This window comes from Callorhinchus milii, unplaced genomic scaffold (genome assembly GCF_018977255.1).
Source record: "Callorhinchus milii isolate IMCB2004 unplaced genomic scaffold, IMCB_Cmil_1.0 Scaffold19, whole genome shotgun sequence".
Classification (NCBI taxonomy): Eukaryota; Metazoa; Chordata; class Chondrichthyes; order Chimaeriformes; family Callorhinchidae; genus Callorhinchus; species Callorhinchus milii.
In genome coordinates this window covers 11,001,461-11,262,947 of record NW_024704760.1, presented here as the reverse complement: position 1 = coordinate 11,262,947, position 261,487 = coordinate 11,001,461, and the positions used below count along the sequence as shown (strand labels likewise).

At 45.9% G+C, this 261,487-nt stretch overlaps 6 protein-coding genes and 1 non-coding gene across 12 annotated transcripts; 6 read left to right on the top strand and 1 right to left on the bottom strand.

Moving 5' to 3' along the window:
* The first annotated feature begins 40,765 nt into the window (after window positions 1-40,765).
* LOC103189718 (transcriptional enhancer factor TEF-5) lies at window positions 40,766-105,015 on the top strand. 4 transcript variants are annotated; one of them, XM_007910215.2, is made up of 13 exons: window positions 40,766-41,010; window positions 69,225-69,289; window positions 73,161-73,223; window positions 73,310-73,372; window positions 87,448-87,459; window positions 90,590-90,724; window positions 92,357-92,400; window positions 93,273-93,334; window positions 94,629-94,759; window positions 96,956-97,129; window positions 101,052-101,192; window positions 102,790-102,942; window positions 103,549-105,015. In XM_007910215.2, exons 1-13 carry the CDS (start codon window positions 40,887-40,889, stop codon window positions 103,660-103,662), a joined length of 1,281 nt encoding a protein of 426 aa, XP_007908406.1. In that variant the 5' UTR covers window positions 40,766-40,886; the 3' UTR covers window positions 103,663-105,015. The 4 variants fall into 4 exon arrangements, with proteins under 4 accessions (XP_007908406.1, XP_007908408.1, XP_007908407.1 ...); XM_007910217.2 differs by lacking the exon at window positions 73,161-73,223; XM_007910216.2 differs by lacking the exon at window positions 73,310-73,372.
* A 7,969-nt stretch (window positions 105,016-112,984) lies between these two features.
* On the top strand, window positions 112,985-137,863 carry smpd2b (sphingomyelin phosphodiesterase 2b). Its single transcript, XM_007910218.2, has 11 exons — window positions 112,985-113,071; window positions 123,409-123,491; window positions 126,887-126,983; window positions 129,303-129,379; window positions 130,034-130,127; window positions 131,629-131,718; window positions 133,918-134,000; window positions 134,122-134,254; window positions 135,604-135,708; window positions 135,808-135,964; window positions 136,214-137,863. The coding sequence occupies exons 2-11, from the start codon at window positions 123,442-123,444 to the stop codon at window positions 136,558-136,560; spliced, it is 1,233 nt and encodes a 410-aa protein (XP_007908409.2). The 5' UTR covers window positions 112,985-113,071; window positions 123,409-123,441; the 3' UTR covers window positions 136,561-137,863.
* An 8,768-nt stretch (window positions 137,864-146,631) lies between these two features.
* Window positions 146,632-184,050, bottom strand: LOC103189720 (F-actin-monooxygenase MICAL2). Its single transcript, XM_007910219.2, has 25 exons — window positions 183,971-184,050; window positions 180,343-180,630; window positions 177,299-177,506; window positions 175,863-175,976; window positions 174,609-174,710; window positions 174,000-174,155; window positions 173,126-173,226; window positions 172,315-172,572; window positions 170,564-170,679; window positions 169,581-169,707; window positions 169,019-169,097; window positions 168,316-168,463; window positions 167,155-167,345; window positions 166,249-166,355; window positions 165,763-165,819; window positions 165,190-165,309; window positions 162,225-162,396; window positions 160,403-160,491; window positions 158,871-158,943; window positions 158,217-158,369; window positions 154,869-155,861; window positions 152,142-152,251; window positions 150,794-150,898; window positions 149,900-149,993; window positions 146,632-146,712 (listed from the first exon to the last, which is right to left on the bottom strand). Exons 2-25 carry the CDS (start codon window positions 180,601-180,603, stop codon window positions 146,696-146,698), a joined length of 3,951 nt encoding a protein of 1,316 aa, XP_007908410.2. The 5' UTR covers window positions 180,604-180,630; window positions 183,971-184,050; the 3' UTR covers window positions 146,632-146,695.
* Window positions 184,051-196,525: 12,475 nt separating this feature from the next.
* Window positions 196,526-201,411, top strand: rpl10a (ribosomal protein L10a). Its single transcript, NM_001292906.1, is given in 6 exon segments — window positions 196,526-196,555; window positions 198,078-198,149; window positions 199,410-199,490; window positions 199,846-199,994; window positions 200,517-200,689; window positions 201,208-201,411. Coding segments are annotated over 6 exon segments (651 nt in total). The 5' UTR covers window positions 196,526-196,550; the 3' UTR covers window positions 201,379-201,411.
* Window positions 201,412-205,749: 4,338 nt separating this feature from the next.
* trnas-cga lies at window positions 205,750-205,821 on the top strand. The gene has a single exon. It is a non-coding gene; the product is annotated as a tRNA-Ser (tRNA).
* A 5,616-nt stretch (window positions 205,822-211,437) lies between these two features.
* On the top strand, window positions 211,438-228,442 carry LOC103189722 (inositol 1,4,5-triphosphate receptor associated 2-like). 2 transcript variants are annotated; one of them, XM_007910224.2, is made up of 16 exons: window positions 211,438-211,654; window positions 214,229-214,375; window positions 215,265-215,320; window positions 215,983-216,044; window positions 216,594-216,643; window positions 218,723-218,816; window positions 220,047-220,119; window positions 221,099-221,126; window positions 221,673-221,813; window positions 222,179-222,310; window positions 222,651-222,798; window positions 224,115-224,164; window positions 225,398-225,448; window positions 226,676-226,776; window positions 227,294-227,428; window positions 228,239-228,442. In XM_007910224.2, the coding sequence occupies exons 2-16, from the start codon at window positions 214,241-214,243 to the stop codon at window positions 228,261-228,263; spliced, it is 1,281 nt and encodes a 426-aa protein (XP_007908415.2). In that variant the 5' UTR covers window positions 211,438-211,654; window positions 214,229-214,240; the 3' UTR covers window positions 228,264-228,442. The 2 variants fall into 2 exon arrangements, with proteins under 2 accessions (XP_007908415.2, XP_007908416.2); XM_007910225.2 differs by having other exon boundaries at window positions 211,625-211,654; window positions 214,218-214,375.
* A 7,581-nt stretch (window positions 228,443-236,023) lies between these two features.
* On the top strand, window positions 236,024-252,184 carry nras (NRAS proto-oncogene, GTPase). Of its 2 annotated transcripts, none has more exons than XM_007910226.2 (6): window positions 236,024-236,092; window positions 240,703-240,828; window positions 241,937-242,115; window positions 244,626-244,785; window positions 248,013-248,136; window positions 249,175-252,184. In XM_007910226.2, the coding sequence occupies exons 2-5, from the start codon at window positions 240,718-240,720 to the stop codon at window positions 248,130-248,132; spliced, it is 570 nt and encodes a 189-aa protein (XP_007908417.1). In that variant the 5' UTR covers window positions 236,024-236,092; window positions 240,703-240,717; the 3' UTR covers window positions 248,133-248,136; window positions 249,175-252,184. The 2 variants fall into 2 exon arrangements, with proteins under 2 accessions (XP_007908417.1, XP_007908418.1); XM_007910227.2 differs by having other exon boundaries at window positions 236,056-236,082.
* Window positions 252,185-261,487: the final 9,303 nt, after the last annotated feature.

Below are 261,487 nucleotides of genomic sequence, written 5' to 3'. Positions count from 1 at the left end.
CCCCTCCTCCCCCTCTACCCCCTCCCCACTCCCCCCTCCTCCCCCCTCCCCAACTCTCCCTCTCCCCTCTCCCCCTCCCCCTACCTCCCACCTCACCCCTCTCCCCACTCTCCTCTCCCCACTCTCCCTCTCCCCACTCTCCCTCTCCCCACTCTCTCCCTCTCCCCACTCTCCCTCTCTCCCTCTCCCCCTCTCTCCCTCTCCCCCCCCCCTCTTCTCCCCCTCTCTCCCTCTCTCCCCCCCTCCCCCCTCTCCCCCCCCTCCCCCCTCTCCCCCCCTCCCCCACTCTCCCCCCCTCTCCCCTCTCCTGGAGCAGTTCCCACAACTTTACTGTAGGAGAAAGTTTTTCCGAGTCCGAGAAAGTCTGTTCCCGTCTCTCTCTCTCCTGTTTGTAGAGAGAGAGAGAGAGAGAGAGAGGGATAAACGGGACGCACTGTCCTCGGGGATAGTTATAGGAGAATCGGAAACTTCTCTAAAAAGTTTTATAAAGTTTGAGCTGTGGTGAGTGACAAACTTTTGCCCTTCTGTCTGTGTATCTGTGTCTGTCTCTGTCTGTCTGTCTGTCTGTGTGTGAGTGTCTGTCTGTGTGTGTCTGTGTCTGTGTGTGAGTGTCTGTCTGTGTGTGAGTGTCTGTGTCTGTGTGTGAGTGTCTGTGTCTGTGTGTGAGTGTCTGTGTCTGTGTGTGAGTGTCTGTGTGTGTGAGTGTCTGTGTGTGAGTGTCTGTGTCTGTGTGTGAGTGTCTGTCTGTGTGTGAGTGTCTGTGTCTGTGTGTGAGTGTCTGTGTCTATGTGTGAGTGTCTGTGTCTATGTGTGAGTGTCTGTGTGTGTGAGTGTCTGTGTGTGTGAGTGTCTGTGTGTGTGAGTGTCTGTGTGTGTGAGTGTCTGTGTGTGTGAGTGTCTGTGTCTGTGTGTGAGTGTCTGTGTGTGTGTGAGTGTTGGTCTGTGTGTGAGTGTCTGTGTGTGTGAGTGTCTGTGTGTGTGAGTGTCTGTGTGTGTGAGTGTCTGTGTGTGTGAGTGTCTGTCTGTGTGTGAGTGTCTGTCTGTGTGAGTGTCTGTGTGTGAGTGTCTGTGTCTGTGTGTGAGTGTCTGTGTCTGTGTGTGAGTGTCTGTGTGTGGTGTGTGTAGTGTGTGTCTGTGTGTGAGTGTCTGTGTGTGAGTGTCTGTGTGTGAGTGTCTGTGTGTGTGAGTGTTTGTGTGTGTGAGTGTCTGTCTGTGTGTGAGTGTCTGTGTCTGTGTGTGAGTGTCTGTGTGTGAGTGTGAGTGTCTGTGTCTGTGTGTGAGTGTCTGTGTCTGTGTGTGAGTGTCTGTGTGTGTGAGTGTCTGTGTGTGTGTGTCTGTTGTGTGTGTGTCTGTCTGTGTGTGAGTGTCTGTCTGTGTGTGTGTCTGTGTCTGTGTGTCTGTATGTGAGTGTCTGTGTGTGAGTGTCTGTGTGTGAGTGTCTGTGTGTGAGTGTCTGTGTCTGTGTGTGAGTGTCTGTCTGTGTGTGAGTGTCTGTCTGTGTGTGAGTGTCTGTGTGTGTAGTGTCTGTGTCTGTGTGTGAGTGTCTGTGTGTGTGAGTGTCTGTGTGTGTGTGTGTGTGTCTGTGTGTGAGTGTCTGTGTGTGTGAGTGTCTGTGTGTGTGAGTGTCTGTGTGTGTGAGTGTCTGTCTGTCTGTGTGTGAGTGTCTGTCTGTGTCTGTGTGTGAGTGTCTGTGTGTGAGTGTCTGTCTGTGTGTGAGTGTCTGTGTGTGAGTGTCTGTGTGTGTCTGTGTGTGAGTGTCTGTGTGTGTGAGTGTCTGTGTGTGAGTGTCTGTCTGTCTGTCTGTGAGTGTCTGTGTGTGTGAGTGTCTGTGTGTGTGAGTGTCTGTGTGTGTGAGTGTGTGTGTGTGAGTGTCTGTGTGTGAGTGTCTGTGTGTGTGAGTTTCTGTGTGTGTGAGTGTTGTTGTGTGTGAGTGTCTGTGTGTGTGAGTGTTGTGTGTGTGTGTGAGTGTTGTGTGTGTGTGAGTGTCGTGTGTGTGTGAGTGTTGTGTGTGTGTGTGTGTGAGTGTGTGTGTGTGAGTGTCTGTGTGTGTGAGTGTCTGTGTGTGTGTGAGTGTCTGTGTGTGTGTGAGTGTGTGTGTGTGTGTGAGTGTGTGTGTGTGAGTGTCTGTGTGTGTGTGAGTGTCTGTGTGTGTGAGTGTCTGTGTGTGTGAGTGTCTGTGTGTGTGTGTGAGTGTCGTGTGTGTGTGAGTGTCTGTGTGTGTGAGTGTCTGTGTGTGTGAGTGTCTGTGTGTGTGTGAGTGTCTGTGTGAGTGAGTGTCTGTGTGTGGAGTGGTGTGTGTGTGAGTGTCTGTGTGTGTGAGTGTCTGTGTGTGTGAGTGTCTGTGTGTGTGAGTGTCTGTGTGTGTGCGAGTGTCTGTGTGTGTGCGAGTGTCTGTGTGTGTGAGTGTCTGTGTGTGTGAGTGTCTGTGTGTGTGAGTGTCTGTGTGTGTGTGAATGTCTGTGTGTGTGTGAGTGTCTGTGTGTGTGTGAATGTCTGTGTGTGTGAGTGAGTGTCTGTGTGTGTGAGTGAGTGTCTGTGTGTGTGAGTGAGTGTCTGTGTGTGTGAGTGAGTGTCGTGTGTGTGTGAGTGAGTGTCTGTGTGTGTGAGTGAGTGTCGTGTGTGTGAGTGAGTGTCTGTGTGTGTGAGTGAGTGTCTGTGTGTGTGAGTGAGTGTCTGTGTGTGTGAGTGTCTGTGTGTGAGTGTCTGTGTGTGTGTGAGTGTCTGTGTGTGTGTGAGTGTCTGTGTGTGTGTGTGTGAGTGTCTGTGTGTGTGTGTGTGTGAGTGTCTGTGTGTGTGTGTGTGAGTGTCTGTGTGTGTGAGTCGGTGATCAGATTGTCCCCATTGTGTTTTTTGAGATCTTATCCGCCTTTTTCTTTCTTTCTTTCCCTGTGTTTCTGTTTAATATAATATTGATATGCACTTTGTTTGTGTGTGTGTGTGGGTGTGTGTGTGTGGGTGTGTGTGTGGGGGGGGGAGGCTGTGGGAATGTTTTATGGATGACTGACCCTACAGGAGACAGGTGTCATTTGCCTCCCAACACTGGCTCCCAGGGCTCAGGTTTAGACGCAGGAACCTGGGAGGGAGTGGGGAGTAGATTATTATTATTATTAATAATCCTTGGATTTGATACAGCGCCTCATCACGTCTTCGAGACGCCTCAAAGCGCCTGACAGCATATACTGTGAAGTGAATTGACTATTTCGTAGGCGAAACAGGGCAGTCAGCGTTCCACACGCAGTCGTGGATTGAGTGATCAATTTTTTTTTGTGCCGCGGGAAAAGCAAAATTGCGGTTTCTTAAATTATTAATAATAACAAGGATTGTTATGATGTGAAAATCTGTTTTTTCATTTCTACTAAGAAATTGATGCCTGGTGTTGTAGGGTAGTGATCCTGGCTGTTTGGGAAATTTGCTATTTGCACAATTCTGATGAAGAAATCCCACAGATTAGGCCCTGATGTGGTCAGATTAACTTTTGTTTTCCTCGTTGCAATTCTACACGTGTGATAACCGTGTCTGGTCTCTATTTCTCTCGCTTCCCATTTCTAATCCAATTTTTGCCTAGAGTTGGCTCCCTCACACTTACAGAGACCAGCCATGGGGGGTGGGGGTGGGGGGGGGTGGGCGGGGGGGGTGGGGAGGATTGAATTTGGATTGAATCCTAAAGTTAACCCCGCAAGCCAAAGCCAAACCAGGGAGGCTGGTCCTCACTAGACAAGCAGCGGGAAGGCCGACCAGACACTGCTCTCCATGGCGAGCACTGTGGTTTTAATAATAATCTTTGCGTTTGACGCTGCGCCTTATCACGTTGTTGAGGCGTCTCAAAGCGCTTCACAGGATATATTGTAAAGTGGATTGATCGCGTATTTTGAGGGTGAAACGAAGCAGCCAATTGCGTACAGCAGTGTCCCACAAACGCTCGCGGATTCTGTGTCTCCTGACCTGGGTTTGACTTCCTTCTGCAGTGTGTGTGTGTGTGTGTGTGTATGTGTGTGCGTGGGGTGCGTGTGAGGGCAGTTGCAGGCGAGAGGGTGTGGTCAGAGGTGTGATGGGGGTGAGGGTGGAGGGCTGCAGTTCCCTCTTTGACACCTGGTCTGATTGCTCAGGTTTGGATGCTGAGAGACGGTCAGTGAGTGAGAGAGTCAGCAGATTGTTGTGTCAGGGCATCAAAGCCAAACCCAATCCTACTTAACCTTCAGCGGTGGGGAGGGATAATGTGTAATAATAACCCTTGTGTTTGATATAGCACCTTATCACATCGTTGAGACGTCTCAAAGTGCTTCACAGAATATATTGTAAAGATTATGGCCATTTTGTGGGCAAATCGCGGCAGCCAATTGTGCACAGCAGGGTCCCACAAACAGACGTGGATTGAGTGACCAATTTTTTTCTTTTGGAGGGATTATTACTCCTGGAAATATTAGGTTATTAGTCGATCCACCAATCGATTAATAACCAGGTTCCTACTTACTGCTGATCAACAGAGATGTGTGGAGTAAGGAAACGTGCTTAGGTTTCATCCCACAGGGGAATCGAATCCAGGTTCTCTCGCTTGCGAAGCAAATGCCCTAACCACTACCCTACAGGACTCCACAATCCCCGGCTAGTGATCAAGACACGGGTTCCTGGTCAAAGGAACTCCTTTCTGCTGCCCCGGCCGAGATCATCAACTCAGCCCAGGCTGGGATTGGAACCTATACCTCCCGTCTGTATTGTCTAACGCTGCTCTGAGCTGTGCCTTTATCCACTAACCATCGGAGGAGCGAAACACTAATAAATATACCCGTACTTAGGGCCCTACAAAGGCTGAATGTATCATTGGGGTTATATTCCCTCATATAAAATTGAGACATTCACTTCAGGCTGTTTGTATATTCAAATTGGCTGTTTCTTTCTCCTCCAAACTATACAGTCAGTGAAGTGCTATAAGATGTATTGACAGTGTGATTAGGTGCTATATCAAATACAAGGATATAATAATCCATTTGATATAGTGCTTCCCAGCATTTTCCTGTAAGTGCAGTGACTGTATTTTGTGGCCGAACGCAGCAGCCGAGTTGCAGACCTGAGCTGGGGGTCGGAGTGAGGGAGGGTGGAGGGAAGGGGGGGAAGCAGAGAGATCGAAAGCGGGAGGGGGCGAGGTGGAGGGACTGCGGGATGGAGTTCCAGAGGGTGGGTGCAAAGTGGCGAAAGGCCCGCCCTCCAATAGTGGGGCGAGTGAAGCAGGCCAGAGCCCACTGAGTGGAGGGAGCAAGCAGGATAGTAGGGGGTTAGGAGGTCGGCGAGCAAGACGGAGGGCTTTGAAGGTGATGGATGGAGGGCTTTGAAGGTGAGGACCGGGATCTTGAACTGTATCCTCTGTGTGATGGGAAGCCAGTGGCATCGAGTGAGGATGGGGGTGATAGGGTCACACGGAGCCTGGTGTGGGAGAGGACTGTATTGTTCTTGATGATCTGTAGTGTGTAGAGCGAGGAGTTGGAGAGGCCGAAAAGCAGTGACTTTGCTTAGTCGAGCCTCGATGTAATGAAGGTGTGTGTGAGGGTTTTGGTGGCCTGCGGTGTGAGACAGTGGCGGAGCCCGGCGACGTTGCGGAGGTGGGGAAGGCAGAGAGGGTCATGGCATGGATGTGGGATAGAAAGGATAGTTGAGGGTCAAACAAGACCCCAAGATTCTGGACTGGATCAGTGAGGGGGAGTGAGCCCCATGGATGGTGATGCTGTCAGCGCCTGAGGTGAGGAGATCTTGTTGATGTTCAACTGAAGAAAGTTAACTCTCATCCAGGACTTGATGTCTGACTGACATTCTGTCAGGACAGCAGTGGGTCCTGGAGTCGAGGGGGGAGGCAGAGAGAGAGAGTTGGGTGTCATCTGCACACATGTGGAAGTTGACCCCATGTCTGCGGATGATGTCACCGAGAGGGAGCAGATAGATGTTGAAGAGGAGGGGACCAAGGACAGAGCCCTGAGGAACGCAGTAATGAGACAGTCCGGGGGGTGGAGGAGAACCCGTTTGTGGAGCTGAATGTCCAAAGCCTCGCCTGGTGGAGCGCTGTGGAGTGCCGGGCTTGGAGAGGAGGGCGGACAAAGCGTTAGGTTTTCAGATGAGATTTCAAGACAGATAACGAGGGGCAAAAGCAGAATGATTGAGACAAGGAGGTCCTGAGATTAGGAGCATAGTTGGCCACTACTGGAGGGCTCAGGGGATGTGCAGGAAGTCTGTTAATGAAAGGGGTGGGCAGAGGAGTGGGGTATGAGCAGGGGACAATTCCAATAACAATAATAATAATCCTTGCATTTGAAATAGTGTCTTATCACATTGTTGAGACAACCAAGAGACACACATACACACACGGAGAGTTAGTGAGCGATATACACAGACAGGTAGAGAGGCAGAGAGAAAGACACACACACACGGACCCGTTTTCACATCTGCAATTATCAATTAGTGCAGATATTCAAAAAGAGAAGGGAGTTTCTCTCCCGATATGCTGGACAACAATCTCCCAAAATAAAATTGGCCACTCACTTCATGACTGTTTGTGGGGCACAGCTGTGAACTGCCAAGTTTCGCTGCCAAAAACGCAGTATATCCTGAGAAGCGCTTTGAGATGTCTCAACGACGCGACAAGGCGCTATATAAAATACAAGCATTATTATTAGATATCAGTCTCTCCACTGTACTAATCTGTGCTGCACTCTACAATCTATTAACATAAGATAATACTTTGTCACGACTTTCTCAGCTCGGTCACGTGGCACATGAAACGGGTCGTTCATGTGTGTGTAGAGCAAACATCAGACTATCATATCACAGATCAGATCTCAATCCTGACCAGGTCAAGTGTTCAATCGCGGGGAAATCAATAGCAAGTTGACTTTGATGACTATCACACTCGTTCTGCCCTCTTGTCTGTTATGATTGTGAGGGGTTGGGTTGGTGTTGAAACAGTGTGTCCGTCCTTGTGTGTTCAGTTATAAAGCTGTTCGGAATTGAATGCAACAATCTGTCAACCAGGAGTCAAGTTTGTACTGAATCACTGAGGACAGAGAATCCTCTCACTCAACTCCTATTTATCCTTCACCTTTATTTGCCCAGCCGGGCATCTGACACAAGTGGAAACCCATCACCGTTGCTTAAGAGTCTCCAAACCAAACTGAGAATTCCCCGCCTCCCACCTACACTTGGAAATCCCACAGATAGATTGTTGGAATGGAATGCGCTCTCTCCCTGGAGGGAGGCATCCTGCTTACCTAATTCCAGAAAGTATTAGGCGCAGGTTACCAAGACTTGGGGACACCAGAGTGTGCACCTAGCTTGACATTGATAGCACTATCTGGAAAGCTTTCCTGCTGATTGTCCAGCTAGGACCACCCTACCCATTAGGGCTTTGGCTTTCAAGTTAACAGGAGCTGAGTGACTGACCTACCCTTCCAAATCCTGCTGATGAGCCGGGCTGTGCTGTGAGGAGCAGTGCCCTGGAATACTGCGGACCCACCTGGCTCAGGAACCAGACTAGAGACCATTATAAAGGGCTCAATTCTCACATTCCATCGCCAAACATGTCAAATTGGAGCCAATTCAGCCTCCAAGGCAACCCCGCCCCGCCCCCCTCAACACAACAACAACAACAGTTGTCACAGGTAGAATCAAGTCTTTCAGGTCTACCTTCATTTTCAAGTTGTTAATAGAGGCTGAGAACGCCACAGTGACACACGGAGCTGGCGTTGTGGAGCTGGTTAGGAAGGGAAGGAGCCAATTGCATGTCAGGCTGAGTCAGGGTGTGACTTTGGAGTTATACAGAATGACCCAAAAGTCGTGATACCATTTTTTTAATAATGATTACTTTTGTTTCTTCAAAGTGGAATCCTGTAGCTCAGTGGTTAGACTTGCCTCGCCAGCGAGAGGACCTGGGTTCAATTCCCGGGCAGGGCGAAACGTTGGGCAGGTTTCCCCACGCCACACGCCTTTGTTTATAGGAGCCCGATTGTTAGTTGATTGGCAGATCTCTCGATTCTGGGGATAATAATCCCTTCAAAAAAATGTATATATAATAATTCAGTTACTCAATCCACGACTGTTTGTGGGACGCTGCTGTGCGCAATTGGCTGCTTCATTTCGCCCACAAATATACAGTCAATTCATTTTCTAGTATAAGCTGTGAAGCATTTGAGACGTCTCAAATATGTGATAAGGCGCTATGTCAAATGCAAGGATTATATATTATATATGTATTATGCTACTATTATAAGGAAAGGGTTCAGTGCATAAAAAAATCAAAAGTACAGACTTTTGACATAGATTAATTATCTAAAAGAGAATCATAATTTTGTAAGATTATTAGACATTGTAATGGTATTACAACCTTTTGGTCACTCTGCAATAATAACAACAATCCTTGCATTTGATATAGCGCCTTATCACGTCGTTGAGACGTCTCAAAGCCCTTCAATGGGACAGTGGGGGGGTGTCGAACACAGGGGGTTTGCAGGTGTAGTGACTGTTCTTGAAGCAGAACAATGAGGTGAGGACTGAACCAAGCTGACACTGTTGTAATGTGTTGAGCAATGAGCAAAATGCTGGCTGCTGCTTTGAGTCAGACCCTGAGGAGACCGAGCATTTCTCACTTTTATATTCCCTCCCCCACACCGGCTCCTGTAAGTGTTTGAGCTGCTAACTTGCCAGGTTAATGCTGCCCTGGAGGTTATGTGCTTAAATCTGTATGTGTGCACTGAAATTAATGGAGAGCTTTAGTTAATACCAGGTGTTTAAATGCACCTCGGTGTCAACATTCTGCCCGTGGCACAACACCTAAAACCTGGCTCTTCTCGAGATTCATGTCACCAACTAACCAACCACCTCCCTCCCTCCCTCCCTCTGTGCCTTCTTTTCTACAATAATAATTGTTAAATTTGATATAGTGCCTTATCACTTCGTTGAGATGTCTCAAAGCGCCGCACAAAATATGTTGTAAAATGGGTTGACTGGGTACGAAAATCTGCCGGCAGGTTAAAAATTGCTTACTGTCAGTGCCATCTTCACAGTTGTTTTAAGCCAAGACTGGAAAGTCGAAGTTTTTTATTTTCTCACATATTCGGAGTCCTGTAGCATGGTGGTTAGAGTGCTCGCCTCGCGAGTGAGAGGACCCAGGTTTGATTCCTGGCCAGAGCGAAACCTTAAGCAAGTTTCCTTACTCCACACACCTCTGTTTACCTCTCAGTTTACCTCTCAGTAAGGTTGTTAGTCGATTGAGACGTCTCAAAGCGCTTCACAGAACATACAACACAAAGTTAGGTAGGGTGGTAAACAGTGAGAAGGATAGCAGCCGACTGCAGGAAGACAGACAGAATGGTAAAATGGGCGACACATGGCAGATGAGTTTCAATGTGGAGTATTGCATTTCTGTAGAAAGAATGAGGGGCGGCAATATAGGCGGTAATACAATCTTAAGGGGGTAAAAGAACAGAGAGACCTGGGGGGGCAGGTAAATGAATCGTTGAAGGTGGCAGGACAGGTAGATAAGGCTGTAAAATGGGCATATGGGATTCTAGGCTTTATAAATAGGGGCATAGAGTACAAGAGTCAGGAGGTTATGATTAACCCATATAAACACTGGTTAGGCCTCAGTTAGAATACTGTGCCCAGTTCTGGGCACCGCACTATAGGAAGGATGTTAAGGCATTGGAAAGGGTACAGAGGAGATTTACGAGGATGGTACCAGGAATGAGGGACCGTGATGATGAGGAAAGGATAGAGAGGTTAGGATTATTCTCATTGGAGCAGAGAAGGTTACGAGGACCTAATAGAGGTCTTCAAAATCATGAGGGGATTTGAGAGGTTGGAAAGGGACAACTGTTTCCACTGGTGGTTGTGTCGGTGACTTGAGGTCACAGATTCAAAATAGTCTCTAAAAGAAGCCGAGGGGAGGTGAGTTTTTCGAATCTGGAAGGCATTACCTGAAAGGGCGGTCGAGGCCGATTCGAAAACTACTTTTAAAAACGCGGTGGACGGTATTTGAGGAGGACGGGTTTGCAGGTTATGGGGAAAGGGCCGGGGAGTGAGATTACATTGCTCTTTTCAAAGAGCCGTCACAGATTCGATGGGCCGAATGGCCTCTTTTTGTGCTGTACAATTCTATGATTCTATACTATAATGTGAGTTGATTGTATATTTTGTGGGTGAAACATGGCAAACGATTGCACACAGCAGCGTCCCACAAACCATCTTGGATTGAGTGAGCAAATTATTATTAATATTTTTTAAACATGGCTTTTTTTTTTCCTTCTCCCTGTGAAAGCAGAACCTCAGGTGTTTAATGTGACCAGGCTGCTGTTGTGATGCACAGGGTAGACCCTGTGCATTGCGTTGCTGTTGTTCGCAATGTGCTGCTGTTGTCTGCCACATCATGTGTCTGCCTGTCTGTGCCGGGCTCTGGGTTATCGAGTTCCTAATGCAGACGGCTCCAGGATTCCCCAGCGTTAGTTACCATAGTAAAAATCCTCAGCTCCTCTTCGGTTTGACACAAGAGGCTCGCGAAAGCGTCAGCAATGATCGCCGCTAATAATCTAGAATACTAATTGTTGCTTTGTTAAAGCCCTGTAACGTCAAAACATCTCAAAGTGCTTTGTCATAAGTGCTGGCCAGTGTAGTGACTGTGTGTTTGAACGCGGCAGCCAGTTTGATTGCAGCAAGGTATGCCACAATGACCGGTTTATCTGGAGGATTGTCAGCCAGGACACCGGGGAGAAACTCCCTTCTCCATTGGAATCAAGTCACAAGATCTTTAACGTTCATCTTAACACACGTCTTTAGCTTAATAATAATAATAATCCTTGCATTTGATATAGCGCCTTATCACGCCATCAAGACATCACAGGATATTCTGTATGCTGACAGTGCAGCAACCCCCCAGCACTGGGCTGGAGCATCACCTTAGACAAGCTCAAAGTCTCTGATGGGGACACGCTTCCTGGCGGGAATATTTTGGATATTCCACCCTTTGTTTTCGACCGTGCTTACGGTCACTTCCCCGCTCCCCCCGGCTTAGAGTCAGGTTCTGCCATTGTTAAGTACTCTGAGACACAGCCCAGTGTGGAGGGAGCTTTGTAAGTGCAAGTTTTTGTTGTTGATCCAGTTCCTGATCAGCTTAATTTCTGACCCTGATGCAAAACCCAGTGACTCTGACCTTATATCACCTCTTTTGCCAGTGTTCATCTCTTCTCTTGCCTCCTCCCACACCAACAAACACCCTCTCACTCACACACTCACACCACTTTTCAGAAGAAATGCCCACACAGGAATTGACCCTGTGGTCATTTGACTCTATGGAAAATAATCCCTTCTTTGGAAATTCAAACTGTTGGGGATCTGGTTACGTTTCCCCCGAGGGACAGTATGTTGAAGTGTTGGACAGTTAGTTCTTGCTGATTTTGGCAAGTGCAGTGTCTGAGCTGGGCCATGCCCCTAGGATCTCAGCACTTCCATTTAGTTTCCTCGCTTTCTCATAACATAGTGAGAGGACCCGGGTTCGATTCCCGGGCAGGGCAATACCTTAAACGAGTTTCCTTTCTCCAAACACCTCTGTTTATATAGCAGTAAGTAGGAACCCGCTTGTTAGTTGATTGGTGGATCCCTTTCTGGGTTAATAATCTGTCCCCCCACCAAAAATGAAATGTGGTCACTCAATTCATGATTGTTTGTGGGCATTGCTGTGTGCAGTTGAATACTATGTTTCACCCACAAAATACACAGTCGGTCCACTTGATAATACACCCTGTGAAGCGCTCTGAAACGTCTCTATCACGTAATAAGGCACTATATCAAATGCAAGGCTTATTATTATTAAGTGGCTGACTTTCATGGGAAAATTTACAGCAGAAGGAGATTATTTGGTCCATTGTTTTGGTGCTGGTTCTCTCGCCTCCAATCTTACTCTAAAGGATAAGCCAATGTGTAGATAGATGTTATATTCTGCTGCTTCTAGAGAAGGGCCTTCTGACCTTGGTGGGACTGTACAGTCTTCTCATTTCTCTTAATCCCCAGATAAAATTGGTCCTTCACTCATTGCTGTGCGCAAAATTGGCTGCCCTACATTTTACAGAAGATTCTGTGAAGCGCTTTGAGACATTCTCCCGATGCAAATGGTGTTAAATCGAATGCAAGGATTATTATTGATTAACTGGCAGCATTCAAAAGAGGCAAACACAGCAGGGACAAAACACAAAATACTGCAGATACTGGAATCTGAAACAAAAACAGAGAGAGCTGGGAAAACTCAGCAGGTCAGGCAGCATCTATGGAGAAAGGAAATTGAGTCAACGTTTCGGGTCCGTGCCCCTTCGTCAGAACTAAGGGTTGTGGACCCGAAACGTTGACTCACTGTCCTTTCTCCATAGATGCTGCCTGACCTGCTGAGTTTTCCCAGCTCTCTGTTTTTGTTTCAAACACAGCAGGGCTTTGGTTTGCAAAGTTAAAAGGAGCTATACATGGGCAGATTCTTGGTTTCCTGAAAACTCCCAGGACTCTTGAGTATGAAATCATTAACAACAACAAATTGCATTTAGATCGAGCCTTTCACATTGGGAGGGCATCCCAAGGTGTTAGACAATGAAGGGTTTGCACCAGGTTGGGTGTTGGAGTCATGAGGGGTGGAGGTGGGAGGATGACAAAGGTTCGGTCAAAGAGCAAGGTCTTGAGACAGGCCTTGAAGGAGATGAAGGAGGGGCTCTATGATCGAGTTCCAGAGGGTGGTGGCAGAAAGGTGGTTGTTGTTGTCGTGACTAATTTGTACTGACTAATAGTTGTTGTAGGCTAACAAAGCAGCCAATTTTGTGCACGGCAGTGAAGTGAATGACCAAATGTATCTGGGAATTAAGGAGCAGTGAAGTCACAAATTCTAGGCGATCTCATCCTTGAGGCAATTGTCTCAAAATATAAGGTTTTGCAGGATTTGGGGAAAATTGAAAACCCTGGCCTTTCTCTTCCAGGCTCGTCCATCCTTGTTGAGTTCAGATGGGTTTAGATTTCTGCTTCAAGAAGACCTGTAATTCCATTTCTTTCAGTGCTTTTGTTCAGTGTAGCTGCATAAAGGATATTGAGTTGTAATCTCTGCAATCTATAATAAAGAATAATCCTTGCATTTGATACAGCGCCTTTCACATTGGCAGGTTGTCTCAAAGTGCTTCACTGGATTTACTGTAATGTTTTGTGACTGTGTTTTGTAGGTGCATCTCCCTGATCACTCCTCTCTCTCCCTCTCTGTCGCCAAATTGACTAAGCTTTGACGGTACTGTGGAGTTCTGTATCTCAGTGGTTAGAGCACTCGCCTCGCGAAGACATGATAAGGTGCTCTGTCAAATGCAAGGATTATTATTATTAGTTGATGCAGGCTGCTACCTAACTTACACTAATTCTGTATAGATTTCTTAATAGGAAATGTGTGGTTATTACATTTCCAGGCAATAGGATATGCAGAATAAATCCTCACTGAATGTGTAAAACATTATTCAGTATATTTCTTCAGTCAATCCAAATTTCTAGAATTGTTTCCATTTGACACATTTCTTGTTGAGAGATAATACAAGTTAGACCTTGATCTCCCAGGTTACACATAAATAATTTCCAAATGTTACAATTAAATCTTATTAAATTCTTTTTTAAGGCGGGTGTCTGACACGTGCGGAAACACTTCACTATGCTTAAGGCTATTCTAAAGCAGTATTCCATGTATGACACATACACATGGAGATTTCCCAGTGTCTGGAATGGACTCTCTTCCCAGAGAGACGCACCTCCATAATTGCACACTACAATTCACCAAGCCGGTCAGGAACCCGGGTGTCTTGTTTGACTCTCAACTGTCTTTTCTCCCCCACATTCAAGCCATGACCCGCTCTGCCTTCCCTCACCTCCGAAACATCACTCGACTCCACCACTACCTCACCCCTCAGGCCACTGAAACTCCTGTTCATGCCTTCATCACCTCCGGCTCGACTGCAAACGCCCTGCATGTTGGCCTTCCCAACTCCTCCCCCCACAGGCTGCAGATAATCCAGAACTCTGCACCAAACTCCGTGACCCCATCTCCCACACTCTCACCCGACTTCACTGCCTCCCTATGCTTCAGAGGATCCAGTTCAGAATCTTAATCCTCACCTACAAAGCCCTCCATGGCCTCGCCCCACCCTACCTCTACGACCTCTGAACCCCCTACCAACCCGCCCGTTCCCTCCGCTCAGCCGGCTCTGGCCTGCTTCATGTACCCCGACTCACCCGCCCCACCACTGGCGGGAGAGCCTTAACTATTCTGCCCCCAACCTTTGGAATTCCATCCCCCAATCACTCCGCCTCGTCCCCTCCTTAGCCTCCTTCAAGTCCCGCCTCAAAACCCTCCTCTTCGACCATGCCATCGGCCACCCCCCTTCCCTTCCCCTCCCCTCCCAACCCCAGTTCGGGTCTGAAATGCTGTACTCTGTCCAGCGCCTTGGGACGTCCTCCTGATGTGAAAGGCGCTATAGAAATGTAATCTTGTTGTTGCTTACCTAATTTTTTGAGAGTATTGGCAAGAGGCAAGATTGGCAACTGCTGTTGTTTAACCAGCAAATACCATGCAGCTTGCCATTGAGAGCACTGTGTGGCAAGCTTCCTCATTGCTTGTCCAGCCAGGACCACATTACCTGTTAGAACTTGGGCTTGCAGGGTTAATAAGAGCTGAGTGGGAGATCAGTGACTGATCTGCCCTTCCAATTCCTGTGCTGTCATCAGCAGTGCCCCAGGAATACTGCAAACCTGCCTGGCTCAGTCACCGGACTATAGACCATCTCAGAGATTGTCTTGATTCTGACATTCTGATTCCACGCACGTCATCTTGGACCAGTTCAGCTCAGGGAGACCCGCTTACCCTGTACCCCCCCCTGAATAATTGGTAGGGTTTTCCACCTCCTTTAGGAAAGGATTGAGTTGCCAGCACAAGGAGAGGATTTTGTGAGTAAATTGATGGACCTCTAGGCCCCTTTTTTCTCCATCCCATCTATGTGGAGTCCTGTAGCTCAGTGTTTAGAGCACTCACCTTGCAAGCGAAAGGACTTGGGTTTGATTCCCAGGCAAGTGAAACGTTGGGCAATTTTTCTTACCTCTGTCAGTAAGTAGGAACCTGGTTGTTAGGTGATTGATGGATTGCTTTTCCGGAGGTAATAATCCCTTCAAAAGAATACTAATAATTTAGTCCACGGCTGTCTGTGGGACGCTGCTGTTCAAAATTAGCTGCCGCGTTTCTCCCACAAAATATACAGTCAATTCACTTTACAGTATATTCCGTGAAGCGTTTTGAGACATCTCGAATTGCAATTGCAAAGATTATTATTATTATGTCTATTGGCCACAAAGTCGCAGAGGCTGCCCAAATAGCCGTGTGCACAGCTCACCACCTTCAGAACAGGGAGAGAGAAAGAGGTGCCAACACGTGGGTGGATGTTGGCTGCTTTCTGTTGCCTGTGTGGCTGTTCATCCCCTGTTCCCTGTGGTTCATCCCCTCCTCCGTTCCCCCTCGCTGAGTCTCTGCCTCGGTGGTCTGTCTGTCCTTGCTGCGGGTGGAGGTAACACGGAGATCAAAGGTGTGTAAGGGAAGAATGTGGCAATACAGGATCCCATTACCACAGGTGTGCGAGCCTCTGCACACCCCACCTGCCCTGTCTGACAGTGTGTCTCAGCAAAGTTCTCTCCACCTGCCCTGTCTGACAGTACATCTCTGGAGAGCGTTGTGTGGAGACAGCTGTGGGCCTGTGATCACCAGAGCGAAGGGGAGCACACAGCCAGCTTTCCCTGTTGAGCGTTGTTGGAGTGAGACACCCTGTTCAAAGTGGCTTTTCGTGGAGATTGGATAAATATCTGAAATAGAACAGGGGGGTGGGTGTGAGGGGAAATTGAGAGTTAAACGAGTGAGATTTTCCAGAATCTTGGTGTCTTGTTTGTCCCTCAACTATCCTTTCTACCCCACATCCGTGCCCTGCCTTCCCAACCTCCACAACATCGCTCGGGTCAGCCACTGTCTCACACCACAGGCCGCCGAAACCCTCATACACACCTTCATTACATCCAGGCTCGTCTACGCAAACTCCCTACTTGTCGGCCTCCCCAACTCCTCCTTCCATAGACTGCAGATCATCCAGAACTCTACAGCCCATGTCCTCTCCCACACCAGGCTCCGCGACCCTAACACCACCATCCTCACCCGACTCCACTGGTTCCCCATCAGACAGAGGATACAGTTGAAGATCCTGGTCCCCACCTTCAAAGCCCTCCACGGTCTTGCTCCCCACTACCTCTGTGACCTCCTAGCCCATACCATCCTGCCTTTTCCCTCTGCTCAGCGGGCTCCGGCCTGCTTCACGTCCCCCGCCTCGCTCATCCCACTATCGGCGGGCCGGCCTTCTGTCACTCTGCCCCCACCCTCTGGAACTCGATCCCGCAGTCCTTCCGCCTCGCACCCTCCCTCGCCTCCTTCAAGACCCATCTCAAGACCCTCCTCTTTGACCGTGCCTTCGATCACCCTCCTTCCCCCCTGCCCTCCACCCTCCCCGAACCCGACCCCCAGCTCAGGTCCAAAACAATGACTGTCTAGCGGGTGGGGATGTCCTCCAGATGTGAAAGGCGCTGTGTAAATGTCATTTTGTTGTTGTTGTTGTAAATGGAGAACTCTCAGAGAGCCGGCACAAGAGCAACAACAACTTGCATTTATGTAGCACCCCTTCACGCAGGGTCGAGAGTGCTTCACTGAACGGCTTGCTTCAGTGCTGTAGATTCCCATGGTTTTCAGAGTACTGTACTTGCCTGTGAGGATTGACTCTATAAATGTTGACTGGACAAAGACAAATGTTGACTAGAGTCCACATGCGGCGCCTGTAGTTTTCAGAGTAACAGGTCTGTGGAGTCGAACTGGCTCCAAGCCTGGGGTCTGATTTCACAGATAACAAACGTGGGGGTGGGGATGGGGGTCTGCCTTTAGTTCCTGACTGTGCGTGATGTGGTAAATTGACTATCCAGAGGGACGAGTACAGACATTTGATACAGCTCCTTATCACATCTTCGAGACGTCTCAAAGAGCTTCAACAATATACTGTAAAGTGAATTGGCTGTGTATTTTGTGGACAAAACATGGCAGCCAATTGCACACAGCAGCGTCCCACAAACAGTCATGGATTGAGAGTTACGATGTACTTGTGTAAATCACACCCAGCGCCTGTGTTTTCTTTCACCCTTGTAACCAAATCATGGCCCAATTAGTTTGTCAAACACCCACTGCCCTCAGAGAGAGCATAAAAACCAGCCCAACCTGTTTGTCTGCAGATATCTCTGTCCCATTCAGGTCTGACCTCCTGCTCTCCTGGTTCCCTCCAGCGCTCACCCAGATGAGGGTGTTTTTTTGTGCCTATTTTCGTGGGTCGCAGAAAGATTCACAAGAACAATACCAGGGCACAGGGGGTTAACAACAACAATTTGCATTTGTATAGCGCCCTTCACTCTCAAGTGTCCTGGAGCTCTTGAGAGTGGTGGTGTTTGACCCTGAGCCAGGGGGAGAGGGAGGTGACTGTAAGCACGATCAATAAGGAAGGTCTTTAGGCGGGATTTGAAAGTGGGGAGGGAGAGGGAAGGTCAGAGAGATTAAGGGAGGGAGGTCCAGAGCTTCGGGGCGTAGTGGCCGCCGATGATGGAGCGGAGAAGGTCAGGGACGAGCAGGAGACAGAAGGTGGTGGACTGAGGGATAAGCAGGTCAGATAGGTAGGGAGGTGCGAGGCCATGAAGGGATTTGAAAATGAGTGAGAGGATCTTGAAGTCAATCTGTTTGATAATTGGGAGCCAGTGGAGCCTGGGGTGATGGGGCTCCAAGTTTTATGAGGCTTAGTATCCAGATGTCAGAGTTCTGAATTAATTGAATTTTGTAATAATAATAATCCTTGCATTTGATATAGCGCCTTATCACATTGTTGAGACGTCTCAAAGCGCTTCACAGGATATGCTGTGAAATGGAGGATTCTATTTCTGTGCGTGAAACATGGCAGCCAATTGCACACAGGAGTGTCTGTCCCTCAAACAGTTGTGTATTGAGTGACCAATTTTTCAAAATGATTTTTTTGGTGGGGGGGGAATGCTGTGGGGGAATTATTACCCCCAGAAAGCGATCTGCCAATGAACTAACAACCAGGTTCCTAATTACTGCTAGGTAAACAGAGATGTGTGGAGTAAGGAAACTTGCCCAAGGCTTTTGCCTCGCCCAGGAATTGAACCTGGATCCTCTCGCTTGCGAGGCGATCACGCTAACCACTACACTATGGGACTCCACATTTCTAGGTTTACAAATTTATATGATCGCTGCGTTCCGTCTGCCAAAACTTCTCCCCCTTTCCCACTTCATTATAAGATCAGAGGTTACTCTGAAAAAATGTCAGCCTGGCTCAGCTGGTAGCGCTCTCACCTCTGAGTCAGAAGACGAGGGGTTCAAACCCCTCATCAGGACTTTAAACGTACGGTCTAGGCTGAGACTCCAGTGTCGTGGTGGGGAGCGCTGCATTGTCAGAAATGCTGTCCTTTGGATGAGGGGTTAACCTGCCTTTTCAGATGGATGTTAAAGATTCCGTGGCGCTATTCAAAAAAGGAGAAAAGCGTTTCTCCTGGTTGGTTTGGCTGACAATCCGTACCCAGAAAATTATGATCATTCACTTTGTGACGCGTTGTGAGACATTACTGTGCACAAGGAACAGATCCGATAGGGAGATTAGGTGGAATTTCTTTACACACAGGATGGTAAGAATGTGGAACTCACTGCCAGAAAGTGTGGTTAAAACAAAATACATTGGTGTGGTTAAGAGGAAACTTGATGCATACATGAGGGAAAATGGTATATGGGTATAAAATAGGGATTTAGGAGCCCATGTGACATGTAAACACGAACAAAGAATATTTGGGCTGAATGACCTGTTTCCATGCAGTATCGCTCAATGTTTCACTCACAAAGTATATATACAGTCAATTCACTTTACACTAAATTCTGTGAAGCGCTTTGAGGCAACTTGAAGACGTGATAAGGTGCTATATCAAATGCAAGGATTATTATTACATAACTCTTGTTATTGCAAAGTCAGATTTAATGATTCAATGTAAAATAGACTCCCTTTTTTCTCACTTGTGAATTTCCACATATTGCCCACTGTCTGCAGACTTGAGAGGTTCAAAATCTCAAGCAGTTATCATCATTATAACATAAAAGTGTATCTTTGTTATTATCTATTTCCAGGTGATCGTCCCATTCTTTGATTGTTAGTTTAAGGTTCCATCTGCTTGTGATTCAGCTTGTGGACAGAAAGGGACTGTCCTGTTGTCCCTATTTCAAACAGTCTTGACACATGTGGAAACCCCATCACCATTTCGAACAGTGTGGAGTTGTGTATTATTATACTGGTCTCAAACCTTTGAACTGTAACTGCTAACTCACCCCCAACATATAGCGGTTATATTGGGATCTAAAGGGAAACATTGACAATTGGAGTCACAGATAGTGAGTGACTCCTGCTGGTAATCAGATGTATGTCATGTGAGAACGCCACTCTGGATATTCAGTGGAGCACTATTGTAAGACTTTAATTGGGGAGGGCCACAAAATCCCGACCCGGCCGGCCAGCATTCCTCATTGTTGCTGATGTCACCTCCTGTGCGTTGAGCGTGCGCAGAAGCGAGCTGTCTGGCTGCACGTGCACAGTATTTGGGGCCCACACTCTATTCACCCCTATGTATCAACACACATTATAACAAATGGCATTAGTGACTATCCTCCTCGAGGTGGGGGGGAAGCAGTGTCTGGCAATGGGATGTCGGAATCGAGCCAGCCCTCTGTGATGGTCTCTCGTCTGGTTCCTGAGCCAGGCAGGTCCACAGTATCCCAGGACACTGCCGCTCACAGCACAGCCCAGCCTGGCTCATTGCCAGGACCTGGAAGGGCAGACCAGTCATTGGGGTCAGGGAGTCATCCCACTCAGCTCCAGATGACCCTGTAAACCAAAGCCCTAACGGGTAAGTGGTCCTAGCTGGGCAAGTAGCGGGAAAGCTGGCCAGACAGTGATATCAAAGGAAAGCTATGTGGTTTTAGCTGGTTAGACTCCAGCAGTTACCCCAATGCTGGGGTCCCCAACCCTTGAGTCTTGATAACCTGCGCCTAATATTCTCCAGGATTAGGTAAACAGGATGGGTTCCTTCAGGGAGAGAGAGCGCATTCCATTCCAACAATCTATCTCTGGGATTTCCATGTGTAGGTGGGAGGTGGGGAATTCTCAGCTTGGTCTGGAGACTCTTAATCATGGTGATGGGTTTCCGCACGTGTCAGACACCCGGCTGTCCCAAAATATACAATAAATAACAAGTGGCTTATAACACTTTTATTCTAGATTACATCAAAATGTTATTGATCTTTCAGCTGTGGGTAAATCACTGACTGATTGCTCAGTACTATACGATTTACAGTTGTCCATAGTGGGAGGATGTCCCAAAGCATATTCTCAGTGTTGGCTGGGCCCCCAATCTGCGGGTGGGAGGTGAGGAGGGTGGGAGGGGAAGGATGATCAAAAGCACAGTCAAAGAGATACGTTCTGAGACGTGTCTTGAAAGAGGGGAAGGAGAGAGCGAGGCAGCGGGAATCCAGGACGGAGTTCCAGAGAGTGGGTGCAGAATGTCAGAATAGTAATAATAATCCTTGTATTCCATACCATGCCTCCATTGCATGATCAAAACATCTCAAAGTTGTTTAGCAGAGAATTACTATCAAGTGTAATGACTACAGCTTGCACAGCAAAGACCCACAAACAGCCACAAAGTAAGATTGTTGGCCAGAACTTGTGGAGTTTCTCCCTTATCTTGTCAAACAGTCTATATGTGATTAGGGGCTGACACATGGTCCCACTGCTTGACAGCTACCTAAGGCATCAGCCAACACGTTGAATGTTGCACTAATTGCCAGGGTGTGAGTCTCCGGCCTGCATTCATCTCTTTAGCATCCATCTGTACAGACAGTCGGGAGCTAAGTTAATGTCTCACCTGAAGGAGACAATGTAGCACTCCCTCAGCTCTGCGCTGGAACCTCAGCTGGTTAGCGAGTTAAGGGTATTCATTTTCCTACCCCCTTAAGTATTAGTGTCCTGGCCAACAAATCACACAAATAAAAATAGGTCACTCACTCCAATGGCTGGTTGTGGACATTGTTCTGCACAACACACAAAATACACAGTCAATTCACTTTACAGTATATTCTGTGAAGCACTTTGAGACGTCTCGAAGACGTGATAAGGTGCTATACCAAATGCAAGGATTGCTGTTAAACTGGAGTACGTCAAAGGGCTGGGGAAAGGGCTGCTGGTGAGAAAAGTCTCCGACATGAGAGTTTGATTACAATGCTGGAGACTGCAGGCCGGAGACTCACACCCTGGGCAATTAGTGCAACATTCAACGTGTTGACTGATGCCCTAGGTAGCTGTCAAGCAGTGGGACCACGTGTCAGCCCCTAACCACAGGGGCTCCTTGGGCAAAAGCTGCCTATATTTAGCATTGCCGAGCTTTGCAAAATTCCTTCTCAGGGCAGCTGGCTGATAGACTGTACATACAGTCCTGGAGGTCCTGTGGCCCCACTTAGTAAAATACATTGATAACGTGTTCAAAATGATGAGGGGCTTTGATAGAGTAGACAGAGAGAAACTTTCCTCTGGTGGGTGAGTTGGTAACCAGAGGACACAGACTTAAGATAATTGGCCAAAGAACCAGATGGGAGGCGAGGAGAATCTCTTTTACCCAGAGAGTTGTTACGGTCTGGAACGCACTGCCTGAAAGGGTGTGGGAAGCGGATTTAATAGTGGCTTTCAAAAGAGAATTAGATAGGTACTTTAAAAGGAGAAATTTGCAGGGTTATGGGATAAACGTGGGGGAGTGGGACTCGTTGGTAGCTTTCAAAGAGCCAGCACAGGCATGATGGGCCGAATGGCCTCCTTCTGTGGTGGAGTCCTGTAGCTCAGTGGTTAGAGCGCTCGCTTTGCAAGTGAGAGACCTGAGTTCAATTCCAGGCAGAGGGCGAAACCTCGGGCAAGTTTCCTTACTCCACACAGAGCCTAATAATAATCCCTCCAAAACCAAAAACAATAATAAATTGGTCATTTTCAATCTACGACTGTTTGTGGGACATTGCTGTGCGCAATTGGCTGCCGCGTTCGCCCACAAATATACAGTCAATTCACTTTACAGTCTATTCTGTGAAGCGCTTTGGGACGTCCTCCCGACGTGAAAAGCGCTATATCAAATGCAAGGATTATTATTATTATTGTTAAAGCTCTATGATTCTAACCTCCAAAATCTCAAAACACTTTACAGATAAAGCTTGTGTATTTATAGGCAAACGCGGCAACTAATTTGCATACAGCAACGTCCCACAACAAAAACAACAATTTGCATTTATACAGCACTCCTTATGTAGGGTAGCGTCCCAGAAAGAATGGTTAATTTACCTGGAGGTTTATTAGCTAGGACATTGGGAGAAATTCCCTTCTCTTTTCTAACAAAGTAATTGCATCTTTAACGACCATCTGAACATGCCATCTGGACCTTGGCTTGATTCAAAGACTTGATTGTCACTGTTGACGATGCAGCACTCCCCCAGCTCTGCATTGGAGTGTCAGACTAGAATGTGCTCAAAAGTCCACAGTGGGGCATCAACCCACAATCTTCTAACTTGCTTGCAGATTTATGGAGATTGTGGGGCAAAGGGGCTGAAAGCGAGCCTGCTGATGGTGTCGTAGGCTGGAGGTGAGGTCGTGAAGCAAGCCCGAGATAGCAGAACTGAGGGGAAGAGTGGGGAGGTGGCAAAAGGTGGGGAAATGGGTAGAACCGCAGAAGATCATTGGCTCCAACTGGGGGTATGGTGATGAATGGACGGCTGCCACCTCCCCTTCACTACATACATTTATATAGTGCCCCTCATGTAGGGTAGTGTCCCAGAGCACTTGACAGTCGCGCAACACAACGCTGAGCCAGAGCGAAAGGGAGGTGATTGTAAGCATGGTCGAAAAGGAAGCAACCTGAAGATGGTGAAGGAGGGGTTAAGGCTAAGGGATTGAGGAAGAGTGTTCCAGAGACAGTGGCTGAAAGTGACTGCCCCGAAATGTTCACCAGAGAAGCTGGGATGAAGCCTCCAGATTCAATGGCCTTCTGTTGCCATTTCACGTTGACCTGCAAGGCTGCTCAATCCTTCCCCCAGAGCCAATGTAGAACCTCAGTGTTCTCTTTGACCCCCCAACTATCCTTTAACCCCTAGATCCGGACTCTCACTTGCTCTGCCTTCAGTTACCCAGCTGCCTCTGCCACTATCTCTCTCCCCTGACACTCCACCCCCGCCCCCAGATCCCCAGGCTGCGGAGTCTCACATCTGTACCTTTCCCAACACCTTAGTTGTTGGATTCTCCATCTACTACCAGCGAAAGATGCAAACCAGCCAGAACTCTACAGCCTGTGACCTCCCACACACTGGGTCTTATCACTCCCGGTTCTGGTCGCTCCCTTTGCTCCCTTCGCTCAGTGAACACTGGCCTACTTCACGTCCACTGTCCAATCTGCCCCACCATTGGTGGGTGACCTTTCAAGCATTCTGTCTCTGCTATGTTGAACTCCATCCCTAAGTCCGTCTGCCTTACCCCCTCTCTCCCCACCTTTAACCCCCCTCCCCCACCCTTAAGGCCGTACTTTTGTCCATCTTTACACCCCCCTCCCCCAGCTTGGACTCTCAGTCAGCTTTGTGAAGTACTTTGAGATGTCCTTGCAGCATGAGAGGCGTTGTATAAACATAGTTTATTGTTGTTCCCGCTTTGCATCAGCTGTGGCTAAACCACTGGCCATGTGGTGAATGTCTAAATAAGGAGAATCATTGGGATTTTGCTAGGGATCTGGATTTTTGGAACTGGTTTTGATTGTCTTCATTCAGCCTTGATGATCGTTGCATGTTCCTCTCACACTCGCCTTTGCTTTTGGAAGATTCTGCCTTCATAACCGGCTTCCAAGTCAAGTCAGAGAGGAAGAATTTTTCACAATTCTGTGCCGTCTGAAATGTTAAGACCTTGATCTCAGAGCTAAGACCGTGAGAGATTTCAGGCCTTGGAGAAGATTACAGCACCCAGGCCAGACATGCCTTTCAATTTCTGATAACATTAATAATAATAATCCTTGCTTTTGATATAGCGCCCTATCACATCTTCGAGACGTCTCAAAACGTTTCACAGAATATACTGTAAAGTGATTTGACTGTGTATTTTGTGGGCGAAACAGGGCAGCCAATTGCGCACAACAGCGTGCCACAAACAGTCATGGGTTGAGTGATCAAATTATTTTTTTTGAAGGGATTATTACCCCCAGAAAAGCGATCCGCCAATCGACTAACAACTGGGTTCCTACTTACTGCTAGACAAACAGAGGCGCGTGGAGTAAGGAAACTTGCCTACAGTTTCGTCCCTGCCCGGGAATCGAACCTGGGTCCTCTCCCTTGTGATGTGAGATCTCTAACCAGTAAGCTACAGAATCATCTTAGAAATGCTCAAGATCCCAAAGTTATAACTGAAACAAACCCTTATGACACATTTAATATGGTCACGCACTAGGAGCTCGCTTGGGAGAAGGAGGTGGCCAGAGAGTTCGGACTAGTGACTTTACGGAGAGCGTGTGCACGTGTGTGGAGTCACTGTGTGGGTGGAATGTGAGTGTGTGTGTGATAGAAAGACACCACACTCAGAAAGTGTTATAGAAACAGCTGGAAGAAAAACAGCTGGGTGGAAGATTGATCTGATTCTGTCTGTGTCTGTCTGCCTGCCTGCCTGCCTGCCTGCCTGCCTGACTGTCTGTCTGTCTGTGAGCCCCTGTGTTATCACCTGTTTTGATATTATCTATTTCTCTTTCAGCGCCGTTCTCCCCGCCAGTGGGGTTGGTTTTGCCCCTGAGATTGCCGGCTGCTACTCTCTCCGAGGTAAGCTGCCCCTTGTGGGTGTCTGTCCGATAACATTCCCCGGCTGGTGAGAGCCAAGGCTTGGGAACTCCAGAGTGTGCTGGAGTCTAACCAGCTAGGCTTAAAGGGTTAACCGAAGCTGAGTGGGAAGAATCCCTGTCTCCAGTGACTGAGCACTTCCAGGGTGGGGAGAACGTGTCTTAGAAAGTGTTTAAGAGCAGGAGCTCTAATCCCACCCATAGCACAGGGGTGGTGTGGCCCAACAGGCTCCCCAGGGAGACGGTTGAAGGAGGAAGTGTTGATTCTTTCAAATACAGATTAGATAGTTTTCGTTTACAAAATACCATTATGGGAGACAGGACATAGGGAGTGTGGGACATATGTGCAGGCGATCACCAGGGAGGTGGAAGGTGAACTAGATGGACCTTGGTCTTTTTTTGTCCAGCATTTCTTATGCCCTACTTAGGGCATCAGTCTCTAATATCTATCTTAACACAATATTTTCTATGGTTGTCTTTGTGAACTCTAATGCTCTCTGTACACGCCTTTCATCCAGGAGATAGAGTGCAGTATGGGTAGACAGACTTTTTGTAGATTCATGATCTCTTATTTTTCGGGAGAGTAGGTAGCTGCCTCCGCTGGACTTGCTCTGACCTTCTACGTGCCCCTCGTGCCCTCCGTTCCACCATTAGTGGCCGCGCTTTCAGCCACTATGCCCTGAAACTCTGGAAAGCTCTGCCTTGCCCCTTTCTTCCCCATCTTCAGGTCGCGCCTGAAGACCTTCCTCTTCGACTATTCTTACGGTCACCTGCCCCTCCCTCCGGCTTGGCATTGTGCTCCGCCACAGTCAAGTGCTCTGGGGGGTGCTACCCTGCATGAGGGGTTCTGTGTAAATGCAAGTTGTTGTAGATTTCAGGGTGGGAGGGGAGATTCTCTCCCCTCCTTCACCTCTTCAAGGGGTGGGTGAATGTGTGTGTGTTCAGCCAACTTCCCAACAATGAGCATCATTCAGGAGATTGGGGCAACCTACACCCATAGAAGGGAAAAGGGAGTTGAGGGAGAAAGTTAGAGTGGGGAGAGGAGTCTAAGTAGGTCTTTAATAATAATCCTTGTATTTGAAATAGAGCAATATTGCGTCTTCTAGACGTCTCGATGCGCTTCACAGGACATACTGTAAATTGACTGTATATTTTGTGGGTGAAATGTTATCTCAATTTTTTTTAGTGCTTTTTGTGGACGAATAGAACTTTTTGTGGATGAAATGTTTTTAACAGGTCTTTCATCATAATAATAAGGCTTGTGTTTAACTCTGCCTATAACACTGAAATGTCTCAAAGCTCTTGATGGGACATTGCTGTCCAGTGTTATTATAGCCGTGTATCTTGGAGGCAAAATGTGGCAGTCAATCTGCACGAGTGACCATTGCTATCCTGGGGATTGTTGACCAGCGTTGTGCACCCTTCCCGGGAGAAACTCCCTTCTCTTTTCCAATCGTGGCCTAAAGTGAGAAGCACAGGCCATGCAGGGAGTAGGTCAGACACGTTCCCTGTTCACCCGCCTGCCCGCCCGCCCGCCTGCCCGCCCGCCCGCCCGCCTGCCCGCCTGTCCAGCTCTCAGTGCCATTCACAGTATGACGGAGCTGGCAAGCTGTGGCTTATTGGACTGCAGCAGCTACTTAAAACAGACCGCCAGCTACACCCCGTCTCTCTCCCCCTCCTCCTTTCCGAAGCACAGACTGTGTACAGCTGTTGTCCTTATATGGACAGCGCGGTTTCACCAGCGGAGCGCCGGGGGGTGAGATCAGAGCGCTTCAAGGCTGAAAGAAGGGGAAATAATCAGCCTGATCCCACTTCTTAAACTGGCACCGCCTGCCTTATGTGGGGCCCAGGCTTTGTTCTCCTACCCCGAGATTTAATGCCTCTGCTAAAGTTTAGGCTTAAGATGTTCAAAGGGGCTCAGGGTGTGTGTGTGTGTGTGTGTATGGGCTAAAGTGGTTTGACAAGTTTGTTTCTCTGCGTTTGTAAACCCAAACTAAAAGCAACTTGTGGATCCGCGCAACGTAACACAGTTTACAAATAAAGCAGTCGCTCCCACAGTGTGACCCTCCCACCCGCCTTGTGGTGTGTTAATCTGTTCAGGATGCCAGCCTCCAGTGGTAGTTTAGGAGTGGAGCGAAGGCACAGAAGAAAGGGGACAAATCCTCCCAGTTAGCCAAAGGCTCCAGCTTAAACGCTACAGATTTTAGCCACCTGTTTAATCACCCGCGGGAGCCCAAACCTCGTGTCACCAACTGCAAGACTACCCGTCATCAGCACTGAGGGTTTTCCTGGCTATCCTGTGGACTGAGCATGGAGGAACATAGGAACAGGAGGAGGCCATTCAGCCCCTCGAGCCTGTTCCACTATTCTATAAGATCATGGCTGATCTATACCTCAACTCCAATTACCTGGCCTTGCCCTGTATCTCTTGATTCCCTGACCTAACAAGGTTGATTTCTTGGTCAATTTAGGGTAAAAGAGAGAACTTTGCCAGCGCCTTCTAGCAGGAAATCTTCCCCAAGAGCCTTGCAGGTAATTACGGTCTAAAGTGTAGTGACTTGAGTTTTAGACAGGTGCAGCAGCCAATTTTGTGCACCAGGAAGATCCGATCTTAGATGCGACCGATTGTCGGCCAGGATATCAAGAGAAACTCCTTCTTCTTTACCAGTAGCATTGCGGGATTTTCAGGGTCCTCCTGCACAGGCACAGGCGAGACTATGGTTTAACATTTCATCTGAAGACGATGCCTCTGACCATGCCGTCCTTCGGATGAGAGGTTAAACCGAGGTCCCGTCTGCCTGTTCAGGTGGACGTTAAAGATCCCATGGCACGTTTTGAAAAGGAAGGGAATTTCTCTCCCCCTGTGTCCTGGCCCCCAAACCCCCGGATAAAATCAGTCACTCACTCAATGGCTGTTTGTTGGACACAGCTGTGCGCAAATTGGCTGCCATGTTTCGCCCATAACATACACAGTCACTACATTTTACATTATATCCTGTGAAGTGCTTTGCGACGTCTTAACCATATAATAAGGCGCTGTATCAAACGCAAGGATTATTATTAACTCTGCCAACTGCCCTGTGGGCAGGAAAGGCATTTGGATTTGCTGTAGTTGGAAGGTGGGCTGGGAGGCTCGGACATAGGAGAGTTGTGGAGTCCTGTAGCTCAGTGGTTAGAGCACTCGCTTTGCAAGCGAGAGACCTGAGTTGAATTCCAGGCAGAGGGCGAAACCTTGGGCAAGTTTCCTTACTCCACACAGAGCCTAATAATAATCCCTCCAAAACAAAACAATAATAAATTGGTCATTTTCAATCTACGACTGTTTGTGGGACATTGCTGTGCGCAATTGGCTGCCGCGTTCGCCCACAAATATACAGTCAATTCACTTTACAGTGTGTTCTGTGAAGCGCTTTGGGACGTCCTCCCAACATGAAAAGCGCTATATCAAATGCAAGGATTATTATTATTATTATTATTGTGTGTTGAAACCAGCTGGAGTTCACTCGAGACCCTCGAGGTCAGTTTTCTTTTGGTCCTGCTGCTACTCCAGTCGTATTAAATCAGCGACTGTCTGAAATGTAATAATAATAATCCTTGCATTTGATACAGCCCTTTATCACGTCTTCTAGACGTCTCAAAATGCCTCACAGAAAATATACTGTAAAGTGAATTGACTGTATATTTTGAGGACGAAACGCAGCAGTCAATTGCGCACAGCAGCGTCTCACAAACAGTGGTTTGAGTGACCAAATTATTATTGTATTCATTAATTTATTATTATTTTTGAAGGGTTTATTACCCCTAGAAAGAAATCCGCCAATCGACAAACAACTGGGTTCCTACTTACTGCTAAGTAACCAGAGGCGTGTGGAGTAAGGAAACTTGCCCAATGTTTCGCCCTAGCTGGGAATCAAACCCAGGTCCTCTAACTTGCCAGGTGAATGCTCTTAAGTTCTAAGCTACAATTTGTGTCAGTTAAACCAGCCAACAGTTCGCTTCCCAGTCACTGGATTAAGGGTTCAAGTCGCCTATCAGAACTTTGAACACAGAGTCCAGGCTGTACTGCAATGTCGGAGATACGGTCCTTCAGGTCAGGCATAAAACCGAGGATCTATCTGCGTGTATGAGCCGCGTTTGCCAACAAATACACAGTCACTACACTTGGCAGTAATTTTCTGTGAAGCACTTTGAGATCTGTCGCCATTATAGGCAGCATATCAAACACAAGGATTATTCTTCTTAAATTTAACCGATTGTAAACAGAGGAGGGTTGGGACAGTTAGGTTGGGCCTCCTCATCCCCAATAACCGAATTAGACTGAAACTCATTCCACTTGGGGAATGAGGGTTGTCCCCACAGAGAAGACCCAATCCTCCCCAAACTCTCCCAGCTCCAAATTATCAACGCTTGACAGTAGCGGAGCAAGACGCCGGGGAGGGGGGGAGGTGACCACAGGCACGGTCAAATAGGAAGGTCTTCAGTGGTGACCTGAAGATGGGGAATGAAGGGGTAAGGCGGAAGGATAGAGGAAGAGTGTTCCAGAGTTCAGGTCAGGTGACGGGATGACCTCTGTTTAAATGTAATTTTGTTGTTGTTGTTGTAAATGCCCCCAATCTTCTTGTTTTGGTCAGCGTGACCGAGACAGAAACCCATCACTGTTAAGTGTATCAAAACCAGACTGAGCTCCATTTATACATCCGACACATGCACATTTACAGGTGTCTGGAATGGAATGTGTGCTCTCTGCTCAGAGAGAAACACCCTGTTTACCTAATTCCAGGGAGTATTACAGGTTGGTAAGTGTGAAGGCTTTGGGGACCCCAGACTATGTGTTGAGGTAACCGTTGGACTTGAACCAGCTCAAATCGCATATCTTGCCATTGAGTACACTGTCTGGCAACTTCCTGCTGCTTGTCCAGTTTGGATCACCCTATCCTTTATGGGTTTGGTTTGGATAATAGAAGCTCAGGGGGAAAACTCCACCTCACTCTTTGGTCACGAACTTCACAAGTAGACTAGTTTGGAAACCAGGAAGGAGAACTGATTGGACACACGTCTTTTACTGCACAAGTTTCACTGAGATTGGAACCTTGTTGTCCATGAACAGGTGACAATGACCAGAGTGGCCTTCACTCCTGCTCAGCGTGCTCCCAAAGGCCCTCAGTAGCCGGTGTACCTCTGGTCTTATGTTCAGTGAGTTTTACACCGCGGAACAAGAGGGCCCCGGAGACTGACCGCTTCCCACGCTGAAACCTCTGTTTGCAGAGCCTTCACTGATCTCTGGGGGCTAGGGACACAGAATGTGCTCCCGATGCCAACCCTCCCCGGCGTATCTTGTGGTATCATCGCTCTGTGGGTTTTTCCCCCCTTTTTTTTGCTCTGTTCCCCAGGCCATACTAGATTGTGCCCCTGTTCAGCACCCAGACCCACCCGAGTCTGCCCAAGTGATGGGGACTCCGCTGTGGGAGTGGGAACCACTCAACAACAACAACTTGCATTTATATAGCACTCTTCTCGCAAGGCAGTGTGGTGGAGCACTTAACAGTGGCAGAGCCTGACCCTGAGCTAGGGGGAAGGAGAAGGTGACTGCAAGCACGGTCGAAGAGGAAGTGATCTAACAGAGAGGAGGTGGAGGGATTGAGGGAGAGAGTTCCAAAGCTTAGGGGTGCCGTGGCTGAAAGTGTGGCCACCGATGGTGGAGTGGAGGGGATGAGGAACAAGCAGGAGGCCAGAGACAGCCGAGCGGAGGCAGCAGACAGTGTGGGGGGAGAGAGGAGGTCAGAAAGGTAAGGAGGAGCCAGGGTGTAAAGGGGTTTGTAGGCGAGTGAGAGGAGGTGGGACCATCATGCTGAGTAAGTGGCTCACAGTGAAGGGTCCCAGCTGCCCGCCCGCTGCCTCCCACGAAACTCTTGAGATATGAAATCATTTAAAGAGACAGGATAGCTTTTGTTTAACCCGCACAGTCTGCTATTCAGTGGGCACACTGTGCCTCTAAATCCCGAGTCCTCACAGCTGTTCGGACACTCCCAAAGTGAAATTTAAGGACAATACATTTCTTAAATGGCGACTAGCTTGGTGCTGTGCCTCTGGTTCTGCGCTGGGCTGGGCTGGGCTGGACAGCATCCCTTGTGGGAGTGGATCTCACAGCTCTCGCCGCTGCAGTCAGAAAGTTTTAGGTTCAAGCCACAACTTCAGCACTTGGAGCTCACAGTCCAGGCTGACACTCAAATGCAGCGTTGGTGGTGGGGGCGGTGTTGCAATGTTGGAAGTGCCATCTTTTGGATGAGACATTGAACCGAGGTCCTGTCTGCCTGTTTGAGTGGATGTTAAAGATCCCACGGTTCTAGTCGAAAAAGGAAGGAAGTTCCTCTCTCCCGGTGTCCTGGCCAACAATCCCCTGAATAAAATTGGTCACTCACTCCATGACCTGTTTGTGGGACATTGCTGTGTGCAAATTAGCTGTTGTGATCGCCTACAAATACACAACTTTGATTCTGTGTGTGTGTGTGTGCGCGCGAGTGTGCGCAAGTGTATCAAATAAGAGCGTGTGAGTGTGAATATTATACATGAGTGTGTGCGAGCAAGTGGGTGCAAATATTCAAGCTGTCTTCTATTGAAGAAAAACACAGAGAATGAGACAGAGGGTGAGAGACACACAATTTGTAACGTTTACTTTTTACATTGAAGTGCTCCGAGACTCTACCCCTCGTGAAGGGCATGTTATCAACGTTGAGGTGTGGGGGGGCAGTGGGGATGTGAGGGAAGAAGGGAACTGGATGAGAGACCCTGATCTCTCCCTTCAACCCTCGCCGTTAACTGCAGAGGACCTACAGTTACTTCTGTTAACAATTGCTGAGTTGAGCCAGATTTCTGTTGGCTTAACTCCTTTATTGAGTTGCGGGGTAGCTTGGCTGCCTGTTTTGCACTATTCCCTAATATGTTCCCATACTGGTGGCTATTTTTAAACCCAGTCTCCTCCCCCCGCCTCGAGCCATGTACCGTTTAACCCTTTCACCACCAGCGGCCCTGTGCTGGGCAGGCCAGTTCCTGCGTTGCAGGCTACACGGTTTGGTGAAGGGCTATTCTCTGAAGCCATGTTTATGGTTGTTGCTTTAGCAACAATTTCACCAAAACAAATCCACCCAACTTTACAATGTCTCCAAACTAAATAGTAACACTTACGTTTGCAACAGAGGCTTATCATGTCAAAAGAGGTCAAAAAACACTTTGGGGGATTGCGGTAAAGTAAAGTATGTACTTTGTAGGAGACACACCAGCTGATTTACGTACAGCAATGTCCCCAAACTATGAGGTAAATAACTGACTGACTGACTAACTTACCTGGGAGATTGTTGGCCACAACATAAGGAGAAACTTCCTTCTCTCTTCTAATTTTTGTGGAAGCTTCAACTGCTCGGTTTCACGTCTTGTCTGAAGGACGGCACCTCTGGACAATGCAGTGCTCCCCTCAGCACTGCACCAGAGTGTCAACCTCGACTGTGAGCTCAAAGTCCTGAAGTGAAGCTTGAAATTTCAACATTTTGACTCGGAGGAGTGGATGCTGTTGCCCGAGTCAGATTGACACCTATTTAGATCTCTCAGAACCGTGTAGTGAATGGAACCTGTTATGATGCGATATATAGTTCTGTTATTACGCAATAGTTTGGGGACCCATAAAATCCCAACCCACCTAATAACTGGGCATAACTGGGCATAGTGACATAATGAATCACATGACGGTGCATGTGTATAGAAAGGTTTCCCATGGTTAAGGAAAGGCCAACTTCCGGGTCATTTTGTGGAGTCCTCTAGCAACAACAGCAGCAGCAACCAAATGACAATTGTAAAGTGCCTTTCACATCGGGAGGACGTCCCACGGTGCTGGACAGACAGAGTTTCGGACCCAAGATGGGGGTCTGGATCGAGGAGGGTGGAGGGGCAGTGGGGGAAGCAGGGAGATCGAAAGCACAGTCAAAGAGGAGGGTGTTGAGATGGGTCTTGAAGGAGGCAAGGGAGGGGGCGAGGCAGGATGGGTTTCCATAGGGTGGGGGCAGAGTGGCAGAAGGCCTGCCCGCCAATTCTGGGCCAAGTGAGGTGAGGGAACGTGAAGCAGGCTGGAGCCCGCTGAGCGGAGGGAACGGGCAGGATGTTAGGGGGTTAGGAGGTCGCAGAGGTAGCAGGGAGCAAGACCATGGAGGGCTTTGAAGGTGAGGACCAGGAACTTGAACTGTGTGATGGGAAGCCAGTGGAGTTGGGCAAGGATGGGGGTGATAGGGTCACGGAGCCTGGTGTGGGAGAGGACACGGGCTGCAGTGGGTCCTGGAATCAAGGGGAGAGGCAGAGAGGTAGAGTTGGGTCTCATCCGCAAACATGTGGAAGTTGGCCCCATGTCTGCGGATGATGTCACTAAGAGGGAACATGTAGATATTGAAGAGGAGGGGACCAAGAACAGCCCTGAGGAACGCCACACGAGACAGTGTGGGGCTATCGTAGTGGTTAGAGCACTCACAAGCGAGAGGACCTAGGTTCGATTCCCAGGCAGGTTGAAGAATTAGGCAAGTGTCCTTACTCCTCACACTTCTGTTTACTTAGCAGTAAATTGGAATCCAGTTGTTCGTCGATTGGCAGATGGTTTTTTGGGGTGTAATAATCCCAACAAAAATAATAATAATAAATTGGTCACTTAAATCCACAACTGTTTGTGGGACGCTGCTGTGTGCAATTGGCTGCCGTGTTTCGCCCACAACAAATAGTCAATTCACTTTATAGTATATTTTGTGAAGTGCTCTGGGAAGCGTCTTGAAGACGTGATACAACACTATATCAAATGCAAGGATTATTATTATTATTATCAGGTCACCGCTGACATCACTTCCCGAGTGCTGAGCATGTGCTCAGAAAGCCAGCGGCCTCTCAGTACACAACCTAACCAGGCTGTACATTGTCACGTCCAACAACAACAACAACAACAAGATTCCACTTATTGAGCGCCTTTCATGTCGGGAGGATGTCCCAAGGCGCTGTCCAGGGCAAGAAGCCAGCCGTGAGTCCACAGGACACCCACTGCCTTTGAAGTGAAGCCGTGTTTTAATGGGGCTCCACTGTATTTTGTGAATGGAGTGGCTGAAGTTGAGATGTTCATGAATGGGTCAAATAATTGCCTTCGAGCGGGATGATGGTGAGATAGGAACCTAGGAATAGGAGCAGGCCATTCAGCCCCTCGAGCCTGTTCCGCCATTTTATAAGATCATGGCTGATCTGTACCTCAAATCTAATTACCCGCCCTTGCCCCATTTCCCTTGAACTCCTGATCTAACAAATAGCTATCCACCTCAGTCTTGCTCGGGGCCAAGCGTGGACAGGAGACACGGTTGGCAGGTTGATGCCTAAACTAATCAAAAATGAAAGCACGCTCTCACTGGAGCAGGTGGCTAAAGCCAGCAATTAGACACTGATGGCCTGTGTTAATTCAGGTTGTCTGAAGCTTTATCCAGAGACACTGTAATGTGAACCGTACAGAGAACAGAACCATGACATCGAAACATTTCAAAGTGTGAGTTGACGTTTCCTCTGACCCGTAGTGACTGTCAAATACCAGCCAGAAAATGCTCACGAGCAACCATGAGGTGAATGACCAATTTTATTTGGGGCAATGTTGGTCAGGTCACTGAGAACTCTCTTCTCTTTTGAATGGATCTTTAACTCCACCTCAGATTAATGTCTCACCTGATGGTCGACACCTCCAACAGTGCAGTAGTCCGCAGCAGTGGAGTGTCAGCCTCGACAGTGAGTTCCAAGTCCTGATTTGAGACACAACCTTCTGACTCCAAGGCAAGAGAGCTTCCAGCTGAGCCAGACTAACAGCTATTGGTGTCTTATGCACTGTGAGCAAAATAACAACAACAAGATTACCGTGTGTAACTAAACACTGTTTACCCTTTAATTAATTCATTAATTAATATTAATTATCAATTATCACAAAAGATTGGCCATTTTTGAGTTTTGTCTCTCAGTGAGAGGGGACCTGATAGAGTTAGTTAAGAGTATCAAAGGATCCAATAAGGTAGACATTAATGTTGGTGGGCCACTTCCGGTCCGCGGGCCATGGGTTGGCCACCACCAAATTAGACCAATCCTTATCAGTGCTTGTTAATTCCAATAACTTGCACTTATGTGGTGAACCCTCGCATGTTGGATGGACCAAAGCGCTCTACAGAGAGCATAGCATGCAGGTCCCTGTGGAGGCACGGAGACAGAGGGTGGCGTGGGGTGAGCATATTGACCACAGGCACGGTCAAAAAGATAAATTTTGGAGAGAATATTGAGGGCTGGACCCAAGGCAAGAGAGGTTTGGGGAAAAAGTTCGGGAGGTGTAGCTTAGCTCAATTCGTAGCTTCTCTCGCCTCTAAGTCAGTAAGTTGTGGGTTCAAGCTCCACCTCGAGATTTTGAGCTCCAGTGCAGTCCTAGGGGTGCATTGTTGGAGACGTCATACTTAGAGATAAACTGAGGTCCTGTCTGCAGGCTCAGGATAGAGATTTTTGTTATCCTATTGGTAAGAGCAGGGAGCTTCTCCTGATGTCCTGGCCCATCAGCCAATATACACAAAAGTCACTACATGTGACAGTAATTACAGAGAAAAGCTTGTTATAAGATCCTTTGATGTTCTAAGATGCGATTAAAGAATGTAAGACCTTTCTCTCTATGAAAAGGTCAAGGACAAGTCTGCCCTTGAGGTGAGTCAGAAACCATGTGGTCCTTCAGGACACTGCCATCTTGTATGTTTCAGTATCTATTTACTTTCTTTTTGATGTTCAACAAGTTTGAGGCTTTGTTTAAACTGTGCACTGCAAACTCTAAGCTCTAAGACTAGCAACCTCAAAGATGCTAGCCAATGACTCCTTTTTAATTGGTAAAATCTGCACGGAAACTATGGGATTGCATTCACACTTTGAGGATTAGAGCCGGGCCATTTAGGAGTGAATTCAAGAGGCAGTTTTTCACCCAAAGGGTAGTGAAAATCTGTATCTCCCTACCCCAAAAGGCTGTGGGTGAAGAGAAAAATAATAACAGTAATTTGGTCACTCAATCCACAACTTGTTTGTGGGACGCTGCTGTGTGTAATTGGCTGCTGTGTTTTGCCCACAAAATATACAGTCAATTCACTTTTAATAGTGTATATTGTGAAATGCTTTGAGATGTCTCAACGATGTGGTAAGACGTTATATCAAATGCAAGGATTATTATTAACATTTTCAAAGCATGAGCTGTAAGTAGCATAACTTGCTTCAATGCACAATAACAACAACTACAACAAATTACATTTACACAGCACCTTTCAAGGCATGTGGACGTCCCAAGCCACTGGACAGTCAGGGATTTGAACCCGAGCAGGAAGTTGGGATCAGGAGGATAGGAACGGTAGGGTAGGAGGGTGACCAAAGGCATCGTCGAAGATGAGGGTCTTGAGATGTGCCTTGAAGGAGGGAGGAAGGCGACAACATGACCACTGGACACCTGATGATTATAGTGGAGTCCTGTAGCTCAGGGTTAAAGCATTTGCCTTGCAAGTGAGAGACCTGGGTTCAATTCTCGGTAGGGCAAAACCTTGGGCAAGTTTCCTTACTCCACACGTCTGATAATAATCCTTCAAGAAAAAAAATAATAATTTAGTCACTTCAATCCACGATTGTTTGCGCGCAATTGGCTGCTGCGTTTTGCCCACAAATATACAACCAATTCACTTTACAATATATTCTGTGAAGCGTTTTGAGACATCTAGAAGATGTGAAAAGCGCTATATCAAATGCAAGGATTATTGTCATTATAGTAGTAATTGTATATCACACAGAGGCAACCGTGCCGTCTTATAGGGAATTGCTGTCAAGTGTGGTTACTGTATACTTGTAGACAAAACGTGGCAGTCATTTTGCGCAAAGTCTCACAAACAGCCATGCAGTGAATGCCCAATATATCTGGCTGATTACCGGCCAGTATACAATGAGAAACTCCCTTCTCTTTTGCATCCCCTCGCGGGATTATTGGTATCCACATGAACAGGCAGATAGGATCTCAGGCTAACATCTCATTCAAAGCATGGCACCTCCAACAATACAGCACCACCCCCCCCACCCCAACACTACATTGGAGCATCAGCCTAGACTGTGAGCTCAAAGTCCTGGTGTTCAGCTTGAACCCACAACCTTCTGACCCGGGGTGAAGAAGGTGAGCAATTGAAGAACTGAGGCCTGGAGAGTGCTCTGTGCAGCCTCATTGGGTCCCTTTCTCTCTCCTGAAGCCTCTGACTCCCTAATGTTGGAGGATTAAATCTCCCCCTCTCCCTCCCCACATTCAAATCCCGCCTAAAGACCTTCCTTTTTGATTGTGCTTACGGTCACCTCCCCCCTCCCTCTCCCCCGGCTCAGGGTCAGACTGTCAAATTCTCTGGGATACTATTGTAGTGTTCTATTCCACTGTCACCGTCCTGACTGCACTGTAATAATAATAATCCTTGCCTTTCATACAGCACCTTATCATGTCTTCTAGACGTCTCAAAGTGCTTCACAGAATATACCGTAAAGTGATTTGTCTGTTTATTTTTGTGGGCGAAACTGTACTTTACCTACTGTTTGTAACTCGCTTTATAAGCTACTAACTCAACAGTCCCAAAGGACAGTGGTCACAGGATAGGCTGTCTACATCAGACCTGCCACAAAACCTTACTATAAATGTTTTATTTTAATACTGAAACAGAAAAAGAGAGGGAGTCTGCAGGACCCTGAAAATGGAAGCTCGATCTATATGTAAAGGCGGAAGACAGATAGCTGGACAGAGAGAATGACAATATCTAGTGACACTAAAGATTTCTGTCTGAGTGTTTTGGAGACTCGCAAGTTATAAGTGTCCAGGGCAGCCGACACCTGTAGCTCCCTGTCACCAGTCAGATTAGCCGGGAGTCAGTGCGGAGATAAAAGGCACCGAGCACTGGAGACGGACTTTCAGGCTCTTTTCCTCTCACTGGCTCAGTGGTTAAACACCTCATTATCTTCAACAACGGCAACTTGCACGTACACTGCAGCTTTCATTAGTTTACAGGGAAATGTAGTGGAAACCCAACCAGGAAACCCAACCATGCCAGGGCTTAGGGGGGAGACGTCCATAACCTTGTTTCAGAGAGAGGATTGGTAAGGAGCGGTTTAAGGGCAGAGAGGAAGTGGGAGGGAGGAAGAGTGTGAGACGAAGGAAGAGAAGGGAAGGAGATAAATTTGAGCGAAAATTCTAGAGAATGGGGGCAATGGAGCTGGAACACCAATAAATGGGGGTGGACCAGGGTGGGGGGGGGGGTGGGGGAGAGGGTCAGGCTTGAGCTTGCAGAGCGAAGGATGAGTGCGACTGGAGGGAATCGGGAGATTAGACATTTAAACCGAGGCCCCTTCTGCCTGATCAGGTGGACGTTAAAGGTCCCATGGCGCTATTCGAAAAGAGTTTCTCTCTCCCGGAGCAGCAGGACAGACAAGGCAGTGCCGTTTGTTGTCTATTTAGAGAATGCTAAGATGGACACAATATGTGTTGGAGCGGTGAGCGCTATTTATACACCATGAGGTCACCCCTGACCAATTCAGAGTGTGCTCTAAGTTCAGGAGATGACATTTTATAACAGTATGACTGTTCTGGCAGTCAACACGTTCAAATATACCCACAGACCGCATTCCCAGAGAGCGAGCGCAACTGGAGGCTGCAGCCACCGACCCCTTGGAAGCTTCCAAATATCACCGATTTGTGGGGGTGCGGCAAGGAGATATTTCATCTTTTTGTTGGCGTTTTTCATTACTTTTTTTGACCTTACCAATGCTCCGTGGAAATTATCTGCAGCTCTCTGCTTTTTTGGGGGGCCGTCCCGTCAAGGAGGTTTGTTTGGGGCCCTGTCCAGCTGGTGTCCTCTCTCTGACACCCCCTCTCCACACCCCTCCCCCCCAACCCTCCCCCCTCCCCGCTGCAGAGCTCCGCTGAGCTCTGGGTTGGGGGAGCGAAGTGAGAGTTTCGGGAAGAAGCATTGAACACCAGGGAGCAGACCCAGGGGAGAGCTCCCCAGAGGTGCAGTCTGAGCGTGTGGAAGCAGGCACCGTTTCCCCTTTAACTTTGACCCCCATTTTACATTTTGTGTTTGAAAACCGTAAGTGAACAGTAATTGCCTTCCCGGGAATGCCTTATCCGGCCAGCGTCTCCTTGCGGACTACAGCATCAGCTCAAGCGAGTGAGACTCCAGGCCTTCGCTCCCAAGGACATCGCTGACTAGTAGAGGTGCTTCTAACGTGTTTATATAATAATAATCCTTGCGTTTGATATAGTGTCTTAGCATGTGATTGAGACGTCTCAAAGCGCTTCACACGGAATATATTGTCAATTTAAGTACTCTGAGACGCTGTCTGGCGTGAAGGGCGCTATTTAAATGCAAGTTGTTGTTGTAAAGTGAATTGACTATATTTTGTGGGTGAAAGGCAGCCAATTGCACACATCAGTGTCCCACAAACTATGGATTGAATGACCACATTTTTTTAAAGGTTTTATTACCCCAGGAAAGTGATCTGCCAATCGACTAACAACCGGGTTCCTACTTACTGCTTGGTAAACAGAGGCGTGTGGAGTAAGGAAACTTGCCCAAAGTTTCGCCCTGCCCGGGAATCGAACCCAGGTCCTCTCGCTTGCAAGACGAGTGCTCTACAGGACTCCATAATTGTTGGCTTTTGTTGATCAATGTTGTTGCTTTGTTGTGTAATTCTCTCTGTTAGATAGTTTGATGTAACTGTTCAACGTGTAGGGAGAGCCTGGTCAGACAGAGGCAGCACCTCAGTGTCCACGCTTCCAATCCCAAGTTACATATCCAGATATCTAGTTACATGTGCAAATCTCATCTGCCCAATGAGATGCTTGAGATCCCATCTTGTGTTCATAGAAAGATGGAGCATTAGTTTATTAATCATAATAATAATCCTTGCATTCAATGTAATGCCTTGTCACATCATCGAGACGCCTCAAAGCGCTTCAAAGGATATTACTGTAAAATGTAGTGACCGTGTATTTTGTGGGCAGAATGTGGCAGCCAGTTTGGGGTTTGTTTCAGCGATCGGGTTCCCGCTGCTCCCAGCATTCCTGACATTCCCAGGATTCGATCCCACCATCTCGGGGCACAACATCCCGCCCCAGGGCCCAACAAGGACCCAGCTTCCTGGGGCCGGTTCCCGGTTCCTGATGCTGGTTTGGTGATGAGGCTTTGACCTACCAGATCTCTCACCACCAGCTGTGGCGAGGTTCCCACTGTCAATGGAACGTCAGCCGTGGGGTGGGGGGGAGATTGCAGAGCACTTTAGAGTTGGGGCACATACTGGTGAGCAATGGTGTATGGCTGTGTGTTTGTTGTAGTTGTGGGTGCATCTGTATTTGTAGGTGTGTGTCTCTGTATGTGTGTGTCTGTGTGTCTCTGTGTGTGTGTGTGTGTCTGTGTGTGTGTGTCTCTGTGTGTGTGTCTCTGTGTCTTTCTGTGTGTGTCTCTGTGTTTGTGTCTATTTGTGTGTGCAGCGAGTTCTCCCAATCGTGGCTGCCCTATTGGTTGTTGGAGTGGAGAAACGGTGAGACATCATGGGCAGCGATCCCTCCCTCCCTCCCTCCCTCCCTGTCCGCACGCTAACCTTCAGATACTCCCTCCACCTCCAGGTTTCTCCCGTGTGACCGCAGGCTCCTTCTCAGAGCCACGCCAGCCGCCACCATTGCGTCCAACGACTGGAACGGCAGCAGCAGCCCCGGCGATGGGAGAGATGACGGGGCTGAGTTGTTGGAGAAATCCATGGACAATGACGCGGAGGGAGTGTGGAGCCCTGACATCGAACAGAGCTTCCAGGAGGCCTTGGCCATTTACCCACCCTGCGGGAGACGGAAAATCATACTGTCCGATGAGGGGAAGATGTACGGTGAGTACCCAGGGTATCAACACCCACCCTGTGGCATCTGTTGCCACCCGACAGCCAACACCTCTCTCTCTCTGTCACCACAGAATGTTCCTCGAGGCCTCGACATTGTTATTTCAGGGGCAGTTGTGCTGAGGACGGCCTTGTGTTGAGGTGTGCGCATGAGCACAGTATCGAGCTCCCGGGATCTGCACCTGTGTCTTTGTTTAAGGTAGACACCCCGATATCCACACTGTGGGTATGGGAGCAGCGCTGACAAAGGATCATCACCAAAAACACAAATTGGCTACGGTACTAACCAAAAACCTTCCATTAGGAGTTATTCTGTCACTGTGACTTGTTCCCTCTCTCGCTCGCTCTCTCCCCCTCTCTCTCTCCCCCCCTCTCTCTCGCTCTCTCTGCTGCTGTCTCTGACTTCACTCTGCCTCTTTTTTTTCTTTCTCCCTCTCTGACGATCTCTCTCTCTTTGAGTTTTGTGTGTGTCTGTCTCTCTAGTTCTCTCTGCCTCTCTCTCTGTGTATCTCTTTTTCTCTGGATAGATAGGTGGATATCTATTTGTTACATCAGGGTATCAAGAGATATGGGGCAAGGGCGTGTAATTAGATATGAGGTACAGATCAGCCATGGTCTTATAGAATGGTGGAACAGGCTCGAGGGGCTGAATGGCCTGCTCCTGTTCCTATGTTCCTATCTCACCATCATCCGGCTTGAAGACAATTATTTAACCCATTCATGAACATCTCAACTGACGTGATCTTCAGCCACTCCATTCACAAATACAGTGGAGCCCCATTAAAACACGGCTTCACTTCAAAGGCAGTGGGTGTCCTGTGGACTCACGGCTGGCTTCCTGCCCTGGACCTGACAATGTACAGCCCGGTTAGGTTGTGTACTGAGAGGCCGCTGGCTTTCTGAGCACATGCACAGCACTCGGGAAGTGATGTCAGCGGTGACCTGATAATAATAATAATAATCCTTGCATTTGAAAACCTTTCACGGTCGAAAACGAAGTTCTTGACATGGGGGTTGAAGGTGGCAAGAGATGGAGCGTGGTGGAGGGGCTCTGGGATGGAGTTCCATAGGGTGGGGGCAGCAAGGCTGATGGCCTGACCACCGATAAGGGAGCAGGCAGGGGGGTGGCGTGGAGCAGGCCAGTGCCCGCAGAACGCAGGGAGTGGACAGGTTGGTGAAGAGTTTTATCATCTCCTCTTGACGTGAAAGGCGCTCTATCAAACACAAGGATGATTATTATTATACATACTTTGTATATTGGGCCTGGTCTGTGTTCTGGCTGAATTCCCAGTCACTTTCAATAGGTACAAGCACTAAGCAATGCGCATTCTTGCCTGTTTAACTTCAGTCAGTTTATTTACAGAGCGAGGCAGTCAATAACAGACAGACAGCAGTAACACACTCAATATAAATACTGCAAACCAGACGAGTCTTTCAGAATTCTTCCCAATAAAAATCCAAGTGTAGAAGACTTAGTGAAGCTGTTCTGTCTGAGCCGATCTCTTGGACCTGATCATCTGTGTGGAACTGACAGAACTGTGGAGTCCTGTAGCTCAGTGGTTAGAGCACTCGCTTTGCAAGCGAGAGACCTGGGCTCAATTCCAGGCAGAGGGCGAAACCTTGGGCAAGTTTCCTTACTCCACACAGAGCCTAATAATAATCCCTCCAAAACCAAAAACAATAATAAATTGGTCATTTTCAATCTACGACTGTTTGTGGGACATTGCTGTGCGCAATTGGCTGCCGCGTTCACCCACAAATATACAGTCAATTCACTTTACAGTGTGTTCTGTGAAGCGCTTTGGGACGTCTTCCCGATGTGAAAAGCTCTATATCAAAAATGCAAGGATTATTATTATTATATTATAACTCAGTGGATTCACAGTTCTAGCCATGCTCCACGGATCGATCTCACACTCGTTTTCAAATCCCTTCATGCCCTGGCACTTCCCTAATTCTCCGACCTGCTTACTCCCCAACCCACTACCTGCTGCCTCCGCTCGACTGGCTCCAGCCTCCTGCATGTCCCTTGTGCCCTCGTTCCACCATTGGTAGCTGTACTTTCAGCCACTACACCCCGAAACTCTGGAACTTTCTTCCTCCGTCCCTCCACCCTGCTCCTTCCTTCCCCATTTTCAGAGTCTCGCTTTTTCTTCGACCGTGCCTATGGTCACCTCCTCCCTCCTCCACTACTGACAAGCGCTCTGGGACGCTATCTGGCATGCTGGATACAACAACAGTGCACGTTGTTGTTGGACTTTAACTCAATTCAAGAGCACCACAGATGGGCCAACTAAACTTTAAACATCATCCTTTTCATCTTGAGCCACTACACTACATTGATATTTTGTGCCTTGGCACATTGCAATGTCTCCAAAAGTGCTTCACAGAGAAGTGCCAAGTGAAGGCAGACATGACAGCCAGTTTGGCTACTGCAGCATTCCACAAACAGCCATGAAGAGACTAACCAGCTTATTTGGGGGATTGTCAGCCGGGACACAGGAGAAACAAACTCCTTTGTCGTTTCCCAGAATGTCACAGAATCTTTAACGTTCCCCTAAACAGGCAAATGAGACCTTGGTTTGATGTCTCATTCTGAAGGCTGGATAGATTAGATTGTTATTAAAACTTGGTGAAGCTACTCTCTCCCAAGTCAATTGCCAGGACCTGTGATGCTGTGTGAGACTGGAGCTGACAGAGGTCTGGATACCAGCCCCTCACCCTCGAGAACACCACCCCGGACAATGCAGTGCTCTCCCAGGACTGTGCCGAAGTGTCCATGACCTCAAGTCCTGACATGGGGCTAGAACCCACAGCCTTCTGACCTGGACATGAGATTGCTACCAGCTGAGCCAGGCTGCCTGAAGAACCCATCAGCTGGTGTAGTTTAGGGCTCGAGATCTAAGGTTTTCTACTTTCTGACTGCAAATAACATCTGACAGACAAATACTCAGATGGCTGAGTCTTTGATCTTTGCGGAAAGAGTCAACAAGAGTAAAGGTTCAGACAAATCACCCCATCTGAACAGCTCTGAATTGTTGGCTTTCACTCGCTCAGTGTGACTGACTCAGTTATACTCAGTCTGACTCTCGGTGAGAGTCCGTGTGAGGCTATATTTGATAGACTGCACATGTGTGTGGCTGTGAGCAACAGCCTGCGAAGTTGCTGTGTTAAAATTATGGACTTGCGATTCTCTCTGAACATGACCTGTGACTTACCTAGAGCATGATAGCGCCTTATCATGTCTTCGAGATTATTCTGTAAAGTGAATTGACTATATTTTGTGGGCAAAATGTGGCAGCCAATTGTATACAGCAGTGTCCCACAAACAGTTGTGGATTGAGTGACCAAAATATTATTATTATTATTTTTTAAGGGATTATTAAAGTGATCCGACTGTCGACTAACAGTGGGTTCCATATTGTTAGGTAAACAGAAGCGGTGAAGTAAGGAAACTTGCCCAACGTGTCTCCCTGCCTGAGAATCAAACCCAGATCTTCTCGCTTGCGAGGCAAGTGTTCTAACCACTAAACTATACAGGAATTAATAAAGAAATTAACAACCAGAGAGCATGGTGCCTGTCTCTGCATATCAGAGTCAGAGGAGGAGTCAGTTATATGTGGGACGTTCCTGGAATATTGCCACAGGCCTGAACGATGGGGGGTGATGGTTGGTAGTGCAGGCAGAGACACTGTACAGTGTAGACAGGAGTGGGGTTGATGGACTGATTTCATCCTTGGGGTTTCTCTCAGTGTGTGGGTGCAAATTTTGGTGCGTTTGAAGCGCCTGATATTTCTAGAGCAGAAGAAGATTTGTAAACTGTGACATTTTTCTGTTTGAATCATCCCCACTCTGACACTCCCAGAGTGACCTGTCCAACAGCGCTGTGGTTACACCTGTTTCTTGTGTTGACAAAACACAACAGTTTCAGGTAATTGGTGGTGAGGACAATAGGTGCATCAGGAAGCGGACATCAGTGGTCAGGATTGGGTTAACAGGGCTTGGCGGAACCTAGAGCCTTGTGAACTTTGTCTGTGTGACTTGCCGTCACTTGCCATCTGACCTGAATCACTCCTGGGTCAGTCTGGGCTCCTCCATCATCATTATCCACAACGCCTGGTAAAAAGTAGGACAGGGTCATGATTGGCTTGGGCAGGGTATCTTCTCCCTCTTCCCCCAACAGATAGACTTTAACATCCTCGTCCTAACCATCAAACGCCTTGACACTGACCCTTTTGTGATTCCCTGTGATCCTATTGCATGATAATAATAATAATCTCTGCATTTGATACAGCGCCTTATCACGTTGTTTAGACGTCTCAAAGCGCTTCACAGGATATACTGTAAAGTGAACTGATTGTATATATTTTGTGGGCGAAACGCGGCAGCCAATTGCACAAACAGTTGTGGATTGAGTGACCGAATTATTGTGAAGTCAAATTGTCTGCCCTGTCTGCAGATAATTATCTCTATGCTGTATCGCATGTTGATTGTGACTCGATAGGAGGTTTCTAGGTGAAATAGATCATATAGCATTACTGATGGGTTTTACTCAGCATCTTTAGGGAAGCTTAAAGCAGTTTGTATTAAGAACCACAGTTACGTGGTAAGTTATTATCAAAGAGACGCTGGTGAAACCTTGTTGATGAGGTAAACTGAATTCAGTAATGATTCGGTACTTTAGAGGAAGCCTTTCACTTAGGATAAAAGCTTTGAAGACCTTCACAGATATGCTGGCAGCAATGAGTAAGGAGAATGAATAATAATAATTCTTGCATTTGATATAGCGCCTTATCACATCTTCATAAACGTTGCAAAGCGCTTCACAGAATATACTGTAAAGTGAATTGACTGTATATTTTGTGGGCAAAACGTCAGATACAAGGATTATGGCTGTTTGTGGGACATTGCTTTATACAATTTGCACTTCCTCCTTATCTAATTCTGGACAGTACTAGGCGCAGGTTGGCAAGAGCCAAGGCTTGACCCTAGAGTGTGCATTAGGGCACTGCTAGTGTCTAACTAACTAAAACTGTGTTGCTTGCCATTGAGAGCACTGTCAGGCAAGCTTTCCTGCTACTTGTCCAGCTAGAGACCCTACCCATTAGGACTTTGGCTGCAGGGTTAACAGGAAAAGTTTCTGTCCCCAGTGACTGGTCTGCCCTTCCAAATCTTGTTGATGAGCCAGGCTGGGCTGTGCTGTCATCAGCATTGCCCAGGAATACTGAGGACACACCCGGCTCAGATACTGGATTACTAAGATCTCCACAGATATTTTGTTGTCAAACACGTCACCTGAAGCCAGTTCAGCTCCAAGGAGACCCCACTTAACTGGACCCCAAGGAGGAGAATCAAGGCAGGTAGAAAGAAAGCAAAGCAGGAATTTGGGAAGAGTTGGAGTGGTGAGTCTCTTGGGGGCCTAACCCTGGTGATTGAGGATGAGGATGGTTGATGTGTGGAGATTGGAATAATAATAACAATCATCCTTGCTTTGATACAGCGCGTATAACATTGAAGTGTCTCAAAGCACTTCTCAGTTATTGTGTATTTTGTAGATGAATGCAGCAGTCAATTTGCACACAGCAATAATCTACAAACAACTTTGAAGTGAATTACTTAATTCATTTGGGGGATTGTTGGCCGGGACACCAGGAGAAACTGCCTTCTCTTTTTGAATAGTGTCATGGGATCTGAACAGACAGAGGAGACCTTGATTTAATGTCTTACCTGAAGCGTGGGCCTCCGACAATGTAGTAGTCAGCCTGGACTGTGAGCTCAAAGTACAGACATGACACTTGAACCAAAACTCTCTGGTCCAGAGGTGAGAGTGCTACCAACTGAGCCAGACTGGCCCTTACGACTAGGCTGAAGTGCTGTAATACCTTCATTCCAGCTCATCCCAGAACAGTGGAAGGTTCAGAGTGGCGAAGCTGAGAGCCAATTGGGTCTGTTGTGTGCAGTAAGAGATCACAGCCTCGGTTGGAGATGTTCTTTATGTAGAAATGTTTATCAGAAACTTGTAAATGGTGTTCGGGGCTGGTGCTTCACTGAAGCTGTTTGCCAGTTGACCAGTGGCGGGCACTGCACCTCCTCCATAAGAACATAGTAACATAAGAATTTGCTGGTGAATGAAGACCAAGGTCCATTGAGTTCGACTTCCACCATCCTGGCAGTCGGTTGACATGTTGTATCTCAAGCTATACACTGTATCCTGAGATATTATTTTTTAGCAGAAATCTATCTCATTTGTTCTCGAATCAAACCACACTTTTTGCTATCACCGTCTCCCTAGAGCTTGTTCCATAAGTTTCTTATTCGTTCACTGAAGTAATGTTTCCTCAGATTTGTTCTGAATTTACCCCCACAGGCCATGTCCTCTGGTTCTGCTGTTCAGTGCTACCTCAACCTAGTGGCGAGAACTTAATGTTCTCATAGCTGAGCTGAATTTCACCCTCGCCGAGGGCCCAGAATTCCCCTCAGTCTTAGCCTTTTAGTCTGTTTTTTTCCCTTCAAATTGAAGCTCATGTGGAATACTTGGGAAAATTCTTAAATTCAGTCTCAATTTGGAAGCTTTCAGCAGGAGCAGGCCTGCAGCTATAATAGTCTTTGCATTTGATCTCGAGCCTTTCATGTCAGAAAGATGTTTCAAAGAGCTTTATGGCATGTGCTGCAAATTGACTCTTGTGGTTGAAGATAGCAGCCAAATTGCATGAAGCAATGTCCCACAAACAGCCATAATCCTTGTATCTGATGTTTTGCCCACATAATATACACTTTACAGTATATTCTGTGAAACTCTTTGAGACATCTCAAAGACATGATAAGGCGCTGTATCAAATGCAAGGATTATTATTATTCTGAAGTTAATGACCAATTTTACTTGGGGATTGTTGGCCACGACATTGGGAGAAACTCCCTCCTCTTTTCAGATAATCCCATGGGATCTTTAACGTCACAGACAGGACATTGGTTTAATGTCTCAGCCAAAACATAGAATCCCCAACAATGCAGTGCTCCCCCACTCACTGCGCTGGAGTGTCAGGTTAGACTACATGAGTTCAAAGCCCCGACGTCAGGCTTGAACCTACAACTTCTGATGCAGGCGTAAGGACTACCATCTGAGCCAGATGACCTGTCTTAAGCCATGTTAAGTGTACTGGCCCAGTCTGCCTCCACCACTTGCTAAAATATAGCTCTTTAAATCTATGTTGCATACACTTGCATGTGTTCCACTATTATAACTGAACTGTCCATTCACCTTCCATCTTCACAATGGGAGCCTTTGACCCGCTGCCTCGTGTCTTGGCCTTCGTTATACTGTTTTGTGTTTTATTTTAATCGCCTCTTAAGCACGTCACAACATTTATCTTGTGAGTGAATGAGTTAGGTGGTGAATGTGAACTCGGGAGCGGAAACAGGTCAGGATCTCCCAGCGCGTGTCTCCGAGAGTGGTGGGAGGGGATGTGGGGGGCTGCCAGCGAACCCCACGACCCCCTCCCCTTCCCCTGCAGTGACGCTGTGATCAGCAGGGAGGGGGAGGCCGGCTGGTAACAGAAGCCACCCGGCATTGTACAGGCCGGCCAGCAGCAGTGAGAGCCTAAAAGGCCTGATCACGGCTGGGTTCCCAGCCCTTGTCTGATTCCATGGAATGTGGTTGGATGAGAGCCACGTTCCCTGGATTCTTTCCTTTAGTCTGTGAGAGACATTCCAGAAAAGCTGTGGCCTTTACCGCAGGGCAAAGTGACAGGAAATGCATTAATGCCGTGACAAACATGGAGATTGTTTCTGTGCTCCAGCCCTCGCTTGCTTTTATCCTTTTGAGGAGCTGCCTGGCTCGGCACGGTCTGTGACAAGTGGAGGCTTTGGGAGAAATTTGTGTTTTGGGGAGAGGGGGGGGAATTAATTTTGTGTCGCTCTTCATTCTTGTTTTGTTAATGGACTTAAAAGGCTATATTTTAGGCATGAAACAGAGTGAGTTCCCAAGACGTTTATATGTGTGTGTGTGTGTGTGAGAGAGCGAGAGCGAGAAAAGCCACTTGGCATACGTGTGTGTTTAAGCTGGTTTTGCATGTTGAACAGGGTTTCTGTTCTCACCCAAGTCAGAGGGCATTCCCTGGTGTTTAGTGCTGAGGTGTTTAAGATAATCAGAGCGTTTGAGAGTTCCAACTGGTGAGCAACTGCTTCCTTCTGCTGATAGGTGGTCAGGGACAGGAGGGTGTTCAAACCTGCAAATGTGAAAGGAAATGACAGGCAAGAATATTTTCTATAAAAACAAGCCTTGTATTCAAATACACCTGCTTCACAGGATTTACTGTAAAAGTGTAGTGACTATTTTTTGTGGGGAAGCCCTGCATTGTCGGATGTCTTTCGGATGAGACATTAACCCGAGATCCAATCTGTCTGGTTCAGGTGGACGTTATTAAAGATCCCATTCTCCTCACCAACAGAGAAGGCCTTGGCCAACCATCCTCCACAGAAATTGGTTGTTCACTTCATATCTGTTTGTGGGACATTACTGTTCATAAATTTGCCACTATACTAGTCAGCAATTGCCCTTAAATGCCTTCAGTCATTTAGGTGCATTATCAGATGTGCAGATCATTATTGAAACATTCTGTTTAACATTCATCTTAACGCGCCTCTTTAGCTAAATAATAATAATCCTGGCATTTGGTATAGCACCTTATCACGTTGTTGAGATGTCTCAAAGCGCTTCTCAGAATATAAACTGTGTATTTTGCTGATATTGAGCAGATATTTGGGATTTGGTGGGTGGGAATCTTTGACTACGAAGGGATAATGTTCAGCCATGACTGGTTTCTACCAATGAAAAATTGGGCTATGTTGAGGAGTGTGGTGATGATCCCGGGTCCCAGGACATGATGTGATGGGAGCTCAGCCGCAAACTCACGCAGGGCTACACTGTCTTCCTCCCTTAAAGCCATTGCCCCATTCTCACCATATCACCACCACTCCCTTACCTTACCACTCCTCTGCCTTGTCCCCTCATAACCCCATCTATTCTACCATCTGAATCTGTCTGATAACCTCCTTTCAGACACATTTGGCCTCCTTTTTGGTGTTAGAGGCGATATGTCAGAGGCAAAGGTTATTATTGTAATGCAGATTTTTCAGGAGATAATATCTGCTATCAGAGCAGAGTCGGTGATTCCTGGAAATGTTTGAAGTGTGACTTATCCCTGTTAAGTATCATCTGAAGGATGCAAGCGTTTTATTTTTTGTTTAAAAAAAACCTTGTAATATACTCCTGCCAGCTGAGCTTGGGTGAAACTGAACACAAGCCGAAACCAACCGGTTCCTCCAGTCTGTCGGAGCCAGATCCCATCACAATACCTGAGAAGCCGGGGGTGAATCGTGAAGAAACTTGACTTGAGATGTGTTTGCGAGAATGGTCTTAAAAGGGCAATTTATGATTTGCAAACTTGAAAATCCTGCGTGTAGGCAAATACCAAAGGTCAAGTTGGGAGAGCCACTGGGACCATGAAGATCCTTGTTGGTGTTGAGTTATCTGATCTCAGCCCAGGCAGCAGTTGGGCTATTATTGACCTCAGGGCTGGTTTGAAGACCAACAAAAAAAAACCTTGTAGTTACATTTCTCTGCTCCCTGGCTCAGTTGGTAGCACATGTGCCACTAGGTCAGAAGGTTATGAATTAGAGGTCCATGTCCTCACCTTTAAGGCCATCCATGGCCTTGCCCCCTCCTACCTCTCTCACCTGCTGACTCCCTACCAACCTGCCCGCTCCCTCTGTTCAGCGGGCTCCGGCCTGCTCCATGTCTCCCGCCCGACCAGCCCTACCATCGGTGGCTGGGCTTTCAGCCTCTCTGCCCCCACACTCTGAACGTTTCCTTCACCTCGCTTCCTCCCTTACCTCCTTCCAAGACCGGTCTCAAGACTCTTCTCTTTGATCTTGCCTTCGGTCGCCCTCCCACCTCTTCGCCTTCCCTCACCCCTACACCACCACCCCTCCCCCATGCTCAGGCCCCGACATCTGACTGTTCAGCGCTTTGGGACATCCTCCCGACATGAAAGGCGCTCTAAAATGTAATTTTGTTGTTGTTTGCTCACACCCCATGCTAATGCTGGTGTAATACTGGGGGGAGTGCTGTTTTTCTGGAGGAGCCTTCTGGAATTCCATCCCGGAGCCCCTCCACCTCACCTCCCAGTTGCCTCCTTGAAGCCGATCTGAACACCTTCCTCAAAGACTGTGCCTTCGGTCATTTTCCCACCCCCACCCCCCTTCCCCTTCTCTTGACCCCCAGATCCCACCTCGTGTGCAAACCCTTCACTGTCGAGCACCATGGGCACCGATTGAAAAGAAAAGGCAGTTTCTCTCCCTTGGCTTCCTGGCCGACAATCCCCCAGATAAAATTGGTCGCTCACTTCACGGCTGTTGGTGGGATATTGCAGCGTGCAAATTGGCTGCTGGGTTCCGCTCCAAAATAAGACACTTGACATCTGTGAAGAGCTGTAAAAATTAAATTTCTCTCATTACAGTCACATGCTTTGTTTGCCCCCATCTCATGAGTATTATACACCCCGGCTTGGCAATGCTTAGCCCCTTGTGACAGCACCCCGAACTTGCCAATGTATTGAGTTAGTGCATCTCCTGTATAAGGTTACAGCCCTTCTCCCCCCTACCCTCACCCCCGGCATTCAGACCCCGCTCCCTCCTTAGTTAAGCCATTCACAGGAAGAAGCTTGGGGATTCATTCCTGTATTTTTAATCCGGGTTGAAAGTGTATCTTACTAAATTAAAGTCAGGCTTATGTCTCTGCTATTTGTCAGAGCCAAATAATCAATTCAGTTGCTCTATATCACACTGTTATCTCCCTTTTCGCCTCCTCCTTTGCTCGGAGTTGACCGTGAATGAAATGCTGTCGTACAGGTTTGTCAGTCAGCCTTCACGGGTTCACAATCCACAAGGGGCCCAACCCTATCGACCATGAGAGGCAGATACAACCCTGACACTGCAGTTGAGGCAGTTACCAAAGGCTCAGTGACTAATGAAGAAGGGGATCGAGTTCCAATCTACACCCCCCCAAACTCCACAGTCAAGTCAAGGCTTTTGGTGAGGGGTGCTGCAATTCCAACTGGTACAAGCCTTAAGGGTCGTTTCATCCTCAAATTTAAGGTGCTCCAGAACTGCAGAAAACTTTTAACATTCACTCTAAACTTTACAAAACTTAAGGAAAGAGCTGCGGAAAATCAGCTTCCAAATTATAATGATAATAATAATTTGTGGGCGAAATGCAGCATCCATTTTGTGCACAGCAGTATCCCACAAACAGTCGTGGATTGAGTAACCCATTTTTTTAATGGTTTATTGCCCTTAATTAAAACTCAACAATTAACAGTGGATTTAAGAGCTTCATACATTTGGGCGCCATCTTATTGTTAAGTTGGAATGGTCTAGCAGGCCGAGAAGACAGTGTAAGAAATCATTTCTCCTAAACTTCTCCCATTTGCTCAATTACAATCTTCAAATGATGTCCCCAAACTACGCAGTAACTGCACTTTACAGTATATCCGCACTTTTAGACGTCTCAACAACATGTTGAGGCACTATACCAATGCAAGGATTACTATTCAGTCACAAGTTTCCTCCCCCCTCCACACCCACCCATCATCTGTCAACTGCCCCCTCTCCCATTCCATTCATCCACTCTAGTAATACCGTACTCTATCCAGCCTTCGGACATTGAACCGAGCTCCTGTCTGCCTGTTATAGCATCTTCCTGCATTGTGCTGTGAGATGTTTTGACATTGTAGGTGCTGTATCAAATGCAATGATTATCATTTATTTCTTCGCTGAGTGCCTGGGTCACCCTTTGAATATGGTAACAAAACCTTGGGTGTAGCTGCTCGGTACTGGGCTGCACTGTTCTGGACAGGGACGCCTGGCTGTGTGGGAGACACCACTTGAACACGATGAGGGGGTGACAGAACAGTTGTTTGAAGCTGGAAACACTTGTACTGTGGAACGGTGCCAGAGTAGAGCTTGATTTCACAGCTGCCTTGTGTCCTTATAAAGAAATCCTCACAATGCAATGCTTTCCCTGAACTCCACAGTGACCCTGAATGCAGATAAAATCTGTCTAGCCCCACTGACACGGTTGGTTGGGTACAACTGGACAGGAGGTTCAGTGGCTGTTCTGGGGCAGAATGGACACCACAGTTGGTTTCTTAGGGGGGAAATATTGTGCCGGGTTCCTTCTTGCTCACTCCCCAGTGACCTCCTGGTAATACAGATCAGCCATGATCTTATAGAATGGTGGAATAGGCTTGAGAGGCTGAATGGCCTACAATGTTCCTATGTTCCCCCCCCACCCCACAACCCCCACCACCCTGTCGCTGGAAGGTGCATAGTTTGGAAGTTGGGTGAGGATAGAATGGGGCTGAGTTGTGATTTCTCACCCGCTCTCCTCCCCTCCTCTCCCTCACATGATGAAACAGCTCATCAACTTTCACAGAGGCTTGCTCTCATCACTAAAAAAGGCAATGTCTGCAGTCTTTCTGTTTGTCTTGTTGCTGCCTTGCATTGTTTTGACACGGTGAGTGACAAGTCAACTAACACCAGGGCCTTGGGACATCCTCCCGACGTGAAATCTGCTATTTAAATGCAATTTGTTCTTGTTTTAAATCTGTTCCAACTTTCTGCTTGGCAACTTTTATCCTGTTTACTTTTATCATTGTTTATTTCCTCAAAGCGGTAGCTAGCACTTATCTGGATTGTTCATCGCCTCTCAATGTTCAGCCCATACTCTTGACAATCTCTCTTCGCTGGGTCTTCTGATTCCACAGTCCTCCCTCCTCTAACTTGGTGACATCTGCAGTGTAATTTGAGAAACACAATTAGGTTCCCAGGATAGACCCGTGATGCCCGGCTTAACATCTCCTCATTTTGACCTAGTTCCCCTGAGCACTTCACAGGGTTTATGTCACAGGAAGTGGAGTGAAAGTGTGTTTGGTAGGGAAAAGCAACAGCCCAATTGCGCATAGAAATGACCCACAAACAGCCATTAACAAATTACACATTTTATTTGGGGTATTGTTGGCCAGGCCACTGGGGAGAAATTCCTTTCTCTGTTCGAATAGTGCCACGGGATGTTTAACGTCCACCTGAACAGGCTGCCAAAACCTCAGTTTAATGTCTTATCTCTTCTCCAGCACACTAATCCCATAGAACATCTCCAGCCCTCCACTGGAATGTCAATTTAAGCTTTGAGTTCGAGTCCTGACGTGGGGCTTGAACCATAACCTTCTGCCTCAGAGGAAAGAGTGCTAACAACTGAGCCAGGCTGACACAAATGTCTACTGTCTACTTCCTTCTTTTCAGCTGGTCCCTAATCATCTAAGCTCAGTTTTCTTCTACGTGATGTTCCTCAGTTACTGACCTGTTACTGACTCTTTAATCAATGAAAAGAGTCAATACCATACCATCGTTTTCCGCCATCCTGGCATTCGCTTGCACATGTTATGTCCCAAACCATATCCTCCAGTGGAATTGGCTTCCCACCCACTGTGTCAATGATATCCTGGGTTCTTTGATATCTAATCCACTTGTTGGCTTCCAGTGTAACGTTTCTTTGACCTTCCTCTTCAATTGTGCCTACGGTCACCACCCCGTTGTGCTCTGCCACTGTCCACTCTGGGATATTACCCTGCATGAGGGGCACTATATAAATGCAAATTGTTGTTGGTTTTTACTCTGTGCCTCCCCTAGTCTGAGATGGTCCATGATCCTCCAATAAAGCCAGCCACATTCACCTGCCAACTCCCAGCTGCCAGAAGTAGAGACCCTCTCTGGTCCAATAGAAACCCCGATGCACTGCACCAGTAACTGAGGAGCATCACCAGAAGAAAACTGATCTTAGATGATATTAGGATTGTTTTAAGTACCTTATTGTTTTTTTTCAGGTGGGAGGAGGGGGTAGGTGAGGGATAATGGGGGTTAAGAAGTCCAATTTTCAAGGAGTGAATTGAAAAATCTAAAGCAAAATGATCACCCTATCCCACAATTCCAAGTAGCGAGTGCAGCTAAATATGTTTAGCACTTTGAACCCACACAGTGTAGGCTGGGGGTTGCTAAACCATCAGGAGTGCTGTCCTTCAGATGAGACGTTAAAAGATCCCAATGGCGCTATTCAAAAAGAGAGGGGAGTTTCCCTCTCTCTCGGTGTCCTGACCGACAATCTCCCAAATAAATTTGGTCAGTCACTTCGGATGTTGCTTACCTTGGCTCTTGCCAACGTGCGCCTAATACTTTCCAGGATTAGGTAGTCAGGCAATCTCCCTCCAGGGAGAGCGCGTGCATTCCATTCTAACAGTCTATCTCTGGAATACCCATGTGTGGGTGGGAGGCATGGTATTCTCAGTTTAGTTTGGATATTCTTAAGCGCGGTGATGGGTTTTTGCACGTGTCAGACGCCTGGCTGACCAAAAAAACTTTATGGATGTTTGTGGAACAATGCTGTGTTCAAATTGGTTTGCCCAGAAATACGACCCAGTCACTACACCTTACATTGAATCCCGTGAAGTGCTTTGAGATGCCCTTCTAACTTGAAAGACCCTGTATCAAATGTAAGGATTATTATGTTTGTAGTTATGGTCATAGGCTGGATTGGGGCTGTTGTCCCAGGATGTACTGCACAGTGAGCGAGAGAAAGAAAGAGAGAGAACATGTATTTTTAAAGCACTTAAAATCCAAAATATCTCAAAGATGTCACTGCAATACTAATAATAATCCTTTTACAGTATTCGAAGCAATGCCTATAATGCCAAGACTTCTTAAAGTGCTTCCCAGTTCTTACCTTCACAAGTGGTGAGTTTGTAGGTAAACACAGCAGCCATTTTGCTGTAGAGGCATCGGGGATTTGCTTCCCATGTCACAGTGTCACATGTGCCCAGCGACACACCCAGCAGCTTGAGGCGAGGAAACTGCGTGGCTTGGTTTGACTTCCACTTGGCTTGGCTCTGAGACGCCGTCTGGCATGGAGGGCGCTATATAAGTCCAAGTTGTTGTTGTTGTTCCAGGCCAAGCGCTATCTAAGGCCATTTTCAACACAAGGGGTTTTATTGTCCGGGTGGTAGGTGTGTGTTCTGCCTGTAGCTAAAGCATTTTGATTGCTAAACACTAGACGCCTGACAGATGGGCTGAGGATGGCTGTGAGCGTGGCCAAGTGAGGCGAGGCTTATGTGGTTAAATGCCTTGAATTGTGGCCTTCGGGGCAGAGTTTTGAATTAATGTGATATTTGCTGGTGTTTTGTCAGGTTCGAATTTCCACTAATAGCCCTCCTGTTGTACAAATGGATTCTTGATTTTGGAGGAGCTGTGTTGATGAAAGGCTATGGTGAAAGGAGATGGAGGTTAATGGTGGGATCAAGCTGATGTTATACACTGTGACTGAGATTATGTCTTGTTTGCTTTTCGTTCCTGGTGTGACAGATTGGCTGCTGTGTTCGCCTGCATAACAACCCTCACTATTAAGTACAAGTTTATCACCTATTTCCGGAACATCCCCTTGCATCATCGGGTTATTAATTTAGGTCCCGCCTGCCTGCCTTGTGTTTCGTGTGGCCTTGAAGGGAGTTTGCGTATTGAAGAGATTTGATATTTTTTGTTTGTTGAATGTTACATATAAAAAAAATCACTCAGGGATGTTAGTGGAGTAGAAAGAAGCCTGTTCTAAAGTGCTTCAATTATAAAGTTTGTTTATAATAATCATAAAAAGTCTTCAAAACCTTCAAAAACATCTCTCTTTGACCCTGCTTTTGGTTCATTCTACTTGCTCAGTCCTGCCTATAATAATAATCCTTGCATTTGATATAGCGCCTTATCACGTCATCTAGACCTCTCAATAATAATAATAATAATCCTTGCATTTGATATAGCGCTTTTCACGTCGGGAGGACGTCCCAAAGCGCTTCACAGAACACACTGTAAAGTGAATTGACTGTATATTTGTGGGCGAACGCGGCAGCCAATTGCGCACAGCAATGTCCCACAAACAGTCGTGGATTGAAAATGACCAATTTATTGTTTTTTTTTGAGGGATTATTATTAGGCTCTGTGTGGAGTAAGGAAACTTGCCCAAGGTTTCGCCCTCTGCCGGGGATTGAACTCAGGTCTCTCACTTGCAAAGCGAGTGCTCTAACCACTGAGCTACAGGACTCCACAATGCGCTTCATAGAATTTCCTGTAAAGTGGATTGACTGTATATTTTGTGGAAGAATATAGTTGATAAGATTTAGACCATGACATTTACTTCCCCCCAAATCCAAATTGACCGCGTTTCTTCTCCTCCATTCGAGAGAGATTCTGGAAGGTAAAATGGTCGACATCTGTGTCATCAGGTTGCTGTTGATGCCACAGGAAGACTAGCCAGACCCTCGAGAGCCAGCCGTGTACTGCAAATGTGGGAAACATAGGTCCACAGGGCACCTGTGTGATAAACAGACCTAAGCAAAGTGCGTGGTGAGGGGTGAGAAGGTGGGGGGGGCGGGGGAGTTGTGACCTGGAGGGGTGCACTCTTAATGGGGGCGCTGTAATAGCGGGGATGCATGCTAATGGGGATCACCTTGTATTTCCCACATGAGCTGCCAGTTCCGTCTTGAATTCGGGGCAGGTTTGTACCTCTGGGGAACTGGATTGAGCCTGTCCACTGGATCCTTCCAACAAACAGACAAAGAAGGCCTTCATCCCATGGTTTGTGAGCTGGATTCAAGCCCAGGTCCCAGAGGGTGAAAGGTCAGCTCGCTAACACCCCCTCACAGCATCGCAAGCTTTTCAACCACAACAGGGTTCTGACTGCTGCCAATATCGAGAGGCCCACACCCCCCCCTATCTCAGGCGTCTCAGTGTAAGATGGCTCAAGAGTTGGAAGTCCATGTCTGAATTCCGAAATTAATTACAAATTGAGACAGAATTTTAAAAATTCCCCCAATTTAAGAAGCTCCCACAATTAAATCAAATTGGCAGATTACTTTCCGGGGGTAATAATCCCTTTAAAAAATAATAAAAATAATAATTTGGTCACTCAATCCATGGCTGCTGTGCGCAATTGGCTACCGTGTTCTGCCCACATAATACAGTCAATTCACTTTACAGTATATTCTGAAAACATTTTGGGACATCTCAATGACACGATAAGGCGCTGTATCAAGGATAAAGGATGATGAATTCTTCCCGATCTTAAATATGAAGACAATCTAGTCTCGGAAACTAAGTGGAGACTCGGGTGCCTGAAATGTGCAGGCAGGAAAGGCTGCAGCTTTTCAGTTTCTCTGCAGATAGGACTAAAGAAAGAAAAGAGAAAGGCAGGCTGACACAAGCCAACGCAGCCAGTTTTATAGCCTGCAGTGGAGTTTGTTTACTGCCAGTTATGTGTGTCTGGGAGGGGGAGTGGGGTTTGGTGTTAAGTTTAGAAGCTTTCAGTGTAGGACCTTTTCCCTGAGCCTGTTTCCAATTAGCAGTGATGTACCAGAGATGACAGGGATGTGTCTGCTGACACAGCCTTCTGGGTTGAGGTTTATTGGTGTGTTTTTTTTCTGTCTGTCTCTCTCTCTCTCTCTCTCTTGCTTTCTCTCTTCCAGCACAGTGAGAGGAATTTTAGAATATTTGGCTGCGAATGTGGAATTTGTTCAGCGTTTGCGAACACGCAAACCAGGCCTCAGAACCTCACGTTCCTTTCAAGTCATCAATTGGACACGGGTTTGCTCTCCTACGCGCATTGTGACCGATAAACGGTGGCTGCACAGTCAATCTGATGTTCACACAGTACTCACAACAGGGAAACTTGCCACGTCAGAGAGACTGAGCAATCACAGGAGCTATAATCCCTTTCCATTATCTCTCTCCCCAAATTATCTCGGCTCCACTCGAAAGCCAAGTTATATAGGAATACTAATCACTATTTCAAAGAAACATGGAGTCTCTCTCTCTCTCTCCCAGCTTATAATAATAATAATCACTGCATTTCAATCAGTTCCTTATCACATCTTCGAGACGTCTCAAAGCACTTTACAGAATATAGTGTCAAGTGAATTGACTGTATATTTTATGGACCAAATGTGACAGCCATTTGCGTACAGCAGTGTCCCACAAACAGTCGTGGATTGAGTGACCAAACTTTTTTATTTTTATTTATTTTTTCAAAAGATTATTAAACCTGGAAAGCAAATTGCCATTTGACTAACACACCTCTGTTTACCTAGCAGCAAGTAGGAACCTGGTCAGATGCACGTGGAGTAAGGAAACTTGCCCAACTTTTCGCCCTGCCCGGGAATCGAACCCAAAACCTCTCGCTTGCAAGGCGAGTGCTCTAACCACTGAGCTCCAGGACTCCTCTCAAGAATTGTAGATACTGAACAGTGTTCCAGAGAAAATGACCAAATCTTCATTGTCCTGAGAGCTCTGTGTGCTCAGTACCACATCTTGCTATTATAATAATTATAAAAAATAATAATCCATACATTTCATATTCTGCTCGTAATATTAAAATGTCTTGGTCAGCTTTGGAGGGATTTGTGTAAAGTCCATTGACTGTGTTTAACAGCAGCCTATTTGTGCACAGAAATGTCCCACTAATAGCTATGAAGTGAGTGACCAACATTCTGAAGGATTGTTGGCCTGGACACCAAGAAAAACTCTTCTTGTTTCCAATATGTAACGGGATCTTTAACAGAGAGACAGGAGATAGGTTTAAAGTTTCCTTTGAAGGACATTGACACTACAGATCACGCAACCCCAGTACTGCGCTGTGGAAGGGTTAGCGCAGACCGTGACATCATCGTCCTGAGGGCTTAACCCACCACCTCCTGACCCAGAGGTGCATTTACACGTTGTTTCACATGGTAACTAAGCAGCTCAATGACCTTTTCTGACACAATGTCCTTATCACATCAGGTGCCACTAAGCCATTGTTAAACTATGTCAGAGACTTCCCAACAATCACAAAATCAATCTAGTGGAGTCCTGTAGCTCAGTGGTTAGAGTACTCACCTCGCAAGCGAGAGGACCTGGGTTCGATTCCTGGGCAGGGCAAAACGTTGGGCAGGTTTCCTTACTCCACACGCCTCTGTTTATCCAGCAGTCAATTGGTGGGTCACTTTCCTTCAAAAAAGAAATAAATAATAATTTGGTCACTTCAATCCATGACTGTTTTGTGGGACGCTGCTGTGCGCAATTGGCTGCCGCGTTTCGTCCACAAAACATACAGTCAAGTTGCTTCACAGTATATTCTGTGAAGCGCTTTGAGATGTCTCGAAGACATAATAAGGCTCTGTATCAAATAAGGATTATTATTATTACATAGACCGGTACAGCATGGAAACAGGCCATTCGGCCCCATCCATCCTTATCCCCTCACCTCTACCCCTCCATTCGTTTCTCCCTCACATATGCATCAAGTTTCTACTTTTTGCTTCAACCACTGCTTGTGACAGTGAGTTCCATAATCTCACATCCTGGGTGTGAAGCAATTCCTCCTAAACTCTCTTTCACATCACCTACTGGCTGACTTATATTTATGCCACATGTTTTGTACAGGGTGAGTTTTGAGTGAAACAGGTCGATATTTTCAGCGCAGAAAGAGACCATGCAGCCCATCATGTTTGCCATTGCTCAATTTTTCTGAATTTCCCCTTTTTTTCAATCCCACATTTTAGCTCTCTCCCCGCATCCCTTCACTGCTCAGCTGTTTATCCAGGCTGAATAGCAACTTGTGGAAATGGTTTAAGCGCTCTGGGGCGCTATCTTGCATGAGGGGTGCTATATAAATGCAAGTTGTTGTTGTTCCACAGCGTCACAAGCCTGTGAGTAAAGATATTTCCCTTTAGTGAAGAAAGTCACTTGATCTCGTCCTTACAGAAATAAATATAAACCCAAAAGATCAGGAGAGGTTTGGACTGTCTCAGGCTTTCCTTTCACTGCCCTTATAGCAAACGAAGAGGAAATAGATGTTCAAACAAAAAAAACTCCCCCTTTACATTAAACACCCATGTACATAACGGCCATTACCATTTCAAGTGGGCGATTGGAGCATGTGAGTGTGGCTCTGACCTCGGGCCCAGCCTGTGGTGTATGTTACACCCACTTGGTTGCTCAACTGCCCTAAAGATAAACAAGGATTGGTTGATAATAAACAAGACGTGTGCTGCTTAATTGCTTGACCTAACCCAGAAACTAGTGAACAGAAGAGAGCTTGTGTAGTAAGGCTTCGGCGGTGGAGCCATCGAGGTTATGACCTTCTGACTGCATTACTTTCAATACTCAGACTGAGCTGGGGTGGGATAACATAACATGTCGGAGCAGGAGTAGGCCATTCAGCCCTTGGAGCCTGCCCCGCCATTCAATCATGGCTGATCTTCTAATCTAACTTCAGCTAATAACCTGACCCTGATTTATCCCCATATCCCTTAATCCCTTTTGCAATAAGAAATCTATCTATCTCAGTCTTGAATATGTTCAAGGACTGAGCGTCAACAGCCCTTTGGGGTAGTGAGTTCCATACATTCACTGCCCTTTGAGTGAAGAAGTTCTTCCTCAACTCAGTGCGAAAGGGCTGTCCTCTGATTTTCAGGTTGTGACCCCTGGTTTTAGTTTCTCCAACCGGGGAAACAATCTCCCACTATCTACTCTATCATGCCCTTTGATGATCTTATAGGTTTCTATAAGATCCCCTCTAATTCTTCTATATTCTAGAGAATATAGGCCCAAATTGGTCAGCCTATCCTCGTAACTCATCCCCTTCATCCCTGGTACTAACCGAGTAAATCTACGCTGCACCCCCTCCAAGGCAAGTACATCCTTCCTTAAATAAGGAGACCAAAACTGCCCCCAGTATTCCAGGTGTGGTCTCACCAGGGCCCTATACAGTTGCAGCAAGACTTCCCTACTCTTATACTCTAATCCTTTCATAATGAATGCTAACATACCGTTCGCCTTCCTAATTGCTGCTGCACCTGCAGACTAACTTTCTGTGATTGGTGTACAAGGACACCCAAGTCCCTCTGGACACTAACACATTCCAATCTCTCCCCTTCTAAAAAATAACCCGCTCTACTGTTTTTGCTACGTAGGTGGATGACTTCGCACTTCCCTACATTATACTTCATCTGCCACCTACCTGCCCAATCACCTAACCTATCTATGTCTCGCTGCATTTTTTTAATGTCGTCCTCTGTGTTGACACTTCCTCCTAGTTTTGTGTCATCCGCGAATTTAGATATATTAACTTCGATGTCCTCATCTAGATCGTTGATGTAGATGGTAAATAGCTGAGGCCCAAGGACTGATCCTTGTGGCACTCCACTAGTCACATCCCGCCAATCTGAAAAGGACCCGTTTATCCCTACTCTTTGTTTCCTACCTGTTAACCATTCCCCAATCCACGTTAATATGCTCCCCCCAATTCCATGGGCCCTTATCTTTTGGACTAACCTTTTATGCGGCACCTTATCGAATGCCTTCTGGAAGTCCAAATAGACCACATCCACTGATTCACCCTTATAGTTTATTGGAAATATCCTCAAAAAACTATGAAATTTGTCAAACATGACTTCCCTTTTGTAAAGCCGTGTTGACTTGGCCTAATTATATTGTGCCCTAAATACCGCACTACCACATCCTTAATCAATGATTCTAAAATTTTCCTATCACTGATGTGAGACTAACTGCCTATAGTTCCCCATCTTTTCCTTTCCACCTTTTTTAAATAGTGGTGTGACATTTGCGATCTTCCAATCCATCAGTTTTATTCCGAATGCTTCGCGCATTCAGATATAACATTTTTAATTTCCTACCATTTCCTCTACTCTCTGATTCCTTATCTACTTTTCAAAGCTTCTTTCCCCGTAGTTAATATATATCTATTATCTGGCATGCTATTCTGTCATCTTTACTTTTTCTAGTGCTAACTTATGGTTTCTCTTACCTATATATTCTCCCCCCTTTACTAGTTTAAATTCCTATTTATTTCCCTGTTAATTCGTTTAGCTCGGACATTTGTCCCAGCACGATTTAAATGGGGCAGTTTTCTCTGAAAGAGCTCTCTTTTCCTCCAATACTTTATGGGCCAATGGCCCATAAAAAGAAACCCCTGAGTTCCGCATCACTCTTTTAGCCGTGCGTTCAAGTCCTTAATTTGTTTGTTCCTGTACCAATTGTCGTATGGTACGGGCAGTAGTCCCGATATTACCACCTTCGATGATCTCGACTTCGAATTCTCTTCTCAACTCATCTTGGCCTACTCTACCGATGTCATTGGTACTGATGTGAAGTACCACCAACGGATCCTTGCCCTCATATTTTAAATTATCCTCTAGCCCTGCCGAGACATCCTTCACCCCGGCCCCAGGGAGGCAGCAAAGCCTTCGGGTCTTCTGGTTGGTGTTGCAGATGATTGTGTCTGTCTGCCTCATAGTCTCATCCCCAATGACGACAACCATCCTCTCTTTTGCCCCAGTGTTAGAGATAGTTTTTCCTTCCACCTCACCGGCTTCCTTGTCGATACAAGTTCCAAGGATCTCATACCTGTTGTTCAAGGTTAATGCCGGATTTACTACCTCTCTTTCCGTTGTCCCCCCGACCTCCTGACTGTCCATCGACCTATCCTGACCATAATCAATATTGACTGTATATTCCCTCAGGGGAGTGACTGGCTCCAGGATGTCGCTATCCAGGAAGCACTCACTGTCTCTGATACTCCACAGTGTCTGCACCTCGGACTCCAGCTCCGCTACTCTGACACTCTGAGCCACTCTGACACTCTGAGCCACTCTGAGCCACTCTGACACTCTGAGCCACTCTGGAGCTGCCTCAGTTGCAGACATCTTCTGCAGATGTGGTCGCCCGGGGTCAGACTGCCCTCCATCAGCTCCCACATGTCACACTCCTCACATAACACCTGCCTCGGCATTGCCACCTCTGCCAACCTGAGTAAGTTAATTAGTTAAGTTAAGTTAATTAGGTTAAATTAATTAAGTTTTAATTTAATCAAGTTGATCCAATTAAGTTGATTAAGTTAAGTTAAACCAATCAAGGTAAGTTGATCAAGTTAAGTCTGTGGTGTGTGATGTGTTGATAGTTGTTAGTTTACTGTTGATCCGTTTTGGATGCTGTGCACAAAGAGCTTATCGTTCCAAGAAATTTAAGACCATGTCAGTGTTTGTCCTTCTCACACGTCCATTCCTGAGTTCGGAAAGAAATAACTATAAAGCCTTTGTCAGCCTGGCTCAGTGGTAGCGCTCTCGCCTCTAAGTCAGAAGGTTGTGGGTTCAAGACCCACTTGTAATCACATGGTCTAAATTGACCCTCCAATGCAGTACTGGGGGTATGTTGCGTTGTCGGAGGTGCCGTCCTTCGGATGAGATGTTAAAGCCTGTTCAGGTAAAGATGCCATGGGACTATTTGAAAAGAAGGTTTCTTCCGGCGTCCTGGCCAACAATCCCCCAAATAAAACTGGCTGCTGCGTTTCACCCACTTTACATTATATTCTATGAAACTGTTTTAGATGTCTCGAAAACATGATAAAGCATCCTTCAAATGCAAGGATTATTATTATTATTAATAAAGCCTTGTATCATTTTGAAAAGTCCCGGTTTGCATTGCGTATTGAGAGGAATTCAAAAAATAATTACTGAGGGACTCTTCCCTTAGATAGAGGGACCAGAAACATGGGGAATCACAAGACTTAAAACTAGAGATGAGAATTGGAAAGGTGTGTATACTGCTTTGGGAATGATGGTGTGGATAGATGAATTGGGATTAGGAGAGATTGGACATCTAATTGGAGGAGCAAACAACAATGCTAACACATTGAAGAGTGGCCTCCTGCTGTGTCGTGGATTTCTGTGGTTCATAAGTTTTCAAGCAGTTCCTAAGGACACGGTGTTTCCCTGTCTACCCTGTCGTGGTTTTCTAGTGTTTCAGAAGCTTTGGGTCAGATCCCTTCTCAGTCTGCTCTGCACCAGTGGAAAAAGCCCCAATTTAGCCAGAATAGAGTCTTGAACCAGGCACCAGAGATTGTACAACACCGATGGAACCTTGTGCCTTGTGCGCCAAGAGAGGAAGCTCCTGTAGACTGAGATGTTATTGTGGGTGAGGATTAAGAGCCGGCCGGTCATGGAGTTCACTGTGGTGTTGATTATATAATAATCCTTGTACTTGATATAGCGCCTTATCACATCGTTGAGACGTCTCAAAGCGCTTCACAGAATATATTGTAAAGTGGATTGATTGTGTATTTTGCGGGTGAAACGCGGCAGCCAGTTGCGCAGAGCGGTGTCCCACAAGCAGTCTTGGATTTAATATTGACTGTTTTTTTAATGAGATTATTACCTCAGGAAAGTGATCTGCCAATCGATTAACAACCGAGTTCCTACTCACTGCTAGTTAAACAGTGGCATGTCAAGTAAGGAAATTTGTCTAAGATTCTGGCCTGCTCGGGAATCGAACCCAGGTCCTCTCGTTTGCGAGTCGAGGACTCTAACCACTGAGTTACGGGACTCCACAAACGATGACTAGTAGAATGAAATTAATAGGAAAATCAGTGACTAGTTTCACTTGGGCAGCTCAGCCAGGGTTAAAGTGATGCACTTTTCACGGGAAAAAGTGGGTTTGATTGTGACCTTCGCGGTTATTTTGAACAAATTACATCAGACGTCTCACTGCAATTGTAAATCCTGAGGAATTTCAGGAATGTGATGAATAAGGGAAGGCTGATCTTTATTTGTCCAAGATTCTCTCAGTTTCAGGGCTGGGGGGTGTTGCAGACTTGTGTGACCTGAGGAACAGTACAGAAACAAGCTACTGTACAGAAACAACTTGCATTTATACAGCACCCCCTTCACACAGGAAAGCGTCTCAGAGCGCTTCACATTGGTGTAATCTGACTCCGAGCAGGGGGGAGGTGACTAAGAACTGTCAAAGAGGAAAGTCTTTGGGCATGATCTGAAAATGGGGCAGGAGGGGGCAAGGCGGAGCGATCGAGGGAGAGTTCCAAAGTTTTGGTCCGATGATGGAGCAGAGGAGATGAGGGACAAGCAGGAGGCTGGAGCCGACCGTGTGGAGGCGATGGATGGCGGAGTAAGTAGGAAACAGGTTGGAGAGGTACAGAGGTGCCGGGGAGTGAAGGGATTTGTAAACTAATATGAAGATTTTGAGCAAAACGCAAAATGGCAGATGCTGGAAATCTGAAACAAAAAGAGAAGTGGCTGGGAACACTCAGCAGGTCAGGCAGCATCCCTGGAGAAAGGAAAGTGAGTCAGTGTTTCGGGTCCATGCTGAGTGTTCCCAGAGACTTCTGTTTTTGTTGTTGTTGAAGATTTTGAGGTTGATCAGTTCTGTAATAGGGAGCCTGACTAGGACTGGTGGGATGGGGGTACGGGTTTTAGAGAGAGTGAGTATTAGAGACCTGAGCAGATCTTTACTGACGACAGCATGCCTGCGGCAGTCTCACCACCATTCACCACATTTACAATGTTCGGTTGCTGGAGTTGGTGCAGAGCTTACACCCCGTATACACTCCCCACACCTGAACATCAAGCCACTGATTACAGGTTGGTCTGGAAACAAAGACCTTGTGCCTGCTACCAAGTACACTGAAGTGTGGCCGGTTTGTCTCAGGCGTTAGCAGTGGGAGGAATGTGAGCATTGAGGGTTCAGCCTGCCTGAAAAGGTACTATTGATACACAGACTAGTTGTAACTTGGGAAAACTTGCAGAGAATTGGCTTGGATATTACTGAACTCCTCCCCTTCCAATACGATTCCTGACAGCTCAGTGCCAGATTGCACTCCCTCTCTTGCCACCCCCCGCCCTTCCGCCAACGTCCAGGACAGTTCCTCTGATCTGAATCCCTCCAACTCTAGGCCTGGCGAGAATCCCACAATGCAGTTTTGAACCACAACTTGGCTCTGTTTACCTATCAGTAAGTAGGAACCTGGTTGTTAGTCGATTGCTTTTTTGGGGGTAATAATCCCTTCAAAAAATTTTTTTTTTAAAAATTAATAATAATTTAGTCACTCAATCCACGACTGTTTGTGGGAACTTGCTGGGTGCAACTGACTGCTGCGTTTCATCCAAAAAATAATCAAAAAATATTCACGCTACGGTATATTCTGTGAAGTGAAGTGCTTTGAGATATCTCGGGAGACATGATAAGGCGCTACATCAAATGCAAGGATTATTATTATTAAAATAGCGCCCTTCATGCGGGGCAGTTTCTTGGAGGGCTTAACAGTGTCGGAGCCTGACGCAGTTTACAGCACAACAGAAGGGACTACAAACGCGGATTGCCTGTGTGAATGGAACATTTCTCAGCACAAAAGACCTTTGGCCTATCAAACCCGAGCCATCTAGTTCCACTCCACTGCCTTCTCCCCACATCCCAGAACCTTCTGCAGTTGCCTCTCATAGAGAGTGACCTGGACCTGTGTGAAGTGTAAACAGAGCAAGGAAACGATGAGCCAACGGAGACTGCTCAAACCTGGTTGGAGTCTGTGGAGTGGATACGCAGCAGAGAAGAACCGACTAAATAAAGGATTTATTTGGTTGCGAGGCTGAATCTGGGTAGGTTCTGGAAGAACCCTCAATCGAAATTCTTGGGACCCAAATAAGGATTATCGGGAAATCTTAAATTTGGCAAATCTTGGCTCTGGATGTAACATAGCTATAAATTATGTGCGTCTTAACAGTGAGTGCTAGCAGGTGTCCGCCTGTGGAGGGGGTGGGAGAGAATCATAACCAGGTTCCTTGTGTTCACATCCTACAATGTTTAGTGAATAGAAAACAGGAGAGGCAATGTTTGTGCATTTTAAAAAATCCCTCCCTTCCCCCCATCTTAAGCCCCTGAGGTTAATTGTAGCTACTTTAAAACCACTTAGCTGGCAATGAAAGCTTCCCACTCACTCCAGCCTCTATCTGTCTGATCACCAGCTCACTGGCCTCCTTCCTCCCCTCCAATTAACTCAGACCTGCTTCATGTCCACCACCTCCTAATAATAATAATCCTTGCATTTGATATAGCATTTACCTCGTCGTTGAGGAGTCTCAAAGAATATATTGTGAAGTGAATTGACTGTATATTTCATGGGAGAAACGCGGCAGCCAATTGCACACAGTAGTGTCCCACAAACAGCCATGAGAGACAATTTTTTTTTGGGGGGTGAGGGATTATTACCCCCGGAAAGAGATCCACCAATCGACTAAAAACTGGGTTCCTTCTCACTGCTGGGTAAACAGAGGTGTGTGGAGTAACCAAACTTGCCCAAAGTTTCTCCCTGGCAAAGAATTAAACCCAGGTCCTCTTGCTTGCGACTTTGAATTCATGTTCTAGACAGACATCCCAGTACAGTGCCATCTTCCACATGTCTACAAACTCTCCCCACTTCTCTTCTTCAAAGCTGAAGTGCTTCAAGTCACAGGGTTTAACCGAGGTTCCGTCTGCCTGTTCAAGTGGACGTTAAAGATCCCATGGCACTAATCGAAAAGAGAACAGAGTTTCTCTCTCCTGGTTTCCTGGGCAACAATCCCCAAATAAAATTGGTCACTCATTCATGTTTGCTTGTGGAACACTGCTGTGTGCGAATGGCTGCCACATTTCACCCACAAAATACACAGTGAATCCACTTTACAGTATACTTGTGAAGCGCTTTGAGACGTCTCAACGACGTGATATGGCGCTGTAGCAATGCAAGGATTATTCTTATGTGTCTGTCTAGGAGCCTGAAGGAGAACGGCGCTTATATAAGATACCTAACGCACTTACAGATCTCACAAATTTTACCCTCACTCGTATAGTCTATGCCAACACTCCAATGTAGTGTTGGGGGAGCACTAACTACATTGTTGAAGGTGATGTTCTTTGGATGAGCTGCTAAATTGAGAGCCTGTCTGTCTTCTTAGGTGGATTTAAGGATCTCATGTTAAAGAGAAGGGAGGGAGTTTCTCCCTGTGTCCTGGCCAACAATTCCTCAGATAAAATTGGTCTGTTTTTCACTTCTGTTTGTGGGATAAATACACAGTCCTGCTCTTCCTGTGAGGCATTTTCAGATGTCTCATGATGTGATAACCCTGTTTCAAATGCAAGGATTATTGTTAAAGATCGGAGGTCCCTGCTTTTTGCGGTTTCTCCTAACGTACATTTTCAAGTGTTCTTCATTCCTGTGTTTGTTTCATTGGCAGGCCGCAATGAGTTGATAGCCAGATACATCAAGCTACGGACTGGGAAAACACGAACGAGGAAGCAGGTAAAGCTGGGTGAGGAGGCTTTGCTTTGGGGGCAAGGGGTAAGGTGGCTTTTGGCTGTTGCTTGAAGGGCTTGAAAGCTGTCAAGGTGGTGGGGCAAAGAGAGTGAGCATGCCATGAGAAAGAAAGACACAGCTGTTCCAACAGAGGCTAAACAATTTAGCAATGTGTTTTTCCAAATTGAGGCAGTTCCATGTTTACTAGTCTTAGGGATTATCTTTTGGCCAGCCAGGTGCCTGGCACATGCCAAAACACATCACCACGCTTAGAGTATATGGATGGGAATTTCTGTGTGTCTAGAATGGAGTGCATAGCTTCTCCCTGGAGGGACGCACACTGGTTACATTAGTCTGGAACGTAGATTGGCGAGAGGCACGACTTGGGGGAACCCCAGAGTGTGCTTTGGAGTTTAACCAGCTAAACCACGTCGCTTGCCATTTCACACTTTCCTCTCCTGCTCACCGAACTCTCCAGACCTTCCTTTCACAAGCTTCAGATTATCCAGGACAATCTGCAACCCATGTTCCTCCCGCACCAGACGCCACAAGCCTATCCCCCGCCATCCTTTCTCGATTCTATTGGCTTCTCATCCCCCAGCAGATCAAGTTCAACTTCCTTGTTCAAACTCTCAAAATCCTCCACAGTCTCGCACCATCCGACCTCGATGAACTCCTTCAGCCCTACTGACCCGGTCACTGCCTTCACTCAGCAACCAAAACCCTGCTTCATGTTCCCTGCCCTACCCATCCCACCATTGGCGAGTGGACTTCCTGCCATTCTGCCCTCGCTCTCTGAAACTCCATCCTGGAGTCCTTCTTGGGCTCCCACCCACCAGCTTGGGTGCCCTGCCAGCAGGATTATGCTCTTTGAGACATTCCTCCCAACATGAAAGGCTCTATATAAATGTAAATTACATTGTATTGTGTACACTACAATGCAATTTACTGACATATTTCTCACTGCTTGTCCAGCTAGGACTACTGGGGTTAGGCTTCCAGGAGCCGAATGGGAAGAATTGTTACTCCAGTAACTGACCTGCTCCTCCACACCCTGCCAGCGGGCCAGGCTGACCGCTCCATTCAATAGACACACTTTAGAATTGCGAGTCGTGTCACCTACTCTATGAGATCACACTCCTGGGAGAATTCACGCAAAGTAACCTGCATTTAGAAGCTAACGAAGCTCTCTTCCTGTGTGATTTAATCTCAAGTCAATGACACGGGAGTATGCCAGTTGTGACCACTGATAGAAACACCTTCCTTGACCTGACTCCCTTGATGGCAACATCCCCCCCTCCCTATTACACCCTCCCCCCAACCCATTCCTTAATTAATCAAATTCCTTTTGATAATCTCCCTTCTCATACCTGCAGTTGGATCCAAGAGATCAGAAATGATGGGGTAAAGTTGTGATGTTGTTTTGAGCCTGTGGTTGTGTTAACAGGGACAGGACAACTGGTGTCAACACTGAGCTCCCGAGAGAGGCAGATATGCTTTCTAGGCCTCAAGCCTACACTGCTCACTCACTGAAAGTTCATTTCCTGGCTTGGAAAGTGTGGGTTTCATTTCTCGACTCTTCTCTTCCTCCCCCCTCACCACTCCCTCTGGCTGGTCAACAAATATTAAGCAAACAAAATGACTTGAAAGCTGCTCTCAGACCTACGATTACCCCTAACGCTCGATCAACACCACCACTTCAAGAGTAAGAAAATGGCAGGCAGCCTGCAGGTTTGAAGATTGAAGAGCAGCGTTCCACTTCTCAGAATGGGGGAGTGCTGCCACCATTAAATCTCACAAATTGTATTTATAGGCAAAGATGGCGGCCTACTTGGGCGTAGAAATGTCCCACAAACAGCCGTGATGTCAATGAGCCGTTTGATCTGGGGTGTTGTTGGCCAGGGCACTGGGCAAAACTCCATTCTCTTTTTGAGTAGCGCCATGGGATGTTTATCATCCACCTAAGCAGGCAGACAGGACCTTGGTTTAATGTCTCATCCAAAGGACCAATGAGTGTCAGCCTGGACTATATGAGTTGAAAGTACTGACGTGGGGTTAAAATTTGTAAGTGCGTTCAGTTCCTTATTTAAGCACACCATTCTCTTTTGGGGCTCCTGACAGTGCTCCTGTGTTGCCAGGCTCTTCAGCTGTGAAAAAGAAAAGACTAAGAGAGAACTTGTGGACATACATAAGAGCTTAATGGGATCAAGAGCCTATACTCAAGGTAGACAAAGGCAGCAGAACACAAGAGAATGTAGGAGTGCGTGACCAGAAAGGATGGATAAAACAAGATGGCAGAAGCATTTAAGAAATAGAGCGATGATTTAATTGGAAGAGGTTGGTAGGGTGGGTATTTTGGAAGGATGTGTTAGATGGGTCGAAGGGCCTTATTCATCCGAAACCTCTCTTGTGATCTCTAGGAAAGTAAAATTGGAAGAATCGTAGGAGCCACATAAATAACTCAAAGCTTAGAATTCGTAGAGCTTACTTCACACCTTGCAATGTGGCTTAATGGAAAATGCAAGAATTATTTTATTGAAAAATACATTCCAAATACTGTACATGCCTTTCACAATGACCATTCCAAGACTGATGACAGTCTGAACATAGGAATTGCTCAACAAAAAAAGCCAAAGTCCAACTAGTCTGCCTTCTACAATTCTGAGGTGCATGCTATAATAATGGAGATGTTGATAGCAATTATGGATTAGTCTACAACAGAGCGGAAAGCTTTGGGAATTCTAGATCCAAGTTATTAGGGAGGTTGAGAATCACTGATGTAGACAATGATGAGATTGTACTTCTGTCGGAATCCTGCTTCCACCGCTGATTGATCTCAGCCCCTCTTCAACCTTGGTGTTCCTATAGTCCTAAACTAAATCCTGTATCCAGGACCTATGTAAATCATTGAATTTTGATCTTTTTTAAAACAGTATTGTTCTCAGAAAGTAGGTTTAAAGGTGGAGAATAGTGGAGTCCAGTATCTATACAAGAGAGCCCAATATCCACACAAATTGGGACTCGCCCCATTGCAGATAGGAAAAGAGTGCGAATAACAGATTCGCACTCTGAGTGTTTGTGTGAGTGTCTGTCTAATCCTCTGCATCTCTAATGATCTGTGTGTGTGTGTGTCTCCCCCTCTATATATAATCTGGATATATAGCCAGAGCTTGTACTTAATTCCTGCTGCCGGTTCGGTCCAGATCCATTAAAATCCCGATCCTGAACCCCTCGCACGGTTGAACGGACCAAACATTCCAAACATTACAGCCCACATTGTTGACCCTCGATGTTCAGTACTAGAGTGTGAGTGAGATACAGAGAGTGCCCGAGCATCTGTACCCCAGCGAAAAGCCAGTGCCTCAGGGGAGGAGAAAGAGTAAGACGTTTCCCAAAGTAAATAAACACAATGAAGTACATTGAGCAAGGGCAGTGATCCCTGACGCCTTGTGGTATTACCAAGGGATTTGCTGACAAAGGACACCATTGATAAAACCTAAGGTGTGAATTTCAGGTGATCTAAGTAGACCCAGAGAGATTAGTGGAATGAAAGGAACAGTATGTTTCTTCTAATTAAAAAAAAATAAAGTGCCTTTTTTTGGCGGAACAATCGTACCCCGAGCTCAGAGGCCTAATTTGTGCCACAGCGACCGGCGTTGAAATGCATGCTGGGAATATTGGTAGCAATTGAAGTGATTGGCTGTTGGTGCATGGCTACGATCGCAGGGCATTATGGGACGGAATGGCTGAGGTGACGGAAGGCCAAGCTCGGCATGCCCATGGGTTACTAACACATTAATACCAGTGCGTGCAGCCACAGAAGAACCATTGCCTTTCATTGTGTTCTCTTTCTCTTCAAATCATCTCGTCGCCCTAGGTGTCTAGTCACATACAGGTGTTAGCAAGGAAGAAAGTGAGAGAATACCAAGCAAGCATCAAGGTACGTGCAGCCGGCATGAATCCGGGGGGAAGTTCATCTCCATGGTTACAGGCTCTCCTTTTCTTCCCCTTTGCTCTTTCCGGCAGGTGTCTAGTCATATGCAGGTTCTTGCCCGAAGAAAGGCTCGTGAGATTCAGTCCAAACTGAAGGTATGCGCTTCTCTGCTTTGGCCTTGTGGTTTGGCTGTTAGGCTGAGACCTAACGGCAGGATATATAGAAGGTTCTGATAACATTGCGGACATTTTCCTTCAGGGGCTTGAAATCCCACCCGGTTTTAGCCTCAAGACTATTTTCTTCAAATGGCGCAGAATTTTTTCCTCAATTTTGCCGTTCATCAGTAGAACGGAAGGAAACACAGCTCTTGTATTAAGATTGAATTTAAGAACTCGAACCAAAACATTCTGCGCTGACTGAAACGTTAAGGGAATCGGCCTTAAGGCTAATATCAGGTGGAATTTCGGGCTTCAGATTCCTCTTTTGTCAGCGCCCATGTGTTTTTTTTAATAACTCTTAAAAACTGAAACAAAACAGCAATATTCACACATATCCATACTTACTTGAAAAAGCTGGCACAGGCACTATTGGCCGAATGGCCTCCTGTGCTGTAGGATTCTATGATTCTATATATGTGAACAGCCGAGACCAGCATCATTCCAGAATTCAGGCATCAAAAGTTGGGGCTAATTCATTGCTCATCGTTGGTCTTCTGGGAATGAGCACTTTCCCCATTCCCCATTCTGCACCTCAAATTTATGGGGGCTGAGCCCTTTCCTCCACCGATCAGGTGTGTAACATAATTGGTTGTAATATTACATCACCTTTCTTCACCATTGTGGCAGTTCCATTTCCCACACCGGTCAGTCTGGTCTCTCTGAGATTGGCAACTGAGTGCTGGATTAAGGGTATTGTTGTGTTCTGAAGCAGCCCCTCTAGCAGATGGACTGTATCAACTGGTTCCAATCCTACCCTCCCCATGAGCAAGACATTTTTGCACTTTTCCGAATACAAAGCTTCCAGATTAATCAGAAAACCTGACCAGTGCAGGATAGCTGGAAATCCTTTTAACACACACGTGCTGAGAAACTGGCCGAGTTCTCCACCGGGCACCAACGTTCTTTCTGGAGGCAACACAAGTCAGGTTGAGCATTCCTATGGACTTCCATTAGGGTAGATGCTAAATCCAGAAATCCCCATGGCAGTCAATGGGAAGCGGTCAAGTGGAGTTTGAAAATCATCTTGGGGATTAAACTGATCCCGAGGGAAACTAACAGGCTTTGGAACAGCCACTAATGTAGGTCCTTCTACCCAGTTGTGGTCCTCAGCAGACCACACCACACCAGTATTCTCTCACAGCATTGACTTAGCCTGGAGTGGAGATCCATAGATCACCAGCGAACCTCCAACTCCTAACTCAAGTGGCCTTTGTTCATGTGTGAGTCTAAAAAGTGCTTCTTGGAAAACTGTTCAGCACTTTGAGGGGGTGTTGGGGATTGCATCCGAGCCATGTCTTGTCCCAGACATATGTTTCCCAAGCCAGGAGAGGGGAGGGGTTTGCGGATAGATTTCAGGCAATGGAACCTCCTAGGCTGATTGTAATGCACTTTTGGCCAGCCGACAGTTCCCTACACGCAACACCTCACCACCACCAAGTTACACTTGTAGAGCACCTTTCACGTCGGGAGGACGTCCCAAGGCGCTGGGCAGTAGCGTCAACGATCTGCGCCCGAGCTGGCAATAACTATAATACTATCATGATGGCTGCAGGAAATAACTGAACGGGAGATGGTTGAAGAGAACTCCTCTGGCCCGCTTCTCAATGGTGAAGTCGTGAGAAGCTGAGGGTCTGGATTTGGACTATCAGATCGTGACTTTCTGCTGCTGATTCCCACTAACTAGAAGGTCCAGCACTGTGGACCCACCCGTCCTTGACCTAAATGGCCTGGGGGTCATGCGGGGATTCTGGCTCTGGCTCATTTGATTCTGATAATAATCACATGGCCTATTACGACTGTTGTATCTGCACCAACGCAGGTTATTATTCTCTGTAGTTGTGAAGCGTCTCGAAGTGAAAGACTACATTGTATGTAAGGATTGTTTTTAGCATCAGTTTCAACTCCCCTTCCACTTAATAACCCGGCACATTGACAGAGAGCAGAGATACATAGACCTAAAATGAAGCTGCTACAGTCATTTCCTCCTTTGACCGGTGCACAGTGTTATCAGAACCTGCTATAGTTCAGTCTTAGGCCTCATCCTTTTCCTTTTGCTGAGTTGTGGGGTGAACCTTGTTTTTATTTTGATTTGTTTTGTTTTTTGGCTTTGTGGCAGTGCAGTGATATCGCAGACTAACCTGCTCGGCATGCTTCTCTATCCACTAATCCCAGCTCCTCCTTTCTTTCTTCCCATTTACCATCAGTTCCTTTTCACTCCCAGTTTCTTCCATGTAGGTCTTCCGTCCAGCCATCCGGCTCCTTGCTACAAGCAAGGGAACATGAGAAGATCTACACCAATCATTGCACCAGCACTTAACTCTACAGATATTGATTTTTTTCCAGAGACGCTAGCACTGATAGTTGAGAGTTGTTGGTAAAGCCACTGCCCTGACCTATAAATCATTTGGTGCCTTAACTCCACATCCACTGGGGACAAAGGCACAGACAGGAGGAAAGACTAACTAAACCAATAAATGATGTTGCTATGGCCACCACAATTCACCACCAAATACTTAATACTCCTGGAGAGGGTCACTTAGGTGTATGGCACTTTTTGTGTAGGACAGTTGAAAGGGACTCGATAATAAGGATCGTGGGTAGAAAGTTCAGACTAGTTCCTTGTTTAGTTTAACCCTGAATGATGCTACACGTTGATTGAGCGATAACAACATGCATTTATATAGCGACTTTCATGTAGGGTAACATGTCAGAGCTCCTTACAAAGTCAGGATTGGGTGTCGATCAAGGGGGAATGGGGAAAGGGACACCTGGCCTTAAGTGTGTTCAAAGAGTTTTAAGGTTGTGTAAAGACAAGGGGAGAGGGGCTGAGATGGAGCGGTAGAGGGTGCTCGAGGTTACTGGTATAGGAACCAATAGTGGCATGGACACACACAGCAAGCTTATGTTAGCCGAGCAGAGGAGTAGATTAGGAGCTGAGCACAAAGATAAGGAGATGCTAATGTGTGGCCAGATTTGTAATTGAGGGCAAAGTCCTTGAAATCGATAATGGGACGATTGAGGACCAATTCAACTGTGGAGTCCTGTAGTTTAGTGGTTAACGTACTCGCCTCGCAAGTGAGAGGACCTGGGTTTGATTCCCAGGCAGGGCGAAAGTTTGCTTACTCCACACGCCTCTGTTTACCCAGCAGTAAGTTGGAACCTGGTTGTTAGTCGATTGGCAGATCACTTTTCCGGTGGTAATAATCCCTTCAAAAAGAATTTTTAAAAATAATAATTCGGTAATTCAGTACATGACTGTTTGTGGGACACTGCTGTGCACAATTGGCTGCCGTGTTTTGCCCACAAAGTATACAGTCAATTAATTTTACAGTATATTCTGTGAAACTCTTTTGAGACATCTAGAAGACATGAAACAACGCTATATCAAATGCAAGGATTATTATTATTGCTGTGGTCTATGAGATTTTTAGTGGTTGGCCTTGGTATCACTTGGAGGTCAACTTCACTGGAAGCTTTTTGGGTGACGGATAGGAGGCCGGTATCATATGACAAACCCTTATTTTGTTCGACTTTTGGATGAGAACATTAAACCAAGGCCATGTGGATGTTAAAGAACACCTAACACAACTGGAGCATAGAACGGAGTTTTTTTTCTGGTGCCCTGGCCAGTAACCTCCCAGTTTAATTGGTCATTCACCCAGTGAATGTCTGTGGGTTCTTCCCGGGTCAAAAACAGTTATCTTTAAGAAAAAGTCAAACCACCTGAGTAATTACTTGTGTCTCGGTGTGTAGTTCACTGACTAGTGAGTGATTGTCAGAAGTCCATCTCGATTATTTTCAAAAGCAACAGATAATGGTTTTTGTTTGTGCTTTCTTAAATATCCCATGCTTCATTATCCCCCTAAAACAAAGTCTGGGATTTGTTGACTCTTGACGGGATCTTGATGTGTTCCACACACACACCAGGGCCTTTCTGGTACCAGTGACTACCCTTCCTGTAGATGATGACAATAAGAATAATCTTTGCATTTGATACAATGCCTACAATGTCAATGTCTCAAAGTGGTTCACTGGGCATTGCTGTCAAGTGTTGGGATTTTGTAGGCGAAAATGGTGGCCAGTTTGCACAGAGCAATGTCAAAACAGACAGCCTTGATCAATTTTTTGTCTGGAGGATTGGTGGCTAGAACAAGGGTAGTAATGTAATGTAATTCACCTTTCCAATGGGATCTTCAACATCCACCTGAGCAAGCAGCGTGTATCGGCAAGTTATTTGACTATGGGAAGCCTGATCCTATTAGTGCCTGAATGCATACCTTTCAGTAAGTTTCCCTGGACCAGGAGTGGGGATTTTAGCCTCTCTAGAGCCCAGGAATATTAAGGCTAATTGCAACACCCAAAACCTGTTACCCAAGTGAGATCAGCCCAAATCAGCAAAGACCACAAGTCAAGGCAGGAATCTCATGATCTCTTGACTGATCCTTTACCACTAGACTGTAATAGGTAGGTAGTTTGGAATATATGTGCATGCAACCACCAGGAAGGTGGGAGGTGAACTAAATGGCCCTGGTCTCTTTTCGTCCAGCATTTCTTATGTTCTTATGTTCTTACTGTTGGGAGTCCATTTTTATAAAAAAAGTAGCATTTCCTCCAACTTGTTCCCTCACTGAACACTGACTCAAACCAAGATATGGATCATGACAACCTCATCTTAGTTGTTGTCCCCTCCTTGGCCCGAGGCCAGTTGGGACATCTCCAGTTCCTCCCCAGATGAGATCAGTCAGATGGAGATTTGTTAGTTCCCCAAATGGACTGTTTGGCAAACACATTCTTATGATAGTCATAGGCTTCAGAGAGTTGGAAAGCTCGAAAATTATAATTTGTTTCGTCTGAATTGCCTTAGCAATGGTTCACTTATTCTCAAGCAGTGCGTTCAAACTGCCCAAATCATTCATTTTGAATTAATAATAATAATAATCCTTGCATTTGATATAGCGCCTTATGACATCATCAAGATGTCTCAAAGCGCTTCACAGAATATACTGTAAAGTGAATTGTTTGTATATTTTGTGGGCAAAACCTGGTAGCCAATTGAATCCCCAGTGAATTCCCCAGTGGCAGCCAGTAACTTCACACCCCAATGCTTTCCCCCTTTCCTCTGCTACCTCCCAGGCATGGGTATCACTTTGTTAACCTCGCTTCCAACTGCTGCCAATCCTTTTTCCTCATTTTACTAAAATGCTCCTATTCCTCTGGTGCATGACAGAAGGTGCTCCTGAACTTTGCTCTTTGACTCTATTTTCACTTCTGGACGTCTCAGTGTCATCCATTAACATCAAGGCTCAAGTATTGGAGGGAGAGGGGCAGATGGAGTGGGGGGAAATAAAAGTGTTGCAAAATATAATTTGCATAGAGTTGAGGTTTTTATTTGAGGTATGGGGTGAGAAGGGGAAAGGAGTTTAACAGACATGTGTGTGATCCAGATACTGAACATCGAAGGTGGTCAAATGTTTTGACCAATTGGCCAAGATCTGAAACTAGTGAGTTTGGATTAAACCAAGTTTCTGAATTAAAAGGATCACGATAGTGCCTCACTGGGGGCAGATAATGGCTGATATTGACGTGAACCCAGACACCTGGACTTTCAAGATGAACTTTCTCACCACTTAACGTTTGGTCTCCAGGAGTTTGGGCTGTCAGTGTGGCCTCCAGCGTGAGGCAAATGGAGAACACTAACTTGCAACGTGGCGTAAATTGGGGTTATGTCCAGAGCACTTGACAGTAGTACACGTTCCCCCCGGCTCGGCGTCATGCTCCACCACTGCCAAATGCTCTGGAGCGCTACCCTGCCTGAGGGGCACTGTTTAAATGCAATTCATGGTGATTTGTGGCCTCGCCCCCGAGTTGAACACAACATATTTGCTTCTCCAGGTTGTAGTGCATTCTGGGGAATGTGACGAGGACCATTAGGCTCCTCCAGGGCTTCGATTGGCTCCCAATAAAATGAAGGGGGAGGGGCCATAGGCTTGTCATCCTACCCAGAATCCACTGCCTGAGGGACAGGAAGAAGGTGCCCCCTGCTGGTGGAACCCAAACCAACACTAACGAGGCCGATTTATCTTTCAAATCCCTTTTTGCACTTCGGATCAAAGTGACAATTAAGGGTTGATGTGTTTCTGTTGTTGAAAGGTTCTGTTGCCAAATTCAGGCATCTGCACAGTGCAGGGAATGTGGGCGGCCTGGGGGAGAGGAGGGGGGCGCGGGGAGGACAGATGACGACAGAGCAGCTCCTATTCAATTGGACGCCTCTTTGCGTGATGGAATATTGTTAAGGTACAGGTTAAATCAGTGCAAAGAGAAGACACAGGTTTCATTGTGCGTTTCCCGCGTTGGGTTATTGAGTTCAATCAGTCAGTGTTATGGCCTCGGGGAACATGCAAGGAAATGGAGTTTCAGAGCCAACACCTGCACTATGGGGAGTGTCTCCCTCCACTCAACGGGCTCCGGCCTGCTCCACATCCCCCGCCCTGCCCACCCCACCATCGGCAGTCTGGCTTTCAGCCTCTCTGTCCCTACGCTTTGGAACACCATCCCACAGTCCTTTCACCTCGCTTCCTCACTTGCCTCCTTCAAGGCCCATTTCAAGACACTCCTCTGACTGCGCCTTCGGTTACCCTCCTACCCCACCGTCCCCACCCTCCACCCCCTCCTGATCCCGTCAGTTCACTTTACAGTATATTCTGTGAAGCGCTTTGAGACGTCTCAACCTGCCTATAACTGGTAAAGCTTCTCTGCAAATTATAACGGTTTTGTTCCTGAGATATCAATTTGATTCTGACGTGATGATGATTATTATTATTGGGTCCGTGCGCCCACTCTCCTCCCGCATACAACCAAGTGTGGAAACCGGGGCAGTGTGGTTTAAGCCCCAATGTGCAAACAGTGACTGATGCAAGTTTACTTGGGCTACTGTAGCACTATTATTACACACACACTTGATCAGAGAGACCCTGGATTTCCATTCCTGCCCTAACCCAGGGGATCAATTCTAGGCCATGATACCATTTTTGTCTTAATTGCACAAAAATGTGACATTGACTCAGAATTTAGAAGCCGTTTCTTCTTTAAGAACCGCGGGAAAATTGGCTTCCAGATTGAGGCTGAATTTAGTAATTTCCCCAATTCTGTGGTGTCTCACAGGCTGAGTCTAGGTGGAATTTTAGGCACTTCCAGTACTGTTTGTGTGAGATCAGGGGGCAACTTTTCACCCAAAAGGTAGTAGAATTGGAGTTGAGATACAGAGCAGCCACGATCTTATAGAATGGTGGAACAGGCTTAAGGGACTGAATGGCCTGCTCCTGTTCCTATGTTCCTAATTTCTCATGTTCCTATGCCAATCAGGGGCACGTTCTCCCACTGAGCCACTGGGGGTGACTTTCAGGATAGAATTGAATGAAAATACATTCATTATAGTCTACAGTTCAGTGCAGCTAATCTGCATGTTTCAGTTCCTCGTGCATTGACTGACAAGTACAAACAACAACAACTTGCATTGATATAGATTGCGCCCCTCACACAGGGCAGCGTCCCAGTGCGCTTGACAGTGGCGGAGCCCGTTGCGAGCAGGGGAAGGTGACTGTAGACCGTATACTGTGCATGACACAGGTGCAGGAAGCCCCCCCCCCCTTATCTTAGCATGTGGAGGACAGTACAATCATGTCAGCAGCGACCTGCTAACCTGGAAGTACTGAGTGGCGGGCGACCATTTTTATAAAGTGACCCATTATAACGTGTTATAGCAGCATGTGACTGCGCTTGCAAAGATGTCTTTATGAATTATAAAGTTTAACCTTACTCTGCGCTAAAAGTCTTGCTGGTTCCGTGTCAGCGGGTGAGTATGAGATTATCAGCAGGCACTGCGAACCCTTGGTTTCATTTCAAGGCAGGATTGATCGCAGGGCAGCCTGCACAGGGGCAGATAACCCACGGTATCCCAGCGAGGGTACAGCAAGAGCTAAACACAACGCTCCTATGGTGTAAAGTGTGAGCCAACAAATCTCAATTTATTTTTACAAGCTGTGTACATTTCCCCAGGATTTATTTTGCCAGTATAAACAACAGCGCTTGCACTTGTTGCAATAAATACACTGAGGCACTGTTTCCTTACAAGGAGCCCCACACGCTCACACATTGCTCGCCCTCTCAGATCAGTGACAGCCAGTGACTCACAAGAGATGGGAGAGAGGGAGGGAAGCCTGGAAGGTGGAAACTACAACATTTAAAATATCTAGGAGACACAGAAGATTAATTCGGTACTGCGCTGAGACCACAGTTTAGAGGGACCTCCTCATCCTGGGCACGTTAGTTTTTCCTTGGTTTATCTTATCCTTCCCTTGTTATCTTATTTCTCAATCAGAAACTACAACATTTTTTAAGAATAGGAACAGCCACCACTCAATCCAAGACTGGTTGCGGGACGCTGCTACGTGCAATTGGCTGCCGTGTTTCTTCCACAAACTACACAGTGAATTTATTTTACAGTATATTCTGTGAAGCACTTTGAGATGTCTCGAAGTCATGATAAGGCAGTGTATCAAATGCCAGGATCATTATTTATTACATCACGGGGGAACTTTTAATCCCGTGTCTGCCCTTTTCCTCCATTACTTCCTACGTGTCGTATCTGACTCGATCTTTCGCCTTTGCATTTCATGTTCTCATGATCTTCTTGGAGAAATATTTTCTGATCTGGCAGCTTTTCTGATTCTGCACTCTGATCTGTAGCTGAGGAGAGAATCTCATCATCGGGAGCCTGTCTGAAAACAAAACCGAGCATTCACTGCATTCCAGACTCAAATTGTTCAGTCACTTCACTGTGTTTTTAAAATTCCTTCTCCTTTCCAGCAATCAAACATCTACCACAGAGTTCAGTCATTTGCCCCCAAATTGAGGACCGTAACTGTGTTATTTCTTTTCATACAAAGTGAATTTTGTGCCCGTTCAGATGAGAGATAGCGTCAGGGTTGAGGAATGGAACACTTTTTCATTTTTTTGGGCAACCGAATCCTTCGGATGAGAATGTTATACCGAGTCCCAGCTGCCTGTTCAGGTGGATGTTGAAGATGCAAAGGCACTATTCAAAGAGAGGAGGGAGTTTTTCTCTCCTTCTCCGATGTCCTGGCTGAGAATTTCCCCAATTCAATTGCCAGCTGAACCTTGCGACTCGTCTCTTCATACAAACCGACACTATCAGAGTGGTTGTGTCTCAAGCCTTTAATCTCTCCAACCCAGATACAATAAGCATGTTAAGTGCTTGTTTGACCAGTCAGACAAAGTAGAGATGGATCTTGCCCCATCACTCTTACAGCATCATCTATCCACATGCTCTGCTCCCCCGCCACCCACTTTCCCCACTTCAGTGAGCAGTTCAATATGGTTATACTCCAAAACTAAGCAGTCATCAAACCCTGTGTTCCTTCAGTAATAGTGCGAGTGCATATAAAATGCCTAGATCCAATCCCCTGTTTCATTTTCCTCTTAATTACTGATACAGACAGACTCAACCTGCCCTGATCTAATTTCCCGGAGATCCACGGCTAAATAGATAGACTGATTCCGCTGATTGACGAGTCAGGAACACAAAGGCATCAATTGAGGGTTATCCCTGTAGAGGAGAAGGGGGAGTTTAGTAGAGGGTTTTTAGAATGTGGAAACATTTCTTACAAATAAAGCCTAATAACAGCTTTTAAAAATGGAATTGGATAACTGGAAGGAAAAGAATATTTAAGTTATGGGATAAAGAGCAGGCAAATTGGAGCTACACAACTACAAATTGGTATTTATGTTGAGACAAGATCATGTCCGACGACTGGACAAATGTAATGAGGGACACATCCGGCAGAGAAATAAAATTGAAAGATGTTGCCCACAGACCAGAGACATGGTTGAGGAGAACTATTTTTAGGAGGATTTTATAGCGAGGGTCAGTGGTTTTTGAAGAAAGGTTTAAAGAACAACAACAAAATGACATTTATATCTAGCGCCTTTCACGTTGGAAGGACGTCCGAAAGGCAAATGAAGAATGCAAAGACAATGAAGGGTTTGCACCTGAGCTGGGGGTGGAATCAAGAGGGGTGGAGGGTAAGGGAGATAGGAGGATGGCCGAAGCCACGATCAAAGAGGAAAGTCTTGAGACGGGCCTTGAAGGAGGTGAGGGAGGATGTGGGAAGCTTTATGCTGAACTCGAGTCCATGTAATTAGTAGAGACGCCACAACAAGACCTCTGTGGAGCAGGTTGTCATTGTTAGCCATTGTTACAGGCACTCACACTGTTTACAGCACACAGCAGTCAGAGCTACGTAATCATCTCAAATGTATACAGTACCCTTCACCCAGGATAGCGTTTTGGACAATTAAGATCAGCTTGTGCTTTAGCCTGGAATCTATACTAGTTTACAACAACAACAAGAAAATTATATTTGTAAAGCTCCTTTCAAGTCGGGAGGATGTCCCAAAGCGCTGAACAGTCAGGGATTAGGACCTGAGTGTGGGGTGGGGAGGGCGGCTAGAGGCACGGTCAAAAAAGGGGGTCTTGAGTCGTGTCTTGAAGGAGGCAAGAGAGGGAGTGAGGCGAAGGGATTGTGGGATGGAGTTCCAAAGAGTGGGGTCAGCGATTTACATTCATAAACTATATCTATATATAAACTAGCAGAACTAATACCAGTTTACACTAACTAGTCCAAAATTAAACTAATTTTAGGGCCCTGAGCCAACTGACTGAGCCAAAAATTTGACAATATTCTCACCTGCTTTCATTTTTCTACCTAGTTAGCACAGATACATTGGAAGCAATACTTTAACCTGGGTTACTGTGAGACGACCAGACTGTGCCACAGAGTGTAGGTCAGTCACCCACTGGCAGTAACTGACCTTTGTCCAAATGTAGTTCTATGGATTGGATACTCATCCGCACAAAACTCGGGACCCCCATCACACCAGTCCTTGTCAGGATCCACTGGCTCCCAATCACTGAACAGATCGATTTCAAGATCCTCTCACTTGTTTTCAAATCACTTCATTCCTTCTCACCTCGTTACCTATCTGACCTGCTTACCCCCCACTACACCACCCGCTGCCTCTGCTCGGCTGGCTCCAGCATCCTGTTTGTCTGTCATCCCCTTCGCTCCACCGTCGGTGGCCTTCAGCCACTACACTCCAAAACTCTGGAACTCTCTCCCTCAAACCCTCCACCTTTCCCACTCCCTCTCCACCTCAAATCCTGCCTAAAGAACTTCCTTTTCAATCGATCTTATGATCATCTCCCCCCTCCCTCTTCAACAACAACAGCTTGCACTTATATAGCGCCCTCCACGCCGGGGGGGGGTGTCTCAGAGTGCTTAAAGGGCGGCATCTTCTCCTGGCTCGGTGTCAGACTCCGTCACTGTCAAGTGCTCCGGGACGCTACTCCGTGTGAAGGGCGCTATATCAATGCAAGTTGTTGTTGTTAATGCCAAACACATTCTGATAGTGATGGTGGAGACCAGCCAGGGGTCTGTGGTACTCGGCATACACCAGCTCCCACATTCAAGGAAGCCCATTCTTTTAGGAGGAGGTCTGCCGTGCGATAGACGCAATGGATTTCATTCCTCAGAGGAGCAAGAGACATGAGACAGGAATAGCTTTACTTCCCAGCAGAATAATGGCTCCATCGCCATTCAGACCATGTCTTGGGTTGGGTGATCTGTGACAGTTCTCACCCCTTTGATCTACATGCAAATTTTATTAACACTTTTGTACTAAGTGTCCTCTGCTTCTCTCCTAACCCTGTTGGCGTGTGTCCCTATTTCAAAGGTGACTCAACCAACTCAGAATCAATCAACCAACTCAGAATCACACACAGACAGGTATTCCCAGTTAACCCCAATGTCTAATGTCTAATTGGAGTCTGCTCGCACTAGTAGAACTCCAATGTTGACAACTATTCTCCAAAGTGCTTACTCCTTTTCTTGTCTGGAATACTACAGAGACTCGAGGATACATCCGGTGGAAACAGCAGCTGTTTATTAAAACCCAGCAACCCGAGGCTCCCTTACATATAAGGAACACAACAATGGAAGATATACAACAATGGGATCAAACATAACAAGCGCACATAACGATAACAACTGGCAGCACAATACTACATCAGCTAAGAAATACGAAACCAACCTTGACTGGAGAGTAGTCCTGTACACATCAGTACATATCGGATGAATTTTCCCCCGTGCTCGCGCCCACGTGTTATTTGACGCTGCAGGCTGCGTGTTAGCTGACTGTCCATCAAGCAGCACTGGGCCTATACTGTTTTTGCAAACTCGTGTCGGCTGCTGCTAACTCTGTGCTGTAAACAGCTTTTGCAACTTGGAATCTTACAGAACCCATTGAAAGGGGCAGGCTTCCTCATTTCCCTTAAATAACATTATATAGTTATATATACATATTATTTACGCATTACAAAAGATTACCAATAGGGTAACTGTGACAGTTTGTTCCCCTTTTGGTGCAGGGAGTTGAATTGAGACATTCAAATTGAGTTGATGGGATTCCAAGAGATGTTACAACGCATGCAAAGCAGATTGGCACCAACGTTGACTGTATTTTGTCACAGTGAAACTTGCCCAAAGAGATCACCTTTAACACCGAGCCACTTTGAAATGGAAACCTTACCTGGTGTTTGGCGAAGGGGGTGGTGGTGGATCATTGGTTAATCCACAATCATGTTCCCTTGAACTGTTTGCTGTTACTCCACTCCAGTCATTTTTATTATGGAGTTGAGGTACAGATCAGCCATGATCTAATAGAATGGCGGAGCAGGCTCGAGGGGCTGAAGGCCTGCTCCTGTTCCTGAGTCTGCTCGTAAGTATAACCCAAGAGTTTTTCGTGAGCCAGGAAAGAAAACTGAATAATTCATTTAAAAAAAAAAGCCAAACTTTACCTAAATCGGAATGTACCCTGGAAGGTATCCCGGTGGGACCAGGGCTCAGGATATTTGCCAGAACATTGTGATCGATGCAACCCAGCCACATTAAAGTGGGATCCACGTTCCATCATTACTCTCCTTATTGAAGGAGCGTCTGCTCGACTATCCAGTCTGCCCCGTGCCTGGCCTTTTTTTAAAAAAATAATCCTTGCATTTGATTTAGTGCCTTATCATATCTTCCAGTCGTCTCAAAGCGCTTCACAGAATATACTGTAAAGTGAATTGACTATAAAGTTTTGAGGGTGAAACGCGGCAGCCAATTGCGCACAGCAGTGTCCCATAAACAGTCATGGATTGAGTGACCAGATTTCTTTTTAAGGGATTATTAAAGAAGAATAAACTCACCGAGTGGGTGGGTGGTGAGAGTAGAGTATGAGACAATTTAGTTCCCACCAGAAACTAGGTCAACACGGTCCAAAATATGGAAGCACAGAATCCTCTGGTCAGAATGGAGGAGTCCAGTGTTTAGGGGTTTAACAAGGAACATTTAACAGAGCAAAGGGACAACCAGTAATGAAATTAGTGATTTTACTGCCACATTTAGGCCCCATTTTAAAAAAAATAGTTTCTCTTTTAACCTAAATATTTCTTACGTCTGGATATTATCTCACAATTGAATCTGCGGTGGCTGGCCAGTTGATCCAATGGCAGCTAATACTAATAAAGAATAATAATCTTTGCATTTGATATGGCACCTCATCACATCTTCGAGACGTCTCAAAGCGCTTCTTAGGATATACTGTAAAGTGCAGTTTCTGTGTCATTTGAGGGCGAAACGCTGGATTCAACCCCGTTTAGTTGACCCATCGCCACTCCCAGCTGTTGTGGTCTTGGTCAGCTTGGGACTCCCTGGTGTAGGCGTAGGCCTATCAGTTTGTTGATGACTGTGAGGCCATTTGACTAGCGCGAGGCAAGGCGCTGTTTAATCAAGGTGATCCGGGAGGCTGGAGGGAGGGGGCAAGTTTCACTGTTGTGATTAACTGAATGACAATGGTTTTGAAACACATTAATGATGTGCTTTTCTTGACTGCAGGCCATGAATGTGGTGAGTATCCATCGAGCTTTATCGTCCCTCTCTGTGTGCATGCTCGTGCATGGTGCCGTCTTTAACCCTTTCCAGCCCAGGTCATTTCCCAGGACCTGTGCAGCAGTCACCTACCTGATTTAGTGATAGGCAGGTCATCGAATCATAGAATTTTACAGCACAGAAGGAGGCCATTCGGCCCATCGTGCCTATGCTGGCTCTTTGAAAGAGCTGCCAACTAGTCCCACTTCCCCGCTCTTACCCCGTAGCCCTGCAGTTTTTTTCCTTTTTAAGTACCTATCTAATTGCCTTTTGAAAGCTATTATCAAATCTGTTTCCATCACCCTTTCAGGCAGTGCATTCCAGACTAACAACTTTCTGAATAAAAAAAATTCTCCTCGTCTCCCCTCTGATTCTTTTGCCAATTATCTTAAATCTGTGTCCTCTGGTTACCAACCCACCCACTAGAAGAAACAGTTTCTCCCTATCTACTCTATCAAAACACCTCAAATGGTCAATCAATTTTTTTGGCCCAGTTAATTAGCTTCATATGGGAGGGGGTGGTGGGGAAACCTTGACTTTAACCAGACTAGTGTTTAGCCTCTTGTCTCAATCAGATGAACTGGCTGAGAAGTGTGTTGCTCTGAAACTGATGGACCTGGCTCATTGCCCTTCCTAGTTTTTGTGCTATTTACTCAATCGATCGTTAAGCACTGTAAATCAGCAGCCCAATTTGCATGATCAGTCAACCCAATGGGCTAAAGATCCATGCATGCCAGCCCCGATACTGACAGAGGGCTTAAAACATCTCCTCTCTGTATTGCTTCTCATTTCAGGCGGAGCAAACTAAGTTGCTTGTGAGCTGAAAGCACCTTCATAGCTTCAGTTTTGGTCAAACTCAGCCTAGAATGGGTAACCCCCATATTCTTCTGTTACTTTATTATACATGTATGGGTCAGTTACGTGTGCCCTATTCTCCTCTCTCCTTTACCCTCCCTCCACATTTCATTTTCGTTATGGTGTGTTCTGGTCCCAAGTTGCATTGGATACAACCCAGTCCAATACATTGGTGTAACAGCTCCAGCGAAGAGAGTCAGCCTCTCATTTTCAAGGCCGTTAACTTCAAGGAATGGAATTGTTGACTCTCTCTCATTCATTTTCACTGAAATGGATAGCCTCAATGAAATTCTGCAGGCAGATACTTTAGAGGAGTGCAATCTCTCTGTGAAAGATTAAGTAAGCAGCCAGCAAGGGGTTTAGGAGTAAACAGTGTGATGTAAAGCACTGAATTACTTTGGGTTGGCCTCTCATTGAAGATGGCCCTTGCAACCTGCTTAGACCTGCAGTTTTTAGCATTCAGGAGTGTAGGAGCAATATCTTAATAATAATCCTTGCATTTGATAAGTGCCTTATCACGTCGTTGAGACGTCTCAAAGCGCTTCACAGTATATACTGTAAAGTGAATTGCCTATTAAGATTTTCCCATTGAGAAACATGTTGATGGTGAATACCAATAAAATAAACTATTTGAAAGCCAGATGGAACCAGGCTAGTTCAGTGGTCACAACCCATTGTGATTCCCATTCTCTCCCCATTCCAGCTCCTGAGGTGACACGGTATGTTAGATACTGACATTTTATCTCTACTGGAATTTAATCTGGGGTTTAGATCAGATCTCCCAGCTCTGTTGGCATGCATCATCTAACTCCCCTTACCACTTCTATACCCCCAACCCCTACACAAACACACACACACATACAACAACAACAAAAATTGCATTTATACTGTGCCTTTCACAACGAGAGGACGTCCCAAGCTTACTCCTTTCTAACACAATAACCCCCTCACTGTGAAATGTTTTGGTGTCATTCCATATCACAGCCTCACAGAGTGCTCCCCATGTATATGTGGAACATAATAAAACTGGGATAAATAGACGCTATGGGATGTTAGCACAGCCTTTCATAGGATTACCTCTATAGGAACAGGAGTAGGTCATTCAGCCCTTCGAGCATGTTCCGACATTCTGTAAGATGGCTGATCTGTACCTCACTCCAATTACCCGGCTTGCCCCATATCCCTTGATACCCTAACAAATATCTATCCACCTTGAAATTGGCAATTGACCCAGCAGTCACAGCCTTTTGGGGGAGAGAGAGATTCCCACAAGCTTTTTCCACTACAACCAGTGAGTGGATTATCCCTGTAACCAGTGATGCCTGAGTATGTTAGAGGCTTCACTTGAGCACTGATCTCAGTTCTGCTTCCAACCAGTCGGTGCCCGAGTGGTGTGTCAGCTTGTGACACATCCATGTATCCCCCCTAACAAATACTTATAGATTTGTTCCCCTCCGCCTCCAGCTCTCCTTTGCCACTTATCACCTGTGTCTCAGGCAGATCCCGGGGTTTGTCATTTACCCCATTTTTGCCCCTGTTTTGCTGAGGGGGGTGAGGGTGAAGGACAGGGCTACTGAATGTTAGGAGGCTTATGAGCGGATGTTGAGCTTCCAGCAAGTGCTGGGCTGTGAGGTGTCGGACCCCAAACTGAGCGAGGAGTCAGTCAGTCAGTGCCCCTTTGAACGAGAACCAGTTGCAGTGTTTAAGGAGCGGTTAAGGAGGAGATGTCTAGCAGAAGATGGCGTGAATGGTTTCAGTTTCATCTTCGATTAGCAACAGTTGTTTTCCTGTGGCTGAGGATTGTGAGAGTGGAGCTAATCTGAATCGTAATGTTGTGCCCTCACATAGACCTCCTAGTGTCTGTGCCGCCCACAAGTGTTCCCCCGAGACTGGGGACCAGGGTGAGAGTGCCAAGCCCCTCACGTTCCCCAGGGGTATGTCCTGTCACACAATAGCCTTGTGACATTGTATCCTACCTCCCACCTGCCTGATCTGCCTGATTATTATTTATTTTGAATTGGAAAGATTGCAGTTTGGTGCCGTGGGGAATGGATCCTGTTGGGATCTGTGAAACGCAACGGATCATTCCATTTAAAGGCCAAAAAGATTGTTTGTGAGATAATGGTTTAGATGGAGGACCTTTACATAGCCTCAGCTTCTCTTCCATCTCTCTCTCTCTCTCTCTCTCTCCTTTCCTTTTCACTCACTCCCTCTCTCCACATGCGGTGCTCACCTTCTTCTGCTTCTTTTCAAGGATCAAGCCTCGAAAGACAAAGCCCTGCAGAACATGGCGGCTATGTCCTCAGCACAGATTGTCTCAGCGACCGCCATGCAGAGTAAACTGGGGATAACGCCACTCCCACAAGGCCCATATGTGGGGACACCCAGGGTAAGCCCACCTGATGAACCAACCCATTTCCCTCCACTGAAACCTGACAGTGGAGTTTAGACTTAATCGTAGATCTTACAGCACAGAAGGAGGCCATGTGGCCCATCGTGCCTTTGGAAGAGCTATCCAATCAGTCCCACTCCCCCGCTCTCTCCCCATATCCTTGCGATTTATTCCTTATCAACTCCCCCTCCAATTCCCTTTTAAAGTTGTTATTGAATCTGCTTCCACCACCCTTTCAGGCAGTGCATTCAAGAGCGTAACAACTTTCTGCCTAAATAAATATCTCCTAATCCCCCCTTTGGTTCTTTAGCCAATTATCTTCTCTATGTCCCCTGGTTACCGACCCACTTGCCAGTGGAAACAGTTTCTCCTCATCTACTCTATTATTTCAGCAACAAAAATAATCACATTCCATTCTTTCATCAATCAGCCACAACTGACACCTTTCACTCGCAATGCTACTCCCACTGCGATGAAATCTTGCCCGCATTCCCTTGACAATTGTTCCCCCCAGTGAAGTTGTCTCTCATTAGAGCACTGACTCACTCTCTGCCTCACCTGTGTCCCATCGCTTCATTCTAGGCTGGCTCAGAGGAGACTCATCTGACACAATAACCCAATGGCAATCGGACTTGGAGGCTATTGTCTTGAGAAGTCATCCACAGGATTCAGGCCATCTCTATGACTCCAAGTCTCATTGGCAATGGGTTACTGTGGACCCACCTGCTTTAAACCAACAATGGTTAGAGCCATTTCACGTGTGCTTTGTCATTACCTTTATTTTACTATGTAGCTACATCTATTGAATATGTTTGGAATCCTGTAGCGTAATGGTCAGCGTGCTCGCCTCACAAACGAGAGGACGTGGGTTCGTTTACCGGGCAGGGCGTTTCCTGACTCCACATGTCTAGGAACTGGTTGGTAGTCGATTAACGGATCGCGTCTCCGGGGTAATAATCTCTTCAATCCACGATGGTTTGTGGGACACTGCTGCGTGCAATTAGTTGCTGCGTTTCACCCACAAAAATGCACAATCAATCCACGATACAATATATCTTTGAAGCACTTTGAGACATCTCAACAACGTGATCAAGGGCTAAATCAAATGCAAGTATTATTATTATCTTAGAATATTCTGCGTGGCATTGACCCCGGGAGCCAGGGATACATGTCGGGCTGTGGGAGTTTGCTGCTGAAATCAATGTATCAATTGTATTTATCTGACACATGCGGAAACCCATCCAAACTAAGCTGAGAATTCCAGGCCTCCCACCTACACATGGAAATCCCAGAGATAGATTGTTGGAATGGAATGCGCTCTCTCTCTCTCTTCCTGGAGGGACACATCCTGCTTACATAATTCCGGAAAGTATTAGGCGCAGGTTGGTAAGAGCCAAGACCTCAGAGTATGCGTTGGGGTAGTTTCTGTAGTCTAACCAGCTAAAACAACGTAGCTTGACATTGCTTTGTCCAGCTGGGACCACCCTAACCATTAGGGGTTTGGCTGCAGGGTTAATAGGAGCAAGGTGGGATGACTCCCTGCCCCCAGTAACTGGTCTGCCCTTCCAGGTCCTGCCAATGAATTGTATTTGCTAATTGTGAAATATTATTTTGTTTTTATTGTTACAGTTTTGGTCAGGCCCTCTCCCAGGACAGCCTGGATCCTCACAGGAGTAAGTATCTCTCTGCTTTCCTAACAATCTAAAACAATTTGGCCCAAAATAATCTGAATTGTGGATCAGGCTTCAGTGAAATTCACAATGGGAGACCAAGCAAGACATGGTGACTGAAGGGTTGAAGGGATAAGCCTTGGGAGATGTTTGAGAGGAGGCAGAGAGGTGGTGACACCTCAGACTCAGGTGATGGGGAAGAGGGAGATGCAGAACCAGCGATACCAATCTGCAATGAGGAGAGTTGGGCAGGAAGGAGATTGGACATTGTTTTTTGGTTAGCCAGGTATCTTAACACAGGCAGAAATCCATCTCTATGCTTAAGAGTATCCAAACCAAACTGAGACTTCCGTGCATGCCAATGTGTTTGGGATGGATAAGGTGGGTCACACAATTGCTCCGTTAGCACTTACTGTATGAGGTCCCGTCTACCTGTTCACTACTCCAAACACTGTTAGAGAAGGGAGTTTCTCCCAGCGACCACATACGATTAATGAATCACTTCATGGCTTTTTGTGGGTTACTGCTGTGTGGATTAATAATAATAATAATAATCCTTGCATTTAATACAGCGCCTTATCACGTCTTCAAGACATCTCAAAGCACTTCACAGAATATACTATAAAGTGACTGTATATTTTGTGGACGAAACTGCAATCCTGTGAGGTGCTTTGAGTTGTTTCATCAATGTGATCAGGCGATGTATCCAATGCAAAAGGGGTAAAAGGTTCTTGGGGTTTAAACGTCCAGACATTTCAGCCAAGAAATGAAACAGCCTACACCTGCTCCCCCACCCTACATTGACCCTGTAAAGGGAATGGTTACTGTGGTACCTGTTGACTACCGGTAACTCTCGTTTCTTCTTCCTCCTGCAGCGTGAAGCCCTTCGGACAACCGACATATTCCATTCAGACAGCGGTGCCGCCCCCTGTAGCAAGTAAGTGCACTGCCGGGGGGAAGGATCCCAACAGCAACAACAATTGCCATTTATATCACGCCTTTCACATTGGGAGGAGGTCCCAAAATGCTGGACTGTTGAGGGTTTGCACCTGACCTGGGGGAGGTTGTTGACCACCTCACCCCTCCCACTACACCAACTATCTCCCACTCTCACCCAAATCATTCTCCAGCCCCCTTCCCTATCCTGACAGCAACAGATAGAGTGAGGGGCTCTTCTGAGCCGGATGGACTTGGTGATAAACTCCCAGCCCAGACCGCAGCTGAGACATTCAGATCCTGAGCTTTGCTGTGTTGCTGAGCTCAGTGGGACACCACTTAAGGCTTCAGATGGTATTTAATACCCTTGGATTATGGAGCAGGAAATCAGTCAAGGTCTCCACTTCTGATCACAATCCAAAGACCTCTCTCCGCTTCCCCACTATGTGTGCGTGTGCGTGTGTGCGCGTATGTGTGCGTGCGTGTATGTGTGCATGCATGCGCGTTTGTGTGTGCATGTGCGTGTATGTGTGTGTCTGCGTGTGTTTCTGTGCATGTGTGCGTGCATGTGTGTGCGCGCGAGTGTGTGCATAAGTGTACGTGTATGTGGACCTCAGTGACAATACTATGCTAACAGACCCCAGAAACTGTCCTCATTCACTGTGAAGGCTCACACATGAGCAATGGGCCATTGGACAAGAAACCTTGAGATGTTTTGATGAGGTGATAAGCCACTATATCAAATGAAAGGATGATTATTATCATTATTTATTATTGAATCAGGAGGCGTGCGTGTGGAACCAAACCTCAGGATGAGCTAGGCCTCTGGTTGGGTGGGGTGTGGTGGGAGTGTTCATTTCATAAACATTTTTTAAGTAACCTTTGAAACAAAGTGATTGTGGTGACCTGTAGCTCAGTGGTTAGAGCACTTGTCTCTCAAGCGAGAGGACCCGGGTTCGATTCCCGGGCAGGGTGAAACGTTGGGCAAGTTTCCTTACTCCACACACCTCTGTTTATGCAGCAATAAGTAGGAACCTGGTTGTTAGCCGATTGGCGGATTTCTTTTCTGGGGGTAATAATACCTTAAAAAAAACAATAATTTGTTTCTTTAATCCATGACTGTCTGTGGAACTCTGCTGTCCACAATTGGCTGCTGCCTTTCGCCAACAAAATATAGTCAATTCATTTTACAGTATGTTCTGTGAAGCGCTTTTAGATGTCTCGAAGACGTGATAAGCCACTATATCAAATGCGGGGATTATTATTATTGATTTTGTTCCTTGCTCACGCTGTAGGTTATGAGCCGCTGGGACCCCTCTCGCCGCCTGCAACAATCCCTGTATGGCAGGACCGCACCATCGCCTCCTCAAAGCTGCGGCTGCTGGAATATTCTGCCTTTGTGGAGATGCAGAGAGATCCCGACACGGTACCTCAGTGCAAGGATCCAAAACACAGAGAGAGCGAGAGAGAGATACATAGACACATGAAACATAGAAACCGGATTAGGCCTTTCAGCCCCTCGAGCCTGTTCCGCCATTCTATTAGATAATGACTGAACTGTACCTCAATTCCAATTACCTGCCCCTTGCCCCATATCCCTTGATCCCCTGACCTAACAAATGTCTATGCACCTCAGTCTTGAAAATGTGAATGGATCCAGCCATAATCCACAGCCTTTTGGGGGAGAGAGTTACGGATTTCCACTGCCCTTTCGGTGAAAAACTGCTCCTGATTTCACTCCTAAATGGCGAGAAAGGTAGAGAGATAAAAAGACAAGGACAGAGAGGCAAAGAGAGTTTGAGACAATAGATAGATTTTTTCAAAAAAAAACTTTGGTCACTCAATCCACGGCTGTTTTTATGAGACACTGCTGTGCACAATTGGATGCCGAGTTTTGCCCACAAAATGCAGTCAATCCGCTTTACAGTATATTCTGTGAAGTGCTTTAAGATGTCTCAACGCTATTTCAGATGCAAGGATTATTATTATAGATAGAGATGGAGTGAGAGAGAGACGTATAGAGGCACAGAGACACAAACACACAGAGGCACAGAATAGAGGGAGAATGAGAAAGATATAGAGAGAGGTAACGGAGAATGAAAGAGACACACGGAGATAGACACATAGATAAGCCTTTGAAATCTGTTCCGGTTTATTGTTCTGATTCTTTTTTGTAATTCATTCCTAGTGTCTAATAGATAATCTTCTGGGGGATGAGGAGCCAGTGGAGCCGGGCGAGGGTGGGGTTGATAGGGTTGCGGAGCCCGGTGCGGGAGAGGACATGAGTTCTGGATGATCTGCAGCTTGTGGAGGGAAGATTTGGGGAGGCCGACAAGCAGGGAGTTACCGTAGCCAAGGCTAGATGTAATAAATAATAATAATAATAATCCTTGCATTTGATATACCGCTTTTCACGTCTTCTAGACGTCTCAAAGCGATTCACAGAATATGCTGTAAAGTGAATTTACTGTATATTTGTGGGCAAAATGCTTGGATGAGGGTCTTGCCGGCCTGAGGGCAGTACGGAGCTGGGCAATGTTATAGAGGTGGGGAAAGGCAGAGCGGGTCATGGCATGGATGTGGGGTAGAAAAGCCAGTTGAGGTTCTGGACTGGCTCAGGGAGGTGGAGTGTGCATCCTTGGATGGTGATGCTGCCAGTGCCTGAGGTGTGCAGGCGCTCACGAGAACCAATCAGGAGGGCCTCGGTTTTGTTGATGTTCAACTGGGAAAAGAACTGGAGAGTCCTTGCTCTGTGCCCTCACTGTTACGGGGTATTGACTGCCCGAAAATACATGTGTGAGACCATTTTGTCTTGTTGGCTGCCATGCTTCACCCATAATACAGTTAATTCACTTTACAGTATATCCTGTGAAGTGCTTGGAGACGTCTCGAAGACGTGAGAAAGCACTCCATATAAAAAAAGCACGGATTATTATTGTTAGGTTTGGCAAAATATGAAAAATTCTTAAATCCTGCCTTAATTTTGATTCTCTGGTGGATGGGGAGTTGGGCGAGGGTGGGAGTGATGGGGTCGGGCGAGGGTGGGAGTGATGGGGTCGGGCGAGGGTGGGAGTGATGGGGTCGCGGAGTCTGGTGTGTGAGAGTACACGAGCTGCAGAGTTTTGGATGATCTGCAGTTTGTGAAGGGAAGAGTTGGGAAGGCCGATGAGGAGGGAGTTTCCATAATCGAACCCTGATGTGACAAATGCGTGGGTGAGGGTTTGGGCAGCCTGAGGGGTGAGGCAGTGGCGGAGTCTGGCAATGTTGCGGAGGCGGCTGTAGGCAGTGCCGGTCATGGCGCAGATGTGGGGGAGAAAGGACAGTTCAGGATCAAACAACTTGCAAATATAGCGCCTCTCACTCACACAGGATAACGTCCCAGAGCACTTGTGCAGTTACATCACCTGTCATGTCCCAAACTGTATACTATATACACTATAAAGTTTGGGCCTGACATGTGCATGTAACTGCAGGATGGTGTAAGCCGAACTGGATGGACCTTGGTCTTTTGTCTAGCAATTTCTATGTTCTAATGTAGCTCTCAGTCTCTCCTGTGCCCTGACAGTGGGGTGTGGGGGAAGCAATGAGATGTGGCCTAATGAAAGGCTTTCTTTCTTTACAGTACAACAAACACCTCTTTGTGCACATTGGTCAGACAAATCCATCCTACAGCGACCCGCTGCTGGAGGCTGTGGACATCCGTCAAATCTACGACAAGTTCCCCGAGAAGAAGGGTGGGCTGAAGGAATTGTTCGAGAAAGGACCACAGAATGCTTTCTTCCTCGTCAAGTTCTGGGTAAGAGCGCACACGTTCATACATGTTCACACACACACTCACATATGTTAAATTCCCACACTTACGCACATGTGTGCACATACTTACACTCACTTATGTGCGTATGTTTATACACATGCGTACGTGCACTTACACTCACGTGAGGATTTACGTACACATGGTGCACACACTTACGTGTATGCATACTTAGAGAGGTGTGCACAATTGAACAAATTCATGTGCACAGCTACACAAACATTATCACTCGCGTGGGCACTTGTGATGTGTGATAGCAAGTTGACAGGCTCCGCCATCATTGGTGTCCGGGGGGTGGATAAGAAATGGTGGATAAAATCCCCCCAAAGCCCATTCAATCAAACAACCAAACAAAACCCCTCAAAACTGGCACCAAAACAGAAGGCCATTTAAAAAAAAACTAGGCCGAAGGCTGCGGCTCAGCCCAGTGTGGCTTTCACTGTTATTACTGTTAAGACTTTTAGTTTGTAAAGAGTGTTGTGACACCTTAATCCCGAGTGGGGGGGAAAAAAACCTTTTGAGAATGGATGCAGGTGTTTGGAGCGGCGTCGCTATGGTTACCGAGTGTTGTTTTAAACGCTGCCTGAGGCCCGAGGCTCTTTCCCCAGCGCGGGCCTAGTTTGCATATCCTGACCTTTGCAACACTGCCTCCCTGTAGTTTGTCAGAGGCCCATAAATCACAGCTCACAACAATTAGTTCCGCCTTAACTCTCCTGCGCACTCAACCACTGACGGTGTTCTGAATCCTCACCAATTGAGAATATCAGTTCTGCTTCGTGGTAAAGGGCGTCCGCAGCTGACGTGAGGGAAGTTGGTACTGGGGAAAAGGCTCTGCTTCTCCCAGGTCTACTGCAGCGTGGGACGGGTGTAGAGCAACATCAACTTACGTTTATAGTGCCCCTCATGCAAGAGCGCTTGACAGTGTTGGAGTCTGACACTGAGCCTGGGGGAGGGGGAAGGTGACCGTAGGCACGGTTGAGGAGGAAGATCTTCAGGCGCGACCTGAAGTTGGGGAAGGAAGCGGCAAGGCCGAGGGATTGAGGGAGAGTGTTCCAGAGTTTCGAGGAGTATTGGCTGAAAGTGCAGCCGCTGATGGTGGAATGGAGGGCACGAGGGACAAGCAGTTCCTTTAAAGGACAGCTCCTGTAACATCACTTTGTTGAGTTGCAATCCCAATGTCTGCACCAACTTCCTGCGCTGGATGTTTTGTGTCAGTGGCTGTGTTGCACTAAATTTCCTCCTCCCCCACCATCCCACCCCACTGACTCACACACCTCCTCCTGGTGCTGGAGTGGGGGAGAGTCCCACACACTGGTTACCAATTACACCCCTTTAGTCCAGAGGAGAGAGCAGTTTCATCTCAGAGATCTGGAATGAATAAAGACAACAACAACAAATTACATTTGTAAAGACTCTTTCATGACGGGAGGACGTCCCAAGGCTTTGGCCAGTCAGGGATGTGGACCCAGAAGTGTAGGGAGGGTAGGGGTAGGAGGGTGGCGAAGGCGCGGTTGAAGAGAAGGGTCTTGAGACAGGCCTTGAAGGAGGCGAAGGAGGGGGCGAGGCAAAGGGGATGTGGAATCGAGTTCCAACGAGTGGGGGCAGAGAGGCTGAAGGCGAAGGTGGGGCGGGCTGGGAGGGGGATATGGAGCAGGCCGGAGCCTGCTCAGCGGAGGAAGTGGACAGATTGATATGGGGTTAGCAGGTCACAGAGGTAGGAGGGGGAAAAGCCGTAGAGGTCTTTGAAGGCGAGGACCAGGATTTTGAATTCTGTCTTCTGGGGGATGGGGAGCCAGCCTCGGGCGAGGATGGGGGTTGATAGGGTCACTGAGTCTGGTGCGGGAGAGGACATGAGCTGCAGAGTTCTGGATGATCTGCAGCCTGTGGAGAGAAGAGGTGGGAAGGCTGACAAGCGGGGAGTTAATGCAGTCGAACCTGGAAGTGTTGAACCTGCGTGGATGAGGGTTGAAAGTCCATTGTGTTAATCCACACACCAGGAGGGAGAGTGCGTGGGTGCCTCGTTTGTGTTCCCAATGGATCTTTCCCATGTACTGTATGTCCTGTCAGTCTTTCTACTTCCCCCTCATTTCAGAAGCTTCTTCTGCTTATTGTGTTCGTAGAGTTGTGTAAAGTTCTCGACTCGGCAGAGGGGAGTAACTGTCCAGTGATGGGGAGACTAGCTTCCTACTGGACAGGTTCCCACAACAGGCCTAGGAATCGTGGGGTCTCAGCGCCTTGGGACGTCTTCCTGACGTGAAAGGTGCTCGCTCTACAAATGTAATTTGTTGTTGTTGGGGTCAAGCCTCCAGTCATCAGCCTGTTGTTCAGAAGGTTGTGGGTCCAAGCCCCACGTCCCAGTTTGGTCTGATGCCCCAGTGCAGCGTTGTTTGAGGTGTGAGGTCAGACATTAAACCAAACTTCCTTTGTCTGTTGTGGATGTTAATGATCCTGTGATTCGCTTGAAAAGAGAAGGGAGTCCCAGCCGACAATCCTCCAGAGAAGTTGGTCACTCACTCCATGGTTGTGGGACTTTTGGTGCAGGAAATGTCTGCTACGTTTGCCTGAAAACACAGTAATTGTCTGAGATTGGCTTTGAGACATTCAATGTTATGGATGTTTTATCATACATAACTACAAATTCTTTCTCATGCAGCACTAACACTGCTCCCTCGTGGCAGATCAGTGAACTGTAGCAACGTTTTTCATTTCAGATTAGACTGACTGACTGAACAGGTCGGGGTAAAGGTGGCTAGGTCTGGATGTGTATGTTGCAGTTCAGTGTTTTTCAACAGAATCTCGTATGATCAGGGTTTACCCCCCTTTTAAGCTTTGCTTTTGTTGCCCTGGACCTTTGCCTACAAACTACATTAGTCCGTCACTGTCTCACACCACAGGCTGCCCAGACCCTCATACACACATTAATAACATCAGGTCATACAAACTCCCTGCTTGTCAGCCTCCCCAACTCCTGCATAGGCTGCAGATCATTCAGAGCTCTGCAGCCTGTGTCCTCTCCCGCACCATTCTCCGTGACCCTATCGCCCCCATCCTCGCCCGACTCCACTGGCTTCCCATCACACCGAGGATACAGTTCAAGTTCCTGGTCCTCACCTTCAAAGCCCTCCTTGGCCTTGGTCCCCCCTACTTCTGTGACCTCCTAAACCCCATACCAACCTACTCGCTCCTCCGCTCAACGGGCTCTGGCCTGCTTCACATCCCTACGCCTCACCTGCCCCACCATTGGCAAGCGAAACTTTAGCTACTCTGCCCCCACCCTCTGGAACTCCATCCCGCGGTCCCTCCGCCTCGTGCCCTCCCTTGCCTCCTTCAAGTCCCATCCCTTTGACCATGCCTTCAGTCACCCTCCTTCTCCCCCTGCCCTCCAATCTTCCCGATCCCGACCGCCAGATCGGGTCCAAAATACTGATTGCCCAGCACCTTGGGACGTCCTCCCAATGTGAAAGGCGCTTTACAAATGTAATTTTGTTGTTGTTGTAATCGGCTAGGATACGGGGAGAAACTCCCTTCTTTTTTCCAATAGTGCCATAGGATCTTTAACGTGACTGAATAGGCAGTTGGGACCTCAGTTTAATGTCTCATGAGAAGGGCAATACTTCCCTCTTGCAGCCCAGCACTCCCAACACTGACCTGGAGCATCAGCCTAGGTATCTAAGCTCAAAATCCCGAAGTGGAGCTTGGAACACAAGTATGTCTGTAAGTTCAAGTAATTGGAGTTGAGGTGCGGATCAGCCATGATAGAATGGTGGAACAGGCTCAAGGGACTGAATGGCCTACTCCTGTTCCTATGTTCCACAACCTTCCCTTTTAAAAGTTCTGCTAACTGAAGCAGGCTGACAGCCAACATTGTACCTGACCAGAATGACCTGGTGATTTGTGGTCTCGGCAGGCGGACCTGAACAGCAATATCCAGGACGGCCCGGGGGCTTTCTATGGCGTCAGCAGTCAATACACCAGCTCAGAGAACATGACCATCACCTGCTCCACCAAGGTCTGCTCGTTTGGAAAGCAAGTAGTGGAGAAAGTAGAGGTGAGTTGCCCTTTTGAGGAAATCTTCCCTGAAACCTGTGGGAACCTGGAGGGTCAATGGTGCTCTGCATTGTGCTTGAAGTGATGTATTCCATCCATATTGTGAGCACTGGAACCCCCATCTGTGTCTGGTGGCCCCCCTACGCTCTGTGGATCTCAGTCAGGCAGCTCCAATAGGCTGTGGAACCACAGGAATATACAGTACAGAGGGAGGTCATTTGGCCTATTGAGATAATGCTGACACTTAATCACATTCTCCTGCCTCACACAAGTACACAAACACACTTTTATATTTCTTCTTTGCAGATATTTATCTCTTTTCCTCTGAAAAGCTGATATCTCAGAGGAAAAACAAAATCTCCAAAAAATAAATAAATACATTTTTTTAAAAATAATAATAATTTGGTGACGGAACCCACGACTGTTTGTGGGACTCTGCTGTGCGCAATTGGCTGCCGCGTTTCACCCCAAAAATATACAATCAATTCACTTTACAGTACATTCTGTGAAGCGCTTTGAGACGTCTCGAAGATGTGATAAGGCGCTACATCAAATGCAGGGATTATTATGATTATTCTGTCTCAACCACAATTCCAGGTTGGACATTCTGCATCCTAATAACACTGCGTAAAAACATTTCTCTTAACCTCACCCCTCCTTCATCCTAATAATTATCTGTAATCAACACCCCCCAACCCCCACTGCCCCCCCAACCCCACTGCCCCCCCAACCCCACTGCCCCCCCAACCCCACTGCCCCCCCAACCCCACTGCCCCCCCAACCCCACTGCCCCCCCCCACCCCACTGCCCCCCCAACCCCACTGCCCCCCCAACCCCACTGCCCCCCCAACCCCACTGGCCCCCCAATCCCACTGCCCCCCCCCCCCACTGCCCCCCAACCCCACTGCCCCCCCAACCCCACTGCCCCCCCACCCCACTGCCCCCCCCACCCCACTGCCCCCCCCACCCCACTGCCCCCCCACCCCACTGCCCCCCCACCCCACTGCCCCCCCCACCCCACTGCCCCCCACCCCACTGCCCCCCCCCCCCACCCCACTGCCCCTCAGCCCACTGCCCCCTCAGCCCACTGCCCCCTCAGCCCACTGCCCCCCTCAGCCCACTGCCCCCCTCAGCCCACTGCCCTCCTCAGCCCACTGCTCCCCCACCCAACAGCCCCCAACCCTACTACCCTCTCCTCCCCACTACCTTCCAACCCCACTGCTTCCCAACCCTCCTAACCCCCACTCAGTAGTCCCCTCACCCTTCCACCACCCCATACTCTGGGGTCCCCAAGTCTTGTCTCTTGCCAACCTGCACCAAATACTTTCTTGAATTAGGTAAGCAGGATGCCTCCCTCCAGGGAGCGAGAGAGAGAGAGAGTGCATTCCATTCCAACAATCTATCTCTGGGATTTCTTCGTGTAGTTGGGAGGCCTGGAATTCTCAGCTTGGTTCGGAGACTCTTGTATATACACGTGTTGTTATTATTATTATTATTATTAATTAATTATTATTATCGATTATCATTGATTATTGTTGCTCCTCAATAATTATTATGAATTATTATCATCGCTGTTTCTGTATTCTGTGGCCCTACAGACAGAATACGCCAGGCTGGAGAATGGGAGGTTTGTATTCCGGATCCATCGATCTCCGATGTGTGAATACATGATCAACTTCATTCACAAACTCAAACACTTACCGGAGAAGTATATGATGAACAGCGTACTAGAGAACTTCACCATCCTGCAGGTGAGGGGTGCTCACCAGCACGTGCACCTGAGCCCAAAATTCCTTGGAGTCTGAACCTCAAGAGCATCATTCTCAATGTCTAAGATGGAGCAGAAATTTGGAAAATGCTTCAATTCAGTTTCAATTTGTATTTCCGCTTTACTTTTGTGCAGTCCCATTGCGTAGCGGTTCACACGCTTGCCTCGCAAGCGAAAGGACCTGGGTTCAATTCTGTGAAGCTCTTTGAGAAATCTCAATGACGTGATATCAATGCAAGGATATACCTCAGTGAGCGAGCAGTAAACCTGTGGAACAGGCTCCACAGGGAGACAGACGGTGGAAGCAGAAAATGTCATTTGTTTCAAGAATAAATTAGATAGAATTCTGCTAGAAAATAATATCTCGGGATACAATGAATGGATGGGACACAACATGTGATAAGGCACTATATTAAATGCAAGGATTATTATTAATTTTATTATCAACCGACTGCCAGGATGGCGGAAGGCGAACTAGATGGACTTTGGTCGTCTTATCGCCTGGAAAATTCTTATGTTCTTATGATTATTATTATTATTAAATGCCTCTTTTGATGCTGAACCAATCTGTGTTGCTCTCTCCTGACAGGTTGTGACCAATCGTGACACACAGGAGACGCTGCTGTGTATAGCCTTCGTATTTGAGGTGTCGACCAGCGAGCACGGGGCACAGCACCATGTTTACCGCCTGGTGAAGGATTAAAGGCTTCCTCCCCTCACCCCGACTCCAAGGGTGCCAACACCCGGCAATTATATACACACCCCAGTGCGTGCCTGATCGATTTTAACCAACACACACACAACAACAAAAAGTCTATTTTTCACAGAAATACAGATATTTTTACATTAGAACAAATGTAAAAAAAAGACAAAAAATAACTGATGAACTGTTATGAAGTCAAAGAACAAATCTGCACTACTTCTGCGATGGTCTATATGTCCAATTCTCTCTCTCGCGCGCACGCTCTCTCGCTCCAAACTCCAACACTCGAGAGGAATCGGCATTGTAGCTTTTCTTCTTGATTCAGAAAAGAAATGACACATCAGGGATTGTTAGTATTGGATAAACGGGTGTCATTGTCGTGGTTTGTGTGTAGGAACGTTCTTCTGTATTACTGTTGATGGGATGTCAGGCATAGAGAAAGTTACATTGTAAAACGACTAGACTATCTACCCACTGGCTGTCCACCCACCCCACCCCAATGGTGAGTGGCCTGGGCTGAGCTCAATTGTGACCCATTACCTTGGACATTTCAGGACATTTAGACACAGGTTTGGGAAAGTGGGAGAAGAGAATTAGCCGCTATTTGATCGAACCGAAACTGGGTGTTCCACTTCTAATTCCGTGTCCTCCCTCCCTCCCTCTCTTTCTCTCTCTCATACTACCTGTCTTCTCACCTACCTTCACCCTCTCTCTACCTCCCACCTCACAGCCCTCTCTGGCTCCAAAGCCCTCAACTCAACCTCCCCTCTGCTTCTCTCTCAACCACTCCCAACCCCCCTCCACCCCTTCAGTATTGATGGGCGTGGGGGCAATTTTGGACAGATATGAGATTCACCTTAATATCCTGATCAGAGGTAAAGAGGGCTTTTTACAACTGCAAACCACAGTACACCGCCCTCCCCCCACCCGCACACACATATAATTGCCCATCTGGATTACATATGTGCAACAAATTTAAGCAGCACTTATTACAAATAACTTCTACCCAGGTATCTCCCTCCCTGCGGTATTTGCATGGTGAGAGGGTGTGAGAGAGGTGTTGAGACACTGTTTTGCTGGGAGCAGTGTGTTGGATTCAGGAACTGGTGGAGTGAGATTCTGGCTCTCCATTTGTGTGAAGGACTGTATGTCTGTCTGTGTGATTTCCCGCTGAATACCCCAACTCTGCCCCGAAAGCTTTTCGTTTGTAATTATTTATTTTAATTTTTTTAACGGGATTTACAGGGCTGTTGCCAAGCCTGTGAAGGTCTCTATCCACTGCCCTAGAAAGTGAGGGAAAGCGGTTGTGGTGTGGGTGGGAGGCTGCTCTGATTTACACAACGCCTTTCACATCGGAAGGACATCCCAAAGAGCTGCACAGTTAAGGGTTTGTCCCCGAGCTGGGGGTTGGAATCAAGAGGGGTGGAGAATAGAGGGGGTGGAGGGTGGCAAAGAAGGCATAGTCAAAGAGAGGTTTTGAGATTGGCCTTGAGGCGAGGGAGGGGGTGAGGTGGAGGGATTTGGAGATAGAGTTATAGAGAGTGGGGGCAAAAAAGCTGTTGGGCCCGACTGCTGATGGTGGGGCGGGCAGGTCGGGGACCTGGAGCAGTAACCAGTGACTCCCAGCTGTAGTGAACCCCCAGCGAGTTTCAGACCTCAATGGGGAGGTTGAGAGGAGAGTTGTCCTGTTTGAAGGCATGTAAATGGCATGTATATTATAGACAATAATCAGCTCCTCAGAAACAGCTGATTAATCTGGAGGAGGTGTGGCGGCCAGGGGAGGACAATCAATTAATATTAGGACAAAATAGAGTCTTTTGAAAAAAAATCTAACCTTTTATATTTAAGTCCTGCGATTTTTGGGGACAAAATAATGTCAGGGTTCGCTGTTACAAACAGCCCTAATGAAATAGCCTTTAAACCCGTGGTCAATGTTGACTGAATGAGAGGATGATGTTGTGTTCCCAGTGTTGCATGGTTTGAGCAGTATTGCAATGTGTTCAGAGTGTTGCACAAGCAGTGGGAAAAAGTTGAATGTTGTAACCAGCTCCTGGTTGTCAGGATCTGACTGTTAATATCGTGGAATCCATTTTTGTTAGCGTCATGGAGGGTAATCAACAGCTGGGATGGGTTAGAGACCTGAACACTGGAGTTACTATACTGAAGGAATGGTGTGATGCTGTGATGGGAGCACGTCAAGGTGGGTGGGGAGTTTATGGAAGGATGAGATCAGGTGAGCAAAGGGTATTCTTCCTTCATCTTGAATCTCTGCGTTGATGAGGTTTTAACGTTGATTTTTTTGACTTGTTTATAATGTGGTTTATCGTCAGCAAGTGCGGGAGAGGGTACTCTGTGTAAATATAATAAAAAGTTTGGACAATTATCCCTCAGAGGTGAATACGGTAGATATCCCTCAGAAACTAAGAGGCAGTGAGAAAGACGGTGAGGTAATGTACAGCATTACAGTGTGATTTTAATCTTGTGAAAGGTTAGGTCAGGGAAGCGAGCAGAGAAGAGTTTAGCTTCAGAGTTGTTGGGTCATCTCTCAGTCGTAGTGTCCAGGTAAAACCATGTGTTCCTGCCCTCGATACCTCAGGTAGTGAGTGAAGCCACTATCAGGGTGACCCTGAGACAGGCAGACAGGCCAGGGCAACCCCAGATTGCCTGTGTGGCACATAATGAGTCAGGCAATCAGAGCCAAGGGCCCCAGTCAGATCATCACAATTAGCCTTCATGTCCATAGACATCCAGTGAGAAACATAGGAAGAGGAGACCATTCAGCCCCTCAAGCCTGTTCCGCCATTCTATAAGATTATGGCTGATCTGTACCTCAACTCTAATTACCCGCACTTGCCCTATATCCCTTGATGCCCTGACCTAACAAATATCTATCCACCTCAGTCTTGAACATTTGAATGGATCCAGCATGCAAGAATAGGTTTAGACTCAGAAGCAGTATCCCTCTCTATAGACACTTACTGACACTCGCTGTCTAGGTTTACGCATGAAGGGCGGCCACTGGGTGGCAGGGGGTAAAACCAATGCACGCCAGCTCCTTCAGGGAAAGAGGGGATATGAGGAAACAGACAGTTATGGCTACCGTCAACATTGTGTGCAGGATGTGAGAATGAAATAAGGCGTCTTTTACTGGGCTGTGTGTGGAAGGTCTCTGCCATTATTCAGATATGAGCGTTGTTGGGAGTGAGTGTCAGCACTCCATTTAATCTGTACGGGATTTAGCAGCCAAGCCCAGGTTCCTGATCCTGAACTCCCTCCAAAAGTCCTTGCTGTAAGTGAGAGCAGGGAGCGAGCAGGGCTGCTTTGGGCCCCTGTTATTTCCCTTCCTTAGACGAGGGGACATTGAGTCTCAATTTTAGAGCCTGAACCTTGCCGATCTATCTGGCTCAGTGTTCACTGGAGAGACTCACTGAGCTATTGTAGGGGGAGCACCTCACTGTGTCCACTTTGATATCATGTTTCCCGTGCAGATCCTCAGTGCCTTACAAACTGAATGTTTGCAACACACCATTCTCATGGATCTCATTCTATAGGAATGATCATGTCAGTCCTCAAGAGCAATCCTCTCAGTCCTATTTCTCCGCACCCATGTAACTGATGCTTTTTAACTTTCCTCTTGAAGGCCACCGTTCCAAGCAGGACATCCCATATCCTAACCACTCTGTCGGTGAAAGGTTTTCTCCTAACCTCCCCATTTGCTCGATCACTGCCTATCTTAAATTGATGCCCTCTAGTTACTGACTCGCCAACCAGTGGAAATAATTTCTCCCTATTGACTCTTATCAGAACTCCTTATACTTTTAAAGACCTTGATCAGGTCAACCCTCAACCTTCAGAGCAGAGAAATTGGGGAGTGTTTGGGGATGGGAGGGGGAGACAGACACAAAATCATTGGATGTTCATTCTTCCTACTTGGACACCAGTTTGGAAGGTTTGGGTGTTAAGATAAACAGGTCTCCACATATCCCTTTACCCACAATAATCCTGCCAGCGAAGGACTACCTCTGTGAATATTAAGTTGCAGCTTAAATATTAAAATAAGTCTTGTTCCCTTTTAAGGACAGACCGTATATACAGTATATATATAATACGTCAGGAAGGCAAGATGTTAAAGAGTGTGTAGATTGCCAGCAGCCAATCAATAAAGCAATCACTTCTTTAATTTAATTTCTTTTAAAGCCAAAATTAACATTCTTTTATTTTAAAGAATGTAACAAATAGCGGGAGTGGAGGGATTAGAATTCTAGCGGGTTCTTTTCTATATATTCTATATATATATATTATATATATGACGTATAAGATGCACTCACAGGTGATACCTGGGCATTGATACATTTGCGTATTGACACCCGGGGCTGAAATTCCAGATTGACTCAATTAACAGTAATTCAGAGAATCCACAATGTAGCAAACTGTTGGATTCAAGTTGTTTTTCTGCAGGTCTTAAAATAAACAAAAATAAACAAAAATCCGGCTTCACCATTGAAGCTCTATGTACAGGGTGACCAAATAGTTGTGAAGCTATCCCATTATCTAAAAACAAACAAAAATATCCATCACTTCTTTGAGACTTACTAGACATTGTAATGGTGTCGCAACTTTTTGGTCACCCTGTACATAAGAATTTACAGAGTTCTTTACATTCTGAAACAACACGTTAACTGAGTAAATCTTGTGAAATTTTGCCCCTCTAATTTGTTACTGATATCACCTAGCACTTAACTTTGCTGTAAATATCTTGTGCATAATCTTGCTGTTGTGGCTAGTCAGAGCCACGCTCACATTTACTCAACCTCCTTTTTGTTAGCCTGGACAGAGAGTGTTTAATCTCCTGCAATATAATTGGTTGTGTTTTGCGGCGAGGGAGGGAAAACAAAATCCAGCTTCTAAAATACTTTAAAACCAATTCTTCTTTCGGCTTCAGGAAACTGGGTTCAGGCCCGAGCCAATCTGATGGGAGCCATTTGCATGCACTTTGGCAGCTGATGAGGTGGGATGTTGGTTTGACTACCTGTTGGGGTCATCTATGTTCCCTTCAATGGTACGCAGCGTAAAGGTAATCCTTTCCACTCTGTCAGTCTTGCTCAGGGAGAGGAAGAGAGAAACAGAGAGAGAGAATGTGGGAAACATGAAAAGTCAAAGGTTGTGAGGTTGTGTAAGTGCTGAGGGCTCATGGATAGATCAACTCTTTGGAGACGCCTTTTCACTCCAGAATTTATAGAGGGAAAGAATGGTCTGAAAGATCTCATTAAGAAAACACAGCAGGGAGTTAGAGAAAGGGGCTTGACGTTGTAGTTCTTTGGAATTTATGTCCAAATTCTCCATTGATGGAGGCACAGGCCTAAAGCTTACTGCTGTCCCATGAAGATGTCAAGTTGATGTAAAAATGGCCCTCAAAGTACTTGTTATCTCCCCCCCACCCACCCCCCCAACCCACAAATGACTCTCTCACGCTTGATGAAATCTAATGAGATTGGCAAACTGTGAGCTCCTCTAATAATAATAATCCTTCCATTTGATATAGTGCCTTACCAGGTTGTTGAGACATCGCAAAGTGCTTAAATGGTCCCAAATGGCTGGATGCTGATTTGCATTGGCAGGACTCCAGTGTTGTCTTTTATTTTTTAAATAATAACAGATTTAAAACTTAAAAAAAAAAGCCAGGATATGTCAATAGGATTTTTTTTAGTAAATTATATTTTTAAAGTACTTTTTTTTTGTAATGCTGTCTGTGAAGGCTGACAAAAAGGACTTCCTGTATTCTTACCAATTTGTATTCCTCGATCATTGTATTGGAAACCATTTTGTCCTTCTTGGCTAACAGTTGTGTGTGTGTGTGTGTGTGTGCCTGTGTGTGCGCGCGTGTTTTTTTTAAGAGAAACTTCTCACAAAAGTAAGGTACATGTGCAACGTGTGATTAACTTCAGTTTGTGCTCAGCTCCGCTCCTTAATGCAGTTCGGGGTACTGATCAGACCAGACCAGACCACACCAATGCCTCACCTGGAACAGAGGTTTTACCTCTGATAAAAAAATACTGATACCCATTTAAGGAGATTTTGAGATGGGCCGTTATCGTTTCAGTGAGTCATACTTGATTGCATACTGTTTAATTGTATAACAATCCCTCTTTCCCTCCCCCCACACCCCAAAAAACTACTGTGGATCGTATTTCTAACCCGCCAACATAACTATAAAATTTTCCCTGTTGTATTTCCTTAGCTGTTATTTTACACCTCACAAATTAGAATTTACGTAGTTTTTAAAAAAAAATGCAACATTTCCCTTACTCATCACCTCAGGGACAACAACATTACTCCCCCCTCCCCACCCCCCACCAGATTTTGCTGTTCCCACAGTGCAGTGGAGGGCACTTACCCGCAGGGGGCAGCACTGCCGCCATGTTTTGATACAGCACCTTCCACATCGGGAGGACGTCTCAAAGCGCTTCGCAGGATTTACTGTAAAGTGTTGTGACTGTATTTTGTAGGCGAACTTGCACAAAGCACCAGAATTGGCCCCACTACTGTACTACATGGTCTGATGGAGCTCAAGTAATGATTTTGTTAGGCAATGTTTGTATTGTCCTCATCATCTGGGAGGGAAGTTGCAGTGAGTTACTTGCAGTGGGTCAATTATGTTCAATGGCAATTTCCCTAAACTGTGTATTTTCGATGAAGACCTTTCTTCTTTTTCCCCTCTAAGCCATATTTTTGTCACATGGTGAAAAGGTAATTTGAAATAGTAACAGATGTGTTAATGCGTGATGATTTTTCTGTGTATAATATTTTTTTCTCTCTGAACTGTGAGGGGTTTTTATTATATATTCACTGCATCTGTCCGTCAACCCACCTCGGTGCCTTCAGAGCCCAGGACCTTAACAACACAATAAAGTTTTGTTGATGGTTGTGTCTGTACTGTTCTGTGTGCAATGTGTGTGTGTGTTTTATTGGAAGAGGGTGTGTGGGAAGAAAAGAGGTATTTTATAAGAGTTGGGGGTGGAGAGATGCAAGCTGAGCGCATAGAATTCCCTCACCCCCCAACCCTCCCATCCAAAGCCCACTCCAGCGACTTTGCTTGGTGTGAACCGGCATTATAGAAATAGTAATAATCCTTGCATTTGATTTGGCGTCTTGTGTCATTAAGACATCTCAAAGCGCTTCACAGAATATACTTCTTTTCAAAAAGTTCTGCGGGATCTTTAACATCCATCTGAACAGGCAGACGGGACCTTGGTTTAATGTCTCATCCGAAAGGCGGCATCTCCGCCAATGCAACACCCCCCAGCACTGCACAGGAGCATCAGCTTAGACTGCGAGTTCAAGGAATGGGGCAGAGGCTGTTGCTTCCCTGTTGACTCAAAGAAAGAACTGCTGCTGGGGAGGCAAGCGCACAGGGCATTCCCGTCCCCTTCTGCTAATTTCCCTGTATATTGCACCCTCTGCCACCACCCTTAATCATAATTATAATCCTTGCATTTGATATAGCACCTTATCACATCTCAAAGCGCTTCATATACTTTAAAGTCTGTACTTTGTGGGTAAAATGTTGTGGCAGCCAATTGCGCACAGCAGTATCCCACAAACAGTCGTGAGTTGAGTGACCAAATTATCATTTTATTTATTTTTAAGGGATTATTACCCCCAGAAAAGTGACCTGCCAATCCATAACCGCTAGGGAAACTGAGGCATGTGGAGTAAAGAAACTTGCCCAATGTTTCACCCTGTCCAAATGTGTGTCCCTCTGGCCATCTCCAGTGGAATCCTGTAGTTCAGTGGTTAGACCACTCACCTCACAAGAGAGAAGGCCTGGGTTCAATTCCGGGGCAGGGTGAAATGTTGGGCAAGTTTCCTTGCACCACACGCCTCTGTTTACCCAGCAGTATGTAGGAACCCAATTGTTTGTCGATTGGCAGATCCTTTTCTGGGGGTCACTTAAAAAAAATTACACCTTCTAGAAGTCACAAAGTGCTTCACAGAATATACTGTAAAGTGAATTGACTGTATATTTTTGTGGGCGAATCACAGCAGCCAATTGTGCACGCACACAGTCATGGCCAAATTATTATTATTGGTTTTATTGAAGGATTATTACCCCTGGAAAAGTGATCCGCCAATTGACTGACACTTGGGTTCCTACTTACTGCTAGGTAGACAGAGGTGTGTGGAGTAAGGAAACTTGCCGAACATTTTGCCCTGCCCGGGAATAGAACCCAGGTCTCTCCCTTGCGAGGCGAGTACCTCTGAGCTACAGGACTCCAAAAAGTGGATTGACTTATTGATTTTGTGGTTGAAATGCTGCTGCATAGTGCCAGTTTGTGCACAGCTGTGTTCAACAAACAGCTATGAAGTGAGTGGCCAATATTTGTATCTGGGTGATTATTGGCCAGGACACCAGAAGAGAGAAACCACCTTCTGTTTTTGAATAGCAACGCGAGATCTTTAACATCCAACTGAACAGGTAGACAGGACCTCGGTTTAACACCTCATCTGATGGACATTACCTCCGACAATGGACCAGCCCACCCCCCACAACACCGCATTGGAGTGTTATCTTAGATCGGGTGACCATACGTCCCTGATTTCTGGGGACAGTCCCAAGATGAGGTATTGTGTCTCTGGGGCCAAATTTGCACTGTCTTGATATTGTTCAGAACAATAAAATACTAAAACAGTTACTCTCATTAGAGAAACCAGCTATTAATTCAACGCACTTCTGCAGTACGGCAGCGTCAGCGATTGTGGTGAGTTCAACTTGGTTTATAAACGTGCCCCCAGATTTGGTTTATTGAAGAGTAACAATCCCTTCCAAAAAATTAAATGAAAATAATAATTTGGTCACTTCAGTCCATGACTGTTTGCGGGACGCTGCTGTGTGCAATTGGCTGCCGTGTTTCACCCACTTAATATACAGTCAATGCACTTTACACTGTATTACATGAAGCGCTTTGAGACATCTGAACGATGTGATAAGGCGCCATATCGAATACAAGGATTATTATTATTACAAATTCTGGTCACCCAAGAGTTAGATCACGTGAGTTCAAGTCCTGACATGAGATTCGAACCCACGACCTCCTGACTCCAGACCCGGGCTGAGCCGCAGGCAATGTGCGCGCGGGGCTTGCCGGGAGAGGTCGGCAGGCGCGAGGCTTGCTGGGAGATGTAGGCGGGGCTTGCTGGAGGTGCAGGTCGGCGCGAAGCTTGCTGGGAGCTGTAGGCAGGCGCGGGGCTTGCTGGGAGCTGTAGGCAGGAGCCCGGGCCGGGGGGGACTACAATTCCCGGCATGCTGCGCACGAGTCCCGGGAGTGGGAGTTGCTCGATGTCTGACAGGAGCCCCAGGGGGAGCGGCGAGGAGCCGCCACAGAGGCGGAGAGAGAGCCGGAGGCCGCAGGTCAGTGCCGATTCCCCCGCACTGTGGTGGGTGCAGGGCCGTGAGGCTGGGGCCTGAGGTGAGGCGGCGGCGCATTGCAGGGGCAGAGCGGCCCAGAGCAGCCCCTCACCCCCGCCCCCACCCGCTAGTCCCTCACACACCGGCTCCCCCCCTCCCCCACACCCCCTCCCCCAACCCCCCTCCCCTATACCCCCTCCCCCACATCACCTCCCCCCCACCCCCTCCCCCACACCCCTCCCCCCACACCCTCTCCCCCCACACCCCCTCCCCCATCCCCCCACACCCCCCCACCCCCTCCCCTATACCCCCTCCCCCACATCACCTCCCCCCAACCCCCTCCCCCAACCCCCTCCCCCATCCCCCTCCCCCATACCCCCTCCCCATACCCCCTCCCCCACCCCTCCCCTATACCCCTCCCCCACCCCCCACCCCCTCCCCTATACCCCCTCCCCCAACCCCCTCCCCTATACCCCCTCCCCCACACCCCCTCCCCTACACCCCCTCCCCCATACCCCCTCCCCCCACACCCCCTCCCCTATACCCCCTCCCCTATACCCCCTCCCCCACACCCCCTCCCTCCCCTATACCCCCTCCCCCAACCCCCTCCCCCACACCCCCTCCCACACACCCCCTCCCCTATACCCCCTCCCCCACACCCCCTCCCTCCCCTATACCCCTCCCCCAACCCCCTCCCCCAACCCCTCCCACACACCCCCTCCCTCCCCTATACCCCCTCCCCCAACCCCCTCCCCCACACCCCCTCCCCCAACCCCCTCCCCTACACCCCCTCTGTTCTGTGATAGGGAGCCAGTGGAGCCTGGTGTGGATTGGTGTAACGGGGTACACAGTTTTGAGCGGATATATTCCAATGCCCTCCTTCCCGGTCCCTCTGGGGAGACCGGTGAGGAGGGCATTGGAATAATCGACACAGGAGGTGACAACAATAACAACAGCAAGATTACATTTGTATAGCACCTTTTAAGTCCGGAGCAGCATTTCAGACCCGAGCTGGGGTCAGAGGGGGAGAAGGGAGCAGAGGGGTAGGGGGGTGACCGATGACATGGTCGAAGAGGAGGGTCTTGAGGTGGGACTTGAAGGAAGCTAAGGAGGGGGCGAGGCGGAGTGATTGGGGGATGGAATTCCAGAGGTTGGGGGCAGAGTGGCTGAAGACTCTCCCGCCAATGGTGGGGCGGGTGGGCTGGGGGACGTGGAGCAGCCAGAGCCGGCTGAGCGGAGGGAGCGGGCGGGTTGGTAGGGGGTTAGGAGGTCGCAGAGGTAGGGTGGGGCGAGGCCATGGAGGGCTTTTAGGTGAGGACCAGGATCTTGAACTGGATCCTCTGAAGCATAGGGAGGCAGTGAAGTCGGGCGAGAGTGTGGGAGATGGGGTCACGGAGTTTGGTGCAGAGTTCTAGATTATCTGCAGCCTGTGGGGGGAGGAGTTGGGAAGGCCGACACGCAGGGCGTTTGCAATCGAGCCGGAGGTGATGAAGGCATAAACAGGAGTTTCAGTGGCCTGAGGGGTGAGGTAGTGGTGGAGTCGGGCGATGTTACGGAGGTGAGGGAAGGCAGAGCGGGTCATGGCCTGAATGTGGGGAAGAAAAGACAGTTGAGGGTTGAACAAGACACCCGGGTTCCTGACTGACTGGTGAGCTGTAGTGTACACCATGGAGGGCGATGCTGCCGGAGCCTGAGGTGCTGAGGCGCTGCCGTGAGCCGATCAGGAGGGCCTCAGTCTTGTTCACATTCAACTGTAGGAAGTTTGCCCTCATCCAGGACTTGATGTCCCACAGACAGTGTCAGGACAGCAGTGGCCCTGGAGTTGAGGGTGGGGGCAGAGAGATAGAGTTGGGTGTCATATGCATACATAAGGAAGTTGACCCCATGTCTGTGGATAATGTCACTGAGGGGGAAAATGTAGATATTAAAGAGAGGGCCAAGGACAGAGCCAGATATGACAGTGCGGGCGCTGGAGGAGAAACCGTTAGAGGGAACAAAGTGGAGACAGTGAGAGAGATAGGATTCGATCCAGGCAAGGGCAGGTCCGCGAAGATTAAATAAGGAGGAGAGGCGGTGTATGAGGATGGAGTGTTCAATAGTGTCGAAGGTGGCAGAGAGATCGAGGAGGACAAGGAGGCAGAGGAAGCCCTGATCACAGATGTTCAGAGCTGTTTCCGTGCTATGGGCAGCGCGGAAGCCAGATTGGGGGGTTTTAAAGAGGGAATGCGAGAGAGAAAAGAGCGGAGCTGGGATGTGACAACTCGTTCCAGGACCTTGGAGAGGAATGGGAGGTTAGCGATGGGGAGATAGCTGGAGAGGAGGGATGGGTCCAGGGAAGGTTTTTTCAGAATGGGGGTGATGACGGCTGTTTTTAGTGGGGTGGGAACTGAACCGGTGGACAAGGAGAGGTTGAAAATGTCGGACAGGAGAGGGGCCAGAAGTTGGAGCTGGGAGATGAGGAGAGAGGTGGGGATGGGATCGACGGAGCAGGTGGTGGGTTTGAGTTTGTGAACGATGGTGGTGAGGGAGAAGGGAGAGATAGGGTCGAAGGAGTATAGGGGGGGATGGGTGCGGGGGGGGATTCATGAGGGAGAGGTTGTATGGGGCGGAGGTGGACGGGGCAGAGATGGCTGAACTTGGTCCCTTGATTTTGGATTCGAGGAAGTCCAGCATTTCCTCACAGTTGGAGTTTGAGGAGAGGATGGGCAAGGCGTGGGAAGGTGGATGGAGGAGACGGTTTGTGATGGAAAAGAGAAGCCTGGGGTTGTCCTTTGCCTCCAAGATAACCTTGGAGTAGTAGGAGGATTTGGTGGAGGCTAAGAGCGCAGCGGTAGGTCTTGGTATGATGGAGCCAAAGCTGCCGATGAACCGTTAGTTTGGATTTGGTCCAGGCGCGGTCAGCAGCTTCCATTTGTTCTTTGAGGGAACGGAGATGGCTGGTGTACCAGGGGGATTTATGGGAGTATGAGGCAGTTCGGGAGGTGAGGGGGGCAAAGGAGTCTAGAATGGAGGAGAGGGAGTTGTGGAGAAAATAGAGCAAGGAGGTTAGATCGGTCAGTGAGGGCCAGAGGTGTAGGAGTTCAGACGACTCCAGGGCAGTGGAGAAGGAGAGGGAGAAAACGTTTTTCCACAAACGGTATGTGATGGTAGAGGGTTGAGAAGGGGGAAAGGGTACGGAGGTGTTGAGGGAGATGAAGTGGTAGTCCGAAATGGCTTTGAAATGTTGATGTCCGAAAGGGTGAGGCCCCGGGTGATCACCAGGTCAAGGGGGTGGCCACGATCGTGGGTGATGGAGTGGATATGGAGGGAGAGGTTAAGGAAAGAGAGGAGGGAGGAGAAGACAGCAGAAATAGAGCAGGAGGGGGTGTTCAACTTAGGTTGAAGTCGCCTAAGATTAGGAGGCGTTCAGAGCAGAGGGAGAGGGAAGATAGGAGGGTGGAAATGTCCGAGAGGAAGATGGGGGAAGGCTTAGGGGGACGGTAAACAAGGAGGATTTTGAGGGAAAGCCTTGAGGGGTGGAAGAGGGTAAGGTGTTCAAAGGAGGGGAAGGTTCTGGAGGAGTAAGGGGAAAGGCCGAGGGGGGACTGGGAGATGAGAGCCACACCACCGCCATGGAGATTAGGCCTTAGGGTTTGGTGAAAGGTGTAACCCGGAGGTGTGACTCGACGAGTGGGAGGGTGTTGTTTGGGGTGACCTCGGTTCCAGTGATGGTGAGCATGTCAATGATTTCCTTGACGATGAGGTCATGGATGAGGGTTTCGGCTGCGGTGGGTGTGAGGTACGGTCAGAGGCGGATATTGGAATGGAGGTGGAGGAAAGCATCCTGATCAGGAACCAGATTTGGGGTAGAAAGGACAGTTGGGATTCGACCCCAAATCTGGTTCCTGATCAGGATGCCTAGGTTATGTACGGGCTTGGTAAGTCTTAGTGAAAGACTGAGGAGGTCAGAGCCGCAGGAGAGAAGATGTTGACGGGAGTCAAGGGGTATGGCTTTGTCTTGTCGACGTTCAGCTGCGGAAAGTTTGCACTCATCCGGGCCTTGGTGTCTGACAAACAAGCTAACACAACATCAGCGGCGCTGGAGTCGCAGCGGGGAGGAGAAGTAGATTTGTGTGTCAACCCCATTAATGTGAAAGATGTGGATGACATCGCCGAGTGGGAGCATGAGAAGGGGTCCAAGGATGAAGCTGTGTGGTATGCTGTAGGTGGTCTGTAGGGAGCTAGAGTAAAAAAAACATTTGTGGAGACAAAGTGAAGGCAGTTGGCTAAGTGCGGCTTGAACCACATTTGTGCGGCCCCACTGAGGTGGATGAGGGAGGAGAGGCGGTGGAGGAGGATGGCATGATCGACTGTCGACTTCAGCAGGAGGTTCAGGAAGCAGAGAGAGCCTGGTTACAGAGAGAAGACGTAATTTATGACTTACAAGCACTGTCTCTATGCTGTGGACAGGGCGGGACCCGGACTGCAGGGGCTCATGGAGGAAGTGGAGGGAGAGGTGTGAGCAAAGTTGATTTACAACAATACATTCTAGGACTTTGGCAGGAAAAGGCAAGTTAGAAATGGGAAAAGGCAACTTGAAATTGTCAGGTTAGAGGAATCGAGGGAAAGTTTTTTTGAGGAGTGAGGTGGTTTTGAGGGGAGTGGGATGGAATCTGAATAAAGGAACTAAAGGAATAAAGAAAGGTTGACTGTCTGCCAGCGGGGGGCAAAAGAGGGGGAGTTGGGTGCCCAGCAATTATAATGATAATAATAATCCTTGCATTTGATATAGTGCTTTTCATGTCTCCTCAACGTCTCAAAGCGCTTCACAGAATATACTGTAAAGTGAATTTGACTGTATATTTGTGGGCGAAACGCAGCAGCCAATTGCGCACAGCAATGTCCCACAAACAGTCGTGGATTGAAAATGACCAATTTATTATTGTTTTTGGTTTTGGAGGATTATTATTAGGCTCTGTGTGGAGTAAGGAAACTTGGTTTCGCCCTCTGCCTGGAATTGAACTCAGGTGTCTCGCTTGCAAAGCGAGTGCTCTAACCACTGAGCTACAGGACTCCACGAGTGGGGAGGGGGTCGAGGCAGCAGGCATCATGTGGGTGATGATGGTTGAGAGGGAAGGAGAAATAGGAGTGAAGGAGTGTAAGGTACAGTATTAAGGAGAGTGCTGCATTATCGTTGGTGCTGTCCTTTGGACGAGATATCAAACCATGGTTCCGTCTGCCTGTTTCGGGTAGATGTTAAAGATCCCATTGTACTGCTCGAAAAGAGAAGAGAGTTTCTGGCCAACAATCCCCTAAATAAAATTAGTCATTCATTTTATGGCTGTTTCTGGAACTTTGCTGTGCTCAAATTGGCTGCTGCGTTCGCCTATAATACACAGTCACTGCACTTTACAGTGAATCTTGTTAAGCGCAACCTCCTGACATGAAAGAGCTATATCAAATGTAAGGAATATTATAAGCGTCTTTGAAGTACGGTATTTGCGTCATTGAGGGTTTCAGATTGTGGTTACAAATCGATATGTTCTCCTTGTGTGAAAGGCGCTATGAAAGGACATGTTATGTAGATATGGGGCTTTCGGTCTGATTTGGACAACCTTAAAGTTAGGGTGAAGCAAAGAGCCACTGACTTGCTTCTTCTGCCTCTGGGAGAACGGGATTGTTTGACCTGCTAACCCTTTCCTTTCATCTATGATAATTTCATCCAAAGCCCTCAGTAAAGTCTTTCCTATAAATTACTGATTGGGCCTTACTGAGCGCTGTTATATCACTGCCTGGAGGAATATCTATAGGCACTTTAGGTGTTAGAAACACTCTTGGGTATCAGTTTTTCCTGATAGATCCTGTGCCTTTTTAGCTGTGCGTGTCGGTCAGCGCAATGTGGAATATCCTTGTGTTTGATATAGCACCTTATCACGTCTTTGAGACGTCTCAAAGCGCTTCACAGAATATACTGTAAAGTGAATTGACTGTATATTTTGTGGGTAAACACACACACACAAGAATACAGCATATTTGTAGAATGTGTTGCTCTCAGCTTTATGTTGTGCTGGGAGAAGCCAGTACAAACCAGACATCAAAATGAAGTTGTAGTTTTTTGGGGATTTGTTTTCGATTTGCTTTCTTTCCTTCTCTTATTTTTACGTCTCTTTTCCGTATGAATAATCTGTGTAATGACCTTGGGGGGGAGGTGGGGGGAAGGAGGGTGATCATTGTGTGCTATTGTCCCAACGACAGCTAATGCAGCATTTTTCTTTCTTATCGCTTTGAGGCTGGTGTACACTGGAAGCTTTGACCCTCATTAGAGAAGAGTCACACAGATAGGTGAATTTTGCAGTATCAGTAATGCAGATTAGTTCTCTCTCTCTCTCTCTCACACACACACACACACTATGGAGAGCTCTGCAGTGAATCCTTTCAGACATCCATATTGCAGATGCAGTGACACACAACCACACGCGCACACAACACATATGCACACAGACACATGCACACAACACAGACCCATGCACATACAATGCAAACAAACAACACACACACAATGCAGTTCGCTGTTTACACTTTCAGGCCTCACATAATAATAATAATAATCCTTGCATTTGATACCGTGCCTTATGTAGTTGAGACGTTGAAAAGCCTTGCACAGAATATATTGGAGAGTGAATTGACTATATTTTGTGGCCAAATGTTGCAGCCAATTGCGTACAGCAGTGTCCCACCAAACAATCGTGGATTGAGTGATCGCATTTTTTTTAACTTTTACATCCCTTTTATACGTTGCCGCAGCTGAGGGAGATGATTGAAGAAACATGAACCGTAGGGTTTAGCTTGTGTAGAAGTCTGGTTACATTCTGCACCACTTTGTGCACATTCCTGAGGCAATTTCACATACATTTGCTTATTTGTGGTTTCTTCCTCCTCTCCTTGGTCATGCCTCTGATTCGGGGGATCTCGAAGATGGGAGGCAGTCATTCCTCCCATCGAGTCTGTGCCACTGCTGGCTCAGCTTACCAAATCAGTACAGTAGACTTTTGAGACGTTCTGCTGATGTGAAAGGTGCTACATAAGCGTATCATAAATCGTCACTTTGGTTGACAATTTAGCTCTTTAATAATAATAATCCTTGCATTTGATATGGAGTTCTGTAGCTTAGTGGTTATAATAATAATAATAATAATCCTTGCATGTGATGGAGTGCTTTTCACGTCTTCTAGACGTCTCAAAGCGCTTCACAGAATAGACTGTAAAGTGAATTGACCGTATATTTGTGGGTGAAATGTGGAAGCCAATTGCGCACAGCAGTGTCCTACAAACAGTCATGGATTGAAAATGACCAATTTATTATTGTTTTTGATTTGGGGATTGTTATCAGGCGTGTGGAGTAAGGAAACTTGCCCAAGGTTTCGCCCTGGTTAGAGCAACAACAACAACAAAATTACATTTGTATAGTCCCTTTCACGTTGCGAGGACATTCCAAGACGCTGGACAATCAAGTGTTTCGGATCCGAGCTGGGGGTCGGGATTGGGGAGGACGGGGGAAAGGAGGGTGATTGAAGGCACAGTTGAAGAGGAGGGTCTTGAATCAGACAAGAGAGGGGGCGAGGTGGAGGGACTGCAGGTTGGTGTTCCAGAGAATGGGGGCAGTGTGGCTATAGGCTCACCCCCCCAGTGGTGGGACAGGCGAGGCATGGGGTGTGAAGCAGGCCGGAGCCCGCTGAGCGGAGGGAGCGGGCAGGTTGGTAGGAGGTTAGAAGGTCGCAGAGGTACGGGGGAGCAAGGCCACGGAAGGCTTTCGACACCGTTGACCACTCTATTCTCATCCACCGCCTCTCCTCTCACTTCAACCTTCACAGTTCTGCCCTTGAATAGTTCAGATCGTACTTCTCACACCGACTCCACTTTATCTCCACAAACGACTTCTCCTCCAGCCCTCGCACCGTCTTGTGTGGTGTTCCTCAGGGCTCCGTCCTTGGTCCCCTCCTTCAGTATCTATATGCTCCCTCTCGGTGACATCATCCACAGACATGGGGTCAACTTCCACATGTGGTGCAGATGAGACACCCAACTCTCTCTCTCTGCCTCCCCCCTCGACTCCAGGACCCACTGCTGTCCTGACAGAATGTCTGTCAGACATCAAGTCCTGGATGAGAGTTAACTTTCTTCAGTTGAACGTCAACAAGATCTCCTCACCTCAGGCGCTGACAGCATCACCATCCATGGGGCTCACTGCCCCTCACTGAGCCAATCCGGAACCTTGGGGTCTTGTTTGACCCTCAACTATCCTTTCTATCCCAAATCTGCGCCATGACCCGCTCTGCCTTCCCCACCTCTGGAACATCACCCGGCTCCGCCACTGTCTTATACCACAGGCCGCCGAAACCCTCATTCATGCTTTCATAACATTGAGGCTTGACTACCAAACTCCTTGTTAGTCGGCCTCTGCAACTCCTCCCTCCATAGGCTGCAGATCATCCAGAACTCTGCAGCCCGTGTCCTCTCCCAGACTTGGCTCCGTGACCCTATCACCCCCATCCTCGCCCGACTCCACTGGCTTCCCATCACTCAGAGGATACAGTTCAAGATCCTGGTCCCCACCTTCAAAACCCTCCATGGCCTTGCTGCCCCCTACCTCTGTGACCTCCTAACTCCCTACCATTCTGCCCACTCCCTCCGCTCAGCCGGCTCTGGTCTGCTTCACGTCCCTCACCTTATCCGCCCCACTATTGGCGGGCAGGCTTTCTGCCCCACCCTCTGGAACTCCATCCCGCAGTCCCTCCGCCTCGCGCCCTCCCTCGCCTCCTTCAAGACCTATCTGAAGACCCTTCTCTTCGATCGTGCTTTCAATCACCCTCCTTCCGCCCACCCCCACCCCCCCACCACCCTCCATCCTCCCCAATCCTGACCCCCAGCTCAGGTCCGAAACACTGACTGTCCAGCGCTTTGAGACGTCCTCCCGACGTGAAAGATGCTATACAAATGTAATTTTGTTGTAATTGTTGTGGTTGTTGTTGGTTGCTCGTGGTGGTTGTGGTGCTTGATGATGATGATGAAGGTTCTTGAACTGTATCCTCTGTGTGACGGGAGGCCAGTGGAGTAGGATAAGGTTGGGGTTGATAGTGTCACGGATCCTGGTGCAGGGGATGTTAAGCAGGCCGGAGCCTGCTGAGTGGAGCAAGCGGGTTTGTTGGTAGGGGTTAAGAGGTCTCAGAGGTAGCGGATCAAGGCCACGAGGATAGAGTGGTCAACACTGTTGGCCATCCACTGCCTCTCCTCTCACCTCAACCTAGTGCGGGGGCCAGAGAGTACCAGATGATCTGCAGCCTATGGAGGGAGGAGTTGGGGAGGCCGACAAGCAGCGAGTTTGCAGAGTCAAGTCTGGATGTTACGAAGGTGTGTATGAGGGTTTCAGTGGGCCTGTGGTTTGAGACAGTGGTGGAGTCGGGTGATGTTGCGGAGGTGGGGAAAGGCAAAGTGGTTCATGGCACGGATGTTGGGTAGAAAGATAGTTGAGGGTCAAACAAGACCCCAAGGTTGCAGACTGGCTCAGTGAGGCGGAGTGTGCATCCTTGGACGGTGAAGCTGTCAGCGCCTGAAGTGTGGAGACGCTGACTGAAGCCAATCGGGAGAGCCTCGGTCTTGGTGACGTTCAACTGTTGAAAGTTAGCTCTATCCAGGACTTGATGTCTGACAGACATTCTGAGCACTCGCCCTGCAAGCGAGAGAGACCTGGTGTCAACTCCCTGCAGGGAGAAACGTTGGGCATGTTTCGTTATTCCACGCGCCTCTGTTTACCAGCAGTAAGTAGGAACCCGGTTGTTAGTCGATTGGTGGATCGCTTTACCGGGAGTATTTATTCCTTCAAAATAAATTTAAAAAAATAATTTTTAGTCACTCGATACACAACTGTTTATGGAACACTGCTGTGTGAGAGAATGGGAGAAATTCACAATAGCATGAATGTTGGTGGGAGGCACGTAGGTACTGACAAAAACATGAATGAACCTCACTTGAACCTCGTTTGATTTAAACTTTTGGTGACAAGGTCTCTTTTTTGGTGGAGGTGGGTTGCCGGTAGCTCTTTATTAGTGTCCTGGAGGTGTCAGCATAGAGGGAAGGTGACCTTAGGCGCCGTCAAAGAGGTAGCTTTATAAGGTGGGACTTAAACTAGGCAGAGACGTGTGAGACGGAGGGGTAGTGGGAGGAGCAGGGGTTTAGGGCGTATTTAGGGGCAATCATTGTAACTGCTGACTCTCTCTTCCTGTATCAACTACACAATCAGGAACTGCACAAACGGCTGCTACAGAGATATTCCATCTAAAAGCAATTCTTTTGTCTCTCTCTAGGAGTTTGACAGTTCGGTATAATTCTCCGCTGCCATGGCTTCGCCGCTTGCTGTGAGGTTCCGGGTGTTCACACTAAATTGCTGGTATGTCTCTATTTTTACTGTATAAAGTATGATTTGTGTTTTATAGCCCGACTTTGCCAAATCACATTGGACTTGTGAACCTCTCTGTTCAGTCTTCAGTCTTGCTGAGCCGGCAGATTACTCCACACTGGTTTCAGCGAGAGCTAGCTGTTTGTTGCAGTGGTTACACACGTTCAATAATTCTGCTTGAAAAGGAAGAGTCTTATCCATTGTGCGTTAATATTGTAACGAAACAGATCTGGAATAAGCAGTGAGAGGATAGGAGCTGACCTTGAAACATTCAGGACTCAGAGGGCAGATCAGTCATTGCTACCGGCAATCTCCTGTTACCCTGCAAGCTGAAGCCCAGACACTAAAGATGCGTGGTCCTAGCTGGGCGGGGAACAAGAAGCTTGCCAATCGCAATCAACCAGCACAGTTTTAGCTGGTTAAACTCTGGTAGTTACCACAAACCATCGGCGGATGGGCCTTCGCTCTCTCTGTCCCCACCCTTTGGAACTCCATCCCACATTCCCTTCGCCTTGCTCCCTCCCTTGCCTCCTTCAAGGCACATTTCAAAACCATCCTCTTCGATCACGCCTTCGGCCACCCTCCTACTGTCCCTGCCCTCCACCCTCCCTGATCCCGACCCTCAGCTCGGGTCCAAATCCCTGACTGTCCAGCACCTTGGGATGTCCTCTCGATGCGAAAGGCCCTATACAAAGTAATTTTTTATTGTATTGTAACACACACTTAAAGACAAAATGACCACTGTGATCCTCAAGCCTTGACTCTGCCAACCTGTTGCCTTCTTAGATGCGTTTGCGAGAGAGAGTTTTGACTTATCGAAGAGAGTGACCGCTCCATTCTGGACAAACCATAAATTCTATGCGTCTGGTTTGGAAACTCTTTAAGTGTGGTTGTGGGTTTCTGCGCATGTCAGATACCCGGCTGACAAATAAAAACAATCACATGCAGAACTCTACCACTGACAGCTCATCTTAGTGGGGAAACAAGTCAGCATTTTTGCTGCTTCCTGCTTCTCTGCAGCATGAGAAGAATTTAGTGACCTAGTCCATTACATTTAGGAATTTTGTGAGATGAAAAAAGACCAAGGTCATCCAGTCTGTTTTGAATTAATTCTGTATAGTCTACCATCACAGTGGAAAGCTTTGGGAACCTTAGATCCAAAGTTGCCTAGTTCTTCCAAGCATGTGTCCTGTCTCACGTTACTGATATACATTTAATCTCTCATAATGTCATTGGTTCAGTCTCTCTCTCTGTCCCTCTCTCTCAGTTTCTCAGTCTCTCTCCCTCTCTGAGTATTGGATTCATTTGGGGAGAAAAAATAGAGCATACGCATTTTAAACCAGTTCTGTCCTGACGCAGATAAGTTAGAATTTGCTCAATTGCTAACTGCGTGGACCTAAAGTAGAAATGATTAGAATGCTTCATTAAACTCATCTTTATTATCTCTTAAGATATAATTTATATCTGGTACAAACTAAATACATATTGAAAAATACATAAGCCACTGGTGAAGCTGACTTTAATATTTGTGAATCTTGAGATCAGCTCTGTCATACACTATTGCACACATCCCATGAGTCTACATTATATATGTGCCTGCTCCACAGTTCAGAAGTTATTTGGAGTGCTGTGGTGAAAATATTGTGGGCGGCAAGAGGAAGCCAATCTGTTCCAAACTGTACATAACAGGAAGGGTCTGTTGGTTTGAGAAAATCTTCACGTGACATGAGAGTGATGTGCAAGATTGAGAGGAGGAGGGAGGTTAAACTCGTAACAAAGGCTAAGATAGGCTTGAGTGGGTAAGGCTAGAGATGTATTCTCTGTAACAGGGAGGTTGAGGAATGATCTGATCGGTGTTTAGAATTATCATGGTGTCCTGTAGCTTGGTGGTTAGAGCGCTCGCCTCGTAAGCGACAGGACCTTGGTTTGATTCCCGGGCAGGGTGAAACCTTAGGCAAGTTTCCTTACTCTGTTTACCTAAGTAGGAACCTTGTTGTTAGTCAATTGGCAGATCGCTTTTCCGGGGGTAATAATTCTTGTGCTGTGCACAATTGGCTGCCGAGTTTCGCCCACAAAATATAGTCAATTCACTTTACAGTATATCCTATGAAGCACTTTGAGACGTCTTGAAGATGTGATAAGACGCTACATCAAATGCAAGCAGTATTATTGTTTATTATAATTAAGGAAAGGAATTTGACAAAATAAGCAAAATCAGCAACTCTTCCCTCTCCAATCTTAAATTTAGACAAATAGCCGGTTAATACCGAGATGAGGAAGAATTTCTTCTCTCAGAGAGTGATAAGAAACTAACGCATTGCCAGAGATCAGAAATCAGTTGAGGGACATAATGGAGAAATAGATAGACATTAAGTATGGATGTTAAGAGAATTGGGCAAGAAGGTTAGATTAGGGGAAGTTGCAATACGCAGGCGGTAATTCCATGACCTTTATCTATTTTTTCAGAAGACTCAATTGGACCTTTATCATGTGTCAATGCAAATTGAAGTAAAGTATAGCAACTGGGTCAGGATCATCCACTAATTTAGTGACCTCCCCACAAAATACAAACATGAGAACCTCTGCACTCAGAAAGACTCTGTAGATATTGGAGTGCAGCTGACACAAGCATCGGAGAGCAATATTGATAATTAATAACCTGGTGAGATCAACCCCAAATTGCCCCCAAAATAAACATTTCAGAGAAGTCTGAAGAGCAGTGGTTTAATTAATGTAGATTGTTGTGAGATAGAGAAGCAGCTTCGCAGTGACTAACTATATAATGTTGACCGCATAAATAATTAAACTGAAACACCAGCTGCAGGGCTTGGCTCTGCCTTCACTGTGCCAGCAGGACATATTCTTGCGATATGAAAGGTGTATATATGTAAATTGTTGTTGTTGCACGGGAGCTGTGTGTCAGCCTGGCTCAGTGGTGGCGCTCTCGCATCTGAGGCAGAAGATTGTAGGTTCCTAGACCCACATTGGAATCACGTGGTCTAAGTTCACGCTCTAATGCAGCGCAGGGGATGTGTTGCATTATCGGAGGTTTTGTCCTTCGGATGAGACGTTAAACCAAGTCTGTCTGTTCAGGTGGATGTTAAAGATCCCATGGCACTGTTCGAAAAGAGAATTGACTTTCTCCCGGATTCCTCGCAAGCAATCCCCCAAAATAAAATTGGTCACTTACTCCATGGCTGTTTGTGGGAGATTGCTATTACTGGCTGCTGCGTTTCACCGACAAAATACAGTCACTCCACTTACTGTATATTTTGTGAAGTGCTTTGAGATGTTTCGGTGATGTGATAAGACTATATCAGTTGCAAGGATTATTATTATCATTACCAATACACTTCCAGCTGTTTTCACTTCCTCCTTGTTTGCAGGGGCATCCGTTACCTCAGCAAGTGCTGCCGGGAGAGGTATGAAATGATCGCTAAGCTGCTGTGTGATGAGACGTACGATGTGGTTCTGCTGCAGGAGGTGGGTTTCCTCTCCTTCATCCCCAAATGCTCTGGTTTTCAAACTCTGATCTTTCGGCTTTGTGGGTATCTACAGCTTGTCCTCGGGCACTCGATGGAACAAGGTTGTGGGGTCAGAGGACACATTGCGACATGCTGCTCTTAAGTTCCTACCACCCACTGAATTTCCCTTGTGTGTCAGCCTGGCTCAGTTCGGTAGCAGTCTCGCCTCTGAGTCTGAAGATTGTGGGTTCAAGCCCCACGTCGGGACTTGGACTCACTGCTCTAACCCTAACCCACACAAGCGAGAGGACCCAGGTTTGATTCCCAGGTGGGGCGAAACCTTAGGCAAGGAGCGGGTCCTCAGATGAGATGTTAACCCCGTCTGCCTGTTCAGGTAGCCATTAAAGATCCCATGGCACTATTTGAAAAGAGAAGGGGGTTTCTCTCAGTGTCCGGCCCAACAATCAACCAGATATAATTGGTCATTCACTTCATGGCTGTTTGTGGGGCATTGCTGTTTGCCCTTAGGCTGCCTACAAATACACTTGTTCACCTACAAATGTCCAGTTGCTACACTTTATAGTAAACCATGTGAAGCGCTTTATGACATCCTTCTGAAATGAAAGGGGCTGAATCATATACAAGGATTATTATTACTATTAATTTTATTTTATTGTCTATTATTTTTACTTTAAGAGCCCTTCCTTCCTTCCATAAATCCATGCTTTCAATTATACTTTCTGTCTTGAGGTGCTTTGCTTTTTTGGATTGCAATGGAAAAATCTCACTCCGTCTCTATCTGCTCTCTGGGCCAAACCTAACAAGGAAGTTGCTGAGTAAGGAGAAGGGCAAGTCTCTCTCATGTCCTCAATTACATTTGTCACTTAATAGCCAGCAACATGTCTTTTGGTCTTGCTGACACATTCTGCTTCCATCACCTTCCTGGTTAGTCCATCATACTTTTCACTCAGCAACTTTCTCTCTTGAATTTGCTGACACAGTTTGCTTCGCTCTCTGGGTTAGATAATAAAATCTGATCTCTGCCCTGCCACGCGAACAGCAGGACTTGAGTTCTTCTCCCCCGTTCTTGAACTGTGTCAATGTAGTCTGATCCCAAATGCTAATTAATAATAATAATCCTTACATTTGATACAGTAAACAGAGGCTTGTGGAGTGAGGACATTTGCCTAAGGTTTCGCCATGCACTAACACTGAGAATCACAGAAGAAAGTAATGACATTGATCAGGTAAAGCCATATTTATAGAGTACCCGCCTCAAGTGAGAGGACAGTCGAGTCCTGAGCAGGGCGAAATCTTAGGCAAGTTTTCTTACTCCACACGTCTGTTTACCTAGCAGTAAATGGGAACCCGGTTGTTAGTCCGGATCGCTTTTCCGGGCGGCAATAATTCCTTTAAAAACAAAAATAATAATAATTTGGTCACTCAACCCACGACTGTTTGTGGGACATTGCTGTGCGCAATTGGCTGCTGCGTTTTGCCCACAAAATACAGAATCAATCCACTTTATAGTATATTCTTTGAATCACTTTGAGACATCTCAACAATGTGATGAGGCACTATATCAAATACAAGGACTATTATTACCTTCCATGTTGGGAGATTTCAAAGCACTTCACAGGATTTACTGTAAAGTTGTTACACCGAGATCTTGTCTGTCTGCTTAGGTGGTGGTTAAATGGCACTGTTCTAAAATAATATTTTGGGATACAGTATTTAGTTTGTAACATGACATGTGCATGCGACTGCCAAGATGGTAGAAGATTAACTAGTGGACCTTGGTTGTCTAGCAATTCGTATGTTCTTATGAAAAGTGCAGGGAGTTTCGCCTGGATCCTGGCCAACAGTTCTCCAGATAATATTAGTCATTTACTTCATGACTGCCTATAGGGCATTTCTGTGTGCAAATTGACTGCTGCATTCACCTACAAATGCACAATTACACTTCACAGCATATGCTGGGCAGGGTTATGTGATATTTTGATATTATATCAAATGCGAGAATCATTTTCATCATCTAAATCCTTCCTCTCTGCTTTCAAACTCTGTCTAATCAGTTGAACAATCTCTGTGACTCCACCATTCTTCCTACCCTCCCCCCATCGCACACCTGGTTCGGGGCTCCCAATCAATCTCTGTGAAGCATCCTGAGCCGATCTCACCTTGGTGAAAGGTGCTGTGTAAATGCACATTATTGTTCTTGTTATTGTAAAGCCATATCCTGTACTTCTGTTCTAACTGTGTAAGACCTCCAAAGGAGGAGAAAGAGCATTGACAGGAGAAGAAAGAGCTTTTGTGTTTTGTGCCATCTCTTTTCCAGGTGTGGAGTGAGCAGGATTACCATTTCCTGAAAAACGAGATGATAAACACGTACTCCTCTTCACAGTACTTCAGAAGGTGAGGGATTTCTACTTCACCAGATTTTGCCCTCCGCTCTGTTTGCAGACCACATCTGAATAGCAATTTGGCAATTTTCAAAAGTGCCAACTTCTTATCACAAAATAATCACAAAGCTCTCAACCCTTTAGGTGCAAAGTCCCCTCAGCAGTTCCTCCCAGCGCTCCGCTGGCATGTCAGTCTAGCCCGTGAGCTCAAAGTCTAATGTGGGGTTGGACCACAATCCTCTGACCCAGAGATGAGGCTACCTGGATGAGTCAATGCTGGGACAGACCGAACCAGTATTAGGGATGCAATTGTGGAAGGGGTTATCTAGGATCATGGACATTCGTATGATTGGAGCTAGAAATATTGGAAATGTAGCTTGCCTTCGGGTGAGACTTTAAACTGCCTGTTCAGGTGGATGTTAAAGACGCTACAGAATGTTTGTACGAAAGAGAAGAGAGTTTGTCCCCGTGTCCTGGGCCAGCATTTCTTCAGATGAATCAGCCATTCACTTCATTGCTACTTGGTGCTTGCTCAAATTGGCTGCAAAATGCACTGTCACTACACTTGACAGAAAGTCTCTCTGAAGCATTTTGAGATATTTTGATGTTCCAGACACTATTTTGTGAAACTGTTTGTACTGAATGAGTTTCACTGTCTGTCTTTCAGCGGAGCAATAGGAAGCGGACTGTGCATCTTCTCCAGATATAAAATAATTGACTCCTTCCTCTACCGTTACTCACTGAATGGCTACCCATACAAGGTAAAGTAGGGGTGGTGTGGTTTACAATTGACAACAAGGTGAAGGGGCAAGGTTGCTAGAGATACGGAAGGCTTTGCATAGATCAAGTTGAGTTTGAGTTTAAAAGCTTGCGGATTGCAGGAGGAAGGCAAAATGAGCTCCACAGTCTTGACCATTCTGGTGGAGGAAACTGTGTCAGGCCATTTGATTAGAATGGAGAGAGATGAAGGAGCGTGAGCCGCTATATCAAGAGGTTGGGAGGAACGAAGGAAAGGCGTGATTTTATAGTTATATCGATAAAATAAACAGGCATTGAGAGGGGATGAGGAAGAACCTATTGTTTTGATCCAATCAGTTGTCATATAGAGACCAATGGAAAATTCTCCGGGCAGTTATGAGCTCGCCAGGGCAGAGAGGTACGATGGTTGGGGCAGTAAGTTAAAGTATGGTTGGGGCAGGGGGATTACGATGTGGTTGGGGCAGTGGGTTACGATGTGGTTGGGGCAGTGGGTTACAATGTGGTTGAGGTAGTGGGTTACGATGTGATTGGGGTAGTGGGTTACGATGTGGTTGGGGCAGTGGGTTACGATGTGGTTGCGAGAGTGGGTTACGATGTGGTTGGGGCAGTGGGTTACGATGTGGTTGGGGCAGTGGGTTATGATGTGGTTGGGGCAGTGGGTTACGATGTGGTTGGGGCAGTGGGTTACGATGTGGTTGGGGTAGTGGGTTACGATGTGGTTGGGGCAGTGGGTTACAATGTGGTTGCGAGAGTGGGTTATGATGTGGTTGGGGCAGTGGGTTACGATGTGGTTGGGGCAGTGGGTTACGATGTGGTTGGGGCAGTGGGTTACAATGTGGTTGAGGTAGTGGGTTACGATGTGATTGGGGTAGTGGGTTACGATGTGGTTGGGGCAGTGGGTTACGATGTGGTTGCGAGAGTGGGTTACGATGTGGTTGGGGCAGTGGGTTACGATGTGGTTGGGGCAGTGGGTTACGATGTGGTTGGGGCAGTGGGTTACGATGTGGTTGGGGCAGTGGGTTACGATGTGGTTGGGGCAGTAGGTTGTGATGTGGTTGGGGCAGTGGGTTGTGATGTGGTTGGGGCAGTGGGTTGTGATGTGGTTGGGGCAGTGGGTTGTGATGTGGTTGGGGCAGTGGGTTGTGATGTGGTTGGGGCAGTGGGTTACGATGTGTTTGGGGCAGTGGGTTGTGATGTGGTTGGGGCAGTGGGTTGTGATGTGGTTGGAGCAGTGGGTTGTGATGCGGTTGGAGCAGTGGGTTGTGATGTGGTTGGGGCAGTGGGTTGTGATGTGGTTGGGGCAGTGGGTTGTGATGTGGTTGGGGCAGTGGGTTGTGATGTGGTTGGGGCAGTGGCTTGTGATGTGGTTGGGTGGGGGGGGAATACGATGCAGCATTTCTCAGCGTGCTGTAGTGTCAGTGGGTGTTGGTGCAGTGCCGTGTAATACCATTGCACTTCAGGTACAGTGCTGCAGTACAGTAACATTGTCCCACTTTATTTCAGGTCCAGCATGGCGATTGGTTTGGTGGGAAGTCTGTGGCTTTGGTTATTGTGAACATACAAGGCATCATGGCCCATGTTTACCTTACACATGTGAGTGCAATTTATATACTGCTCTGCTCACCAGTCTCCCAGCTGCGTATTCCACTATCATCTCAGTGTGTACCAGGGAATGTAACTTGGACAAATTGTCTAATACCAACCCTGGTACTGTAGCATAGTGATTAGAGCGCTTGCCTCGCAAGTGAGAGGACCTGGCTTCGATTCCCCGGCAGGGCGAAACCTTAGGCAAGTTTCCTTACTCCACATGCAGTACCTAGCAGTTTACCTGGCAGTAACTAGAAACTCGGTTAGTTAGTTAGTTGATTGGCAGATTACTTTTCTGGCGATAATAATCCCTTTAAAAAAAATTGGATCACTCAATCCACGACTGTTTGTGGGACACTTCTGTGCACAATTAGCTGCCACGTTTCCCCCACAAGATATGAAATCAATTCACTTTACAGTACATTCTGTGAAGCCCTTGAAACGTCCTGAAGACGTGATAAGTCGCTATATCAAATGCAAGGATTATTAGGATTATTATTATTACTGGGTATATATTTAATGTGTTTCACCTCCTCATGATCGCTTAACTTGTCGTCAACCTCGGAGCTCGCTTAAGAAGGGATCTATCTCACTTGGGTGAGGAGTTTGCTGCCTAACAGCTTGTGGTGTCAGAGATACCACAACATAGTGTGAAGCAGTGAGCTTGAAAGGAATGAAGATAACATGATTTTTCAAGTTCTCGAGGCTTGTTCAGTAAAGTGAGTTCAGTCCAAGACCCTGTGTGTGGAAAGTATATGTTGAACTTGGCTCCTGAACAAAGTACACTGTTACAAGATGTAGGTAACATTGCAGATTGGACAAGTATCAGTAATTTAATCTATCTTCTACATTACTGCCCGACAAAAATAGTCCGCGACCTCTGTACTTTTCACATGCAAAGTTTTTACATTTAATATTGAAATGTTAGATCTTGGCTGTTGTTCAGATTGTGAAGTCCCCAACCTACTACAACAACAACAAAATGACATTTATAGAGTGCCTTTCACGTCGGGAGGATGTCCCAAAGCGCTGAACAGTCAGATGTCGGGGCCCGAGCATGGGGGAGGGGTGAGGGAAGGCAGAGAGGTGGGAGGGCGACCAAAGGTACGGTCAAAAAGAAGGGGTCTTGAGACCGGCCTTGGAAGGAGGCGAGGGAGGAAGCGAGGTGAAGGAATCGTGGGATGGAGTTCCAGAGTGTGGGGGCAGAGAGGATGAAAGCCCGGCCACCGATGGTAGGGCAGGTCGGGTAGGAGACATGGAGTAGGATGGAGCCCGCTGAATGGAGGGAGCGGGCAGATTGGTAGGGAGTCAGCAGGTCAGAGAGGTAGGAGGGGGTAAGGCCATGGATGGCCTTAAAGGTGAGGATGAGGATCTTGAACTCGATCCTCTGGGGGATGGGGACCAGTGGAGTCGGGCGAGGGTGGGAGTGATGGGGTCGGGTGAGGGTGGGAGTGATGGGATCGGACGAGGGTGGAGTGATGGGTTTGGGTGAGGGGGAGTGATGGATCGGACGAGGTGGAGTGATGGGTTTGGGCGAGGGTGGGAGTGATGGGATCAGGCGAGGGTCGGAGTGATGGGGTCACGGAGTCTGGTGCGTGAGAGTACACGAGCTGCAGAGTTTTGGATGATCTGCAGTTTGTGAAGGAAAGAGTTGGGAAGGCCGATGAGGAGGGAGTTCCTGTAATCGAGCCTTGATGTGACGATTGCTTGGGTGAGGGTTTCGGGCCCTGAGGGGTGAGACAGTGGTGGAGTCTGGCAATGTTGTGGAGGTGGTGGTAGGCAGTGCCGGTCATGGTGCGGATGTGGGGGAGAAAGGACAGTTCAGGGTCAAACAAGACACCCAGGTTCCTGACACTATCTACTGCCTCCGCTCGACTGGCTCCAGCATCCTGCATGGCGCTTGTGCCCTCCATCAGTGGCCGCGTTTTCAGCCACTACACCTCGAAACTCTGTCACTGTCTCCCTCACTCCTTCCCGCCTAGCCCTTTCCTTCTCAATCTTCAGGTTATGCCTGAAGACCTTCTTCGACCATGCCTATTGTCCCTTCCCCCTGTCTCAGAGTCGTACTCCGCCACTGTCAAGCACACTTGGACGTTATCCTGCATGAGGGTCCCTATATAAATACAAGTTGTTGTTGTTGAAGCGGTACTGTGTGTATAAATGCTGAGCGTCTCTGATTCTAACTCGTGTTCCTGCTTCCTGCAGCTCCACGCGGAATACTGCAGGGAAAATGATGATTACCTTCCTCACCGTCTACTGCAGGCCTGGGAGCTCGCACAGTTCATCCGGTAAGCGAGAGACGTAGAGCGCACTGGCTACCCCCGCCAGGGGAGAGCTGGCCCAATGTCTGAGCGCTGGGTTTGGTAATAAATAATAATAATAACAACAATAATGCCTTTTGTTTGGCAGGCACACCAGTAAAACAGCGGACTTGGTGATTCTAGGCGGGGACCTGAACATGCACCCTGCCGACCTGGGCAACCGGCTGCTACAGATCTCCACCGGCCTCAAAGACTCCTTCTTAGAGGCGGAAAAATTTGAGGTACATCCTCCAAAGCCCCTGGTCCTAACCAATGCTTCCTGTTATTCGAAGAGATGTACTGGCTGATTTGCGCCTTGTACAGTCATGAGATCGAATGCTGTGTGAGCGACAAGGGTGAAGATTCCTAGAGTGTGGAGAGTCAGTGACAGTGGTGATAGAATAGAAGAGCCCTGTAGCTTAGTGGTTAGAGCGCTCACTTCAGTGGGTTCAATTCCTGGGCAATTCTCCTTACTCCACACGCCTCTGTTTACCTAGCAGTGAGTAGGAACCCGATTGTTAGTCGATTGACAGATCGCATTCTGGGCATAATAATCCCTCCAATAAATAAATAAATGAATAAATTCCATCACTCAATCCACAACTGCTGTGTGCAATTGGCCACTGCATTTGCCCCAAAAATATACAGTTAATCTATTTGACAGTATATCCGGTGAAGCGCTTTGAGACATCTCAGTGTCTCAAAGTGCTATATCAAATGAAAGGATTATTATTAGATTATTATAGAAGTTGACGCGCTTGACCAGGGTTGCTGTTAGCCAACGTCAGTGTGAGCTACAAATCTGTAAGTTAAGCTAATTTGTACCTTTCTGCCAGAAATGATCCGTGTACTATAAATAACGTTGGCTTTTCACACCCCGAGCTATAACATGCTGTCAGAATGTTGGGTCAGGATAATGGCAGTGCTTCAATGTGAACCAGACCTGAGGACCTGCCAGGAATTGCCTGACCGCTGCTTGATGTTGAAATTTTGAGTCCTGTAGCTCAGTGTCAAGTCTTTGAGACGTCTCAGAGCACTTTGCATAATATACTGTAAATTGGCTGCCACGTTTTGCCTACAAAATATGTTGTCAATTCACTTTACAGTGTATTATGCAAAGCACTTTGAGACATCTCAAAGACTTAATAAAGCACTATATCAAATGCAAACATTATTATAATAATCCTTGCATTTGCTTTATATAGAGCCTTATCATGATGGAAAGACGTCTCAAAGTTCTTCACTGGATTTACTATGAAATAGAGTGCAGTACAATTACCCACAGCAATGTCCAACAAAAAGCCATGAAACAATTGGCCAATTTTATCTTGGGGGATTATTAGCCTGGACATCGGGAGAGAGAAACTCTTTTCGAATAGTGCCATGGGATTTTTAAAGTCCAACTAACCAGGCAGATAAGACTTCAGTTTAACGTCTTGTCTGGAGGACGGCACTTCCGACAATGCAACACACCACCTATATCAAATTCAACGATTATTGTTATTCTTATTAAAAAAACTTGTGAGTTAAGTTGGGGAAAGAGAAATGCCTTTGAGAATTATCCCGTGATGTGTGCTATGCTGTCTCGCAGGGCTCAGAAGGTGGATGCACTCTACTCTCTCAGAACTGCTTTGCCTCGACCAGTGACCTACAATCGTTCCCTTTGGGCATTCGAATCGACTACATTCTTTACAAGGTAAGGTGAGCGCGCTCCGCAAAACCAGAGGAGGGAACACGCAGGTGGAAAAACAGCTCAGGGAAGTGTTAAGTAACCAGTGTGTTTTGGAAAAACTAGGCATCCGAGGGCTTCCGGGTGAGGTGTGAGCATCTAACAACCACGAGTGGCACAGCGCCTGGTAAAAGTATTCCCTACTCTGACCACGAGGCAGTGTGTGCCACGCTGCAAATCCAGAGGGAGGAGGGTGTTGCTGGCAGCAAGAGGCACGTAGAAGGTAAGAAAGAAGCTACTCGAACCTTTATAGAATTGCGTCCACGGAGTTCCGGGACTCTATCCTGTGTGAAGGGCCTCGCGTTTCGACCCACAAAATGTACAGTCACTCCACTTTACAGTATAATCTGTGAAGCGCTTTGAGATGTCTCAATGACCTGCTGTGTCAAATGCAGGGATTATTGTTGTAAAGCTCCTGGTCCTTTTGTCATCCTCAGCCAAACCAATGCTCTTATCTGTGTCTTGAATCCAGAGCCTGATCCTCTGCTTGTCGATGTGCTGAACGAAGCTCGCACGGAGGTGAAAGTCGGCATCCACGCGGCGGAGAGGGTGCGCTATTCCTCCGGGAGAATGACCATCCTGGGGTTTATCCTGCTGCTACTAGAGGTCGCCATCGCGGTCATCCCGTTCGCCTCCGCCATGGCTGAGCACTCCTTCCCTAAGGTGTCCTTCTACTTCTTGGGCTTTGTGGCCTTCGGTGTGGTACTGATCGCTGGGATCCTGTACGTATTCCACACAATCGAAGTGAAGATACTGCAGGGGACAGAGGACCAAATGAGGAACGCCATCCAAGCTTTACAGGAAAGACTGGAATGTTGACGACAGTCAAAGCCTCACGACAGAGCCCAGAGCAGCCAGCTCTAATCTCCTGCCCAGTGCACAGTCTATAGTGAGTGCCTGGGGCTCCGAACATCACTTCTAGCTAATCACAATCATGCATGTTAATCATCGCACTTTGTCTCTTTAAGTGGCAACTGAGTTACCATGGAGACAGCGAGCCGAGGTTTGGGTCACTCCATTAATGATTTTTCCCTCCTTCAGGTTCTGAGAGCACAATCAGGTCTTTTCCTTTTGGTTTATATCGTTCTCTTCTCAGCCCTCCCCCACCCCCCTATAAGCCCTCTTATGTTCCTCCATTTCCTTCCTCATGGGCCTCCTGCGGGCTTCAGATATTTATTATTGAAGAAGAGTCAAAACCTTGCATTTATATGGCGTCCCTCACGCAGGGTAGGGTCCGAGAGTCACAGTTGACACACCAAGGTTACCAGTGCAGGAGACCCAAACGGCTCTTCAGAGCTGTGGCAGGGGGTCCTGACTTGGAGGGCAGGGAATGGGTGGATTTTAACATATTCTTAACCAGACTAAGATTGAAATCCCCCAATGCCGGGCTTGATCCCACGGTTATCTGGCTCAGAGGGAGCAATGCTCAACGCGCATCATGTTTGTGTTGTTGCATCCCTGTTATTCTAAATTCCCTTTTATTATTAATCCCACTTTCCACTTCTCTTCCCCAGAACCCTGAATCTTTTTTTCCAAGATTCTAAGACATAAACTTTTAGCTTTAAGCCTTAGTATCCAACCTTGCTTTGAATTCTCTCCAAGTGCGTCAGCCCTTTGGAAGGCAAGTCAGCGTGTGACCCAAACCCCACTCGAGATTGCCAATGTAGCATTGCTAACGTGTGCTCAAACTAACAGCTTTTGACTTGTCATCAAAAGCTTGACTCCAGATACCCATTTTAGCCTGTTGATATTCAGGCTTTGTATTGACTGAGCCACCGTGGCTGCTATTCTTTTTTTCCTGTTCTGCTTACAGTGCAGAGTATTGAGTCAAAAGACGGCAGGGGGCGGGAAGTCGATAGAGAGATAGATAGAGAAATAGATAGATAAATCATGGGAAACGATGAGGTAAAGAACCAGAGACTAATTTAGTTCTAAGCTTTGAAAAATCGGATCTAAATGCAATTTGAAAACTAATTTATTGGAGAAAGAATGACTAAACAATTAATGCAGGCTCTATTGAAACAGCGAATCAGGTTTTTGGGAAAATACTCTACTTTTTTGACTTCAGTGGATGTGTCTACAATCAATTGTTTATGCTGAACAGTCAATGTCTGTCAGTCAATGTCTGTCAGTCAATGTCTGTCTGTCAGTCTCTGCCAGTGTCTGTCAGTGTCTGTCAGTGACGCTGAATTGGCGAGTTCCCACTCCTCTGTTTGTGTTTGGGATTTTTCTTTGGTCAGTTGTGGTCCGACACCCACGGAAACCCATCGCCTGCTTAAAGGGTATCCAAACCAAACTATTGGGGCATACAAATGCGTGCAAATTCCCATTTGTCTGGCATTGGGGTGTGTGTTCTCTTTCACTGAGTACTCACTGAGTAGTTGTTGGTGGGGGAGGGGGGAAGAGAGGAGGAGTCCCACAGTAACTGGGAGTGATGATGGGGAAAGGTGTTTGAGTGAGTGAAATATATAGTTTGTGACATGATATGTCAAGCGACTGCCAGGATGGTGAAAGGCAAACTGGATGGACCTTGGTCTTCTTTCGTCTAGCAATTCTTCTGTTCTTATATGTTCTTAAGGGTGCAAGGGGCTCAGCCACCTGACAAGGAACTGAGAGGAGCAACAGCCAAAGGAAGCTTCAACCTTTTCTGTTTCCCTCCGTATTAGTAGCCATTCCCAATCTGAATGTCCATTGAATCATGTGAGCAGGACACCAGTACAGTCTTACCAGGTTATTTGGATGCAGAAATGAAGGAACACTTATTGTCTTGTGTACATTGCCTATGGGATAGAATAGTGAAAATGTCAGCGGGTCTGATGTCTAGAACCTGCCTTGTTGAGGTCAGGGCGAGTAGATAAATGTTTCTACCTTTGTGGGACCAGAGCAACACCACTGAAATGCTTCAAGAATTTCTCAGCAATATTTACATAATCACAAAGGCCATCCCAGGCACAAATCTTACCCCTCAGCATTGCTGCCAGGCTGAACTAACTGTAACTTAGCTGGAAATTCCTGCACTTCCCAGGTATCTAATCCTGGGTGAGGATTGCAAGCTAAGGATCCACCGTTGCCTGTGAGTAATGAATGTCTGTGGGTTGGTTGAGCCTCTGCTCTTTATGTGAATCAGACTATAGCCCGTCGATACCACACATTCCCCCGCCCCATCACCACAGATTCCCAACACTCAGGGCTGTGGCACACTGTTAGTCCGATATTAAAAACTAACACACACACACGCACACTCAGACACACACACACAAGTGAGAGGACCTGGATTTGATTCCTGGGCGAATCAAAACCTTAGGCAAGTTTCCTTACTCCACACGCCTCTGTTTACGTAGCAGTAAGTTACTTGTTAGTTTGGTGGATCGCTTTTCCGGGGGCAATAATTCCTCAAAAAAGACTTGGTCATTCAATCCACAACCATTTATTGGACACTTTACAGTTATACTGTGAAATGCTTTGAGACGTCTCAACGTGAAAAGGCGCTATATTAAATGCAAGGATTATTATTATATAAACTACTGTTAATCACAAGTAAGTAACCAATGAAATAAACTAGTGAAATCCCCCATGTATAGTAACCAACAGCCAATGTGTTAAACTGCGGGAGAAAGTGGCTAATCTGGGTATTGCTTCTGTTATAATAATACTTGCATTTGATATAGCACCTTATCATGTCTTCGAAACGTCTCAATGCGCTTCACGGAATACACCGTAAATTGAATTGGCTTTATTTTGTAGGCGAAATGTGGCAGCCAATTGCGCACAGCAGTGTCCTACAAACAGTCATGGATTTAGTGACCAAATTATTATTTTTTTTTATAACTTTATCAATCTTCCTATAAGTCCCTTTCCTTTTCACCTTTTGCCACAGCATATCTTTTACTAAATTATAATTCTGGTTATCTTAAGCTCTTTTATCCTCTGTTCAATATGTTTTTACAAATTGTCACCAATTACCTTTTTTCAGTTTGGTTTGTTTCCACCTGAGGAGTTTTACAGTACTTACTGTGTCACTCCTACAATCTACCTCATTTAATCTTCCACTAAGTGACAGTTGTTATATATATATATCTTTCCTTATTAAATATTATCTTTTTTTTGCTCTTTCTTTGGCTGCTCCAAGCCATCCCTCTCATTAGATAAACGTTCTTGTTTAAAAATACCTTATACAATTTATATTCATTCATGTCAAAGCACTACATTTCTTAAACCTTCCCACCCTCCGGAAATGGACAGATTCAAAGGTGAATTGCCCCCTAGTATTATTATTATTACTATTATTCTGTCTGTCAGTGCTGTTGGTTGTGAGATTTTATACAGGGTGAATCAGACGTCCTTATAGTTTTTAATTGTTTTTTTAAAAGAAGACTATATTGTTAGAGTGTGCAGCTTTTACAAGAGATATCTTTCATCATGTTCCTGAAAGTTTTGTCACCGAGTTGATATGTAAATGTCTACATGGCCTGCAGTTTGTACATCTCACACAGACCTGTGAGTAAGGACTTCTGATTCACCCTGTATTCGTCTGATTTCATCCATCCTCTGAGCCCCAACCCATGGCAGAAGCACAGCCCAGCCCTGACCCACTCAGAAACCCACAGCACCACCAACAGTAAAACCTGGGGTAACTAGTGTAAAGTTATTGAGCTCAAGCCATTTATTCTCGAACAGGCCTGCTCTGCCAAAACACAACACTTTTGCTACAGTTGACAACAACTTTCATCTATACACAAATCTTTGACACCAAAGTAAACTTGAAGCACTTCAAAATATAATTGTTCAGAAATGAAGGTGAATGTCGGTATATAGGCACTCGCGGAAGCTAATGTATGACAGCAACATTTGGATTAAAGGGTTTATGAACCAGGGTAATTTACTAAGTAAGAATAATGGGTTGTCAATCAGTGTGCGAAGCTGTCGAAATTGCAGGAAAATTCCAGATTGAATACTTTTAATTGTTTTTATTTCCCGATCACTCGAGAGGTTGCTGTGTGTTTGTATGTAATACAGTGACACAGTTTAACTTGCTTCTGTCTTAAAGAGATGGTTGTCGTCTCAGGGACGATGTAGAAGGAGACATTCCTTCGTACCTTGCTGCTCGCATTGTTACGGTTCACAATTCATTCCTGTTGCCACAATAACTTATTCTGCAGCTTGCAAAAGGATCTTCTGTGTTTTAATTCCTGCTGATTGTAGACAAATTGATCCGTGAGTCTGCCACTGACTAAACTCAGCAGAGACATCCATGGATGGGAGCAAAGATCAAACAGTTGCACGCGTTGTCTATCTCTAAACTACCCTGAGCCAATCTCACCCTCCATCCTCTTTGTGGGGTTATAGGAAGAGGAGTAGGCCATTCAGTCCCTCAAGCCTGTTCTGCCATTTTATAGGATCATGGCTGATCTGTACCTCAACTCCAATTACCCACCTTTGCCCCATATCCCTTGATACCCTAACCTAACAAATATCTGTTCACCTCAGTCTTGCTTCAGTCCAGCCAACAAAGTGAGTTGTTCTGTTCAAAATTAAAGTTAATTTGGAAGAGTTACTGCAAATTCACTTTCAGAGGTTTTCTCGTGATGGGTGTTATCAAGTGCAAAGATTTTTTCTTGAAGAACTGCGGGAAAACTGGCTTCCGAATCGAGACTGAATTTAAGGATTTTCTACAATTTTGCGTGATCTTAAATGTGAATTGAAAATTGTCTTTATGGACTGAGTCTCGCTAGAATTTGGGGCCTGGTGACATTGCTGAGTTTTATCAATTAATCCTCTGAGTAAAGACTGATCGTAGCTCCCTCCCTCGCCTCCTTCAAGGCACATCTCAAGATCCTCCTCTTTGACTGCGCCTTTGGCCATCCTCATACCCTACCCTCCACCCCTCCGGATCCCGACCCTCCCGTCCCTGCCCAGGTCCAAATCTTTTAACTGTCCCGACATGAAAGGCGCTATATAAATGTAATTTGTTTGTTGTTGAGTCTGAGTACTTTAAACCAGGCTGACTACCAGATGCCTTTCAAATCAACAGCTTGTAGATGTTGGTCGAACTGCACCTTTTGGCCAGAAAATCCTTCGGAGTGCAAAGTGTTAGCATTGTGACCTACCCGCCCCCAACCCCCCGACCCTCCCAACCCCCCCACCCTCCCAACCCCCCCACCGTCCCATACACAGTAAACACAACAATGCACATTTATATAGCGCCCTTCATGTGAGTTAGTATCTTGGATCATTAGGATACCTTGCACACCCGGTTCATATTCAGAGGCAGCTGTAGGCACAAATGACAGAGGCAGAGACTCCAAACAAGTCGTGGCATTTATTTTTGTTCAGATATTCAGACGCCACTCTGGTTCACGCACATCATTTGGGACCTGGATTGATGGCAAATTATTCAAGTCTTTTTTAATCACTGATTTATTTACACGAGAGATACCTGGATTTGCTTTGCTGTGCGAAAGTCACTTGGTAAAGAATAGTCTCCTCATCACTGAGATCACTCGGGTCTTTAGCTGGTTTGTGGATGTGCGGAATGGCAGGCCAGCTGAGCAGCGCCCTAAATCCGCACTGGCGATGACCTCTGAACCCTGCACCATATCAACCTGTCCGCTCCCTCCGCTCAGCGGGCTAAGGCCCGCGCCATGTCTCCTGCACGACCTGCCCCGCCCCACCATCGGCGGTCAAGCCTTCAACCTCTCTCCCCACCCTTTGGAACTCCACCCCAGTCCCTTCGCCTCGCTCCCTCCCTCGCCTCCTTCAAGGCACGTCTCAAGACCCTCTTCGACTGCACCTTCGGTCACCCTCCACCCACCCACCCGCCCTAATCCCAACCATCAGCTCAAGTCCAAATTCTTGACTGTCCGTGTTTCTGTGGATAAAAACAATATAACAATTCTTGAGCATTCGGGTTATTTAAACCAGGAGAGGTCTAAATTGGATTGTGGTTTATAGGAAGCAAGTGAGTGATCCCAGCATCTCCCAACCAATGTGCTGCAGGATTGATCACCGATGGAGCTGATCAGGGCACAGATCCTTGAATTCTGTCTCAAGGGCCTGTTCCTTCTGCCTGCACTCAGCCTGTGAGCCCATTTAAGTGGAGTCCTGTAGCTTAGTGGTTAGAGCACTCGCCTCATAAGTGAGGGGACCAGGGTTCGATTCTCGAGCAGGGCAAAACGTTGGGCAAGTTTTCTTACTCCACACGCCTCTGTTTACCCAACAGTAAGTAGTAACCTGGTTGTTCGTTGATTGGCGGATTGCTTTTCCAGGGGTTATAATCCCTTCAAAAAATAATTATTATTATTGCTGTGCGCAATTGGCTGCCGCGTTTCGCCCACAAAATATACGGTCTATTCTGTAACGCGCTTTGTGACGTCTCGAAGACGTGATAAGGTGCTATGTCAAATGCAAGGAATATTATTATTTTATTTCAAAACTAAAGATTGTGCAGATTTGTGAAACTAAATTTAAAGTCACTCATTCGTTTTTTTTTCCTTATTTGTTAAAACGGCAAAAATGAGCCTCCACATTAATGGTATATTTTCTCAAAAGAGAATTCTCTTTTCTCAAGAATTTCTGCAAGTCCTTGACAAAATGGTCTCCCAGGCTGATACCGTGTCATTTAGAGTCTCTGGTCCCTGATTTCCCCAAATTCGACTTGCATTTATATGGCGTCCTTACACAGGGCAGCACTCAGAGCGCTTGACAGTGGTGGAGTACAGTGCCAAGCTGGGGGGAAGTGACTGTAGGCATGGTCGAAGAGGAATAATAATCCCTCCAAAACAATGATAAATTGGTCATTTTTCAATCCACGACTGTCTGTGGGACACTGCTGTACGCAATTGGCTGCCGCATTTCGCCCACAAATATATGGACAATTCACTTTACAGTATATTCTGTGAAGCGCTTTGAGACGTCGAGAAGACATGAAAAGTGCTATATCAAATGCAAGGATTATTAATATTATTATTAAGGTCTTCAAGCACTATGTGAAGATGGGGAAAGAAGGGGTAATGCAGGGGGATAGGGGAAGAGTTGGTGTGTAGTGGCTGAAAGCGCAGTCATCAAATATCTATGGCCCTTGTTAGCAATCAGTGTGTGATCTTTAACTCTGCATATCTGTGCCATATTCCATGGTGTTTCCCTAATTACTTAAATGCTACAATTTTGCTCCTTAGCCCACGAAAGCAATGACTGCAGTGTTTGTCGACCAAACTCTTTATTCACCAGGAAAAAGGCTGAAATGCACAATTTTTCTCTACAATAACATGAAATGTATTTCATCAGTTGACCACGAGATTGGCAGAATACAGTGTCCGAACTTGCTCCATGTAGGATTCAGCTCTCTTCCCTGAGACACACTGGGTAAAGATTGAGAGCTGTCCTCGCTGGGGCTGGCTTATTGCTAAAAAGGCTTTCTGCTTGTGTTGTGAAGCGATTTTTATGGCAGAGGCTTTAGCACCTCGTGAACCGCAAGCTTTTCTGTGAGGGTAAATAGTATTCCTGTCATTTAATTAGCTGCAAAATATACAATCAGTTCACTTTATAGTATATTCTGAAGCGATTTGAGACGTCTCGAAGACGCGATAAAGTGCTATATCAAACGCAAGGATTATTATTACTAATATTACAGATAGGCCCAGGAGATTAGATCATTTGAGGTCAGGTGAAGAATCTATTTGATCTCATCCTTCAGAACACCCTCTTCCTTCCTCCCACTTAGGATCAAACTGTTTCTTGAATGAGTCCAGTGCCTGTTTTTTCCCCCTTTCCACCTCTGGGTAAAGAAATACTTCACAAGATCAAGACTGGTCTGGATGAAGAAAGACTTGTGGCCCAACTGATCTCGTCCCTCCAGAACCCACCCTACCTTCACCCACCCGCACCTCCCCCACCCTAGCCACTGTTTAAACGAGTCCAGTGTCCTGCCCACAACCACCTTGTCTGGTGACCCCTAGTTGATTACCCTCTGCACAACAAAACCTTCCTGGTGTCTATTCTGAAATAGCGCTTTAAACTCTAAACCTATGTCCTCTTCTTGTACCACATCCTAAACTCGTTTCTGGGCTTACTTTTCCAATCCCATTTGAAATATTGTTCCACTTTGACCAGGTTCCCCTCTGAATCGCCTTCTCTCAAGACTGAAGGGCCCCCTAAGCTTGTTGAGTTATTACTTATTGTTGACACTCCTGAGCCCATGTCCTCCCTCTTCTTGTCCTTGCATCAATGAAAACAAAATGAAAACGTGGGGAAGTTTTTGAATTTACATAAGTCTCCACAGGGGTTGACATCCTGGAGGGGGAAGGGGCCGAGGGGGAAGGAAGAGTATGGCTCAGGTCCAGCTGATGCTGGGGCTGTTGGTCAGGTCTCTGGCGGTGGCTCCTGGCAGCAGCAGCACACCTTGATCTTGCTGTTGGACCCTCTGTTGCTCCAGGAAGCTCACAAGAGCGTCTCTCATCTTCACCACGTTGATCATCTCATTGTAAAGCTTGTCCTCGTTCACCCGGTCCTCATTTGTCTTCAACAATTCTGCAACAAGAGGTACAGGAAGCTTTACCTTGCTCCAAAACAACAATAACTTGTATTTATAATAATAATAGTCCATTCATTTGATACAGCGCTTCATCACGTCTTTGAGACATCTCAAAGCGCTTCACAGCGAATTGACTGTGTATTTTGTGGGAGAAACTCGGCAGCCAATTGCGCACAGCAGTGTCCCACAAGGAGGCGTGAATTGAGTGACCAAACAATTTTTTTAAGGGATTATTACCCCTGGATCGCCAATCGACTAACATCAGGGTTCCTACTTACTGGTGGGTGAACAGAGCTGTGTGGAGTAAGAAAACTTGCAACGTTTCACCCTGCCCAGGAATCGAACCAAGGTCCTCTCGCTTACAAGGCGATCGCTCTAACCACTAAGGTACAGGACTCTAGGACTACAGTGTTGGCGGACTCTAACATCAGCTGGGCATTTGTTCCACAGAACAGAACAGTGTAAACACTGAGCCAGGAAGTAGTGAGATGTGCCGAGAGCTGCCACTTACTGTCCATGTTCATGTACTTCCTCAGCTCCTGCTCCAGTCTGCTCTTCCTATCCTCCAGCTCCAGCTCACGGCCACTGAGACAAAGGCAACACGGACAGTGTTAGATCTATCTGATCACACCAGACTATTGCCGCAGGTTTAACACCCTCTTACACACACTTACATACACTCACACTACCGACACACACACACAGCTGCTGCTCAGCTGAGTGTCACTGAGATTTTATACAGTGTTAGTGTTGGTGGTGGTGGGGCGCGGGTGGGGAATGGAGTGTGGTGGGGGTTGAGAGCAGGGAATTTGGAGACTGTGAGACACCCCCTCAGTTCAGACTCGATTCTAATTCTCTGTTGCACACATTCATTTATAATTGTTACACAAAGGCTCAGTTTCACTCTCTGCTATATTTCAGCTGTGTTAAGCCAAGTGTTTGGCATATTCCACTGATTCACTGTCTCCCAGACCTGAGCTGTGAATAAGAATAATAATCCTTGCATTTGATACAGCAACTTATCACCCTGGAGGAATGTCTCAAAGCGCTTCACAGGATATACGTAAAGTGGAGTAACTGTGTATTTTGTGGGGGAAACCCGGCAGCCAGTTTGCGCACAAACCCCCCACAAACAGCAATGCAATGGGTAGTCAGATTTTATTTGGGGGATTGTTGGCCAGGAAACAGAGAGAGAGAACAACTCCCTTCTCTTTTCAAATAGCGCCATTGAGATCTTTACCATCCAACTGCACAGGCAGACGGGACCTCAGTTTAACGTCTCATCTGAAAGAGAGGGCAAAGGGTTGAAAGGGTTAATGAACGAGCTCTCAGTGGGATGGGGTGTCTATCCTTACTTTATCATCAGCTCAGACTCCTCGTTCAGCAGATCGTTCTTCTTTTGAATCAACTGCATCCAACTCTGCATCAGATTGACTGTTCCCCTGTGAGAGAGAGAGACCTGGAGTTACAACAACTTGCATTTACGTAGCCCCCCCCCCCCCCCACACAGGGTAGCACCCCAGAGCGCTTGACAGTGGTGGAGCACGACACCGAGCCAGGGAGGGAGGTGACCGTAGGCACTGTCGAAGAGGAAGGTCTTCAAGCACGAGCTGAAGATGGGGAAGGAAGGCGGAGGGATAGAGGAAGAGTTTCGGGGTATAGTGGCTGAAAGCTCGACTATGATGTCAGGGCAGGAAGCATGAGGGACACGGAGACAGGCCTGAGATGGTGGAGCAGAGGGTGTAGGAGTGGAAGAAGACCGTAGCAATAACGAGTAAAGCAATGATGATCCTCATTTAATAGTTTATATGGTAAGCGGCCGGGATATTGACAGCATGAAAACTTAATAAGACCATAAGATGTAGGAGCAGGAGTAGGCCACTTGGCCCCTCAAGCCTGCCCCGCCATTTAATAAGATCATGGCTGATCTTCCAACCTAATTCCATTTACCTGCCCTATCCCCATAATCCCTTAATCCCTCTATTCTTTATAAATCTATCAAGATCAGTCTTGGATATGTTCAATGACTGAACATCTACAGCCTCTGAGGCAGAGAATTCCACAAATTCATTACCCTCTGAGTGAAGAAATGTATCCGCAACTTGGTTCGAAAAGGCTGACCCTTAATCTCGATCCTTAGTTTTAGATTCTCCCACCAGGAAAAACAGTCGCACGACATCCTGCCAATCCTGTCAAGACCCTTAAGAGTCTTGTAGGTTTCTGTACGATCACCTTTAATTCTTCTATATTCTAGAGAATATAGGTCCAGTTTACTCAACCTCTCCTCATAGGTCAAACCTCTCATCCCAGGAACCAACCTAGTGAATCTACAATGCACCCCCTCTAAGGTGAGTATGTCCTTTCTTAAATAAGGAGACCAAAACTGCACACAATATTCTACGTGTGGTCTCACCAAGGCCTTATACAACTCCAGCAAGACTTAATAATAATAATAATAATCCTTGCATTTGATATAGCGCTTTTCACGTCTGGAGGACGTGTAAAGTGAATTGACTGTATATTTGTGGGCGAACGCGGCAGCCAATTACACACAGCAATGTCCCACAAACAGTCGTAGATTGAAAATGACCAATTTATTATTGTTTTGGGTTTTGGAGGGATTATTAATAAGCTCTGTGTGGAGTAAGGAAACTTGGCCAAGGTTTGGCCCTCTGCCTGGAATTGAACTCGGGTCTCTTGCTTGCAAAGCGAGTGCTCTAACCACTGAGCTACAGGACTTCCCTACTCTTGTACTCTAACCCTTTTGCAATGAACGCCAACATGGCATTAGCCTTTCTTGTTGCTGCTGTACCTGCATACTAACCTTTTGAGACTGGTGTACAAGGACACCCAAATCCCTCTGAACACTAACACTATCTAATCTCTCCCCCTCTCGAAAATAATCTGCTTTTCTATTTTTACTACCTAGGTGAATAACTTCACACTTCCCCACGTTATACTCCATCTGCCACCTTCTTACCCACTCACCTCGCCTGTCTATTTCCCTTTGCATTCTTTGTGTGTCACCCTCACTGCTTACTCTCCCACCTATCTTCATATCGTCCGCGAATTTAGATATGTTAAGTTCTATTTCCTCATCTAAATCATTGATATAGACTGTGAATAGTTGAGGGCCAAGCACTGATCCTTGTGGCACTCCACTAGTCACATCCTGCCAATCTGAGAAGGACCCGTTTATCCCTACTCTCTGTTTTCTTCCTGTTTGCCACTCTCCAATCTACGCTAATATATTGTCTTTAATTCCATGGGCTCTAATCCTATGCAACAGCTTTCGATATGGCACCTTGTCGAATGCCTTCTGGAAATCCAAATACGCCACATCTACTGGTTCCCCCCTCTCTAACCTGCTAGTTACATCCTCAAAAAACTCTATACGATTTGTTAAACATGATTTCTCTTTCGCAAAGCCATGTTGATTCTGCCTGATCATGTTATGATTTTTTAAGTGCCCCACGACGACGTCGCTAATTAAGGACTCGAATTTTCCCTACCTTCGAAGTCAGACTAATTGGTCTATAGGTCCCCATTTTTTGTCTCCCACCCTTCTCAAATAGCTGCGTTACGGTTGCGATGCCGTTTCACCCACAAAGTATACACTTTACAGTGTATCCTGTGAAGCGCTTTGAGACGTCTCGAAGACATGATAAGGCGCTATATCGAATGCAAGGATTATTATTATTAAGTGATAAGCCAAGGTTGAGTTATTCAGAGTTAAGATTTCAAGATTTCAAAAATTTCCTATTAATTCCCAGAATTTTCCTCAGCGGCCGAGGCAAGGAGGAATTTGATGTGTCAGGAAGCAGCGAGGTCTGGGTACAGTGGAGCCTGTCACACACACACAAAGCTAATATGGATTCTCCCTTAACCACTGCACATGGCGGGGCATTCCCCAACAACAACAACTTGCTTTTATATAACAACAAATGACATTTACACCTCACCTTTCACAACGGGAGGACGTCCCAAGGCGCTGGATAGTCAGAGATTTGGACCCGAGCTGGGGGCTAGGATCAAGAGGGGTGGAGGACAGGGAGGATAGGGGTAGGAGGGTGACCGAAGGCTCGGTCGAAGAGGAGGGTCTTGAGACAGGCCTTGAAGGAGGCAAGGGAGGGAGCGAGGTGAAGGGACTGTGGGATGGAGTTCCAAAGGGTGAAGGCAGAAAGGCTGAAGGCCTGACCGCCGATGGTGGGGTGGGTTGGGTGGGGGACGTGAAACAGGCCGGAGCCTACTGACCGGAGGGAACGGCAAGGTATCTCCTTGCATTTGTTACAGTGCCTTCCACATCAGGAAGATGTCTCAAAGCACTTCACAGGGTTTACTGTAAAGTGTGGTGACTGTGTATTTTGTGGGCAGAGGCTGCAGCTAATTTGCGGATAGCAACGTCCCACAGACGGCCGTGAAGTGAGTGACTGATTTTATTCAGGAGGATTGTTGGCTAGACCACCAGGAGAAAGTCACGTTTCTTCCTGACTAGTGCTCTGGGATCTAGTACCATCCACCTGAACAGGCACAGACGAGACCTCTGACGATTCAGCACTCCCCCCACCTCTGCTGTAGTGACTGTCTTGACTCGGAGACACCGAGATGCTGAGCGTTTGGTGTTGGTACCTTTGCTCATGCGTATCTCCTCCTCCAGGAGCACTCCTCGCTCCTCCAACTCGTGGAACATCTGCTCGATCTCCGTCAAACGCCTCTGGATGCTCTGTGGGTCACGGGGAACAGGGTCAGCACCTGCTGGGAACTCAGCCCAGTCGCTGAGAGCAACAACAACAACTTGCATTTATATAGCACCCTTTACACGGGGGAGCGTCCCAGAGCACTTGTCAGTGATGTAGAGTCCATGTGCATCCCACTGTATGTCAACTGGACAATGGAACCTATATACATCTGCGACAGAGGGATAAACCCTGTCCCTGCTTTCTGTGGATAGTTACACTCCACTTATGTGTGAATGAGCGTTGTGTGTTTTTTACACTTGTTTAAAAAAAAGGTGCCTCATTGATTGTAGTCAACAAGGGCTGGTCTACAGTCAGGGCTGTTTGAAGTTCCAGCCCTAAGTTAATGAATGAGCTGGAGGCCAGAGAGAGAGAGAGGTGGGAAAGTCATAGGGACAGGAGTAGGCCATTCAGGACCTTGAGCCTGTTCTGCCATTCTGTAAGAGCAGAGCTGATCTGTACCTCAACACCAATTACCCGCCCTTGCCCACATCCCTTGATACCCTGACCTAACATCTATGACCCAAACCCTGTCCCCGCTTTCTCAGTCTGGAGAAGACGGCTGTAAACAGCAAGAGCTTTCTTATCCAAATAAACCTTTAAAAGTCTTGGTGTAAGGATACAGTACATATGTAATTCGGGACATATTGCAAGCGACCGCCAGGAAGGGTGGAAAGCAAACTAGCATGGCCCTTGATCTTTTTTCGTCCAGCATTTCTTATGCTCTTATAAGTTTGTTTTCAGGGTGTGAATCCCCACCCTCCTAAGACATTGGCCTGTACGTTACCTGTGCTTTGGCGAAGCGAGCGATCTCCTCTTCCTTAGCACGCCGCTGGTAGGCATTCAGCCGCCACGTGGTCAAACGTTCAGCTATCTCTTCTGGCGTCAGTTTCTGTGACACAGAATCAAGTCACCTTTACTCAACTGGGTCTCAGACACATATCCCACTATTGCCTCCTTTTGTCTTGCACCATCAACACCTCTGATCTCATCATCTCCTGTCCTCCACCTATTTTTTTCCTTAGTCTTCTTTTCCCACACCCCCTCTCCGTTTGGCCTTATAAACCTCTCCCTTCCAACATTCTCAAGTTCTGAGGAATGGTCATTGACCTGAAACATTAACTCACTTTCCTCTCTCCATGGATGCTGCCTGACCTGCTGAGGGTTCCTTTCAGATTTCCAGAACCTGCAGGCTGTCTTTATCTGGTTGTCGCTGAAACATCTCCAAGTAATTATTATTAATAAAAATAATAATCCTTGCATTTGATTTAGCGCCTTATCACGCCTTCGAGATGTCTCAAAGGGCTTCACTATAAACTGAATTGACTGTGTATTTTTACGGGTGAAATGTGGCAGTGAACTGTGTACAGCAGTGTCCCATAAACAGTCATGGATTGAGTGACCAAATTATTATTATTATTAATTTTTTGATGGGATTATTACCCCCGGAAAGTGATCCACCAATCAACTAATGACCGGGCTCCTACTTGCTGCTAGTTAAACAGAGGCGTGTGGAGTAAGGAAACCTGCCTGCTGGATTGTGAGTTCGAAATCTCCACCGTGAGACTGAAACCCACAACCTTTTGATTAAATAGCAAAATGACGGGAGAGGGTGCAGAGAAGATTTACAAGAATGACACAAGAGATCAGGGGTTACAATTATGTGGAGAGGCTAGAGAGGTTGAGATTATTCTCCTTAGAGCAGAGAATGTTGAGGGGAAATGTAATAGAAGTGTTCAAATATAAGGGGTTTTGATAGAGTTTTGAAACTTCCCTCCGGTGGGCAGGTCTGTAACCAGAGGACACAGATTTAATTGTTTTTTAGAGAGAGTTGTTTCAGTCTGGAACGCACTGCCTGCAAGGTCGGGTGGAAGCAAATTCGATAGTAGCTTCAAAAGAGTATCAGCTGGGTACGTAAAAAGGAAGAATTTGCAGCGCTATGGAGTAAGAGTAAGGGAGAGGTCTAGTTAGTAGCTCTTTCAAAAATCCGACACAGGCACAATGGGATGGATGGCCTTTCTGTGCTGCGAAATTCTTTAATTCTATGATTCTGTAATTTCAATGATTTGGGACAGAGAACGGGTGAGAGAGTTCTTGATTTCTATTTAGTGCATAGTTGGCCTCCTGTTACTCACGGCTTTGATTGGTTGCTCAGTGATGTACTCCGTATCTTCATCACTAGACAGATCAATCTCCTCCTCATCTTCCTCCCCTGATTCGTTGTCGTCAATCCTGGGGAAACTTACTGGATGGAAAAAAAAGACACGTCACAGTCCAACTGCTAACCTGCTCTCTGCTGTTATAAGGGCAAAACCCAGTGTATAGAAACATACAGACACGTCTCCTCAGCTCCAGGAGTGTGGTGGGGGCGGGAGATGTGGTGTGCACTTGGAGGGTAAGTGGGCTGTGTAACAATAATCTTTGTACTTGATTATAGCGCCTTATCACGTTGTTGGGACGTCTCAAAGTGTTTTACAGAATATATTGTAAAGTGAACTGACTGTGTTTTGTGGGTGAAATGTGTCAGCCAATTGCGCACAGTAGTGTCCCACAAAAAGTCCTGGATTGAGTGAGGTTTTTTTTGAGGGATTATTAACTCCGCAAAGTGATCCATCCGCCAATCGACGAACAACTGGGTTCTTATTTACTGCGAGGTAAACAGAGATGTGGGGGTTAAGGAGATTAAGGTTTCGCCCCGCCCGGGAATCGAACCCGGTTCATTACGCTGGCTACTGACCTGTACCAATGAAACTTCTCAAAGTGCTTTGCAGGGAATTGCTGTCAAGTGTATTTGCGTATTTGTCAGCAAAAATCCAACAGAATACACCACAGCCAATGCAGAGCAATGAATAGCTGCCGTGGAATAGAGAATGTGGGACTCCCAGAGATCACACCGAACAGAGTGGGACTCGGGAGAGATTTACTGAGTGTCCCATTGGCACACAAAGCTGCTTCCTCATCCATTTCATAAGATCCCAAGTCTCTCAAATCACTTTACAGACTCCGAATGGGAGCACAGGGACAGTCTGAGTGAGGACAGATTGTGGACGATATTTAACCATTTGATTCCAATTCCCATCAGTTGAAAGCAGGAAATGAATTGGTGGCAGTCAATAAGCTGAGTTGTCGCTTAAAATATAATAATAATAGATTGTTTGATATCATCGAAACATCGCAAAGTTCTTTACAGAAATTTAATATGAAATGTAGTTTTGAAGGCTAACACGGCAGCCAATTTTGCACACAGCAAAGTCCCACAAACAGCCATTAAGTTGTTTGATTCGGGAGATTGTTGGCCAGGAGACTTGGAGAAACTCCCTCCTCTTTTCAAATAGTGCCATAGGATCTTTAATGTCCACCTGGACAGGCAGACGGGACCTCGGCTTAAGATCTCACCCGAACGACAATGCACTGGAGTTCAGAGGCCCTGCGTGGGGCTTGAACCCACCAATAATCTGACACAAAGACAACTGAGCCCTCACAGGCCACACATATAACAACACACCTTCAGTGTTTAAAGGAAAATAGTCCGTTCCCCCATTCCCCCAACTCAAGGCAGTACCTGTGCTGAAAACATTTATGTGTCTGGTCAATCTGTCTCAGCCTTGTCTCCTCCCCACCATCCAAAGACTGAATTAAACTCAGTCATAATTTACAAGCTGGGTTGTCGTAAGCAACAATAATAAATAATAATCCTTCCATTTGTTATAGAGCCTTATCACGTCTTCGAGACGTCTCAAAGCGCTTCACAGAATATACTGTGATGCAGTAATACAAAATACGTACGTCTGTCACCCTTTTTATATCACATAAGGACATAAGAATTTGCTAGGCCAAAGAAGACCAAGGTCCATCTAGTTTGCCTTCCACCATCCTGGCAGTTGCTTGACATGTTGTGTCCCAAACTATATATTGTTTTCTGCCTTCTGACACATGTGGAAACCCATCACCGTGCTTAAGAGTTCTATATATGTACGCCACCTACATATGTGGAAATTTCCCTGTGTTTGGAATGGAATGTGCACTCTCTCCCGGGAGGGAAACATCCTGCTTACCTAATTCCGGAAAGCATTAGATGCAGGTTAGCGACATCCCAAAGCTTGGGGAGGAATGGAGTTCTGATACTGCTGGAATCTAACCAGCTAAAACAACATGGCTTGTCACTGAGAGCACTGCCTGGCAAGCGTTCCTGCTGTTTGTCTCGCTAGGACCACCCTAGCCGTTAGGGCTTTGACTTGCAGGAGCTGAATAGGAAGAAACCCTGATCCCATTCTGCCCCTCCAAGTTCTGCTGATGAGCTATGCTGTTATCGGCAATACCCTGGAGTACAGGAACCGGACCACTGAGACCACCACAGAGGAATAACTCAATTCTGACATTCCATGTTGGAGCTTATCTCTGAGGAGACTCCATTTACCTTTTTCTAAGCAGGAGATAATAATAATCCTTGCATTTGATATCGCGCCTTATCACGTTGTTGAGACGTCTCAAAGGGCTTCACAGAATATACTGTAAAGTGGATTGACTATATATTTTGTGGGTAAAACGCAACAGCCAATTGCGCACAGCAGCGTCTCACAAACAGGCATGGATTCAGTGATCATTTTTTTACGGGATTATTCCCCTGGAAGGCGATCCTCCAATCCACTAACAACTGGGTTCATGCTTACTGCTGGTAAACAGAACTTTGTGGAGTAAGGAAACTTGCCTATGGTTTCGACCTGCCCAGGAATCGAACCTGGGTCCTCTCACTTGCGAGGCGAGTGCGCTGACCACTATACTGCAGGACTCCTACAGTCACTAGTTGGTCATCTCATTCCTAATGTACAAACTAGAAAATGCTGTCAGTCTTGAGCCCTTACCTTGCCTCTGAGGCGAGGGAGGTGTCTGTGCGGTGGGTGGGTCAGGCTTCGCTGTCTGAACTGAGGAGCGTTCATTGTCTTTGCTTGTTTTCTGCCTTCGTGATAAACGGGAAAACACGTTGAACGAAGGGAGCCTGAACTTTGGTTTACTCGAGGCATCGGGAGCTGAACCTTTCTCCTGCGGAGTTTTCTCCTGGGTGATCTGGGTTTGGATGGGTTGCTGTGAGGACGGCCTGGGTTCTGGGTCACCGTTGTCTGCATCTTCCTCTATGTCTGAGCATGGCATGTTCCAGTAAACCAGACTTTTCCGCGCTTGCTCATTGATGCTGCTCCTGTGTGTTGCCCTCAGCACCGGTGAGGAATCGTCCTGGCACTCTTGCTCTGTGTCCTCAGGCTCCGAGCCTTTGAAAACAGCAGAGTCAGGCACAAGGAGCCCCCCACTCTCAGACAGTCCCCTGTTGTCAGAGTTGTCCTCTGACTGCATTTCATCCTCCTGAGTTTCAGTATCTGACTCTGAGCTGGTGTGAAGTCTGGCTAATTTGTGCTTCACAGTTGAACTAAGTGCCAGTTTCTTCCTGGGAGTTTGGCTCCCGTTACCACTGACCACCACATCCCCTCGGCTCTTCTCTTCCGAGATTATTTGGGGTTGGGAACTGGGCAAAGAGAGTTGACTTGGAAGAGAGATGCTCTCCTTGCTCTCTGTGTGATCACTGCTCCCTTCAGGGGCCAGTTGGTCAACCCTCACTACGGGCAGCACAGTCAGATGCCTGTTTACCCCAGGTCCTTCCTCGCTGGTCCTATCTGTCTGCTCTAAAGTCCTGGTGACATCAGGATGGGAGAGCCTGACCGAATCACCAGATAAGGACCCTGCGATCTCATCAGAAAGTACAGGCAAATCCAGAGCAGCTGGGCTGCCCACAGCAGGTTCAGGGATCTCCTCAATGCTGCTGCCAGATAACGGGGAACCATTATCTTCCACCACTGTCTGGAGTCCTACAGAGGAAGGTGAGATGATGTTAGTACCACTGCCATATGCCCCAGGGGGTCCCTGCGTTAGTGACTTAAACATATGGATGGAGGAGCTAAACCCACGTCCATTCCTCGGTTGATGAAGAAGGTTCTTCTCGATTGTTGTGAATTCTTCATCCCTGTGATCAGGATGTGCCTATCTCTGCAGTGTCACTCTCAACTGCCGCAGTAATCAGAGCTATGGTCCATGGGGTAGGGATCGCTCACCCTGCACTACAATCACACGTCTAATCTCTCACACACTCATCAACATTAATGAATCCGTCGGGGTTCAGGTCAATGGACTGAGGGAATGGGTGAGAGATTAGAAATGTGAAATGCGACCTCATCATCTCCTGTTTTCCACCCAATTTTATCCTTTGTCTTTCTTTTCCCGCCCCCTTCTCTGTTTGTCCTTCTAAAAAAAAAATCGCTCCCTTCCAACATCCCCTACTTCTGACAAAAGGTCATGGACATGAAACGTTAACCCACGTTCCTCTCTCCATAGATGCTGCCTGACCTCCTGAGTGTTCCCAGTCACACCGGTTTTTATTTCAGATTTCCAGCATCTGCAGTATTTTGCCTTTTGTTTATAGATCAGCAAATGTGATTGTTCAGAGCTGGTGATGACGGCTCAAACAATCTTTTTTTTCTTGGTCATGGAAACCCACAAGGAGAGAATACAACCCTAACCGCAGAGAGCAACCGGTTTGCAATGGTTTCTGTTGGTCTGGTGTGGAGCAGAGGGACACACGCACTCTGCTCACTCCACCCCAGAGTGCCGAGGTACAGGTTGGCACCAAAAACTGGAGGGGATAACAGTCAAACAGAGAAGCGTTATGGAATGTGCACCGTATATTGTTAGTCACACAACATACAGAAGTGAAGCAGCAAGATAAAAGCTGTGAGCTGTACTTTGCAGCGAGAACGAGTTTAACGTTTTATTGTTATTGTTAAATACGTGGAGTCCTGCAGCCCAGTGGTTAGAGCACACACCGAGCAAATGAGAGGACCTGGGTTCAATTCCCGGGCAGGCCAAAACCATTGGCAAGTTTCCTTACTCCACACGCCTTGTTTAACAAATAGTAAGTAGGAACCCACCCAGTTGTTTGTCAATTCGTGGATCATTTTTATCTTCTTAAAAAAGATAATTTGGTCACTCATTCCACAGCTGTTTGTGGGACGCTGCTGTGCACAATTGGCTGCTGCATTTTCCTCACAAAATATACGATCAATTCACTTTACAGTATATCCTGTGAAGCGCTTTGCGACGTCTTGGGAGACGTGATCAGGGGCTGTATCAACTGCAAGGATTATTTATTAAGTGCTTTGAGACATTTCGATTGTGTATCAGTGCTTAGCTGACTCTTGCCTTTGATACCTGAGATCCACAGTGCAGAGCAGTGCAAAAGCTCACGAGCAACGGAGAAAACGCTCAAGCCATTAGTGGCTGGTTGGCACCAAGCCCAGCTTTAAAAGGAACAAAGAAGGAGGTTCATAGTCCCATCGTCTCTGTGTTCAAGGATCAGTCAAGAGGTCGAAGCAGAGGCATGGGTGAGGTGCCTGGCACAAGTGAGGAGCAGAGATCCTGTTACATTGATAAGCCAGCGGCAGGGCTGAGAGTGAAGCGAAACCTGGACAAGACACTTCGCCAAACACTGGGGCCACTTCATGCTGATTGTAAAACAGCCGCAACGATAAAATGTGGCCCGAGAACTGAGAAACACGTCCAAAGGATTGACGGTTATCTCACACACGCAGACCCAGATCACTCTCTCATACATACACACGCGCACACAGACACTAGACACACTCACACAGAAACCCAGACACACACATTCCTTTCTCACATACATACACACACACATACACTCTCACAGGTATGGACACACTCTCACCCAAACACACACAGACCCAGACACACACTGACAAACACAGACCCAGACCACACTGACAAACACAGACCCAGACACACACTGACAAACACAGACCCAGACACACACTGACAAACACAGACCCAGACACACACTGACAAACACAGACCCAGACACACACTGACAAACACAAACCCAGATACAATCATACACATCTCTGTTGTATCTAAGATTTCAGAGGCAAATAGAGAAACATCCTGTTGGGCAAACACAGCAGCAGTTTTTAAAGCATTAATTGTTTTAGTGCGGAGCAGGCTGAGGGCAGCTTTGTCTGTGGATTCAATCGCTGTGGTGTCAGATGTTAACGTCCCTTGACCAGCAATGATGGTAAAATGAGTTCAGAGACCACGTAACCAGCTGGCTGCAACGCTGGTCTCATATTAATAAACTGAACCGCTGGACTGACCTTTCCCACATGGCTGGATCTCTTCGCTGTCCTTCTCACCATCTTCACCTTCCTCCTCTCCCACGTTACCTTCCATCCCATCTTCCCTTTGCTCCTCATGGCGAATTGGTTCCTTGGTCTCCTGATCTGCATCGCCATCAGTAACTGGAAACTCTGCCACAAACCATGGTTGAAGTAGAATCCATCAATGAGTTTCAGAGGGAATTAGATGCTTGAAGAGGAACTATTTGCTTGAGTGGACTGCAGCACGATGCGGATAAATGGACATGTGGATAAATGGCGCGTGGATAACTGGCCCCCAACTTTAGCCTGATCTTGCTTGTTCCACTTGTTACTCTATAATGGGGGTGAAATGTTGGGCACTGAATGTTCTGCCCAGAGAACAAGGAATGGGTGTGAGGTAACCAGAGGAGAGGGAGAAAGGAGTCAGGGAGGGACTGAAAGTTCTCTCCATCGATGGACTTCCATAACGTGCCAACAGCTGCAGTGATCACAGGATGCACCTCAGTGTGGATTATTCTCGCGCTACTTTGGCTTGAAATGTAGAACCATTTCCTCTGACCCCCCACTAGGTGGCACTATCCTCTCTCCCTTTGGGATCGGCCGATTGACTGATGCTCATCGTGTGAATGTTTTCAGTAACTTAGTGCTTACCTACTACCTTTGTAGGCTGTCCAGGAACCCTGTCTGCAACACTCTCTATTTCCTGCACTCCGTCCAGAAAGTCCTGTCAAAATAACCCATTGACATGGCATCAATTAGTTGATCAACACTGATCCCTTTGTTTTATAAATGATTCGAAAGAGTTATAGCCTTTCCTCATTCCTCACTGCCTCATTCATAGCATTGGCATCCTGTAGACCCGCACTACAATAATAATAATAATAATAATCCTTGCATTTGATATAGCGCTCCATCACGTCGTTGAGACGTCTCAAAGCGCTTCACAGAATATATAGTAAATTGAATTGACTGTATTTTGTGGGAAAAACGCAGCAGCCAAATGCGCACAGGCAAATGTGTCCCACAGACAGTCGTGGTTTGAGTGACCAAATTCTTTGGAGGGATTATTACGCCCGAAAAGCGATTTGCCAATTGACTAACAGCCGGGTTCCTAATTACTGCTGTAAACAGAGGTGTGTGGAGTAAGGAAACTCGCCCAAGGTTTCTCCCCGCCCGGGAATCGAACCCAGGTCCTCTCGCTTGCGAGGCGAGTGCTCTAACCCCTGAGCTACAGGACTCCACGAGCAGTAAACCCGGCTTCCTGCACTGAAAAACGTCTGCCTTTGGTTATTGTTAGATTGAGGTCACTTCCTGTGCGCTGTAGATGCACCCTATGCGCAGGAAGCACTGCTGATGTCATTTCCTGCTGGCTGCGTATGGACCGCACGCACAGCGCAGAGGAGGTGACGTTGTAGTGAACTGACAACCCGGAAGGCGGCCATTCGTTTGCTTCTGACACAATCGCTGATCCTGAACCTGGTAACTGTGTAATAGCGTCTCCTCTGACGTGAATCCGCCCCACTTTAGAAGACAACCCTTTGACGCAGACTCTGCTGCGAGGAGCTCAGTTACTAATAATCCTTAATCTGACGCAGGGCCAATAATGTCAAAAATGACTTGAAGCTCTTCACAATGCTGCCAAGTGTAGTGACTGGGTACTGGTGATAAACACGCCAGCTATTTTGTGCACAAAGGAAGTCCCACTAACAGCCACAAAGTAAACTGGTTATCTGGTCAGCACATCAGTAAAGCAGACCCACGATGATTGAACGTGAATCTAAGGTGTATCCCTTGGTTTAGTTTATTTGAAATGTGCAAGTGCCACTTGTGTGGTCTGTGTCAGAACTGAGGCAGAAAAACCGAATCCTGACCACTGACTTATGTCCCACCATCGGCGGTCAGGCCTTCAGCTTCTCTGCCTCCACCCTTTGGAACTCCATCCCACAGTACCATCACCATGCCTCGTTCAAGGCTCGTCTTAAGACCCTCCTCTTCTACCTCGCCTTCGGTCACCCTCCTACGCCTACCCTCCCTGCCCTCCACCCCTCCTGATCCGAACCCCCAGCTCGGGTCCAAATCCCTGACTGTCCAGCGCCTTGGGATGTCCTCCCGATATGAAAGGCGCTGTGTAAATGTAATTTGTTGTTGTTATTTACAAGTGCCCGAAGTATTGTATGTCGTACCAGTTCTTCTGAAGGATGATCTTCTGGCTTGTTAAACTGCATCGAGCCCAGCGCGTGGGAGTTGTAGTGAGGTACACAATAAAACTGCCCTGAAAACAGCAAACGGAGCAACATTGGTAGTTCAGTGGGATTCTGAACTCAGAGCAACGAACAGAACAATACTTTTGGCCATAATGAGACAATAGAACAAGAGGACACCGGTTTAGAGTTTACAAAGAGCAATTTCAGGACACACGCCTTGAAGTTTTTCTTTACCCAGAGGGTAATTATGACTGGAACATGGTTCTCGGAAGAATAGTTGAGGTCAGGACTCTCCATATCTCACAATCCCTTTGCCTCCTTCAAGGCACATTTTAAGCCCTTCATCTTCAACCGAGGCTTCGGTCACCCCTACCCCCTGCCCTCCACCTCTCCTAATGCCGTTCCGGGCCTAAATCCTTAACTGTCCAGTTGCTTGGGACATCCTCCCAGTGTGAAAGGCGCTGTACAAATGTAATTTGTTGTTGCTGTTGGATTCATTTAAAAAGCAACTAAATGCTCTGATGGATTTTTTTCCTCTGAACCTCTCTTGAGATCTTATGAATTCTTGACCTCAATACAGGAGGCCTCAGATAGATTCTTATCCAATTCACCCAGCAATGTTCTCAGCATGTAGCACAGACACAATGGGCTGAATGGCCTCATCTTCCACAGTCAATTTAAAACTCTACCCGTTTTGCTACCTGACAAATCCGCCTCCTCAGATAGTGTCGATAACACTGAAACATCTCAAAGTGCTTCACAACAAAATTGTAATAAAGTTTAGTGACTGTGTGCTTGTGGTGAACAGACAATTTGTGCATAGCAATGTCCCACAAACAGCCATGAAGTGAATTACCTAATTATAATAATAATCCTTGCATTTGATATAGCACTTTGTCACGTCATCTCAAAGTGCTTCACAGAATATACTATTAAGTGAATTGACTGTATATTTTGTGGGCGAAATGCGGCAGCCAATTGCACACAGCAGCGTCCCACAAACAGTCGTGGATTGAGTGACCAAGTTTAATTTTTTTAATGTATTTTTCTTAAGAGGTTATTACTCCCGGAAAACTGTTCCGCCAATCGACTAACAACCGGGTTCCTGGTTACTGCTCGGTGAGCAGAGGCGTGTGGAGTAAGGAAACTTGCCCAACTTTTCACCCTGCCTGGGAATCGAACTCAGGTCCTCTCGCTTGCAAGGCAAGTGCTCTAACCACTGAGCTACAGAACTCCACATATTTATCTGTCAAACCGTTGATCAAGACACTGGGAAAAACTCCTTGTCACTATCTCCTGGCGAGATGCAATCTAAGTGGATTGCCCTAGAGCGCTAGAGGAGATCATCGAGTCTGAGTCCCAGGGTTGAAGGGATAAATTGGGGCAAAGCTTTACTTTACATCAAACTTGTGCTGTGCCTGAGCTGGTTATATTCAGTGATGCTGAGATGGGAAAAAAAGGTTTGTTTTAGCACCAGAAGCTCTCATTTATAAAAGGCGAAATACTGCAGACGCTGGAAATCTGAAATAAAAACAGAAGTTGCTGGGAACACTCAGGCAGCATCTCTGGGCAGTTTATAAGGACAAACAGAGAAGGGGGGTTCAGGGGGGCAGAGGAAAAAATTAGATGGCGGGCAGAAGATGATGAGATCATCGAGGTGTTGATGCGGCAGGACTAGCTGCTGCCTGACCTGCTGAGCGTTCCCAGTGACTTCTGTCTTTAGTTCTAGTTAATAAGGTGGCCCTCCTGTCCCACGATCCTTCATTGACCTGACAAGAAGACAGTGATGTTGGCTACTCACCATCTCCGCTGTGGAAGGCATAGCCACCCAGTCGCAGAGTTGCCTTGCACAGGTGGCACTTGAAGCAGCCTCGGTGGAAGAACTTGCCCTCAGCGCTGAACCGCTCCACCACATAGACTCGCTGGTTACAGAAATAACACACCTCACTGCTGCCGGGGGCCGTGATAGAGTCCTACCAACACATGAGAGAACGTCACACACTTCCCTTCCACCTGAACCACATGCCTTCTCACGCTCTATATAGTCTACAGGACAACTTTCTTGATCAGTACATTTCCAGCCCAACGAGGAAGGAAGCAGTGCTAGGTCTAGTTCTGGGGAATGAAGTAGGGCAAGTGGAGCAGGTTTCAGTGAGAGAGCATCTGGGCAATAGTGATCACAACATCATTAGATTCAGAATGCATATGGAAAGGGACAAGGAACCATCTAAGGTGAAGATAACCAACTGGGTAAATTTCAGTGAGTTAAGGGGGGACCTGGCCAAGGTGGACTGGAAAGAAAGATTGGCAGATAAAACAACCAAAGAAGAGTAGGAAGTCTTCAAGGATGAGATAGCTCGGGGACAGAATAAATACATTCCCACAAAAGGGAAAAGTAGGGTGTCCAAACCTCCCTGGATGACGAAGGTAATTGTAACTAGAATGAAGCAGAAAAAGGAGGCGTATGACAAATGTCAAACCCAAGGTATAGAAGACAACCAAATAGAATATAGGAAGTGCAGAAGATAACTGAAAAAGGAAATAAGAGGGGCAAAAAGATTATACCAGAAAAGGTTAGTGGGTAACATTAAAGGGAATTCTAACATATTTTACAAACATATCAAGAAAAAATGGTCAGTCAAAGGTAGGGTGCGGCCAATTAAGGACCAAGCGGATATCTTATTGTGGAGGCAGAGGACATGGCTGATGTACTGAATGAGTACTTTGCATCTGTCTTCACAAAAGAAGTGGATGCACCAAATGCCGCAGTATCGGAGGAGAGGGAAGAGGAAATGCATAGGGTAAGTATAAACAGAGAGGAAGTAATAATAATAATAATACTTTCATTTGATATAGCACTTTTCACGTCGGAGGACATCCTAAAGCGCTTCACAGAACACACTGTAAAGTGAATTGACTGTATATTTGTGGGCGAACGCGGCAGCCAATTGCGCACAGCAATGTCCCACAAACAGTCGTAGATTGAAAATGACCAATTTATTATTGTTTTGGAGGGATTAGGCTCTGTGTGGAGTAAGGAAACTTGCCCAAGGTTTCGCCCTCTGCCTGGAATTGAACTCAGGTCTCTCACTTGCAATGCGAGTGCTCTAACCACTGAGCTACAGGACTCCAAAGTACTGAAAAGGTTGACTGGACAGGGTGCAGCCAAGGTTACTATGGGAGACACAGGTATAAATAGCGGAGGCTTCGGCTACAATTTTTCAATCTTCGTTGGACACAGGAGTGGTGCCCGAGGACTGGAGAGTGGCCAATGTGACGCCCTATACAAAAAGGGACAGAAGGACAAACCTGGGAACTACAGGCCAGTCAGCATAACATCAGTAGTGGGGAAATTCCTGGAGACTATAATCCGGGACAGAATAAATCTTCACTGAGAAGAATATGGGTTAATTAGGGACAGACAACACGGATTTGTTAAAGGCAAATCTTGTCTAACAAATCTAATAGAATTTTTCGATGAGGTAACGCAGAGGGTGGATACAGGGAGTGCAGTTGATGTAGTTTATATGGACTTTCAAAAGGCATTTGACAAAGTGTCACATGAAAGACTTGTAAGAAAGATAGAAGCCCATGGGATAAAAGGGACAGTGGCAGCGGATCCAGAACTGACTGGGAGACAGAGAGCAGAGAGTTGTGGTGAACGGCTGCTTTTCTGACTGGAGGGAAGTGTACAGTGGTGTCCCCCAGGGACCGGTATTAGGACCACTGCTCTTCTTAATATACATAAATGATCTGGACTTGGGTATAGCAAGCTCCATTTCCAAGTCTGCGGACAACACAACGTTAGGGAGGGGGTAAACAGTGAGAAGGATAGGAGCCGACTGCAGGAAGACATAGACAGATGGTAAAATGGGCGACACATGACAGATGAGTTTCAATGTGGAGAAATGTGAGGTAATGCATTTTGGTAGAAAGAATGAGGGGCGGCAATATAGGCGGTAATACAATCTTAAGGGGGTAAAAGAACAGAGAGACCTGGGGGGGCAGGTAAATGAATCCTTGAAGGTGGCAGGACAGGCTGGCAGATAAGGCTGTAAAAAGGGCATATGGGATACTGGGGAGTGGGATTGACATTACATTGCTCTTTTCAAAGAGCTGGCACAGACTCGATGGGCCGAATGGCCTCTTTTTGTGCTGTATGACTCTATGATTCTATAATCATCAGTGCGACTGGAACTGTTAAAAAGATTATTCAGAAATGGCTTTACAAAATATCACCCTTCTGCAAAACGTAGCCATTTTAGGAAGCTCAAAAATACTGAGAAATGTAACGTCCGTTCATCTGTAATAACATAATAATAATAATCCTGGCATTTTTTGTAGCGCCTTATCATGGGGAGACATTGCTAAGCACCTGACAGGATACACTGTGAAGGCAAACACTCCAGCCATGTTCCTCACAGCAATGTCCCACATACAGCCATGAAGTGAAATCACAGTCAAACGTAGTGACTGCACATTTGTGGGCAGCAAGTTGGCACAAACAGCCTTTGTGAAGGTCAGGGTGGTCCAACCGGCGGGCTGTATCCACCCCTCCCAGCCCCTCCTCCATTTCCCCTGGCCCACCCGCTCCCTCCATAACCCAACAGTGTTATGTTTCTGGAAGGGAAACCCAAAAATATTGCTTGTGCGGTCCACAGACATTTCTCAAACAGGGCATCCAAAAGGCTGGACCCCCTGCCCTATGTGAAGCACTATGTACATTCAAGTTGTTGTTGTTGTGTACAGACCTGGGTGGCACTGACCTGGGTGTTGTGGGCAGAGCCCTGGTTGATGTTGGAAGCGTCTGGCCCATCCTCGCACGTCAGTGACCGAAAGTCACCTCGGCCACCGGCAGAAGAGCCTGTCTCTGTCCCAGCAACTGGCTACACGTACACACACAACAGTTCAGATCACACATCGTGCTGGGGCTCGTCTGGGTTAGAGCTCAGTGTAGGCATCCCCACTACTCTGTCTCTCACCCGCCCCACAACCCTCAAAAGGACAAGGGACCCAGAGCACGCAATGAGTAAAATGAGTAAAATAATAATAATAAATAGTCCTTGCATTTGATATAGCGCCTTATCACGTTGTTGCAACGTCTCAAAACGCTTCACAGGATATACTGTAAAGCACAGGGATTGTGAGCGAAATGCGTCAGCCAGTTGCACACAGCAGCGTCCCATAAACAGTCATGGAGTTAATGACCAAATTTATATAGGGGATTGTTGGCCAGGACACTGGCACAGAGAAACTCCCTTCTCTCTTCCAACAGAGCAGACTTTACACTGCAGCATAGCCGAGGTTCAGACCTGGAATAAAACTAACGATTGACTTACATTGGAATCATTGTTCTGCTGCTTCATCTCCTCTTCAGCCTTGTTCTCTTGATTGGCCTGAAATGCAGTCAACAACGTCAGGAATCGCAGCTCTCTCTCTCTTGTGTTGCCTGAGCTCAGTGTGTGTTCCAGCACTTGCACAGGGGCTCACATCCCCTCCAAATGATGGAATGGCAATGTCCTCTGTGTGCATATCTCTTCCCACCCTTTCTTCTCTCACTGTGTGTGGGTCTCTCTGACTTTGTGTTTGGATGTGCGTCTGTCTGACTTAATGTGTGTGACTCTCTGACATTGTGTGTTTCTAAGTGTATCTGTGTCTCTCTCTTTTTATGTATGTATGTGTGTGTGTGTGTGTGTGTGTGTCTCTTTGTGTATGTGATTTCATTACCTTGTGAAGAGCGGTGCGTTGGATGAGGCTCTGGAGGGTGTCTAGAGCCTAGGGATGGGTCAGTGCCATGAGGTGAGGAGTAAATAAGAATTGTTTACCTGTGAGGTGTGCCTGCTGGCTGTGGTTTTGCGGAGATTGCTGAGGAACAAGAGGGCAGATTTGGCAGATAAAATGGTTATCGACTTTTTGCTGACAGTCTGGTGCTCTGGAGAGAAAAGAATATTACAGACACCTTAGAACAGTCCATTATGAAATACAATTAAATTTATGTTGTGCCTTTCATGTAACAAGGACATCTCAAAAGTGCTTGACACTGCTAGTTTGACACCCAAGCTGGGAATGGGAGGGGACAGTTGACCAAAAGCGCAATTTACCCACGGGATGGTTGGTCAGGTAATCCAGAAATAATCATTACTTTTTTTTTTTTTGAACAGTGCGATCTTTAATTCCTCCCGAACAGGCAGAAGTGACTTTAAACCACAAAGTCAAACTAAATGCTCAGAGACACTGCTCGTGTGAGGGCTGCTCTATGAATGCCGGTTATATACATATATATATATATATATATATGAATTGTATTATATTATATATTTAAATATTATAAAATTGTCAAGCGACGGCCAGGATGGCGGAAGGCGAACTGGATGGACCTTCGACTTCTTGCGCCACCAAATGCTTATGCTCATAAGTTATTGTTGTTTAAGGTCTAATCAAAAGGATCACATCACCAATCACGCAGCCCCACCGATCCCCTGCCCAGTAATAATAGCCCTCGCATTTGATACAGCGCCTTAACACACCATCGAGATGTCTCAAAGCGCTTCACAGAATATGCTGTAAAGTGTAGTGACTGTGTGTTCTGTCAGCCTGGAATGTGGGTTCAAAGCTCAAACCCAGAGTCAAGAACACTGAGCCAGTGAGCCAGGCTGCACCTGATCCCGGGACATGTGTGGAGATAAATCACTGACACCCAGCACTGTACTAAGTGCAGTTGAAGCCTTTACCTGGGGATGAATCCTTGAAGATGTCTTTCAACTGGGTCAGGTACATGACCATGCTGAGTTTATCAGGGCTGGTGGCTGTGGCCATCTCGGTGCCTGTCATTATGGGAGGGATCCCAAATTCCCTCTCCGCGATGTCAAAAGCCAGCTGGTTATTCTCTGCCACGTTGGTTTCTTTAAGACTCTCAAAATCACTGGTGAGACGACAAAGAGTACAGGCGCTGATTAAGGAGAGTCCCTCACATTTAAATGTCAACACTTCACCATCACCACATTTCAAGTTCTATTTTTGCTCTCCTTCATTTAAAATGATTATATGATCATTATTATTATTAGAAAAGTGAAAGTGGGTGCAGTGCTGATGTCTGCCACTAGATGCCAGTAGCAGGATTTAATAATAATAATCATTTGCTATTGCGCTTTATCACATCATTGAGATGTCTCAAAGCGCTTCACAGAATATACTGTAAAGTGAATTTACAGTATTTTGTGGGATTATTACCCACCCAGAAAGCAATCCGCCAATCGACTAACAACTGGGTTGCTACTCACTGCTGGTAAACAGTGGGGTGTGGATTTAGGAACCGTTCCTACGGTTTCACCGCTGCCCCGGGAATTGAACCCGGGTCCTTTCACTTACAAGACAAGCGCGCTAACACTACACTGCAGGACTCCACGGTATATACTGTGAATATCCTGTAAAGCGCTTGGGGACGTCTCAATGACGTGATAAGGTGCTGTATCAAATGCAAGGAACATAAGAACATAAGAATTAGGAGCAGGACATTCGGCCCCTCGAGCTGCCCCGCCATTCAATAAGATCATGGCTGATCTATTCTAACTTCCCCTACCTGCCTTATCCTTTATCCACAAGAAATCTATCAATCTCAGTCTTGAATATGTTCAAGGACTGAGCATCTACAGCCCTTTGGGGTAGAGAATTCCATAAATTCACTATCCTCTGAGTGAAGAAGTTTTTCAACTCAGTGCGTGTCTGTACAGATCAAACTCAGTACCACTAATTTTAAGACTGGATTATTATTAATATCTCAGGATTCAGCTCAAGAGAGAGAAGCAAAGCACTGTGTTAGTTAACGAAAAGAGCAGCCTGCATTCTGCAACATTCCTTTGCCCTGGAGCACTCGCTTGCTGGCTGGAACTCACATCAAGTTGGGTCGAAACTTGTGCAGGAGAGCGCACAGAGCCAGCCCATTGCGCCAGGACGTAGTGAGGTCCACCACCTTGACATTCCCGTAGCCCTCGATCTGCTCCTTACACCAGCTCAGCAACTGCTCCACGTCCCCCAGCGTGTCTGTACAGATCAAACATCAGACCCAGTCAAGTTAGTCACCACTAATATCCACCTTGCGAGGGATCACACCTGCAGATGTCTAATGAACTAATAATAGTCCTTGATATAATAATATCTAATAATTATGCTTTGATATAATAATAATCACTAGTAATAATTTGATATAATAATCATCATGTGATACCTTCTCATGTTGTTGAGACGTCTCAAAGCGCTTCGCAGAATATGCTGTAAAGCGAATTGACTTGAATATTTTGTGGGCCAAACACGGCAGCCAATTGCGCACAGCAAACAGTCCCACAAACAGTCGTGGATTGAGTGATTAAATTATTATTTTTTCTGAAGGGATTATTACCCCCAGAAAAGCGATCTGCCAATCAACTAACAACCTACTTACTGCTCGGTAAGCAGAGGCGCGTGGGGTTAGGAAACTCACCTAAGGTTTCGCCCTGCCCGGGAATTGAACCCGGACCTCTCGCTTGCGAGGTGATCGCTCTAACTAATACGCTACAGATCTGTTACTGCCTCAGGCTGTTCCGCTGCTCAGTGGCTTACCATTGCGGTGAATATCCTCGCTGCTCAGGGAGATCCTTTCCATCTTTGCAGTGTCCCCCACATCATACAAGTGTTTCACCTTAATCAGGAGAGAGAGAGAGAGAGATGTTCCACATCAGTGACAAACCAACAACAACAACTTGCATTTACATAGTGCCCCTCATTCGGGACAGCATCTCAGAGCTCTTAACAGTGGTTGACATTGAAGAAACGTTTAAGAAACAGCTTGATCCTGTGATGAGAGGATGGGAAGGTGGGTATTCTAGAAGGACGAAATTAGATGGGCCGAAGGGACTTCTTCATCCAAAGCTCTCTTGTAATCGTCTGATTTTCCAACCTTCTCCATTGGCTGCCCTGTTATTTCTATTATGTTTTGCCCACAAACTACACAGTCAATTCACTTTACAGTATATCCTGTGAACCACTTTGAGACATCTCGAAGACCCAATAAGGCGTGATTATTATTATTATTACACTAATAAGCAACTATTGCCAGTCACATCATACCATTTGCTGTTTAATCAGTCAACCTGATCAGACCCTCCCCTGGACCATTACTAACCTGATTAGCTTTGAAGAAGTTGAGGTTGAGGTTGGGGTATCGAGTGAAGGGATCAATGCTGTACAGAGTGACTTTCTTGTGTGTGTTTTCAGGTTTGGTCTGAGACAGCAGCTGATAGATGCTCTCCCTGAGGCAAGAAAATCATCATAATCAAAGATAATAATAAATAAAACAAATAATATTGATAATTGCCTATAACATCAAAAAATACCAAAGAGCTCCATAGTGTATTGTCTGTTAAATGTGGTGACTATTTTGTTAAAACAGAAGAATGGGACAATGTGACAACGTTGACTAATTTAGAACACACCATTTCAGGTTTCCCTTGACTGCTTTGGTAAATAAGGGGTGGGTTTGGGTAGATGTCAGTGATGGAACCGGCAAACACCATCTCATCGATATAGATATATATATATATATATATACACACCATCGGGAGACATAGACTTAAGATCATTGGCAAAAGAACCAGAGGGCAGATGAGGAGAATCTTTTCTACACAGAGAGTAGTTATGGTCTGAAATGCACTGCCTGAAAGGGTGATGGAAACAGATTCAAAAGCAACTTTTAAAGGCAATTGGATAGGTAATTGAAAAGGATTAAAAATTTGCAAGGATATGGGGGAAAGAGCAGGGGACTGATTGGGCAGCTCTTCCAAAGAGCCTTCACAGGCACCCGAATGGCCTCCTTCTGTGCTGCAATATTCTATGATTCCATATCAATTCTAGGCCCACACTCCTGAGACTGAGATATACATATTGGTGCCTTTGGCTTTTCTTCATTTTCTTCTCTTTCTTCTCCTCTCTCCTTCTCCCCCATCTTTTCCTTTTCCTTTTCCCCACTCTACTTTCCTCTCCCAACTCTCGTCTCCCCACTCTCCTCCTGGAATCAGGTGTGACTGTGCGGAGGCCTCAGTGAGAGGGTTGGTGTGTGCCTCACACCCTCCAGCCTGACCCATTCGTCCGTGTTTCTCTCTCACTCACCTCTCAGCAAGCAGCTCCAGTGGGGCTGTCCCCATCCCCCAGCCCCGCACCAGCCAGGCCGCGTCCAGCGCTGCCAGGAATCCACGCGCTATCCCGGTCCCCAGCGGCCAGAACGGCTGTGGATTAAAGGAGAGTTGTGAAAGCAGCGGCCGTTCAGTCAGAGTTTTGACTGTGCGGTGAGAGTCTGTGACTGTGCGGTGAGATCTGCGACTGTGCGGTGAGAGGCTATGACTGTGTCAGCGCCTTGGGATGTCCTTTCCGACATGAAAGGCGCTTTATAAGTATAATTTCTCTGAGTTATTGTTGTTGTTTTGCCTTCAAAGCCCTCCACGGCCTTGCTCTTTCCTAGCTCTGTGACCTGCTGACCTCATATCAACCCGGCCGCTCCCTCCGCTCAACAGGCTCTGGCCTGCTGCACGTCCCCCGCCCGGCCTGGCCCACCCCACCATTGGCAGGCAGGCCTTCAGCCTCTATACCCCCACCCTCTGGAACTCCATCTCACAGTCCCTCGGCTCATTCCCTCCCTCACCTCGCCTCCTTCGAGGCACATCTCAAGACCCCACTCTTCGACCCTGCCTTCGGTCACCCTCCTCTCCCTACCCCCCTTGTCCTCCATCCTCCCTGATCCCCAACCCCCTGCTCGGGTCCAAATCCCTGACTGTCCAGCACCTTGGGGCGTCCTCCTGACGTGAAAGGTGCTGTGTAAATGTAATTTGTTGTTGTTGTGCTGGAATACAGCCTGTGGCTTTCTCATCCGGGGGGGAGGGAGGGAGGGGCGGGGAGAGGGGGCGGGAGCGAAGGGGGAAGCCGAGATCTATCCTGTCCTCACTGAACATTCCCACGCAAGTGACCGGTAGCGGGAACACTGGCTATGAGCTTCGGCTGTGAGCTAAACAGGAGGTTTACTATTGAGGAGAGCGTTTGTCTCTCTGGTCCTGTTCCCACGGAAAAAGATTAGGGGCAATTTTTCATTTTTGCACTTCGTAAAATGGCTTTACAGCTCAACCCAGAACAGCCAAGGAGGCTGGAGTCTGTATTTTTACCCTGTGTATTTTGACTGTCAAAATTTACTGAGTTTGAGTAACTTTGTGGCTGCGTCTGGTAGGACATAGTGACTCAGAGACACGAGAGTGCCTTCAGCCATCCAGCCTTCTCCAGCCCCCTCCACGTGCCAACACGTGTCTTCAGCTTCCCCAATTCCAACACCCCCGAATTCTGCTTTTCAAGGATGTATAATAATAATAACAATAATAATCCTTGTAACTGATACAGCACATGTAAGGTCAGAACATCTCCATCTGCTTCACTGGAAATTGCTGTCAAGTGTAGTGACTATGTTAGTGGGAGATATGTGTGTATGACTGTGTATTTGTAGGTGAACGTTGCAGCCAATTTGCAAAGGGCTGTATCCCACAATTAGCCATGAAGTCAACGAGTGTGTGACCCGGGTGACTGTTGGCAAGGACATTGGGAAAAATCTTTCCTTTTTCAAATACTGTAAACAGAATCTCTAACATTCAACATTAACGTTGCTACAAACTGAACGTGATCTGTCTTGAATCACTGAATCGCTTTCTCATCTGCGAATATTATCGAGTGGTTTGAGGCATTAGAAGCCACGTCAAATGCAAGGACGTTACTTTGATTTCAAACCAAATGTAGAACTTGGAACAGCCGATGAGCAATGGAATAGGGCAGATTCTTCAACCCATTGGGTTGGAAACACACCGAGCCAACACCGACATTCTTACCTCCACTAGGCAGTCCCCCACAAGTGCAACCAGCAACCTGTGTCCATGGCGCTCTCTCACCAGGGCTGCGTTCTCTGAGCGGTACATGCAGGTGAAGTCAAACATGGCCACGTCTGGGTCCCCACGGTGGTTCAGGGCAAACTCCAGATCTGGCAGCTGGTGATTGGTGCAGAAATCGGCGGCCTGGTGAGCATAGCGCAGGAGAGATTTCTTGTCCATGTTGTGTGTGTTGAGGAGAGCATTTGTCTCTCTCTGATCCTGTTTCCGCGGAAAAAAATTAGGAGCAATTTTTCATTTCTGCACTTCGTAAAATGGCTTCATCAGCTCTGGCTGAATACACCAGGAGATCCCAACAGAGCTAATAATAATAATAATCTTTGCATTTGCTTTATATAGCGCCTTCTCACGTTGAAAGAACGTCTCAAATGGCTTCACTGGATTTGCTATGAAATGGAGTGACTGGGTATTTGTAGGCAAACACAGCAGCCCAGTTGCGCACAAACAGCAATGAAACAAATGACCAATTTTATTTGGGGGGATTGTTGGCCAGGACACTGGGAGAGAGACAGAAATCCAGTGCTCCATTGGCGCAGCAGCTTAGACTATGTGAGTTCAAGGCCTGACGTGGGATTTGAACCCACAAGCTTTTGAAATAGGGGCAAGAGTTCTACCCTTGCTCCAGGCTGACGCACAGCTAACCAAGAGATCCTAACATATTTCTGCGCTTCAGCAAAGGCTGATGTATTTGGCTGCACAGCGCTGTGCTAACTGTCCTCTACACACGCGTGTATAAGGGGAGACGGTGATCTACCTGGCGGATGACCCCATATTTTAAGAGACTTTGCTTTTTCGCCGTCATAACAAAATAGTGGGTGTCGTCCTTGTAGTAAACGATGTTCTCTAAATCGATGCCTGAAGAAACAAGAACAAAGTAAAATCCATCAGTGAAGCCATTCGGACTGGCATTGCGACATTTCTAAGGGGATTCATTACGTGCGGCCTAAGATGGGCAAATGAGAACTCCAAATGGGAATAGGAAGTCGTGCCAACCTGGGCAGGCCGAAACCATGGGTAAGTTTCCTTATTACACACGCTTCAGTTTACATAGTAGCAATTAGGAACCTGGTTGGCAGTCAATTGACGGATCGCTTTACAGGGATAAGAATCCCTATAAACAAACAAACAAACAAAGTAGTCACTCAATCCACGACTGTTTGTGGGACGCTGCTGTGCACAATTGACTGCCGCATTTCGCCCCAAAATATAGTCAATCCAATTTACAATATATTCTGTGAAGCGCTTTGAGATGTCTCATCAACATATCAAATGCAAGGGTTATTATTATTATTATTATTAACTCGTTAATGGTATTAACACCATTCTAATGTGATCAATCAAGTGTAGGGCCTCTGGTATGGAGTTCCAGAGAGCGGGGCAGAATGGCTGAAATCTCACTCACCAATAGTGGGTGATGGGATGAGGGATGTGAAGCAGGCCAGTGTGCGTTGAGCGGAGTGAGCAAGCAGGGTAGATGGGTCGCATGAGATCACAGAAGGAAGGTAAGGCATGGCATTTAAAAGGAGGAGAATTTTGAATTTGATCCAAGGAGGATTCGAGTTGGGTGTTGGGTAATGAATTGGCAAAGTCAACTGGAATTGCTGATGATCTGTGTGGGATGATCTGACCTGTTTCATTGTGGAGCTGCTGAAAGAATTTCTGGTTGTACAGAGACGCTACTCCGCTGATCTCTTCAACCTTGGCTTCTGCGGAGCTGTGCCGATTCACAAAGTTAGCGGTGATCCCGATAGCCAGCTTCCCCCTCATTTCCTTTTTCTTGAACCCTGAAAGTTTCAAGGCAAAAATTATATTTACAACAATAACAACAATGAACCTTGCATTTGCCTTTCATGTTGTTTTTCAGACTTGTCAAAGTGTTTGACTGTAAAGTGAGGCGTAGTGACTTTAATTTTTAGCTGAACGAGATAGTTAATTTGCGCAATGTAAATTCCCACACAAACGCCCATCATGTGAGTGATCAGTTTTATTTGTGGGAGTGTTCGCCAAGACTTTCCGTTCCCTTTTCAAATAGTGCCATGGGAACTTGACCGCGTTTTGTGCCAATTGCGCACAGCAGTGTCCCACAAACAGTCGTGGATTGAGTGACCATATTATTATTTTTTGATGGATTTATTTACATATATAAATAAATGAAAATTGTACATATATAACTTTTTATATGTGTTAAATCAGTTGAGATGAAGGGTTTAGCCCATGTTCCACATGTTATTTTTTACCGTTTGGGATAAAATTAGATCCACCGGCAGAAACCAAGACATCAAACTCAAACTCAGTCACTGGGTGATTGGCTGGCAGGAGTTCAGCTTTCCATCCAGTCTCTGTGAAGCAAAGGGCCAGGGATTAGAGTGATTTATATAAAAGAAAGGCTGGTCTTGTATACAGTTGCTAATAATACAGTAGGGATGTAGAATACATTACATTAGAATATGCAGCCCATAAACAGGCCATTCGGCCCAAATGGTCTATGCAGGTGTTTATGCTCCACATGAGTCTCCTCCTGCCCTTCTTCAACTAAGCCTTCAAGCATAACCTTCTATTCCTTTCTCCATCATGTACCTTTCCCTTAAATACATCTATGCTATTTCCCCTGGTTTTGGTCTCCCCCACAAGTGGAAACATCTTCCCTATGACGACCCTATCAAAATCTTTCATCATTTTAAAGACCTCAATCAGGTCACCCCTTACGCTCCTCTTTTCAAGAGAAGAGTCTAAGCATGTTCAGCCTTTCCTGATAGGTATAACCTCTCAGTTCTGGGATCATCCTTGTGATTTAGAGAGGGATAAGTGATACAATGCACACACTCAGAACCTGAGTCAGAGACTCTTTAGTAATAATAATAATCCTTGCATTTGATATAGGGTCTTGTCACATAAAGCGCTTCACAGAATATACTGTAAAGTGAATTGACTGTGTATATTGTGGGCGAAACGCGGTAGCCAGTTGCACATAGTAGTGTCCCACAAACATTATTATTACTCCCGGAAAGTGACCTGCTAATTGACTAACAACCAGGTTCCTACTTACTGCTGGTAAACAGAGGGTGTGAAGTAAGGAAACTGAAGTTACATCCTGCTTGGGAATCGAATCCCAGATCCTCTGGCTTGCGAGGCAAGCTAACCACCAGTCAACTAGCCTGGCTGGCTGATCAATTGGGGCTTGGACAGGTAGCAATGCCACTGGGAATAGCTTCAGAGAACCCACCAATGGCCTGACGGTTAGGGTGGTCCTAATTGGACAAGCAACGGGAAGCTCACCAGAGCTGGTGGTTGTAATCTATTTGGCTTTAGCTGCTTCAATTCTGGAAGAACTCCAATTGGCACAATCCCAAATTCTTTCAGTTATCGGCTCACCCAATCAGTAGAAATAATTTCCCCATAAACAGAGACACATATCGACAGACACAGCACATAAACAACCTCTCATCATTTCAGAAACCTCTGTCAAGGCTCCTTCTCTGCTCTTCACTTACTTTTCTCCTGGTTCTTCGGAGGTTCAATGAGTCCCTTGAATTCCACGTTGACATGGATTTCGATCCCCAGGATCAGGGCCACCTTCAGGAGCATCAGCTGTAGCTGCCGGATGCCTACAGGTCACACAAGGAATGACGAGATTACTAGGTCCTTATTATCATCTTCCAGAATAAAGACTCCCTGTATTTAATAGAATCCTAGAATCTTACAGCACAGAAGGAGGCCATTCAGCCAATCGTGCTTGCGCCAGCTCTTTGAAAGAGCTACCAGCTAGTCCCATCCCCCCACTTACCCCATAGCCTTGCAAACGTTCCCTATTGAAACTGCTTCCACCAACCTTTCATATAGAGCATTGCAGACCATAACAACTCTATAGGTAAAAAGATTCTCCTCGTCTCCCCTCTAGTTCTTTGCTAATTATCTTAAACTTGTCTCCTCTGGTTACCGACCCACCCACCAGAGAAAACAGTTTCTCCCAATCTACGCTATCAAAACCCCTCATAATTTTGAACACCTCTATTATACTTTCAAATGCCAATAAGATCTGAATATCTCAAAGCTGTCGTGCAGAGTGACTGTATATTTTTGTAGGCAAACACAGCCAGCAAATTTGCGCAGAGCAAGCTCTCCCAACAGCTAATCTATCTGGATGATTGTTGGCCAAAACACCAGGAGAAACTCCCATCTCTTTTCCAATAGTGCCACAGGATCTTTAACATCCATCTAAACAGGCCGATGAGACCTTGGTTTATTGTTGGAGGACAGCATTACGCTGGAGTTTCAACGCAAACTGAGCTCCATCTCCCAATGTGTGGTCTGACCCCACAATCCAGTCAAGCATGTTACCAACTGAACCAAGGTGATAGCTGTCTAGCAAAGCTTTGGACTATCCATACAGCAGAAGGCAAGTCTGTACCCAAGGCTTTGGGTTGTTGACCTCAACACTCAGCATCCCGAGTGCTTGAAGCTCAGTAATCTGCCATCCTCTTATCCCTCCTCTCCCCGCCCTCCACCCCTCCTGATCCCAACCACCAGCTCAGGTGCGGATCTCTGACTGTCCAGCGCTTGAGAAGTCCTCATGACACTAACCCACACCAACACTCACAGAGACAAACACACACAGTACATTACACCAATACACAGAGGCAGAAACAAACAAACTTCATAGTGATATATAAATACAGACACACAAACAGAGACCCACATAGACAGAGACACATAGACACACATAGACATAGACACATAGACAGAGACACATATGGACAGAGACACACATAGACAAAGACCACATAGACAGAGTGACACATAGACAGAGACACACATAGACCGGGACCCACACAGACAGAGACACCAACAGATGCAACACATACACAAACACTCAGATATACACAGACACACATATAGACACATGCACACTTGCTCCTCGGGCACTTACTGATGTGATCGAGACAGCCAGAGCAGAATTTCCCATAGAATTTCTTGGCACCGAGAGTTTTCAGGTCGTGGATGGTGAACGGCCAGAGGTGAAGGACATTATTGCGAGAGAAAGTGTCCCTCTTCTCTATGAGGATGACTTTAGCCCCGAGGAAGGCAAGTTCGATGGCAGTTCGGAGACCACAAGGTCCAGCACCCAGAACCAAACACTGGAACAAGAGGAAGAACATCAGCGACTAAACACCTTGTGGTTTCTGCAGATTTGTTTAAGAAAACATTTCAGGCCTGAGACAGCCAGGCCGTTCACATCACAAGCAGGGATCGGAGATTAAGACGAGCTAAATTGGCATCATTGTCAAGGAAGCCAAGGAATGCGGGTCATCAAATAATAATAATTATCCTTATATTTGATATAGCGCTGTATCAAGTCGTTGAGATGTCTCAAAGCCCTTCACACAATATACTATAAAGTGGATTGACTGTGTATTTTGTGGGTGAAACTTGGCAGCCAATTGCACACTGCAGCGTCCCACAAGCAGTCGTGGATTGAGTCACCAAATTTGTTTTTGGAGTGAAAGATCAGGAATTAATAGGGGAAACATTAAAAGCCCCATGAAGCAGATAGATGTGTTTAACATCTTATCTAAAGGTTGGCAGCTCTGACAATGTACTACTTTTCCCTTTACTGTGTTATAGTAACAATCTAGAACAACAACAAATCACATTTAAACAGCACCCTTCACGTCGGGAGGACGTCCTAAGCCGTTGAACAGTCAGGGATTTTGGACCTGAGCAGGGGGTTGGGATCGGGAGGGGTGGAGTGCAGTGAGCATAGGGTGACCAAAGGCCTGGTCGAAGAGGATGTTCTTGTGAGCTGAAGGTTCAATGTGGTGCTCAGACCTCACAACCTTCTGACCCTGAGGTGAGAGTGCTGAGAAAGGCTGGGACTGCGCTCGTGTGTTGTGGCAACAGCCTGAGAGAAGCAAACACTCTAATATAAACCAAATCAGTTTAGTGTTAGTGTAGATTGTGAGAGGAAGAGGTCAAACTGATTGTCTGCAGATCAGCATCTCAGAGAGATAACAACAACAACAATAAAATTATATTTGTATAGTGCCATTCACATCGGGGGGATCTCGGGGGAAGAAAGACTATGGAGGGCTTTGAAGGTGAGGGCCAGGATCTTGAACTGTATCCTCTGTGTGATGGGAAGCCAGTGGAGTCGGGCGAGGATGGAGGTGATAAGAGTCACAAAGCCTGGTGTGGGAGAGGACACAGGCTGCAGAGTTCTGCATGATCTGCAGCCTATGTAATAATAATAATAACCCTTGCATTTGATATAGCGCTTTTCACGTCTTCTAGACGTCCCAAAGTGCTTCACAGAATATACAGTAAAGTGAATTGACTGTATATTTGTGGGCGAACGCGGCAGCCAATTGTGCACAGCAATGTCCCACAAACAGTCGTGGATTGAAAATGACCAATTTATTATTGTTTTTTTTTGGAGGGATTATTAGGGAGGAGTTGGGGAGGCCGACAAGCAGGGCGTTTGCATAGTCAAGCCTGGATGTAATGAATGCGTGTATGAGGGTTTGGGCAGATTTAGAGAGAGAGAGTCAACTCATTTGGATTCAGACACTGAAACTACGTAGGAATTTGGAAACTGATACTCTGCAAGGTAATGTCAATGTCATTTCTCCCCAGAAGATACAAGTTCAGACCAAATGCAAATAACAAAAATACAAATTCAGGAAGTTGGCTAAACAAGCCAGCCCCTCCTCCAGTTATATAATAATAATAATAATCTTTGCATTTGATATATGTGGAGTCCTGTAGCTTAGTGGTTAGAGCACTCGCTTTGCAAGTGAGAGACCTGAGTTCAATTCCAGGCAGAGGGCGAAACCTTGGGCAAGTTTCCTTACTCCACACAGAGCCTAATAATAATCCCTCCAAAACCAAAAACAATAATAAATTGGTCATTTTCAATCCATATGACTGTTTGTGGGACACTGCTGTGTGCAATTGGCTGCCGCGTTCGCCCACAAATATACAGTCAATTCACTTTACAGTGTGTTCTGTGAAGCGCTTTGGGATGTCCTCCCGACGTGAAAAGCGCTATATCAAATGCAAGGATTATTATTATTATTATTATTTATATTTGAAACGTCTCAAAATATTTCACAGAATATACTGTGAAGTGAATCGACTGCATATTTTATAGGCAGCCAATTACGCACAGCAGCGTCCCACAAACAGTCGTGGTTTGAGTGACCAAATTATTATTATTAATATAATGACACAGACTCTGCTGAATTATGCAATACAACAACCTGCCTTTACTGTATATAGCGCCCTTTATGCAGGGTAGAATCTCGTAGCCCCTCTGCCCCCGCTCTCTGACTATTCAAAGGCTACCTTTTTCACCACAGTTTCGGTCATCTTTCCGCTCCCCACTACCCTGGTCTCCCCCTCCCCCATCCCCCCACCCCCAGCTCGAAGCACAATGCCTCATATTTCAAGAAAGAAAGATATCCCAAAATAAACTGAGATTTTTCTTTCCTTGTGATCCCCTTGAAGTAACACTGGTGTGACACTCAGCTCAGGGTGTTGATTGTCAAAGGAAAATAGTTTTTAAAAAAATCTATCTCTCCCTTGGCTGCATTTTATTGTTAGACAATTGCCCCTCTGTCTCCTTCCCTCCCCAGCATTGTCATCATCAACCTGGTGCAGTCTCTCGCCTTTGAGTCAATGTTCCCAGTGAGGTACATTTTGCCCACGAACTGCACAGTCACTCCACTTTACAGTACATTCTGTGAAGCGCTTTGAGACGTCTCGACAATGTGATAAGGCGCTGTATCAAATGCAAGGACTATTATTATTAAACTACCTAATGAGGGACATTGCCCCTTTAAACTCCCTAATGAGTAGCATTGCTCCTTTAAGAAGGAGAAACGAGAGCTCCCTAAGGCTGACACAGGAGCTCAGGCAATATTCTCATCTTCCTGATGGATATTGCAAACCATTGATCTGCTGGAATACACTTGCCTTTGTTCCGCTGCAGGCCTGACCTTGCCCATAGTCACTGTGAGATGCTCGTTTATCCAGCTTCGTCCAAAGGGCTTTGGCTTTCCAGTAATTCAGGCTGCCCTTGAGTTTCTGGTAGAGATGCTGGAAGTCGGTGTGGTCGAGCTGCAGCTCAGTGCAAAGCTCCCGGAATGCATTCAGCGTCTCCGTGCATTTCTTTCCCTGAAGGAACTTGTGGAAGAGAACGTGAGCCTGGTTCTCCATCTCACTGGGCTGACTCATTGCTCTCGCTCGTCCCTGTCAGCACATCTGAAAAACAAAGCAGAACAGTACATCGGTTAGTTATACCTTCCCGACCAAGTGCAGGACACTGAGCACACAGTGCATCACTCACAGTGCAATCACGACGCTGGGAAATCCCACTGTTTCCCTGGTTTGTGGTCCAGCGGACACGATGGCCTCTTATGAGCTCACCGTCCAGGCTGATACTCCAATGCAGTCCTGGTGGGTGGGGAGAGAACAGTGCTGCATTGTCAGAGGTGATGTCCTTCACATGAGACGTCACACCAAGGTCCTGTCAAACTGTTCAGGCGGCTGTTAAAGATCCCATGTTACGCTATTTGAAACGTAAGGAGTGTTTCTCCTGGTGTCCTGGCTGACAATTCCCCTCCCCTCTCAGTGATAAAATCATTTACTAATTTCATGGCTGTTTATGGGACATTTCATGGCTGTTTGTGTCTTCCCCAAATAATTACCTACTTCTCTCTTAAAAGTTGTCATCGAATCGGCTTCCACCAGCCTTGTTCCAGATCTGAACAACTCGCTGTGTGAAAACATTTCTCCTCACTTCCCCTCTGTTTCATTTAACAACTATTTTAAATCGGTGTCCTCGGGCTACTGACCCACCCACCAGTGGGAATAGCTTCTCCTTGTTCATCCTCTCGCATCCCCTCATAATTTTGAAAACTTCTATTAAGTCTCCTCTTAACCTTCTCTGCTCCAAGGAGAATAACCCTCTCTTCTCTACCTCTCCTGATAACAACAACAACACAAATTACATTTGTATAGTGCCTTTCATGTTGGGAGAATATCCTAATTCCTGGTACCATCCTAGTAAATCTCCTTTGCACCCCCTCCAATGCCTTGACATCCTTCCTAAAGTGTGGTGCCCAGAACTGAGCACAGTCTCGAGCTGAGGCGTAACCTAAAGGTTCACCATAACTTCCTGACTTGTATATTCTATGCCCCTATTTATAAAGCCTAATATCCCATATGCTTTTTTAACAGCTGTATCTGCCTGTCCTACCACCTTCAAACAATTACCTATATGAACCCTCAGGTCTCCCTGTTCCTTCACCCCTTTAAAATTCTACTATCAGCTTATATTGCCTCTCCTCATTCTTCCACCCAAATGCATCACTTTGCATTTCTCCACATTAAACTTCATCTGCCATGTGTCGGCCCACTTTACCAGTCTGTCTATGCCCTCTTGCAATCTGTTACTATCCTCTTCACCGTTTACTACTTTTCCTCACTTAGTGTCATCTGCAAACTTGGAAATTGTACTCCATATACCCAAGACCAGGTCATTTATATTTGTATCAAATGCAAGAACTATTATTTTCTTCCTGATCAACCCCTATATAAATAGTGCAGCGTCAAATTCAGTCGCTTTGCAGCATTTGAAGAGATGGATCGGTGCAAAGGGTGTGAACACACCAGGGTCACACCTCCAGTCACACAGTAACATATTTCTGCAGCTTTCTATCAGAATGAGTTGCGACAAAAGAGAGCCGGCTCTGCTCTACAGCCGAAATGAGGGTACACACCCTCCCCCATCGGGACATTTCTCTCTGAGCGGGGGAGCGGGGGAGACGTGGCTAGTAGAAACATGACTGGCACCGGCCTCCTGCTCGTTCCTCGCACCCTCCGCCCCACCATCAGAGGTCGCGCTTTCAGCCACTACACCCCGAAACTCTGGAACACTCTCCTTCAATCCCTCTGCCTCCCTCAATCACTCTCCCTCAATCCTCTCTCCTCTTTATCAAGTCTTGCCTGAAAACCTTCCTCTTCAACGGTGCTTATGACCACTTTCCCATCCCCCACCCCAGCTCAGAGTCAGGCTCCGCCACTGTTAGGCGCTCTGAGATGCTGCCCTGCATGGAGGGCACTATATAAGTGCAACGTGCTATATATATGTGTGTGTGTGTATGTAAATTTGTATTACACTTAGAACTCATCATTATTTGCGTGCAGAACAGTGTGCTGCATAAAAATATTCATGAGTTCAACTAAAACGTGTTTGTTCTTGAAATGTCTTGGGTTAGCATTGACCTGTCACTCACAGGAGCTTAGGTAGGGGAGGTTGCACTAAACAAATGTCAGTGACTGGAAATACCTTGCAACCTAAAATATGAGAGGGTCATGGCACAGATGTGGGGTAGAAAGGATAGTTGAGGGTCAAACAAGACCCCAAGGTTCCGGATTGGCTCAGTGAGGGGCAGTGAGCCCCATGGATGGTGATGCTGTCAGCGCCTGAGGTGAGGAGATCTTGTTGATGTTCAACTGAAGAAAGTTAACTCTCATCCAGGACTTGATGTCTGACTGACATTCTGTCAGGACAGCAGTGGGTCCTGGAGTCGGGGGGGGAGGCAAAGAGAGAGAGTTGGGTGTCATCTGCACACATGTGGAAGTTGACCCCATGTCTGCGGATGATGTCACCAAGAGAGAGCATATAGATATTGAAGAGGGGACCAAGGACAGAGCCCTGAGGAACTCCGCACAAGACAGTGCGAGGGCTGGAGCCTTTGTCTGAACAGCTATGACTGTTGAACTACACTTCTTCACACAACGCTCCTTCCAGCTGCAGCTTGCTTGAGCAAGCTCTCTGTGGTGTCTGAGTAAGACACACCCATGCTTACCGTCCACGGTCATACAGGAAGAATAGTACATTGCGGCGAGTCAGTTATTTTATTTAAAGGAATTGATGGTCAGCACACCGCAAGAGAAACTCCCTCCTCTTTTCAAATAGCACCACAGGACAGGATCTTTACCGTCTATCTGAACAGGCAGACAGGCACCAAAGTTTATTAATGTTTCAGCTGGAGGTCATCATCTCTGGCAACACACAGCACACTTCCAGGACTGCCCTGGAGCATCAGGGAAACTACGAGCCAGTTTAGGAGGAAGTACCCTTGTACTGTGGTACTAAATTTAACCAATATCATACTTACTGAAGAGAGAGCAATACCCTATGCTCTGCTCTATAAGGCTATAGACCTTTAGTCGTTACTCACTTAAATAAAGAAACGCAACCACACCGATGCCTGCTAACTGTGAACCCTGCAGTGAAACATTTCTCTTTACTCAAACAGCACAGCGAGCTGACAGGAGCGTTGCGTGAGGAAATGAAGGAGTTTGCATTACCACAGCCCTTCAGACAAAGCTGATGCAACAAAGCACCTGGCGTGAACACGCAAACACTCTGCAGGGGGTGTTGAGTTTGTCACATTACTTACTGAAGAGAGAGCAACACCCTATGCTCTGCTCTATAAGGCTATAGACCTTTAGTCGTTACTGTGTCCTGGGAGCTCACTGACCTGTTAAAGACATTGACCAGCACTGTGCCTTGCACGATATAGGTACTCACTGCGTCTCCCCACTGCACAGCTCCCATATACCCAAACCTTATCCGACAGATATCACTGCAGATACTGGAGTGATGTCTGAGATGCTAACACAGGCTGTAAGGCGAGACGGGGGAGGAGCAACAATCAGGAAGTCCACAGAGAAATGTGTTACTGAGAAATTACTAATTAGGATGTGGAAGTACAGCATGGAAAGGCAAGCAGTGTCCTGGCTATCGTACACAGGACATCTTATAATGATGTAGCCTTCATTTTATTTTGTCTTGGTTGATGATGGGAGCCCCACATTATCGTTGTTTGCTGGCTTTCAGATAAGGCGTTAAACTGTGGTCCCGTCTGCCTGTTCAGTTGGACGTTAATGATCCTACAATGCTATTTGAAAACAGAAGGAATCAGTGGTTGAGGCAGGATTTATATTGCTTTGAAAAAGAAACTAGGTAGTCCTGCAGCATAGTGGTTAGAGAATTTGTCTCGCTCTAATCCCTATGCTACCCTTTTCCGGGGGTAATAATCCCTTCAAAAAAAAAGAAAAATTTAAAATATAATAATAAATTGATCACTCAATCCACGACTGTTTGTGGGACGTTGCTGTACACAAGTGCCTGATGCATTTCTCCCACAAAATAAAGTCAATTCACTTAACAGTATATTTCGTGAAGAGCTTGCAAGGATTATTATTATTTTTAAAGGAGGAACTTGCCGAGGAGGAGGGTTGCAAACAGCGGAGAGGAAAAAAAACAGTTTACTCACCAAGAAATGTTCCACTGAATCAGAAATTGTAAGTCTCCATCCTCACAACTATATTAGTCATCATTCGATGACTCAGTTCAGCCATAACCTCACAATGTAATAATAATAATGTTCCTTGCATTTGATATAGCGCTTTTCGCATCTTCTAGATGTCTCAAAGCGGAGTCCTGTAGCTCAGTGGTTGGAGCACTCGCTTTGCAAGTGAGAGACCTGGGCTCAATTCCAGGCAGAGGGCGAAACCTTGGGCAAGTTTCCTTACTCCACACAGAGTATAATAATAATCCCTCCCAAACCAAAAACAACAATAAATTGGTCATTTTCAATCCACGACTGTTTGTGGGACATTGCTGTGCGCATTTGGCTGCCGCGTTTCGCCCACAAATATAGTCAATTCACTTTACAGTATATTCTGTGAAGCGCTTTTAGACTTCGAGAAGATGTGAAAAGCGCTATATCAAATGCAAGGATTATTATTATTATTATTATTATTAAAGCGCTTCACAGAATATACTGTAAAGTGAATTGATTGTATATTTGTGGGCGAAATGTGGAGCAGAAACTCGCTGAACTCGCATAGTGCTCCTCTCTTCAGGGACATTTGATGTGAGACTTCTTTCCCAGATGTAAGGAATTACTTAAATTTTAGTGGTTGAATTGGAGACACACAGCCAGATAGAGAATGAGCTTCCTGAAAGGCGGGGGGGGATGTTCCTGCAGAATCTATGGGCCAACTGTTCTTGTAACGGTTTATCTTTGTAATTGTACAGTAGTATAACCATTTAACTTTTCTTGTGTCTATTAAATCTTCAGAAAATCCAGCTACGATATCTGTCATCAGTAACCACTGCATGTCCCTCACGCTCTCCATTCCACCATCAGTGACCCCGAAATGCTGGAACACTCTTCCTCTATCCCTCCGCCTTGCCCCTTCCTTCCCCATCTTCACATCGCGCCTGAAGACCTTATTTCAGGAATATTAATTACTGAGAGAAGTAATATCGTTTGTTGCAGGCATCCGATAATGGAAGTGTTAATTTGGGTGAAAAGGGTCCATATATCTCAAGGGCTGAGTTTCTGATATGAACATTAAAGTTCCCACGGCACCATTTGAAAAGAGACATTTCTCACGGTGTCCTGGCCAACAATCCTCCAAATAAAATAGCTCACTCACTTCATGGCTGCTGGTGGGACATTACTTTGCACAAACTGTCTGCCACGTTTGCCTACAAATACGGAGTAACTACACTTTACAGTAAATCCTGGGAAGTGCTTTCAGATGTTTTGACAACATGATGAGCTGCTATAGATGCAAGGATTTATTACTATGATAGCGCGAAAGCTTTCTCTTGGAAACTGGTCTTTGGTTTGACTTTAATGGGAGTTTCCGGTTTGTGTATTTGGACGTTAATAACAACTATTGCACTTATATAGGGTCCTTCACACAGGCAGCATCTCGGAGCGCTTTACATTGGCAGAGTCTGACACTGAGCAGGGAGACAAGACAACAATAATGGTACAATTCAGCATCAGATTAAAGAAAGGGTTTGACTCCTTAGTAGAATTTGTACATAAATAACACCTCTATGTAAATCAGACTACAGGTAACTAATTCTAAGTGTTTTACCAGGTGTTACCCCGGCTCAGTCACTATCACTCAGTCAGGTTTAGGTTCAAACCCCATGTCGGGACTTGAACTCATAGTCTTATCTAATCGCTGTGTGAGGGGCGCTACATTGATGGATGAGAATTAAAGCGATGGTCCTTTCTGCCTGTTCAGGTGGGCTTTATAGATCTGTGACTCATTGAAAAGAGAAGGGAATTTCTCCCAACGTCCTGACCAACAATCCTCCAGATGAAGTAGGCCACTCACCTCTTAGCCGTGAGCTATTTTATGGTACGATTCCCTATCAGCACAGTCACATGATAATAATTCCTGTAAATCACTTTGAGAGATATTGGCATACAGGATATGACATTATAAAAATTGCAACTTCTTTCTTTCACTTATTTAGTTGAATTCAGACTTTGAAATGAGAAAATAAGTCACCTGTTTGACTGACAGATCAGAATAATCATTACAATCAGTGATAGAAAGATACTAGCGAGCAACGAGTTAACAGTTAACTAAACGTCCATTCAATTTATATATTTGTCATTGATCAGCAAAAACACAGTAAACATTATGTTCTAATATAGGCATTTATTGACAGTGGTACGTGAGGAAATGACTGACATTAACTGTATCAGCACTCTAGTCATATATGGTCACACTGGGAACAAGCAATATGTGCCAAGTGCCCCATTGGAATAAAAACGCATGTGATCCACTTGAGCTGTGTGTCCACTCCTTCCCAGACTATGTACTATCTTCCCTGTAATGAGCTCTAGCTCAACCCATTCAATGTCCTGAGGAGACATTTCCAATGGCCAAGCGGTTAAAGGCATCCCAATCCATCACTGTTTGTGGGGAAGCCGCTGTGCGCAATCACCTGCAGTGTTTCGCCCACAAAATATACAGTCACTCCACTTTACAATATATTCTGTGAAGCGCTTTGAGATGTCGCAACAACATGATAAGGTGCTGTATCAAATGCAAGGATTATTATATCACTGCACTGTACAAAACAGGAAATTGCAGGTTCGAATTCCCATCTGTGCCCATCTCAACCGGAGCAGAAAATGGGGCCACAGCTGCCTTCAATGATTTGGGTTAGAGAGCGAGCATCAGCCAGGGTTACTATTCTTTAAGTGCTCTGGGAAGCTACCCTGAGTGAGGGGCACTGTATAACTCCAAGCTGTTGTTGTTATTCTTGACTAACCAGAGGCTCTCTCTGTCTGTGGAGATTGGATGAGGACAGGATTGGGACCCAGCATGGTCAAACAGCCTGCTGACACTCAGACAAGGTCTCACACATAAATATTGACCACTTGGACAACCAACAGTTGCCACCCAATGGCTATGGAAATGTAGCCTAATAAAAGGAAAAAGGGTTCATGTTAAGAAGGAGCAGGAGTGTTTCTGGGGTGCCCACACAACGGGCGATACACAATATAATTTATACCTTTCACGTTGGGAAAGAATCCCAGAAGCATTTGACAATTGTGTCTGGGTACCCGAGCTGGGGATGGGAGCTGAGGGGATTGAGAAGGGAAAGCTGACCAAAATAATGGGGTCAAGGAGGTACATTTTGAGACACACCTTGAAAGAGGGGAGGGATGGAGTAAGTCAGAGGGCTCTGGGAATGGATTCCAGAGAGTAGGTGCCAAGTGGCTGTGTATAAATCCAAAACAAGAGGCTGTCTTTACACAGCAGACAAATCTGATCTGACAGTGTGCGAAGCAGTCGCTGTGATGATGATCTGTCTGTTCACAGATGTTCACAGTGGTATAACCAAGACACTGATAACCAAACGGATCTTATGACTTAGACACACATTTTCAAACTCCTCTCCCTTCCCCTAACTAAGTGGAGGCTGTATGCACACACTGACTCTGACTGAAGTTCAATTCAGCCTGAAGAGCCAGACAAAGGGACACAGCTATGCCTCGGGTGGAGCCGATATTGTTTGCATAACAGCAAACAGCCAGGCATTTGCATCCTTTGTTGAACCACCATAATAATACAGCAACTCTCAGCCTAGCTCGGTTGGTAGGACTCTCGCCTCTGGATTAGAGAGTTGTGAGGTCAAGTGCCACATGGCGGCTCAAGCTCACAGTCTTGACCGTCTGTCTCGTTCAATCCTGGGCTTGTGCTTTGAGACACATTGATGCTATAGGCGTTATATTGCCATTAATTGGTTTCTGTCTATAAATGGAGAAAAACGGAGATCATTGGCAGTTAAGCCTTCAGCCTCTCTGCCCCCACTTTTTGGAACTCCATCCCCCAGTCCCTCCGCCTCGCTCCCTCCCTTGCCTCCTTCAAGGTGCGTCTCAAGACTCTCGTCTTCGACCACATTCGGCCACTCCCCCATCCCTAACCTCCCTGCCCTCCACCCCTCCTGATCCCAACCGCCAGCCTGACTGTTCAGCGCCTTGGGATGGTGCTTACACATATAATTTGTTGTTGTTGTTGTTTTGTGCCATGGAATGGCTTTAAGTGGAGAGGAATAATGGACCAGATATCCTTCTCCTGCTTATAATTTACTATTTTTCTATATAAGCTGGTCTCCCGAGTAAAAGTATACAAGGGATTCAGAGTGTTTGATACAAACCACTGTAAGCCACACTGTGACATAAACAGTCACAGTGTAAGTCACTTTGTGACACAAAGCCATTTATTAGACTTATTGGAAGCTTCATTCTATGTTGTACAAACAGAAGTAATCTTTTAATAGCTATGGCACACCTTCCTTGCTGTGCTATAGCTAACATGTTGGAGTCACGTAGCTTAGAGGTGGAGTCCTGTAACTTAGTGATTAAATCACTCGCCTCACAAGCGAGAGGACCAGAGTTCGATTCCCGAGCAGGGTGAAACCTTAGGCAAGTTTCCTTACTCCACACGCCTCTGTTTACCTAGCAGTAAGTAGGAACCCAGTTGTTAGTTGATTGGTGGGTCACTTTCCGAGGGTAATAATCGCTTCAATTAATTTTTTTTTAAAAAAATAATTCAATCACACAATCCATGACTGTTTGTGGGATGCTGCTGTGTGCAATTGGCTGCCACATTTCACCCACAAAATGTACAGTCGATTCACTTTGCAGTATATTCTGTGAAGCGCTTTGAGACATCTGGAATGCAAATGCAAGGATTATTATTATTATAAAAGGGAGGGGATATTTGCTAGAAACTCACCGCGGGACTGTAATTCAACAGATTTGTTTGCAACCACATATTAAAATAACAATTTAGTTAACGGGTAGGACGACAGCTTCTAAACATTTCACAGAGACAATTTTGTTTTGCCCAGCCGGGTGTCTGATACCTGCGGAAACCCATCACCGCGCTTAAACGTATCCAAACTAAGCTGAGAATGCCATGCTTCCCACCTACACATGGAAATCCCAGAGATAGACTGTTGGATTGGAATGTGCAAGGAGAGGAGAGAGGAGAGGAAACAGGATTTGAAGGTGTTAACCAGCGTCACAGCCAAAGAGAGAGNTTTTTTTGTGAGGATTTCAATGGCCTTCGAGAAAAAGAGCAACACTTTCTGAATTAAAACAAAATCCCCAAAAGCCTGTGGATTATGGCTGGATCCGTTTAAAGTTTCAAGACTGTGGTGGATAGACATTTGTTAGGTCAGGGTATCAAGGGATATGGGACAAGGGCGGGTAACTGACCTCGAAGTACAGATCAGCCATGATCTAATAGAATGGTGGGACAGGCTCAAGGGGCTGAATCTGTTCCTATATAAAATGTTCCGGACCGCAGGGCTATAGTGGCTGAAGATTCGGCCACTGATGGTAGGCAAGGCCAGTGAGGATTGTAGAGTTGGAGGTGTTCTAGGTGCCGATTGAGGTATAAAGCACAATAGAACGTAGCATTTCTAGCCTGTCGAGAAACTCCCTTTTCTTTTACATCAGTTCACCCACTAAATACAGTCATAGCACAGCACATACTGCGAAGTGTTTTGAGACAAATTGAGACAACTTTATTCAAATGGAAGGATTATAATAATAATCCTTATAATAATAAATTGATATAGCGCTTTTCATGACTTCTGGGCGTCTCAAAGCGCTTCACAGAATATGCTGTAAAGTGAATTGACTGTATATTTGTGGCCCAAACGCAGCAGCCAATCGTACACAGCAGTGTCCCACAAACAGTCGTGGATTAAAAATGACAAATTTATTATTGTTTCGTCTTGGAGGGATTATTATTAGACGGAATAACAATTATTATTATTATTAATCAATTTTTATTATACTAGTGTCACAGAATGGCCAACATCCACCTGAACAGAGACCTCTGTTTAATGTCTCATTCAAAGGACGGCACTCCTGACAGAGCAGCACTTTGCTGGAGAATCAGCCTGAACTATGAACTCAAGTCCTAATGCAGGGTTTGAACCCACAATCTTCTGACCCAGAGAAGAGAGCACTGTCAACTGTGCCTGACTGTCACCAGCTTGAGATATAACAGCTACTCAGACCAAGATGCCGACTACTCTCTCTCCTTCTCTTGTTGAGTTGAAGTAACCCGACGAACCAGTCATTAATTTTAACCCTTTTAAGCGCTCGACATAATTGCATCCTCAATTTAGCAAACACAAACATATTTTCTCGATGCTAAATATTCTTACCGTGAGGTGCCGAAGATTGAGAGGGCTGATTCAGACTCTCTGAGCTGCCACAGGATGTTAGCTCAGTATCAGCACAAACACTCACTGTTGCTTCACCAAGAAGTTGAACCAGTTAACTCTGATAGATGCAGAAACAGATCCAAACTTGGAAGATTTTACAACTCTGCCCGTATATGGACCTCTGTGTGACACTGTTGTGAAACAAACTGTACTTCCTGGCTTTAAAGCAAGGGCAAAGTGCATGGATTTAAAGTGGAGGTGATTTCTCTCTGCATCTGATGATCTCCTATGACCAATTACTGTATCATTGAATGCACAGAGGCTGAGGGTACAGAACAAAGGGCACTGCATCCTTCAACCACTCCTATTTGGGAAACCAGAGTGTGTCTCCTGATTACTGCATTGCAGCACCCCCTATCTTCACCACAGAAATACTGCATTTTTTGGGGTCTGACACATGAGGAAACCCATCACATTGCTTAGGAGTCTCCAAACCAAGCTGAGAATTCCATGCCTCCCACCTACACATGGAAATCCCAGAGATAGGTTGTTGAGATGGAATGTGCTCTCTTTCCCTGGAGGGACACATCCTGCTAAGTCCAGAAGAAAAACTGCATGTATGTTAGGCTTGGCAGTGCCATGATATGCAACGGTTGCTTGACTGGACTCCCAATGCCTTTGTTCACAGTTGGAACAGATTATAATAATAATAATCCTTGTATTTGATATAGCGCCTTATCGTATTTTCCAGATGTCTCAAAGTGCTTCACAGAATATACTGCAAAGTGTATTGACTGTATATTTTGTAGGCAGAACATGGCAGCTATTGTGCAGCAGGGTCCCACAAACAGTCGTGGATTTAGTGACCAAATTATTATTGTTTCTTTGAAGGGATTATTACCCCCTGAAAAGCGATCCGCCAATCAACTAACAACCTACTTACTGCTAAGTAAATAAACAGAGCTGTGTGGCGCAAAGAGACTTGCCTAAGGGTTCGCTTTGTCGGGAATGGAATTCAGATCCTTTTGGTTGCAAGACGAGTGCTCTAACCACTGAGCTATGGACCTCCCAATGCCTTTGTTCACAAATGGAACAGATCGAACACACCTGTGGTTCCTCAGTGTGGGAAAGTGCCTTGAGGAAAGAAAGGGAGAAAAAGCTGGTAACTGTGCGTCATAATGTATACTAGACATCTTCATTTTCTCACACGACTGAGTTGTTGGGTCACAGTAGCTCAGACTGACAACAACAACTCGTTTCACAAACAGGTTCGATTCCCAGGCAAGGTGAAACCTCAGGCAAGTTTCCTTACTCCACACATCTAGCAGTACGTAGGAACTCGGTTGTTAGTCGATTGGCAGATCACTTTTCTGGCAGTAATAATCCTCAAAATAATGATAATAATAATTTGGTCAATCAATTCCACGACTGTTTGTGGGACACTGCTGTACACAATTGGCTGTTGCATTTCATCCACAAAATATACAGACAATTCACTTTACAGTATATCATATGAAGCGCTTTGAGACATCTCAACGACACGTCCATTGCATGGAGAGGCATCACATAGCCCTGAAGTAAAAGGAATATAACCTTAACCTCCACTACCAGGTGGTCATTATTCATCAACAACAACAACAAAAACATTTATAGAGTGCCTTTCACGTCAGGAGGACAGTCAGGGGTCAGGACCCGAGCATGGGGGAGGGGTGGGGTAGGGGTGAGGGAAGGCAGAGAGGTGGGAGGGCGACTGAAGGCATGATTCAAGAGGAGGGTCTTGAGACCGGCCTTGAAGGAGGCAAAGGAGGAACGAGATGAAGGGACCGTGGGATGGAGTTCCAGAGTGTGGGGGCAGAGAGGCTGAAAGCCCGGCCACCGATGGTAGGGGCGAGACATGGAGCAGACCGGAGCCCTCTGAACGCAGGGAGCGGGCAGCTTGGTAGGGAGTCAGCAGGTCAGAGAGGTAGGAGGGGATAAGGCCATGGATGGCCTTAAAGGTGAGGATGAGGATCTTGAATTGGATCCTCTGGGGAATGGGGAGCCAGTGGAGTCGGGCGAGGGTGGGAGTGATGGGGTCGGGCGAGGGTGGGAGTGATGGGGTCGGGCGAGGGTGGGAGTGATGGGGTCGGGCGAGGGTGGGAGTGATGGGGTCACTGGTGTGTGAGAGTACACGAGCTGCAGAATTTTGGATGATCTGCAGTTTGTGAAGGGAAGAGTTGGGAAGGCCGATGAGGAGGGAGTTCCTGTAATCGAGCCTTGATGTGAGGGTTTGGGGACCTGAGGGGTGAGGCAGTGGCGGAGTCTGGCAATGTTGCGGAGGTGGTGGTAGGCAGTGCCGGTAATGGCGCGGATGTGGGGAAGAAAGGACAGTTCAGGATCAAACAAGACACCCAGGTTCCTGACCGGCTGTGTGAGGTTGAGTGTGCAGCCGTGGAGGCTGATGCTGTCAGCGCACAAAGTGATATTTTAATTTTTATGGTAATACAATTTAAGTGTGACCTTGTCAGTTTTTTATTCATATAATTATTAATAATGATTTACTGTAATTGTTGGATTATGCATCAGATAAAAAATCTGATATGACTTTTTTTTACAATTAACAATAAAAATGTTAAAATAGGTTGGAGATGGAATGCGGTGAGAGAAATGGAGCAGAATGGTACTGATTTTACATTAATTACAGTAATAAAAATGGGTTTACGTTTGTAACCTTAACCTACTTCAGGGCAGACTGTAGAATTCTGCAATTAATGTGTTAAGTAATATCTCGAATTATCTTTGAGATGTTTATATATTTAAGACACATGATCAACCTCATATGAGGAGAACTGGTTGCGACGAGCTTCGAAGAAGATCCTTGCTCAAGGAGGAGAAACAAATAACTGTTTATAAACAACAAACTGGTTTCATTCCTTATCAGTCATTTTCTCATGGAAAAATGGTCTGCAGCTGGAGAGAGCCAGAGAGAGGTCACCTAATCAATGGTATAAACAGAGATCGATTCAAAAGAGAAAGGAGGAAATTGGAACTTGGAGTCGCAAACTGTATTCCAGCTTCTAAAGAAGGAAGATCAAGACTACAATTTAAACAACACTAAATGTACAATAATACCTGGATACTTCAGGTGATATTGAACTGGAAACCCTACAACAATATTTGCATACCTTTTGAGGACTTATATTTGGATTCAAATGGGACATTAAATTGGACATTGCTCCTCTATCTCTCCCGCAGCATTTGTTAGTCAACTTAAATTGTTGTGAACTACAGTATATCTGGGTACGTAAGCATAATTGGATGTATTCTTTTAATTACTTATAACCATTATATAATGTAGAATTATATAGTAGATAAAAAATTTGGTCAGTCAATCCACGACTATCTATGGGACTCTGCTGTGCGCAATTGGCTGCCGCATTTCACCCACAAATATATGGTTAATTCACTTTACAGTATATTCTGTGAAGTGCTTTGAGACGTCCCGAAGATATGAAAAGCGCTATATCAATTGCAAGGATTAGTATTAATTTGAATTAATAAACCTTGATTAATTGTCAGTCCTTACTTCACCCCAGGGTCATGAAAAAAAATTAACCCTTACAATGTGTGGACTTTCATGACAGATTTTACGAGTCATGGGGGGTGGATTATGGGAGAAAATCACAACAACTTGCTGTAGCTCACCTGGGTCCGATTCCCGGCAGAACGAAACCTTGGGCAAGTTTCCTTACTTCACACGCTTGATAATAATCCTTCAAAAAAAAAATTGGTCACTTCAATCCACACTGCTGTGCGCAATTGGCTGCCACGTTTCGCCCACAAATATACAGTCAATTCACTTTACAATCTGTTCTGTGAAGCACTTTGAGACGTCGAGAAGATGTGAAAAAGCACTATATCAAATGCAAGGATTATTAATCTATGAACTGGCACCTTCAGTTGGTATCACTCTCACCTTTGAGTCAGAAGATTGTGAGTTCAAATCTCCAATGTAAGGACGTTAAACTCAGTGACACTCCAATACAGTGACTGGTGTGGGTCACGGCAATATTAGAAGTGTCGTTCTTAGGATGAGACATTGAACCAAGGTCCCAGATAAAATTAGTCATTTAATTCATGGTTGTTCGTGTGACATTGCAGTGTGCAAATTTAAGCCACTTGGCTTGTGTTAACCATAATACAGGGCTTGAACCCACCATCTTCTGACCCACAGATGAGAATGCTGTGCCTGACTGATACCAGCTTGTGATACAACAACTACTCAGATTAAGACACCAGAGTTCCTCTCTCTCTCTCTCTCTCTCTCTCAGGGTAGGCTAATAACTAACTTGACAAGGAGCAGGAAGCTTGCCAGACAATGCTCTCAATAAAAAGCTACATGGTTTTGGAGATTACCCCAAAGCTTGACTCTCATCCCGGTGAAAAAGCGCTTAGTCCATTACAGACAAACAGCAACTTCCATGCGTATGGGGAACTCTCAATCTGACTTGGATATTCCTAACCATGACAATAATAATTATAAATAAATAATAATAATCCTTAAATTTGCTTTCTCACATCATTTAGATGCTATGGATTCCACATTGCGCCTTTCACATCAGGAGAACATCTCAAAGTGCTTCACAGGATGTACAGTATTGTAAAGTGGAGTTGTAAAGACTGTGTTGTTTTGTGGGCAAAAAGTTTTTGTGTGTGTCACACACCCTGCTGACCCCAACAGTAGTGGTGCCTTGACCACAGTTAGCCACTGAAGAGGAACCAAGGCAACTTCTCCATGGCCACAGTTAGCCACTGAAGAGGAACCAAGGCAACTTCTCCATGGCCACAGTTAGCCACTGAAGAGGAACCAAGGCAACTTATCCATGGCCAAAGTGAGTGAGTGTCACTGCCATCCTGTAGCTCAGTGGTTAGAGCACTCGCCTCGCAAGCGAGAGGACCTGGGTTTGGTTGCCGGGCCGGGCGAAACGTTAGACACGTTTCCTTACTTCACACTCCTGTTTACCGAGCGTAAGTAGGAACCTGGTTGTTAGTCGATTGGCAGATCGCTTTTCAGGGGCATATAATCCCTTCAAAAATTTTTTTTAATATTTGTCCACTCGGTCCAGTGTTTGTGGGACGTTGCTGTGTGCAATTGGCCGCCGCATTTTGCCCACAAAATATACAGTCAATTCACTCCACAGTATATTCTATGAAGTGCTTTGAGACGTCTTGAACAGATGATATGGCGTTAGATCAAATGCAAGGATTATTATTAATATTAATAACACGAGCCCAAAAGTAGCCCAGTATTATGCATCACCTCCTTCATAGGTAGCGGAGTGACTGGTTTAGGTCAGTGCTTCTGAAACTGTGTGAGAAAAGGCGAGAAAAAACAGGTTTGAAGGTCGAAATTGAAGTTTGTTGAAAAGTGAGGCACCCGCCCAATAGGGCGCGAAACCCGCCCAGTTGGGCGTAAAACCCGCCCAACCCGCCCGCGCGGGAGTCGCTGTCCTCTCGCGAGAGCCGGCGGCGGCGGGGGGGGGGGGGGGCGCCGCCGCTATTTAAGGCGTCACTTGCGTCATTTCCGGCCTCTCAGGATCCGGCCGCCGCGAGGATGAGGTGAGCGCCTCTCTCTCTCCGGGTCGCGCGGGGCCGCACAATCCGCCGCCATCCGCCGCCCACCGCCCCGATACCCGTGTCGGCGTCCTCACCCGCACCTGACACGCGCTCCGGCGCCAGGAATGGCCGTCCCCCGAACGGCGGCGGCGCCATTGGAAACGCGATAGAATTTCAGGCGGTTTGGGGGGTGGAGGGGGTCCCGGGGCCGCTGCCCCTGGTCCGTCCCCTCTGCATCACTTACAGTGGAGGGGGCGAACCCCCCCTCTCCCCCCCCCCCCCCGCACCACCAGAGCCATAAGTCCCTGAGGCACTGGGCTTGTTCCGGGCAGCGGCTGTGGCCGCGCGTTAATAATAATAATAATATTAATAATAATAGTGTGTAATAGTCATTGCATGTGGTGCAGCGCCTTATCAAGTCGCAGAGCCGTCTCGAAGCGCCTGACGGGGTATCACTGTGAAGTGGATCAAATTGAGCCGCGTTTTGTGGGTGAAACGTGGCAGCCATTTGCACACAGCGGTAGCCTCCCCGACCTGCTCTCTGGAGGCAAGTGCAGCGATCCTGGGAGTTGTACGTGGAGCCTTCGGGAAAAGATTGTGTGATGATGGGGGGGAGAGGACATGAAATGGTCAGACTGGACGCCACATTATGTTCAGCTGCAGTTCACCTTGGGGAACCCCACCCTTTGAAACTCCATCCCACAGTCCCTTTATTTTGCTCCCTCACTTGCCTCCTTCAAAGCACGTCTCAGGACCCTGCACTTTGACTGCCTTCGGCCACCCTCGTACGCCTACCCTCCACCCCTCATGATCCCAATTCCCAGCTCAAGTCCAAATCTCTGACTGTCCAGCGCCTTGAGACGTCCTCCTTGTGTGAGAGCAACTATACAAATGTAGGGTTTGTACAGAGTTCGTCATTCAGAACTCTGCAGCTCGTGTACTGTCCCGCACCAGGCTTCGGGACCACATCACTCCCACCCTCGCTCGCCTCCACTGGCTCCCCATCCCCCAGAGGATTGATTTCAAGATCCTCATCCTCACCTACAAGGCCATTCACAGCCTCGCTCCCTCCTACCTCTCCGACCTACTACACCCCTACCTACCTGCCCGTACCCTCCGTTCCTCTGGCTCTGGTCTGCTCCACATCCCCCGCCCCAACCGCCCTACTATCGGTGGCCGGGCCTTCAGCCTCGAGGCTCTGGAACTCAGCCCCGAGGCTCTGGAACTCTATCCCCCAGTGCCTTCGCCGCTTCCTCCCTTTCCTCCTTCAAGGCCGGTCTCAAAACCTTTCTCTTTGACCGTGCCTTCAGCTCCCCTCTCGACTCTCTTCCCTCCCTTCCCTTCCCTCCCCCTGACCATTTCCCCCCTCCTCGGGTCATGACCCAACTGTGCAGCGCCTTGGGACGTCCTCCTGATGTGAAAGGCGCTTTATAAATGGAATCTTGTTGTTGTTGTAGATGTTGTGTACACTTCTGTAACTGATACAGCTCATAATGTATTATTACCTGCTCTTTTTTCTTTGCAGTAAAGTCACTCGTGATACCTTGTATGAAGCTGTTCGGGAGGTCCTTCAGGGATCCCAACAGAAGACTCGCAAGTAAGTGAATTGGTCCCGTGGATATGAGTGCTGTCGTAACACTGACGGCAGGCTAACCAACAACTTGCATTTAGATAGTACACCTCACGCAGACCTGTGTTAGCGGAGGGGCTGGTGACTGAAGTGTATGGGGGAAGGGGTGGAGTGTCCTAGAAGTACTTGGTCGTGTTATGACTGTGGGTTTGACAACAGCAAATGGCATTTATTTAGCGCGTTTGATGTCAGGAAGATGTCCCAAGCCGCTGGAGAGTTAAGTATCTGCACCACTGGTGGGGGTAAGGGGATGACCGAAGGTATGGTCAAGGAGGGAAGGCTTTGAAGAAGGCAAGCGAGTGGGTGAGGTGGAGAGATTCTGAGATGGAGTTCCATGTTGGGACTTCGGGTATCACGTTCTAGGCTAATATTCCGAGGAGGTGCTTGGAACTTTGGGAAGTCTGTTAAACAAACAACAACAAGATTATATTTGTATAGCGCCTTTCATGTCGGGAGGATGTCCCAAGGCGCTGGACAGAGTACAGCATTTCAGAACTGAGGTTGAGGAAGGGGAGGGTGGCTGATGGCATGGTCGAAGAGGAGGGTCTTGAGACGGGACTTGAAGGAGGCTAAGGAGGGTACGAGGCAGAGTGACTGGGGGATGGAATTCCAGAGGTTGGGGGCTGAGTGGCTGAAGGCTCTCCCGCCAATGATGGGGTGGTTTGGTCGGGGAATGTGGAGCAGCCAGAGCCGGCTGAGTGGAGGGAACGGGCTAAATTAAATTTTTGAATTAAATTAAAACTAAATTAAAGTTAAATTCCAACCACCTATTCAGGTAGAATTTAAAAATCCCCGGACACGAGGGGCGGATCCCTGTTAGTGGACCCAGTTTTTTGAGCTCTTTAGATAATTGCTTGATAAATGGCCAATTTCCAGCTCGTCGGGTAGATGCTGATGTTGCTTTTCTGCAAAAAGATAGTGGTGATGGAACACCTCGGAAGGTAGCTGTTTTGGTGTGTCAGAGGATCGGTGTAGTTTCTGGTATAGTCCCCATAGACCCACACTCAACTGGAGTGTTTCACAAAATGTATTCTAAAATTAATTGACTGTATATTTTGTGCATGAAACATGGCAGCCATTTGCGTACAGCAGTGCTACAAATGGATAAATGCTACATAAATGGGAGTAAATCTGGACCCTGGTGAATTTTCTAATATAATGGCCACATGTTTGGCTGATGTTTATGTATCTTATCTAATTGCTAATGTTTCTCCTCTCTGTGCACAGGTTCCTGGAGACGGTGGAACTACAGATCAGTCTGAAGAACTATGACCCTCAGAAGGACAAGCGTTTCTCTGGCACCGTCAGGTTCGACTCATTGATCAACCCAGCTTTCAGTGCACAAGCTGCAGAACAATTGGCCGATCGATCTGATCAAATATTGTAGATATTCACTAGACTAAAGCAGCTTGTGGTTTACTGACTGACTTGGGTAGTCCTGCTCTGTAAGGGGGTTTGGACGGACCCCTACCCTGGGTCTTAAAACATGAGGGGAGGCGAGGGGAAGCAATATTGCTGATCCCGCCGCCCATTTGTAAATGTTGCTGGTGGATAAAGCAACTGAGAAGCCAGCAGTAATGGTAAGGTTAGTAAAGGCTTTCCTAGCCCATCTCTGTGATCAGCCACATCACTGGGCTCTGACCGTGTGCTGTTGTGTCTGTAGGCTGAAGAACGCCCCTCGTCCCAAGTTCTCGATCTGTTTGCTGGGAGACCAACAGCACTGCGATGAGGCCAAGGCTGCGGACATCCCTCACATGGACATCGAGGCTCTGAAGAAGCTCAATAAAAACAAGAAACTGGTCAAGAAGCTTGGTGAGTTTTGTGTCTGTAAAGGTAGCCTTATGTTTCAACAGGAGTCAAGTAGAACAAGCTGCACATTGATTAAAGTGTTGAAACTAACTTTTTAGAATAAAGGTGCATTATAAACCTCCTCACTCCCCATTGGGGAAAAGTATTTTTTAATATAGCTCCCCCAAAAAATGCCCATGACACTGCTAGTTGCAGGACCTTTCCGATGAGGTATAAATCATGTCTCTTTGTCGATCGCTTATATACAAGATACACTTGACACAGACAGACACTTTGTTTTTATTAGTATAGATAGTGCCAGATCTGGTATGAGCTGCTGGCACTCTGTAAACTGACTTGTGAAGGAATAAGAATGGACAAAGAGTGGTCTTGTTTGCTGCCTGCTACCCGATGAGCATGGGGAGGGGGTGAAATGCTCTTTAGTTGTTGAAGGGTTAATATTTGCCTGATGTTCAGCTTGACCTTTAGTTCATAGTACTTTCCTGGCCTTACCTTCAGCTGAGACCTTAATTTTTTTCATTGCAGCAAAGAAGTACGATGCTTTCCTTGCCTCTGAGTCGCTTATTAAGCAGATTCCTCGTATCCTGGGCCCTGGTCTGAACAAGGCTGGTAAATTCCCTTCTCTCCTCACTCACAACGAGAACATGGTGTCAAAAGTGGACGAAGTCAAGTCCACCATCAAGTTCCAGATGAAGAAGGTAAGTTTGCAGAGGTAGAAATCCTGTCTCGGGATCTCTGACTGCTGAAAGGGGAACAAGGCTAATGTGTTATAATAGAGGGTAAACAGAGCTGTTTTGTATAAAGCGAGGGCTGCTGGAAAGCAATATCAATGACAAGCTATTGTGGCTTTAGAGCCTTGTCCCTCGCCAACCTGCACCTAATATTTTCCGGAATTAGGTAAGCAGGGTACATCCCTCCGGGGAGAGAATGAGGGTTCCATTCAAACAATCTTATCTCTGGGATTTTCATGTGTAAGTGGGATGCATGAAAATCTCAACTTGGTTTGAATACTTTAAGCATCGTGATGGGTTTCCGCATGTGTCAGACACCTGGCTGGGCNAAAAAAACATTGACCCAAACTTCGCAAGTAGACAGGGATGGCACTCACAATTATTAGCTGGATTCAGAGTAGAGGTGTCGAGAGGTCTGTGGGGTTTTAGTGTAATTGTGAGTTGACCCAGTAATGTCTGGAGACTGAAGTGACTGCGTTCCCCAGGTGCTGTGCTTGGCGGTTGCTGTAGGTCACATTAAGATGACTGAGGAGGAGCTGGTCTACAACATTCACCTAGCCATCAACTTCCTGGTCTCGCTGCTAAAGAAAAACTGGCAGAATGTGCGTGCGCTGTACATCAAGAGCAGTATGGGTAAGCCCCAGCGCCTCTACTAACTGCTGGGTGGACTATATACAATAAAGTCTTTTACAAAATTCATGTCTCCGGGTCTGAATTTTTGTCTGTATTGACCAGGGCTTAATCAGGTCAACACACTGGAAAAGCTACAGAAAAGAATGTGTGCGATCGAGTGATGCAGCTTTCACTGATCTGGGCAAACCATCATGGTGCTATGTTTATATAGTGCTGAGATGGCTTGTCATCTCGATGGCCTAATGAGATTACACCACATGCCTGTTGGTGGCTATGAAAACTGCCAGTTGATCAGTTGTGGTGATCAATACATCTAAGTATTTCTCCTCTGCTTATATTGTGTAGGAATGGCATTTATCTGCGGGCGAGGCTTCACCATGTGTAGGTCAATGCTTGTGAGTTGTCCTAAGCATCAGTTGTCTTCCTACAATGTTCTAGCTCAATGTAACCAACACAGCTAGGCCGGCTGAATAGTTGGCCTCCTATGGTTCACAGGAAACTTGTCAAATCATAACTGAAAACACCCAATTGCTTGGAATTATGGTGGACTGCTTTACAGCTTGCCTTCCTTCCCATTGAGCTTTTGCCATCCATCAATTTAACCTGAAATTAACTTTCAACAGTAGCATCTAGTTCCAAAAAAAAACTCATTCACTCTTACGCATCAAACACTGGTGTCCCCCAAGCCTGGTCTCTTGCCAACTTGCGCCTAATACTTTCCAGAATTGGGTAAGCAGGATTGTGTCCCTCCGGGGAGAGAGAGCACATTCCATTCCAACAATCTGTCTGGGATTTCCACGTATGTGTAGGTGGGATGCATGGAATTCTCAGCTTGGTTTGGATACTCCAAGCACAGTGATGGGTTTCTGCTTGTGTCAGACACCTGGCTGACCCCCCAAAAAGAAAAAGATTAGGCTTGGCGTAGTCTTTCTCCATCCGTTGATCCCCTTCCCACATCCTGCAACTGTCAGAGCCCTGACCCACCCATGCTCCCCTCGTATTGTGAACCCCAGTGTGAACTGTCAGCAACTGAACAGAAAGTAAAAAAATGTTTTGAGCTGGCGTTTGCATTTAACAAGGTACGTGTGGTGTGAGAATCATTACAAAGCAACAGCTGAAGCTGTCTGGGATTCTTGTATGCTCACTGCAAGGAAATGAGCCTACACATTAGGGGTTTTATGGCTTGAATGCAGTGTGGAGGAGGAATCCCAGGCTAAGTGCATGTTGCACTGAAATGCAGCATCAGTGGTAACAGGAACTGTTATCAGATGAGCATCACAATAACAATAAATTATATTGCGCCTTTCACGGTGGGAGGATGTCTCAAGGTGCTGGCAGTTGGATTTGGAAACAAACAGGGACTTGGGATCTGGAGTGCAAGGAGGGTGGCCGAAGGCGCTGTCCAAGAGGAGGGTCTTGAGAAGGGCCTTGAAGGAGGGAAGGGAGCGAGGCGAAGGGGATGTGGAATGGAGTTCCAAAGGGTGGAGGCAGAGAGACTGAAGACCTGACTGCTGATAGTACAGGATGGGCAGGTGAACTGGCCTGTTCGCAGATCTCATTAAATTATTACTCTGCTGCACAGTTGTGTATCTTTCACTCACCTCTTGAGTCAGAAGCTTGTGAGTTTAAGCCCCACATCAGGACTTTGAGCTCAGTCTAGGCTGACGAGGGAGACCTGCATTTGACGGAGATGTTGTCCTTTGGGTGAAATGTTATACTGAGGGCTGGGTGGGAGATGGTAAATATCCTGTGACTCTACTTTGATTGATAAAGGAGATTATTTTGGTGTTCCGGCTAACAACACCTCTAAACAATTCACTTCAATGCAGTGTGGAAATTGATGCTGCATTTCCCTGCAAATTAAACACTCACTACACTACAATAAAATCATGTGATGATCCAGTGCAAAGCTTATCATTACTCATTTTATTTCCTCAATCCATGACTGTTTGTGGGACGCTGCTGTGTGCAATTGGCTGCCGGGTTTTGCCCACAAAACATACAGTCAATGCACTTTACAGTATATCTTGTGAAGGGCTTTGAGCTGTCCCGAAGACGTGATAAAGCGCTGTATGAAATGGAAGGATTATTAACATTAATAAGCAGCCTGACTGGACTGAACTCGTTCACTGATCAATATGCGTAGACGGCCAGAGACCTTTCTGTGGTGGCAGTAGGGCACTAACTTTTTGTGCCTCTTGGTGGCAATGTTGAACTTCAGGTGAATAAGGCAGAACAGACTATGGAGGAACAACAACTTACATTTATATTGTGCCTTCACATGGGGCAGCCTCTGAGCGCTTACCTGGTGGAGCTTGACTCCGAGCCGGGCAGGAGGTGACTGTAGGCAGGGTTGAAGAGGAAGGTGTTCAGGTGTGATCGAAGAGAAGCAGCTGCTCTCGCTGGCAGTGACGAGTGGTGTTTAGGAAGAGCTGTAACAGATTGAGACACAATATGAATTAGCAGGTGTTGCTGAAACAGGAAATTAAATCAACTGAGAACATTAATCATCTTGTGTCAACTCGACTTGTTTGGTAGCATTCTCCCCTCTGGGTCAGAAGCTACTGGTTCAAATGACTGTGTTCTCTGGATCTAAACTGATGTTCATTGCAGTCCTGGGGGAGTGCTAAGAGACACCGTTGTCTTAAATGTTAAACTCAGTTCCCATCTGCCTGTTTGGGTCAATGTTTGTCCCAGGACATTATTTGAAAAGAGAATGGGAGTATAATAATCCTAATAATAATCATTGCATTTGATATAATGCCTTATCATGTCTTCTAGACGTCTCAAAGCGCTTCACAGAATAAACTAAAGTGAATTGACTGTATATTTTGTGGGTGAATCGCAACAACCAATTGCACATAGCAGTGTCCCACAAGCAGTCGTGGATTGATCGACCAATTATTTTTTTTGGAGGGATTATTACCCTCGGAAAAACGATCCGCCAATTGACTGACATCCTACTTAATGCTAAGTAAAGTATCAGCGCTTTGGGACGTCCTCTCGACGTGAAAGGAGCTCTATAAATGTAATTTTGTTGTTGTTGTAAACAGAGGCATGTGGAATAAGGAAACTTGCCTAAGGTTTCACCCTTCCCTAGAACCAAACCTAGGTCCTCTCGCTTGCAAATATATTACGTTTCTCTCAGTGTCGTTGCCAACAATCCCCCAAATAAAATTGGCTATTCAGTTCGTGGCTGGTTGTGAGATATTGCTGTGTGCAAATTGACTGCTGCGTTCATCTAGAGAATGCACAGTCACTACACTTCACTGTAAAATCCTGTAAAGTACTTTGAGATGTTTCGACGATGAGATATATTGGAGTTCTGTGGCTCAGTGGTTAGAGCACTTGCCTCTCAAGCGAGAGACCTGGGTTCGATTCCTGACAGGACGAAACCTTGGGCAAGTTTCCTCAATCCACATGCCTAACATTAATCCCTCAAGAAAAAAAAACAATAGTAAATTGGTCCCTTCAATCCATGACTGTTTGTGGGACACTGCTGTGCGCAATTTGGCTGCTCCATTTCACCCACAAATATACAAAAGTCAATTCATTTTACAATATATTCTGTGAAGCGCTTTGAGATGTCTAGAAGACGTGAAAAGCGCTATATCAAATGCAAGGAATATTATTATATCAAATGCAGGGAATATTTTTGTTGTAAAATCCCTTTGTTTCTCTGAGGCCATGGCTCAGAAAATGAGGATTTTGTACAGTCAATTCACTTTACAGTATGTTCTGTGAAGCGCTTTGAGACGTCTCAAAGATGTGATAAGGTGGTTTATCGAATGCAATGATTATTATTATTATTATTGCAGTGAGGCTGCACTTTGACATAAAATGATAGATGGGAAGTGTTCACACAGCAGCTACTTTAACTGAAGTGGTGACATGTTAAGGACTTTGAAGACAACTTTCAGGCCTGATTTGCAACCTGCCAAGCATTGTGGCCACAGGCTTTCAGATAAACAAGCTTTTCGGAGTTCGAAACTGTCACACAGAGGAGGGAGGATACCAACAAGAAATGAATATTCTTGTTTGTAATATTCTTACCCATAGCTCAGTGGTTAAAGCACTCACCTCGTAAACTACAGGACCCGTGTTTGATTGCCAGTCAGAGCGAAACCTTAGCAAGTTTCCTTACTCTACACACCTCTATGTAGCCAACAGTAAGTAGGAACCCAGTTGTTAGTCGATTGGTGGATCGCTTTCCGGAGGTAATAATCCCTTCAATTAATTTTTTTTAAAAAATTATAATTTAGTCACACAATCCACCACTATTTGTGGGACACTGCTGTGCGCAATTCGCTGCCGCATTTCGCCCACAAAATACGTGATCAATCCACTTCCCAGTATATTCCGTGAAGCGTTTTGAGACGTCTCAAAGATGGTGGAGTCCTGTAGCTCAGTGGTTAGAGCACTCGCCTCGAAAGTGAGAAACCTGGGTTCGATTCCCAGCAGGACGAAACATTGGGCAAGTTTCCGTACTGAGTATATGCAGTCAATTCACTTTCCAGTATATTCTGTGAAGCGCTTTGAGATGTCTTGGAGATGTGATAAGCTGCTGTATCAAATGCAAGAATTATTATTATATATGTGTATATATAAGAAATGATCATAAATAACTGCTCCTGAACTCAGGCCAGGGGAAACGACATCGCAAGACTGGGTCAGATTTCCTCGTTTCAATTTATTCCATTAGTGCCACCTCCGACATGATCTACAACCTTTCCCCTCAGTGGCTTGTGTTTATATTCATGCCAGACAAAGATATCGCTCTATCTCTCTCAAAGAGATTACATTCTTGTTCTGTTTACAGTCTACCAACATTCCCTCCCTACTCCAAACATGCCGACTGTGTTCTGCTTCTCTTCCCTCCTGTGAGGCCTTCCGAACATTGTGTGTCTATCTGACTCTGTTGGTAAATCCTGTGTCGCAGTCAGAAGGTTGTGGGATCAAGTCCCACAAATCTACACTGATGCTCCGTTGCAGTACTGGGGGAGTGGGATATTTTTGAAGTGTAGTGACTGTGTATTTTGTGCTGCAGCCAACTTGCACGTTGGGTTGTCCTTCAGATGAGACTTTAAACCGAGGCCCTCTTCAGGTGGACCTTAACGATCACATGGGAATCACACGGCTGCCAGGTTCGTCCCACAAATACACAGTCACTACACTTTACTGTGAATCCCTCGAAGCACTTTGAGACATGGAAGGCGTGTTGTCAAAGGGATTGCACCAAGGTTTGCTTTTGGTCCGTTTGCATCGTGTTGCTGATTTTAAATATTTTTAATGCAAAACATCCACGCATGCTCACACTGAACACTGCACATATAACACACACACACACACACACACATGACCTGAGTGAGTGTCTTTCTGCCCAGTACCTTGCTCTGACCAGTGCCTGTCTCAGCTTATTGTCTGTCTCTCTGTCCAGTGCCTCTTTCTCTGCCCAGTGCCTCTCTCTGCCCAGTGCCTCTCTCTGCCCAGTGCCTCTCTCTGCCCACTGCCTCTCTCTGCCCAGTGCCTCTCTCTGCCCAGTGCCTCTTTCTCTGCCCAGTGCCTCTCTCTGCCCAGTGCCTCTCTCTGCCCAATGCCTCTCTCAGCCCAGTGCCTCTCTCTCCCTCTGCCTGTGTCTCTGCTCTCTATCAGTGCTGTCTTAAAGCTGCTCCGCTTGAAAACAAACAGAAGGGAAACCTGTGACGTGGGAGAGGTGATGGAGGCAGGCTGGTGCATTACCTATTATGGGAAAAGCAGAAATGTCTGATCAACGTTGTTGCTCACAGTCCCTTCGCCTCACTCCCTCCCTTGCCCTCTTAAGGCCCATCTCAAGCGTCCATTTAGACTGCGCCTTCGGTCACCCTCCTACCCCAACCCTCCCTGTCCTCCATCCCTCCTGATCCCAACCTCCTGCTCGGATCCAAACTCCTGACAGTCCAGCGCCTTGGGACGTCCTCCCGACATGAGAGGCGCTGTGTAAATGTCATTTGTTGTTGTTGATGCGCTAAAGTTTTAAGTTTGTATTGAGGAATCTCAGTGAAGGATTAAAGCCCTTTGTAGGTCAAGGTGAAAAACAGAGAAGAAAATACATTAGAAAACGGTGATTAGTTAAAAGAAGAGAAGAGAGATTCTCTCTCTCCCGGTGTCCTGGTCAACAATATTTTTGTGCACAGGCTGTGCACACTACAAGGAGCATCAGTCCCTGTGAGAGTCTGTGTGACTTGTATAAATTATCGTGTACAACATACAGGAAACTGCAGGGTTCACTGTTCCGAGTCATGAACAAGTGTGTGCCCTTCCGTGCAGCAGACAATAATAATAATAATCACCCTTGCATTTGATACAGCGTCTTATCACATCTCAGAGGCGTCTCAAAGCGCTTCACAGAATGTACCTTAAAGTGTATATTCTGTGGGTGAAACGTGGCAGCTATTTGAGCACAGCAGTGTCCCACAAACAGGCATGGATTGAGTGACCAAATTATTATTATTATTATTTTTGAAGGGATTATTACCCCCAGAAAAGCAATCTGCCAATCGACTAACAACCGGATTCCTACTGACTGGTGGATAAACAGAGGCGTATGGAGGAAGGAAACTTGCCTAACATTTCACCCTGACCTGCCTGGGAATTGAACCCAGGTTTCTCGCTTGCGAGGCGAGTGCTCCAAGTGCTTTGTGGGCTGACTGCTGGCAGGGTGTCTGTCTTCATCCGTTGGCCTTTGGGAGCTCTTTGCCCAGTGAATGGAACAGATTGTAAATCAATATGAGTGAGGACTGATGTTGTTTGTGGGTAAATGTGCAGGAATTGCTGGCAGCCTGCTGGTTGGAAAACAGGCTGAAATCATCTTTTGATGAATGTTTTGCTGGTAGCGTGAGATTAGCCCTAAAGGAGGTCACAGGCAGGAGTTATATTGGAAACATTACAAGCTCTGGAATGTGTCTGCACTCTTAACACATTCGCTGACTGCTCCATTAGATATTAGCAAAGCTCAGTTTGTTTCCCTTTCTCTCTCAGTAATAATAATCCTTGCATTTAATACAGCGCCTTATCACGTCATTGAGATGTCTCAAAATTGAGATATCTCTTTAAGGATGGACGTAGTTGTCTTGGAGGGGGTGCAGCGTAGATTTACTCGGTTAGTACCAGGGATGAAGGGGATGAGTTACGAGGATAGGCTGAACAATTTGGGCCTATATTCTCCAGAATTTAGAAGAATTAGAGGGGATCTTTTAGAAACCTATAAGATCATCAAAGGGCAATGATAGAGTAGATAGTGGGAGATTGTTTTCCCCGGTTGGAGAAACTAAAACCAGGGGTCACAACCTGAAAATCAGAGACAGCCCTTTCGCACTGAGTTGAGGAAGAACTTCTTCACTCAAAGGGCAGTGAATGTGTGGAACTCACTACCCCAAAGGGCTGTTGACGTTCAGTCCTTGAACATATTCAAGACTGAGATAGATAGATTTCTTATTGCAAAAGGGATTAACGGATATGGGGATAAGTCAGGGTCAGGTTATTAGCCGGAGTTAAATTAGGAGATCAGCCATGATTGAATGGCGGGGCAGGCTCCAAGGGCCGAATGGCCTACTCCTGCTCCTACATATCATGTTATGTTATGTTAAAAGTGCTTCCCAGGATATACTTTACAGCATCCACTGATAAACCATTTTATTTCCTTTGAGCGCTTTGAGACTGTGTATTTTATGTCAAATGTGGCAGCCTGTGACACACAGTAATGCGCCACAAACAGACAATTTTATTTGGGAGGATTGTTGACCAGGATACCGGGGGAGAGAAACTCCCCTTCTCTTTTCATATCGCTCCATGGGATCTTTAATGTCCACCTGAACAGGCAGACGGGACCTCGGTTGAACATCTTATCCGATGGATGGCACCTCTGACAATGCAGCACACCCCCAGCACTGAATTGGAGCGTCAGCTTAGACTATGTGATTCCAAGTCCCGACTTGGGGGCTTGAACCCACAACCTTCTCACAGACTCAGAGGTGAGAGGCTATCACAGCGCCAGGCTGACACACAGCACCATTACACTTGCTCAGGCCTCTAATCCAGTGTCCAGCACTGAGCAGTATACAGCCTGCTGCTGTAATGTTAGCTTCAGTGTTGTTGGCCTCGGAAGGAGAAATATCAGCTGGAGATCCTACTTGTTAGTTATTAGTTATTTATTGTTAGTTGTTAGTCGATTGTCGGAGCGCGTTTCCAGGGGTAATAATTCCTTCAAAACAAAAAATTTGGTCACTCAATCCACGACTGTTTGTGGGACGTTGATGTGCGCAATTAATTGGCCGCCACGTTTCACCTACAAAATATACAGTCAATTCATTTTACAGTATTTTCTGTGAAACCCTTTGAGACATCTTGAAGACATGATAAGGAGCTTTATCAAATGCAAGGATTGGTATTATTATTATTCCTCATCGTATTCCAGTACCACCAACCACCCCCCGAATTAACTTAAAGATCCTTGTTACCACTTTCAAATGCTTCTACAGACTTTACAAAGATTAGACAGAGCGCACAGTACAGAAACAGGCCCAACCTGTTCATGTCAGTGTTTATACTCCATAAAAGTCCTCACCCACTCCTTACTCCCTCCCAAACCCTTCTTTTCCCCTCTCCCTCATGTGAAGCTCTAGCTTCCTCACTCAAGCGCTCTGGGACGCTACCCTGCATGAGGGGCGCTATATAAATTCAAGTTGTTGCTGTTGTTCTTGAATGTATCTACACTATCTGATTCAACCACTGCTTCAGGTCGCGAGTCTCACAATCACGACTTGCTCTGCCCTACTTCAGTGATCTCCTGTGATCCACGGATATTAAATATTGTCATAGAATTTATATCTCACCCGTGTTCCACTAGTTATTCTGCGTTTGCAGTGAGCTGTGATTTGAGGGAGGACAGTCATTAAAAGGCGATCAGAAGCAGGAAGTCTGGGGTAATGCTGTGAAATTACCCGACTCTGATTCAAGAAACACTTAAGAAATTTACTTTTTTTGAGGCCAGTTGCTCCCTTTTTGAGATCAGCTAACTTATCCACGATTCAATTCGTTACTTTCCTGCTTTATTAAGGTAGGACATTTCTACCACATCTCTACGTGTCTCTCTATCTGCCTCTCTGGCTCTCCATCTGTCTCTTTCTCTCTCTCTCTCTCTCTCTGTATAATTTGTCTGTCTTTCTGTCTCACTCTGTTTCTCTCTCTCTCTCGCTCTCTCTTTCTGTGTGCGTCTCACACTATTCTACTCGCTCTCTCACACACTCTGTAAATATCGCTCAATTTCCCAAGGGTTGAAAGGTAAACTCCTGAAAGGTACAGAAACCGAATAATGTCACAGAGTCTGTACCAAGTGGACAGGGAATGAGTTTAGGAGTACAGAACAGACTATAAACTACTTTTACAGGAGAAAGATTATTGAAGCACGGAGCTGTGGAGACCGGTTTTCCCAGTGAGGGAATTACATAGATATTTAGCTAAGGAAATGATTGAGGGGTATAATAATAATATTAATCCTTGCAATTGATATAGCTCCTTGTCAAGACTTTGAGTTGTCTCAAAACTCTTCACAGAGTACTCTGTAAAGTGAATTGACTTTATATTTTGTGGGCGAAACGCAGCAGCAAATTGAAGGGATTATTACCCCCGGAAAAATGATCCGGCAATCGACTAACAACCGGGTTCCTACTTACTGCTGGTAAACAGGGCGTGTGGAGTAAGGAAACTTGCCTAACGTTTCGTCCTGCCCAGGAATCGAACCCCACTGAGCTACAGGCCTCTGTGAGGTAAGAGAGAGAGTGTGGGATTAATTATTTTACAATGGGACCTGCCCGATGGTTTTCAGGTCTTGTTTTTCACGACGTCCCTTCGTCAGTCTTGTGCCTGTCCAGCAGTCCGCAACAATTTAAGTTTATGCAGCACCTTGCACATCTGGAAGACGTCTCAACATGCTGACTGGGATCTCCTGTCACTTTAAGTGCCGCTGTGCCCTGTTAGCTCTCAGATGGAGTGCAGGCTGTGGGAATGCGAGTGGGGATAAACACATGGTAAACCACACACACACACACACACACACACGCATACAGTCAGATACAGGCGGCAGTGACAAGCAGCTCCAAGCGGCGAGCTCATTCGCACCCACACCACAGCTCCCTCCCCGCTCAGAGAAGCTGGTCCCAAGTCGGCTCCGCAGTCTGAGCCTCGCTTCGCTCAGGTTTCTGCGGTCGCTGGTATCCACTCACCCAGGACAACCTCCGAACCTACTAGCACGGTGTCTTTACTGTAAGTACAATGAATACTAATTGAGCGAGTGTGTAAAGAGCAGCACCGATCAGAGAGGGACAGAACCGTGGACTGTATAACCAGCTTGTGCCCTGTCTCTCTGGGGACTCAGCCTGGACTCTGTGAACTCAACAAGCTGATATGGGCCTTCTGACCCTGAGGTGGGAGCGGGTCCCTGGGCAAGCGGACACCCTGTACTGAGTGACTTGTTACTGGGACACCGCTGTGCGCAATTGGCTGCCACGTTCCACCCACAAAATACACAGTCACTACACTTTACAGTATAGTTTGTGAAGCGCTTTGTGGTGTCTCGAAGATGTGATAAGACGCTGTATCAAATGCAAAGGTTATTATTATTATCGACGGAACTGCTGTTCTTTAAGTGAGACATTGAACATGTTGATATGTCCATCGAGTGGTTTATGTGATGGTAAAGATCCTGTGGGATTATTGTGAATGAGGAGGGAGTTTCTCCCGTTGTCCTGGTCAGCAATCGGCCGTTCACTTCACAGCTGTTTGTGGAGAAGTTGGGTTCATCTACGAATAACAGCCGACAGCAATCACAAGTGAAACAGGTCAAAATGTTTTTGGGAGTTATAGGTACTGTGTCAAATGCACGACAGGTGTCAGTGGTAGCACTGGTTCAGCTGAACCAGTGAAAAGAATTGCAATATGCTGCCGAATTTTTCAAGCGATATAAAACCACTATATCGGGAGATTGGAATGAACCTGTAAGGTGTCGCACACTTTTAAAACCAGGAGAATTCTGGAACCTCATTGAATTTTTCGTTGTATTTCCAGCATTGATAGAGCTGGAATAAAGCCTGACTGTCCAGTGCTTTTGGGTCATCCTCCTGACGTGAAAGGCACTGTCCAAATGTAAATTGTTTTTGTTGTTGTTGTGGGTTCAAGTCGGGACTTGGAAGCAAGTCGTCTAAGCTGACACTCCAATGCAGTGCTGGGGGTGGAGGGTTGCATTGTCGGTGGTGATGTCTTTCGGGTGCGATGTGAAACCGAGGCTCCGTCTGCATGTTCAGGTGGACATTAAAGATCCCACGGTTTTTATTGAAGAGAAACGTGTGTTTCCCCCGCTGTCCTGGACAATAATCTCCCAAATAAAATCGGTCCACAGCTGTTGTGCAATTCTGCTGTGAGCAACTGTGGTGGCGCGTTTCACCCACAAAATACACAGTCACTCCATTTCATGGTGAATCCTGCGAAAGGCTTTGAAACATCCGACTGATATGATAAGGCGCTATAATAAATGCAAGGATTATTATTATTATAATAAGAATTATTATTATTTGTTTTTTGGGTGTAAGTGGCTGCAACGTATAGAATTGAGAAGGAAAGGTGTTAACACAATTGAGGGGAAGAGAGAGAGCAAAATAATGAGGAAACAATAATGTTTGCACTTGATAATACCCCCTGATGATGTCAAAGAGTCTCAGTGCACCTTTTAGTGAGTTATTTTGAAGTGTAGTGACTGTTATCTAAGCATACACATGGCACATGACAGATGAATTAGCTGTCTCTTTCAGTAAATTTGGATGAGGGAGATATTATGATAACAATTCTTGTTACATTTGGTCTAGCACCTTTCACATCATCAAGACTTCCCAAAATGCTTCACGGGATTTAATGTAGAGTGTAGTGACTGTATTGTTGATGAGAGTTGCAGCCATTTTGCACACAGCAGCGTTTCATGAACAGGGAGATTTTTGGCCAGAGCATAGGGAGACAGAAACTCTCTTCTTTTTTTCAAGCGTTATAGGATCTTTAACATCTAACCGAATGGGCAAGCAGGACCTCCATTTCATGTCACACGTGAAAGTTGGGACTTTCAACAACACACGCTCCCCCAGAAGTGTCAGAGTGTCGGCATAGATTGTGAGTTTCAAAGTCTCTGACATGGGGACGAAGCCCACATCCTTCTGCTTCAGAGGAAGGAATGCTCACAGTCCCGCTCCCCCCGCTCCAGCACAGTGCTGGCGAGAGCTGCATTATTCCTAAATAATGTCCTTTAAATCAGACACTAAATGGAGGGCAATCTGCTTCCAGGCTTCAGGCTTTGTTAAAGGAGTTCCTCCCAGTGTCGTGGGCACCAAATCCCTCAGATAAATTGGTCATTCACTTCGTAGCTATTGGAGATTGCTGTGTGCAAAGTGGCTGCCATGTTTTCCGCATTTCGCCCCATAATATACAGTCAATTCACTTTAAAGTCTATCCTGTGAAGCGCTTTGAGACGTCTTGAAGACGTGATAAGGTTCTATATCAAATGCAAGGATTATTATTATTATAAAACTGGTGCTGGACAGGGATTGCTGGACACGAAAGGCGCTCTATAAATGGAATCTTGTTGTTGTTGTTGTTGGACACACAGTGTGGAAGGAGCTTTACTCTGTATTTAAGCCGTGCTATATGAGCAGAGTTACTGTGAGGCTCAGGTTCTGTGCTCTAACATTGACCAGAGAGTGAATCTCTCTCAGTTACAAAGGGACCACCCTGTTTCTAACCTAATTCAATGAGTTGCATGTTCCCCACTTACTGATTGATATCAAAGTCTCTTGACAGGATTGGGAGGAGATGAGTTCTGCCAAGAAACTGCCGCTCACACTACAGCGCTCGCTCTCAGCCTCCTCGCTGTTCCCGGTGCCCACCTTCCACACGGATGAGTTGCTGGGATACTGGAGGGACCAGGAGATCCCAGGTTCTCCCGAGGTACGAGACCTCTCACACGTGCCATTGCTCGCTCTTTCCAACAAGGAATATTCAATGAGCTTTTCATAGAATCACCAAATGTTACAATAGTGACACAGGCTGATCGGCCCATCAACTCTACACTGCTGTTTATCTCCGCTTGAGCCACCGGGCCTCATCAGTGTGGAGTTCTTTAGCTCAGTGGTTTGAGCACTTGCCTTGCAAGCCATGAGGACCCGGGTCGATTCCCAGGCAGGGCGAAACCTTGGGCAAGTTTCCTTACCCCACACGCCTCTGTTCACCAAGCAGTAAGTATGAACCCAGTTGTTAGTCGGTCGGCAGATCGCTTTCTGGGACACTACTGTGTGCAATTGACTGTCGCGTTTCACCCACAAAATATACTTATATATTCTGTAAGCACTTTGAGATGTTTCAATGACTTGATGTGGTGCTATATCAAATGCATGTATTATTAATATTATCTCACACCCACTTTTCAGCATTTGGTATAGCGCCTTATCACATTGGACGGACGTCTCAATTTGCTTCACAGGAATTATTGTTAAATGAAGTGACAGTTTATTTGTAGGCAAAATTGCACACAGCAATGTCTGCCCACAAATCTTTAACGCCCACCTGAAGAGGCAGACAAAACTTTGGTTTAACATCTCATCCGAAGGACAGGTGGTGGATAGCACAATTTAAAAAAAAATGATAATAATTTGGTCACTCAATCCACGACTGTTTGTGAGACACTGCTGTGTGCAATTGGTTGTTGCGTTCGGCCCACAAAATATACAGTCAATTCACTTCACAGTATATTCTTTGAAGCGCTTTGAGACGTCTCGAAGACTTGATAAGGCGTTGTATCAAATGCAAAGATTATTATTATTATTATTTCCTTTTCCAGGTCTCTGGGGAGCAGAAGCTGGGAGCTGGATGGACTGAGGGCTCAATGTCTCCCGGGTGAGAATGGTTCACATACACATCATCAATGTGTCACCTGGTCACGTCCAGCATCAGCCGCTCTGATGTGAATTTCAATGGGAGGGGAGGGAGGGGAAATTGAACCCACAATTGGTTGCATCGTAGTATTGAGGGTGATGTGGTTTTCCGTGTGTCAGACACCTGACTGTTCATTAAATGATCAGAAATATTCACTGCAGTGACTTTTCTGCTTGTTGTCAGTCCAGCCTGACCCTCCAGGGCAGGGTGGGGGTGGAGAGCGCTGCTTTGTCAGAGAGGCCGGGAGGAACAGGTTGTGAGTCTCTGCTGCCTATCTACACCTGCGCCTCTCAGAAGGTCTCCTCTTTGCCATCGCAGCATTAGAACAACCAGGACATGTCCCTTTGTCACGATTAGCATGAGGAATGCTTTGAGAAATATCCGCAAATTTTGACTCATTGTACAGTGGGTCAGGAAGCCCTCCCCCCCCACTCCCTTGCGTCTAACCCCCAATCCTGTAAACCACTCCCAGACATTATCCCGCATAATGGACACTATATAAATGCACATTGTTGTTGTTGTTCACCTGTGTACAGTGTTGACCAACTGTGTGTTGGTGACGGAGTGGAGGAAATCCAGAGTACAGCATCCTTCAAAACTAAAAGCTAAACTTTACCTTCCAGCTCGGAGCAGTGGCCAGAGAGGGAGAGGCAGGTCTCAACGATGGACACCCCACACAGCGGCCGTAAGAGAAACGGTGTCATACATTCCTACAGCACAGAGGCCATTCAGCCCATTGTGTCTTTATCTGCTCTCTGGAGGAGCTCTCTGTTTAGTCCTAACACCTGAGCTTTCTCGCATCCTTTTATAGTTTTCTTTCGCAAGTATTTGTCTAAATATTTTTAAAAGCTCAACTTTAATGACTATCCTCCTGGGGGAGGGGGGTAAACAGGGTCTCCTTGGTGGCTGAACTGGCAATGGAATGTCAGGATGGAGCCACCCCTCTGTGATGGTCTCTAGTCTGGTTCCTGAGCCAGGCGGGTCCGCAGTAACTAGAGCATCACTGCTGATGACAGCACAGCCCAGCCTGGCTCATCGGCAGGACCTGGAAGGGCCGACCAGTCACTGGGAACGCTGGGAATTCTTCCGTTCAGAGTCATTCAGATGGACTCCCCTGGGATGTAAAGAACTGGTGGGAAAACGATTCCAGTGATTCCTTCATTTTGGAATTACCAGCGCCCAGCAACAGGCACCATCACTCTGCCTGTACTAACCGCTTCCTGTCTCTCCGCAGATGGTAGTTTGAAAATGAAGAACGTCAGTCACCACAAAACAACACAGGAGGTAAATATTTAAACCTACAGTGGAGTCCCGTAGCTCAGTGATTAGAGCACTCGCCTCACAAGCGAGGGGACCCAAGTTCGATTTTGAGGCGGGGCTAAACATTGGTTAAGTTTCCTTACCCCACACGCCTCTGTACCGAGCAGTAAGTAGGAACCCGGTTGTTAGTCGATTGGCGGATCGCTATTCCGGGGCTAATAATCCCTCCAAAAATGAAAAATTTTGGTCACTCAATCCACAACTGTTTGTGGGACCGCCGTACACAGTTGGCTGCTGCGTTTCGCCCACAAAAAACAATACCCAGTGAATGCTCTTTAAAATATATTCTGTGAGGAGCTTTGAGACATCTTAACAATGTGATAAAACACTATGTAAAATGCAAGGTTTTTTATTATTATATTTATGCACTGAGGCTGGTGGGGGAGGTGGTAAATGGGTATGATGGGGGAGAGAGAGATGGGGGGGGGGGAGACATTCCATGGGTGCAGGTGTGTGCAATCGGTGGATATAATAATTATTAATAATAATAATAAATCTTGCAATGCCCTACAAATAGCCGTGAAATAAATGACCAATTTTATATAATAATAATATTATTAATTATTAGAATTAGAGTTCTATAACTTATTATAATTTTATCTGGGGGATTATTGGCCAGGACACCAGGAGAGAGAAACTCTTCTCTTTTCAAATAGAATCTGTCTAAATAAGCAGACAAGGGTTTTGCTTTAACGTCTCATCTGAGGGACAGCATCTCTGATAGCTCAGTGTCCCCCAGCACTTCACTGGAGCATCACTGCTCTGAGCCGCTAACCTGTGTGAGGGCTGCTATGCAAATGCAAGTTGTTGTTACTGTCGGCCTGGACTGTGAGCTCAGGCCCCAGGGAGAAACTACTATTTGAGTTGGGACAAACACAGTGATGAGAAACATCAACCCCAGAAGGTGAGAGCACGGCGCTGGGTTGGAAAGGAGTGGAGTTTAGATGTACTAATAGGGCAATGTTTTGACTGGAGCGGTATCTCAGTGTGCGCTTACATCAGGCCAGAGCTTACTGAGATTCTGATTAATGAGCCTAATGTCTAAACAAAGCATCTCACACTTTAAACAAAGCTCAGACAGCAGCGCCCACTCCACAGTGGGGACACCTGCCATGAATCAGCTCTCGCACAGCCTGCGCACATAAACACAAGCTGAGTACAGTAGGAAAGTTCTCTCCACTCTCAGGGAGCAATGGATGGAAGGCAGATCCCTCCTGCGACCCACGTCTCTCCTGTTGGGTCGGACAAACCCCCAACCACAGGTACATCGAGTGCTCAAGAGTGGAAACCTGACTTAAGATTGGAACTCAGTCTACACACAGTCTCCCGACTCGGGTGGGACTCACATCCCTGCCCCAACCCCACTATCCACAGTCAAACTTTCAGCCAATATATCCTGTTCTCTGGAACTACTTCCTAAAATCCTTCTTTCCCTTCATCCCTCCTTCCCTCCTTCTTTCCCACACTCCTTCCATCCCTCCCTCTTTCCCTTCCTCGTGCTCTGTTTTCAAATGCCTTCCGATAACCTACCTCTTCCTGTTGGGCCTTCAGTCACGCCCTCCCATCCTCCCCACCTTGCCCAGGTTTCCACACTGATCCTTGAGAAAACATTGACATTTCCTCAGATCCCATGACAGTGTCCAAATATATGAAAAGAGGAGCCATTTCCATCTGTTTTGCCCCAATCCCAGCCTTTTCCACTTACCCTCCTCTTAGATATTTATCTTGTTTATTTCTGCTTTGACCAATGGGTTTGATCATGTAATCGATCTCCTGAGAGCTTTCTGTGCAAAACCCCAACCTCTCCCTGTGTTATTTTGGTGGCGATCTTAAGGAATAAGATCAGCAGCTTGCATTTAATAGTAATAATAATCCTTGCATTTGATACTACGCCTTATCGTGGGTTAATGTTTCAGGTTATCGATCTGAAACATTAACCTACTTTCCTCTCTCCATAGATGCTGCCTGACCTCCTGAGTGTTCCCAGCGACCTTGTGTTTTTATTATTAGTAAGGATTGTTGTTGTTGCTATTATTATTCCAGAAATCCGGAGAGACCGGTGACAATGCTGATATCCCGTGTGATCCCAAGACAGTGGCAGATGTTAGAGTTGCGGACAGTGAAGAGAGCGAGGAAGGTGAGGACTTAATGGTGACTGTTTACCAGAGGCATTCCTCCCGTGTTGCCTCTTTGCCTTATGAACATAAGAATTTGCTGGATGAAAGAAGACCAAAGTCCATCATTCCGGCAGCCGCTTGTCATGTCATGTCCCAAGCTATATAGTATGTTTTGAGATATTATTTCCTAACAGAAGTCTAACTTATTATTGAAACAAACAACGCTTTCTGCTTCCACCATCTCCCTAGAGCCTGTTCCATACCTTTACTGCTCGCTCACTGAAGCAGTGTTTGCAAATTTGTTCTGAATTTACCCATCTTCAATTGCAGGCCGTGTCCTCTGGGTCTACTGTTCAGTACAAGATAAACAACTTAACAACTTATCGTGGTCTACATTATCTGGTCCCTTTAGAATCTTAAAGACCATAATCGTATCACCTTCTCTTCTCCAGTGTGAACATGCCCAGTTTATCTAATTACTCCTCATAGTCCAGTCCCCCCCATCCCCTCAATCGTTCTGGTTGCCCTCCTCTGTATCCTGGTCACCGCTCTGGATGCTACACTGTGCGAGGGGCGCTATATAAATGCAAGTAGTTGTTGTTGTTGTATCCTCTTAATCGCTGCAATGTCCCTTTTATATTGCGGTGGCCAGAACTGCACACATTATTCCAAGTGCGGTCACACCAGGGATTTATAAAGTGGTGGGATTTCCCCACTATTTCGTCTCAATCTTGCCATTTTAATATAATCCAACATCCTGTTTGCCTGACTCACTGTCACTGAGCGCTATTGCGATAGCTTCAATTTATTGTCATTCAGGACCTTGTGTCCTGTGTCATTATTTTCACTTCCTTGCTATGTCTGAACCTCATGTGCCACACACCTAACCAGGAACACACCTGGGGGGTGGGAGGGGGGTCAGAGGTGTGTGTGTGTGTGTGGGGGGTGGGGGGGGCGGAATCTATGAAAAGAGGAGAGTGGGTTAATGTCTCCGGTTGATGACCTTCCATCAGTTCTGACTAACCCACTTTCCTCTCGCCATAGATGCTGCCTGACCTGCTGAGTGTTCCCAGCGACTTCTGTTGTTATTTCAGATTTCGAGCATCTGCAGTATTTTGTCTTTCGTTTATGGGAATATTGTTGAGGGGCAGGAAGCACTAACATTTGGTGGGAAGCTGGTTCGACTCTGCTGTGGTGAGGGGCTTGCTGGCCTGAAGTTTACAGCTGTGCTGTTTGTGTTCCTTTTGCAGACAGCACCTCAGATGATTCTCTGTCTGATGCTCAGAAGGACATCTCCATTCTGAAAAGGCTGGGTCTTCACAGGTGAGTGGATGAAGCTGGACAAACCGCGGGAAAGCTTGCCAGACAGCGCTCTCAATGACAAACTACGTGGCTTTAGCTGGTTAGATTCCAGCAGTTACCCCAATGCACACTCTGAAGTCTCCAAGCCTTGGCTGTTGCCAACCTGCACCAAATAATTTGTGGCATTAGGTAAGCAGGATGTGTTCCTCCAGCAGAGAGAGAGAGAGAGAGAGAGAGAGAGCGCATTCCATTCCAACATGGGATTTCCATGTGCAGGGGAGGATGCATGAAACTCTGTTTGGTTTGGATACTCTTAAGCACGGTGATGGGTTTCCGCATGTGTCAGACACCCGGCTGACCAGCCCTCTGCAACAAACCCTCTGGACAGATATGTGGGAATGTGTTGCAAGTCTGGAAACTGATCCTATGGTTAGATAACTTTCCGGTAGTTTTACAACAATATTTGGGTCCTGCGATGGGCTTCTGGATATTTATTTATCACTCTCCGTTTTTTAGATGATTGTTGGTTACGCCACCGGTAGAAACGCCATTCTCTTTTCAAAGAGTCATGGAATCTTTAATGTCTCCCTGGAGGGACTCATGCTGTTTACCTAATTCAGGAAAGTATTAGGCGCAGGTTGGCAAGAGCCAAGGCTTGGGGACCCCAGAGTGTGTGTTGGGGTGCTGCTGGAGTCTAACCAGCTAAAACCACATAGTAAAACACAAAGCACCTCAATTTAATGTCTTACCTGAAGGACGGTGGCACTAACACACTGCTCTCAATGCTGGGGAGCGTTGCATTTTCAGAGGTTCTGTCCTTTGGATGAGACATTAAGCTGAGGTCCTGTCTTACCAATAAATTGCTCATTCACTTAATAGTCCACAAATGCACAATCACTACACCTGACAGCAATTCCCTGTGAAGTGAATTGAGACGCAATATCAAATGCAAAGATTACCAATGAGGTGGCGTTTTAAACAAATCTCTTTTATCTTCTAGAGAGTTTCTGACTGACAAGGAAGTGGAGGTGAGTGGAAAGATTTAGTCTGATTCTCTGTCACATAGGAACATTATAGACCATTCAGCCCATCGAGCCTGTTCCTCCATTTTATAAGATCACGGCTGATCTGTACCTCAACTCCACTTACCTGCCTTTGCCCCATATCCCTTGATCCCCTGACCTAACAAACATCTGCTCCTCAGTCTTGAAAACTTGAATGGATCCATCATAGACATCAGGCTGTGAGCAGGTCTGGCTGCCTGGTGCCCAGGGTCCCAATCAGGCTGAGAGCTGGAGTTGAGGGCTGGAGGTTGAGGGCTGGGGACTGGGGGTTGAGGGCTGGGGGCTGGGGACTGGGGTTTGGGACTGGAGGTTGAGGGCTGTGGGTTGAGGGCTGGGGACTGGGGGTTGAGCGCTGGGTACTGGGGGTTGGTGGCTGGGATTGAGGGCTGGGGGTTAGGGCTGGGGACTGGGGTTTGAGGGCTGGGGGTTAGGGCTGGGGACTGGGGTTGAGGGCTGGGGACAGCTCTGTCTGTAACTCTTCCCCTTATGATCTGCCTCTGCCTCTTTTAGTCGGCCTTCATCCACTTGTCTCTCGCGTTCAAATCCGACACATTCACCTTGAAGAAGCGTCTCCAAGTGGAGGAGCGAGCGCGGGACGTGGCGGAGGAGAACATCCAGATGGAGCTGCAAGGCTGCAAAACCATCCTGCAGGTACCAGGGCACGGGCAGGGCATGCGCGGGAGCCCAGGCCTGCGAGTAGCACTACAGATAAGGAATGCGCCGGTTAACCGAACAACAAGAAGATTCCATTTATAGAGCGTCTTTCACGTCGGGAGGACGTCCCAAGGCGCTGAACATAAGAATTGCTAGATGAAAGAAGGTGGAAACATGTTTGAGGGAACTGTGAACACACTGAGCACCCGGGCCTGCACACGCGCAGTATTGACGAGGGGCCAGTGAGCGGGGTAATCCGGGGGTGATCCGGGGTTAATCCGGGGGTAATTGGGGGGGGAGGGCCGGTGATCGGGCCGTGACACGGCAGTGTGCAGGTTTGACCTGGAGCGATGTTTGCTCAGAGGCTGATGTCTGTGTGTGTGGACGGGAGACGGCAGGAGATCTTGGCCCAGCTGGAGAAGAGCCTTCAGATCCTCGACACATCAATAACACGGGTGTCCGGCCGCTCCGAGGTGCTGGGAGCTGTCCATCAGGTGTGTCTGCCTCTGCTACTGGGGGTCAGGAATCATTCCTTGGAAGCTGGAGGAGACAGCAGGCCAATTATACTGCCCTGGTCATGGTGGATTCTCACCGCTCTCACTGAGAAACCGGTGGGGGTTGAGAGCAGAAGGTTGCGGGCGAGGGCAGGGGTTGTGGATGGGGACAGGAGTATGGGTGGGGATTGTGCGGGTGGGGATTTGTGGCTGGAGGCTGGGGGCAGAGTGGGGTAGCTGGGGGTTGGGGGAAGAGGGGCGTGGGTGGGGGCACAGTGGTGTAGCTGGGGGAAGAGGGGTGTAGTGGGGGGTCTGTCACGCTGGGCGCTGTGTGTTACAGGAGGCCCGGGTGAGCCGGGGAGTGGAGGTGATGATCCAGCACGTGGAGAACCTGAAGAGGCTCCACGTCAGGGAACACACTGAGCTCCAGGAGATGAGGAGAATCATCCTGCAGAACTCTCGCTCCCGGCCATTCCCAGATACACCAGGTACCCAGTCAGCTCCTGTCTCACACACACACACACTCACCCCCCACACACACACACACACACACTCACCCCCCCCCACACACACACACTCACCCACCCCACACACACACACACACTCACCCCCCACCCCACACACATACACACACTCACCCCCCCACACACACACACACACACTCACCCCCCCCACACACACACACACACTCACCCCCCACACACACACACACACACTCACACACCCCCCCCACACACACATACACACACTCACCACCCCCCCACACACACTCACCCCCCCCCACACACATACACACACTCACCACCCCCCCCACACACACTCACCCACCCCCCCCCCCACACACAAACACCCTCACCCTGACCCAAGTGCTGAAATTTCCCCTTTTACAACTCTAAACCCGTGCCTCCTATTCTATGTCTCAGAGCATCCGATAGCACTTGGGATTGAACAAGTAAAGCCCAAATTTCTGTTAGGTCCTCCTGAGACATCTCCCTCTCCGAACTGCAGCCCCGAGCTCACCTAATCTTTCCTCATAACTCCTTCCTCTAATTTAGAAGATTAAGTGTTCTGTAATGTAAATACAATAATACGATGTGATGGTGTGGGGAGGCGAGGGGGGGCTGTCCTAGGGCAGCAATGAGATTGTTGGTGTTGAGCTTTTTCTCTGATCAGGAGAGGGAGCAAGAATGAAGACTCGTTAAGTATGGCCAGATTTACAAGTGTTTAATAATAATCCTTGAGTTTGATATAACGCCTGATATAGCGAGAACCGAGACCTGAGTCGCCTTAACACATTCTCGAGATGTCTCAGTGTTTCACGGAGTATACTGTAAAGTGAGTTGACTGTGTACTTCGTGGGCAAAACTCAGCAGCCAAATGCATACAGCAGCCAGTGTCCACAAACATTCGTGGGTTTTTTTGGAGGGTTTATTACACCCAGAAAGCGATCCGCCAATCAACTAACAACCAGGTTCCTACTTACTGCGAGGTAAACAGAGGCGTGTGGAGTAAGGAAACTTGCTGAAGGTTTTGTCCTGCCCGGGAATCAAACCCATGTCCTCTCGCTTGTGAGGCGAGGCCTCTAACCACTGAACTATTGGACTCCACTATACTGTAGTTTATAGCTGTAAACTGGATGTTTGTGGTAAATTAGACACTATAGAACCATGTCTCGGCAAACTTTAATACCTTCAGGAGGGGAGCATGGGGGCAGCAGGTTGTTTTATTAAAAATATACTTTGCTGTAATGAAACATGGTACATTTGAAGATCTCGCAACAAAATGTCAGTGTAATCTATTGCAGCCGATGAAGAACTGCGAAACAAACATCAAATAATGCGAGCTATACAACAGGTAACTCACAACTCCTCCCTCAGCATGTTGATGATGATGTTGATAATAATCCATGCGTTTGATCCATCTCAAAGCGTTTCACAATCAATTGCTGTCAAGTGGAGAGACTCTGCAGTTGTAGCCAAACCCAGCTGCCAGTTTACCTCAGCAAAGTCCCACAAACAGCCATGGAGTGCGTGACTGATTTAATTATGGATTGTTGGCCAAGGGAGATTGAATACCTTCTCTTTTCAAATAGATTTTTAACATCCACTTGAACAGGCAGATGGGATCTGGGTTTAACATCTAATTTGAAGGATGGCACCTCCGACAATGCAGAATCCTCTCACCACTGTACTGAAGGGTCTTAGACTATGAGCTCAAAGTCCCAATATGGAGTTTGAACCCCCAACCTTCTGATTCAAACATGGGAGAGCTGCCTACTGAGTCAGGCACAAGTCTTCAAAGTAGCTCAATGTGTGAAGCACTCTGAAATGTTTCTATGTTCGGATCTTGTTAATAATAATATAATAATCCTCGCATTTGATACAGAGCCTTATCACATCGTTGAGAGGTCCCAAAGCACTTCATGAAATATACTGCAAAGTAAATTGACTGTATATATTGTGGGCAAAACGTGGCACACAGCAGTTTTTCGCAAACAATCAAACGAATGACCAATTTTATTTGGAGGGATTAATACCCCCAGAAAGCAATTTGCCGATCGACTGACAACTGGGTTCCTACTTACTCGTAGGTAAACAGAGGTGTGTGGAGTAAGGAAACTTGCCTAAGGTTTTGCCCTGTCTGGGGATCGAACAGGGGTCCTCTTGCTTGCGAGGTGAGTGCTCTAACCAACAAGCTACAGGACCCCATTGATCAATTGCAGGGATTATTATTATTAATTCTTATTATATTCCAGGTTACAGGCAGTAGCAATGTGTTGGCTTGTCTAACTGTGTTCGTTCAGAGGCTGATGAGAAGAAATGTTTTTATTCAGAAAGTTGTTATGGACTGGAATGTATTGTCTCAAAGGTTTTGAAAGCAGATTCAATAACAGCTTTCAAAAGGGAATTCTATAGATACTTAAAAACGAAACATTTGCAGGGCTATGGGGTAAGAGCAGGGGAGTGGGACTAGTTGGTAGCTCTTTCAAAGAGCCGGCACAGGCATGATGGGCCGAATGGCCTCCTTCTGTGCTGTAAGATTCTATGATTCTATGTAGCTAACAAGGACTCTTCCTTCTGTTCCTAGAGTACAGCCCGCAGAAGAGTGAGCATCGCTGTCATCCCAAAGCAGCTCACGGTGAGTGAAATTCACTGACAGACTCTTTTCATTCTCTCTCTGATTCTCACTAAGATCCTCACTCGTGTCTACAGAAGCCTCCCTAACCTCACTCCGCTCTGCCTCTGTCATCTCCCCCGATCCCCCTCGCCGGCCTGTTCACTCCGCTCTGCCAACCCAGGCCGCTTCATGTCTCCAGCCCGTCCCACCCCACCATCAGCAGCTGAGCTGTCAGCCACTTTGCCCCTGCTCTCTGGAACTTTCTGCCTAAATCCCTCGGCCTCTCATTCCTTCCCTCAAAACCTGTCTAAAACCCTGTCTCTTTAGCTAATGCGACCATCTCCAACCCTGCTCGCTGTGTCTCTGTGAGGTGGTTGGTTCGAAGTGCAGATTGTTCTCAATATTGATACTCTCCATACTGTTGGCACGAGCCATAGAACAGCGTAACCTTAGCACAAGATGTAAGGCTGTGTTGTGAGGGGTGTGAGGTGTGATGGGGGTATGAGGGGTTTGAAGTGTTTGAGGTTGTTATGGTCGCAATCTGCACCTCAGTAACCTCTTGCACATGAGCATAACAGAATGCCCCTCAGTTGGTAAGTGATAGTTTAATACAGTGACTTCTGAAGAGAAGAAAAGACAGAGAGAGGGAGAAAGAGAGTGAGAGTATGACAGAATTAGACATCAAGAGTGACAGAGAGAGTGAGGCACAGAGGGTGAAGGACTGACACAGTGTGTATTACAATGACAGAATACCTCCTTGATGGAGCAATTGTTTATAATAATAATAATAATCCTTGCATTTGATATAGCGCTTTTCACGTCGGGAGGACGTCCCAAAGCGCTTCACAGAACACACTGTAAAGTGAATTGACTATATATTTGTGGGCGAAAGCGGTGTTAGTTAATGTTGTTGACAGTGTATTTTGTGCGAGGCCCAGTTGCCCAGTTTCACCCACAAAATATACAGTCAATTCACTTTACAGTATATTGTGAAGTGCTTTGAGATGTCTCGGAGAAGTGATAAGGTGCTATATCAAATGCAAGGATTATTATTATTATTCCCCGCACTGTTGGCTTATCTGCAATCAGTCAGTCCCAATTAGTGTGATGACTGTCTCTCTCTTGTACATGAACCTGGGCCGATCAGTCTGTGAGCACTGACTGACTCACTGAGAGCCCTCAGGCAATGGAGAGGAGACTCCAAACCATCTCTCATCACTGTCACCTTTGTTCCTTTCTGTTCAATAGACCTTCCACAATTCAGACTCCAAAGTGGGTGAGAGTGAAGTGGGCAGGACAGAGGCCGGCGTCACAAAGAGCTCGGGCGATCGCAGGCGACTCTTCAACAGGTAAAAGAACACGTGAAATCGCCTGGACTGACACAGTCCTGCACTTGGTATGTTTTTATCGCTCTCTGACTGGTCAGGGACAACAATAATTCCCGTTGAGAGGATATCTCAAAGCGCTTCGCTGTAAAGGTGAATGTTTGGACGAGTTGATATTTATATCCAGCTCAAGTGAAAAACAACGGTCACTCACTTCATGGCTGTCCCACAAACACTGGTGGATTGAGTAATCACATTTTTTTGTTGGGTGGAGGGATTATTAACCTTGGAAAGCGATCTGCTAATCAACTAACACCAGGGTTCCTACTTACTGCTGGGCAAACAGTAAGTGTGGAGTAAGGAAACTTGCCAAAGGTATCGCCCTGCCCAGGAATCGAACGCAGGTCCTCTCGCTTGCGAGGCGAGTGCTCTACCCACTGCGCTGCACAACTCCACTCTAAACGCAAGTGGTTGCTATTGTTTTCGATTGCTCTTGAGATGGCGGCTGTGACCCGCCCTTGTTGTGTTGCTTCTGTGGCAGGAAGATGGGGTTTCCCTGTGAGGAGCCATCTGAGGACTCGACGGCACAGACACCACAAACAGGCTCGGGGATGTCAGGCCCAGCCGTGCCATCCGAGAGCAGCCAACACAAGCACGAGGGCACCTTCGTCAGGCGGTAACTAGGCACACCCTCGACTGAGATTTATCGCTCTATGTTCACCTTTGAAATTTTCATTTCATTTTATTCCACTCTCTTACCGCCACACCGCTCAAACAATAATAATCCTTGCATTTGATATAGCATCTTATCACCTCTTTGAGACGTCTCAAAGTGCTTCACAGAATATACTGCAAAGTGAAGTGACTTTATATCTTGTGGGCCAAACGCAGCAGCCAATTTCCCACAGCAGTGTCCCACAAACAGTCGTGGATAATAAAAATTTGAAGGGATTATTACCCCCGGAAAAGCCAATCGACTAACAACCAGGTTCCTACTCACTGCTGGGTAAACAGAGGCGTGTGGAGTAAGAAAACTTCCCAAAGTTTCGCCCTGCCCCGGAATCAAACCCAAGTTCTCTCGCTTGCGAGGCGAGTGCTCTAACCACTGAACTACAGGACACCACAAACGGACAGAGGGATGATGGGGTCAACCTCAAACAGTTTCTGACTTGTGAACTCTCACCCATTGTCTCACCCAGAGGACTAACCCGGGACCTCTCTCTCCCACTGTAATGACAGTACGCACAGTATTTGTAACCAAACGTGGCATCAGTTTTGCACACAGCAAAAATATACCGCTTCGACCTCCCAAACCTATCCTGTTTGCCATCACTTTTGTCCACAAAATATACACTTTACCGTATATTCTGTGAAGCACTTTGATTGAGATGTGATAAGGCGCTGCATCAAATGCAAGGATTATTATTGTTACTCAATCAATGATCTCTGCTCGTGTACTCTCCTGACTCATGCTTGTCCTTTGCAGACCTAGGAGCTCCCTCTCTACATGATATTGTACGTTAGATGGTTCGACAGCCACTGATACTTGGATGCTGGTAACAAGAAGACATCCTCCGAGGACCTCTCACAGAGCAGATGTTCCCTGGCATGGCTCCCCGTGCTCTCCTAGGGTTCATTGTCTACTCCTCGCCATTAATAGACTCTGATTAATAAAGAGAAAAGTTACCAAACCCGAGACCGTGACCAAAGGAGCTTTCATTACTGCGCTAGCCAACAACAACTTGCACTTATACAGCGTCCTCCACGCAGGGTAGAGTCTCAGAGCGCTTAACAGTGCCGGAGCCTGACTCTGAGCTGGGAGGGAGGCATAGGTAAGTACAGTCAAAAAGAAAGGTTTTCAGGCGGGAATTGAAAAAGGAGAGAGAGGGGAAGGCAGAGAGATTGAGAGAATGATCCAGAGGTTCGGGGCGCAGTGGCTGAATGTCCCATCTCCAATGGTGGAATGGAGGTCGCGAGGGACGAGCAGGAGACCGGTGCCAGTCGAGCAGAGATGCCGGGTGGTGGATTGGGGAGTGAGGAGGTCAGAGAGACAGGGAGGTGCCAGAGACTGAGGGGATTTGAACACAACTGTGAGGATCTTGAAGTCGATCCGTTTGGTGATGGGGAGCCAGTGGAGCCTGGGCCAGAACTGGCGAGGTGGGGGTACGGAGTTTGGTCCGGGTCAGTATGCGGGCGGCAGAGTTCTGAATGAGCTGGAGTTTTTGAGTAGTGGAGCTGGGGAGACCGGCGAGGAGTGTGTTTGAATAATCCAGGCAGGTAATAATAATCCTTACATTTGATATAACGCTTTTCACATCTTCGCGACGTCTCAAAGCACTTCACAGAATAGACTGTAAAGTGAATTGACCGTATATTTGTGGGCAAAACGTGGTAACCAATTGCATACAGTAGTGTCCCACAAACAGTCGTGGATTGAAAATTACCAATTTATTATTATTTTGGAGGGATTATTATTAGGTGTGTGGAATAAGGAAACTTGCCCGAAGTTTCGCCCTGCCTGGAATTGAACCCAGGTGTCTCGCTTGCAAGGCGAGTGCTCTAACCACTGAGCTACAGGACTCTACAGTTGACAAACACATGCACGAGGGCTTCGGCTGCATTTAGGGTAAGGTATGGTCGGAGACGGGCAATGTGGCGGAGGTGGAAGAAGGCAGTCCTGGTCAGGGATCGGATGTGGGGAAAGAAGGACAGCTGGGGGTTGAACCTGACAGACTCTCTGTCAGACTCACTGCACTAGTTCAATGAGTCTGTGGGACAACCCAGGGAGGTTTAGGAGGTCAGATCCGCACGAGTGAAGACGTCGACGGGAGCCAAAGAGTATGGCTTCTGTCTTGTCCAAATTCAGGAAGTTTACACTCATCCGGGCTCGGATGTCTGCCAGACAAGCTGATAGAACATTGGCGAATCTGGAGTTGTAGCTGGAGGAGGAAAAGTAGATTTGGACATCTAGACAGCATGATTTTATGAGTTCTGTAGCTCAGTGGTTAGAGCACTCGCCTCACAAGCGAGAGTACCTGGGTTTGATTCCCAGGCAGTGCGAAACATTAGGCAAGTTTCCTTACTCCACACGCCTCTGGTTACCCAGCAGTAAGTAGGAACCTGGTTGTTAGTTGATTGGCAGATCGCTTCCAAAAAAAAATAATCTGGTCACTCAATCCACGACTGTTGGTGGAACGCTGCTGTGTGCAATTGACTTCTGCGTTTTGCCCACAAAATATACAGTCAATTCACTTTACAGTATATTCTGTGAAGCACTTTGAGACGTCTCGAAGACGTGATAAGGCGCTATATCAAATGCAGGGATTATTATTGTATGATTCTAAAGCCAATTATTCACACTGAGTGGGATCCACGGCCGAGTTGTCGATATGGGAAGAATGTGGATAACAGTTTATCGCACAAAACACATGCACCAATTGGTTACAGTGCTAACTAAAACCTATTAAGAGACAGCACAGGCTGGTTGTTTAATTTACCCATATTTTAAATTTATTTTTATTAATAATAACATTAATGATAATCCTTACATTTGATAAAATGCCTTTCACTTTATTGGGTCAAGGAGGGGTCTTAAAGTGCATCACCCAAACAATAATAACAATAATAATCCTAATTTTATGGTTATGTTACCTTGTTCTCGATTCCCCACCAGAACTTTTCAATGGCAATGAACTCCTGTGGAAACATTGAGAAACTGTCTAAATGCTGTCCTCTGCCTCTTTGTTCAGTGTGGTTTATAAGAGCACAGGCACAGGGCGAAACCTTGGGCAAGTTTCCTTACTCCACACGCCTAATAATAATCCCTCCAAAAACCCAAAACAATAATTAAATTGGTCATTTTCAATCTACGACTGTTTGTGGGACATTGCTGTGCGCAATTGGCTGCCGCGTTCGCCCACAAATATACAGTCAATTCACTTTACAGTGTGTACTGTGAAGCGCTTTGGGACGTCCTCCCGACGTGAAAAGCGCTATATCAAATGCAAGGATTATTATTATTATTATTATTATTAAGAGGCCCCAGTGTTACTGCTCTCCCCAGTGCTCGGTGTAGACTGCTGACACTCGCCATAAACATCAAACCTTTTAAATCCATTGTTATTATTTAACCCCCAAGGGTCCCACTAATGTATTTATTCAATCACCTCAAAGTAGACTAAAAGTTAAATGTATTTATTATTGTCAACATCATACTCTTACATGTCCTAAACCTGTTAACTGTAACATTAATGTGTCGCCCTGTGTAACTTCACTCTGTCGCTCTCTCAAATGTCACTGTCAGCCTTGCTCACAAGCACATTTACCGCAAGGTCAGAAGTTGTGGATTTGAGCCAACGTCTCCCTCCCCCAGTCTCTGCCCAACTAGAGCTCAGTGTCCAGGCTGATACTCCAATCAGTAATGAGGCACTTGTTGAGCTGCCTGATCCTGGGCAGAGCTCCACTGAGGCCTGAACTTATTTCAGGGATCAATGGAGCTTGTAGGGGTGTGCAGTCCTTCAGGTGAAGGTGTTAAAGGTGGTTACAGGTGGAGGTTAAGGATCTTGTGACTTTGAAACCAGAAAGAAGTTTGCTCCTAGTCAGCAATCGTCCAGGTGAATTCACCACAGCGCTATTGTGCTATGTTGCTGATTATATAATGGCCCTTGTCTTTGCCTATAGAAACAGTCACTGGGGCAAGAGAACCCTCCCACTCAGCTCTTGTTAACGCTGCAAGCTAAAGCCCTAATGGGCAGGGTAGTCCTAGCTGGACAAATAGCAGGAATGCTTGCCAATAGCGAGTTGTTCGAATCTGGAAGGCTTTGCCTGAAAGGGCGGTCGAGGCCGATTCGATAACTACTTTTAAAAACGCGGTGGACGGTATTTGAGGAGGACGGGTTTGCAGGTTATGGGGAAAGGGCCGGGGAGTGGGGTTGACATTAATTGCTCTATTCAAAGAGCTGTCACAGACTCGATGGGCCGAATGGCCTCTTTTTGTGCTGTACGATTCTATGATTCTATGGAATGCAAGCTCTGCGGTTTGGGTTGGTTAGACTCCAGCAGTTACCCCAATACATACTCTGGGGTCCCCAAGTCTTGGCTCTTACCAACCTGGGTCTATTACTTTCCGGAATTAGGTAAACAGGATGCGTCCCTCCAGGTAGAGAGAGAGTGCGCGTTCCATTCCAACAATCTGTCTCTGGATTATCCGTGTGTGGTTGGGGTGCATGGAATTCTCAGCTTGGTTCGGATTCTCTTAAGAATGGGGATGGGTTTCCGCTTGTGTCACTTTGCTTGACGGTGATCCCTGTCACGTAATGAGATGCTGCAAAGCTCTGAGGGCTTTTTTGACCATTAAGCAATTTCCTTCAAAGTGTGACCTGACTGCATAAGCAGCAGTGCCACCTAACGGATGTTCAAACGTTTACAAGCATTTGCATCAATCCACCAGTTGTGAATAATTGTCATCAGAACATCTGAAAGCGCTGCACAGGATTTTATTGTAAAATGTAGGTGAATATGGCAACAAATTTTTGACAGAAATGTCGGTGCAAACAGCCAAACATGTTTATCTAAGGGCTCATTGGACCGGACACAAGGAGAGAAAAATTCCCTTCCTTTTCATATAGGCCACGGGATCTATAATGTCTCATCAGAAGAACAGCACCTCTGATGCCCCCCACCCCCCCACCCAGCGTATTAGTCACTAAGCCAGCCTGATACCCGTACATGAAACAATCCGGGAAGAAGGGAGCTCTGCAGTGTATGGGCTTATCAGTCTTAAAAAGACTGCAGTCTGACTTTACCTCAGAGGCAGCTCAGGAACATCCAAGCTTTCATAAAATAGCATAATAAAATACCCTTCGGATGAGATGTTAAACCGAGATGTCTGCCTGCTCAGGTGGACATTAAAGATCCCATGGCACTATTTGATAAAGAGAAGGGAGTTTCTCTCTTCCGGCGTCCCTGTCAACAATCCCCCAAATAAAATTGGTCACTCACTCCATGGCTGATTGTGGGACGCGCACTGGCTGCTGTATTTCACCCTCAAAATACAAAGTCACTACACTTTACTGTTCCCGCCCCACTAGAATAAGCTGTCATCACCCCCATCCTCAAAATATAGAACACCTCTATATAGTATGGTATTAAATGTGACATTTCTATATAGTCCGATATTAACAGTGAGAACCTCTATATAGTCTGATATTAACAGTGAGAACCTCTATATAGTCTGATATTAACAGTGAAACCTCTATATAGTCTGATATTAAGAGTGAAACCTCTATATAGTCTGATATTAACAATGACACCACTATATTTAAGCGCTCTGAGACGCCGCCTAGCGTGGAGGTGCTATATAAGTGCAAGTTGTTGTTGTTGTTGTCTGATATTAAAAATGACACCTCTATATCTTCTGATATTAACAGTGACAGCTCTATATCTTTTGATATGAACAACGACACCTCGATATAGTCTGATATTAACAGTGACACCTCTATATAGTCTGATATTAACAGTAACTCCTCTATATAGTCTGATATTAAGTGATATCTCCTTGTGTAAGGGGACAGAGGTGGGGCGTCTCTAGTTCAGATACTCAGCCTTGGTGAAGGTTTTCTGCATGTGTCAAATAGCTGACTGACCAAAAAAAAATCAGGCTGTAACATTAACACTAATATTAAGTTCATTTCTCCCCACAGCCTTTTATATTTTTCTATTCTTCTATTCAGATGTTTTACTAATTCCCTTTTAACAGCTATTCTGGAAAGTGCTTCAAGCAGAATTTTCCAGCGTCTTGGGATGTCCTCCCGATGTGAAAGGTACTGTATTAAAGCATTGTTGTTGTTTTGATGGAGCACTAAATTATAATAATAATGTTTGCATTTAATACAGTGCCTTATTATGTGGTCAAGACATCTCAGAGTGCCTCACAGTATTTTACTATGAAGTGTAGTGACTGTGTATCTTGTCAGGGAACCTGACATCCAATTTACACACAGCAATGTCCTGCAAATAGGCAAGAAGTGATCAATTTTATCTGGCAGATCGTTGGCCAGAGAGCACACCGAGAGAAACTCTTCTCTTTTTGAATAGGTCTATGGAATCTTTATCATCCACTTGAACAGGCAGATGAGACCTTGGTTTAATATCTCATTAAAAGGATGGTACCTTCAATAATGCAGCGTATCCCCCACCCCCCCCACTCACCCCGCCCCCAGCACTGAGCTGGAGTATCAGCCTCGTCTACGAGTTGTAAGTTCTAATACTGAGCTTTGAACCGACAACCTTCTGACTCAGAGCTGAGAGTACTACCGAGTGAGCCAAGCTCAATACCATGCTGCATAATCATAATAATAATAACCCTCGCATTTGATATAGCGCCTTATCACATCATTGAGATGTCTCATAGCTCTTCACAATATATAAAGTGAGTTGACTGTATATTTTGTGAACAAAACTGTATAATTTATATGCCTGCATTGAAAAAAGACCCTCCTAAGTTTCTTCCTTTGTTTTTAGCAATTAACTTAAATATACCAATGTTTGATATATTTATTTTTGAGGCTCTCTGGTTTCAGTCTAGCCTGAGGAGCAGTCAAATAATTATTGGTGACTAGAATTACTCTGAATACTTGCACTCACACATGCTGCATAATGAACTCCAATGACCCTTCTCAGAAATGATAATATTGAGTCATTTTTAATGTTCTTTCTGAGTGAGCAGGTGGGAAGGATGGAAATAGTTCACACTGGAGCTCGGGGAAATATTCTTCTTTGAATTCAATTAAGTGACTTCAAAAATAGCCACTGGGATTTCTTGGGATCTGAAATTGGCACAGAATCAGAACATCCCTTCGAACACTCCTGTTATAGATCCCGTAAGGTGACATTAGATAGATTAAAACTTAGAAGAGTGTTCTCATTCTGGGAAGGGGGAACTGCCTTATCCTTGTCGTTGTGTCCCCGCTATATAAATACCCCCTCTCTCTACCCTTTTCCAGGTCTAATGATAGCACAGTTTCCCCAGCCTGTCCCTGCAGTGTTCAGTTCTAAGGTGAAATAGATCTAATGGTTATAGTTGCATGCCGGGAAGCAAACGCTCACATTACGCACAACTTGCATGATGGTGCAGCTGTGCAATTGTACTATCTTAGGTGCAAATAATTCCATCAAAGAAATATGGTCACTCAATCCATGACTGTTTGTGGGACGCTGCTATGCACAATCGGCTGCCACATTTCACTCACAAAATATACACTCAATTCACTTTAGTGTTATTATTATTATAATAATCCCTCCAAAACAAAAAATAATAAATTGGTCATTTTCAATCTACAACTGTTTGTGGGACATTGCTGTGCGCAATTGGCTGCCGCGTTTCGCCCACAAATATACGGTCAGTTCACTTTATGGTCTATTCTGTGAAGCGCTTTGAGGTGTCAAGAAAAGCACTATATCAAATGCAAGGATTATTATTATATTATTATTAGAGTATATTGCAAAGCATTTTGCCCAAAGTTGATAAGCCACTATACCAAATGCAAGTATTATTATTATTATTATACAGTGCACATTCATGCACATTTGTGTTGTATGTGTGTAAACATATATGTACATGTGTGCATATATATATTTAGTGTAAACATATATAGTGTATGCATGTATACATATCTGTATGTGTATAGTATATAATTATTTTATAATTTATGTACACTGTGTGAGTGTGTGTGTGTGTGTGAGAGAGAGCTGCAGCCTCAGCCCCTCTGCTCTCAGTGGCTGCTCAGCTACTGCTCTGCTCCTTATATATCGTCTATTTATAGCCCGATGAGTCAGTTGACGTCATCACGCATGCGCACACACACGGAACTACACCCCCCAGAATGCAACGGGAGCACACCGCATACGCACCGAAGCGCCCGTAAGCCCCTCCACACGACTGTTCTCTTTTGCCTGAATGAAAGCGTGGGCGATTGCGAAGAGCGGCGGTTATTTGAACCTCAGGAGTAAGGGGGCGGCGGCGGGAGGTTGCGGCTCCGGGTGTCGGTCGCGCGGGTCTAACGGCGGCGGGTAGCCGAGTGGCGAGCGGGGGCGACGGGCGTGTGGCGTGCCAGGGCAGGCGGTCCGCGGGCAGCTGGCCGCGTGGGGTCCTGCGGCTGGGTGTGTTCGGCGGCGGTTGGAGCGCGAGGAGCAGCCGTTACCAGGCGCGAGCTCAGCCCGTCAGCGGCCGGTGGATCCCTCCCTCCCGCCCGCCCGTCACTCTCCCCTCCAGCCCTCCCGGCCCAGCGCTCCTTACAGCCCCCGCCGCTCGCGGCACAGCAGGGCTCAGCGGTGAGTCACGGTGAGTGAGGGGAGCGAGGTCCCCCTGGGCTATGGTTAGACCCCAGGGGACAGCCCCTGAGGCGGGGGGGGAAGTGCAATGGGGGGAGTACGTAACTGGTGGGGAGATGAGTGTGTGTCATGGAGTATTGAGTGTGTGGGGGGTGAGGGCAGAGTGTGTGGGGGTGAGGGCAGAGTGTGTGGGGTGGGGGCAGAGTGTGGGGTGGGGGGCAGAGGGTGTGGGGTGGGGGGCAGAGGGTGGGGGCGAGGGTAGGTGGGGGGGAGGGCAGAGGGTAGGTGGGGGGAGGGCAGAGTGTAGGTGGGGGGGGAGAGGGTAGGTGGGGGGCAGAGGGTAGGTGGGGGGCAGAGGGTAGGTGGGGGGCAGAGGGTGGGTGGGGGGGCAGAGGGTGGGTGGGGGGCAGAGGGTGGGGGGTGGGGGCCAGCGGGTGGGGGGTGGGGGCCAGCGGGTGGGGGTGGGGGCCAGCGGGTGGGGGGTGGGGGCCAGCGGGTGGGGGGTGGGGGCCAGCGGTGGGGGTGGGGGCCAGCGGGTGGGGGGTGGGGGCCAGCGGGTGTGGGGTGGGGGCAGCGGGTGTGGGGTGGGGGCAGCGGGTGTGGGGGTGGGGGGCAGCGGGGTGGGGGTGGGGGCAGAGTGTGGGGGTGAGGGCAGAGTGTGTGAGAGTGGGGCAGAGTGTGTGAGAGTGGGGCAGAGTGTGTGAGAGTGGGGCAGAGTGTGTGAGAGTGGGGCAGAGTGTGTGGGGTGGGGGGCGAGGGTAGGTGGGGGGCACAGGGTGGGTGTGTGGGGGGGCACGGGGTGGGTGTGTGGGGGGGAGAGGGTGGGTGTGTGGGGGCAGAGTGGGTGTGGGGGGGGGCAGAGGGCGTGGGGGTAGGGGCTGCGGTGTGGTGGGGTGTGGGGTGAGGGGTTGAATGTATGGTGAGGTATGATATTGAAATTCATTGGAATTGGGTGTGTCTGGTTCTCTGAGAAGATGTTTTTGGGAGAGGGAGGGGGAAGAGTGCCGTCAGCTGATGTCAGTGCATCAGTTCCCCTATTCCATTGATCTATGACATTTGAGTGCACTTCACTGTGCAATGATTTAATTGAACATTGCAGTTGCTTTGGTAATATTTGCATTTGAATCACAATTTTGCATCTTTGAATCGCCGGCACAACTTTTTCCTGTAATCTTTGATGAATAACCTTGGGTGCCTTGGAACATCCTCGACATGAAAGGCGCTACCCGAGTGTAATTTTTTATCATTGTTGATAGGGAACTTTGCTGTTTTGAGAGGAAGAGTGAGTAGAATGTCCAAGTGTAGCCTCATTGTGAGGATGTTTTTAAGTTCAATTTATGTAATTGTGGTGTAAATTGCTTCATTGTGTTCAGCAGAAGTGAACCACTTTTTGAAAGATAAATGCATTGATGGTATCTGGGATTTCTTTGATGTATTTAGAATGATCTGTTGCACAGATGGGATAAGATAGAACGATGACGGGAAAGGTTGAGAGCATTGCAGCAACTACTTGTAATTACACGTACATTTTGACCTACCTGGAGAGCATTCAAAGCTTTTCACAAAGATGAGGTCAGGTGTTGAGCAATAGAGGAATGCAAAGGTAGAGGTGACTAGTTGAAGCCAAAAGGGCAGGATTTATAGAGGAAGAGGGGAGGGGGTAGCGAGGGAGGGAGTTCCAGAGGTTGGGATGTAGAATTGCTGAATGCTTGGACACCGACGATGGCACAGAGGCGGTGAGGCTTGAGTTAGCCAAGCAGAGGGAGATAACATATCTAGTGAAATATATAGAAATAATACATAATAATATATTTCTTTTTCTAATCTAATTTAATTATCAAATTAATTGGTTATGCAACTCAGGTTTGCTGGTGGAATGATCATTAATAGGTAGGGATGTAGTTAGAAAGATACAATGCAATTCATATAGCGCCTTTTAACATCGGGAGGAAGTCTGAAATCACTTGACAATTGTGGAAGGGGACCTGAGCTGGGGGGGTGCGAAGACCCGAAGTGAAAAGATGACCAATAGTGTATTCAGAGAGGGAGGTTTTAAGGTTTGTTTTCAACAAAAGGGAGTTGTAGGGACTCTGACATGTAGTTCTAGAGACCCAATCAGCCCCCATCGATCGGGGGCACGGATAGGGTATGGATCTAAGCAACCAGGTTGAAGTTGGGGCTGAAGTATAGTGGCGTTCCGTAGCATACTGGTTAGAGTGTGTGCCTCACAAGTGAGAGGACCTGGGTTGTGGAGTCTTGTAGCTCTGGTTAGAGCACTCGCTTTGCAAGTGAGAGACCTGAGTTCAATCCCCGGCAGAGGGCGAAACCTCGGGCAAGTTTCCTTACTCCACACAGAGCCTAATAATAATCCCTCCAAAACCAAAATAAACAATAATAAATTGGTCATTTTCAATCTACGACTGTTTGTGGGACATTGCTGTGCGCACTTGGCTGCCGCGTTCGCCCACAAATATACAGTCAATTCACTTTACACTGTGTTCTGTGAAGCGCTTTGGGACCTCCTCCCGACGTGAAAAGCGCTATATCAAATGCAAGGATTGTTATTATATTCCTGGGAGGGGCGAAACTGTAGGCAAGTTCCCTTACTTCACACGCCTCTGTTTACTTAACAGTGAGTAGCAATCTGGTTGTTAATCGATTGGCTGATTGCTGCTGTGCGCAATTGGCTGCTGCATTTCGCCCACAAAATACAGTCTTTACAATGTATTATGTGAAGCATTTTGGGACATCTCAATGACGTGATAAGGCGCTATATCAAATGCAGGGTTTCTTAATATGGCGGCAACATAGTCACATGTTTTATGCTAAATTGTGTTCTTCCTCATGTGGCTCCTGACGGATGCTTCAAACCTATGGTTGTCAGATTATTAATGATCAACTCGTGACACTTCTTCAGGGGTGTGTGCAGGCAAATACTTTTCGCAGGTGAGATTATTCCAAGTTTATGCAGACAAGTTGGTCTCGTTCATGAGCAGGACTTGGAGCAGGTTGGGTGGTCACAAGTAGTTAGACGTTTGACAGTCAGTGTTTGCATTGGTAAACTCTGTTTTTGACTGTTTAAACTTCTGCATACTCTGCAGTCACCAAGTCTTGGGTCTTGCCAACTCATACCCCGTAATATACTTTCCAGAATTAGTTAAGCATAGGTGTGTTCCTCTGGGATGAGAGTGTACACTCTATTCTAAGCAAATAGAAATTTCCATGCATGTATGGAACTCCCAGTAGTTTGATTTGAAGGCAAGCAAGTTGATGCGTTTCTATGTGTCGGGACACCCAATCCAGTAAAAATCTTCAATGTAGATTTCTGTCCTTTAAAATTAAAATCAATGTAATGTAATTTAATTAAGTTCTTATTAATGATTGCTCAGATCTTCAGCTTTTTTCTGATATATTGTTTGAAAAATAGCCATGTAATAACTGGGTAAATTGTAGTGCCAACTTGTTTTGTTGGTGCATTCTTTCTTCCACGGCAGGTGCTAAATTTAGTTCAGGCCAGTAACTACTGCTTTTTATTTTGTGAGTAAATGACCGCAGCTAGATGAATAAAGCTTTGATCTCTTTTGCTGGGTTATTTTTAGAAAATCAAAGGAATATTCTGTCTTGTATTATACCACATTGCTGACAGTTTGAATCCACACAACAGTGCAAGATAGCCCTTTGTGTAGCTGCAAACTGTAAATAGCAACACAATGTTGGACTTTCCCTAGTTGTGTCAGCATTTCTTTAGAAGAAAAATCCATGCCAGTGTCTTTCAAGGAAACCCACCACTGTGTGAAGAGATCATACTGAGACGGAAGTGTGCGTGCACTCTATTGGCTTTTGGCCTGAGACACTTGTACCTTGTTTGGGAATGTTTATTTTACTATTCAATATCAGAGCAATTACTCAATCTGGTGTGTATGTAAGAAAACCTTTTGATTTTGGCAGATTAAGCATTTGCAGTTCAATAAATAGTCACTTTATTAAAATGTTGTGTCAGTAGTGCATACACAAGTGCATTGAAAACATGAACAAAATGTTTTTATTTTAGTTTTATTGCTGTACTTATGTGAAACCAAAAGTGACCATGTTACCAAAAGCGATCTTGTTGAGATACTCAGGTCTGTTGTATTATTTAAGTTGTTTGAACAGAAAATATTGCATGTGTCCTTATGTAAAGGACAACTGATGAAATGTTTTGGACATTGCTTGCACAACTCCAAATAGACCTACACTTTACACATGGCTTACACATAATAGATACTCATTTTGAACCAAGTATGATGGGGCCACTAGATCTGTTAGTTAAAGGGAGAAAAGCTTATAGGAAAAAGTAATATAATCTGATTTCTGGTAAATGTGATATGATCGACCAATTTAACATTTAATCACATTTGCTGTTTAAACAATCTTTAAAATATTTTGTTTCATCATCACTTTTCAGGAATTGCTGGAAGTATTTAGCTTTAAAATAAAGGAATGCAAAGTTTCTTCAGTACTGTTCATTTAAAGTTACGTTTTGCTAGAAAGAAGGGAATAAACTTGTGAAATCGATCTTCACACTTTTGAGGAATTTTCTATCAATTATATTCACAGCTGATCATGTACTTCTATTTTCAGATTGGCCAGTGAGGAATGACGGAATATAAACTGGTCGTGGTCGGAGCTGGTGGTGTGGGAAAAAGTGCCTTAACTATCCAGCTGATTCAGAACCACTTTGTGGATGAATATGATCCTACAATTGAGGTAAGCAACTACAACCCTCCTCTATGGGTAGTTGAAAATTAAACCTATTATGCTTAGTTTTAAAAATGTCTCTCCAAATGTCTGATCCGCTAGTAAGAGAGCTCACACTCCATTCCAGACACACGGAAATTTCCAAGTCTGCTTTGGATACTCTTTTAATTATGGGGATAGGTTATTGTATGTTAGTCTGACCTGAAAAAATATACTAACTGAATAAAAGTTACCAATCGCTTTGTGGATCACTTCCAATGCAACTGGGTTTAAAAACTAGAAGGTTTGAAGATTGAATCCCTTGCTGAGTTAGCTGAGCAGATGGGGTAATGGGTGGGGTCCTACAATATCCCAGAGTTGGGAAGAGATTCCTCCCTATATACTATCAAGAATCCTGCTAGAAGGCGTGCTTTTGCATTGAGTAAAGACACAATTGGATTCACCTTTATATCTCCTGCAGTTAACTAACCTATTGACATTTACTGTTGAGGATCAAACGTGACCAGTGGCCATTTGTGTGAGGTCCTGGAGGGTGTCTGCTGTGTAACTCAGAAGCATCAAATGTCTTCAGGAGAGGAAAGAACCAGAAATCTTTGAAGGATGATTGGTTGGCACAAACACAATCATAATTACAGCACAGTTGCAAGGCTTCTTAGCCCTTAAGTATTCAAGGCTTTGTGTGGTATAGGCAATCACCTTACAAAATGTTTACTTTTTAAAAGTTTCTCTGGTTGCACTCTGTTGTGCTGTCAGTCATGCAAGGGGGATGTGGAGAAGATTTTAAAAAGTTGACAGAAGTAATGTATTTCAGGGTGCGCTGTGGTATCTACTAGATTTCTCTGATGTTGAAATCCTTTTACAATCCTTTAACATTCTTTTAAAAGGATCATGTGCCTTTTTGCATACATCTATATATTTGTACTTTTATTTCTGCATCATTTGTTCCTTCAAAGAATGTCTGTTTTGTTCCCTCATCATTTTGTGCTTGTTATTTTTGGGCTTGTTGAAATATGAAGGTGATCAGTTGGGCAACTTTACATTCATATTCTGACCTGAAATGTTTTGTTATGTTTGTTCAGGAATCATTTTTACACTTGTATTCTGATTACCTCTTCAGGATTCCTACAGGAAGCAAGTTGTAATTGATGGTGAAACATGTTTGTTAGACATTCTGGACACAGCTGGTCAAGAGGAGTATAGTGCTATGAGAGATCAGTACATGAGAACTGGAGAGGGATTCCTCTGTGTGTTTGCCATAAATAATAGCAAATCCTTTGCAGATATTCACTTATACAGGTGGGTTAATTGTTTTCTTGTTCCATTGTGAAGCTTGCTGGCTAGGGATATGCGTCTGTGGGTATTTACTTTTTAAGTGTTGCCAAAGATAACAACTTCAGCAAGTTGCTGTGATATAGTCCAACTATAGCTCTGCTCATGAGTTTTTCAATCCAATGTTTTTGTGAATTTCCTATTTAAATCTATTTCCATGTACTTTATCTCTTATTGACAATAAAGTGTCCACTGACACTTAATTGCTAAAGTTTGTGTATGATTAGCAGATATGGTACTGGAGGGGACATCAACCCCTGCCATATGAAAAGAAAAAAAATCCAAAGCTTTCAGGAGCAGAAGGAAAAACAAAATGAGTGTGAAGAGAGAAAAATATAATGTTCCTGTTTCAATTAAGGCATGCTTAGGGCTGTTCAATTAAGAGGAGAAATTGTGATTTGTGATAATTATTTGATCAATAGTCCATCCAATTAAATTGAAGGCTTGACAAATTGCTCTGTAGGCCAGCAAGTCCCTAGCTGCTATAAGCAGCTTTAGGCCCAGCCTTTGACAGGATCAGGGAGGGTCACATTCACAGAGTAGTTGTTTTCACTGGCTGCATTTATCAATTTGATAGCGATCACTAAATAATGCATCATAAATTGTAATTTTCCCCATAAATATGTGAATTGTGTGAAGGATCAACCAGTAAATGATTTCAGATCAACTAATTTTCTCACCAACTACAAAATCAATCTACACAAGATTGAGGAAATTCAAGTATGAACATTTGAGCCAGCACTCGTGCCGAAGCTTACACTGCTGGTTTCCTCTGACCATGATGACCATTGTGGTAGCCTTCTTACTTTGCAGAATCATCAGAACTACGGTGCGTCAGTGGTTCAGTCCAAGATTAGAAGCATGGAAGCACTTTCTGAACCTTTTGCTTCCAATTTACATGTATGAATTACAATCCAAGTTATTAAATACAAATACAAAATTACATTTGTAAAGGCGCCTTTCACGTCGGGAGGATGTCCCAAAGCGCTGGAGATCAGGGAGGGTAGAGGGTGGCCGAAGGCGCAGTCAAAGAGGAGGATCTTGATACTTGCCTTGGAAGAAGACAAGGGAGGGAACGAGGCGAAGGGTATGTCAGATGGAGTTCCAGAAGGTGGGAGAAGAGAGGCTGAAGGCCCGACCGCTGATGGTGGGGCGGGCAGGGCGAGGGACGTGGAGAAGGCCATGACCCTGCCCGGCCAGTGTTCTCCTTGTTGCTCCTCTGCAGGGTTGATTTATAGCACCAGTCAGTGATAGAATGAAGATTTATGGTTTGGGTTAATTTCTGGTATATGTTGGCTGCATTGATTTCTAATCATGAGTAGCTGCTTACTCATGCTCCGTTCCCTTTTCACTTTTTCCCAGATCAGCAAATGAAATGAAAGTTTGAAATGCAATAAAGCCCAACTCATGTTTGTTCTTGTAAATGTTGCAAGTTGCATTATTTGCTCAAGATTGAATGATAATGTCCCTGCTGCAATTGAAAGAACTTCATGTGGTCAGCATGTGCAGATTTTAATCACCATTTATAATGTTAAGATACTAAAAGCCAGCCTCCAAGTAATAACATTACTTCTCTGCAGAAAGCAACTGCATTGGGTAAAATAAGTATAGATTCTTGGCTTAAAAATTGATTTCATTCTGGAACAACAGTTATAAATAGACTTGCATTTGATAAAGCATCTATTATAATTACAATTTCTTTCAGAGGAAGCCTCAAAGCACATGAGCTGGGTGGGGGGAAGGTTGAAGGGTGACTGTGGTGGTGGGGAGAACTGAGGAAGTTTGAAATGTAATTTGTTGTTGTTTGCTGATGGGGAGTGTGGTCAAAGTGATAGGTCCCAAGCTGACTGAATCAAAAAGTCTCAAAGCGCTTAGTAGATAATTTCCGTAATGTGTGGTGAATGTGTATTTTGTAGGCAGACTATACAGCCATTTCATGAACAAAATGTCCACAAAACAGCCATTTTTTATTTTTTTTATTATTTTAAGAATTATTAAACTGGAGACATTTTGAATAGTTTTGTGGGATCTTCAGAGACTACCTGAACGGGCAGACGAGTCCTCAGTTTAATGTATTATGCAATTACTCTATGTACCTTCTGTAATTAACCTAGAAAAATGACTCCATAAATCTGTAAAATGGCTGTAAAGGCCCATATGATTGGAAAGTTGGATTGAAGGTGTAAGTTTGCTCTGTTTAAATACGATGGTCGCAGGTTCTGGATATAATTATGCTCCCTGGGCTTGCAACCTTTCTGTTTGTCTTGTAAAAGTACATCAGTTTATCCCAGGTCTACTTATGATGCAACCATATTAATGTTTATACTTGATCAACTGAAAAACAGCTTTGGGGACTGTCTTTTAGCCAGTCTGTACCAGTTTTGTCTTCATTGTGACTCGTCCTTTACTCGTCCCACAAAATATGGAATGTGTGTAATTTTACTTCCTGATTTTATGATTGTCCATTTTTTCATCAGGGAACAGATAAAAAGAGTAAAAGATTCTGAAGATGTACCCATGGTCCTTGTAGGGAACAAATGTGATTTACCTGCCCGAACGGTGGACACAAAACAGGCACAGGAACTGGCTAGGAGTTATGGGATCCCTTTCATAGAAACCTCAGCCAAAACGAGGCAGGTAAGAAAAGCACAAGACTGATCGACAACCCAGATGCTGCAGGTGAACTTTTTTGTGTGTAGATCTGCATTTCAAATTCCCAAGTTGAATTAATTTTTTCTAAGATTCTTCAGTATAGAAGAGCATATTCTAGTCAAAATCTATTTTTTATTACTTCTACAAAATCAGCTTTTTTCAAATAATGGTTTTACAATTGTGCTTTGCTTACCCGCATGATGAGAGAGCATAATTTCCTGGAAGTGATGATTCCCCTCCATAGCCCTATTAAAGTTAACTACAGCTTGGCTTAGCTTGGAAAGAATTGATATTTGTTTTACCCCATCCCAGTAGCTGTGCTTATTCTACTTATAGACTTGGTCCTTTTACTTCATGTCAGATTTATCCATGATATTTCGCATATGCCAGTTACATTCTAAACTGGTCATCATAGCTTGCATGAGGGTGACCTGCAGATGTCTTCCTCTTCACAGGGGAGTAGCTACGGTCCTCTTTATGCTTTCTCATTATGTGTGTGTGTGTGAGATCACAGATTCATCAACATGGGGAATCAAATCTCTATTGCCACGCCTGCATTGCTATTTATTCATCTGTTCTCTTGCTCATTGGTGTGCATATACTTTATTCTCGTCGCTATGTTTGCCGGTGAGTTTAGATGGGTTATTTGAATAGTGGGCCCCAGCTCAACTTGTATCTATGCATATACTTTGAGCAAAACATCTTGGTATCCCAGAATTGTTCTTTTAGAAATTTTGACCTGACAAGTCATCATATAAAAACATTTATAATTTAGGTAATGTTTCTGTTGAGATTCGTTGGGTATTTAAAATGTAATCTGTAGACTTGTCATGTTCAGACTTATAGTTTGCAATTGCTAAACCCTTTAAACTTGTTCAGAAACAATCTGTGTAACTTAATTTATGGAAGGCTTCACTGCCTTCTAATTACCTTCCATTACGTTAAGTTCACATGGCCAAATTCAAACATTAGAATTTGGGGCTTAGCTCAGAGGGTTTAGTGATAGTTTTGTGTAGCTCTGGTCTGATTGCTGCTTTTCATAGATTTACTTCCTCTCAGTGGTATCTTCTGTGGATATTTGCTAGTCTACTGATCTAGTTTGAAATGCAAAACTCACAGTGGATACAATGCCAACCAATCTCCCGCAGAATGAAATAAGAATTCTGAAATGTAACTCTCCAAACCTTTGATCAAAATTATATAACTTCAGGGAGAACATTTGTTCAATAATATAAATATTTTCAGATTTTTTAAAATTTTATTTCAGATTGTACATTTATCCTTTAAAAAGCAGCTTTATTTTGTAGTATTCCCTAAACTCTGTTGAATCTATAGTATAAAACTATTTTGTTTATATCAGGATGAACTCAGCAGCTGCTTTTCGTATTGTATCTTTGTGAATGGTTGGTTACCATGATAACTATTCAGTGGAAACCACTTTTAAGCGGACGGCAGTTAACCTCGGACACCGGATAAATTAGACAAAATGTCCGGCCCAGATTCATTTGGATTCTTACCCATTTGAAATATGACGGTCAACCGGGAAAAACTACCATCCCTGTCTGATCTGTTCAGCTTAACCGTATTAGGAAATGGGTAGCGGCCAGTGGGGGAAATCAATTTGCGAATCACAGGTATAAAATGAAGGCTGAATTATGCAAACATAATTGCCTCTTGCTCTGGGAGACAACATTTTTGTTTGTTTTCATGGCCTTAGTAACTCATGAGCATGTTTCAAATTAGATGCAGTATTACTATCAGCAAAGGTATATCTAGAACTTACTATATTTATGAAACTTATTTGCTTTTCCATTTTATCAAAATCCTCCTAGCTTTTGTTTCCCTAAATACAATCGTTTACACCAGTGTATCTATTTCTATTTCGTTTGAAGTGAGGCAGAGCATTGAACACTAGATCACTGAGGTTGACTGACTCTTGACCCGCTAGGAGGTCATGCACGCTCATAGTTTGTTCACCATTCAGGATGGATTTTAAATTGTGTCAATGGAATGTGTGGGAGAGGTTTGGCTATATTTCGGCTGCCTTTTAAAATGAATTGCTCTTCAGTCTACTGAGTTCTCCAGTTCATGCTGATTGACAGAAGGTCACCTACTGCACTGGCATTTTTTTTATCATCAATTTACATGATGATTTGCCAAATAAAATCCAGTATTAATTTTGTTAATGCTGAAATATGCATTCCGCTTTCCCAAACTGTGCTAAAGTCCGATATGACAAGACTGCACTTTGTGACCTTTGTTTGAGTCTGCATGAACTATTTAACATTCAGGTTAAATACCATGGAATGCTTATTTGATTTAAAACAACCCTAATTTGTAAGTACACAATCCTGTTACATTAGAGAAGCAATACTGGCCTCAGAAGCCTTGGGCAATTTTTTTTTAAAAAAGGATAGTCACTTCAAATCCATGATTGTTTGCGGGCTACTGCTGTTTCTAATTGGCTGCTGTGTTTTGCTCACACAGTATACAGTCAATTCATTATACAGTATATTCTGTGAAGCTCTTTGAGATGCCGCAAAGATGTGATAAAGTTCTATATCAATTGCAAGGATTATTATTATAAACAGTCAATCAATAGGGATGCTCTTCATTGATGTCTACTGGAAAGCTTGTGTGAATATCGGGTGAGAGAAATGAGGTTAGGTGCATTGCACGAGGTGGCAGGCCTATATTGGACAAGATTCGCCTTTGGCCACAGGCACTGTAAAAATCCCGGAAGTACTTTGAGACGTCTCAATGGCATGATAAGATGCTATACCATAAGCAAGCCATCTGAAAATTTTGAAATGCTCCCTTTTATTATGTCTATGTAACTTATATATTTGGCTTCCAAGATGAACCTTTAGGTGAAAGGTTAGGCTTTAATAATAGACTTGGGTGTGGTCGAGCCAGATGTGGCGATGGGCTGTGAGGTTAAATTTGAGTGTTGCATTCAGCACAAGCTTTGGACATTAAGGAGCGTGTTCATACCAGGAGGACTTGTGGGGATAAAAGGTGGTCCAGAATGTGATAGGAGTAAGGATGTTAAAGATTACAGCATGGGAAATGGCTGCGCAGAGGGAAGACTGGCCTACATTGACCTATCAGTCAGCACTGTGAAGGCAGAGGTGGCTTTGCGGCGACATATTCACCCACCTTGATTTCCTTTCATTAAATACTGAAGGACTTGCCTTTATTTTTGGTTATAGGGTGTTGAAGATGCATTTTACACACTGGTACGAGAGATCCGGCAGTACAGAACGATAAAACTCAACAGTCAAGATGATAGAAACCAAGGCTGCTTGGGACTAAAATGCATAATAATGTAATTAGGTAAGTTATATCAGCTTGTATTTTGTACCATCCATTTTTTCATCTATTTCCCATCAATTGTTCTTTCTTCCTTTGCTTCAACCGGGGTACTGATGAATTCCAATCTGGAGATTTCTCCAGAACCATCACCTATTGGCACTCTGATTTTCCAGCTGGAGATCCAATGTAGCCTCAAAAAGAGACCATATTTACATTGCTAAACTATCTGTCTGTCTGAATACTTGGGATTGGGTGTAATTAAGTTAAGGGCAAACATGACGATTTTAGGTTTTGACGCCCTAAAGTTTGAATACTTTCTGACAACATCAAAGAACTTTTTAGTTAAATGTACTTTTGAACTGGTGCCTCAGTAGAGTGCATTTACCTTTATAACATGCACTTAAGTTCCAATTTATTTTATAAAGTGCTTCTAGATTTATTATTTTATGTGAAGGGTGCAACAAAATACAATTTCTTGTAAGGTCTGGCATTTGTGCCTTGCATCCCACTAGAAATAGCGCTTGAGTAATGGTATATGGGTTGGTTTATGTTTACTACCAATCTAGTGTTTTTGATCACATGCAAGCTTTAGAACAGGTTTGCACAAGCATTTAAAAAGCTGTATTAAAGTGCAACATATGGAATTTAATCCTGTCTTTACACAGCTTGATAAATCACATTAAGCAGAAGAAGCATCCAGAATAGTCGCATTCTCTAACACTAAAATGGTTCTTTGAAAGTTCTTCCAACATTCAAAAGGGAACATTTTTGAGCAAAGGCGACAGAAAATCTGCATTCATTCCCAACATACATGCCTACCTCTTTAAGATATCAGCAGCTGCACTCTTGAGTGCAAATCATGAACCTATTTGTCTGATCATGTGCATCATAGTATTTCAATAGGATTTTTACAGTGCATCATTATAAAGAGCACAGCAAGCCAGAATGTAAACTGCATGCAAGTGGGAACATACCTTCTTAATTCACAGTGAATGAAATATTCCAAGTTTGAAAGCTGCTTATTTTACACTTGTGTAATTTAAATTTAATTTCTTGCAGGTTGCTGAGGATACCTGCTGTACAGTCATCTATGAAATATGTAAAAAAAAAAGAGCAAAGACAAGAAAACTCATGAGTCCAAAACGTTCAATGTGAAACTGCAGATCTACTTCCTCTGTTTTCCTCTACACATGCACAGCACGTAGAATAGGTTTGCTAGGTACAGTTGCACTCCTTACATTTTTTTTTCAATGGATCACACAAAATATACTGGATTTTATTTTTCTAGCACACTACCCTTATCGTGCAGAAGTGGCAGATGATCAAATTCTAGCATATTCCTCTGATAAATCCACAAGTTTCTTTTGTTTAAAAAAAAGTGCCTCTTTTGCAGCGCAAGTTCTAGCTCTAGCCTTAGTTATAAGACTTGGCTACTCCTGTCTGACTCCAAATATGTAACGGATTTCTTCATTCCTTTGGTCTTGAGAGCTGAAGATATTCCCTGACACCTTCTCTCCTCCAGTAAAGTTTCTCTTTTCTAGTTGACACCTGGCCAGTTCCCTTGTCACATGTGCACAGACAAAACCTCTCAGGAGGGATAATATTGAAACTAGTGAAAGGTGCTTTTTTGTGATGTCAGCAAATCCAAATCCTGGTGAAATGTATCCCCCAATCACCTATTATAGATTGATGAGTATGAAACTTAATTTTTTTAATTACATTTTAATTTGGATTTTTGATTGAAAATACTGTGGTTGTACTATGCACACTATGAAAGGGCTATTAATCACTTGATGATAAATTATTGCAATGATCTGAATTTGATGATTATGGCCAGACTATTGGTTATAGTTGGTGCCTGACTTTCTGGACATTTTATACCTACTGGTACAAATCTGTTGTAGGCACTCAAATAACTAAGTGCCAGGTGAGATATTAAAAGTGTAATAGGCCATGAGATTGGCACCAAATTAACAACTTCTCTCCAAGGCCATGAATAGAAAGTGTCACTCTTGATGGGTGCTCTACACAAACCTGACCTGTGTGCCTTACCTAACTTGGGAGTGCTTTATCAACTTTTGTAGTTTTCCAACGCAGTCACTTTGCTGAGTGAGCAGCAATAAGAGTGCATATTGTTGTGACTTTTCAAGCTTTCATAGGTGGCTGTGGGCAACCTTGGAAGATTTGATGGCCAATATTTACAGCTGAGGAAAGCTTTAAGACCTGATGTTCTGTATATAGATCTTGCATTCCCTTTTTGCCTCACTGCTAACTAGAACCAATTCTTAACCAACAGGTAACATGTTAGGTTCAGGATATAATTTCTAAACTGGCATATATTGGCTTGTGGTACCAGGGCTTAAAACAACTTTCAGATCTTGGTTAGGAGATCTGATACACTTAACAGTTGTGGTTTTAAAGATTGTACAGATTAGGCAAGATCTTGCAGAACTATGAGCACATTAAGCTGACAAGGTGCATCACATCTCCACAAGCTGCTGCAATGCTCTCATAGCGATTGACCAGACTGAAGCTGAAATCTGCAACAAACATTGGACAAGTGTTTCTAGGAACATATTTCAGCACATTGTGCTGGGGTGAAGAACTCTTGTTCTCTAATATTGGATGAGCAGTTGTGATCACTGTGCTATATTGTACAGTCACCATCTTAAAATGATGAACTTGAGCCTTTTTAAAAAGGGAAAATGTTATAAAATGCCATGATCATTGTTTATAATATGCTTCGACTTCTGTTGTATGCTAGTGTCAGTGTTACCAATGCATGCCTATATACTTCATTATGGCAGCTGATGTTCTGAGATATCCCTGGAAAGTACTGTATTGCTGAAGATGCTGTTGGTGTTAAGTAAACTGCAGTCTTTTTGGCTGCTTCAGACGCCGATGTTGTATTGTGCAGGATTGAGGGCCCACCAGTCCCACAGCACATGGTTACTCTCGGCATTATCTGGTGATTATGATAAAATAGCAAAAAAAACAACCTTGACTTTCATCCTCACAGGTATTGACAACCACTGTATTTGCCTTCAAAATTGTCTTGGTTTTATTACCTAAAAGGTTTATCTCAGATGTTGCTTTGCTCAGGTGTGCTATATAATGATCATCACATCTTTACTTTGGTCTTAATTGTCTTGTTTTCTGTCTCCCCTCCCCCCCCATCCCAAGTCTTAATATAGGGTTTAAAAGAGAATGTTTGACTTGTTGGTATCTGCTCTTGTTTTTGAATGTAAATACAGTGCCTGTTTGATACTTTTGATCTAGCACTGCTACAACTTTCTAATCTATGTACATTAACATCATCATTAGTTCCTAGTGGATAAATGTGTAAACTAGTCCCCGTTTATAAATAAATCTCTCCAAGAAACTTCAAAGAATGGAAGCAGTTTTCCCCATGGATCATCACTTCCAAGCACAAGAGGCATTGAAGCTGCTGCTGTGTTTCCTACCCTGAGAACTTGTCCAGTTGACTCGAAAGCCATGAGGATGGGGTGGAAATCTCCTTAGCTGTTTGAGTGGGTCTCAGCAGTAAAAGTAGAAATGAAGCCATAGAATTTTGAGGCAGGTGTGTAACTTGCTACATTACGAGGCTGACTGACCACACTGAACGTTGAAGCTTCCTAAAATTCCCGCTTTTATTTGTGATGGTGTGATTCAATTTGCCCCCGGATATCCACACAGCTCACAAGCAGCACCTGGTGGTAGATAATGACCACGACCACAGTCAAGTGCTGAATTGTCAGAGCAATATTTTGTCCCTCTAACTTGAACCAACATAAGTGTATAGCAAATCTTTAAAGATAGTATCAATTGTGCTATGTGTAATATAACTCCTGGCATCAGTGAATCAGACATTGCCTTTTAAAATATGTAGCTTTATTTGAAAATTACTCTGATTTTTTTTGTAAACATATTAGAGTGATGTAATGGTATGCAGTGGTGTGGCTGATTGTATTTAATGTTGTGTTTCCAGTCTTGTTTAGTGGTCCAAGTCAATCAATCTCTGCAAAAATTACCTTTTCTTTTATGTAATTAAAATATTAGTATATGTACAGTGATGGTGGGGGTTCATTTTATCAAAGCATTTGCTGTGATTTCAGAGTGATAACTTTTGATTACTAGTTATGTAAAGATTTGTTGAGGCATTGCATCCCTTTTTCAGTTTTATTTGCTGGATTGCAGAGAATTAACACCGTTAGTGGTGAATGCTCTTGAGCAGGTTTCAAACTCTTTAATTCTGACACACAATCTATGTAAATTTTATTTAAATATCCTAACTTAGTTTCTATATTTAAAAAAAAGTTCTCAGAGTTAACTATTTAGTTTTGTCCTGATTTAAATTCATCAGAAATTATCTTTTAAGTCTCAAAGATCTCAGTCCAGCTTTTCCGGCGACATCTTTCTTCTCACAGGCAGAAACTTAAATCTTAAAGGGAAAGTGCATATTATTCTCACACAGTTTTTTACGTTTTTTTAAAAAAAGCTTATAATTTCATTTGTAGGGTAATTCTGGCCTTAATGATATAAAAATGGGATCTGTCTCTTGCAATATCTTTCTCCATTATCTATATTACTAGCTGCCTCCCATAGCAGTTGTATTGAGTTTGGGGGGAGGGGGAAGCTTTTACCAATTTCACACCTGTCCGACCCAAAGGAATTTCAGCTTGCCTTTGTACAGGTGAGAAGGTTGTGAGCTCAACCCCCATTAGCCTATCCAATGTCCCAGTACAACACTGAGTGTGTGCTGTAGTTAGTTGTGCTATATTTTTGAATAAGATGTTGAACTTAAGGTCATGTTTAGATTAGTGGAGGTTAAAGATCCCATGACACTGTTCTAAAGGAGAAGGAAGATTCGCCCAATCTGGCAAGAAACCCCCAGATAAATTGGTCATGATATGAATGACCATTTGTATGATCTGTCTGTGCTCAAATCGGGTGCTATGTTTGCTATACAGAATCCCTGCACTTGTCAACAAGATTTTTGGTGGAGTTATCAAACACATTGAGTGGAGTCCTGTAGCTCAGTGGTTAGAGCACTCGCTTTGCAAGTGAGAGACCTGAGTTCAATTCCAGGCAGAGGGCGAAACCTTGGGCAAGTTTCCTTACTCCACACAGAGCCTAATAATAATCTCTTCAAAACCAAAAACAATAATAAATTGGTCATTTTCAATCTATGACTGTTTGTGGGACATTGCTGTGCGCAATTGGCTGCCGCGTTCGCCCACAAATATACAGTCAATTCACTTTACAGTGTGTTCTGTGAAGCACTTTGGGACATCCTCCCAACATGAAAAGCGCTATATCAAATGCAAGGATTATTATTATTTTATTATTATTTATTTATTAATATTATTATGGGCTGGGTATTGCTGGTGCTGTCTTTTTCCATATTGGGCACTTTGGAATTTTATTACCCACTCTTAATGCAGAGCTCCTGATTCTGTCAGAAATGGAAATTCTCCAGGAAATGACAGGCTACACCCTATAAATACTCCACAGCATGGTCTTGTGTGTGTGGAGATGGGTCCCAGGTACAGTATTAACACAAATCTAAAAGTACTAAAAACTATATAACTCTGATTTAGGCCATTTCTAAGTACTCCAACTGTTGCAGTTTCCCTTTAAGATATTATTTGATAAACCAAGAGGACTTGGATTTTATAATCTCCTTTATTTTAAAATTGAAGAATTCCAATATGTTTTTTTAAAGAAGCAAACTTTTTTTTAAGTTTGTGGTTAATGGAACTTTTTCAGCATTTCTCCTTCCAGTTTAAACCTTTCCGCCTGTCCCAAAAACAAGATCTTGTCCTTAAACCTTGTTTATAATAGAATGGCACATTGTTCAGAGGCGCAGTCTGTTGTGGACCAGTGTCCATGATTCACTACCAATTGAAACCCTTTTAAGTTTAAACTATTCCAGTTAGTTTTCAGTTTGACAAAGTAAATGATTAAAAATAGATGGTAATTTGTGAAAATACTTTACTGTAGATTTTTCAGAATCTCATTGATTAGGAAACACTCAATTTGTACACATTTTAACTGGAAGCATTTTAAAAGGTGCTTTTTGACTTGTAAATGTTTGTGCAAAGGTGGGTTTCGAGTTATGTTTGGTTTTAACATTTCCCCCAAAACCATTTGGAGGAAAACTTTTAACAGAACAAAGTCTGCCCTTTTTATTGTGCGTTTAATTTTAAACTTGTAAATTTTAAGACTTTTAATCTGGCAGTTGAAAGTAATGTGAAAAGTTCACTAATGCTTATATATTATGTATATATAATATATATGTGTATATATATCTGTATGGTGTAATAGTTAAGAGATTTATTTTACTAGACCTATAGTTAATTGGTTACCAGATTTGTTATTTTTGTCATCCTTTTAACTTTCCTTTCCCCCCCTCCTCTATCCAACTTTTCTCTCTTTCCCTTCCCAAAATACACACATGTGCACACACAAATGTACAAAAGTCTGTATTTTGGTCTGGGACTCAATTAAACTTAAAATATTGGACCTAGATAGAGCAAGTTCTCCAAACACTGTTGTAAAATGAATAGAAAGGTGGTAAAAGTGACCTTATTAACACGTAATTGGTGACTGGAGTTTCCTTGGAAAATTTCAGCACGCATACTGAACAGTTCTAAATTTTAAACGGTTGCTGTAGCCCTGTATCATGCATTTCTGGATTAATACCATAACCAATGGCTCTTGAAATCAAAATTCAGTATGTGTAATGCAACAAGTTGGTTCTGAACTGATTTCCAGTTGGCAATGGATTGCGTTTTCAGAATTGTGATTTTTTTTTTGGGGTGGGAATGCTCCTGGTCATAAAATTTGGTAGAGATTCAAATAAATATTTGAGTATTCCAATAAATATATGTAGATATACTGTAATCATGTGTTTTGCAAATCTGATTGTGAAAATGGCAGAAAATATATTTTTGCATGACAGGACTTTGCTTTACTTGGAGAAATTGACCGTTATGTAAATAAGAATGTGTGACTTTTTAACTGGGAATTTTTCTGTAGATAAAAGGAATCGCTCTGGGGCAAAAACATACTGAGCATTGGTGACCGCTTTGCAACGTCCTATAGTTCTCCTGCATGCAGGAACTCTCACCATGAGCCATTTGTGTATTATACAGTGAGACAATAAAGTAAACCTTATTCTGTAGATAGCTGTCTGGGTTTTCTGTTTGAATTGTATTAAAATTCCAAAATTGCAGGGCAGAACTGCTCCCTGTTCATAAATTGTTAATCTGGTCCCAATTTGTTATCGATTTGAATCAGTGTTGACTATCACCATCTGTTTCATATAAATTTGTCATGGCTCACTTGATGTGTAATGTACTGTTCTTAATTCTCTATCCACCACAACCTGTTGCAGAGAACTAGACTTCATTATGTGCAATCATAAAATATTGCAGGAGGCCATTTGGTTGTAAATCTACACTGGGCAATAAGGACTAGTGGGCTATATTTTTATTCCAGAGGATGAAGACCTTCATATTACATGAATGATTGTTGTGAGGAGATATTTTGTACAGAAATCTCAAGTGATACTTTTGATTTTCTATACTGCCTTTCACGTGGAGAAGATGTCGCAAGGTGCTGGACAATCAAGTTGACCTGAGTTGGGGGTTGGATACAAGAAAGATGGGGGTGGGAAAATGACCAAAGGCATAATCAAAGAGGAAGGTCTTGAGATGGATTTTGAAGGCGGTGAGGGAAAGGACCAGGCGAATGGATTCAGGGATGCATGAAGTTCTAGAGTCCCAAAAAGATGAAAAGCACAACCACATATTGTGTGAGCAGGTGGGGGACATGAAGCAGGCCAGTGTTTGCAAAGGAGAGGGAAAGGGCAGGTTGGTATGGTTTTAGAAGATTAGAAGTAGTGTAGAGAAAGGCCGTGGAGAACTTTAAAAGTGAGGACATGAATCTTAAACTTGGTGGATATGGAGCTAGTGTAGTCAGGCGAGGACAGGGTGAGTGCTTAAGTCATATCTTAAGTCTGTGCTTAAATCTGTGCTTAAGTCACAGAGCCTAATAATAATCCCTCCAAAACCAAAAACAATAATAAATTGGTCATTTTCAATCCATGACTGTTTGTGGGACATTGCTGTGCGCAATTGGCTGCCGCGTTCGCCCACAAATATACAGTCAGTTCACTTTACAGTGTGTTCTGTGAAGCGCTTTGGGACGTCCTCCCGACGTGAAAAGCGCTATATCAAATGCAAGGATTATTATTATTATTATTATATCACAAATGACGCCATAATTGTCCCCAAATTCACCACAAAGCAGATTGTGCACCAAATGCCTGTGACCAGCAGCCCATTTCCAAACCTTGTTTCTTTTCAACCTGCCCCTAATTTTTCCATAAGCAAGGTGCAGCATTTTTGAGGAAAGGGTGCACACTCCGTAACAGACAAATGGAAATCATATATGTGGAAATTGAGTTTGGTGTCAGGACACTTAAGCGCAGTGATGTGCTTCTGATTGTTTCAGATACTGGGATTGATCAGTCCTTCTAAGTCTATTGTGTGCCATTTTGTTATGTTATCCCCTATAAATGATGAGGTGGGGGTGGGGGGGGGAGGGATTTAACAATAAATTTTGGTGCTTGGTAATCTAGAATAGTTCTGCCCTTTCAAATTAAGCGCTTCCCTTCCCAAGTCAAACTATGTGCACTTTGACTGAAGTAGATGATATGGAACCAATAAATTTCTGATGGTAATTGCAGATCAGTACAACTACATCCATCGTATGTTCAAAAAAAGTCAGAAGATAAAATTTTAATGCCTTTGTGGGAAACTATTGACTGTGTTTCATGGGCGGGGCAGGGGATTCCCTATTTTTGAGTTCCCTTGTTGGTATAAATGTTCATGTTGGCATCAAGTATGTTTTTTTGGAAGTCACTGAAAAGTGTCAGTAAAGCATTAATATGCTACAAACTATTTCTGTATAGGGCAGATGGTGCTTCCGATCTTGTGCGCGTGGGTTCAAGCGTACAATTTTGTGTGATTATAATAATAATTGCATTTGTTATTTTCTACCGTGACCTGTGCATCATATCATCGGACCTCCTCCCGATGTGAAAGGAGCTTATACAAATGTAATTTTGTATTCTGTTGATAATATCTGGTATTCCTTCATTGAAGGGAGGCAGCGCAGCGGTGGTGTGACCAATGGAAATTGACAAAGATATTCTGACTAGTGAGAGGCTAAGTGCCTGTAAAATGTTTTTGATGTGATCTGCCTCACCAGGGTCAACAAGTGGCAGCTGCAGTATTTTGGTTGGACCGGTAGAGGGTGCTGGTGCCAGGTTAAAAAAAAATGTGGTCAGCCGGGTGTCTGACACTTTGCAGAAACTCATCACTGTGCTTCCTACCATTCTGACCAAGCTCCCAAAAGCCACAATCCTCGGCTTCCGTCAGTTCAGTGGTTAGAGCACTCGCCTTGCAAGCGAAGGACCTGAGTTCGATTCCCGGCAGGGCAAAACCTTGGGCAAGTGTCCTTACTCCACACGCCTGATAATAATCCCTCAAGAAAACAAGTAATTTGGTCACTCAGTCCAAGACTCTTTGTGGGACGCTTCTGCGTTTTGACCACAAATATACAGCCGATTCACTTTGCAGTCTATTCTGTGAAGCGCTTTAAAACGTCTCGAAGACGTGAAAAGCGCTATATCAAATGCAAGGATTATTATTCTTACGTCTTACCGTTCATATCCAGCAGCCTTAGTTTATGTGGTACTCTGTCAAACACCTTTTGTAAATCTATACTTTATCATTCGAGCTTCCCACAGTTACTTGGGCAAATATGTTAGTCAGACAGGACCTGCTCTTTCTCAACCTGTGTTGGCTGTCATTGATTGTAACCACCAGATTATTTTTATACAAGTAATCTTCCATTCTCTTTCTGAAGATTGACTTCATAATTTTTTCAATTGAGCTCAGGGGAAAGGTATCGATGCCAGGTATATTTCTGGCCATCATCACTGGTATAATTTATCAGAATGACCAGAGATGAGGGACCTCAATTATGTGGAGAGACTAGAGAAACTGGGATTATTCTCCTTGGAGCAAAAAAGGTTTGGGGGGGGGCGACATTTAATGAAGGTTTTAAAAATTATAAGGGCTTTTGATAGAGTAGATAGGGAGAAACTTTCCTTTATTGGGTGGTAACCACGGGGCACAGATTTAAGATAATTGTCAAAAGAACCAGAGGGGAGACGAGAATTTTTTTTTTATCCAGAGAGTTGTTACGGTATGGAATTCACTGCCTGAAAGGGTAGTGGAAGCAGATTCAATAATAGCTTTCAAAAGGGATTAGAAAGGTCCTTAAAATGGAAAAATGTGCAGGGCTATGGGGTAAGTCCTGTAGCTTGTTGGTTAGAACACTCGCCTCGCAAGTGAGAGACCTGGTTTGATTCCAGGCAGTGCAAAATATTGGGCAAGTTTCCTTACTTCACACGCCTCTGTTTACCTAGCAGTAAGTAGGAACCCGGTTGTTAGTTGATTGGCAGCTTGTTTTTCCAGGGGTAATAATTCCTTTAAAAAATTTTTTAAAAAAATGTTGGTCACTTCAATCCACGACTGTTTGTGGAACGCTGCTGTGCACAATTGGCTGCCGTGTTTTGCCCACAATATATACAGTCAATTCACTTTACAGTACACTCTGTGAAGCGCTTTGAGGCGTCTTGAAGACTTGATAAGGCGCTGTATCAAATTCAAGGATTATTAATATAAGAGCAAGGGAGTGGGACTGGTCGGCAGCTCTTTCAAACAACTGGCACAGGCATGATGGGCCGAATGGCCTCCTTTTGTGCTGTAAAACTCTATGATTCTATATTTCTGTCGTCTTTCTTGAATATGGGAACATTTACTTGCTTGGTCTTTTACTCATTATATCTGTCATTGTTATATCACAAATCTCCTGCTTTGTCTCCCATGGTACTCTGGGGAACCATTTATCTGTCCCAGGAGATTTGTTGATTTTCAGGCCCTTGAGCCAAACCAGAACCTCAGCTTCGCTGATGTTAAAGTGCTGTTTTTTTTAAAAAAAAACCTCCATTAATAACTCATTTAATATGTCCGTTATCTCCTGTTCCATGTGTAGGTGGGATGCATGGAATTCTCAGTTTGGTTTGGATACCCTTAAGCAGTGATGGGTTTCCACACATGTCAGAGACCCAGCTGAACAAAATAAACAGTTATCTCCGGTTCATCCTCTTTTTTCCCCCCTCCCCACTTGAATCTCTCAGGCTTTTAACGTCCTCGATGCCTACCCTCTTAGTGTTACAGTATTGAAATAATCTTTTGGCATTCTGGTTACATATGTCGATTTGATTCAATTTTCAAGGCTGGTGGTGAAAATGAACACTAAAGCTCATAAATTCAAAATAAAACTTTCATCTGCCACAATTTATATCTGTTTCAATGCTGACTGTTTGACACGTGGTGTCCTATAGACTCAGTCATGTTCTTCGATCAGAATTGACATCAGAATTCATCTGAAAAATTCATTTGTTTTCCTGTAACTGAACAATTTCCCTGTATCTTTGCCTCTTTTCTGTATGACATCTGAAGGTTGATACCTTTGACAGCCCAGCGTTTCACTAGGTGTCAGCGTAAATGTAGCTTGAACCCATAACCTTTAGAGAAAGTGTAGTTAACTGGGCCAAGCTGACACCTAATACAGTTCTTGGCTTTGCTGGATTAAAAAGATTGAATTAGAAATGAGCTTGTGAAACGCACATACTTCAAATAAAATAATTACACAAAATATCTTCATGTGCATTAAGCAGGAAAGCAGTCTATTCTAGACCTATGTTTAAACCATAATCAACCTTCCAATCTTTTCTTGCTGGAAGTTGATTAGGATTTCAACGCTGTCGTTCAAATGACGTTTCATTCTGGGTTGATGTGCATTTGCTTTCCCCTCATATCCTGTAATATATCAATTTATGATATTTCTTACGCAGATTAGGGGAATCTTTGAGTCTGAGTTTAAATGGCTTTCTGCAAGGGTAAAGATTTTAATCAATTACTATGGTTCAGGCAGATCATATATACAACATGGATATGCTTGGAGGTGATTACAAAGCAGAAATCTACTCAAGTGATTTGACAAGGTCATAAATTGTAGTAGTGTCCCGTCGAAAGAACTCTGGACAGGTCTTGGTGTCAGAGCACGTGTAAACTCCCACAGCCACGTGTATTCAGTCTGGTTGAGTCTCCAAATCTCTTACAGTGAGGAGACATGTGGTGTCCTATTTACACAGGGAATAAATGAGCATCTGTGGTTTTAAAAGAAATTGAAGTGGAAGTACTCACTGTTCACATACATCTTGTTGAGAGACACGTAGATGTTTATGACTATTCAGTTTTTTTGGTCGGTCAGCCGGGTGTCTGACACACGCAGAAACCCATCACCGTTGCTTAAGAGTCTCCAAACCAAACTGAGAATTCCATGCATCCCACATACACATGGAAATCCCAGAGATAGATTGTTGGAATTAGGATTATTCAAATTAATGGGCTTGTGATAATTATTCAGGTTGATGGCTGCTGGATTTGAAAGCATTTGGGGGTCCACCTCTCGCTGATTGGTACCTGTCTCAAGTGTGAAACATGGCAGCCAATTATGCACGCAATGGTCATGGATTGAGTGACTAAATTATGACTTTTTTTTGGAAGGGCTTATTACCTCCAGAAAAGCAATTACTGGCGATTGTTTAACAACCAGGTTCCTACTTACTTTAGTGAACAGAGGTGTGTGGAGTAAGGAAACTCGCCCAGAATTTCGCCCAACTTTAACAGCCTTGCCCTCTCCTACATCTCTGACCTGCTGACCCCCCTATCAACCTCTCCGCTCAGCAGGCTCTGGCCTACTCCAGGTCTCCCGCCAGACCTGCCCTACCATCGGCAGCCGGGCTTTCAGTCTCTCTGCCCCCACTCTCCCCTCATCATCCCACAATCGCCTCGCCTCGCTCACCCTCTTGCCTCCTTCAAGGCACAACTCAAGCCCCTCCTTTTTGAGTGTGTCTTCAGCCGCCCTCCTATACTCTCTGCCCTCCCTCATCCCAATCCTGCCACCCCCCCTCCCCACTCGCTCACTCGGGTCCTGGTCCCTCACCGTTCAGCGCCTTGGGACGTCCTCCCAACGTGAAAGGCGCTTTACAAATGTAATTTTGTCACCATCGTTGTAAAATGGAGCAGTGAGCTCCTGGTGTACTGGCCAAAAGTCTTCCAGATAAATTGATCATTCACCCCATACTTATCCATGGGATTTTGCTGCATGTAAATTGGCTGCTACTTTCACCCACAAATATAGTAGCTGGAATTAACAGTACTTA

Excerpts from the sequence above, each read along its gene's own strand:
- LOC103189718 (XM_007910215.2), top strand. The coding sequence starts at position 40,887 with ATGGACAATGACGCGGAGGGAGTGTGGAGCCCTGACATCGAACAGAGC. Across the intron at positions 94,760-96,955 it reads TGCAGAGAGATCCCGACACG|TACAACAAACACCTCTTTGT; the intron begins GTACCTCAGTGC and ends CTTTCTTTACAG. Across the intron at positions 102,943-103,548 it reads AGAACTTCACCATCCTGCAG|GTTGTGACCAATCGTGACAC; the intron begins GTGAGGGGTGCT and ends CTCTCCTGACAG.
- smpd2b (XM_007910218.2), top strand. The coding sequence starts at position 123,442 with ATGGCTTCGCCGCTTGCTGTGAGGTTCCGGGTGTTCACACTAAATTGC. Across the intron at positions 126,984-129,302 it reads ATGTGGTTCTGCTGCAGGAG|GTGTGGAGTGAGCAGGATTA; the intron begins GTGGGTTTCCTC and ends TCTCTTTTCCAG. Across the intron at positions 134,001-134,121 it reads GAGCTCGCACAGTTCATCCG|GCACACCAGTAAAACAGCGG; the intron begins GTAAGCGAGAGA and ends TTTGTTTGGCAG.
- LOC103189720 (XM_007910219.2), bottom strand. The coding sequence starts at position 180,603 with ATGAGTCAGCCCAGTGAGATGGAGAACCAGGCTCACGTTCTCTTCCAC. Across the intron at positions 167,346-168,315 it reads AAGTTTCGACCCAACTTGAT|TGATTTTGAGAGTCTTAAAG; the intron begins GTGAGTTCCAGC and ends TCGTCTCACCAG. Across the intron at positions 166,356-167,154 it reads CTTCAAGGATTCATCCCCAG|AGCACCAGACTGTCAGCAAA; the intron begins GTAAAGGCTTCA and ends TTTTCTCTCCAG.
- LOC103189722 (XM_007910224.2), top strand. The coding sequence starts at position 214,241 with ATGAGTTCTGCCAAGAAACTGCCGCTCACACTACAGCGCTCGCTCTCA. Across the intron at positions 215,321-215,982 it reads GAGGGCTCAATGTCTCCCGG|CTCGGAGCAGTGGCCAGAGA; the intron begins GTGAGAATGGTT and ends TTTACCTTCCAG. Across the intron at positions 222,799-224,114 it reads GCCATTCCCAGATACACCAG|CCGATGAAGAACTGCGAAAC; the intron begins GTACCCAGTCAG and ends AATCTATTGCAG.
- nras (XM_007910226.2), top strand. The coding sequence starts at position 240,718 with ATGACGGAATATAAACTGGTCGTGGTCGGAGCTGGTGGTGTGGGAAAA. Across the intron at positions 240,829-241,936 it reads AATATGATCCTACAATTGAG|GATTCCTACAGGAAGCAAGT; the intron begins GTAAGCAACTAC and ends TTACCTCTTCAG. Across the intron at positions 244,786-248,012 it reads CCTCAGCCAAAACGAGGCAG|GGTGTTGAAGATGCATTTTA; the intron begins GTAAGAAAAGCA and ends TTTTGGTTATAG.